Below are 288,358 nucleotides of genomic sequence, written 5' to 3' on the forward strand. Positions count from 1 at the left end.
GATATTGAGGGTTTTTCTTGTAATTAATTTACATGTAGGTTTAAGATGAATAAGTGACTGTTAGAATCAATTTCAATCAATAGTCAATAATTTTCTAACTCTAGCCAAAAACATCCACCTTGGAAGATCTGAGTGGTTTGCAAACAATGGGGAGAAAGTACTAACTGATACCCATTGTTACTGTGTGCCGGGTTTTTTATGTAATTAGCTCATTTAACCCTCACAACAGCCTTAGGACACAGGTAAACCCTTCTTTTACAGATGAGGAAACCGAGGCGTCAAGGCCAGAGGAGCTTGCCCAAGGGCACCCAGCACAGCACACCAATGCCACTGGTCTCGGGCACCAACTCCAGCACCTCCCTGCCTCTGGGCACACACGCACGCACACCCTCCGCTCACTCCAAGTGAGCACCCTCTTTCCTGTCTGGTACTAGGAATGTAGTCTCCCAGCAGACATGCAGGGGACATCGTGGTCTAATAACACGTCAAACACGAGTAGGGAACGAAACTGTGACGGTCCTTCAGGTCCGAGGCCCGCTGCTCTGTTGGTCTGCCTCTGGGTGTCCCCCACAAAGCCCAGGACAGCTCTGGGAGGACCTCGTCAGTTCTCAGGACTGCCTACGGACTTGATTTTGATAATCCTGAAGAATGGATGATGGAACTTAGAAACAAAGTCAGCCCGATTGCTGGCACTTTGTAGCGGCTGGGCGTCCAGCCAGCCAGTCTAGATAATGCCCATGGCGTGGACAGAACAACCAGAGGGAGGGGGGTGAGATGTGAACGAAGGACGGCTTTCATTATTGTTCTCGTTTTTCAGAAAGGTTGTCCAGTGATTAGAGTTACGGCTCTCACACTGAAGTAAGACACTGAGAGAGTTACTTTCTGTGACTGAGTGAGTGAGCAAGCAAAGAAGAAAGTGGAGAGAGATGGAACCTGGGAGAAGAGAAGGAGGAGACAGTGTCCACACAGACCCAACACCCAGCACTGTGAATGTCCCCACAGGTCAACTGGAAGGCAAACCTCAACACTGTAGAAGGTTTGCATTTTGAGAAGAGAATACCAATTGGCATCCAACAGAAGGACGCTGCGTTTTTAGGCTGCTTAATTTGATTTACATCTAATTTTTTCTTTTTTTTAAACAGACTGAGCTAGCTAGGTAATGCTCAAAATCCTTCAAGCTAGGCTTCAGCAGTACATGAACCAAGAACTTCCAGATGTTCCAGCTGGATTAAGAAAAGCAGAGGAACCAGAGATCAAATTGCCAACATCTGACTAGATCATCGGAGAAGGAAATGGCAACCCACTCCAGTATTCTTGCCTAGAGAATCCCGTGGACAGAGGAGCCTGGCGGGCTGCTGTCCATGGGGTCGCACAGAGTCAGACACGACTGAAGTGACTTAGCAGCAGCAGCAGCCGACTGGATCATAGAAAATTTCCCAAAAAAGAGAATTCCCAAAAAAATCTACTTCTGCCTCATTAACTATGCTAAACCCTTTATGTGGATCACAACAAAGTGTGGAAAATTCTTAAAGAGGTGGGAATACCAGACCACCTTACCTGCCTCCTGTGAAACCTGTATGCAGGTGAAGAATCGACCATGGAACAATGGACCGGTTCCAAACTGGGAAAGGAGTCCATCAAGACTATATATTGTCACCCTGCTTGTTTTACTTATATGCAGAGTAGTGCATCATGAGAAATGCCAGGCTAGATGAATCACAAGCTGGAATCAAGACTGCCAGGAGAAATATCAACAACCTCAGACATGCAGATGACACCACTCTAATGGCAAAAAGTGAAGAGGAACTAAAGAGCTTCTTAATGAGGGTGAAAGAGGAGAGTAAAAAGGCTGGCTTAAATCTCAGCATTCAAAAAACTAAGATCATGGAATCTGGTCCCATCACTTCACGGCACACAGATGGGGGAAAGTGGAAATAGTGACAGATTTAATTTTCTTGGGCTCCAAAATCACTTCAGCCAGTGACTGCAGCCACAAAATTAAAAGATGCTTGCTCCTCAGAAGGAAAGCTATGATGAACTTAATGTATTAAAAAGCAGAGACATCACTTTGCTGACAAAGGTTTGCATAGTCAAAGCTATGGTTTTTCCAGTAGTCATGGACGGATGTGAGAGTTGGACCATAAAGAAGGCTGAAGAATTGACGCTTTGAAATTGTGGTGCTGGAGAAGAATCTTGCAAGTCCCTTGGACTGCAAGGAGATCAAACCAATCCATCCTAAAGGAAACCAACCCTGAATATTCATTGGAAGGACTGATGCTGAAGTCAAAGCTCCAGCACTTCAGCCACCTGCTGCAGGATCCCATCAAAACAGGCTGACCTGCAGCAGGAACTGGGTGCCCCCAGCTCTAGTCTTGTTTTTTCAAGTGATCTTTTCATTTCTGGCATCTCAACTATGTCTTTCTTGAGGCTCACGTGTTTGAGATTTTTAAAAATATATTCTCAAGTGTTCTGGCCTTTATTTTTTCAACTGGTGAAGGTTCCTGGGTTCACATCCATGTTTAAAAATAAAATAGGTTTTGGTTTTGCTATTAATGTCTCCCTTCCAATTGAACCAACATCGTGCTACCTTCCACCACTAAGTACGGGAAAATACCATCTCCTGTCCTGTGTCTGCTCGTTGTCCTCAATTTCCTTGACTTTTCACTGATGACTCATGAGCCATGAGACGACAGCTGTGACCGTGCAGGCAGGCCAAGCCGCACGGCTACGGAAGGCAAGGGCGCGACCACTGTGTACCTTCTGCTCGGTCCGCGCGGACCAGGCTGTCTCTGGCATCTCTCGGGGGACATGCTGACCTTCCTCATTTGGCTTCTACTAGAGGCCTCTGTCTCTTCACGGGTCACCGGGGAGCACCGTGAGAATGTCAGTGACCATATGCCCAACTATTAACAGAGAGGAGTACTGAGAGCTGGGCGGGCTGTGTAATTCACCACGGCAACCGACAGGACACACTTGACCTTACTGGACAAGCCCGGAAGCCAGGTCTGGTCCGAGCTCCTTAAAGGATGGGGGAAAGCAGAGTGACAAGTGTCCAGACTCCAGGACCAGACAAAGGGGCCAATCACAGCTCCATTCCCGAGCTGACTGACTCCGGGAAAATACTTTAGCTTCACGAATCTCCACTTCCCTCTTCTTTTTTAAGTAGAGGTGATTTACAATGTTGTTAGTTCCAGGTGTACAGCACAGGGATTCAGAATATATAGTCTTTTTTTTCAGATTCCTTTTCCTTATAGACTATTATGAAATATTTGGTAGACTTCCCTGCACTATGCAGTAGGTCCTTGATGATTACCTATTTTATATATAGTAGCGTGTATATGTTAATCCTAAACTTCTAATTTATCTTTCCCCCACCCTTTCCCACAGACTTATTCATAAATCTATTTTCTATGCCTGTGGGTTTATTTCTGAATGGCCAACAATAGGAGAATCGTAAGTCACAGAGGAGCCATCTAAAGGAACAGCAACCAGAAATTCAGAATTGTTTTAGAAAGAAACATATCGGATGGAAAAATACTGATCATATAATGTAAATGTCTCAAAGTGCAGACTGTAAGACAATATATACGACACCAATTTCGTCTGTATTTCAGAACTTAAAGACACTGGAAAAAGACTAGAAGAAAATATTTCAAACTGTAGGATCAGATCCTTGGAAGGAAAGCTATGACAACCCAGACAGTGTATTAAAAAGCAGAGACATCACTTTGCTGACAAAGGTCTGTCTAGCCAAAGCTATGGTTTTTCCAGTAGTCGTGTATACATGTGAGAGTTGGACCATAAGGAAGGCTGAGTGCTTAAGAACTGAGGCTCTCAAACTGTGGTGCTGGAGAACATTCTTGAGAGGCCCTTGGGCTACAAGGAGATGAAACCAGTCAATCCTAAAGGAAATCAACTCTGAATATTCACTGGGAGGACTGATGCTGAAGCTGAAGCTCCAATACTCTGGCCACCTGATACAAAGAGCCGACTCATAGGAAAAGACCCTAATGCTGGGAAAGACTGAAGGCAGGAGGAGAAGGGGATGACAGAGGACGAGATAGCATCACCAACTCAATGGACCTGAGTTTGAGCAAAACGCCGGGAGATGGTGAAGGACAGGGAAGCCTGGTGTGCTGCAGACCGTGGGGTTGCAAAGAGTCGGACAGGACTGAGCGACAGTAACAAGGAAAGATCTCAGGATGCCAGGATTTCAGGTGACTCCCTTCATACCTGGCTGCATTTTCTAAGTTGTCTTCATCTCTTTTTCTGTACACGTATCTACAGGTACCTAGATTTTTTACTTGAATGAATAAATGTGATCACACGCCCCTACTTTTTCTTCTCTTTGGCTTGGTTCTCCCACTCATGCAATGACCTGGCTTTGCTCGTCTACTATAAATCTTCACGAGACCCCCTCCAAGCTTTCCTGAGAAGACTCTGTGTAGCTTTTCTTTAATGGCCACATTATAGCCAACGAAGTGGAGATTCTGTGATTTATTCAGCTATTCCCCAGTCGGTGGTTGGTCTCTCTGCTTGTATACTTCCATGCTCCCAGGACAGATGCTAAACACAGGCCAGGCTCTGCTCGGGTGGAATGGGGTTAGGACCCCGAGACCTCCACAGCCCCTCAGAAACCCCCTGTTACTTGGCCCACTCTGGGGTGCCCTCAAGGATGCTCCAGCCCCACTTCCGGAATGCTGCCTCTCATCCCTCCCAAGATGCTCTAGGGATGCACGGTACCCCCAGCATCCTAAACTCTGATAAAGCTCTCCTCCTTTCTCCCTTCCACCAGACCGAACTTCACAAGGTCTACTCTTCATCCCCAGCACCTGGTACAGCCTCCTGCACATTTTAGCTGATGAAGCAAACGGATGGATAGATAAATGAACACATGAAGATGCGAGTGAACAGACAGAGGCATGAATGTTAGGATGTTTTGAGGAACTACAAGTAGTTCTTTACAGCCAGAATACAGAATGAACGAGAAGGCAGGGGAGAAGACAGGTCAGAGAGGTTAAAAAAGAAAAAGTCAGGGGACATACGTATACCCATGGCTGATTCATGTTGATGTATGGCAGAGACCAGCACAATATCATAAAGCAATTATCCTTCAATTAAAAATGAATAATTTTTTTAAAATGGTCAGATCCTAAAGGGTCTTGTGTGATAAACAGTAAGACTATTTTATTCTAAAGAGTAGGGCAAACCACTGAAGAATTTAAAGCAGCAGAATAATTAATCACTTTAAAAAAAGAAATGTGTTAAGCAGGAGTGTGCGGAAAGGCCTGGAGGAAGCCAGAGCAAAGGCAGAGAACCATCGGGAGAGGACAGAGGAATCGGAGGTGGAAAGGATGCGCCGGCCACGGAGCTAGACCTCCTGTGCTCCCACTCAGCCGTCCCGCCATCCCCGGAGCTGTGGTCCATGCTGCATCTATGCTGAGGCACCAGTGGGAGAGGGGACACAGAGCCCACCAAGGGTCACACTGGTGACCAGTGAGGTGCCAGCCCAGACCTCGAGTCCCTCTGGCCCCAGGCCAGTGAGCTGTCCTGTCTGGATGTTGGAAACCAAGGCAAGAGCAGGACCAGAAGACGGGATGCCACTGAGGGATGTCAGGGAACAGAAGGGGCTGAGCTGGGCAACTGAATGGACACAGCAAGTTAATCGGGGAGATTTTTAGAGGGATACTCACATTTCTGATTTAGCAGTTTGACGGTGTCCTTCATTCAAAAAATTTGGCATTTGAAATGAAAGATGATGAGTTCCATTTGGGACACGCTGAATTGGATCTGCACTTAGGATTAATTGATATTTATGTATATATTTATATTATGTAAGGACACTGTGCGTTACCAATTCTATGTTTCTATGTTTCCCCAGCTTAAATCTTCTAGCCATCAATACTAATAGTGTTAGTGGATATTTATGGAATGTGTGACAGGCATATAAACCATTTCATTCATAATAATTAGTTTTAGGGTTAGATGATAGCACGTATGTAAACAGATTCAAGGGCCTAGATCTGATAGATAGAGTGCCTGATGAACTATGGACTGAGGTTCGTGACATTGGACAGGAGACAGGGATCAAGACCATCCCCATGGAAAAGAAATGCAAAAAAGCAAAATGGCTGTCTGGGGAGGCCTTACAAATAGCTGTGAAAAGAAGAGAAGCGAAAAGCAAAGGAGAAAAGGAAAGATATAAACATCTGAATGCAGAGTTCCAAAGAATAGCAAGGAGAGATAAGAAAGCCTTCTTCAGTGATCAATGCAAAGAAATAGAGGAAAATAACAGAATGGGAAAGACTAGAGATCTCTTCAAGAAAATCAGAGATACCAAAGGAACATTTCATGCAAAGATGGGCTCGATAAAGGACAGAAATAGTATGGACCTAACAGAAGCAGAAGATATTAAGAAGAGATGGCAAGAATACACAGAAGAACTGTACAAAAAAGATCTTCATGACCCAGATAATCACAATGGTGTGATCACTGACCTAGAGCCAGACATCCTGGAACGTGAAGTAAAGTGGGCCTTAGAAAGCATCACTACGAACAAAGCTAGTGGAGGTGATGGAATTCCAGTTGAGCTATTCCGAATCCTGAAAGATGATGCTGTGAAAGTGCTGCACTCAATATGCCAGCAAATGTGGAAAACTCAGCAGTGGCCACAGGACTGGAAAAGGTCAGTTTTCATTCCAATCCCAAAGAAAGGCAATGCCAAAGAATGCTCAAACTACCGTACAATTGCAATCATCTCACACTCTAGTAAAGTAATGCTCAAAATTCTCCAAGCCAGGCTTCAGCAATACGTGAACCGTGAACTTCCTGATGTTCAAGCTGGTTTTAGAAAAGGCAGTGGAACCAGAGATCAAATTGCCAACATCCGCTGGATCATCGAAAAAGTAAGAGAGTTCCAGAAAAACATCTATTTCTGCTTTATTGACCATGCCAAAGCCTTTGACTGTGTGGATCAAAATAAACTGTGGAAAATTCTGAAAGAGATGAGAATACTAGACCACCTGATCTGCCTCTTGAGAAATCTGTATGCAGGTCAGGAAGCAGCAGTTAGAACTGGACATGGAACAACAGACTGGTTCCAAATAGGAAAAGGAGTTCGTCAAGGCTGTATATTATCATCCTGTTTATTTAACTTATACGCAGAGTACATCATGAGAAACGCTGGACTGGAAGAAACACAAGCTGGAATCAAGACTGCCGGGAGAAATCTCAATAACCTCAGATATGCAGATGACACCACCCTTATGGCAGAAAGTGAAGAGGAACTCAAAAGCCTCTTGATGAAAGTGAAAGTGGAGAGTGAAAAAGTTGGCTTAAAGCTCAACATTCAGAAAACGAAGATCATGGCATCAGGTCCCATCACTTCATGGGAAATAGATGGGGAAACAGTGGAAACAGTGTCAGACTTTATTTTTCTGGGCTCCAAAATCACTACAGATGGTGACTGCAGCCATGAAATTAAAAGACGCTTACTCATTGGAAGGAAAGTTATGACCAACCTAGACAGCATATTCAAAAGCAGAGACATTCCTTTGCCAACAAAGGTCCGTCTAGTCAAGGCTATAGTTTTTCCTGTGGTCATGTATGGATGTGAGAGTTGGACTTGAAGAAGGTTGAGCGCCAAAGAATTGATGCCTTTGAACTGTGGTGTTAGAGAAGACTCTTGAGAGTCCCTTGGACTGCAAGGAGATCCAACCAGTCCATTCTGAAGGAGATCAGCCCTGGGATTTCTTTGGAAGGACTGATGCTAAAGCTGAAACTCCAGCGCTTTGGCCACTTCATGCAAAGAGTTGACTCACTGGAAAAGACTCTGATGCTGGGAGGGATTGGGGGCAAGAGGAGAAGGGGACGACAGAGGATGAGATGGCTGGATGGCATCACTGACTCGATGAACGTGAGTCTCAGTGAACTCCGGGAGTTGGTGATGGAAAGGGAGGCCTGGTGTGCTGTGATTCATGGGGTCGCAAAGAGTCGGACACGACCGAGCGACTGAGTGCCTGGCTTATTGAATGTGTTCAACAAATGGAGAAATGACACATGAGGACATAAAAGGAAAGAGAAGTTGAAAACGTAGCAAAAAATCACATACCTAGTTACAACTATTCTACATCTCACATATATTCTAATATTAATGTCGTTGATCGGAATAAAACTTCAAGATCACAATAACGGCCCAAAAAAGACACTAGATTTACGCACAGTTAAGTTTGGTGGCATTCTACTGGGTGGTAATAGAAGTTAGTGAAAAAGAGAATGAATAATTGAAATCTCACAACAATTCCAAATTTTTTATTTACCTGAAAAATCAACTCTCTTTTCTCTTAATTATTAGCTAAAGATAAAGATGGTTTGTGGCTATCTGGGAAATACAAAAGAACTGGAAAGATCTAAAAATACATTAGTATCTAAATAAATAATGGTTGAGGATATAACTTGTTAGATTCATGGAAATAAAAATAGCAGGTAGAAAGCCTGCCTCACTCTTTGAAACTCATTTTTGTTTTTCACTATTTCATACAGTATAAGACAACCTTTTTAAGTACTGGGTTGACAAAAAGTTCATTTGTATTTTTCCATAAACCTTACAGAAAAACCAGAACAAACCTTTTGGCCAACGCAATATCTTCAATTAATCCTTTCTTTTTTTGGTTTTATCTTTTCTTTCCCAAAACGTAACATGCATTTATGCCCTTATTTTATTACTATCAGTAGATCAATGATTGATGTTTTGACTAATCACAGATTGCTGTGTGTTCAGAAACCCTTTAAGGATTGCTTACATGGGTGTGTGTGTGCACGCGTGTTCAGTCGCTAAGTCACGTCTGACTCTTTGCAACCCCAGGGACTGTAGTCCACCAGGCTTCTCTGTCCATGGGATTTTTTTCAAGCAAAAATACTGGAGTGGATTGCCATGATATTTTAAAATCCTTCCTCATTTACCATTTTTTATTAAATGCTCTGTTATTTCACAAAGGATTGAGAGGGCAAAAAAATAACAATACAACAGTGTGTATAGAATAACTTCAACACAATCAAGATTGAGTTGTATGGCCCTATGGAAGATTTAGCCATGTGAATATTTCATTCTAGAGGAACACTTATTACTTGAAAGATCATTTCACTCATGCAGCTTACCAGACGATGTCAGGTAACATACAACCTTCAGGTCCATGAATTAAAAATGTCTGAGATCTGTTTGTGGCTCCATATCCTTTAGAAAATAATCACTATGTAATTTCTAGAGAAATCACTTTGGATGTTCCACATATCCAGCTTTTAAAAATAGTTTAGATAATTTAGTTATTTGCCTAAATGTTTTAAAAGGCCTTGAATGGAAACAAAATGGCACTGAATTTATTTCATTTACTCTAAATAAAGATATGAACCAAAAGTCATCAGACCCAGATCACAGATTGTGATAAACGTGGGGAACTCAACACAAGCCTACAGAAGAATCAAGTCTGAGAGATTTCAATTGCTGGAAGATTGACTAAGGCTCTGTTTAATTATTAGTGCTATAAAAAGTGAGTAATATTTACCTGGCCATAATAGTACTGTGTAAAAGTAGCTTATCTTTCCTGCCAGGTGCCCCATTTCTCACAGTTATTAAAAAGAATGAAAAGAAATCTTTGCATAGTCATTATTTCTCCAGATCCGCCACCCCATCATCTTATATGATTGGGGGCTTGCGGGCTGTTAAAAAAGCTGATTTTTTCTTTTTTTAAGTGCCAGTGGTAGCCCAGGTCTTAAATGAAATCAGTGACAAGTGGCTTTGTTAGTGAAGGGCACCAGCAAAAACAGCCCAGTGAGCAATGGGGTAGTATGTGGTATGTATGACCGTGGTAAAATATCTGCCTGCCAATGCAGGAGATGCAAGAGATGTGGGCTTGATCCCTGGGTCAGGAAGATCCCCTGGAGAAGGAAATGGCAACCCACTCCAGGATTCTTGCCTGGAGAATCCCATGGACAGAGGAGCCTGGCGGGCTATAGTCCGTGGGGTTGCAAAGAGTTGGACGGGACTGAGTGTCTGAGCACACAAACTCCCCAGTAACTGGTACAATCAGTCCCATTGAGTGATGAGTCATGTAGGGTGCTTGTTCTTAGTAAATCCAAATACAAACAGACCCATGGGGCTTTCTGCTATGTGCTCATGCACAGTGCTGACCAGAAAACTGATTTTACAAGACTATCAGTTCCTAATGGATATGTCATAATGTCTTGGAAGAGCATATTCAGGAAGTTTACAGCGACTGTGATTCATTAACCCAACTTCAACATCATCATGCAATATGGGTTCAGATGACATTACTGAATGCTTTCTGGATTTTGGCAAAGATGTCCAGGAGTCATTAGTTATCTGTCAATCATTTACAAATCCTTTCTGAAATCAGTTAGCAAATAACGTTTTATCAGTATAAACAAGGGTCCTTGTACATGTGAGTCACTGCCGGTCTGCTCTATGGTGGTATCTGATGAGTTCGGTGGGATAGCGAAGGTGATTAAATGCCCACATCTGCCCAAAGGAGAGAGTTAGACTGTGCCTTGATTGGGAAAAATAATTACTAAAAACTGAGGTCGTAATTCCTCTTTTGCTGTTCCCCCAGCCTGGTTGGAACCTAAATTGTTCATTAACCATCTCTCGGGCTGAGTTCCGTGCACCTGTTATTTGTATCACATGTGAATGTTATTCCAGCCTTCTTTCACAAAAACATGTTCATTTCTCACAAAGTTCTGAGTGTCTATTCCTAGTCAATTAGCCTCCTAGATAAGCTTCAGAAGACCAAAGTAACTCATTAATGCGACATTTCCTCAGCATGCCAGTAAGTTCTGCAGGACATGAATAAGACAGGCAAATGGCAAATTGTATTTTTTAAAGGTTCTAGTGGGACTTAAGGGAACCCAGTACTACTATCATCTTTCAATATTTTTTGGTATATTTTGTCAATAAGCCTGTCTAATCAGATGTATATAACAAAGCATGGAATCCAGTCTTTTTTATCGTTCCGTGTTTTATTAGCCACACACACGAAAGAAGAGGGCCAGAGCAAAGAACGCCGCGACGCTACTGAATTACAGACCGTGGGAGGTCTTCCACAGGGTGTCAGGTCGTACCTGTGACTAAGAATGGGCGCCAAGAACAAAACGCAGAAAAGAAACTTGCATATATCTTCCAAAATTCCATTTACGGAAGATGAGTCTCTCACCCAAGACCCTGAGTCACATAGTCCATCACGGTTTTTAATGACATCAAAATGTGTATTGGAGGGCTTCCCTGGTGGTCTAGTGGTTAAGAATCCACCTTGCTATGCAAGGGACATCGGTTCCATCCCTGGTCTGGGAAGATCCCACATACTGCAAGCAGCTAAGCGTACGTCACGACTGCGGAACCCAAGCTCCAGAGCCACAGCTGTATGCCCACGTGTCAAAACCACTACCAAAGCCCGCTCGCCTCGAACCCAGACTGCCGCAAGAGACACCCCTGCAGCAGGAAGCCCACACACCACGATGGGAGAAAGCCCAGGCAGCAACGGAGACCCAGCACAGCCAAAAGTTTAACAGGAAAGTAGTTTTAAAAAATAAAATAAAGACTTCTGGGACTTCCCTGGTCCAGTGCTTAAGAATCCACCTGCCAATGCAGGGGACACAGGCTCAGTCCCTGACGACCCCACATGCCACAGGGCAACTAAACCCACCTGTGGCAACTACTCACGTCTGCACACGTAGAGCCCGTGCCCCCAGCAGGAGAAGCCCTCACACTGCAAAGGGGAGCGGCCCCCACTCAGCACAGCTAGAGAAAGCTGGCGCAAAAGCAAGACCCAGTGCAGCCAAAACACAAGTAAACAAATGAATCTTTTTAACTGGTGAAGATTGAAATTTAAAAAAAAACAGTATATTACTACAGACTGAATGCAGCAGTGCAGGTGAGAAGGCAGCTTTCTATTAAGCTAGACATTAAAAAGGCTTCTGAAAATGCTGCTTTTTAAAGATTCTTTTCCTTTGGAAAATAGCTCTTTTCAATCCTCAATGCGTTATCATAATACACCTTGAAAACAATAAATTAATATACTTATAACTAATAATTTTTACTTTCTCAATTTTAATTCCAAATGCAATAAACACTAATTGATGTAATTTACATGAGCAAAAACCTTTTGGAGTCCTCATAAGTTTTAAGAGAATAGCTGCTTCTCAGGGTCACACGTCACATCCCTTAACATTTACACGGGTACATTTCAGGTACTGCACCACATTATTGTCTGATTGCTTAAAGAAATAACAACAAAGAACTGACATGGATAATTAATAATCACCCAATCCTTTGTAGCTTGAAATATATATTTACTTGTCCAGCTAAAGACTTCACTTCCAGCCTCCCTTGAAGCTAAGTGTGAAAGGAAAAAGTGAAAGTGAAAGTTGCTCAGTTGTGTCTGAATTTTTTGTAACCCCATGGACTGTACACTCCATGGAATTCTCCAGGCCAGAATACTGGAGTGGTAAGCCTTTCCCTTCTTCACGGGATCTTCCCAACCCAGGGATACAACCCAGGTCTCCCACATTGAGGGCGGATTCTTTACCAGCTGAGCCATAAGGGAAGCCCAAGACTACTGGAGTGGGTAGCCTATCCCTTTTCCAGCAGATCTTCCCAACCTAGGAATCGAACCAGGGTCTCCTGCATTGCAGGCGGATTCTTTACCAATGGAGCTATCAGGGAAGCAGCTAAGTGTGCGTATGTGTCAAATTTCTGCCTAGTGAAATATAAGCAAAGTGTTTACACAGTACTTTCAGGAGATGTACTGAAGAAGGAACCCATGTTTTCTCCCTTCATCTGTTCTGCTCCCCAGTAGTGATGGCTCCTAGTAGTGATGGCCGGCCCCTAGCAGCTGTTTTGGAACATGGGGACAAGAGACAGAGGACAGAGAAAGGGAAGGAGTGAGGTCCTGCGTAACTTCATAGGGCACGGTACCATCCCTACCTCTGAATCGCTTTCATAGGAGAAAAATAAATGTCTTATTTAAACCACTGTCTTTCTGGTTTTTCTATTATATGCAGTCAAATTTAATCCAAAAAATATATAATTTTGATGGGGAAAATGCTGTACATAAACACTCTGGGTTTTCCAATGGAATCTTAGGCCAAACACACACACACACACACACACAAAAACTGCTCCATTAGCAAAATCAAAACATACAAGAAAATGACTAACTGTTCCACAACATAGGAAGAGACATGCATTGTTCTAAGAATCCAGATTTTATTACTTTGGAAAACAATTGAGATATTCTACAAGAGCCTAAAACTAACCTTGGTCATTTGAATAATATGTCTTTCATGTGAGGAGTAACCCTTTTTTTCCCCCATGGATTCAAGGAAAGAATGATAATTTTTAAATTATGGCAAATGTATTTGCCAGCATTAACCTCAAAGTATGAAGTGTTACTTTTGGGGGGCAAAGAAATAGTCTGCCCTTTTAATCAACTGACCAATCTACAAACAAGCTAAGGTTAACTCTTCAGCTAATGAACAGGCAGGATAAAAAAAAAAAAAAAAGCTGGTTGACAAAACAAGAAGAGATAAATGAGCACAGGCTCAGCAAGCCTGCCTGAAGGGTTCCGAAGTGTCAATCATATGCCCGGTCATCACTTGGAGAATGAATGTCTGCCCACGTTATCATCTAAAATATATTTACAGAGGTCAGAAGAGCTACGTCCTCTTCTATGCAGAGAGGTGATGACATCCAGGGAGTATGTCACAAGCCTAAGTTTAGTTAGTGGATTTAAGCTGGTTTGCAGTTTTCCCCACTAAGTGTGATCTTCTGACCCCTCAGTTTTACAACCTTCTACTCTCTGCGCTGCACACCAACTCTCCACTTCTGAGTTAATCATTTCTGTGCCATTATCTGCCAAGAGTTCTTATCTCCTTTGCTGTCACTTTATAACAGGGTCCTCTTATCAACCTGCCTGGAGTCACATGATTCGTCCAAGCCTATCAAAAGTTTCCATGCCTCTGATTAGAAACCATCACGAAACTGGATACAAGGTTTACAGCAGATCACTAATGCTGGAAAAGTACAGAGTCCAGGGAAAGACGAGCTTGTAACTTTCTGGATTCTTGGAGGTTTTTTTTTTTTTTTTTCCTCTCTTTTTCTTAACTTTCACTCAGGGTTGTTGTAGTCTGATGTGTCCTGCCCAAGGCTTCAAAACTTGACAAGCTGCACTTCCTTCTTACACTCAATGATATCTGCTTTAAACCCAAGGACTGCCTATAGTTTCATTAAGAATGTCTTCTAATTCGGATACTGGGGATTTACAAGAATCTCTAAAGCACGGACTTACACCTATTGGTAAGTAGGAGTTGCTCTATTTATTATCTATTTATTATCCTGCTATGACACTAATACATGTAATTCAATGCCATTGATGTATTTACTATTATCAGTCACTGCTTTTCCAGTTGTGTTTATTAAAAGCACGTAAGTCCACGTATATATCACACATTTATCTTTCTTGAAGTTAAAGAGGCAAATGAATATTTCAAATATTCTTATAGCCTTTGTTTTTGGATGTCATTCCACCAGCCTAAAATAGCCAGAAAACAAAAAGTACAATATATTCATTTCATCCCTAATATTTTCTGATACTTTTAAATGAGAAATAATAAACTAAAAGTTGAACCAGTTGAAACAAGTTAGCCATATGGAGTCATCCCTGATCCAACCTTAGCAAAGGCTTTCAACTGTCTGTGGAGTTCGAAGCCACACCACCGTGCATCTCATTCATTGTAGGCACTACAGAAAATTTTGCTTTTCGTTCCAAAAGACAAAATCAAAACCCAAAATCATACCATCACTAGTTAAGAAGTTAAGGGTTACAGGTTTTCAAAATAATGAGTCTATCTTCTTTTTATAAACAGAATAAGTACACAAAGCTAATTTTCATTTTTAAAAAGTACAAGCAATGCCAAGTCACAAACGTTAATGTTACAGCAAGAACACTTTGAATTAACCCTAAAGGGTGAAAAAGAAAAGACTCCCAGACATCTGTCATTACTGCTTTGTGGGAAATCTTGCCTTTATTCCTCCGCACTCGTTTTTGAAGGCCCTAAGCCCTTTCTGCAGCACATTTCTTAGGCTTTGGAATGAATTGGAATGTCCCTGTAATTTGCAAAGGCCTGAGTTCCAGCTCTGCTGAGAAGGAAAACCAAGGTCTGGGTTTTTCCTCGTTCTCCCTTCATAACCAGCTGACTCCACTGAACGCAGTGATTGCTTTTTTATGGGTCAACTACACCCTAAAGCATATCAATTGAGGAAATGGCAAAAAAAAAAAAAAAAAAAGTTCTGTACTTACGAAAAGGAAAACGCTGGGAAGGCAGGCAGAGTGCAACAGAATTCAATTGCTCTGCAGATAAAAAGAAAATACGGGTACAGAAATGAGCTGGAAGAGAACACAGGGGCGATTTCACATCTTTGCCCAGGGAGCAGCAGCCGGGCTCCTGGGCAAAGGGTCCCTGAAGGCGGAGGCCGCTGGGGCGGGGGCGCGGGGACGCGCGGCGAGGCCCGGAGATGCGGGGGCGCGCGGCGAGGGCGTGCTCGGAGACGCACCCACCTGTGGATGCGAAGTCAGGGCGCGGAAATCCGGGACCGCGCTCGGGGACCCTCACTTGGCGGCGCCAGCCCGGGGTGAATGAACCGGGTGCGGCTCGGAAGGGACCGCCTTCGCGTTGCCTCGGCTCCCGCCCGGCGCTCAGGCCGCGCGGGGTCGGTGAGGCCGCGAGGCTGGACCCCCTTCACGTCTGGGGTCCGCAGGGTCCGGAGCCCCGGCGGCCGAGGGGTAGGGGTGGGGGCGGCCGTCTAATCCCGGAGGGACCGCTGGAGGCTGAGCCTCAAGAAGGTCCTGAAGAAGAGCCCAGGGGCCCACCCCGGCCCCCGAAACCTGTGCGGGCACTTTAGGGCGCCTCTAGATCACAGGCCGACCAAGAACAGTTTTGCGTTCAAAGAGACCTCTCCCCGGACCTCATTCGAGGGCACCGTCCACTCCGGGCCCAGGAACGCTCCCCACACCCTCCTTACCCCCCAGGTGCCCGGGCATGGCAGCCCCGCCGGTGGCTGTGAGACGCCCTCTTTGGAACCCCCTGGTCACCTCGGGGAGGCTGCTGGCTCTGAGCATCATCTGCTCCACAGCGTAGCCTCCCGGGATGCTGGGTGGGGGGTGTCATTCCCGGGGTGCTGGGGGCACTTTCCGGGATGCTTGGCCAGACGGTCACTCAGGGGGACAGTGCTGCATCAGCTCCTTCAGTGCGTCCCTGAAGGCCACTCGCCTCTAGAATGGGGGGGAGGGGTTCTGACAGCCCAGGGCAGGCCCACCGAGGAGAACCCCCTGGCGCAGCTCAGGGTGTCTGCAGTCCCTGGGGCTTTGATGGCAAATGGCACTTTGCGACCAGGGAGAGAAGCCCCCCAAACCGAGCCCATTGTATGTACAGTGCAGTCAGGGACTGAATTCTGCCTCAGTTTCTCTGTTCTGCTGGGAACGTGCCTGTTTATCTAAAAAGCAGTCTCTGTGGGTCCAAGCTGGCATGACAGTTTTATGTATTGGTGGTGCCATGACAACTGCATGTAGTCTGTGCTCATATAGAAAAGTGAAAATAAGACACCGATCGGTGTGTCTTCTGCCTGCAGGGCTGTCTGAGAGCATGAGAGCAGCAGACCTGGGCTATATCTAGATTGTTCCCTTCAAGGGAACTGGCCTCAGATGCCCTCCAGACTCTCGGTTTCTGGCTTAGGTTTTTTACATTCTCATAAATAGGGTGACATTACAGAGTGCTATGCAGTAATAGTTTGAGAGAGAGAATAAAGTATTTGTCTATATCAGCAAAAGAGCCAAATCCGTGTCGTAGGAAACATGTCATCTAAGGAGTAGGCAGCAACCCTCCAGCTATGTGCTCGACATTATGGTTGATTTGTGTTAAGTTTATGTAATTCTTCTAACTAAGTGCATTTCAAAGAATATTTAACAGTCTATATAATGTTGCATATGAGCCACAGTAAGTTCTGTGTAGCTAGGGTATATAATAGGGGTTCCCTAGTGGCTCAGATGGTAAAGAATCCACCTTCAATGCAGGAAACCAAGGTTTGATCCGTGGGTCAGGAAGATCCCCCTGGAGAAAGGCATGGCAACCCACTCCAACATTCTTGCCTAGAGAATCCCATGAACCAAGGGGTCTGGCGAGCTACAGTCCACGGGGTTGCGAAGAGTCAGACAGGACTGAGTGACTAAGCACGCACACACAGGGTACCTAAGACACGCGAAAGTGCTGCCTGGAGGCTGTGATGCCAGCGCTACTCTCTGGGCCCCTTGGTGCTCTCGGAGACTGATTTTATTCGGGTGATAAGCTTCGGCGAGCTCTGTGCCCTTGAGGGTCTCTGGAGCAGCGTCTCACAGTGGGCAGTAGACAGCCGGCTGTGTCGCCCTAACCTCTAGCCAGCTCCGTTCACAGTGCAGTTGAGAACACAGTCACCCACGCCTGTGCTCTGGTCCTCGAGCTGGGCTCAGGCGGCCAGTTTCGTCTGGGAAGCTGAGCCCCGGAGCCTCCTCTCCTCCCTGGCTCCTGCCCGCCTCCCAAACACTGCTTCTGAGATGCTCTGTACTGGCCTGGATCCGCAACTGTGATGGGACTTAAAGGACTTCTTTAATGAACCAAGAGAGATATACAGAGAAAGCGAGAACAGAGGCTTGGTGATGCTTTTTTCCTTTACTTGACCCTTCCACCCAGACACAATGTCTAGGGTTATCTTGGCTTTAGCCTTGAACTTGAACTGAGCTAGAGAAGGGCTCTGGGACTGTCTCCCTCCATGGTCCAACCTCCCCAAACAGCTCCTGGCATGCTCTATGCAGGGCAAGAAGCAGACATCTCGACCCCCAGTCCAGAACCTCCCTTTGAGGGTTCGTTCTTACTCCTCACCTTGTTGGAACTTCTCCGAGAAATCCACTTGGCTTCAGGGAGCTTCAGGAATTTGGGGGGCACTGTATCCAGGGAGGGCCTAGGGGAGAGCTGAATATGAATGGTGTGAATATGAGAGATGGAGTCTGGAAAACCCAAGTGGACTGAAACTGACCAGGACACTCAATAAAGTCTGCCTCCTCCTCAGTCTTTCAGGAAGCTCTGTTATGTATGTTTACATGATTCATAAGAAAAGATATATTTAACTTTTACAACTCAAATAAGCAGAACATCTGCAGATAATGTGACTGAGTCCTGAAGACAGTGTCAAACACTGTAAGACAGTGCAGTTGGCAAGAACCTTCCACTAGAAGGACCCATTTTTCATGGTCCTTAGAATGACTGGGCTTCCCAGATGGCGCTAGTGGTAAAGAGCCAGCCTGCCAAAACAGGAGACTTAAGAGTTGTGGGTTCCATTCCTGGGGCAGGAAGATCCCCTGGAGGAGGGCATGGCAACCCACTCCAGTATTCTTGCCTGGAAAATCCCATGGACAGAGGAGCCTGGCAGGCTACTGTCCATAGGGTCCCAAAGAGTCGGACATGACTGAGCAACTTAGCATGCAGAATGGCTAGTGACTCCCTTCCTAAGTGTTTTCCTTACAGAGGATGCTTTGGGGGAAATTAGGGGGAAAGGGAAAAAGATTTAAAAAACCGATATTAATAACAATGTGGTGGGCTGCTCTCCTGACACGATCACCTGCATGGAAAATTTATTTTGTTTAAAAAAAGGTTTTCTTTGTGAACCTTATTTTGTTGTTTAGTCACTGAGTTGTGTCTGACTCTATGCGACCCCACAGACTGTAGCCCACCAGGCTCCTCTGTCCATGGGATTCTCCAGGCAAGAATACTGGAGTGGGTTGCCATTTCCTCCTCCAGGGGATCTTCCCAACCCAGGGATCAAACCTGGGTCTCCTGCATTGGCAGGCAGATTCTTTACCACTGAGCCACCAGCGAAGTCCAAGTCTTCTTTTACTGATGGAAAAAAAAAAAAAAAAGAACTTAGAAAGGTCAAGTGATTTAGCCAAGGTCATTCAGTTTGTCAGAAGAGTGGGCTGTAAGTGGAACCCATGGATGGGGCTCTGAAAACCGTGCATTTTCCTCAAGGTTATACCTTTCGCCCCTGTTGAAATAAAGAAGTGATGATCACAAGCAATGTTGATCTATTCAGACTTTCTTCCGAAAGGCATTTTGGACTTAAGAAAGACACTGGTCAATGGCCCTTTGTCTTCCTCCTCCATCCACAGTGCAGATCAGGTTTAGAACCCCCAAGAGTTTGAAAGGGTGGGCTTGGGCGGCATCTGGAGCCCTGAGGGCAGAGCAGCAATGGGGAGTGGGAGGCGGTTGGGGGGTGGGGTTGGGTAGAGGGCTGTATGGGGGTGTGGGGGGAGGGAGGCCCTGCTTGTCTCAGACTCTGGAATTTCCTGAAAGGATCTTTGACGTTGAGCTTGCAGCTCTGTGGCCTCTGGTGACAACGCATGGGGCCATTGAGCGGATGACCAGGAAATAGAAAATTCACAGCATCCACTTGTTATCATCAGAGGTATGAGGAAGGCAGGGAAATCCCTCAAAATGAGGGCGTTTATAGAGGACTTTTTATTCCTATATATAATAAAGAAAGTCGTTCAGTCATGTCCGACTCTTTATGACCCCCACGGACTATACAGTCCATGGAATTCTCCAGGCCAGAATACCAGAGTGGGTAGCCTTTCCCTTCTCCAGGGTATCTTCCCAACCCAGGGATCGAACCCAGGTTTCCCGCATTGCGGGTGGATTCTTTACCAGCTGAGCCACAAGGGAAGCCCAATAGATCAACATTTTACTCCTAACAAACAAGCAAATGTCTCCTGGGGGGGAGGGGACAGGGAAAGAGTTTAAACACCGCCCCCCGCCCTTTTTAAGCGCTTTGACAAAGCCGGGTGTGTCTCCCACGCCAGGCGCTAACGTGCTTTCACAGTAAAGGCAGCTTCTGGCTGAGGGTCTGGGCGTCTGCAGCCTCAGGGTCCCAAGGCTCCATCGCCTCCACTGGTCTCTGTGGGCCTGGAAAGAAAACTGCTCGGAACCCGCCCCCCGCCCATCCCGTCCCCGAGGCGACGCCCCACAGTATCCAGACGAGGAACCCAGGGGAAAGCGAAAGGATTCGCCCCAAGGCTCGGCGCACCCTGGCCACCACCTCTTAATTACGAAAGTTGTTTTCCAGTTGGATGCAGGTTGGAAAAGGACCCTCTGAATCGCACGACCCGCGACCCCTTGGGGGACCCTAACTTGCCCACGCGGCAAGTCCCGGGGGGACGGTCCCCCCGCGAGCCCCGCCTTTCCAAACCCACACTTTGCTGGGTAAGAGGCACCCACAATGCTCGACGGCCGCAGCTCAGCGGGTCCGGCACCCTTAGATTTTAAGAACCCCCTCCCCGGGGGGCTTCCCTAAGACACAGCCTCGCGGCGGTCCATCCCCGAACGGCCCCAGCCGGGGAAGGGGAAGCTGGGCAGCACGTCACCCCTTCTCTCGTGAAGCTTCCAGTCTGGCCAGAGTCAGTGGGACGTCAGTCTAGAGTTATCTAGTGCTGGGATCCGAGTTCCTGCTCCGGGGGGCTCTGGGGAGTGGGATCGCCTGGGGAGCAGCTCTCACCCAGGGCTTGGTGGTCTGCTCTGGGCCAGCAACGCCCTCGTGAATGCCACTCACCGTTCTGGTTTGTCCCCAACAACCTGGACGAGGTGGTTCCCAGAGCTGAGTTGCAGCTCACTCGTGCTTCCATTTCAATTACAGAGAGGAAAGCTAGATTACATTGGCGGATTCCCAGGTGGCGCTAGTGGTAAAGAGCCAATGCAGGAGACGTTAAGAGAGGCAGGTTCGATCCCTGGGTTGGGAAGATCCCCTGGAGGAGGGCATGGCAACCCACTCCAGTACTCTTGCCTGGAGAATCCCATGGACAGAGGAGACTGGCAGAACCCAGTTCTTAGGGTCGCAAAGAGTCAGGCAGGACTGAAGCGACTGAGCGCACAGATTAGGTTGGACCAGCACCTACCCAAGATTAGGTCCCAGCCAGCTCCTTTCGCAAGACTGGATGTCCCCGTTCACCTCGAGGGCCACCGGCTATACCAAGGTAGAACGCGCCTGGATCCCTGGGCTGGGGCAGTTCTCTGCAAAGTAGAAGTTCTGCAAGGACGCCTTCATACCAAGGGCGGTAGGTTCTGATACTCCAGGCCAAAGTCTCCCCAACCTCACCTTTCCCTCGGGACAAAGATGCGAGTCTGTCTGGGGAGGGCTCGAGGGGCCTTGGTTACCCAGGAGTTGTGTCATCTTGCGTTTTCCTCGCTGGTCAAGAGGGGCCGGAGATACACTGAGATGCTCCCATAGTGAGCCTGCTCGCATCGCTGTTGGCGGCCACCCCACCAGGCAGTCTTCCGGGGTGGACGGTCTAAACTGGCTGCCCTTCTACCTCCTGGACTGGAGGTTGTTTTCGAGGATGTCGGAAGTAGCTATTTACGCAGGCGTCAGAAAAAGATAAAAAAAAAAAAAAAAAACACGACTTTTCACCTATTTCAGTTTATTTTCTGAACGCTTTGGCCAATTCCACGCTCTTCGGTAACTTACGTGTCTGCAGGAAAACTTAACTCTTAAAAAAAGTGCTTCCAGCGCGGGGGTGGGACGCCTCCACCCCAGCCACCCCCCCCTCCAGCTCGGGAGCGCGACTCCAAAGTTCTTGCTAAATTTAATTTTCAGAGGAAAGCAAAAGTGACTTCTGATGGGCTTTTCGAGTAGCAGGGGCGGAGAAATGAAACAGAGCCCGCGCTTCAGCGGTGTGTTCTGTCTCCCCCCAGGCTGGCCTGGCCTGGCCTCGGAGACTTTCTGGGGAAAGGGCGGAGGGATGGGGTGGGAATCTAGATTTCTTCTGAAGAGTAGACACATGCTCCGAGAAAAGTATTCCGGTTTCTCCAAAGCACCAAAAAGTCGGAATGGAGGAGGTGCTAGACATGGTTTTCAAGGATGCGGATTTGCAAGTTTTTGACGGGTTGGGATGGGTCGTGGCGGGGGGGGGGGGGGGGGGGGGTGCTTCCCCCACCCAGGCGCGCGAGGACAAGAATCTTCCTTGCTGTTCCTCCGGGGACCCGTGTTGTCGAGTCCAAGAAACCAGTCCTGAAAATCTTGACATTTTACGCCTTTGCAGACTGCACGCGGGAAGTGCGCGCGGCCGGCAGGCACGCCTCAGGTCAGGTCAAGGGCAGGCGGTGCCCGGCGCGCCCGGGAACGCGACGCCGAGCTGCGGGCAGGGGGAGGCGGGAGGGCCGGGCAGTAGCCTCCTCGTGGGCCGGGGGCGCGAGACCCCCTCCGCTGCTGCCCGCGGGCGCAGGGGGCGCACGGCCCCATGACGCTGAGCCTGGATAAAATATGCCGGGACTGCGCTTCTCAAGCTCGTCAAGGCTGCGGGAGCCTCCCCGAGCCATCATCTTTCGTAATTGCAACCGTCAATCAAGGCTTTAAGACAAAGTCAGAACCGGGAAGGGCGAGCCTGGAGACCGGCCCCGTAGGACGGGAGATGGAGGCGTGGGGGACGCGGGGAGCGAAGTTTGCAGGGGAGCGGAGAGCAAGTTGAGTATGTTGGGGGTGGCTGGAGCCGGAGCCGTCTCACTGGGCCTCCGGTCCCCACCAGTTAACTGCCCCGCAGCAGGGGTGGCTTCCCCGGGGCTCTCTACCGGGAGGCCGCAGAGGCCAGACGTCCCGCGCTGAGGGTGGGAGGCGTCCGCCCGCGGGCCCCGGCTTTGTGATTCCAAGGCGGTGGGTGTATACTTAGAGCGCAGACCACCCCCAGGCCTGGACTAGTAGACCACCCCGGCCCTGCCCCTCAGCCCCACCTCCCCGCCCTTCCTGGCGTCCGCGCCTCCCCCGCACTGCCCCCGGCCCCAGCCGCGCGCTGCGGCCTCTGCCACCTGGAACCATACCCAGGTAACCTTCCCGGCACCGCGGACCGGCTGGGCGCCTCCTCCCGGCGCTCTGCTTCCTCCAGGGTGTTCGGGGAGACGCCCAGGCCCATCCCAGGTCACAGGGCGAGCGGCTCCGGCGGAGGCCCCCTGCCCCGCGGAACTGAAGCGGCAAGGACCGGAGGGAGTGCGGGGAGGGGGAGGGGTGCGCCCGGAGCCGGCCTGCTGCCCAGACCCCACGCGGAGCGCCCGGGGGGAAAGATGACCAGCCCTCGGGTCTCTCCCGCGGGAGGTTTCCCGCATCGTCCACTAAAGGCGGGGTTTCCACGTCCCCCGGAGGGGTCGGCATAGCTCTGGCCCTCGGGACAGCCCTCTCCCGCCCCGTTCCTGGAACGAGCCCTCGGGGCCGGGGGTTCTCGGGAAGGGAAGTTTTCTCCAGGTCTGAGGCCACCTTCGCATTCGGTGCCCGTTGGGCTCGCAGCCGACCCGGCAGAGCCGTGGCCTGGACTCGAGCTTCAAAGCAAGGCGAAACCTTTCCGCTGTTACACGCCTGCGCATTCTTTGAAGAGCCGATTTTAAAAAACCCTGACCCGGCCGCCTTTCTCACCCCGTCGCCGCTCCCGTTTGTGAGACAAATGGGTGCGGGTGGCTGTCTGTCACCCTCATGCCACGCCTTTGGGGAGCGAGGAGAGGGGAGAGTGGCCTCCACACTTGTGTGGCCTCAACAGGCCCTCTCTGGGCTGAGGCTGCGCTCTGAACCTGACCCCGACCTCTGCCTGCAGCCAGGTCAGGCACTCCTCATGTGCGGGCAGAAACGGGCCATACTGCAACCCGCGGTCCTGTTAGACGCTCTGCATCCTTCTCTCAACCCTCCCGACCTCTTCCTCCTGCTCCAGCAACCGGCGGGCCTTCCCTCCCTCACTGGGGGGAGCACTAGAGCCCCCCTCCCCCAGATGCCAGCCTGGTGTTGGTAAGGAGGGTCAAAGTGCCCCCAGATGCTCTCTGCAGTGGGAGGGCTTCGTAATAAACTTATTCTGAAAGTTCATGTGAATCCACACGCAAGGTGCTAGCATTGACTTGAGCCCTTTCTGAGCTTCATTCACAACGATGCTTACAGCAACCAGGCAATACTGAAAATGACTGACTGTGATATTGTCACCAAAATCTGAGCATCAGAATGATCACTGATGTCGGCAACTGCAACCCACTCCCCTTTACCACCTAAGGGGCGGCCTTCTCACCAAGTTGAAAGGTTTTCGTGAAACCTGCAGATGCTACTAAAACTGAGGTCTGAATAACTTCGACTCTGAGTACTGTATGTTAAGCAGCAAAGTGACAGGTCAGTTCTGAGAGGCAGCAGTGTGTGAATGGCCAGGCCTGGGATGTGGTGAGCAACCCATTTCATTCAAAAGTGTGGATTATGTATGGCAGTGATTGGAGTACTTTTCAATTCATCAGATACTGGACTGGCCAGTTTGAGTATGTGATCTCTATGCCATTCACACAGAATAAATTCAGAGCCTTTGAGATTCAAATTCACCCCCTTGTGGGTGGACTCTCAGCTGATACTGAATATGAGGCGTTTCACATGCAGTCAGGAGGCTGGGGATAGAGTGTTTTCATCTTGTTGAGATGAGATCTGAAAACTTTGAAGATGGGGCTGGGCTGGTGTGGAAGAGCTTGCATAACAGATGGTTCTTTAAAACTTTTTTTCAAGTGCTGGGCCTCTGGGCCTCAAGTGGCCCGTCCCACCCCAGAGACCTGCGGATGAAGAGGAAGCCGGCGCTGCTCTTTGCATTCTGTATGGAAACACGGCTCACTAACATTTTAGGAAGTCTGTCGCCAGCCTGATCTGGGGGCTCGAGGAGGCGGGTGGTGTTTATAAATGAGCGAAGGAGCTGGAGGAGAATGGGGGGCTGGGGAGGGCCGTTCGGATTCGAGGCAATTGCGCCAACTCTCGGCGACACGGCTGTTCGCTCCTGAGCAGGTGGACCGCGCCGCTGGGCCCCTCTGGGGGCGGGGTGGGGGGCTGTGGACTCGTTGCCGAGGGGAATGGGGCCCGGAGACCCTGGAGCGCAGACCAGCTCTTCTTTTCTCTCCTGGTTTGTTGAAACGCGTTCAACTCCCCCTCACCTAGCGCGCACGGCGGGCGCACCCCCGCGGGCTTCCCCCCTTCGCGCCGACACCTCCAACCAGCTTCTCCTCGGCCGCCGCGCTCAGGCAGAGGTCGCCTCTCAGCCGCTCTAAGACCCGCCGCGCGCACATCCCCCGCCCCGGGCGGTGTGGGAGGGGGCGAGGCGGGGTGAAGAGGTTGGGGCGGCGAGGGGCCGGGAAGCCTGGGCCTCGTCCTCATTGGCTGGCGCCTGGGGTCCGACCCGAGTCCGGAACCCGCGTCCCCATCCCCGGCCCTCACCCCTCATCCCGGCCTCCCCCGACCCGGTCCTCCTCCCCTCCCTCTCCCCCACCCCCAGCCTCGCCGCCCCGGGGCTGCAGAGGACCGCTCCCGGACGGGAGTGGACTAGGCGGCGGAGGGAGGCTGGAACTTCCAGCTCCACGCCTGAGAGTGAGCGAGAGGGAGGCAGACACGGGAGAGGGGCGGAGAGGAGACGGAGGCCAGAGACCGCGCGAGCGGGAGACCCTGCGGATCCCGAGCGGAGGGCAGCAGAGGGCGGGGTGCGGGTCGCCGAGCCGAGCCGTCCGGGAGCCGTGGCGGCAGCAGCAGCAGCAGCTCGGCCGCCGCCTCCGCTGCGCGCCCGGAGCTCGGCCGGACGCGCCCCCGCGCCCCCGGCAGCTGCGCCCTAGCCGAGCCGGGCCCCCCGGCCCGGACGCAGTCTTCGCTCGGTGCCCGCCGCTTCCTCCTCGCGGTTCAGGGGCGGCTGAGGAGCAGCGAACCTGGACGGGGCTCCGGGGTCCTGACGGCAGCCCCGGAGGCGACGGGGACGCGCTCCGGAGCGCCTGCGAGAGAGCAGCCGGCCGGCCGCCCCCTCCTTCTTCCCGGCGGAGTTGAAGCCGTGCCGCCCGCATTCAGGTGCAAGGCTTCCGGACGGACACGGACCCCTTGCCCCCGCCCGCGGCCGCCTTGTCATGCTGCCCAAAGTGGAGACGGAAGCCCTGGGACTGGCTCGGTCGCATGGGGACCAGGGGCAGATGCCGGAAAACATGCAAGGTAAGGAGGCGCTCGCGGCGCGCGGCTCCCGCGGCTCCCCCGCCCCCGGCTCGCCCCGCGGGCTGCAGCCGCCGGCCCCGCGCGGGCGCTGGACTGACCGCCCGGCGCTCGCCGCCGCGGGGCTGCTGGGCTGCGGGGCGGCGCGCGGGCGTCGGGCCCCGTCCCCAGGGAAGGCATAAAAGTTTATGGCTCTTGAACAATGCGGGGCGGGGATTTTCCGAGCAATGCCTAATTGGCCGCTTCTAATTAAGAAGAGAGGCTTCGAGCTCCGGCGACCGAAGCCGGGGCAGCCTCTGTCTAGAGATCTAATTATTCCAACTATCCTTCTAAGAAATGGAACTAATCTCGGGAAGCCCGAGCAGGTTCCCGGTCACTCGAATCGGGGGAACTTGAACCAGTGCTCTTGAGTGCAGAAGAACCCTCTGCCTGGGAAAGTCAGCTGCAGAAAGCGCAGGACCTCGGGGAGAGCTGGCTTAGCGGTGTCAGGACGCCAGGGCACCCTGCAGCCCCGGCGCACCCGGGGAGTCGGCTGGCATTGGAACAACTTCTTAAAACGGCAGGCAGAACTGGAAAGAACCAGTTGTCTCCAGCCGGGCACTGCGGAGTGAGTGCAGGGCGGGGGCGGCGGCTTAGCTTCCAGCCTCTTCGGTCGGATACCTGGGAATGTGGAAGTCCCGTTTGTTTCCCAAGCTTTTGATTGCTAACAACAAGCGCGAGGCCGAATGGCAAATCCCGTAGGCTGTATTTTCGCCACGTTCCAAAAGAAGCGATTCTAGACCCTGGCCGTGTTAAGCCCTTCAGAAGTTTATCGCAGTTGCTCGGGGCCAGGGAGGGAACAATGCTAGGAAAAGTCTCCGGTGCCCTTCCAACCTCGCCCCTGCCAGCGCGCAGGATGTGCGGGCCGGCGGGCCTGTGATTCCGAGCGCTTCCTGCCATCCCCTCGAGTGAACTTGAAAGGGCCGGGGACGCGCCGAGAGCAGAGTTCAGGGCTGGCGCCCGCGGCGGTGCGAGAGAGGCGGCGCGGGACCCGGGGCCTGAGGTCGCCCCGCTGTTTGGAGACGAGGGGACGGCGGGAGGGCGTGCGTCCCCGCCGGTGGGGTCGGTCATGGCTAGAGGATCCTGGGGTCTCGCCCAACCTCCAGGGAGGGCCGTGGAAGTCCCCGGGGGCCGAGCCCCTAGAGTCTAACCTGTAGGCTGGCTGCCCCGGGGAGGACCCGGTTGGCCCAAAGAGGCTTTCCCGCCGGGCACCTGGGATTCTGCGAAGCGGGCCCAGGGGAAGCAGCCCCGGGGCGCCGCATCGGGCCCCTCGGCCGCCACTGCCGAGGAATGTCCCTTGGGCGCCCTCGGAGCCGGCGAGATGCTGGCGTCCAAGGGAAAGTTTCGGCTTCTCCTTCCCGTGCGCGATTCTGAGCGCCTCGGGAAAAGAAGCGCAGGGAGAAGTTGGAGCAGGAAGTCGGGTGGGGGTAAGACGGGAGGAAGATAGCACTGTGGTATTTTCTTTGTAAAATTCGAGAGGGCCGTTCCTGACCCGATCCAGCGCCTGGGGCAGAGAGCCGGCCTTCCCTGGTGCCTGGGGCTCTGGGACGTCGCCGGCTGCTTGCTCAGCCCTGGGGTGGAAAGCTGGTGGAAAGCGCCCGGCGCGGCTTCCTCCAGGCGACGCGCGGCCTGCGGCCCGAGGGGAGCCCCTGGGGACGCGGACTCCACGCCCTGGCCTGGGCCGCGCCGCGGTCCGAACCGTGGCGGGTGGGGGAGAGGTGCAGCAAAGGGACCCCCTACCGGGTCCCGGGACGGTTCGAGGAACTCGTCCACGTGCCTGGGCGGTCTCTGCCGTCCCAGGCGCCGGCGTCCCCCGCTGCTTTCTCAAGACCGGGACTTCTTTGCTCGAATGCGTTGGATTCTCTGAAGACTCACTCGAGCTACAGCACGTGGGCGCCTCTGAAAGATGCCCGGGTCTCGCACCACGGCGTCGGTCTCCCCACGCGGCCTCGGTCTTGGAATTTTCCAAGAGGGTCCCCAGCCTCGGTCTTTAGGATGTCGGATCCCGAGGTGCGCACCGGGTCCCCTACCTCTTCGCACCTCTCTGGGGCTAAGTGAAGAGTTTACTTTGCTGGGGAAAGGGGGAAGGAGAAAGGCGAAAGGCATACACTTGGAAAAGTACACTTTTTCCCCTGTCCGAAAACACGCCTGGAGACAACAGTCACGACCTTTCAGGAGAGTGAGGCTATGAACAAACTTCTGGAAACCTCAGCCTCAGCCAAAGCCCAGGCTCCCCAAACCCGAGCGGGGACCTCCCTTGGCCCCCGCGAGAGGACTGCGCTCTGTGTCTCTATTTCTATTTCTCGGAGCTCAGACGCCTGCCTCGGCTTTTCCCATCTTTTCCTGGAACCCCCCCTCCCCAAACTCTGGTAACTCATCCCGATCTACGCCCCAACCCAGGACTCCATGTCTCGGGAGAGGCTCCCGGTAGGGGGGTCAGTCGAGAAGCGCGGCTAGGGACCCCCCCCACCCTAAAGGCCCTTTCCAGAAGCCCCCAGAATCCGTAAAGAAAACAGAACTGTATTTAAAACACACACACACACACACACACACACAACTCTTTGGCCAGGAGGCCAAAGTGGTGCTGGAGTGTCCTGGCACTTTGGGGACGGGTGGGGGGCCTGTTGTCTCCCTTTCCTTTTCGGTAAACAAATCAGAGGAAACTCCTGCCGGCTCTCAGTTCCCCCATCCCCCGCCCAGCCCCGCCCCGCCCCCTGAAAATGCCACTGATTAACTTAAAACAAACTTGACTGGGGCGTTCGTGCGCCTGTGTGTAGCCCCAAGTTGAGCAAGGGGCGAGAGGCAAGTGCGCCCCGGGGTTCGCAGGAGGTGCCCGGAGGCTTCGGCGGCGGCCGGGCCGCGCGGACCTGCCCTCGGCGTCCCCCGCCTTCCCCGGCCCGTGGCCCGCGCTGCGAGGCTCCCCCGGCGTGGACCGAGTCTCCGGGAGGGGCCGGATCAGGTATTACCTGGGTCTCCCGGCCTCCGCCCCTCCCGCGCAGTTTTTCTCGGTCTTAGAGCTGCGAAGACGCCTTCCCCGGACTGCGTCCGGAGCTGGACGGTTACCCGATCCCTGCAGGGAGCCGCGCGAAGCTGCCGCCTGATTTCTGTTTAACAGGGGAGCTCGAGGTGTTTATATTTTGCAGTGATGATCGGAAACATGTGAAGTTCATTAAAGGACTTCAGTACTTCGCGACGAAACCAAACTCTCGTGTGTATCTTTTGCTTTCCTTCTTTTCCTTCTTTTTTTCTTTCCCTTTACGTCCGTGCTCCCTCCCCTTTTTCTAGTAATTTTTACAGTAGATTTTCAAAAGTGCAGAGATCAAAGCCCAACCAGTACGTAACTGGGTGTTTGGATTAATCTAACAGCTCTGAACGCTGGGAGCCTCGGGCTGTGGCTGGAACAGAGCTGCTGACGAAGTGTCCGGGGCTCCCCGTTCCCGGTGGAGGTTGGGCGTTGCTTTCACTCAGACACCTAAGGCTCGGGGAACTGTGGGCAAACCCGGTTCCAGTGAGAGGATGACGCTGTGTGCTGCTTTCTCTTCCTTAGGAAAAGGTGACGTTTTGGAACTTATCAGCAAGGCGATTTAAAAGGAATTCTAAGTTGTTACTTTATGCAGTTCGTGTTTCTTTTCTGGATCTCTTTTGCAGAGTTAAGAGACTTGTGTTCAACAGTGGTCAGCTTAAGAATGTTTAACAAAAGAATTTAGAATTATTTTTAAATTAAAATAATGTGAAGTGCTTACTCATTGATGCCAAAAGAGGTTTTGCTTTGACTGTAAAAATAACTCTGCGGTACACCTGTAAGACATTTGTATTTTCTGTTTTACCTGGTGATGTCTGCCCTCCAGTCACCAACCGCTTCCTTTTGCAGGATTGAAACCTACCTAGTAAGTTAATCGGGTGTGTGCATCCCTCTTCTTGTTTCAGTGTCCCCGTTTAAAATGGTGAATTACTCCTATGATGAAGATCTTGAGGAGCTCTGTCCGGTGTGCGGAGACAAAGTGTCTGGGTACCATTACGGGCTCCTCACCTGTGAAAGCTGCAAGGTGTGCTTCTGCGTTGCTACCTGAGAAATGTAATGTTCAAACCAAAATAAACCACTGGACCACTTCTTCAGGCTAAATGTAGGCTGTCTTTTTTGGACTCAAAAATGAGAGAGGGAAAGAGTGAGTCTTAGTGAGATGATTCTTAGAAATATGTGTCTGATTTAATCCCCAAAGCAAAGAAATTTATGCTGTTTAGAAAACTTTGCCAGTATCACGACTTTAAAATAGTTTATTGCAGGAAAGTGATGTAGCTGTAGAAAGGCTTCTATTTCTAACAGTCCGGAATATTGATTTTGCTTGACTTATATATATTTAAAGCATCGTTGTTCTTGAGAGCCAACATGACAAAGTATTTCCCAAATACATTTTAACTTCAGAGTATTCTGTGCTACACATCCAAACATTTTTTATCCACAGATATAAAAGTCTAAATTCCCAGCTGCATGATTTCATCCTGATTTATTCTAAAAATAATTTTTAAGACTTTGGGAATTTATATCAGAAAGAATAGAAACCAGATCTTAAGTTTATAATATGAGTAGTTTTAAGTATATGGTGACTTATTTAAATGCAAGAGTTTTTAATATGTGAGATGTACTGTATTATTACTAATAACATCAACTATACAGTAAGGATTTATCTCAGACTTTTTTCATATATTCTCAGTAAATTTAATACTCCTTATTTTTCAACATTTTTAAAAGTAGAAAACTCAGTACAATTACTAAACCACTGCCAAGAAAATCTCTTCTCTTTTTTTATAACAAAGTAAGATGGTTTCACTTTGTGGTCAGTAGGGCAAACAGAGAATATACCATCTAAGCAGTTACTGTGTTATAAAGCTACAGATTTTATTTCTGATTAATTCTTTTGGGTGAAATATAAGGAAGGCATACACTCTGCTAAAACCCAGTTCTCTGCTCTACATGCTTTTTTCCCTCATAAGTTTCACCTTTTTCTTTGCAGTTCCCCAACTTCATGTATTCCAATGGAATTATGAACATTTTCCACATTTTTCCATTTTATTCTTTAAATGCTTTTGCTTTTAACTCTGTAGTGCTGACGTTTATAAAACATCTGAAGTGTTTTGTTATTTCATTTTTTCTATTGGTATTTTACTGTAGTTTGCCACCAAAATTATATCAGACTACGTAAAAATAATTCAGCTCTCTAAAAGTACCTTGTCTGGAACATGAAGGTTAATAAGGAAAAAAAAACAACAAAACTACTGATCAATATAGCATGTATTTTCCCCTGAATGTTGAGATAAAACTGTGTAGACAAAGCTCTCCAAGATTTGATGTGATTCTTGTGAAGAATAACTCTGATGTCAGAAAAATCTCCACCATAGCCTGGTTTTGAAGGGTTGATCTTGTTAAAACGTGAAACAAGCCACAGAACCACATAAGGACTCAAACGGTGCAATAAAAAGATTTACTGGTGATTTCCTTAAAATGAAACAATAGAAGAGACGGGTGTTAGCTTTATAATATGTCTTACTGTTTTCTCTTATAGGGCTTTTTTAAGCGAACAGTCCAAAATAATAAAAGGTACACGTGTATAGAAAACCAGAACTGCCAAATTGACAAAACACAGAGAAAGCGTTGTCCTTACTGTCGATTTCAAAAATGTCTAAGTGTTGGAATGAAGCTAGAAGGTAAGTTTTTTCTAAAGACTGCTGCCTGTTCAAATTCTCCAAGGACATAGGATTTAAAACAACATTGTACTTATAACATGGTAACAGTATTTTCTTAGTCTTTTAACACTATTGACAATAATATCTTTTTACATTTTGTCAGCAGTATAGTCTGAGTCTCATTTAAAGGCTGGTGAAATCTACTAGGAAAAAAGTTTTTAACATTGGCGTTTCGCCTCCCCACCTCATTTTTTAGTTTGAGAAGCAGATGCATTTCATAGGGTAGATGAAAGCAAGACCAATGTGATTCAGCTGAGAACAAGTAAAAATAATTTGCCAAAATATTTTTTAAAGTCCTTTAAAGGTTTCAGATCAGGATGCCCTAGTAAAAAAGTTTGATTTTAATCTTTTTAAATAGGTTAACTTGTCTTGATTGTTACTATTAGTTTCATGATTCCTGAATAAGAGTTAAAACCTTTAATTATAAAGAGATTTTTCTCATGGAGAGTATCATTTTTGATTGTGTAGGAAAGCACAGTTTTTTTAAGATGATGACTGAGCCTGCAAAATTAAAAAAAAATTTTTTTTTGAGAATCAGGAAACATGAAAATTAATGAACTGTCATGTCGGTAGCAGTGGTTTGACGAGAACAAGAGAGTGGCTCCCCCAAAGCCACATTAAGCTTTGTGTTGAAAAAGGAGGATCTGCGTTTATACTGTACAGACTGGAGGAAGTAAAGTTAATATGTGACTGCTATAAATAACCTGTAGTTCATGGATGTTATGGTGTGTTGCTGGTTTTCAGTCTCTGACCCACTGACTTTCCACAGATTGCATATACTGTAAATAAAGTAATAAGAAGGGATACAGACCCCAGAGATGTGCCGGATGCGGGGGCCCATTCCATTTGATCAGTGAGACACAGACTAGTTGTCTTTGGGGCTTTTCTGTTGCATGGCACTCAGACTTGATGGAAATACTCAAAAAATTTCAAATACTCTGCAGAAATTGCTAATAGATTCCTTCCCAATAGAAGAGGCCTCGTGGGTTATCTGGGGACTGTGATGAGATTGAGAAAGGATGTAACTGCTTGTCAGTTTCTTCATTACCAATCACTTTATTATTTTCCAAACAGCAAAACAGTGTGGTAGATGCTTATGATAGTATGAGACTCGGAAGATAAAATGTTAAAAATTAAACGTTGTGACCGTTGATTAAAAAAGAAAAAGGAACAGGTTGCCTTTCTCTAGCTTAAAAAGTGTGCTTTCTTAATAGGAAGTCACTTGTGGTGCGTGTTCATACTTTGTTCACAGTGAGAAGAAACAGTCGAATATTCAATAAATACCATCCAGATGAAAAACTCTTTATTATCTTGTGTGGTATTCTGGGTGCCCAGCATTCACAATAAATTTTTAATGCTGTACTAATCCGAAGATAAAAAGCTCCAGAACTTAACCTCCAGCAATTTCACCATGTCACAGGCTGTCAGAGGTGCTGTGTCTGGTCTAATTGCCAGTGGTCACTGTGAGCCAGCAGAGACCCACTACGGATATTGCTGGACGTGGCCCCGGACACCGCCCGGTACCGGGACGGTGGACCGTTCTGACAGCTTCGCAAATGAATCTGCGTTTCGTTAGGTCCGGTTCTGCTTAATTGAAAACAATGCCCGGTGGCTACCTGGTGTGTGCCCGTCAAGTCTGGGTGAGGATGGTTTCCCGAGAAGAGCGTGTACCTAGCGATTTTGCAGCAAATTAGCCAAAAAGAATTTGAGAGAGGAAGCTGTTCTCAGGAGAAATAGTCACAATTTGATCCAGTAATGGCCCCTTTGATTTGGGGGGGTGGTGCGCCCTCTGAGTAGTTTGTGTTTCCATAACGAGAAGCCCAGCCTTGCTGGCAGGACAGAATCCGATCCTCGTCCTTAGCAATACCCCAGGGGTAGCAAGCACTAGGAGTCTCTTCAGTCCACCAAAGGGTTAATGTGTCCCCACATAGCCGAAATATTTTTTTGATGACAAACACACTTGGAGGAAAGAATTCATAAATAAAGAGGACATGGCTTTTTTTGGGACTCTTTGAGAGCTATTGTGGTGAAAATAACCACATACAGACCACTTCTGGTCCATTTTGAGCCTAACTATCCGGAGATCGGGACAGTGCTCAGAACTTACATCTTATTTATACCCTTACTTCCTTTTTTTTGTTTTTTCATGCCCACACCAACAGCGGTAAGGGCAGACCGAATGCGCGGAGGAAGGAATAAGTTCGGGCCCATGTACAAGAGGGACAGGGCCCTGAAGCAGCAGAAGAAAGCCCTCATCCGGGCCAACGGACTGAAGCTGGAAGCCATGTCTCAGGTGATCCAAGCCATGCCCCCCGAGCTGAGCATCTCCTCTGCGATTCAGAACATCCACTCTGCCTCCAAAGGCCTACCTCTGAACCACGCTGCCTTGCCCCCTACAGACTACGACCGCAGCCCCTTTGTGACCTCCCCCATCAGCATGGCCATGCCCCCTCACGGCAGCCTGCCCGGGTACCAGACCTACAGCCACTTTCCCAGCCGCGCCATCAAGTCCGAGTACCCCGACCCCTACACCAGCTCCCCGGAGTCCATCATGGGCTACTCCTACGTGGATAGTTACCAGACCAGCTCCCCGGCCAGCATCCCCCACCTCATCCTGGAACTGCTCAAGTGTGAGCCCGACGAGCCCCAGGTGCAGGCCAAGATCATGGCCTACCTGCAGCAGGAGCAGGCCAACCGCGGCAAGCACGAGCGGCTCAGCACGTTCGGGCTCATGTGCAAGATGGCAGACCAGACGCTGTTCTCCATCGTGGAGTGGGCCCGCAGCAGCGTCTTCTTCAGGGAGCTCAAGGTACGTGCCGGCCGCCGGGGCGCAGGGCTCCGCTTCCCTCCGCACGGCCCGGCCTTGTGCCGCTGCACAGGGTCTGGGTGCCGCGCACACGTTGTCCTTCCTTCCTTGTAAAGCGGTGTTTCAGACCTTGACTTCAGAACTGCCGCGGCTTCCCTCTATGCGCCTGTATTTTCTGCAGCTCTCCGTTTAGGGGCGTGGCATTTAATGTCACACACGGTAAACTTAGTTGGGATTTTTTTTTGCTGAACAGGAAAAATGCTATTCCCTCTCCCTTATTTTTACCTTATTCCCTCTGCCTTGGTTTATGGCTGAAACATTGAGGCCGATGTGAAACAGTGAAACAGAGCGCAGTAAACTTTTGAAGAATTACCAAGTAAGGGGCTCTATTATAATGGTGCCAATTGAGAAGGAAAAAATGCCAACATTTCGTTGTGTTTAGACGCTAGAGAAGCCAAATGGTACCGCTGGTTAAGACTATCAAGTAGGTATTTCCTGCCTGTTTACCTTGACATTAGGTTGGTAAACCTTTTGTTTTCAGAGCAGATTCCAATAGGATGTTTACTGCCTTTGGCTGCGGAATGAGCCCCGTGTGAGTGCTAGTCTGCTTGGCTGGGCTTTGGTTCTCATAATCTGTGTCTGTCGTTGATTTTAATGGATTGGTACATTGTAAACACAGTCCTTGTTTGTACAAGGATCTCTGTTTAACTACATAATTATTTTATTTCCTGAAACTGAAGACTGAATTAATATGGGAAAGTTGTAATGAAGTTTGGGATCATGGAGCAACTGCAGGACCGCCAGTAGCAGCGTTGGGTGGTCAGTGGTTTCATTCTCTGCGTTAAAGACAGAACTGAACTCTGGGCTTGATTTCTAGTCTCTCTGTTATAAAATCAATTTCTCCCTGTTACCGTGGCGGCTTCAGCCTTTAGGAGGAGATTTTAAAATCTCTGCAAGGAGGAGAGTATAAAGCAGACTTTTCATTTAAAGGTTCTGTCTAAAGCTGTGTGCATGTGGATGGGCTGGAGTGTGGAAACCACATCCAAATGGAAAACGCGGCTTTCCACGGCCACCTTCCCTCGACACCCGTGATCTGAAACAGGAGAGTTATCTGAACGGGCCCGGGCGAGTCGCTGGGCCGCCGTCGGGTCTAGCCCTGCTCCGGGGCGCCTGTCCCGCGTGTGCAGAGGGCCGATGGTGGGGTTCACACCGGGACTGAGCAAGGTGCCCTGTTGGCTGGCAGACCAGACCCTGTGGCGTGGAACCACCCTGGTGTCATCAGGTGCTTATCATCAACAAGCAACGCTTTCTTGATGGTGATCTTGGGTTCGCAACGTTGTCCCTTAAGAGAACAGGTAAGGGATCGGAAAATGAAAACGAAAATGATCGTTGCAGATGCAGCTGATAGGTTAGGAAACTCAGAAGGACGGAAGCCTCGCCTTCGCAGAGGGACCCAGTTGGCGTCAGATCCTTGCTGCTTAGTAACTGTCTTTGTTGGGCAGGTTGTCAGTCTCTGAGCCTGAGTTTTCTAGTCTGTGAAATTACAGGTGTGGTGGTGTGGGGGAGGTGGAGGTATGTAGGGAATAACAGTACATCTATTGAGATATTTCAAGGAATAAACGAGACTATGTGGGCAAAGCATCTAGTCCTGGGAACCCAGCATATATTATATACTTAGTAAATCAGTGCTATTTTAAAATTGTTCTTACTGTTTCATGACAAATGCGTGGAGGCTTTACTTAATACTCTTATGTTCAGGAAAAAAACATGCACTTTGTACTCTTTTTAGTTTGACGTTGAAAAGCAGAATTACCATCTGCATGATAGAGAAGTAAAATTCTACAATAGTAATTAATTACTTCCAGTTGAGGACCTCAAACTTGCCAGGCAGTACGTTGAGTGTGAGATGGATACAAGGTTGAATAAGACAAGATATTTGCTGTCGAAGACAATTTCAAAATATCCACGCAAAAAAAAAACAGAGCTGAAGTTTGTTTCACAAAATCATGAGGAAAGAAATCATGTGTTATTTACATGAAAAAAGAGAAAGTTGTGAAGTGAGTATAGAGAACCCCAGGTGGGACTTTAAGAGTGCTAGGAAAACATGCTCTCCAAATTTCGCCTTTCCTTTCCCTGTAGTTAAATTGCATGAGATTCTTTTCTAGGGCATGAGATTTCATATTTGGTTAAAATATGAACATTTGGGGGAATGGGACATATTAAAGCATTCTGAGTCCTTTCAGTTCAGTTCAGTCTCTTCAGTCGTGTCCGACTCTTTGCGACCCCATGAATCGTAGCATGCTAGGCCTCCCTGTCCATCACCAACTCCCGGAGTTCACCCAAACTCATGTCCGTCTGAGTCCTTCATGCTGTTGTTTAAGGCATTTATCATCTTCTGTGAGAAATGCTTTAAAGAAGAGAAGGGAACAGATGCAAACGCTGGCCTGGCTCCTGTAAAAGGCAGGGGTGACCCCAGGAGAGAAAGACAACTAGACCCTCTTCGCTGTTGGCCTTGGACTTACGTTTTTGAAAGAGGTATTACCCTTGAAGTATTTTTCAGAGGACTAAAAGTAGAATTCCAGAGTAACTTAGGGATTGTTTAAATACAGAATTGAGAGGTGACCATTTGTTTCGGAAGAATTCCTTTTCCTTTGTTTATAAAGTCGCTTTGTGGAAACCAGACCAAGGCGTTTGAAGCCAGCGTGGAGACATTGTGTGCTGCCCTGTATTTCTCCAGGGCAGAGGCTTGCACACTTTTGAACTGAGGCCTACAGTAAGAAACATATTCTCCATTGGAACCTGGTGTACCAACACACACACACGCACACACGCACACACACGCACACACGCACACACACGCACACACGCACACACACGCGCACACGCACGCACACACGCACGCATGCTCAACTGAGCCAGAGTTCCACGAGACAGTGCATGCTTTTGTCCATGCCATACATGCTGATATTTTCTATTCTATTTTGCTTTAGTCAAATTTATTTCATGCTTTTAAAATAAAAAAAAATTCCCGGTTGCCACCCCCTGAGCTGATTTCCAGACCCGCTGAGGAGGCAGGCCCAGCAGTCCAGGAGTGGTTGCTCCTGGGCAAGGTCGTGGGCCAGCCACGGGGCATGGTCCACCTGCCCTGGCCAGGAACACCTCCTGCACAAGGCCTCCCCCGACCCCACCCCTCACCCCGGCCTGGCCTCCAGGGCCCCCTGGAAACCTGCAGCCAGATCTTCCACCTGCCTTCCTGCAAACCTTGTGATTTTACAATAGCGTTTGGGACGATTTATTTAGATGGACGGCCCCTTTTTCACAATTGTCTTTTTCTTGTTAATGTCACTGTAAGTTACCCATCAGGCGGTATACTTATAGAGCAGATTGCTTTTAGCTCCACAGCCCCGACCTGGAAAAGCACACATTCTCTGCAGGAGAAGTAATAAGACAATCGGGCGGTTTTGCAAACGGCCCCTTGCTCAGCCTCACAGGACGAGTTACACTCTGCGTGCAGAAGAGGGGATGCAGGTTTCATTTGTTTACTGTCTAAGGGGCCAAAAGGGCCGGAGGAAGTCTGGTGGGTTGTTTCGTTCACGGAGCAAAACAAGAGAAATGGTGTTCTGGTTCCCATTCAAAATATCGGAGTGGGAAAGAGCAAAGTTTAACTCCCATACGTGCATCTTGAAAAACAGTACATAAACAGCAAAAAAAAAAAAAAGACAATATAGAAACCGGACAATTTCAGAGCTAGGTGATGACCAGAGAAAAGAGAGTAAGTACCTGTAAGTGAGCTGTTTTGTTTCCTACATGAGGGGCAGTTCTGATTTCCGTCCAAAGTTGTGGCATGGGAAAGGTGAACGAACTAGTTGGGGTAGCTGTCCAGCCAGCACCCATGCGTCCAGCGATCCTCGCGGCCCGGACACCACAGGCTTTCCAGAGCAGGACGAGATGGTGGGGGTCCTTGGACTCTAGCCCCTCTGTTTACATGTGGAGAAGCTGAGGCAGGGGGCCTGTGGCCTGAACGATATTGTACAGCTGTCTACTGCAGGGAAGAACTGGGGGGCGGGCCATTCAGGTTACAAGAAGCTGTGCTTCTCCACAGCCCTGCCCCTGTGCCAGGACACACACACATATGCACACACACACGCACACAAGCCCTGTAACCTTTGACTCCAGAAGTCCACGCCTTTCCCAGGAAAGCTATGGGAGACCTCCCGGTTATCAGAAGTCGGTCACTACTGCCCAGTTGCTAAATCACTGATAATCAGCGAGATGGATTTTCTCTGAGCCCAGACCCCTCCCTGGGAGGGAGGGAGTCGCTTTGGAAAGCGACTACAATTCTTGCAGAGCGAGTGAAGTGCGTCTTCCGCTGGCACTCCTGAGCCCTGGAGGAGGGTCCAGACCCCTCTGAGTGCCTCCCCTGTGCCCACCGCTCTAGGGAGGACAGGCAGCCACGTGGGGCTCTGCCCTGCTGAAAAGTGGATAAAGGAAGTCACGTCCTGGGTCCGGCTGGGTGCCGGGTGCATCAGCCTGGGCTCCTTTCTGTGTTTGTGAAAACAGTCAGGAAGGGAGCTTAGAATTGTAACCAGGTGGTAGATGGCCCTGAATTCCCCCAGCCTGACAGCATTTCTGGGGTCAAGGCACGCATTCACTACACCTTCAAATCTTTAAGCTCCACCTGTCTTACGGTGGCCTGTGTTCTTGACTTTAACTTGTGTTTTTGGAAAGCAAGAGTGAATTCCAGACCCTCTCACCCAACATCCCAGAAAGTGCTGTCGTCACAAGTCAAGAAGATGGTGCTCTTTTTCCTTCGCTCATTTTTCTCTCGTCTGTGTCTCGAGTATCTCACAAACACCAGAGCAGTGGGCAAGTAATTCCCACTTTGTTGAACAGCTAATGAATCTGCAGGATCTGTTTGATCGTCTAAGGAGACCAGATGTCTTCCGAGGATTCTGGGAATGGATGGAGAAGAACTTCCCCTCCGTGAATATTCTTGTACATGGAGGAATAAAAAAAGTCTAAATTAATCCTGACTGAAACGCATAACTAGCATTTCTGTGGAAAATAGGGCTCAGAGGCTCAGGGAGTCTGTGCCAAAGGAATTCAGCCACGCAGAAGCCAGTTTTCTCGAAAGCCAGCCGCCCTTTTTTCTCTGCTCTGGTGCGGATGCTTTTTGAGCAGAGTTTTAATTTATTTATTGTCAACACCCTAGATCCCTTTTCCCGAGCCTCAGTGGACTTCTCCCACCCAACACAGTCTGCAGCCTGCAGTTCGCTGGATTTGCCCCAGTTTGAGGCCATGTTCGTTGGTGGGCTCGCTCAGCCCTTCTTTTCTCCGTGTGTGTGTTCACCTGCCGCATCTGCCATCCTGCTCTCTTTAATGTCTCCCAGGTGGCTCAGTGGTGAAGGATCCGCCTGCCAGTGCAGGAGATGCAACACAGAAGAGGCAAGTTCAATCCCTGGGTCGGGAACATTGCCTGGAGAAGGAAAGGGCAACCCACTCCAGTGTTCTAGCCTCGAGATGCCCATGGACAGAGGAGCCTGGTGGGCTGCAGTCCATGGGGTCAGCTGTGCACACACCCCCCACTGCTCCCTCTGGCCTCTGCCTGAGCTTTCAGGATCATGTACCCAGATTATCGCCCGTCACTTTACTTACCTGTGTTTTCATTTCTTTGGATGCAAAGTAGGTCCTCCTGGAAGCAGATGATCAGCATTTAATGTGATTTCCCATAAAGAGGGGAGAAGTATTTCTATTCGAAGGCAAATGAAAACATCTCTGACCATGAAACCTATTTCTCAAAAAGAGATCAGAAGGAAATAAATGGACCTTCCGTAGGTTTACAAGGAAACCGGAAAACTGGCTTTTCTTCCACTGGGGGTGGGCATGGAAGTTTTCTGCTGCCTGTGAGTTTGGAGGGAAGGTTGGAAGCTGCAGGTCTGACTCTGTGGCTCGGGGCTCTTCGGCATCAGACATCTGCTTCTGTGGCTCCTCCGGGCAGGCCTGGCCCAGAGCCTCTGGGCTGGTTGCTGGTGCTGAGATGTGGGTCTTTCTGGCTGTCTGTGCTTGTCCAGGCTTGTGTGCTCCTGCATCCACGTCACTTACTGACTGAGGAATCTTCCTGTAGCCGTTAAAGTCTTCTTGGTCACTGTCTGCAGGGTGAATCGGCTCTCCCCCATCAATACCTGTTTAAGGTAGAGGTGTTGTTCTTTGGCAGAAATGACCCTCCTGACTGTGGAGTGCTAGATTCTCCACTCTCTCAGTTCCATTTAAAGTGTTGTTGTTAAGTCGCTAAGTCAGGTTGAACCCTTTTTCAACCCTGTGGACTATAGCCTGCCAGGCTCCTCTGTCTGTGGGATTCTCCAGGCAAGAATATTGGAGTGGGGTGCCATTTCCTCCTCCAGGGGATCTTCCCAACCCAGGGACTGAACTTGCTTCTCCTGCATTGCAGGTGGGTTCTTTACCACGGAGCCACCGGGGAAGCCCTTGTAAGTATTACATTTGCTTTATTCAGTGAGGATACGCCCACAGGCTGCAGACTCGGCTTGGACTCCGGGTTTCCGGGTGACCAGATGCTGCTAGTTACTGTGCAGTGGGTGGGCGCCAGGGGGTCTGGTGGGAACAATGATCGTGCTTCATGCTGGTTCACATACCCGACGCGCTTCCTGTCCCTGTTAACCTGTGTGTTACCTGTCAGGATGGTGGGGAGCGTGGGAGAAGCCCGCCACACCAGGGCGCCGTGTTTAACTGGCTGGATCGCTGTCAGGCGTCAGGAAAGCACAGTGAGGGTGGGAAGAAAACGGGCATCTCCCTTGCTCTGCTCGAGGTCAGGTGGTGGAGGGAAGAGGCCCCTTTGATCGAGGGCTCGCTCTTCCTGCTGCAGGTCTGGGTCCCCCTCCTCAGGCGCGGGTCGGTCCGCCCCTTCCCTCCTGGGGAGGGAGGGCGGGACAAGGTCGCCTCTTGCCCAGGAGGGGAAGCCCTGGACCCTTGCTGTCACGTAAAGTGGTCCTTTCCAGAGGACACGTCCGTCCATCCTTCCTGGATCCAGAGAGACACAGAGCTAACTGATCGATAAAAGTTTGCTAACTAGGTTTTTATTTTATATTTTTTTGAAGTTTATTTTATTCCCATATAATTGATTTACAGTGCTGTGTTCATTTCTCCTGAACAGCAGAGTGGTTCAGTCATACATGTCTATATTGTTTCTCATATTCTTTTCCATTTTGGTTTGTCACGGGGCACTGAGTACAGGTCCCTGTCCTGTACAGTAAGACCCTGTTTGTCCAGCCTGCGTATAACAGTTTGCTCCTGTGAATCCCAAACCCTCAGCCACCCCCTTGGAACCCACAGGTCCATCCTGTGCGTCTGTGAGTTTGCTTCATCTGTGTCATGTTTTAGATCCCGCACCTCCATGACGTCATATGGTATTTGTCTGCTTTACTTCACTTAGCGTGGTAACCTCTAGGTCCATCCACGTCGCTGCGAATGGCATGATTTCGTTCTTTTTCGCAGCTGACTGGCACTCCACCGTGTGCATGGGCCATCTGTGTGCCCATCCTTCTGTAAATGGGCATCTAGGCTGTGTCCACGTCTTGGCTGTTTAAAATAGGCTGCTGTGAATGTAGGGGTGCATGCATTTCTTGAATTGCAGTTTTGTCTGAATATACACCCAGGAGTGGGATTGCAGGCAGCTCTATTTTTAGTGTTTTAGGGAACCTCTTGGAGAAGGCGATGCACCCCACTCCAGTGTTCTTGCCTGGAGAATCCCAGGGACAGAGGAGCCTGGTGGGCTGCCGTCTATGGGGTCTCGCAGAGTCGGACACGACTGGAGCGACTTAGCAGCAGCACACCGTTCTCCACAGTGGCTGTGCCAGTTGACATTCCCACCACGATGATGTAGGAAGGTCCCCCTTTCTCCACACTCTCTCCAGCACTTCTTATCTGTAGACTCTCTGATGATGGCCATTCTGACCAGTGTCAGGTCTTACCTCATTGTAGTTTTGCTAACTAGGTTTTTAAACCTCCAATTTTTTTTTTAGTCAAATAATTTGTCACCGGCTGCCGAGGCACTTCAGCCAGTTTGGGGAGGGGGATGGGAGGCAGGCAGGAGAGAGATGGAGGAGGAAACAGACGGAAAAATAAAAGCTCAGTAGGTAACCTGAGAGGTTAACAGGAGAGAGCTTAGGGAAGGCGCAAGGTCAACAGAAAATACTTTGGATAGCAGGTGATAATAGTAGCTGCCATTTACTGAGTTTTTACTGTGAGTCAGACGATCGTCAGTCGCTTTACCAGTATTGTATCTCATTTACTACTCATTACTCAGATGATTGTCAGTCGCTTTACCAGTATTGTATCTCATCTAATGCTCATTACTTCCTGGGCAGTGAGCATGTCTGCTCCCAGCGTGCAGCTGAGGTTCCGAGACCTAAAGACTTTCACTGATTTGCCCCAAGTCACGCGGCTGTTAAGTACTAACTATGTCTTTGAAACCAACAATGCATATGGCGGTCTTCTGTAAGCCACGCCCATCTGAGTACCACTTTACAATGGGCCTTAAAGGACCTGTGTTCTTCTTCAGCGGCAGAGAGCCATTGCTTAACATGACCCAAGAACATGTAAATTCTTCCTCTTTTTAATTGGCGGTGACCTTGTAAGGCTGGAATACAGAACCGGAGAAGAGGAGGAGTCTGCCATTGCTTGTAGACTCCGGAGCTTCTAAACCTTAATCTGTAAAAGCGTATGTGACTGCAGGGTCAGCAGGGGGGTGGTGCTCCCCACTTGGGCACGCCGGGCAGGCTCTGCCACCCCGGGTGCCCAGCTCTGATTCCGACCGCGTGGCCAATAGAGAGCAGTGTGTCAGCCTGTCTGCTTAGAAGCTGGTCCACACCTGTTTGCTGAGACTTCCCTGGGTCCCTGGTCGGTCCAAGGCCTGCACACGTCTGCCCAGCAGGACACACAGGCTGCTCACAGATCTTAAGAAAGTCTAGAACGTCTGCTCCTCAGTCTCGGGGAGGGGAGATCTCCGCCGGCACTCCGAGTCTGGTAGTGGGTGGCAACGCCGCAAACATGACTCACGTGTGACACTCCCTAACACACTTTTGAAGGACTTTGCCCTCTGAACCTGTGAGGTAGAGTAGGTCTTTCTGTTTTCCAGGGCAAGTGAAGGATGACTTGCTCTGACTCATTCTTCTGCAGCTCGGGAAGTCGATCATACAAATCTCTGCGAGCTCCACATCCATTTGCAGAATGGCTGCATGGAAATCGCACGTCTGTGCTGTTGCTCACGTTAAAGACATTCATCTCTGACCCAAGAATGCCGCCGCCCTCCAGCACAGCACGGTCCGCAGCGTCCCTCTGCCAGCCCTGGGTCTTTCTTAAATACCTGATGCTTACCACCTGCTTCCTCTGGGGCTGCCTTCACCACGTGCCAGGCGAAGCTCGGGCCTCCTGTGCACGGGGCCCCGGCCAGCGTCTCTGGAGACACGCTGACCTGCTGTATCGTCCTCTTGGTTTTCTCCCCTTTCCTTCGCCTCCATCTCTCCTTTCTATCTGTCCTGACCCCCTTTCTCTTTGCTCACTCACTTGGCTTCTCCTCCTTCCCCGGGGTCTCTCAGCTCCCCACAGGCGCCTGCAGTGTTGTGGGTCCTGGGAGCCCGCCCCATCCGGGGCTGGGTCTGTATTTCCCTGCAGATGGGACGTGGTGGGCCAGGAGGGCCCCTGAGCCCTGGAGGTCTGAGGGCAGATGGAGAAGACATGAGAAACGGTCAGGTCGGCGAACCCAGGAGTGGGCAGCGTTCGCGGGTAGTCGGTGGAACATCTGGGTGGCCTTGTCTCCGGGCGAGGGGACTCCACACAGTGGGGTTTCCTGTTGCAGAAGCAGGTCAGCCTCCAGAGCCAGCGCACAAGAGACTGACCGCGAGTGTGGGGACCCCTGTAACGCCCGCCTACACTGTGTAAGCGACACCTCCGCACGGTCCCGCAAAGGGCTGGCTGCCCGTGTGTCCCTGCCTTTTTACTTCCTCCATGGAAATCATTCTCTTTCTTTCTAAAAAATGTTTACTTGGCCACACGGGGTCCTAGCTGCGGCACGTGGGAACTTCTCTGCGGCATGCGGGGTCTTCGTTGCGGTGCACAGATTCTCTGGTTGCAGGTCCAGGCTGTTGCTCCGAGCCGTGTGAGTTTTTAGGTCCTCAGCCAGGGATCAAACCCACGTGCCCTGCGCTGCAAAGCTATTCTTAACCACCGGACCACCAGGGAAGTCCCCTGGAAATCATTTTCAAACGCCATGTTTCCGACCTCCCAGGACCAAGCCTGGGTTATTCACATCCAGCAGCCTTGGATGTGAGCTTGGAAGAGAAATTGTACAGATCTGAAGGGCACAGGACTGTAGGGCCCTGCTGCTCTCCATTTCTCCGTGAAGACTAAAAGAGCGCCCCATTATCTTGAATATTTAGAAATGTCCCCAGGATTACGCAACATTAAGGATTAACTTTGCAACAAACTGTGATCCGATTTCTGACGCTGTAAGAAGGCCTTCTCTTGACGTAGCAGATGGACTAACTGGGCAACAGGTCTAAAGTCTGTCTTTTATTGCACAAGACGAGGGTTGCGGAGGCAGAGGGTAACCCCTTCTGCCATTCATTTGGGGAGAGTGGAGGTAGCTGGCCTTCCATCCGTGCCTCATAGCATTGCTCTTTAAAGTCTATGCAGCAGGACCACCTCCTGTGAAATGACGATCACATTTCTAAATAGCCTGTTTACAGAATACTTTACCTGGGAAAGCAGGATAATTATTTCACTTAAATTAAAAACACATTTTTATGGAGGATGAAACATGGAGGATATCAGGTCCGTTTTGCAGGGATACACTCAAGATGGGGAGGGGCGTGGGGCTGGGTCAAGGCAGCACTGATAACAATTCCTGTCTTCACTTTTAAGCAGGATTAAATTCCTAACTGGTCATCAGAAAATTCCGAGGAGGATGTTTTCAGTGACTTCTTGAGCAGTGGCCCTGATGTGGTCGATACAGCCACACTCGCGTGCATTTGGTAGGAAATAATTTCACACACACGTAGGTCTCGGGTCCTCCGCGCTTCTCCCGGGCAGATCTTGTGTGTATGTATCACAAGTGCATATCCTGTTTTCAGACGTGCTCTCCGAAATGTTAGCAGATTCCAAGACCTGTTGTTTCATTTTGACCAGAGTATCTTGCCTCCTGTGAACTCACCACAAATCCTTTACCTCACACATCTCAGAACCACCCTTGTGCTTCTTTGATCCCAAAGTCGCGATGAGTAAGAGGCTTTTGCTTATTGCCTAATTTAAAAACTTACTAAATATTACATTTCCCCTTGTAAAATAATGATATAGATTAGTGTTTGTGCAGAAGTGTGGGCAACAGAATTCTTCAAAAGTTCTCCTTTGGGTGATGAAAGCTGTTAGATGATTCTGACTGGCTAATCAAATGTAATTGGAAGCTTGAAGTGCCTCAGATTTCCTTGTACGGTTATCAAAGCGGGAGATGTAACTCTTGGAGCTGATGAAAGACTGCTCTTACGGTATTCTCTCAATTACAGATCCGACAGAGGGAATGAAAGAACAGGGCTGTTGCTAAAAACTCCGGGCTTGAAATGCCCCTTAGCGTTAATTGCTGTATTAGCTAGTTAACACATTATTATACATTTTAATTGATTTTTGCTCCAGTTTCAGAGGAAAAAAAAAAAAATTCTGGATCTGTTTGGCAAGCAAATGAAGGAGGGAAGATGCTTGGGCACAAAAATACTGCCATTTATATAAGGTTCAACTCATGCCAGATATTTAGCGTGGAAACAATAGCCGTCACTTTTGTGGGGTCTAACTTGCTTTAAAAGCATTAATAGTTTGCACTCATGTATTGGGATTTGTGGTTATGAATGTTTTCAGAGGAGTTTTATTCGACCGTAGAGAATTCCTTTTATGGTTTTATCAATGACGTGTCACAATCTTGAAAACATAACTTCATTCCAGTCATGGATTTGGTTGGGTACAGCTGATGATTGGCTTTTGAAAAGAGCCAGAACACATTGTGCCTGCATTTCATTCACCAGGACGTAGCGGTTTTTTTTCTTTAGAAGTGAATCTCTAAAGAAATCCTTCAAGAATCTGATCAATTCAAGAAGGCTTGACTCCCTAGCCATTGGTAAAACACTTCTGGTGTAAATGATGGGCTGTGACTTAGGATCAGGGCAGATCTGAGATTTTATCCATTTAGGTCTTACCTGTTTATGCCCCCATTCACACAGCCTTTACTGAGTTCTGACTGTGCGTCGATGCCTGTGCTGCAGACAGGACAGGTGGGCTCCCCGCCCCCGACACCAGCCGTGTCCTGCGGGGCGTTTTGCTCAATTCAAGTAGGAGCAACACCTGGGCCCCCAGCAGACGCTGCCTCTGGAAGCCTGTGCAGCTATGTGTGACGATGCTCGAACTGATGGTTGAAACGATCCTAAAACTGAAGAGACGATCGAATTCTCGTGGACAGCGTGCCAACCCTGAGAAACGCGGCAGGGGTTTGTAGTAGCAGTTGTGAATTGCATAAATGAGTACATGGGCAATTTATGCATCTTAAAGAGGGGACTCTATTTTGTATAAATAAAACTTAGGTCTAATTCTGTCACTGAAGTTTAAAAATAAACATTTCATGTTAAAAATGACATTGGGCAATTTCATATAACCACAGTTGACAGAGGTGAATATTAGAAGATATTTATTTATTCTTCAGTTCAGTTGTTCAGTCTCTCAGTCGTGTCCGACTCTTTGCGACCCCATGAACCACAGCATGCCAGGCCTCTCTGTCCATCACCAACTCCCAGAGTTTACCTAAACTCATGTCCATTGCATCAGTGATGCCATCCAACCATCTTACCCTCTGTCGTCCCCTTCTCCTCCTGCCCTCAATCTTTCCCAGCATCAGGGTCTTTTCAAATGAATCACCTCTTCGCATCAGGTGGCCAAAGTGTTGGAGTTTCAGCTTCAACATCAGTTCTTCCAATGAACATCCAGAACTGATGGATCTCCTTTAGGGTGGACTGGTTGGGTCTCCTTGCAGTCCAAGGGACTCTCAAGAGTCTTATTTATTCTTAGCTATAAATAATGTGGATGAAGAAAGTAAAGATGAGGAAAATGAAGTACCATTTATATAGTTCAGTTAATTGTATACAGTCCAGAATTTGAAACACCCCATTGATAAGTTTTGGGCTTCCCTTGTGGCTCAGTTGGTGAAGAATCTGCCTGCAATGCAGGGGACCAGGGTTTGATCCCTGGGGCGGGAGGATCCCCTGGAGAAGGAAGTGGCAAGCCGCTCCAGTGTTCTTGCCTGGAGAATCCCATGGACAGAGGAGCCTGGTGGGCCATGGTTCTTGGGGTCGCAAGAGTCAGACATGACTTAGCAACTAAGCCACCACCAACCAGTGGTCCATGGCAGTAGTCCAGCGGTGACTAGTACCAACAGAGGAAGGTTTGCCTAGAATGCAGGGTGAGCTCTTGGGGGCGCCTACCCCGAGTGGAGCTGGGGCAAAGCTGGTCAGGGGAAGGGAGGTCTTGCAGGATGAGGAGGAGATGCCAGCCAGGTGAGCAGGTGGCATTGCGGGGATCACGGGGGATGTCCCCAGCAGAGAGGGGCTGGTGCAGAGAGCATGAGGCTTGGGCCCTGTAATCTGGGGGCACCCGCCTCCTTTTGCAGGAAGTGACTGGGGGGGAGGTGACCGGACAGGTGGCGGGGCCACCACGTGGGCTCCTGTGTGTGGATCTTGTCCTAGGCAAAGGGAAGCCGCCAGGGGAGCTTGAGGAGTGACCCAGGGGGACTGGAAATGTGCATGGTGACCGTTGGACATACACGCCGACTGTTTCTTTTTCTGAAGGGGGGAGTTACTTTTCTCGTATGTTTATTATATCTCAAAACCACTATTTTTCAAGCTTTATTTTTTATTTTAAACTTTTTTTATTTTTTATTTTAATAATATTTTATTATTCGAGCTTTTTTTTTGTTTCATTTTTTGCATTCAATTCTGGCGTCATTTTCCTTTGTTTTCCCAGTGTTTAGCTGAAATGCATCCCAGTGACCTCTTTTTATGTATTGTTAAACGTTGTTGTTGCCGTGAAGAAGGTATAAAGTCTTTCATATATACTAGGTTATTTCTGCTATTCTTTCCAAGGCCTTTTCTTCTAGGTAAAGTCCAGTCACTGGTGACGTGGATATATTCGAGGTTCTGGTTTTTATTTCATGTTTAAACCCACGTGACATTTTAAAATTCCTTCAGTATAACTCGTATTTTGACCAGGAAACTTTTCTTTTCCACCTCACACACATCTATTGCTGTTTGTTTCATAGCCATTGATTGAATGGCACCAAATCAGTTTATATTGAGTGTTGGCGAGAGGGTTCAGCTAGCCCAGTGGACCTAGAGCGATCACATACCAGCTTTTAAAATTATTTGTTCAAATCATTCATTCATTCAGCCCATGTTAATTAAACGTCTCCAGGTCTCTTCCCTGGAGACCCAGCGGTTAAGACTGTGCTCCCAGTGCAGGGGTGTGGATTCAGTTCCTGGTCAGGGAACTAGGATCCCGCATGCCACATGGCGAGGCCAGAAAGTAAAGTTATCCACTGAGTGACAGGCCTTATTCTAAAGCAGGGGACGCAGTGGTGAGCAGGACCAACAAGGAACCGCTTTTATTGGTGCTCACTTTGTGGTGGGAGGGAAGCGCGTGGAAACCGACAAGAAAGACAAGGTGAACAGAATAAATGAGGGAGGAGAGTATGGGAAGAGAGGGAACAGGGGGCGTCAGAAGAAGCCAGCATGAGGAGCGGACACTTGAGCTGAATCCTAAGCGGCAGGAAAGAACCAGGCTTGCTAAGCTCGGAGACAGTCCAGACACAGGGGTAGCAAGTGCAAAGGCCCCAGGATGGAAACTAGCTCAGTATTTTCAAGAATCATGAAGAAAGCCAAAATACAGAGAGTCAAAGCGTTTGGCAAGGTCCAACCCACGTAGGGCTTGGATTTTGTACGGTTTGGGATAGGAACTCTTAGGAAGATTTTAGACAATGCAGTGTCTTCACTGCGTTCTTATTATGGGAAACATCTCTCTGGCCACAGGTAGAAGTGCTTCAGAAGGAAGCAAGAAGGGGGACGTAGGAGGTTCAGCAGGCCAGTGGCTTAGACAGGGTGTGACGATGGGACGGGAGAAGTGACAGCGTGGACGGACTCAGGACACAGGTTGAGGTAGAGTGGATAGATTTGCTGAAAGCGGCTTTCAGAGAAAAAGATGAGACAAGCACAGTTTGGGTTTGTGGCCTGAGCCACTGAGAGCCATTGTGGAGAAGGAAGGGGAACCGGCATCTCTGGGAGCATGCCTGCAGAGCGCCTGAGATGCTCCTGGAACAGGTAGATACAGGTGCCAGGACTGGTTCTTAGATGCTGCCTTGGGGACCCTCCGACGTTCTGTAGCTACAACATCCCCTGCAGACAAGAAGCCAAGTTCTTCCCAGAGACCCGGATTCTTGACACCCTCTGCAGTCGGCCTGAGTTCCACAGCAGTCAAGACGCTCTGTGGTTTGCAGCTTCGACCCTTCATCCTGCACAAGTGTCACCAGCCTGTCAGTGAGATCAAAACAGGAGGACACCCCGGCTCCTAACCTCTTACTGAGATGCAGCTCGTTGAGTTGCAGCTACATGAGAACTTACCAGTATTCTCTCCTTAAGGGATCCAAATGTATTTCAGTAATTAAGATAGGAGTCTGGTTAAGACTGAACCCCTCTGCCAACAGAAACTGACCAGGTTGCAGATTCAGTCAGAGTGGCACGTTCGATGAATGGCTGAGGCCAACGTGACTCCCCCTCCGAGAAGGCAGAGGACACTTTGGACCATCAGACCTTTGAAATTGTCTAGAAGAATTTGATCCCTGAGTTTGAGCCACCTCCTTGACATGGACCCACCTTTGTTTTCCTCCACAGCCTTGTCTTTTTTATGAGGAGAAAATTGCTGGGTATTTTAAATATTCCACCGAAGCTTTATCTCCAATCCTTTCATTATGTTTGTTGCTTTTGTAAGAACTTTCACTTTCTTTTCTATAGTAACAGATAATCCAAGCTACAGTCTCTCCAACGCTTCCCTCCCCACAGTGCAGACTGGATTGGATTATAAAACAGATCCAGGGATTTATCTACAGAATTATAGATGGGCATTAATATTCCACGGGCTTCCCAGGCGGCGCTAGGGGTGAAGAACCCACCTGCCAGGGCAGGAGACGTGAGACGTGTGGGTTTCATCCCTGTGTCGGGAAGCTCCCCTGGAGAAGGGTGTGGCCACCCACTCCAGTATTCTTGCCTGGAGAATCCCGTGGTCAGAGGAGCCTGGTGGGCTACGGTCTGTAGGGTTGCAGAGAGTCGGACATGAGTATGCCTGGCATTCCAGGATCGTACCCTGCCTACAGCAATAAGTGTTCCGTGTATTATAATACTGACACCCCCTGATTCTCCAAAAGGACTGTGTGTACCTTGCACACTTTACTTCTTGACATTGAAAAGCATCTTGATATTTGTCTAGTGTCTCTGCAGTTGGGAAGGTTTTTGAAGCTTAAGCTCATTCATTTCAGGAAAGAGTGCCTCTGATTTCTATTCCAATAAGGAATTTCCTGCATAGGATGTCACTGGGGTAGGAAGAAGGTGGGGATAAAAATCTACACAGTAGTCAAATAGGATTTAAGTGTAGACCACCCACACTGAATCAACTCTGAATATTCATTGGAAGGACTAAAGCTGAAGCTCCAATACTGTGGGCGCCTGATTCAAAGAGCCGACTCACTGGAAAAGACCCTGATGCTGGGAAAGGTTGAGGGCAGCAGGAGAAGAGGGCAACAGAGGATGAGATGGTTGGACGGCATCACCGACTCAATGGACATGAGTTTGAGCAAGCTCCGGGAGATAGTGAAGGACAGGGGAGCCTGGCGTGCTGCCGTCCATGGGGTCGCAAAGAGTGACGACTGAGGGACCGGACAGTAGCGACCCACACTGAGTAACACAGATGAGAAGCCCAGACACCTGCACTGAGTCTTCTTCCCAAGAAGGACGCCTCGCCGGGTATGGGCGGACGAGGGTCGTCCTGCCTGTGGACTCAGGTCGTAGCTGCAGTGTCAGCGTGAGAGCGCTGGGTGTTCTCCCGCTGGTCCACCTCCTCACCCGACTCACCGGCCGGCGCGCTCACGCATCTTCCTGTTTCCACGGCTCCGCTCTCCTTGCCCCGAGACATGTCTCACGCGCGTATCCGACCAATTTAAATAGAAAGTGCCACAAGTTTTACGTCAGTTTTGCTGAAGCATTCGTGAAGAATTCGCACTCTCCAGTGACAGGCGTGCTGTGTGTCCACGTAGGGTCTTGGTGACCTGCTGAGAAGGGGGAAGGGTGTCCTGTGGTGACGTGGTGCAGCAGGGCACACAGGTTTGAAGAGCCTCAGACTGCAGAAACTCAGCTTTTCTATTCTTAAGAGGAATAGCACAATCAACTATTGAGGAGTCATACATTTTCTCTTGGATTTTATTTACCCAGTCTTTAAAAATTTTTTTTTGTTTTTTAAGTTGTTTGTTTCTTGGCCCTGCCACACAGCATGTGGGTTCCGGTTCCCTAACCAGGGACGGAACCCATTCCCCCTGCGTTGGCATCACGGGGCCTTAACCACTGGACTGCCAGGGAAGTCTGTATTTACCCAGTCTCAAACAGTGGTCACGTATGGATGCGAGAGTTGGACTGTGAAGAAGGCTGAGCGCCGAAGAATTGATGCTTTTGAACTGTGGTGTTGGAGAAGACTCTTGAGAGTCCCTTGGACTGCAAGGAGATCCAACCAGTCCATTCTGAAGGAGATCAGCCCTGGGATTTCTTTGGAAGGAATGACACTGAAGCTTAAACTCCAGTACTTTGGCCACCTCATACGAAGAGTTGACCCATTGGAAAAGACTCTGATGCTGGGAGGGATTGGGGGCAGGAGGAGAAGGGGACGACAGAGGATGAGATGGCTGGATGGCATCACTGACTCGATGGACGTGAGTCTGAGTGAACTCCGGGAGTTGGTGATGGACAGGGAGGCCTGGTGTGCTGCGATTCATGAGGTCGCAAAGAGTCGAACACAACTGAGGGACTGAACTGAACTGAAAACATGTGAGTGAAAAGACTAGAATTCTTAGGGATTCATCAGGAGGAGCACTGAGAGATAGACTCTCCCTGGGTCTCAGTTCGATCCTGCGTCCGTGAGTGGTTACCTCTCAGCTGGATTCTCGTTGGCTTTCAAATGGGACCTTGGAGAACATTCTGGTGAAGAGTTTACTCTTGAGAGCTCAATGTTCAAAATAAATTTAAAATGTTTTGAGAAGTTTTTAAAAAGTGAATTTTTCTCACTTCTAATACTGCTTTAAAACACTGAAGTGAATTTCTCAAGTGGTTTTTGTTTGTGAGGTGGTATGGCTATGTAAGTTGTGCATAAGAACTTAAATGTCCTCACCGAAACAAAAATGAAGAAAGAAATGAGGTGATGGATGCTAATTAACTAAATGGAGGAATCCTCCCAAAAGGTAAGGGGAGATTGGGATTGACATATTATACACACTCCTATATATAAAATAGGTAACTAATAAGAACCTACTGTGCAGCACAGGGACCTCTACTCAACACTCTGGTGATCTACATGGGAAAAGAATATAAAGGAGAGCGGAAATATGTGTATATATAACTGAATCACTTTGCTGTATAGCAGAAACCAGTACAACACTGTAAATCAACTATACTCCAATAAAAATTAAAAAAAAAAACCTAGATATAGATGTATCAAATCATCACAATATACACTTTAAGTATCTTAGAGAATTTGGTATGTCAACTAAATACATTGGTAAAACTGAAATAAATAATTTAAGGTACAGGGAACCAAAGGAGTGTGTGTTGGTTGAATGGGTGGGTGACGGTCCTTTTGCATTTGCTGTGAACTTTTGTTTTGAGGAGTGGCGAAGGGAGTGAGGGGAGGGAGTCCAGCAAACTCTGAGCCAAGTCATATTTTGGAATATCTTGTGGACTTTATATCTGAATAAACTATAAGAATGTCCTATTAATAAAACAATCAGGAGACTTCGTGGACTGTTTCTGCATAGTAACACTTGATAGAAAATCTGATCTAGAAATTGAACGTATCCGTGGGTCTGGCTTAGAGCTGATTCAGGTTGCTGACTCTCACTCTGCTGGAACGTGCCTCCCTCGTGACGTATAAACGGAGCAGTGGTGGTAGTCAGTAAGTGGGAGAACCCTGGAAGAATCTGTAAGGCAGAGGAGACACTCGTTGGCATCCTTTTGAGACAAAAGAGTGAGGATGAATTTAGTTTTAAAATTTTTATTGAGCATCGTTGACTTGCAGCGTTGTATTTCAAGTGTACAGCAGAGTGAATCGGTTATAGATGTACATAATCCACTCTTAGCTAGATTCTTTTCCCATATAGGTTACTGCAGAGTTTTGAGTAGAGTTTCCTGTGCTATACAGTAGGTTCTTACTAAAATGAATTTATGTTGTGAAATGAGAACAAACTACCTACTTTTCCAGATTCCTGTCCTTTTATGAGATTTTTTTTTTTTTTTTTTTTTTTTTTGAGCCGTTTTCTTCTTTGGTTTCGAACAATTTACCCAGATGGCTACCTGGTGAGAAATTAAACATCGGTCACATCATTTTTAGAACCATTTAGACTAATGTTCTTTGGTTTCCAAATCAAATGCGCCACACAGAACACTGTCACAGCCGGGAGCTTGGATCCACAAAGTAGAATCTTAGCAGTGAGGTTTTCCACGGTTTTGAGCCCTAATGCACTTTACTTCATGAGGTGGGAAAAAACCCCACTATATCAATTATTAGCTTAGGTTCAAAAGCACTTTGCTGCTCAGATGTAACATTTTATAAAGGTCTCTGAGATAAGGAGTATCTGTTTAGCTTTAACTTTATCAGAGTAAAACATGAGGCAAAAACATGCGGAAGGGATGCTTGAAACAGCAGAGGTGTCCGAAGGTGTCCGCAACCTGTTGCTCCTTTATGTTGAATGTTCAGTCCATGGGGTCGCTAAGAGTCGGACACGACTGAGCGACTTCACTTTCGCTTTTCACTTTCATGCATTGGAGAAGGAAATGGCAACCCACTCCAGTGTTCTTGCCTGGAGAATCCCAGGGACGGGGGAGCCTGGTGGGCTGCCGTCTCTGGGGTCGCACAGAGTCGGACACGACTAAAGTGACTTAGCAGCAGCAGCAGCAGCAGCAGGCAAATCCAGTTGTTAAATTACTCCATATTGAGATTGGTGAGTAAATGTTTACATAATTGCTCCCACTTTTCCTGACTCGCTTAGTCTGATCAGTTTTAGATCAGAGAAATAAAAAAGTATATATTATTAAAAGAGAGCTTTGAGATTGAGTCCTTTAACCAAGAGCTGGTTGTTTCGCTAAATAGACAGTTTTCTTTTTTTTTTCCTTGTAATATCACTTTACTTTTTAAAAATGACTTCTTTTTTTAGGTAATTTTGTCTGTGTATGTATCTTTGGCCGTGCTGGGTCTTGGCTGCTCTGCGGGCTTCTCTTCCCTAGCACCGGCTCTAGGGTGCCTGGGCTCAGTGGTTTGCAGACTCTTCACCACCGAGCCACCAGGGAATGCCCTAGTTCACCTTTATGTTGAATAAACGATTCTTTCTACTCTACGGTCCTTTTGCAGTTTTCAGAAGCTTCACACACACGATTTCACGTAATTTCAGAATAACCCTTTGTTCTCACCTCTATATTACCCCCGCCCCCAAACTGGTAACCACCAGGGTGCTCTCTAGATCTGTGACTCTGCTTCTTTTTGTTTTACTTACTGGACTGTTGTATTTTTTAGGCTCATATATGTCATACCATACAGTGTTTATCTTCCTCTGTCTGACCTGTTTCACTTAGCATAGTGCTCTCCAAGTGTGTCCATGTCGCTGCAGACGGCGTCGTTTTCATTCTCTTTATGACTGAGTAGTACTCCATTGTGTGCGTGCGTGCGTGTGCATGCGTGTTATATGTGTGCTGTGTGTGTGCACGCGTGTTATGTGTGTGCTATATGTGCGTGCACATGTGTGTGTGTGTGTGTGTGTGCGCGCGCGCCACATCTTCTTTATCCATCAACTGTTGATGAACACTGAGGTTGTTTCTCTTAGCTGTTGTAAATAATGCTGCTATGAACACTGAGATATATGTATTATTTCAAATTAGTGGGTTCTTTTTTTTTTTTTTCCAGATGTATACCCAGAGTGGGAGTTCTGGGTCAGCTGGTACTTCTATTTTTAGTTTTTGAGGAATATTCTATTTTCAGTTTAAAAAAAAAAAACACCTTGTCTCCATTCTCATGGATTTAAGACTCTGATGGAAAGCAGAGCTGATATTAACAAAGACCACAGAAGCTGGTACACTTCTGTGACTCAGCATCTCCCCTACCCCCAGACAGAGCCAGGCACAGTATTTAGCAGATTTTTTTTTTCTGAATGTTTTGAGAGTTGACCAGTTTAAAAATACATGTACCCAGACTATCCTGACTTTGACTTTGTGATTAAAACAGTCTATGCTGTGTTATAAAGGACCCCGTGGACATGGGACACCGGTTCAGTTGACAGAATATACCTGTATGTTGTCTTAGATCTGAGGAAGAAATTGATTCATCTTTCCTATGACTGTCTTCCCAAGGAAATACTCATAAAGGGATAGGCTCTAACTCATCAAAAATCAAGATAGTAAATGGGAAAAGCATTTCAGAAAGAATAGATAAATGTACATGTATAACTGAATCACTTTGCTGTATGCTTAAAACTAACATAACACTGTCAATCAACCACGCTCCAATATAAAATGGAAATTTTTTTAAATCAAGGTAAAGAAATATTGGAAGTAAATCTGACAAAATTGATCTTCCTGATTCTGGGTGCTTTTTATACCTGAAAACCCATAGGGAATCCCTAGATGGGACCATTTATAGGGACTGTATTCCAGCAAGCAGTTTGGGGCAAGTGGGGGAGAAGATGAGGCATTTTTTAATATTATATTTTTTATCATACTATATAGTAATCAGATATGTTTTTAAAGGATAGTCTGTTCATTAATAAACTCTTTGTGGCTTAGTCTTAATAGCAACTTTGTTTCAGTATCAAAAGACAAAATTTGAATGATTTGAGGATATGTGAGCTACCACATAAAGTGAGGTTCTTTTAAATCAAAACGTTTAAAGGTCAAATAATAACATTTCATATAAAATTGAAAATAAAACACACCCCTCCCCCCACCACCATTGAAATCTGTTTTTAGTTCATAGGAAATGGGAGTAAAACATTTTATTGAGTCTAAATATAAGCTTTCATATATTAAAAGAAAAGCTATTTACAGGTGATTTGTTACTAAATACAATCTTGGAGGGCACTTTTAATTACCAGAAAGGTAAGGTAACAATAAACACAGGAAATATAAATGGATATAGAGCTCACAGAGCCGCTGCTATAAATAACCCCCTGCTCCGTCACTATTATTAGCATGGATGAACAAAAGAAGATTCCAGAAATAGAAAGGGGAAGAGCTTCTTCAGGAGCCTTGTATTCCACGGAGTAGGAAACATTTCTAGCAAGCTCATGAATTTAGGGGTTAATTGACTTTTAAAAAGGACGTTTCCATGCTGTCTGTTTGCCAAGGAAATTCTTTTTACTGGCATGTTTGTGAAATTGGCAGGCCGACGCTTCCTCCAGTGACACAAGGTGTGATGAAGAATCTTATCCTGACTTTCTTACTTTCTTACTAAAATCGGTGCTGAGGGCTTGCCTTGTTAACTTATTTGGTTATTCCCACATTATTTCTCTGGGGGATCAGGTGATGCGACCGAAGCTGGGCGGGGGTGGTGGGCAGCCCCGGCCAGGGCTCAGGTCTGAGCTTCACCTGAGCCACCAGCCCTGAGCTCCGGGTCAGAGCATCTGTGGATGTGCCCCTGTGCCCGTTTGCTGGTTGATGAACGTGACAAGTGTGTGTCGAGCTCCAGTCCTCCGGGTACAACACGAAGCAGTGGGGTTACGGGGTAAATGAGAAAACCCGGTTCCTGCCCACAGACCACGTGTGGCTGGGGGACAGACCTGCAGCTGATGAGGGATACATCATAGAGACGATCTCTGTGCAGGAATACAGAGCAGGGACCTCCCTGGTGCTCCAGCAGCCAGCTCCGCACTTCCAGCGCAGGGGAGCACAGGTTCGATCCCTGGCTGGGGAACCAAGATCCCATATGCTGTGAAGCCAAGATGATAATAACAAACGAAGTAAAAAAAAAAAAAAAAAAAAAAAGGCAGGGCAGAGCTGTACTCTAAGGGCACTGGGAAAGCTTTGTAAAAATGGAGCCATCTGAATCAACTCCATCTCGGAGGCTGCCTCATCTATAGAAGCAGATGGAGGCGGCTGTACTTGCTTATCTGCCAAGGGTCTGGTGAGAAACCAATAGCATCATAAAAGTGAGTTCAAATGAAAGGACAGTATAAGCATAGGCTACTCTTGCCCCATACGACGCATACAACAAATTTCTAATTTGTTTCACTTTTAATAACAAAAGATTCACATGCTTACATGGTACTTGTCCTTGTGAGCATGCGCAGTTGTGTCTGGCTCTTTGCAGCCCCGTGGACTGTAGCTCACCAGGCTCCTCTGTCCACGGGATTCTCCAGGCAGGAATACTGGAGTGGGCTGCCATTTCCTCCTAGAGGGGGTCTTCCCAACCCAGGGGTCGACCCCACATCTCTTACATCTCCTGCATTTGCAGACCCTTTCTTTACTACTGTGCCATCTGGGAAGTGCTTGCTAATTTTCTTTTTCTTTTTTGACAACTAATGATGAGTGTAGTTATGTGAAAACTGACTATGAAAGTGTAGTTAAGTGACAGAAACACGACTCTCAAGTACTTTCTGGTTCTTGTTTTTGATCAGTATGGTCCAGAATCAAAAGAAGAAATGGTAATTCCTCCAAAATACAGATATGTTTTCCCATAAGTAATAATGATAGTAATTACTTCTGAAGTAGTTATATTTGTGGTGATTTTCAGGATGTGGAGTTATAACAATGTGGTAATTAGTATTAATATTAGATCGCTTTTAAAGAAAAGACAGATTCCTTATGCACAAGCTATGTGTTTTCAGGTGAAAGAGATCATCTTTCTTAGGCAAATTATATATCAGATTTATCTCTGTCCAGTAAATATTTGTTTTCTTATCCTCAGTTGGATAGCTGGCACTGTGATTTACTGATTTATTCCACAAGTATTTTTTGAGTGCCTGTTTTGTGCATTGTCAAACTGGGTGAGCAACATCTTATGGAATATGTTCCAATATGTCTTTTTATTTATTTTTTAAAATATGTATTTGATGTATTTATTTATTTGGCTGCACTAGATCTTACTTACTGCGTGTGAAATCTAGTTCCCTGACCAGGAATCAATGCCCCCTGCGTTGGGAGTGCAGAGTCTTAGCCACTGACCACCAGGGAAGTCCCAAGCAATATGTCTTTTTAGAATGAAACATTTTTAAAATAATTTTTAATGGAGTATAGTTGCTTTACGACATTGTGTTACTTTCTGCTGTTTAGGAAGATGAATCAGTTATACATCATATACATATATCCCCTCTTTTTTAGACAGAACGAAACACTCACACATACATGCAAGTCAGTCATGGATTGCATTTCCCACTTAGCACCTCCATTCATGTAAGTGAATCAGTGTTTGACCACAAAAAAAGAAGGAAGCCTCTTTTTATTGCTTTGGCAGTATTCAAATTAATTTGGAGTATGCAAAGGCTTTGAGCAGACAGATTACCATTTAAAATTACCATCATGAATAACTTTGACTTCCAATATTGCGTTTGTTAAAAGTAGACAAGAAACAGAGAAAAGGGGGAAAACAGGAGGTCTGTGCCCTTGCTCCTTTACTGACAGGCTGGCATAAAGCTTCACCCTGACAGCCCAGGTTCAAGTTCAAAGTCACAGCCCCAAGACTGTGTCCAGGGTCCTGCCCTCCCGGTAGTCCATTCACACTGGCTTCTCTCCCGGAAACTCTCTGCCTTCCTCCTTTTTGCAGCTCGCACTGAGCTGAGAATTCTCTAGTCAGGAGCCTTCATGAGCCCCCTGTTTCCAGGTTTCCAGTAAATGTAAGCATGGTAGTTTGAATTTAGAAAGAAAAAAAAAAAAAAAAAAAACCAAAGTGTATATGAAAGCTCTTCTGCTTGCATTTGATTTCTTTTTGTTAAGAAACAATAGTGTTTATTTATCATGTTTGGCTTAGAATTTCTTTGGTATTCGGTCCTCTCAGTTTTTACAAGAAGCAAAACTCAGTCCCATCTTTAGCAAACAAAATAGTTTTCAGTCGAGGGTGGGTGAGGAAGTTATATGAAGATTGAGTGGGAACGTCAACCCAAGGACATAATAGACAAGAAACCATTTTTTTCCTCCTTTTCTTCAGAAGTAGTCTTCCGCATGGTTTAATGTGCTAACATAACCCCGGTTCCAATATTTCAAAAGATACAGAACTTCCCAGCATGATGATAAAGTTTTCCTGTGTTCCAATAATAAAGCCTCAGCGTACCAGTGGCTTCCAGTTCCTTTGTGGCAACTTGTGAAGACCAGGCAGGCCCGGCGTCCTCAGCCCGCAGTATCAGCGTGGGCGTCGGAAACAGATGTTCACGGGACAATGCCATTTGTTGTCACTGTCGATTCTTCGTGGCAACTTTCCCAAACGAAATTGTTTGTGGATGGAAAAGAATGTAAGCAGTGATTCATGCCCAGGAATTTTTTTTTTTTTTTTTTGGCTGCAGGCTGATCATATTTTTGTTTGTTTTAAATCGCAGACCATTAATGGATTAAAAATTTTAGGGTAACTTATTATTAGAGTATCTTTTCCGTTTTTGGGGTCCAGCATTTCCTTCTAAAAGGAGTGACTATTTTAGGTGCTTTACTGGAAATATTCAGTGCCTTGCTTATATCTGAGGAGTCAGAGAAATGAATGCCTGACTCTCTTCTTATTTTTGTTCATAATTTGGAAGCATAGAGAACTCAAAGTAATCAAACATTAAGTAGAACATTTATTGCTAATAGGTAGCATTATATGATCTTGGTTTGAACTTTTCATGATTATTCCAAAGGAGCAGCCATGCTTACCGTAAGAGACAATGATTTTATCTGTGCAAATTAAATATTAATTTATAAAGAAGCTTAAAATATGCTTACAATGAAATAGGTAGTACAAAGCTACTTAAAAATTAGGCCCACTGTGTTTTATCTCTCTCTCTCTCTCACACAGACACACACACACACACACACACACTCTCACACACACACTCACACACATCTTTTTCAGGAAGGAAACCTAACAAGAATTCAAGGCATCATATCCATCATTCTACTGCTGTTTTTATCAAAACAAATTGTAATCCACAAAGGAAAGTCTTTTCATGTTTATTCATAACAGCAGATGCCTAAGGCCATAATTATAAAATGTTCTATTTTTTTTAAAAGACATAGGTATCTCTTATAATTAGGTTTCTGCATCACAGAAAAATTATTTCAGGGGACATGAAACAAAAATCTGACTTTTAAACAACAGCCAAAGGAAAGAAAGACTGGGATCACACGTAGAGGAGTCCTAGGCTGGAAGCAGGAGTCTGCGGTCTCCTTCCACAAACTGATTTTTTAAACCGTGGCCTGTGGTGGCCTCATCTCAGTCTACATCGTCTCATCTGTAAGACGACGGGTCAGGCTGGGTGACCTCTGGGGCCTCTCCAGTTCTCGCAGTTCCAGGTTCTTGTTTGGTGGTAAAACCAACAGAGGGGCTTCAGGTTCTACTTCCTGTCAATCCTTGTTCACCTTCTTTGGATCACAGGCACCTCTGAGCATCTGATGAGGATTATCATGACTCTTCCCAGGAAATTGCACGAACAGGAGTTTGCATGCAGTCTTGGGGCTTCACAGACCCCTTGGAGCCCAGGGAGGGGCCCCAGGTTAAGAATCCCGAGACTGGGTAGCTTCATGTTTTTGTGAAAATTTGATGAGGCATTTAAAAATAGCTCAAAACTTTAGCAGCAGAACTTTGAAAATTATTATTTAGGTTAACTATTTTTATTGTCTAACGTTTCCACGTAGAAGACTGGACGTTGGTGTCAGCCTGCTTGAAGAATGGAAACTCGCATTACTCGGTCAACTAAAGAGCAGTGTGTATGGTACCTGAAAGAGACCCTGTGTGTGTGCACGGCTGGAGGGGAGGGTGTCACACATCCCAGCCAAGTGTGTGCACGGCTGGAGGGGTGGGTGTCACACGTCCCAGCCAGGGCTCTCTTCAGGGCAGGAAATGCATGAACTGAGGTCTGCTTGCATCTCCCAATCAGCTAATCGAGACTTCTGTTGTCGTTTTTAATTTATGAAGAAATCAAAATTAAATGCTCCTAACAAAGGACTTTCCGAGTGGTTCAGTGGTAAAGAGTCTGCCTGCAATGCAGGATCCACAGGAGACCTGGGTTCAATCCCTGGGTCAGGAAGATCCCCTGGAGGAGGGCATGGCAACCCACTCCAGTATTCTTGACTGGAAAATCCCATGGACAGAGGAGCCTGGCGGGCTGTGGTCCACAGGGTCACAAAGAGTCAGACACGACTGAAGCAACTTACTATGTAAGTAGGTATGTATATACCAAAGAGACTAGGAGCCTAGGGAGGACCATTTCTAGCTCTGTTCATTTTCTGTACTCTACACAGAATATGGAATGGACAGAGTAAGAGTAACGTCATACATAAGTACAAAATAGGAATTAATCCTAAAGCAGATTTAAGAATAGTGAAACTGCTAATTTCCTTCCAGCGTAGGTCTCTCTATTTTTAAGCCACCCGTGGGAGATTCAACATTTTTCTAAATTCTAATGTCATTTGGAGAAAGCTTTGGACTTTTTTTTAATTTTTGGTTGCATCATGTGGCTTGTGGAATATTAGTTCCCTGACCAGGGACTGAACCCAGGCCCTACGCAGTAAAAGCGCAGAGTCCTAACCACTGGACTGGCAGAGAATTCCTGGACTTTGTAAGGTACTTTCATGTAGGTGATCTTATTTGGTCCTTTAATGAGCTATCTTTTTTGGGGGGGGTGGGGGAGGAAGGAATACATACATCACTAAATGTGTGCAGTTCCTTTTAGTGAGTCACGTGAGTCTCAAAAAATCTACTCACCTGCTTCTTTCACCCAGCAAATTTATAAGCTTCGGTAAAACTTTGTTTTTATCGTCACAACCACAGCATTTAAGTTCTCAAGCTGACACATTCCTCATGGCCTTCCTTTTACATTTTTCGAATTCTATTAACTTCTCTGCGTTCAGGTCAAATTAGGCAGATGGATGTTGCCTCCTCTTGGCAGTCCCAGCCGGTCTCAGGCATTCTCCAGAACACAGAAATTCTAGTCCCGATGTTCCAGGAAAGCCCCCGCTCCCCTTGACAGCAGTGATCCCGAGGAGGGCGCCCCGCGCTCCTGTCCGTACTCTCTGGAGCAGATGTTACACGCTGGGGTACGAGTAACCCGCTCGGTCCGTGGCGCAGAGTCCTGGAGCTCCGCATCCCGGCTTTGATCTCCGGCGGCATTTTCCTCTGTTATGTGACAGAGGTCACCGGGCTCATGTGTGACAAACTGCTTGCATAAGTCACAGCGCCAGTGGCAGAGATTTGTAACCGTGCGCCTGGTCCATTGCTCTTGAATTATTTCACAGGCCCGCTGCTTTACATTTACACTCTGTCGGAAGATGAACAGGGGAAGGGAGTAAAACCAAGGGCAGGGTCTCATCCTGAAGGACAAGGAGAAACAGGTGGAAGGTTAATGGCCCTGGAGCGATTCCGCCAGCCGCTCAGCCTTGATATATGGGCCTCGGGCCTCAAACGGGCATTGGCTTTCAAAGATATATTATTTCATTTGAGGAGAGACATCCTGGAGTTCCTGCATTTGTCTGCTGATAGATGACCCCCCTGTCCACAATTGGTTATGGCGGCTGAGTTTTCCTTGGGCCCGCTCCCGTACATAAAAATTTTGCTGAGCTCTCCAACCTCTCACGGGCCCGGGGAGCAAGGGTGGGCCGCGTGCACGCCGGCTGCCAGGCTGCGGCTGGAATGCTGTTGCTATTTCAGTAGTTCCTTTTGAACCAGGAGGCAAGTGGGGGGTGAAAGACACCTCTCTTCATTCACGCAGAACTTGATACGAGTGGCCTTGCCCAAAAAAGTGGAGCATGGAAGGGGTGGTGCTATCAGGCGTGTGTGAGGGTCATGTGAGACGAACCTGGAGTACTTGGGGGCACTGCCCTGGCTGGCCAGTGGTTAGGACACCTCATATCCCGTGCAGGGAGTGCAGGTTCGAGCCCTGGTCGGGGAGCTAAGATGCCACACGCCTTGCAGCCAGACAACCAGAACATGAAAGCAGAAACAATACTGTAACAAATTCAATAAAGACTTTAAAAATGGTCCACATCAAAAAAAAAATCTTAAAAAACACAAAACGGCGAACCCAGGGAGATGCTCCGCCGTTAGGATCTCATTGGAAGCCACCAAGAGCTTCAGACTTGGCGTTTTGCACCCACCCCTAAGCTTTGCATAAAGGGCTTCCTTAGTCTGCTTTATTATTTTGTTTAGAAAATTTGACTTGATTTGGGGAAGGGAAAGAACACAGACCAGTGATGGATTTGCCCAGTGAGAACCGCCGGACAGTGCAACCAAAAAATTTATCTCGTGGCTCAGATGTTTTTTGTGAATTGAACTTGGCCCCAGATTAATGCAACCAGTGCCTCTCGGCCTCTGAGAAGTTGTCCTACAGATTCTAGAGTTGCCAAAGCCACTCCTAGTATTCATAGATTTAATGATCATGAGAATATTAGGCATTCTGGTAGGCCTTAACGTGCAAGTCTTCTGCAATTACTTATTAACTCTAGTTGTGGGATGTGTCCATACAAAATCTTCAACTTTATAACTCCTGGTAACTGTTATACGAGCCTTGTCAGAGAGATAATGGTTGTTTTTATGGCAAGCATTCAGGAAAAATGAGCTCTGTAAACTCACCGTCTAAACAAAAGGTGAGTTTTCTTTCCAGTTCTTTTGTGCTCCAGGGCCCTTGGGTTTGGTGAGTATATACAGTGTCAAAATTCCATTTGTAGACATTTTTATACTGAATACCTTTGTCAGAGGCAAACTCATTATCATCATAGATACGCTGGGATTTATAAGAAGTTAATATTGGGCACCCATCTGATAATATATAAGTGCCAGTAGGAATTTAATTTTTACGTGGGTGACCCAGCTGTGCCCCAAATCCACATGTACTTGACAAGGCACCGTTGTCCCAATCCTTATCCAGACACCCTCAAGCCTGGCCCGCAGTGGAAAGATACAGGGTCTGACCATTGGCTCTGCTAGTAATATGCTCATGTTTCTATTGTGTCATTTCTAAGTTATGTCTGACTCTTGGCATCCCCTTGGACTGTAGCCCACCAGGCTCCTCTGTCCATGGGGTTTCCCAAGCAAGAGTACTGGAGTGGGTTGCCATTTCCTTCTCCAGGCAGGTTCGTTACCACTGAGCCACCTGGAAAATACTGTAGGCTTACAGAGATGCTCTTTTCTTTTCCTCTGGAATATTGTAAAAGTGCAGGTTAGACCAGACTTGAGAGACCCACAGGAAGAAGATGCCCTGACTATTTTAAGGAAAGCTTTAAAATCAGAACCGCTTATTAGAGAGAGAGTTGGATGGTGAGTGGAATCTCCTTGTCCACTTGTTGCTTGGATAGATGAGTTCCCTATGGCTTCCCTGGTGACTCAGTGGTAAAGAATCCGTCTGCCAATGCAGGAGACACGGGTTCAATTCCTGGGTCGGGAAGATCCCCTAGAGGAGGAAATGGCAGACCATTCCAGTATCCTTGCCTGGGAAAGCCCATGGACAGAGGAGTCTGGCAGGTTACAGTGCATGGGGATCACAAAGAGTCGGACACAACTTATCGACTAAACAACAACAAACCAGTCAAGGGAACCATAGATAAAATAATCCCGGCAGAAGGGCAGGTCCCAAACCCCACTGGGATGCTTCCCGTCACAGAACATGAAGTGGTTGGTGGCTGTAGACTTTTTGCTCCTGACCTGACGCCTCCTTTTCACCTTTTGCAGAGTTGGCGACTTTGTTTCAGCCCTCTTCCCCTTCCTCCTGCTATTTCCCGCCAGCAGACCCCCGTCCTGTAGGTTCTGTCCCTGCAGAGATCAGATCAAAGGCTCTCACATAATGGGAGCTCACTCTGAATTAGTGAGGAGCCCCCACCCCTGCATCTGTCGGTCTCCCTCTCAGATGGACTCTTCCAGAAGGCAAGCGAGGAAGCCACATACTTGCAAACAGTCTCTTAATTGCTCATTTGCAGTTGGACAGAACGCTAACTGCAGAAAGACTTCAAAGCCAATGGAATCTGCATTGAAAACAGGATCTCAATACCCGAAGTCGCTTATTGTTGCAAAATTAGAATAACAAATGTTCCCAGCATGGAGCCAACATAAACTTGCCCGAGTATTATTCAACCTGAGACTGATTCAACTTTTTTTTTCTTCACCGCAATAGAAGTGGCACACTCTGCCCTGTTTGTTATTCTATACCGTTCATGTTAATGATATATCTAAGTCTCCATCACACTTTGGATTTTTACGTATAATTACCCGTATTAAAAAAACACTCATTAGCGTTCCGTTCCACTGACTTAATTATGCCCTTAATTAAATCCTGACTAACTGGGGGTCACTGCGGTGTCAGTGGGATTTGTCACTGTTCGTCAGCAGGTGTCTATTTGCTTCTATTTTTGGTTTTCCTCTGGTTTGAATGTATTTAAGAGCTTGCTTTTTCCTAAATACCAGAGTCCTCATTGGAGGAAGGAACAGCATATATTTGACAGGCAGCTGGAAAGCTTGTTTGTAGGAGGACATTTTTGTTATCATTTTTCTAAGAATACCCCTGGTTTAGGGGAAAGATGCAGAGAACAGAGTTGGATACCACAGATGCACTTTTTTAAAGATTAATATGTTTACATTCTGGAGATCATAATCATATGCATGTATGCAATTCTAAAAATTTCCTTAAAAAACAAAAAATGATGTTTTGTGGTGGTTATGAGATCATCACATTAGATGCTTTGCACCAAGGTCCTTTGTACTAGTTAATTATTTCACTGACATTTGTTGTTATAAAAATATAAAGCAAATTACAAAAATGGGAATCAAGCTGAAACAAAAAAGTGTCTTTCGTGTGTCTAATGTTCACATAAAAGTCAATTCATTGCTTGGAAGGACTTTTAATAATTAGACTGCTTATACCATCACGTTTGGTATTAGAATGTTTTAGGCTCATGATTTTAGTGCATTACTTAAGGGAGATATAATTCCCGTGTTTATGTCTGTAATAGGCACCTAATGTTGATCTGAGTAATTGATTAGTCCAGCCAGATTTGTATAATTAGTTGTTTTCAGCTTTTCAACATAAGCCCCCAAAACACTTGCTGTGAATCTACAAAGCTTTTACATTTATTATCAGTTTTTTCATCTAAAAATGTATGCAAGCTATCTGAAAAGAATCTATATATGTTTTTTCTGGAATTAGGATGGCTCTTCTAACATAAGCCCTTAGAGACTAAACTCAGACTGTATGTCTCTTAAGTTTTTCAGTCTAGAAATCCTGACTTTTTCAGTAGCATTTATTTTCATTTAAAGGTAAAAAAGTCACAAGTTTCCTACCAGTTAAGATGTTTTTCAGAACTTAAATTTCTAATGGTAACTTTAAATGAGACAATGGGTTACAGATATCAGACTACCAACAACATAAAACATATATTGTGATCTTATTGTCACTGTATTTTGATATTACATAAACAATTTAGATTTACCTACAATAGGGTAGGGCAGAGTAAGAAGGACTTTTTAAAGAGATATATACTATAATTCAACTCACTCTATTTCTCAAATCAATTAATTTCATCCTAAAGTATTAATTACAGTTGCCTTTTCTAGGGGCTTCTAGAGTAATGAATATTCTCTTTGTTATCCAAATTGTCAATGCCAGTGTCATTTGAGATTCAAGTTTTCTTATCAACTTTAAACGTAATTTAAAATCTAAATATGTGCTCATACAGAGTTTCTAAACCATTTCAATGATGAGATGAGATGAGCTTTTATGAGTTCTGTGGGTTCCTATACAGCCCTGTAGTAGACCCTGGAGAATGAAAGCCTGGATCCTGTGTGTAACCTACAGTAGCCACCAAAGCAACACGAAATACGCTTTCCTGGCACGTCCACAGCTGAACTCATAAGCGTACGGTTGAATTGCCATAGAGTTGGTCAGATAATTTTACAATCCCTTCTTTCATTCAGTAAATACTTCTTAAGGGTCAGTTGTGTCCAGTTACATCTTAGGACTTAGAGAGTCAATATCCCTCCTTTTGAGAAGTATATTTTTTATATATTTTAGTGGTGTTGAATCTTTTTTGAGTAATTACACTGAGTTAATAAAAGCCTTTGTAATTTAGCAAGCCAGCCTAATCAAGGATTAAAGGCCCAAATCATGGAGTGTTTTTGCTCCCCCTCGCTTAAGTTTTCAAGAGACTCTGCAGCTTCCCCATTCAGTTCATAGTATGATTTCAAGTACATTCCTGGCTGTGTTCAAAGATAATTTTAATAGTTAGTGTCCCTTTCGACACTCAGAGTCAAGGTGAAAAGGAACAATAATGATTAAGGAGAATAATAATTTTTTTCACAAATTAATAGTAACTTTATTAGAGGAATCAAAGAAGGGTGAAACTCATGTAGGTAAACAGTGCTTTTAAAGCCTGATTAGAATCCCTAGAAATATTCTTTCCTGTGACAGCTGAACGATGCCCATTTGTGGGCTTTGATTGGTAACTCTCCAGAGCTGCATAAGTTATGTGGTTTCATTAAAAATGCATCGGTCCTTTTGGGATACCTTCTCTAATTCATTGATTCAATGATATAGGCCTAATAAACATTTTTGGCATCACAAAATGCAATATCAAAGTGTACTCTACCTACAAGTACACAGTGTGACAGGAAAGCAAGTGGAGAATCAGCTACGGGACAGTGCTGGGTGGGCAGTGCTGAAATCTGATATCGAAACTGAGCAGGACCCTTAGCTCAGTGGCGAAGAACCTGCCTGCCAGAGCAGGAGACCCAGGTTCAATCCCTGGCTGGGGAAGATCCCCAGGAGGAGGAAATGGCAACCCACTCCAGTATTCTTGCCTGCATAATCCCACGGACAGAGGAGACTGGCGGGCTACAGTCCATGGGGTCGCAAAGAGCTGGACACGACTTGGTGACTGAGCCATCAGCACAGGACCCCTCAGGGCCTTTCAGGGCACAGGGCCTTCTGTGTGCCCTATATCAGGTTTGTGGAAAAAGGGTTTAGTGTCCTTGGTCTTCCCTGACTTCCAAAGAGCAGGCTCAAGCAGTTACTAATTAGGGAAGTCAGGGAACACGGCTGACAAGAAGCAGTCAGGGAACAAAGTAAAACAGAGCATGATTAGGATTGCCCACACGCCACGCCTTACCTCATCACCAACCCGTCAGGAGAAGGTCACACCCCCTTCAGCCCTCACCCTAAATGTTGGCTTTAAAAATTGTTCCCTGAAACCCAATGGGGAGTTCAGGCATTTTGAGCACGAGCTGCCCATTCTCCTGACTTGGTGCCCTGCAATAAACGCTGTGCTTTCCTTCACCACAACCCGGTGTCAGTAGGTTGGCTTTGCTGCATGCCCAGCAAGGGGATCCAAGTTCAGTTCGGTAGTGCTATTTAAGAATTCTATCATCAGGCCGTTTTGTAAGCTGTTTTGTTCCAGGTCAGATGACTTGAAGGTAGTGGGAGGCAGCAGCATCTGGACTGTGCCCCAGGGAGGCTCCAGGGTGAGTCACCACTGATCTGGAAACATCAGTTTCTTCTTTCCTTAATTGATACCGGAAAGTCTGGTGCTGTGTTTGATACGAATTCCCTGCTTGTTGCTGGGCACTGACTGAACTGTTACTTGCCTCTCATCACAGTGGGGGCCTCATCAAGTGGCCTCTGTTTCTTGGTTTTGTTTTGTTTATCTTTTGGACTTGCTGGGTGGTACGTGAGATCTTAGTTCCCTGACCAGGGGTGGAACCCACGTCCCCTGCACTGGAAGGCGGCTTCTTCACCACAGGACCACCCAGTCCTGCATGGGCTTTGGAGTCAGACTTGCCTCAGATCCTAGATCTGCTGCTTTGTGGTCACATGCTCTCAGGAAAGGAACTTAACTTTAGTGTCCTTATCTACAAAACAGGGATTGTGTACTGTTGATGTGGTAATTTTAAATAAAGTGAGATCATATTTGCAAAGTGCACTGTGCAAGAACCTGGATGCACAGAGATGGAATGGTCTCCATCCTCAGATAGGAAGGCTCATGTGTGTAAGATGTGAGAACCAGTGCTATTTGGGAGGTGCGGGGAGAGGACCAGTGCGGTTTGGAGGTGGGGAGAGGAGAGAAGGCTGTCCCCCAGCAAGAACTACATCTCCAGGGCTCTGCAGTAGAGAGATCCCTGGTGTAGACCAGCAACCAGAAGGTGTGTTTATTTGTATGCATTTCATATCTCCTCTTTAGTTGCCCAGACCTTTACAAGACAATTCTCTCGCGTCTGGATGGCTCTCTCTGCATCTCTTGGGTCTGATGGAAGGCCTGCTGTCTCTGGTTCTCACTGAAGGATGGAGGGAGGGGAGAGAAGCTGTGAGGCCATCAGCCTGTCCAGCTCCGCGGTCAGGAGACAAATGCTGGAGGAAGGGAGAAGGCCGGCAGGAGCCAAGGATGATCCACTCCCCTGAGCTGCTCTGTGACTCTGCTCCCCCGTACTCTAGCATGTCACACAGGCTGATTTATGCCAAATAGTTATGTCTGTTATTAATGGAGGGGCAGGAGGGCGGGGAGAGAATGAGTTCCGGAAACTTTTTTAGAAATTAAAAAAAAAAACAAAACAAAACCCTTAGATAATTGCTTTACAATATGGCAAGTGCAATAATAGAGGTCCCCCGAGAAGAAAAAAGTCTCAGCACATCTGAGTCCCTTTTTTTTCTCTGCAACCCTGACCTGGGTTAAAACTGGGGACAGAGAAACGAAGGGCAGGCAGGTTGCGGCTTCTGAAGAAGTTGAAGGGCTTGTGCAGGTGAGTTCTTTCTTAGCCCTGACCTACGTGCCCTGATTTAGCTACAGGTATTCTCCATAAGGCACACACCTGCCCATCAACGCACTCACACACTCAGAAGCTCTCCACTGTGCCTGTAGCTCAGTGCCCCCTTCCTGCTGTGGAGCCAGAGGGTCCCTTCTCCTCTGTCTTTCCGCCGCCCTGTCTCCCACGTCCCTTACTCCTGTTAGACGTCTCATTGCCCGGCAGTTTTTCCAGCTTTCCCTCCACCAGGTTCCCTCACCCAACAGGCAGCTGCGAGACTCCACTTCTCAACAAACAAAGCCCATCTCCCAACCAGCATCTGTTCCCATCAGGGTCCCCCCGCCCTGGGCTCCACCGTGGGCGTCTGCAGGGTCCGCGGGGCCGCACCCCGCCCCGCAGGGAGACGGGTCTCAGAGCCTCCCGGCGCCCTTGGCCGCCTCGTCTCCGGCCTGTGCCTGCTTTCTCTCTTGCACCCTGAGGCGCCCCTGCAGCGACTCCTGATCGTTCCCTCCGAGGCTCCCCTGCCTTGACCCGCCCCAAAACAGTGTTTTCCTCTCCCTCTCACACTGTGCGTCCTTGGGGATGCCGCCCACAAACCTTCTCCCCCAGACTGCTCTGTTTCCGGACACACGGGCTCATCACCCACATCAGCGCCCGGAGGCCTCCTGGGGTCACAGCCCCTCCAGCTCATTTCCTGGGTCGTGTGGTTTCATCACGGCGCTCTCAGCTGCCGAACAAGCGACGGCTCGCCAGCAGGCATCTCATCACCCCCGCCTTTTCACGTCCCTCCCCGACTCCAGACACACGGAAATGCTCACACGCAGCCACCGCTGTGCTGGCCCCGCGTGGGCAGCCCTCCACCGCGTTCATCAGAACCGACTGCGCTAAACTCCAGATCCGGGAAGCTTCCGCGGCGGCTCGGGGTGGAATTAACTTCCCTCCTTCCTCTGCGACTGCAGTTTCCCACTTGTTCTTTTTTAGCTGATCTGTCTGTATATTGAACACCGCCACCGCCAGACTCAAAGCCACTCGTGGGCCCAGTGTAAGCGTAGTCACGGAGATCTCTGAAACTGGGGTGTCAGACGCTGGGGCCCGTGGTGAGGCTCTCCGCTTCTTTCCCCCGGGGGCGCTTACTTGTATGTCTGTCTCTGCTACTTGTCTGCACCCCTGCTTTGTCACTCTGAAGGATTCTCCCACAAAACCGAGCAGAGAGTTTTGAACTCACTGCATAGCAAGGTTCGTTTGTCAGAAATTCACCCATGTTCATATGAAAATGCCATACTGATTTAACGCAGGGCTCTCAAACTTTTAAAAAAGGGTTTTTTTGGCTGTAACATGTAGTATATGGGATCGAAGCTCCCTGACTAGGGATTGAATTCAAAGCCCTTGCGTTGGAAGCACTGGGTCTTGACCATTGAATCCCCCAGGGAAGTCTGGTCCCAGAGGTCTCAGCCGTTAAGACAGGACCCTTTGCACTCTTGAAAATGACCGAGGACTCCAAGACCTTTAGTTCATGTGAGTCTTAACTCTCAATGTTAATGTCTTTGGAGTTAGAACTGAGAAATGGTTAAAGCACAAGAATTCACCAGCCCAGTTTCCACTTAGCAGGAGAGTGATGTCATCTCATCCTGGGGCCTCGGCACAGTCCTGAGAGGCAGAGGGTCAAAGGGCGAGTTTCATCCGAGTGCAAACAGGAAGACCTTCTGACCGCACTTGTAAGCTGGTGGTTTAGGTATCCCTCCTGTGGGTATTTCCTCTCTCAAGGGAATTAAAGCATGATGCCAGCTGAATGCACTTCCCAAACCAGAATTTCCATATCAGCCAGGCAGTGGAGACCCCAGGGAATGAAATCTTCCCAGCTGCGGTGCTTGTGAAGTCGCTGTCGTGGAGTCACAGGGCACGCGTCCCCTGCTGTGGTCAGCCCCGGCCTCCCCAGCACACGCTCACTCACCTGGACCATGACCCCTGGTGAGGGGCGGCCGGGCACCACGGCGCTCCCTTGCTGAGGTCGAGATTCTCTGGGTTTGTGCATCAGCTACAATTTCTGTCCGGTCACCCCCAGGACAGGGAGGAAAGTGAGCGGAGGGACCCCGTCCAGGCGAAAGCTTAGACTTGGTGCTTGGGTTTTCATTTTGGGTTGAACTCTCGGGTGGTAGTAACGACTGAACTGAGGATGAAGGACTGTGCCTGACTTTTGTAGAAAGAAGCACAATGGTGTCCTCTAAACACGGCGAGTATTTACTGAGCCCAAGCCTTGCCCAAAGTTCTAGGCATGTGCTAGCTTGGTGAACTCCCACCCCAAGTTCAAGGTGTCAGCATTTATTAGAGTCTGATTGGAGCTGGGGAGGGGCTAGGGATAAGTCAGGAGCTTGGGATTAATACACACAGTACTTTTGTAAAATGGATCGCCAACAAGGACCTACTGTGTAGCACAGGGACCTCTGCTCAATATTCTGTGATAACCCATGTGAGAAAGGAATCTGATAAAGAATGAATATATGTATGTGTGTGACTGAATCGCTTTGCTGTACATCTGAAGCTAACACAACATTGTAAATCAACTATACTCCAATAAAATTAAAAAAAAAGGATTTGATGGACTCTGGAGTGAAGGAAGGCCCAGGAAGTTAAGTCTTTGCCCAGCCCTCCTCTGTGGGCCCCTGGTGGAGTCTGCCTTTGCGTCAGGCCTGACCGACTGCAAAGCTCTCACCCCTCGCCATCGGGTATATTTCCTTATACTGTGTTTGTGGGCCCAAAATGTCGGTTTGTGAGTGTGTGTGTATTAGACTGTGTGTGAAGACACATTCACACTTGGAGAGGGGGCTGTATGTTTCCTGGAAATCTGCAAAACTTTTTATTCAAGAGGTGGTGATTCCGTCAGCACTGCATCATGGTCAGCCTGTTAGACGTGCTGCAGAGCCTGGTGAATCAGAGCCTGTGTCTTAGGAAGAGCCCTGCTAACTGGAGGTGCCTTGGCTTCTGAGACACAGGTGCTGCATCTCCTGACCTCCAGAATGAGGATGACGTGAGGCCGCTAGGGGGGCTTCCCGCTTAGAGACACATCCAGGAGCTTCAGTGAAAAAACGGAGAAAGGGGTGCTTCTTAGGAGAACGTGCTTTAAAAGCATGCATGTACGCTATCTCGTCCGTAATCTCAGACAACCTGGACGAATTCCTCAAGGCCTAGTCTGTGCAGAGGACGCACTGTAATTTCTCATGGTCATCTTTGAGGTCTGCCTGCAGTGTGCTTGATTAAAAGCCAACAAAGACGGAAGGGCCCCGTTGAAGAATGTGGTTTGTGGTGGAGTCTAATTTGCGCCATCGGGCAAAGGTCACGGAGAGGAGCTCGTTAATGCAGTCAGGCCGGGACGAGATCCATCTCCATACTTCACCGTATTGATCTGGGCTCGTGGGCGCGCCCCTCCTTGAACTGATCAGCTCACGGGTGGTGTGGATGGCCAGCTTTCCGAGCTGAGGATCCTAGCAGGGCAAAAGGTGGATGGGCAAACACCCTCGTTGTAGGTCTTCTGTTCGGTGCCTAGGGACTCGTTTTTTATTTACTCAGAAAAAAAAAGTAAGAGATGGGTTGCTTTTCTACTGTGAGGAGCTGTTTTTCTTCTGCAGTCTCTCTAAATCACGTGAGCCCAAAGGAGGGATTAGATGCATTTGAATATAGGCAGATGGTTTGCTTTCAGACATAACGTGGATGTTAACAAACAGAGCTCGGGGTTTCTTCATTAAATGATACCTGCTCGGCGTGGTCTTTAGGACCCAGGCGTCACCCTATCCGTGTCTCTTTTTGTCACAAGTCACGGCCATCCCTGTATTCCTGTCATCCTTTAATTGCTGGAGCACTGAGGAAGCAGTGGCTCGGTGGATCCAGCTCGTAAAACATTTATGTGACCTTTGTGTGCGTCTTCCTGGAAGTGATGGGCCTTGGGAATTCTAGAAGTGCAGTGGCAAACATTTCCTTTTTCTTCTGAAGTGTAGATTCCAGATTCAAGCTGGACGGGAACACGCTCAGCGCCCTGCTAAGCCTCAGACTTGGTTTCCAAGAGACTCGCCCCGCCCCCAGGCCCCCTCACCACCATCCACGGGGAGACAAGCCCCCTGAGAAGTTCCCTGGCCACCCGTGAACCCCTCCCGGCCCCAGCCCAGCGCCGAGCTCAGCAAGCAGCGGTCGGCTTCTCCTCGACTCCATTTTGCTCATTTTCTAGCCAAATTTTGCTTTGGGAAAGAGAGTTAAGCCTGTATCTGAGTCAAGTAGACGGGTCAGATTTTTGTAACATGAAAATTACACCTCATTCTTGGCTAGGGGTTTCTGAAAGGGACGTCTGTGAAATACCACTTTGAAACGGGTTTTCGTGTTGAAACTTCTTCACAGGGCGAGTCTCCTCTTCAGGCTTCTGTGAGATTCCCCGTCTAAGGCTTTTCCAGGCATGTCCCCACCCCCGCCTTGTGAAGGCAGGCCGTCACCAGAAGGAGCACTCTGCTCTGTGTTTTAATTTTTTATTTTAATTACTTTACAGCATCGTGTTGGTTTCTGCCGTACATCCCCACGAGTCAGCCACAGGCACCCACGCTCTTAAGCCCCCTTCCCCGTCCCAGCCCTCTAGGCTGGCACACGGTGCTGGCTTCACGTTCCCTCTGTGCGTGTGAGCGGAGTCCCTTCAGTCGTGTCCAGTTCTTTGGGACCCTATGGACTGTAGCCCGCCAGGCTCCTTCACCTGCATGGTACAGCAGGTTCCCACCGGCTATCTGTTTTACATGTGGTAACGTGTATGTTTCCATCACTGGAATAAACGCATGCACTGTCAGATCATCCCACCTTCTCCTCCCTCTGTACTGCGTCTCCACTGCTGCCCTGCGGATAGGCTCATCAATACCAGCGTTCTAGATTCCGGGAGCCCGTGCATGCTACGTCACTTCAGTTCTGTCCGACTCTGCAACTCTACGGACTGTAGCCCACCAGGCTCCTCTGCCCATGGGATTCTCCAGGCAAGAATCCTGGAGTGGGTTGCCATGCCCTCCTCCAGGGGATTTCCCCACCCAGGGATGGAACCCGAGTCTCTTGTGTCTCCTGCACTGGCAGGCAGGTTCTTTACCACTGCGTCACCTGGGAAGCCTCTAGACTCCATATATACGTGCAAATGTACGATACTGGTCTTTCTCCTGCTGACTTACTTCACTTTGTTTATTGGTGTTTGAGCTCCTTCTGAGCATTTGAAAACGCAAGGAGACCCCAGGGTCCTCCATCTGATCGGCCCTTCCCCGGCTGCGGTTCAGACAGGGCGGAGTCGGGCCCCAGGGAGCTGGGATGGGGATGGGCCCACCCACCTTGTGACCTGACTAGGTCGGTGAAGCTTCTGGGCCCTCTAGCCAAGGAGTGAGTTAGGATTATTCGGTATCTTCTAGGTTCTGAATCATAGTCAAGGGAAAATTGTTAATTTTTTTTTTGGCAGGGAAAAGTCCTAATCGGTCATAAAGACATAATGGGAAAAGTCTTGCATGTCACAGCTGGAAGGCCTTCGCTTTCTATTAATAACTCGTGAGCAGTGGCCAGCATCACTGAGACAGGCCAAAGGAATGGGAAGCGTGTTGTAAGGCCCACCCTCCTGATACAGGTGCAGAGAGCTCGGGACGCTGCTGCTAAAAATCTAGCTTTTGTGAATTTAATTCCAAATTCCATTACCGTGCAGCTTTGTAGGATGTTTTCCCCTTTTAACTAAAAAATTGTTGGAAACCAGTGTGGATACGACGTTGGGAAACAGTGTTTTGACGATGCTAATGTCCTTCATAGTTAGCTCTGGGCCCTTCAGGAGGTTGAGGAGTCCTTGGTCCTCCTCCCCCGCCGAGCTGCAGGACAGAGTTTCGTGGTGACTCAGCTCGCCTTCGGGTCCTCTGGGGCCGGGGCCAAGCCACGCAGGGGCTACCCGGCCTTTCAGTGGTGGCCCCGAGATACCGGGAAGCCGGTGCATCACTGTGAAGGTGCAGCCTGAGAGCTTTGACAGAGGTGAGCCCTGGTGCTGCCCCAGGGACACAGCCCGAAAAGGTGGTCCCCACAGACAGCTGGCCACGGCCACGCACTCTGTCCTGACCCAGGGGACACATCCTGAGGCCATATGGGGGCTGTTAGGGAAAAGGGGTCAAATAAAGCTCTTATTTGCCTGAGTGTCTTAAGAGGAAAACACAGTTAATGGCTGTCATCATTGTTCAGTCGCTCCATCGTGCCGGACTCCTAACTGCAGCACGCCAGACTCCTCTGTCCACTTGTCTCCTGGAGTTTGCTCCAATTCATGTCGGTTGCGCGATGATGTCAGTCATCCCAGACCGTAATTTGTGGATTTTCAAAAATGTGAAGAGAGGACGTTCTTTTTTCCCCCTCGGTCCCTTCTCCCTCTTGGGTCTACTTTACCCAGAAGAACCACACCCTTACTTCCGCTGAGGGCACAGAACAGACCCCCTTGGGATTAAGGAAATGCCAGGCCTTAGCTCTCCTTCCATTCAAGTTACCTTCATAGTCTTTCCACGGAAATAAGAAAGAACTCCCTTCTAGATTTTATGTCCAGATAGAAACTCCAGGCTTCTGTCATTGGGTGACTGTGTTTTTGTATGTTTCCAAAGGACTTTTTTTTTTTCTCAAATCAGCCTTTTTTTACATCTGAAATAGAGAAATTATATTACCTTTAGTGTATTTCCTTGCAGGAAATAAATTGAGGCAATTTATATTTAAAAAGAATAAAACTTTTAGAGGAAAAAAAGACTCGTTTTTAATTCCTGTATGAAGGCTCAGTGACAGGGCGCTGTGCTCGGATTCGGAACGCCTGGGTTCCCATCCCGTTTCTGGCCCCCGAGTCAGCTTCTGTGAACCACAGTCCACCCGGACAGAGTTTCTTCTCTGTAAAAATGAAGTCTTTGAACTAAGGGGCCTTTTCAGTGCTGGCCAAGTAAGCATTAACTAAGCAAAGCAGAAATGGTTTACCTCAAAATAATCATCCCGCACTTGAGGGCTCGCCCGTTGACTCCTGGGGTTTGGTTTTGTTTTTGACTGTTTGTTTTGTCCTGGGGCATCGCTGATGAACAATGCTGCGTTAGTTTCAGATGAACAGGAAGGGACTCGGCCATATTACTTCACATGTATCATTCTCTCCCAAACTCCCCACCATCCAGCCTGCCACGTGTCGCTGAGCAGAGTTCCCTGTGCCTTATGGTAGGACCTCGTTGGTTATCCATCTTAAATGCAGCAGTGTGTCCATGTCCATCCCAAACTCCCCGAGCCATCCCTTCCCCCATCCTCGCCCCTGGCAACCATAACCTCATTTAGGTCTGTGAGTCTGTGTTTTGCAAGTAAGTTCATTTCTGTAATTTCTTTTTAGATCCCACATCCAGGGGGTATCAGGATATTTCTCCTTCTCTGTCTGACTTGCTTCGCTCGCAAGTAAGTTCATTTCTGTAATTTCTTTTTAGATCCCACATCCAGGGGGTATCAGGATATTTCTCCTTCTCTGTCTGACTTGCGTCGCTCAGCACGCCAATCTCTAGGTCCATCCGTGTCGCTGCAAGTGACATTGTTTCATTCTTTTTAATTTCTGAGTAATATTCAATGGAACTGAACATTCTCCGTATGTACATACCATGTCTTCTTTATCCATTCCTCCGTCGACTGAAGTTTAGGCCTCCTCCACGTCCGGGCTGTTGTAAACAGTGCTGCAGTGAACACTGGAGTGCATGTATCCTTTTGGACCATGTTTTTCTGTGGATATATGTCCAGGACTGGGGTAGCAGGATCCTGTGGTAGCTCTATTTTTAGTTTTTTGAGGAACCTCCATACCATTCTCGGTAGTGGCTGTACCAATTTACATTCCCCCCAACAGCGTAGGAGGAATCTGAAAAAAGACTACAAATGAACTTACCAACAAAACAGAAATAGAGTTACAGATGTAGACTCTTGAGGTTTATCTTTAGTTGTCACTAGCTCTCTGACGTATTTCTGGGCATCTCTGAAGGCACAGGTTACCTGCCACCTTAAGAGGGGAGTTGAATCATGGGAAGGGAGCAGGTCCTCCTGTGTCACTGGGGAACTGGGTGGAGGGATTCTCCCAGCAGCCTTTGTGCCCAGTGAATTCCCATCATGGTCCCCAGGGACCTCTCCTTTGCCTCTGCCTTAATTTCTATTGTATTTTTGGTGAGTGATATTTAGGCCACTTGGGTTCTTTCCTCCTTTCTTTGGCTAAAAGCCTGATTGAAGCAGCCAGCCAAAAAGGACCCAAGGTCATTTTTTAGCTCTAAGAACTTTTTTTTTTCCTTCTGACTTTGAAACACAGTCTACAGAGGGGATTGGAGAAGGAAATGGCAACCCACTCCAGTGTTCTTGCCTGGAGAATCCCAGGGACAGAGGAGCCTGTTGGGCTGCCTTCTGTGGGGTCACACAGAGTCGGACACGACTGACGTGACTTAGCAGCAAGCAGTAGCAGCAGCTACAGAGGGGAAGCTGCACCCGCAGACCTTAAGGGCGTCACAGAGCTTGCATCTTTCTTCTCCACCTGGTGTCCCAAGAACTCCAGCAGGGAGTCCATTTCACTGGGCGCAGGGCAGCCAAAACCTTCCCTCACTTATGCCTTAATCGCTGTTGTCCAGACAGTGAGCCCCTGCTTCCCCAGGATTCTCTGGCTGGTGTCATTATTGTCTTTAAGGCGGTGTCTAGAAAATGAAGATTACAATCTTAATCTTGTTGCCCTATTCTGAAAATGACCATCGAATTCACAGATGCCTTCCGGCCTTTCCAACCAGGCTTAAAGAGCTTTGTCCTCATGGCTGGACCATCCGCCTGGTCGGACATGAGAGGAACGTTGCCCTAATTGTACAAGAGGAGACTTCTAAACGAGACAGGAAACAGGCAGCAGTCATAAATGGAACAATACCTGCTAGCAGAAAGCGCTGGAAAATATTTCACATTAATCCACTTTAAAAGATTTCTCATTCATCAACCTTTTCCGTCACCTGAAGTTTTTCCCTGGTACTTCATTTAACGCCTCTTACATTTTGCCTTCCTTTACTTCGTCAGATTCAGGTTTCCCTACTATTAGTCTGTGGTGTGCCAGCTGCCCAGCTGGGCACACTTGTGTTTCATCTTCATCTCATTTAACAAAAACAGTGGCTTGTGAGAACAGCTGAGGTTGAAGGAATCAAAGTTACATGGTGAGGAACCCAGGAGCAAGGCAGGAACCCAGGCTTCTGAGCTGTAAAGCCCAAATGTGCCCTTCACAATGCCACGTGGTCCTGAGCCAGGCGATAAATGGGCTTCCCCTGTGGCTCCGCTGGTAAGGTATCCGCCTGCAATGTGGGAGACCTGGGTTCAATCCCTGGTTTGGGACAATCCCCTGGAGATGGGGAAGGCTAACCCACTCCAGTATTCTGGCCTGGAGAATTCCATGGACGAAGTCCATGGGGTCAAAAAGAGTCAGACATGACTGAGCGACTTTCACTTTGACTTTCCCTCCTTTTCCGGAGTGTCCCAGTTTATCTTTGGAAGTCAGGCCCTCAGAAAGTCGTGTTCTAGCATCAGATTGTCAGCTCTGACATCGCTGACATCGCTGGCAGCTTTACCGGCAGCTTCACTGACTGAAGCCCGGTGCGGCGGGGATGCTGTCCTTGCCTGGCTTGCATGCCATCAAGAGTCCTCCTGTGAAAACGCACACGAGATTCCTCTCGGGAGTCCAGCAGTAGGGAAGCCGTGTTGGGTTAGACCGTCTAAGGGTGCTGCTCCGGCGACAGGACCCGCTGTGGCCCTTCCCGCCCGCCCAGAACAGCCCTTGTGGAGCTGGTTTGGGGACCGATGTTGTCCTTGGCTTCGACTTCTTCTCCTCCCTTTATTTTCCCTTAGTCTCCACTTTCTCATTTCTGTCCTTGTCCATCTTTTACTCTATTCACGTAGAAACTGCTTCAGAAGTTTTTAAGGTTGTTGCATTTTATTTTATTTTCTATTGGGTAGAAGGAATGGCAACCCGCTCCAGTATTCTTGCCTGAGAAGTCCCACGGACAGAGGAGCCTGGCGTGCTGCAGTCCACGGGGTTGCAAAGAGTCGGACGTGACTGAGCACAACACCACAGTTGATTTATAATTTTGTGTTAGTTTCAGGGGTGCAGAAAAATGCGTTCAGTTCAGTTCAGTTCAGTGGCTCAGTTGTGTCTGACTCTTTTCGACCTCGTGGACTGCAGCACGCCAGGTCTAACTATCCATCACCAATTCCCGGAGTTTGCTCAAACTCTTGTCCATTGAGTTGGTGATGCCATCCAACCATCTCATGCTCTCTCATCCCCTTCTGCTCCTGCCTTCAATCTTTCCCAGCATCAGGTCTTTACCCATTGTTTGCATCAGGTGGCCAAAATATTGGAGCTTCAGCTTCAGCATCAGTCCTTCCAATGAACATTCAGGACTGATTTCCTTTAGGATGGACTGGTTGGATCTCTTTGCAGTCTAAGGGACTCTCAAGAGTCTTCTCCAAACCACAGTTCAAAAGCATCAATTCTTCGGTGCTCAGCTTCCTTTATGGTCCAACTCTCACATCCAGACATGACTACTGGCAAAACCATAGCTTTGACTAGACAGACTTTGTCAGCAAAGCAAGGCCTCTGCTTTTCAATATGCTATCTAGGTTGGTCATGGCTTTTCTTCCAAGGAGCAAGTGTCTTTTAATTTCATGGCTGCAGTCACCATCTGCAATGATTTTGGAGCCCAAAAAAATAAAGTCTGACACCGTTTCCATTGTTTCCTCATCTTTTTGCCATGAAGTGATGGGACCAGATGCCATGATCTTAGTTTTCTGAATGTTGAGCTTTAAACCGGCTTTTTTACTCTCCTCTTTCACTTTCATCAAGAGGCTCTGTAGTTCTTCTTCACTTTCTGCCATATGGTGGTGTCATCTGCATATCTGAGGTTACTGATATTTCTCCCGGTGATCTTGATTCCAGCTTGTGCTTCATCCAGCCCAGCGTTTCTCATGATGTACTCTGCATAGAAGTTAAATAAGCAGGGTGACAATATACAGCCTTGACGTACTCCTTTCCCAACTTGGAACCAGTCTGTTGTTCCGATTCTGGTTCTAACTGTTGCTTCTTGAGCTACGTATAGATTTGTCAAGGGGCAGGTAAGGTGGTCTGATACTCCCATGATTTAGTTACGGGTCATCACAGAGTCCTTGTGCTATTCAGCAGATCCTTGTCGTTGTCTATTTTATATGTAATGGTGTGTAGGATGTCATATTTTACACGCACAGACACCTATGTTTATTTTCTAATAACTGGCCCCACGGAGCCAGCACCGCACATGGTGCCTTGTGCCCTGATCACTCTGCATGGGCTCGTCACGTTTGGTTGGTTGGTTTGTAAGTTCCTTGAGCAGAAGAATTACATCTTATTCCATTCGAGTCTCAGTGGCACCGAGCACCCATCTGTGTTGTTTGACTGACTGCTGACTGAGAAATACCCATAATCTGACAAGATGAATGACTCCTAGGCCCACTGTGCCCCCATACAGACCATCCTTCTTACTGCCAGTCTCACACATCTGGAGCTGGATTGGCCATGAAATGCACCGATATGTTAATTCCTATTTGTCTACTTTGTAACCTGCTGCGAACTTAGAGAAGAATCACCACATCTTGCTGAGTTTTCCTGTCAAAGCCACACTTAGGGAAAGGATGGACCCAGCTCACCTTTCACGAGTGGCAGAAACCCCTTCTCTTCCCATCTCTTTACGTATGAACAGGCTTTTGAAGCAGTGGGATGTGGTTGGTTCCAGAATAAAAATGGCCTTTTTACATTTTAGGGCTCATCTCAATCAGGTCTGATAAATTCTGTGTGCCCGCACCCAGAAACCTGAACAGAAAGCTCTGCCAGGACGACGGGGTGCAGACTCTTCACTGAGCCCACAAATGCCATGAACACACTATTAGCTTATAATTCATTCTTACTTTAGCAGGAAGCTTGTTGAAATGGGGGACGAGGAAAATTTAAGCAAATTTCCTTCCCTTTGACAAATTCTGAGAATACCGTTACCATTCTGTTTGAAAGAAATGGCTAGACTGTATTATGTTGATGAATAGATCTCAAGTGATATTTCACACTCACATACATTCTGCAGTCTTTTTCCTCCAAACCTCACGTATGTCTCTCACTTATTACCTCGTATGTATACAAATAAAAAGGTGGCACTGAATATCTGGCATTAGCACATCTTTCAGTAAAAGAATATTCCCTGGCAGTCCAGTGGTTAAGACTTCGCCGCCCAGTGCAGGGGCTGTGGGTTCAGTCCCGGGTCAGGGTGCCAAGATTGGGCATCCCTTGTGGCCAAAATCAAAGCATAAAACAGAAGAAATATTGTAACAAATTCAATGAAGTCTTTAAAAATGGTCCACATTTTTTAAAACATCTTTTAAAAAGATTACAAAGGAAAAAAAAGTATTGACTTCAGCATTCCTGGGAATTAATGTGTACCAGGAACCTGAATACTTTTGATAAATGCAGCAATTTCAGAAGTATCTGCCTTTGAAATGAATTTTGTTTTTGTTTTTGTTTTGGATGGAAAGCCTGCTGCAGAAGTCACAGGATCCCTCATTTCCAAACTGAGGATTTGCTGAGCCTGTTCTGATGGCTCGTGATGGTCACAGGCACCGGCTCTTGGATCCAGGGTTCTGGGTGGTCCCCTTAAGGGTTCCTGAGGTCTCGGGCCCCTGATGCGTCTCCTGCCTGGATTGAGATGTTCAAGAGGTAGATCGAGGGCTGCTCTGCTGAATCTTCTGTCTCCCTCCTCTGCTGACAGCTTGCATGTTCGTTTCCCAGCTTTCCCCCCCCCACGCCATCGTGTGGAGGTGGCCCACGTCCCCAGAGGTTGAGGCTGCCTGGGCAGCCACTCGACCCCTCAGTTCCTGGATGGCGGGGCCAGTGGGCACACCGATCGGTGGTGCCCATTCCCCAAGCACTGGTCAGGGAGGTCTGCTTCGGGAGAGGTCCTCGGAGGGGAATCTAGAGAATGTGGAAGAGTCTTGTGTCTGAAGGAATAGCCTGACTGCAGTAGATCGCTCTGGTGACTGTGAATGTGATGAACTGAGGGCTTCCCAGATAGCTCAGACAGTAAAGAATCTGTCTGCAATTCGGGAGACCCAGGTCCGATCCCTGGGTTGGGAAAATCTCCTGGAGAAGGAAATGGCAACCCCGTGCCAGGATTCTTGCCTGGAGAATTCCAAGGACAGAGGAGCCTGGCGGGCTGCAGTCTACAGGGTCGCAGAGAGTCGGACAGCACTGACCGACCGACACCTTTCATGTGATGAATTACTTGACAAAGAAGCACGGGGACTCACCTGGGTCCTGACTTCCATGGAGCCTTGGTCGGGACCTGCATGGAAGGGACTTGGTGGGAATGGAAGCACGAGGCAGATACCCCGCAGTCAGACCCCTCTGCCTCCTGCTTCCCTCTCCGGGAAGAGAGTTTCGATGCCAAGGAGAGAAAAAAAATCCTTTGTTGCTTTGCTGGAGAAACGTGGAAAGGGGCAGAAGAGCTGAGGCCCGGGGCTGAGGGTTGCCAGGTAAGTCCTTGTGCTCCGCACCCGCGGCCACACAGTCTAGCAAGCACGCGAGAGTGACTTCAGTTGTCCTCCGAGAGAGGAAGACCTTCTGCTCATAAATCTGCTGGGTTTTGCAGCAATTGGCAGGGGAGTCTGACTGGCTGTTACTGCTCTTGTACGGTGGTGTTGTTCGTGCCTGTTTAATCATTGCTAATGTGAAATCATTTTTTCTTGGACTTTGTAGCAGTTTATTATAGAGGCTGCAGATAACCGTCAGTGTTCTCTACAAAGACGGTAAAGGGGTCGAGTAGTTTTGTGTCTGTCTTGCCCAAAGCAGGTTCTCATTAGGAGTTGCTGAGTTGGTGCTGATTTGTTGGGGGGTGATTTTCCTTTCCCTGCATCTGAATATTCCTTTATACGTATCATCATTTGTCACGAAGGGAAGTCCACCTTCAGCGATTTTTTTTTCTTTTGTCCAGAAACATTGCTGGATGTTATTAATAATGATTCTGAAGAATCTTTTTTTTGATAATAAGTGGTTTATTATTGACTTAATATATATAATAATTGAAAGTCGCTCAGTCATGTCCAACTCTTTGTGACTATACAGTGACTATACTCCATGGACTATACAGTCCATAGAATTCTCCAGGCCAGAATACTAGACTGGGTAGCCTTTCCCTTCTCCAGGGGATCTTCCCGACCCAGGGATTGAATCCAGGTCTCCCGAACTGCAGGCGGATTCTTTACCAGCTGAGCCACCAGGGAAGCCCAATATAAATAATAAGTGGTTTATTATTGGCTTATATAGCAGAAAATAGGTTAAGATATGTTGCAGTCATCATAATGAACTTTTTATTTTGTATTGGAGTAGAGCCGATTAACAGTGTTGTGATAGTTTTAGGTGGACAGCGGAGCAACTCAACCACACACACACGTACCCATTCTCCCCGAACTCCCCTCCCATCCAGGCTGCCGCATGACATTGGGCAGAGTTCCCTGTGCCATGCAGTAGGTCCTTGTTTGTTGGTTATCCATTTTAAATATAGCCGTGTATACGTGTTATCTTTAGAATCGTCACACTGCTTTTTAAATCTTTTATTCCGAGTTCTTTTAATAGAAGCTACTGAGAAAAAAGAATGTGTATTATTAAATGATCCTACAACATTAAGACCTGCTTAAACACACTGTCCTTCTAAGCTTCCCTGAGCCGCTGGGAGTACCCCCAAGAAAGAAGCAGGGTTGGGTTTGGAGGAGAATGGATACATGTGTATGTAGGGCTGAGTCCCTTCACAGCTCACCTGAAACCATCACAGTATTGTTAAGCAGCTCTGCCCCAACACAAACTAAAGAGTTTAAATTAAAAAAGAGAAAGAAGCAGGGTGAGATGGCCCCAGCATCCAGTACACATGGGGTTATAATAACAGATGGACCCTCCGATGCTTCTCCTTGGAGTGTGACTTTTTGAAGGCAGGGTGTGGTCACCTCCGTTTTCCCCCCGAGTCTCTATTTCGAGGCCTGGTACGCACCAGATTTAATGATCAGAAATGGGAAATGGGTTTTCGTCGACTTTCAATTACTGACCCATGTCAGTTGAATATTTTCCTAAAAATGCCTTTCTTGAAGCTGCTCCACAGTGACTCATGATGGCGATTTTCAAATAAAGGCCCCTGGGAGAGGGAACGTGGACTCACAGTTCCGTGGCCAGACGGTGAGAAGATAAAGGGGGCATCAGAGAGGCTCTGATAAGTTCACTGTGGGCTTGAGAAAGATCCACACATTTTTCTTCTTCTAATTGTTTGCCAGCCTGACTGCACTTATGAGAAAGCACAGGTTTCTAATGATTAACCTCCTGGGTTGTGGGGAGGTGTGCGGGCAACCCCGTGAGGCCTGTGCTCGTTCACACGCTCATCTATAATGTCAGCCTGAGTCGTTGCCCGCAGAGCAGCTCGGCTTCTGAGATAAGCCCTCCCTTTTATTACAGCTGATAATGCAGGATCGTGTGAGGTGGCATTGCCAGCTAGTGCGAGGTTCTGATGTGTCCTGGAAATCATAGTCCGTTCGTCCACCCAAAAGTGTTGACGACATGAGTACCCAGAGAACTGACTCGAAAGGAGGAGATAGTTTTCCTCCTTCCCACCCCCACCGCCGTATCACCTGTAAGCTTGTTTTCTAAAGAGAAGTTATCTTTGCAATTGCCAACATCTCTTATCTGGAGATAAGGAAGGAGTCATATTTGCCTTGTCCTTTCATTCAAAGAGCTGCATACAAACTAGGACACGCAAAGCCCAGGGAAGTTGCCTACTCGCCAGTTTCAAGATAACATAAAATATCACATAATCAATTATGGAAATACTGAACTGGGATGTCAGCCTGGAAAGCCTCCTCAGAGAGCCTTAAAACAAGGGATCAGTTGCCTGAGAGGGGTGTTAAAATGACAATTGGTCAAGAAATCTTTACCGAGCGCCAGCAGTGGGTCCAGACCCGCCAGCCCACGTGTGGGGTCATCTGAATGTTCAAGGGCCCTGCCTTCCGCAAGCACCTGAGGAGTGGCTCTGGCTGTTGTCAAGTTCCAGGGACTCAGGCTGCAAGCAGGCACTTACGGGAGTGAGGGTACCTCCATCAGTCCTGTGTTCCTCTGTTTATCTCACGAGCGTTTCTGCCGACGCGGCGCTGGGCCCCCCAAGAGCTGCTGTTTCTGGGCACCCCCAGCTAAAAAGCGGGGAGACAGGTAAACAAGCATGGCACTTGGTGGAATCAGAAGAAGTGATGACATGAACAGCACAAAGTACAAAGCCGGAAATGAAGTGCTGGCATGAGAGACCGACGTGCTCAATTTCACCCACTACTGCAACTCCTGACGAAGCTGTGTGTAGCTGCTCAGTCCTTTCTGACTCTCTGCAGCCCCTTGGACTAGCCCTGCAGGCTCCTCCGTCCACGGGATTTCCCAGGCAAGATTACTGGAGCGGGTTGCCATTTCCTCTTCCAGGTCCAAAGAAGCTGAGGACCCAGGAAACAGATTTCCAAAGCCAGTCTGTCCCCCTCCTGCCTCTGGATGTGAGCAGGGGTGGATGTGAAGACAGGCCCACGCCTTCTAGTACGAGCTGTGCTCAGAGGCCTGCGAGGTGGGTTCTCATCAGCTGCTGTCGCCCAGCCTGTACTCACAGCGCCCAAGGTTTCCTGTGAAGCAGGATCTGAGCTTCTGCTCTCCTGAGCCCACGCACCAGAGTTGGTGAGCGTTCTCCCTGAAGAGGAGTCACTGCCACGGGGAGGGCCTGCTTCTGCCTCATTCACCGTTACACCCTGGACGCGACCCTTACTCTCAACAAGCAGCCGACTCTTCACATGTTTACTCAAGGAGTGGAGGTCTCTTGGTCAGAGCCGACTCACCAGCTCAGATCATTTCTGATGGAGATGTTTCTGGGTCTGTTTTCCTAATCACAGAGTAGCCTCAATCTCTGCAGTTGCCTTTTTCCCTCTAAGTAGGGTCAATACGCTCTTCCAGACGGGAGCCTCGTGTTTGGCACTGTTTCTGCATTAATGTATTGTCTCACAGTGAGAGACATGAGGATATCTCTCACTCCATCCTCATGACAAGAGCTACTCGTGTATTTTTAGGTGAGAAGATAAGGCTTACAGAACTAAGTGGCTTGGCCAAGCTCTTGGAGCTGGAAAGTACACAGTTGTGCCCGGAATCCTTAGTCTAAGTTCAGTGCTGGCTTGACCACATTCACTGTTTCCTAGACTCACGGAAATAGTCCTAAGCTTATATCATTGGATAAGACCCTAATGCTGGGAAACTTCGAAGGCAGGAGGAGAAGAGGGCGACAGAGGAGGACGAGATGATTGGATGGCATCACCAACTCAATGGACATGAGTTTGTGCAAACTCCAGGAGTTAGTGAAGGACAGGGAGGCCTGGCGTGCTGCAGTCCATGCGATTGCAGAGTCGGAAAAGACTTAGAGACTGAACAACAAGCTCGTATAACTGCTAGTGTATGAGTGAAAACTTCCTAAGAATCCCCAGCCATCCAAATCTCATTGAATACTCACTTAAAAATGAGTGTTAAGAGTGAGTTAAATTAATTTGAAAAAAAAAAATGGTTTAGAAAATTCTAGCACCTTTTTAAAAAAAATTGAGTATGGTTGATTTACAAAGTTGTGTTAGTTACAGGTGTATAGCAAACTGATGCGATTATATATACATTGATATATTTTTTCAGATTATTTTCCATTATAGGTTGTTAAAGATATTGAATATTATTCTCTGTGCTGTACGGTAAATCCTTGTTGCTTATTTATTCTACATGTGGTGATTTAGTTGCTAAGTCGTGTCCGACTCTTGCGACTCCATGGACAGAGGAGCCAGGCAAGAATACTGGAGTGGCTTGTCATTTTCTTCTCCAGGGGGTCTTCCCAACCCCAGAATCGAACCTGGGTCTCCTGCATTGCAGGCAGATTCTTTACCAGCTGAGCTACGAGGGAAGCCCATTCTCTATGTAGTCGTGTGTAATATTAATCCCAAACTCCTCATTTATTCCTCCACCCCTCCCTTCTTAGCCGTTACAGGACATCTAAATGTTAGGTGTTATCTGTGTAAAAGCATGATGTATCAACCTTCAGGCCCACCAATTTCTTTGGCTGGTTACAGTTGCAAAATGAAGAGAAGCTGTTACAAATAGTCCTGGAAATGGATCCATATGCCCTCCACGTCTGAGTGTGGATGTGTGACTTGTACCTGCATAGGTGTGTGAAGAATGCGGTCCCCTGGGAGGGGGGTGGCATCGTGTGCCTACACGACTCACTGTGACTCAGCCCTCTGCATTTTACTCCACACTGCTGACGTGGGAGGGAGGTGCTGTTCTCGGCCCACGTTTCAGATGCCGAAACTGAAGTGGAGGTAGTTTGTGGGAGGATTGGCCAAATCTTAAAGCAAGTGCAGCTGAGCGTCAAGAGGGGCTTGGTGGTCGTTCCGGTCAAGGTCTAGTGTGACGTGGACTAGCTGAGACTGAGGACAACGGCCCTGGGCCTCTAAATTCGAAAGTCACTTGAACTGTTGTGCTGATTGCTTTTCATATAAATCCTCGCGGTTTGGCAGCTTGCAGATGTGTGTGTGTGCTCGGTCACTCACTTGAGGCCGACTCTCTGCGACCCCAGGGACCGGGGCCCACCAGGCTCCTCTGTCCATGGAATTCTCCAGGCAAGAATCCTGGAGTGGGTTGCCATTCCTTTCTCCAGGGGATCTTCCCCGCCCAGGGATCCAACCTGCACTGTAGGCAGATTCTTTACCCCGGAGCCACCTGGCGAGTCCTGACTTGCTAATATCCACATACTGTTTCAGCTTGGGCTCAGTGCATTAACCTCTAGATACTATACAAGTGAAAGTGAAAGTGACGTGGCTCAGTCGTGTCCGACTCTTTGCGACCCCGTGGACTGCAGCCCACCAGGCTCCTCCACCCGTGGGATTCTCCAGGCGAGAGTACTGGAGTGGGTGCCGTTTATACAAGCCTGGGCGATGTGAATCGTCCTCCTCCTCCTCCTCTTTCATGTCTTATTCTTATCTTGGCTGTGCTGGGCCTTCACTGTGATGTGCAGGCTTTCTCCCCGAGGCACATGGATCTTAGTATCTGGATCAGGGATGGAACCCAACTTGCCTGCATTGGAAGGCGGAGTCTTAACCACTGGACTGCCAGGGAAGTCCTATCCAGGGTCATTCAAGTGGGGTCCACTGAGGACTGTCTGAGGCGCCTGTCCCTCCCACGAGCAAACGCTAATAGATCTACTGATGACAAGTAGACCCATCTGATGGAGTACCTTTTCCTAGCAGCTCATTGATTGCAGATACTTTGCTTAAGTATTTCTCTGTGGCCTGAAACGTATTTGTCCAAATGCAAAGAAGGACTTTCAGGAGGGAGGGTGTGAATTCATCTGGTGACCGTTGGTGGTTTTCCTGGCTTATATGGTAGGTTCTCTTGTGTGGGAAAAAAAATGCAAAATAAAAAATAGTAGTGAGTTACAGAGTCATTTTTTTCCATTTCTTTTACAGGTAGATGACCAAATGAAGCTGCTTCAGAACTGCTGGAGTGAGCTCTTAATTCTCGACCACATTTACCGACAAGTGGTTCACGGAAAGGAGGGCTCCATCTTCCTGGTTACTGGGCAACAAGTGAGTGTAGACGCCAGAAGGAAAAAAGAAGTGTCTTTTTATTAAGCATGTGCAGGATGGCAGGAATTCAACTAGGTCAGAAGCTCTTTTGCGCTTTGAAAGGGATATATATTGGCTGCATATAATTTAGAGACGCTGACTTGGGGCGCCCTGTTCCCGCTCGGATGGTTACAGTGAAACTTGGCCCAGACCGCCACCCCTGCCGGCCTGCTGGGGTTGCAAGTGGTGCTCTGAAGGGTCAAAACAATTGCTGAGTCGGGATTAATGGTTGGTACCTTGGGTTTCTTCCCCAAGCTTCTGCATGAATCTATCACACTTGTTTGTTAGCTATTAAAAAAAAAAAAAAAACTTGGAAATGATGAAATCTTGGTATTTTGGAATCATGTTGGTGGGAGAGACTGATTCAAATACTGTATGTCAATCATCTGTATCTTTGGCCTAAAGGCAGCCAAGTGAGAAGGAAAGGCAGTGTTCATTTTCAAGAGTCAGTCACTGTTTTTTTCTCCCCCCTTCCACCTTTATTTTTTTCTTTTTTTAATTGGAGTATAACTGCTTTACACTCCTCTGTTAGTTTCTTCTGTACAGGGAACTGAGTCAGCTGTGTGTACATATCCATCCCCTCCCTCGTAGGCACCCCCCCCCCCTCCGTTCCCCTCCCCTCCCGGTCATCTCGGAGCACCGAGCTGAGCTCCCTGCACTCTGCAGCAGCTTCCCACTCGCGATCTGTTTTGCACAGGCCGGGGTGTGTATGTCAGTCCCACTTGCTCAGTTCGTCCCACTCCCCCCCAGCCAGTCATTATCGAAAAGGAAGATGGAAACAGGAAATTGCCGTGAGGTCCTACTCCTTTACGAATGGGTATTTGTTTGGTCCACGGGTATTTATTGAGCATCGTGCAGGGCCCCTCGCTCACTGTCCTGTGGCTTCGGCATATATTAGTGACCAAAACAGAAAAGTAGTCAAACGATAAAGGGGCTTAACGCTTCAGCAGGAGAAGCTGACGGTAATCAATAATCCTAATAAATGTGAGAAGTCAAAGTGCTATTGAATTAAAAAAAAAAGGGGCGGGGGGATGCCGTGTAGAGGGGAATCAGTGTCCTCCCCTGGCGTGTTGCTGTGTGACCCACGGCTTGCAGTGTTAACGAGACGGGTTGGCTGAGCCTTATTCAGAAGGTGAGATTTGAGCGAAGCCTTGAGGGAAGAAAGACACCTGGCCTTCTGGACACCTGGGAGGAGAGAAAGTCTGCCTAGTGAACCTGATTCCAGCTTTACCGCGTTCTGGAATGTCCCTCCTGGTTCTTGGCCTCCGTTTTCTGTTTTCTGTGGGTTGTTAAAATGATGGGAGGGATGCAGAGACCCGATTAGTCCGGGGGGCTGCTGCAGGCCTCAGGACCCAGGCACCGTGATCTTTTACTTCCAACCATAAATGTTTATGTGCTGTGAAAGCCCGGCAGTGCATATTTGAAAGTGAAAGGCTGTTTCCACATCATTTGCTGAATTATAGATAAATCACATGTTCCCAATCAAGTTAAAGGCAAGCACTGTCTCAGAGTTTTTGCAGATCGGATCAGCCATCATCACTGCCTGGCCCCTGCTTCCTGCACAGCTCCTGAGAAAAAGGCTTTCTAGGATCAAGCCTCAGCGGGTTTGACTTCCTGATCTTTTGAATTTCCGTTGAGTGTTTCCAGCCTGTGACCCGGGTCTGTGGAAGGAGTGGACCCATTTTCAGAGCCTCGTCACAGCCTGCCTCCCAACCCCCTCCCTCCCGGGCCCCACGGGGAGCTACATTAGAAGAACAAGACTCAGCCCACAAATTAATTTGATTTCGTCCTTCCGAGTTCCAGAAATCAAATGGGTTTGTGCCGTTCTTTCTCAGAGCACTTCCATTCCTGCTCTTAGAAATGCTCCTCATTTCACGTTTCATTTTGCACTAAGTGCTGACCCTGGTAAAGGCAATTACCATGTAAAAAGTAGAGAAAGTGCCCTCTTCCTCCGATTTTCCAAACCAAGAATGATCAAGGAGTGGATGGCGTTTCTCATGTTCAGTATCAATTATTGCTACTTCGTGTTTTCCATCACAACGGAATTTCTTACTTAACCCTGAAGTTAGCTATTTTAATTCTGTCTTTTCTTCTGGCTTCTCTAAGGGTACGTTAAATAGCCTTTTTAAGCCAAAAGGAAAAAAATGATTGTCAGTAACATTAAGCATCGCCAAATCAATTCTACATATCAGTATTTAGCATCTTATCACTATAAGAATTCATTTCTTATCAGGATTTTTAAACCACATGCACACAAAACGTATGGCTGAAAGTGCATATATAAAATAGCAACAGAGGATTTTGAAGTGGTTCCACTTTTAAGTGTTTGCACATTCTCGCTAATGAACAGCCGCTGTAACATTTTCCTATGGGAAGGGCCTGCTGGCACCTTTTTCATTATCTTCTGTTATTATGTATCGTATTAAAAAGACAGGCATCTTCCAGCATACAAGTCATCAAAAATTGCAGCTATCAGAACGGAAAGCAATTTAGCTAAACCTGTTGCTCCCTTCATGATGAGCGGAATTTATCCAAAGGGGACATCCACTTACAGTATTTCTTCAATATCTCCCTTGAATTTAATGGGCACAAAGATTCCAGGTAAGGCAGTAATAAATTAATTTTACTAAGTACATAAAAGACAAGGCCAGCTGCTCCTGCGGTGAGTGCAAACTCCACATTCGACAATGAAAATATAATTATGTTTGTAATAAAATGTAAAGAAGTTGCAGATCTGGGCGCTGTTTCAGGAATAAATCACTGCTCCTCCTTCAGAGCCGTGTGATTTGATAAATTATCCTTGAAGGAGAGGTTATCAGAGCCCCCACTTCATGAGCATGTTTGAGCTCTCACATTAGCCTGCATATAAATATATAGCGATAAAGTTGTCGGTATGCCAATTGATTTCCCGAAGTCCACCTCGCTAGTTTAGAGTCCCGTGAAACCATTTCAGTTCCTTTCTCTTAGAGTGTGTTTATGTTTCCAAGTATGAAATTCTGACAGTTGAACTTATTTCATACCTATTTGATCTACATACACCTCACAAGTTTTAACTTACCCATCTTTTTAAAAAATGAATTTAGAGTCCTTTCAGTTACAGTGTACTTCATTTGCAACTATGAAGTTTTAGTTTTGTAACTTTCAGTTCAGTTCAGTAGCTCAGTCATGTCTGACTCTTGGCAACCCCATGAACTGCAGCACGCCAGGCCTCCCTGTCCATCACCAACTCCAAGTCCACCCAGACCCATGTCCATTGAGTCGGTGATACCATCCAACCATCTCATCCTCTGTCATCCCCTTCTCCTCATGCCCTCAATCTTTCCCAGCGTCAGGGTCTTTTCAAATGAGTCAGCTCATCGCATCAGGTGGTCAAAGTACTGGAGTTTCAGCTTCAAAATCAGTCTTACCAATGAACAGTCCTACCAATGATCTCCTTTGTAACTTACTGCCTACCTATTAGAACCACACACATTGCAGAATTGAATTAACCCCATCTTAATAATAAAAAAGAATCACATGCTCAGTCTCTCAGTCATGCCTGAGTCTTTACAACCCTGTGGACTGTAGCCCACCAGCCTCCTCTGTCCATGGATTTCCCAGACAAGAATACTAGAGTGGGTCACCATTCCCTTCTCCAGTAGCAATGTACTTGTGGCTTACTTTGGTACACTCTCCAGGTGTAGGGCTGGCTGGTGATTTTTTTTTTTAACGTGTTATGTGCATTCTAAGCTGTAGTGACGATGCTTTCAGCTGGTGATTCCAAGTTTAACTTGGCAATGTTGTCCCAGCTGTTCTCATTTCTTAATGACGATGGGAGTGGGTGGCCCCTTACTGTTATCCAGCTGAATACCTCGCTGAGAGGAGGGCACGAAAGGACGGGGCCTTTCCGAGGCTTCCACAGGCCCCACCCACCCTCCTGCTCTGCCCCGGGTTTCCCCCACCTCTGACCCTGGCTGCCATTCCCTCTTCTACCCCACTTTGTCCCTGTAGGATTTACATTCTTCTTATTAGGAGTAGTTAGACCCTGTGCAGTCCCCAAGGGATTTGGAGCTGAGCTACCCCTGTTTAGTAAGAAGAACGTCCTTGGAGTAGGAAGTTCTCTTGGCGGGACCTGGTCCAGTGAAGGTTGGGGCATCCCTGGGCGTGCCCAGCGGGTGACCCTGCAGTGGTCATGGCATCCTTCTGCTGGGCCTCTCTGCCTCCAGCTCAGGCTTCAGGCTGCCTGTGTGCTGGCCCTTCCTTTTACACGGTCCGAGACAGAAGCACAGGAGCACTTAGCTGCTGATGTGTGAGTTTAGGGGGAGAGGCGGGCACCTGGCCCAGGCGAGGAGGACGGTGTGGTGGGATGCGGGGCCTCCCGAGGACACGCATGAACTGGGGCTTTTTCATGCGCAGTTGACTCTCTGTAAACTGATTGACACCTTTGTGGGGGTCGTCTTTCCACTGACTCATAATTTTTCTCACTCTCGAAAAAAGGTTTCTGTGCACCCAGTATTCTCTAGTTAGAGCTGAAAATTCAACTCATCATATTTACACACACACACACAAAATCCATTCTGCCTTGTTTTTAATTGCAAATTCTCCTCGAGGGACTCGTTCTCCTGCTTAGGAGGCAGCCCTGTGCCTTCTCCTAGAGAAGCAAGTGCAGTCAATTATGGTAATGAAATGTCAATAAATATAAAAATTTAATACAATCTGCTCCGGGTGAGTGGCAGATGAGGACTTGCCTCCCAGACAAATTTGCTGCTGCTGCAAATATTAAATGCACCTAAAAGAATATCTGGCTGCCTGAGCGCCCGCCAGTGAAGAAGAGGATGGGGCGGCAGGTACCAGCCGGGCTCTCCCGTTATGCTGTAATTGCAGCAGCACAGCCGGTTCTGCCATTGACGGCCACCCCAACATCTTAACTTACTATTGTAGGTCAAACTTCAGGTGTCCCTGTGAATAATCTGAGATGGATGATGCATCTGCTGCTCCGTTTTTTTTTTTCTTTTAACGGAGAAGAAAATAAGCCTTTTTTTGTTTTCCAAATCAAGAAATTATTCTTCTCATAAATAAGATCGTTGTGTCTTTAGAGAGTGATGTATTAATAATCGTGTGAGGGTAGCTAGTTGTTGTAGCTTTTTAGAAAGCAGCAAACTAAGGAACTGCAGAAGGAAATGGCAACCCCCTCCAGTATTCAGTATTCTTGCCTGGAGAATTCCATGGACTGAGGAGCCTGGTGGGTCCATGGGGTCGCAGGGTCAGACACAACTGCGTCACCATCACTCACTCAAATCAAAGAATAATCTAAATGTGATACCTTCATCACCTGTAAGCATAGAGTCTTGAATGATGATTACTTTAAAATGAAATCTCTTAATAATTTTATTAAATAACATTTAAAAAATAAATAAACAATAAATACATCTCTGCCTTCACTTGCCTCATTAATTAACTTTGTATACACTTGGAATGTAGGCTGCCCAGGTGGTGCAGTGGTAAAGAATTACTTGCCAATGCAGGAGATACAGGAGGCGTAGGTTCGATTCCTAGGTCAGGAAGATCCCCTGGAGGAGGAAATGGCAACCCACTCCAGTAGTCTTGCCTGGAGAATCCCATGGACAGAGGAGCCTGGCGGGCTGCAGTCCATGGGGTCTTACAGCGTTGAACACCGCTTAGCGACTGAGCATACATTTAGAATGCCTCTCTGGATTCACTTTTTATGGACAGTGTATTTTCCTTTAAACTTATTCATAAGTTAACAGTTTTCATCTTAGGTGGTAATGGCATGTCACAATAGGAAAAAAGTCACATCCAACTCTTTGAGATCCCATGGACTGTGGCCCACCAGGCTCTTCCATCCATGGGATTCTCCAGGCAAGAATACTGGAGTGGGTTGCCATTTCCTCCTCTGGGGGATCTTCCTGACCCAGGAATTGAACCTGTGTCTCCCAAGTCTCCTGCATTGGCAGGCAGATTCTTTACCACTGAACCGCCTGGGAAGCCCCATGTATTGTATATACGTGTGTTTATATATATGTATAATTTATATATATGTATAAAGTCTAAATAAACAGTAAATACAACAGACTTGCCAGTTCTGCAGGTGCAGTTTTCCTACTAACACGCCGCATTCTGTGTTGCAGGTAGACTATTCCGTCATAGCCTCACAGGCGGGGGCCACACTCAACAACCTCATGAGCCATGCACAGGAATTGGTGGCAAAGCTTCGTTCTCTGCAGTTTGATCAACGAGAGTTCGTGTGTCTGAAGTTCTTGGTGCTCTTTAGTTTAGGTAAGGAATCCTTTCCTCATCCAAGTGACTAAATGATCCCGATCTTTGAGTGCGTTGAAGTCCATCCATGTTTTTGTTTTTCCAGAAGAGAAGAACCTTCTTTTCTAATCATGACACCTTCCAGCTTGATCGTGTTTTCCTGTGTGGTCCTGGCTGAGTTGTAGCTCTGTAGTGGGTGGACTGGGGCGTGGAGGAGTCATGACTGATGGCCGTAACAAGGGGGTGACCCTGATAGAAAGCTGCGGCAGAGGGCCCGGAAGGGCACATGGGCCACATTTGGGCCACCTTAGCTGCTCTTGGTCGTCTCTCTGTACCTTTTGCTTCAGCTTGCAAGCTACTGCTGTTTTTGTTCTTATGAAATATGGAGAGTAATTAAAAACTTGATTCTTAAATCTCTATCAGGATTAACTAGAGTATGTTTATAACCAAATACACACTAGGCAAGCATAAAAGATGATGGTTGTCAAGGGGAAAGGATGCTTCTTTAGGAAAGCTTTGGAGAAGAAAGATAACTAAGCAAGACAGATTAGCTAAATCAAGGTTCCCAGTGAGTCAGCTGAGAAAAATCACCACTGCTTGGAATAAAAAAAGGATTAAGGAGATGGATTTTTATTGACTTCAAAGGCACAGATTTTTCTGCCTGTCCCATACTTGATTTCTGTATTTTGTTGGCTTAATAAAGCCAACTTAAATAAACTTTTTGCCAAGTGCATTTATTACTTATTGGCAGACAGCTGAGGGAGGCAACTTCCCTTGAATGAAAAAAATGCAGAAATCAGATTTACCAACATATGTTTTTTCTTTAGTCTTCAGTTATAAGATAGTTGTGAATTCATATCTTAAGAAATAAAACAATAAAACACACTGCAAAGTAAAACAGATGTGTCTACGCTCCAGATTTGGTACTTTCGTTTTAAAATTCTTCTTGACAGCACAGCACAACTGTTGCTAATAAAGGCATAGTTTGAAGTAATAGAACCAGAGTTAATTTTTCACATGTAGTCAACATTGAAAAGAAAAGGAACATTTTCATATTTTGGAAAATGTGATAAATATAGCAAAAAGAAATGTTACTGAAAATTTGAAAAGACAACAGAATTTCATAGATGTAGTGTTCAAAGGTTTACCATGCCAGCCCTGGGACCTGTGTGGTTTCTGTATTAACCACAAGAAACAGGAGAGTTCTATTCAACCAAGTCTATGTCCCAAGAGCATTTTTTTTTTTTTTAACGGAGAGGAACATATAGCATAGGCCTGCTTGCTGTCATCTCACTATTTATTCTGCTTTATGGCAAGATCTTAGTCTTTTCAACTCATGCATTTGATCAGTAATTAAATGAAAAATGTGGTAATATGTGTGTAAGAAATCTTACAACATCTCAGTGATAAAATATTTAAAGAGAGTCATCTCACTTCAATGGTATTTTAAATTAGTTGAAGAACTGCGTGACATTTGAAGATGCGGAGATTAACCATCAGCCATGTTTCATTTTCATCACTTTTATCTTTCGTTCATCATTTTTCAAAATTATATTCTCTGCCAAATCCTATGGATGGGTGGTCAGGGGCGTGGGCCCGGGGTGGCGGGGGAGGGGCAGTTCTGAAGTGCTCGAAACGCTCGAACTTGACAGGTTATCCTCCTGAACCGTTGGCCATGCGTTTACCAGAACTGCACTCTAGTGAGTATGTTAACCGTTTCAGGATCCTGAGCATCAGGGAATACCCAGTTGAATGTCCCTTAAAACTATTCTTGTTTGTGGCTTAAGGAAGAAAGGAAAGCATGGCTTTCTGGTAGATGTAAACCAAGTCTGGCCAAGGGTTCATTTTTAAAGAATCACGAATAGTTTCGGGCCATAAAGTCCAAGTAGTTTCCAATCTCTGAATGGAAAACGTTAGTCCCCCTTAGAAACAATAAATAATCAATCTTTGGAAGGGATGTGGTAATTCACCATTGGGCACCCACGCCAGCCCCCAAAGCCTGTTGTACCCAAGATGGATGTGAAATCACATCAGGGCCTCCCGCAAAAGCTGACCCTGTGCCCCTGAGTCTGAAACCTGCGGTGTTCCTATCCCAGGTTTATTCCTGTATTGCTGTGGTCAATATCCCTTGAGATATTCCTATCTCAAGGCTCCAGCCGTGAGCCTCTGGGATCCTGGAGATGGCTGGGGCTCCATGTGGACTCATATGAGGTCAGGGGCGGTGTGGACTGAAAGATGAGGTGGGCTTTCCAGGTGGATGTGGTGAGAGTAGGTGTGAGCCCTCGCAGGTCCAGCCTCCTAAGACACAGGATGCCACGCTGTGCAAAACACGGGAGGCAGGAGGGCAGATGGACTGGGGACCATCAGGGCACTGGCAGGGGATGTGGCTGGAGAGGCAGGCGAGAGGCACTGCCTGAGCTGAGCACTTCCTGTCCCACCACGGGGATGCAGTGGCCACCAAAACTGGGGACCACAGTCTTCATTCTGCAGAAAGTCTGGATTCTTTTTAAAGGGTTGGACGGGTGTCACTGAAGGAGATTTGCCTTCCCTGTAGCGACGTGGAAAGTGGACTAGAAACTGTCTTCAGTGGATTTAACGAGCCTTGAAGACAGGAGTGAGATGGGTATGGATATGTCACAGGGCACAGACCTCGGGATGTGACTGATGCAGAGGAGACGCTGGGACGCATCTCGGTTTTCTGGGCTCCTCACCCAGAAGAGGAGATTCGACAGGAGCATCCCCTGACTGATTTCAACCAGTGTGTTGGCCGTTCAGTCATGTCCAACTCTTTGTGACCCCATGGGCTGACCCCATGGGGCCCACCAGGCTCCTCTGTCCGTGGGATTCTCCAGGCAGGAATACTGGAGTGAGTTACCATGCCCTCCTCCAGGGGATCTTCCTGACCCAGGGATCAAAGCTGGGTCTCCTGCATTGCAGGAGGATTCTTTGCCGTCTGAACCACCAGGGAAGCAGCTAGGCTTCTCCTAACAGTTGTCCTACACTGAAGCTGAGTCCTGATTTCATGAAAAGCTAATGACGGAACTAAAGTAAAAGCTGCAGCTGACCAAAATTCTTCCAATCTGCTACCTGAATTTTTCCCCTTCAAATTGTGTCCATAAGCAGACATCAGTTGATTACGCTGGTTTAGAAAAAGAAAAAGTGAAAAAATGCCCTGTCTTCCAGGATATTTCTCTGTGTGTGATAGAGTAGGCTCCAGAGTCCCAGTCTTCGCTGGTTATTTTATTTTCTTAAAATCCTATTACTTATTTATTTTTTCTTTTTCTCACCTAACTATGCTCAGTTGTGTCCAAGTTTTTGCAACCCCATGGACTGTAGTCCCCCAGGCTCCTGTGTCCATGGGATTCTCCAGGCAAAAATACTGGGGTAGGTTTCCATTTCCTCCTCCAGGGCATCTTCCTGACCCAGGGATCAAAGCCACATCTCCTGTGTCTCCTGCATTTTCAGGCAGATTCTTTACCACTCAGCCGCCTGGGAACCCTTCTCACCTTACTATGAGATAACATAATTTGCATCCGTGGAGAGAATTCTTAATTGTCCAGTGCAAACTGATGCCCCAAGAGAGGCCAAAATAAAATGTTTGTTTATTGGCTTGTACTCCCACCTTTTAAAGAGGAATCGAGGTTGCTGATGCCGTTTGCTGTCAGCCACCAGGACAGAGGTGACTCTCACAGAGGAGGAGGTAGGCGTGTGGAGTCATGATCCCAATACCGTCTTTACCGCGTGCCTTCCAAGACCAGGAGACCGGTCCCGTCCACTGCATCACCTGAAAACACGTGCAGAGCTGCGAAGGTCCAAGCTGAGCTGAGAAGGTCACCTGGCCTGTAACTGCTGCTTCCTGGATAAGGTCGTTGCATGGTCCAGGCCAGCAGGGGCGTGAATGTGGTCTGAGAGCTCAGGGCAGTATCCCAGCTAAGAGGTCACCCTGGCCGGGATCTTCTCTGCCTCGGGGCTCCGTGCCTGGACTTGGTGGACTCCTGTTCGATCCCAGGTGGCAGGAGAAAATAGACACATATTGCATCCCATCTCGTCTGGTGTGTGCCCTTGACTGTTGTGAGTCATTCTCTTGTCTGGTCAGTATTTCTGACAGCACTTTTTCATACTCAGCTGAGTGGAAGAGATGGTTTCTTCTCTTTGAGACGATTTCCCTGACCTAAAAAGTTGATTGGGGTTAGAAGTTGTCCTTTATTTTTCTCTATATCACAGGTTTCATTGCTTGGTACACAGCAGGGACTTAGGAAATGTCACTGATAAAGTAGATGCATCAATAGAGTTCAGTTCAGTTCAGTCACTCAGTCATGTCCGACTCTTTGCAACCCCATGAATCGCAGCACGCCAGGCCTCCCTGTCCATCACCAACTCCCGGAGTTCACTCAAACTCACGTCCATCGAGTCAGTGATGCCATCCAGCCATCTCATCCTCTGTCATCCCCTTCTCCTCCTGCCCCCAATCCCTTCCAGCATCAGAGTCTTTTCCAATGAGTCAGCTCTTCCCATGAGGTGGCCAAAGTACTGGAGTTTCAGCTTTAGCATCAGTCCTTCCAAAGAAATCCCAGGGCTGATCTCCTTCAGAATGGACTGGTTGGATCTCCTTGCAGTCCAAGGGACTCTCAAGAATCTTCTCCAACACCACAGTTCAAAAGCATCAATTCTTCAGTGCTCAGCCTTCTTCACAGTCCAGCTCTCGCATCCATACGTGACCACAGGAAAAACCATAGCCTTGACTAGACGAACCTTTGTTGGCAAAGTAATGTCTCTGCTTTTGAATATGCTGTCTAGGTTGGTCATAACTTTCCTTCCAAGGAGTAAGCGTCTTTTAATTTCATGGCTGCAGTCACCATCTGCAGTGATTTTGGAGCCCAAAAAAATAAAGTCTGATACTGTTTCCACTGTTTCCCCATCTGTTTCCCATGAAGTGATGGGACCAGATGCCGTGATCTTCGTTTTCTGAATGTTGAGCTTTAAGCCAACTTTCTCACTCTCCTCTTTCACTTCATCAAGAGGCTTTTTAGTTCCTCTTCACTTTCTGCCATAAGGGTGGTGTCATCTGCATATCTGAGGTTATTGATATTTCTCCCGGCAATCTTGATTCCAGCTTGTGCTTCTTCCAGCCCAGCGTTTCTCATGATGTACTCTGAATACTCAGCTTTATTTTTATTTTTTTAGAAACTACTTTTATTGATTTTTGCTTTATATTAGAATATCATTGATTTATAATGCTGTGTTAGTTTCAGGTATACAGAAGCATGATTCAGTTCGACTTATTCAGTTTTAAACTCAAGGCAAAGCCTCTACCGAAATAGTTTGTGATCTGATTAATAGGAGGTATTTCAGTCAGAAAGTTCTGTCTAAGTGCTTAGTTGAGTCAGGCGTGTCCAACTCTTTGTGACTCTATAGACCATAGGCCGCCAGGTTCCTCTGTCCAGGGATTCTCCAGGCAAGAATACTGGAGCGGGTTTCCATGCCCTCCTCCAGGGAACCTTCCTGACCCAGGGATTGAACCCACGTCTCTTATGTCTCCTGCATTGGCAGGTGGGCTCTATCTATCCAAGTGCAGGTTAATTTTCAGAGACTAGTTTTTCCAAAGTACTCTCTAAGAACTACCTCCTCACAATTAAATTCTTTTTTCTTTAACTGAAGTGTAGTTGATTTACAATGTTCCAGGTGTACAACAATGTGATTTAGTTATAAGTGCACAGGTATATTTTTTTTCAGATTCTTGTTCAGCATAGCTTGTTACAGGATATTCACTGCAGCTCCCTGTGCTGTGCAGCAGGTCCTCGTTGATTTCCCTACTTTATGCCTAGTAGTGTGTGTGTGTTAATCTCAGACTCCTAACTTATCCCCTGCACCTTTCCCCTTTGGTAACCATAAGTTTATTTTCTTTGTCTGTGAGTCTGTTTCTGTTTTCTAAGTAAATTCATTTGTGTCCTTCTTTTCAGATTCCACATGTAAGTGACATCATGGGCTTCCCTAGTGGCTCAGACAGTAAAGAATCTGCCTGCAGTGCAGGAGACCCAGGTTCAGTCCCCTGGAGAAGGGAATGGCTACCCACTCCAGTGTTCTTGCCTGAAGAATCCCATGGGCAGAGGAGCCTCGAAGGTTACAGTCCGTGGGATCTCAGAGAGTTGGACGTGACTGAACAACTAACGCTGACTAACTAAGTATAAGTGATACCGTGCGCGGCTCGTCTTTCTCCGTCTGACTCACTTCATGTAGTGCGATAACCTCTAGGTCCGTCCATGTTACACAATTACATTCTTTTCTATTCCCAGTTTGCATTCTCCTAGGGTACGTGGAGAGCTGTTCACTTATAAGCTCTCAGGGGAAGCTAAGTCGGACACGACTGAAGCAACTTAGCAGCAGCAGCAGCAGCAGTAACATTAGAAAGAATATCAGTGGCTAAAACCAGGTGGTTAATGCCTATCTGTTCCAAGCAAGTAAATGTGAGACGGTAGGCCTTCAGCCCTTGTTCACGAACGTGGCTGAGGACGGCTGTCCTTCTCGGGTGGACACAGTCGTGTCTCAATCCATCGTGGCAGCTCTTAGCTTCGCTCCAAGCGTCCAGGTGTTGACTGGGGTGCTGCTCACGAGTAACACCGCACGGGGAAGAGTCATGCTCGTGAGGGCGGGACACCCCAGCGGAGGTGGGTGGTGGGGCCATGTGATGACTCGATATGAAATCCCCGGCCTCACGGCCGCCCTCATCCAGCTGCCCGTCCCGGAGGAGCACCGAGTGAGCAGAGGCGTCTCCTTCATCCCCTGGCTCGGCTCCTCCGTCCCGCGGGCTCAGCACAACCCCTGCACCTCAGGGCCGTCAGGCACAGTGTCTTAAACACCAACGACCGTCCAAGCAATTGCTGAGTGTTCAAGAACAAAACAGCATTAGTGTGGCCTGATCCATGGTCAGAAGGGGTTTTGACGGTGGCTGGGTAGTACCTTCAGGTCCGAAAGTCATTGAAAAATTACAATTTGAAAAGCAAGATATTTCTAAGGCCAGACAGAGTGGTTTTCTCCTATCTGTGTGGCTGCCGTAAGCTCTGCAGCCTGACCTGACACTGGGGGCCGGCCGTTGTTCTCGATGAGGTCAAGGCCGCTGAGCCCCCGGATTAACCAGCTCTCCAGCCCATGAGCAGGGGATGTGTATCTGGTTTGCTCCAAGCTTACTCTTGAACATATAGTAGGTTTTTAAGAAATATGTATTGCGTGGTTCACAGATGAAAGAATGCTTTTGCATCCAACTTCTGGGTTAAAAAGAAAGGGGTGAAACCTGGTGAGAGAAGGGATAAAATGGAATATTGGCGTTGACATACACACAGTACTATGTATAGAATAGACGAGCAACGAGGACCTTCTGTATAGCGCAGGGAGCTCCTCAGTACTCTGCAATGGCCTATGTGGGAAGCAATCGTAAAAAGAGAGGATATATATCTGTGTATAGCTGGGCTTTCCAGGTGGCTCAGTGCAAGGTCCACCTGCAGTGCAGGAGACTCAAGTTCGATCCCTGGGTTGGGAAGATCCTCTGGAGGAGGAAATGGCCACCCACTCCAGTATTCTTGCCTAGAGAATTCCATGGACAGAGGAGCCTGGTGGGCTGCAGACCATGGGGTCACAAGAGTCAGACACGACCTGGAGCAGCCGCATGTATGTAACCAGCTCACCATCATGTGCGCCTGAAAATAACATTGTAAATCAATCACACTCCAATAAAAGTAAAAAATACTTATATAATAAAAAATTTTTTTAAGGAATAGAAACTTGAAAAAATTAGTTTTAAAAAATATACAAAGTTTCAAGGCAGGAGGCTAGAAAATAGATCCTCTGGATACATATTAGAGAATTTGACATCTTTTTATTTTAGAAATAAAGGATCTAAGTCTTCACATTGTGAGTGGAGTTCTTGTTAGGAAAGTAGAGACTAAACAGAATCTTCTCCTTTGGGAATAACATAGTCAACGAAGTTAAGGACCGATGCTCAGTATTCAGGTTCTGTTGAAACGGCGGTGCTAAGAGGCTCAGTGTCAACACGAGCCATAGAAGGAGGGGGCAGGAAGGCGTTTCTCCTCTAACGTTAACAATAAAGTACCCTCAGGATTTCCCTGGTGGTCCAGTGGCTAAGAATCCACCTTCCAACTCTGAGGACCTGGGTTTGATCCCTGGTTGGGGACCTGAGATCCCGCATGCCGCAGGGCAGCTAAGCCCGAGCGGTACAACTGGAGAAGCTTGCGTGTTGCAGCAGAGACTCAGCACAATTTTAAACATTTTTAAATACCTTCAAGTGGGTAAACGTCTTACTGTCCCCCTTTCATTTCGTGTTTAAAAGAAGACCAGGTAGTCTCCCCCAGCATTTTAGGTTCAGAGCCACATCTGGAACTGACAACCCCAGAGCTCGGTCTGGCACGACAGACTCTTCAGGGACCTATGAGCTTATCAGTGAGTGTTTCTTAAACGCTCCCTACATCCTAAGGCACCATCTCTACAGACAGAATGATGAAGAGAATCAGGACTGTCACCTGAAGAATATGGACCAGGAAGGAGACCAGACTCTCTTGGGTAAAAGCAGGGAACTGCTTTACATGAATTTCCCATTTTTATTGACTATACTAAGTAATTGCAAAGCTTTTCACTCCCCTTGGTTTCTGTGTGTGTGTGTGAGAGAGAGAGATCGTATGTCTGTGTGCACTCTGGGCTGAGGATTTCAGCGAGCTTGTGGAAAGCATTGTGTCGTAGCCTTGGTACCTCCCTCTCGAAGAATCCCTCCTCGTAGTTTGTTGCTGTCTCAGCTTTGCCTCTTTTTTTGACCGCGAACCATACCTTAGCAGAGCCGCATGAGTGATCCCAGGCTTTCAGAACTCATGTGTCTGCTTTGTATCCCCCTGGACTCTGTGATGTTCACAGGAGACGATTAGCCAGAGTAGCTTGATGGTCGTTGTCCTCTTGCCCGTTGGTCATCAGCATCAAACACTCTAAACAGAAAAAGAAGGAGGCTAGGAGATTCAGGACGTGACGCTCCTTGGTGGGGAGGCAAATTAGGACATTCTATCTTCTTGCTTTACTAAAGGGTCCACCCTGACTCTTGCAATATGATGTTGATTTTGTTAATAGTAAATAAAATCACACTGTGCTTTCTAGCTTGAGACTGTGGACGGTGAGTTCAGTCTTTTGGGTTAAAGAGACGTATTTTTGGTCACTGGTTTTCCCAAAGAGCTTATTCTTTGATAGGATGGATTTTCTCTTGTTTTTGTGTTTTAAATCTTGTCCGGTAATTCTTCTGCTTGGGGCTTTTAAATGAGGGTTTATTCTTGTTTCCTTCTCCTGCACACACCATTTCTCCTCCTGGCTTGCAGTGTCAGAACCTGGCCAAGATGCATGGTCAGTGCTCCCCAGGGAGCAGGTGGCAAAGAAAAACGCCAGGAGGGAGACGAGCCCCGTGCAGTCAGAGCCTCTGTGCAGAGCTCAGAAAGCTGTCACCAAAGGGGACTCGAGTCACTGTCAGGACCAGATTGTTCATCTATGTAGATTTCATTTGAAATGAGAGCGTTCTAATGGGCCGGGAATCGCAGAGCAACTGTTGCTCTCAGATCCCAATTAACCAGAGGCCACAGGACTTGCAGGGATAGTCAGCACTGCGTGGTTAAGTGGCGCACAGGCAAGGCCCACGTGTCCCCGGCCCGGCGGCCCTAGCGGTTCGGTGCTGGCCTCCCTAACTGAGGCCGCTTCTCCTTCTTCACTGCTGTCGCTGCTGGATGGGAAAGACCACCGTGAAGCCATTGCCAAGGGTGGCGTGTGCCCTCCTGTAATAAGAGAAGACCGCCCCCCTGCACGCCCGCCTCCTCCCCTCTACTCGGTGTTTGCGGCCCTCAGGACAGACCAGGGTGTGCGCTGGTTGCTCAACTGCATTCCATTCACCAGTCCCCGTCCAGAGGTCACTGAGGCATCAGCGTTCAGTCCTGCCTCCTGCAGGGAGGAGACAGTTCTGCAGGATCCGGTGATGACTGGTGAGTTATGGGACGTTGGGTTGTTCTGGCCTGGGCTGTGCCCCCATGCCCTGCTGGCCCCGAGCTGGGCAGCCTTGGCAGGGGCACACATACGGACACAGCAGAGGCCCCATGCTCCGCCCCCCGACTTCTAGACGAGTCTGGGAATAGTGACAGCCACCTTTCAAGGAGGGGAGGCCAGGAGAGGAGCTGCAAAAGAAAGAGCTTGTTTTGCCGGCGTCTCCAGCAGAGGCCCAGCAGCTTGCTGGGTTTGAGGGGTTTTGCCTTTGGCCTGTGCGCCCCTGTTGAGTTGGAAGGGGCGCTGGAAGGCGGGCGAGAGCACAGTTCTAAGCAAAGCCACAGGAACCAACGGAAACACAAAACCCCCTTTGCTTTTTGGCAACATTAAATCTAATTCACGGAAGTGGCCCAGACCCAGCAGATTCGACGACAGTGGTTAACGCTGCGTTTGCAGCGCCTGGAGCAAAATGAACTGTGCTCTCTGTCAGTCAGACCACGACGCGCGGGCGTTGGGTCAACTGCGGAGCAAACCCACGGCCGACCTGGGTCGTGCTGCTGGGCTCAGCTCACAGCCTCGGTCCACCGGGAGAGCTTGCGAAGGCTGGAAGCCTGGCAGACCTCCGCACGTGTGCATCCCCCTGTGCGTCTGAATATTAATTCAGTTCTGAAAACAGGCACAGCTGTCTGCAGGTCACAGAACTACTTATAAAGTACCTGAGAAAAAGATGGAACAGCAAAAACCAGTTTTCCATGAGTGGTCGTTGGTTTTCCTGAAGCTGGTCTCAATATTTGCCTTGTTGTAGCCTTCCAAACCCTCACCTGTGTGCTAGAGCACGCGTGCACACGCACACACACGCCGTCCCTGACCGGTGGGTATATTCCCCTCACATCGTTCCCCAAGTGCACTCTTAAGTTGTTCCTTGTGAAACATAAGGGAAAGAGGGCTCCCGGCTTCTTCCTACAATTACCATTCCGTCTCAGTTTTTCCCTTTTCGTGTATGATATTATAATTTAGAAAAACACTCACCAGACACTTTCTAGATCTCCACAGGATTGCCCGGCTGATGGAGATGCAGCGGAAGGTAATGCTGGCAAATAAGCATTTCCTAAAATTTATGTAATCATTTGAAATTCAGAAAGGATTGATTAGCATTCAGGAGATGCCCCCGCTCAATATTTACACCATAGAGATTTGGCAGGAGCAAATAATGGCACATAAAGTTGATGCTTGTCTTAATTAAATGCGGTATAATAGGTGTTGTGTGGATTTTTTTTTTTTTTTTTCTTTCAGTGAGCAAAGCAGTTTAGCAATGAGCAGATATAATTCATTTTGGAGTTCTAAGTTTGAGCTGAATCGATATGAATTTACAGCCGTGGAAGAAGTGATTATCATTTGTTATCTCCTGGTGCAAGAATATAATTGCCTAAATAGCATTTATTTAGGCATATTTCTGAATAGCTTATGCCTAAAAATATTTATCATTTTTTAGTTGTTCACACTAATATTGTCATTTTGCTAACTGCTGCCGTTTAGGGAGATGATTTTTCAGAGTGCAATTGGCCTGGCAAACGGAGTGAGCAGGGAGGGAAGTGGCGGAGTGCGTGGGGCATTCTGCCCAGGTGTCTCTTGCCTTGGTCCTGCCAGCTGCTCTGTGATGACCCCAGGACCAGCTGTCTTAGTCTAGACTCAGCAGAGGTTAGTTGGTTAATGTGGCCAGTTCAGGTCCGCACACTAGTTAACTCCAGACCCCCTCGGGGGCATTCCAGAATGGAGCCAGTCTGTCACTCACGGCTGAAGCACGCGTAAACCTTTTTCCTATTTGACTGATAAAATCCAGTCTTGAGTTCTGAGTACATTTGGTTTTGTTGTTGTTCAGTCACTAAGCCGTGTTTGACTCTTTGCAACCCCATGGACTGCAGCACGCCAGGCCTCTCTGTCCATCACCAAGTCCTGGCGCTTACTCAAACTCATGTCCATCGAGTCAGTGATGCCATCCAACCATCTCATCCTCTGCTGCTCCCTTCTCCTCCTACCTTCAATCTTTCCCAGCATCAGGGTCTTTTCCGGTGAATCAGCTCTTCACATCAGGTGGCCAAAGTATTGGAGCTTCAGTTTCAGCATCAGTCCTTCCAATGAATATTCAGGACTGATTTCCTTTAGGATGGACTGGTTTGCTTTAGGATATTTGGTTAAGACAGACCAATTCCAGCCAGGAACCAAGAGGAAATATAAAAGATAAAGGCTTTTCATCGTTTTGAAGCATTAAATGACAAAACACACCAAGTGCCTGCTACGTGTAAAACCATTGCACTGGGCCCTGTGTCTTCCCACAGTCTTTCCAAAAGGAAGGAAGCTTCCCATCGGACACAGAACCCAGGGACGCCATTGCAGAAAAGGCCTTCCCTCGACCGCATACCCTGATGCCGTGGCTCCCTCCCTGCCTGCTTCGTTCCTGGGACCCACATCACATGCCACACACGTGGCCGGCTCACCAGCCCTGTCGTGTCAGTGAGAAGGCCTTTGTCAGCCCTCACGTGGTGTGAGTGACCACCCGCAGAGGCAGGAGGAGCGGGAAGCCGGGCGTGGGGTCCGGTAGAACCTCTGGAGGGGAGCCTGTCCCGCACCCTGAGCTGCCTGGATTTTTGGCAGAAACTGTGGGCCTGCCCCCCAAAAAGACACTGAATCCTAGAATTTTATGCATAAAAGACCCTGCACTGAGTCCAAGGCCAAGCCCAGGCGCTTCTCCCCAGATGGAGAAATGGGCCGAGCAGCTCAGGTGGCCCAGGCCCAGGCCCATGGGCTCAGTCTGAACTGACGGGTTAGACTCCGCACACAGGCCCGGATTTCAGTAGTGGCTGCGTTACTGCTTTTGCAAGATTTCAAAGTTAGACGGAGCCATTTCTCGTGTATCTTTCTTAACAAAATCTAAATTTCTTGGGTATCTTTCTAACAAAATCTGTCATCATTCCAGTTCACAAAAGTAGTTTTCCATGAAACTAAGGGGTGCTCATTGCCTTTTATTACACTCCTGGTGGCTCAGACGATAAAGCATCTGCCTGCCATGCGGGAGACCTGAGTTCGATCCCTGGGTCGGGAAGATCGCCTGGAGAAGGAAATGTCAACCCACTCCAGTATTCTTGCCTGGGAAATTCCATGGACAGAGGAGCCTGGCGGGCTACAGTCCATAGGGTTGCAAAGAGTCGGACACGACTGAGCAACTTCAGTTTCCCTTTTCCCTCTAATACCTTCAGTCATCATGCAGAACTGTTTTTATTTAGAAAGTACTCCTTCTATATAACATAACGTTACAAGTGGTTCAGAAACTGTGGCTGACATGCCCAAGGCCACACAGCTTGGAGTCTGAGAGCCTGTGACCCAAGCCAAGTTCTCTAATCCCAGACCTGTGGTCATCCATCTACACCCACAGGGAAGGTAGTCTTGGGTTCTGGGTCTAAAGTAGGAAAGGAGAGAAGGGGGAGGTGTTTGCCTGGAAAATCCCATGGACGGAGGAGCCTGGTAGGCTGCAGTCCATGGGGTCGCTAAGAGTCAGACACAACTGAGCGACTTCACTTTCACTTTTCACCTTCATGCATTGGAGAAGGAAGTGACAGCCCACTCCAGTGTTCTTGCCTGGAGAATCCCAGGGACGGGGGAGCCTGGTGGGCTCCCGTCTATGGGGTCACACAGAGTCGGACACGACTGAAGTGACTTAGCTTAGCTTACTACCTAGGCAGGGAAGGCTGCAGGCTTGAATCCACATTCCTAGGCAACTTAGCTCTCCTGTTTCCCCATCTGTAAAATCGAAATAATAATGGTCTCCTAAAAGCGCTGTTGTGAGGGCTAAATGCAATCATTATTATGAAGAATTTAGCTCAGCACCTGGTCCAGGGCCCCAGTAAGGTACCAATAATTATTAATATTGTTTAAAGCATCTCTTTTACATCAGCAGAAGTCATGTAAGTGAAGGTCCCTTATTGGGAAATGCCTCTTTCCAAAATGTAATCTCTGGTGAATAGATTATATGGAAAAGATCTTCCTCATGGCAGCAGAAACTACTCTATTAATTCAGCACCAGGAGATAGTTTGAAATCTTCCATCTACTAACCCACGGCGCCATGATTACCTTAGGTATTTTGAAATGTGCCAGAAGAAGCAAATTCAAGCCACTTCGCTTCACTCCGTGTACCACAAACCTTCAGATTCCACCGAAGGCACACGAAATAAGCAACCGGTCCTCTTTCTAAGCTGCTGGAGCCCCAGTCGTGATGTTCTGACCACGCAGAGGAGCTGGGTCAACACCTGCTCTCTACAAAAATGTTCGCTCCAGGAGATTCAACATTTCCCTCCAATTGTCTAAGATTATCAATGCTCTGTAGTTAACTTTACCTAAAAAGGTTGTAAGTTCTTCTTTCAGACGTATTAATACTTGGTCTCTCACAGCTTCCAATATACAAACTGAAAGATTTCACTTAGAGAAAGAAAGCAATTTCTTTTGGAACAAAAATCCTGGATAACCTTTTCCCTCCAAGGGAGTCGTTGGAATTCACAAACTGAAACCTTTCAGAGAAGTTAACTTTGTTCTTTTGTGAACACATTTTAAAATAAGAGGAATGCTTTATTAATAACAATTATTAATAGTGTTTCTGAGATGGTGAGCACTGATGTGCTGCAGTCCACGGGGTCGCAAGGAGTCGGACATGACTGGGTGACTGAACAACAGTGGGAATATTAACAGATTCTCCCCCCTTTTATATTTTTGGCTTCAAACCCAAGGGGCTCAGTGAAATAGGAAAAATGCATGTTTTAAAATATTTTCGGTTCGGAGTCCTGGGTTCTAGAAGCAGGTCGGGCTGGGGGTTTGGGACGCCCAGGCTGACGCTGGCAGCCTCCTGCACAATGTGCATCTCCCTGGGGCTTCCTCCGCCTCCAGTGTAAACACGGACTCCGGGGTCTGCCTCGCGGGTGTGTGCCGTCACCCTTCACATCTCAGGTCAAGATCACTGACTCCGAGGAGTCCTCCTTGTCTCCCAGACGGGCTCATGCTTCCTCCCCTGGATTCCTGTTGCTTTCATCTCCACCAACCACCGTGTTCCGTCATTGAACTCTATGTCCCGCATGCAACTCCAGTCTGTTTTTCATTCTGCATTCCTGGTGCTTAGCGCCACGCCTGGCAAGTCGTTCACATTGAAACCAGTACTTGCCTAACGAGTGTTCTCAGTGCTTAAGCGTGTAAACCATAAGGCTCTCTGTCAATGCTTGTCATTTAGGATAATGAGGACTCGTTCTAAGTGGACCAGTCAGGAATCTGGAGGATGTCTGATCTTCTACATCTTTCTTGCAACAAGAATGGATTACCTGCCGGACCTCCTCCTTGGCTAGGGAGTCCCCTCCCCAGCGTCCTGCTCAGGACTGCCACGCGTGGTTTCTTTCACCCAGGGCTGCTTTCTCCTGGCCCGTTTTAGGAAGTGGGTGGCAGATTTTCTCAATGCAAAGTCAAAGCACTGTTGACATTTCAGGACACTTAGCTTTCACACTGACTAGCTTTTAATGCGAAGGCACATCTGGTGTCCAAATCCCTACCTTCCAGGTCTTTATTGTGAACAGGATCGCACGATTTATCAGATATGGTAAGCTTGGGTCCTCAGCAGATTCTCCGTTTCCTACTATGGCTAGTTTCAAACTCAGAGGACCGGGCTTAGTAGAGCAGGAGAACAGGAAGTAGAGATGGAAAGACGAATGTGTATGCGTGTTTTAAAGAATTACCAAAATTAAAGTTTTATCATAAAAGTCTTTAGTACATTCCTGATACTCATAGCCTGGAGTTTTAGTAATTATCAATTTCTTTTAAAATTTAAAAAAAAAAAAGTTAGTGTCTTTATTGCTTGCTGCAAAAAAATTATGGGGCAAATTGCATAGCCACGCGTTCTGGCATTTGTCCAGAACAACCCATATCAAGAAGGACTGGGTCCGTGAATACTGGAACAGTGTCGTTTCTAATTATAACTTCAAGGAACATCCTCTCTCAAAGGGGTAGCTGCAGAAACTGAACTCGGAGCTTGCAAAAGAATGGAGGCTTTTAGGATTAAAAAGCATCTTCATTTACCCTTTCTGCTCCGTATTTTCTAGATTCCCATTTTGATTCTTGTGGCTCTAGAATCCTTCCTAAATCCAGAGCCTGGATCATCATTTTCACTGATCCATAGATGTCATTGGTTAATGTACCAGTCTGTTGACTCATTCTCCAGGTGTTGGACGTTTATTACAAACCACGCCGTGCTGTGCTGCTCAGTCGTGTCAGAGTCTTTGCAACCCCATGGACTGTAGCCCACCAGGCTCCTCTGCCCGTGGAATTCTCCAGGCAAGAATTCTGCAGTGGGTTGCCATTTCCTCCTCCAGGGGATCTTCCTGACCCAGGGAAATCAACTATATCCCAATATAAAATTAAATCATATTTTTAAAAATACTGTGAAATCCAAGGTACAAGATTACTAGAGATTAATAAGGTTGCTGAATATTAACAGTAAACTTCTTGAGTTGCTAATTTAGTTGTGGAAATACGTCACTGGTTTGTGGAGAATTCTTCAAAGTACACGTGAGCTGTCAACAGCCCTCTGTGTGTAAACAAGAAAAAAGGGGGAGCTCTGCTTTCTGTCTCGCTGCTCAGTGGCCCCGTTGCTCGGATTCACCTGGTGGGGCTACCGCAGGAAGTGTGTGCGGGCAGACGCAGGACAGTGTTCTTGGCTTATTTGCTTTAACTTGATACAGCGGTGATGTTAACAGCCTGTGTGAGTGGCCGTCAGTAGGTACCATGGAAACGTCCCGCCCGCCTTCGATGCTGGGTACTGGAGTGCAGCTAAGGCAACTTACGATACGTTCAAGGTCTAGTGCTCTACTAGTAAAAAGATCTCATGGCTTTTAAATATTAAATAAAATCAAGTTAGAACGGTGGATTAACAACTGCTTATTCAGCTTGCTGGGAGAGGTGCAAAGCATGCCCTCCCTGTCCATCCTGTGAATCACGGCTCCTGGGGCACTCAAACCACCCCAGGTATTTTCAGTACTTCCGAAACTCCATTTAGAAACTGTACACTTACCTGCAGTGAGATCGCCAGGGCTAACACAGCCTTCCTTTTAACTTAATGACAGCAAGTCAGTGTACCAGGAGTCGTCTCATGCTGAGTAGGTGTCTGATTGGAAGTTTTATCTTTTTCAGTGGTTATGAACAAATAGAAGTCTGGTTAATTACTAGTTAATAATCATGTTAGTAAAAAAATTTTTTTCAAGAATTGGGGGAGAAAACCGTACAAGAGAGTGAAAAGAAGCAGGGCAGTCCTGATACAGAAGGTGAACAGTCTGATCCAGAGATGCCTGTTCACCTGAAACTCACTATTAATCAACAACACTTCAAGAATTACATTCAAAAAACGAAAATAAGATATACCTAGGCTGTAAATACGAGCAAAAGACAATTTTTGAGAATAAAAACGTCCCTGGTAAACTTAAAATGTATTAAAAGCGCCATTTCTACGTGAGTGGCTTTCTCTTTCCTTTTATACATTTCCTTAGCTGAATAATCTAGGAACATGGAATAAAAGTTGACCTCCAGCCACGAGGAAGCGTGAAGGGGACCCTGTGGGCCTGTTCCGGCCTCATGAGGGTGGAGAGGATCCCTTCATCTTCTTGGTCCAGCTCTTGGTCCAGTCAGAGCACGCTTCCAGCCAGTCTGTTTGTTCATACTTCTTGGTGCTGTAAATTCTCACCCCTGTATTCAGAAGAGTGACTGTGGCTGATGAGGGGATTGTGGTAGCTGGCATGTGTGGTCGAGGGTGCTTCCCAGCCCGCGTGGCCCCCAGGTGCCTGAGCACTGCCCACCTCGGGGCAGGCCCCTCCCTTCTCTGCCCTTGGAATCACATGTCCGGTGGTGCTGAGTCCAAGAGGCTCCTTGTTTCTGATCATGAGCACCAACTCAGTGTCAGCCACGGAGTCCCTAGGATTTCCCCACCACCCACAGCTGTGTTTCCACATCCACTCACACCCCCCATCCCTCCGCACACTGCAGGCACGTTTGAGGGGGTCCGATTCGGGAGGAGGGGCCTTTCTCCCAGGGAGAGTCTGCGGGCTAGGGCTGCTTGTAGCAAGGACGAGCTGCAAATGCAGAAAGCCCCTGTTAGCAGTGTGTGCACCTCCCTGGGCTGGGAGCGCACCCACCAGAAGCTCCTCCCTCCTGGGAGCACATCTTTCTCTGCGTTATATCCCAAGCAGCGCTGGCCAAGCAGGACGTGTACCTGCCTGAAGTTCAGTGGAACTTCCGATTCCACCCGTGGGCTCCTCTTCATTCCCTAGGACCCATCTAAGTGTTGCTTCTTCCCAGATCCCTGCCTGACTCCCCACGACATTTTTTCTACCAACTTCCGTGTAGTAATTGCAGTTATCTGTTTGTCTCGGGGTTTGCCCCGCTTGCTGAAGTCGTAACCCCAGTCTTGGCAGACGGAGGTGTTCAAGAAGCCTGGAATGGCTGGCTGGCTGGATGGAGGGAGGAGGGGATGGATGCATGGATGATGCATGGATGGATGGTCAAAACAGTCATCGATTAGCAGGCATGTCGAGCAGTTTGAAGCAGCACTCTCTCACACACACTTTCTAATTCATTCTATCCCCAGAATGACACAAACAGGGACCAAAATCAAATGAAAAACTAAGAACCTAACCCGTGTCTTGTCATGCTTGGTACGTATTAGTGGGGGAAATATGAAAGTGTGCTATCGCTTCAAGGAGTTATAGCTAAACCAGTTTGTCCATCACTGGGTTTGTTTTTCTAGCATCAGTGTGATGGAGAGTCTAAAATAGTCCTGGACGTTACATTAGTGAGTGTCATTTATATTTCATGCCTCTGTGTTTATAGCAGTAAGACCCTGGCTGATTATCAGCACCACTTAAAAATATGACTCCTTGTTAAATAATTGATACATGTGATGGGGAGAGCTTCAAACAATGCTCAGAGCTCCAATAATTAATGGACTGATTACAAGATGCTTGTAAGACGGCTTAAACACGAAGCGTACGGCATAGGTGTAATTGTTGCCGTGTTAACCCTGTGTATAAAAAAGTGGGCACATGTTCAGTGAGGCTGGGGAAGGGTAGGAGACAAAGGGGAAGACAGGTCATGAGACGGCACATTGGTATAGAGGTCTCTGTGTCTCTTTTTGAGGATTACTCTTCCGTGGCTGTGCTGGGTCTTCCCTGCTGTGCAAGGGCTTTCTCTGGTTGCAGCGCGGTGGCTGCTCTCGAGTTGCGGTGCACGGGCGTCTCGTTGCGGTGGCTTCTCTTGGGGAGCTTGGGCTCCAGGCGTGTGAGCCTCAGCAGTAGTTGTGCACGGGCTTCATTGCTTACGTGGGATCTTCCCAGACCAGGGATCGAACCCGTGTCCCCTGCATTGGCAGGAGGATTCTTGACGATTGGACCACGAGGGATGCTCTTCGTGCTATTAAGAATTTTTTTTAAGGCTCTATAAAGGCAGGATACAGGCATTGTTGATGCCCCAGACATTTTTTGAGAATGATTCTAGTGACATAATAGCATCATGCATGAGTCACAGTTCGCCGTCTACCTTTTTAAGAGGCAGAAACCGCCACAGTGCAGGTCCTTTCAGCCCAGGTACCTTTGCTGAGAGTAACTAAAGCACTCTCACTCCAGCGCCGGGGCCCACGGAGTGAAGGACTGGTGGGGTGCACTGTGATTCCTCTCTGTCGTTTGCCGTCCTCGGAAATGACCCACGCTCTCTGCCTTCTCAGAGTCTATGACATTGCACCCTTCTCCTTCCCAGATAAGTTCCTTTGGCATTTGTTGTAAAGCTGGCGTGGTGCTGCTGAATTCTCTCAGCTTTTGCTTGTCTGTGAAGCTTTTGATTTCTCCGTCGAATGTGAACAAGATCCTCGCTGGGTGTTCTTGGTTGCAGGCTTTTCCCTTTCATCACTTGAATAAATCATGCCATTGCCTTCTGGCTCGTGGAGTTTCTGCTGAAAAATCAGCTGATAACCTTATGGGGATTCCCTTGTATGTTATTCATTGCTTTTCTCTTGATGCTTTAATATTTTCTCTTTGTCTTTAATTTTTATGTGTTTGATTCCTATGTGTCTTGACATGTTCCTCCGTGGGTTCCTCCTTGGGACGCTCTGCACTTCCTGGACTTGGGTGGCTGTTTTCTCTCCCGTGTTAGGGAAGTTTTTTGCTACAATCTCTTCAAATATTTTCTCAGACCCTTTCTCTCTCTCTTCTCCTTCTGAGACCCCTATGATGCAAATGTTGGTGCATTTTATGGTGTCCCAGAGGTTATGACATTTCAGACCAAGAAAGAGGAGGGGGACGGGAAAATGGCCCTCCTGCCAGCCTACCACCCGGCTGAAGTGACCCCACCCACCCGCATCCCACCCTGAGGACTCAGCCCCACGCCCCCGCCTGCCCCCGCCCCGAGTGAGAGGAGTGTGTTGAGAAGATGAAGCACCTCCTGATCCTGCAGCAGCTTCGAGGGCAGCCCGTCTGTCAGGACACATTGGGCGGTCGTAGGACAGTCTTTTTCAGGAAAGCCGTGGGTTTCACATTCGCAGGGACCATCCATCAATTCCTAAGATTATGGCGTGATTTACTGTCGGAGCATCACGCGGCCTCTGATTTTCTGCCTCTCGTGAAACATTGTGCTTTCCTTTTCTATTGATGTATCAACTATAATAGTTACAAGCAGCTACAGGGAAATCAATAGCGAGCTTTCATTACCGTCTACATCAAGCAAAGAGCCCCAGTGGCGGGAGCGCACCTGGCGAGACCCAGCTCGCCAGCCACGAAGGGGCACGTGACCGTTTTCTGCCAGGCTGAACAGAAGACGGTGGGATTCTGCACACCCGCTGTAGGGAATTTTAGAAATGCTGCTGTATTTGAAAGCGAAGGGTAGAGAGCCTGGGAAAGCCACGCAGACGGTCTGGAAAGTGCTAGCATCTTTCAGTGGACATAAAGATGTTGCTTCTGTGGGTTCTGTTCTGCAACTGGCCCTTCAGGTCCTCTGGGCCGTGGAAGGATGCTCCGGGTGACTGTGGCCCAGAATGACTCTCCGAGCCAGGAGTGACCGCTGCTGAGGTGAAAGGTACAAACGCCACACGCCCCCCAGCCCAGCAGTGAGGCCTCTGCACACCGTGTCCCTGCAAAGCGATGTCGCCAGAGTCCAGTCAGCCCCGGAGGCCTCTGCACACCATGTCCCTGCAAAGCGATGTCGCCAGAGTCCAGTCAGCCCCAGAGGCCGTTGCACACCGTGTCCCTGCAAAGTGATGTCGCCAGAGTCCAGTCAGCCCCGGAGGCCGGACAGATGCGTGGATGAGTTGAATAGTCTTTCAGAGCACAGGTTGGAGGACCGAAAAAAAGAAATAGGATTTTAAAGCAATGAGAGGATCTTGGCTACCAGTCATGCTTGGGGGACAGACAAGACCTCGGCATCTCCAGCATTTCGGCAACATAAAGAGGCAATTTACAGAGCAGATCCTAACGCATCTCGAATCTGAACTGTGTGGAATCATAAGTCCTATTGCATTCCCAATCTCAGATACATGGACAGTGAAATGCTTTATCATTTATCAGTACTTCCTGACAGTGGCGATCTATACAGTAAGTCCCCCACACGCGAACTTTCAAAGGTGCACACGTGTGTTCGCATGTTCAGTCACGTCAGTTCACATGTGAGGCGCACATTGTCACGTGTGTGCATCCGTTACGAGTGGCTGTGCTTTTGTGTACTTTATAGAGTGTGGTAGTGCAGTATCTCAAATTCAAGCCCAGCGTGTCCGTAAGCAAGCGTAAAAGCAGCAATATGTAGCCTGTCGTGTTAGTTGGACACGTAGGCTAACTTTGTTAGACCTGGAACAAATCAGACTTACAAACATGCTCTCAGAACACAACTTGTTTGTATGTAGGGGACTTACTGTATAAGGGTTTTTCATAGTTCGTTATTAATACTGTGTGCCAACTCCAAACCCCCACTATAAAAATTACCTTTAGAGATAATATATTTTATCAAGAAGGCAGAAACTCACACGTGGATAATTTTTGAATTTGTGTAAGAGTCTTGAAGAACTACAAAAATATTTTTTGGAAATATTAAACAAACAACAAACCAGCAAAAACCCTGAGCAGGAGACCACCTTCCCAAAGCAGCATTTGAAGATGAATGTCAGCAAGGAGTTTGAGTTCTTGGGGTGGGTTTGTTTGGAGGGAGATGGGGGTGGAGGAAGGACTATTTTGATGATGGATTTTTCGAATATTCTCTTTCATAGTATTTCAAGTTTCTGGTTTTTTTCCTTCCATGTTTATATGCTACTAGATTTTGCATGAGAATGTTTTAAATTTCCTTTTGACATTCTGACAACAGGATGGACAGGCTCTGTCCTTCTGCCCGACGTCCTCGGAGCCAGGCACTCCCCTGCATGACTGGTCAGGTGGCCGTGATGTCCGTTTTTATTTGCGGTGGCCCCAACAATTAAACCTGCACAGGTTAATTCCTACAATGCCAATCTCTAACTGTATCCCTGCTCTCATTATTTCTTTTTCTATTCTCCCCTTTACTTAACAGGCAATATTTTTTTATAACCTGCTTTAGAGGTGCTTGTCCCTTCTATAACTGGAGATCTGAGTCAAATGGAGTATCATTTGTCACACCCGTGCTTTTTAATAATTCTGTCGTCTGGCAGCCAGAAAACACTCTTTGCACATCCTTTATCTTGCGCAGTTAAAAAGCAGTCCTTCCACAACACACCTACCCCGACACCCAACCTGCTGGGGTGGCCCGCACGGCTGCTGGCGGCCGCAGACAGAGGGCACGGACCCTGGCAGGAAGCCCTGGAGCGGGGTGCGGTGCCAGGAGGGGGCTTCCCAGCCCAGCTTTCTCGGCCCCGTGGGCTCAGGTGAGGGGGGAGATCCAGAAGGACAGCACGTTTGCCGTCAGGTTCCCTGCTTCCCCACCAGGGAGGCTGCGGGCCAGACATCGCCACCCGTGGGCGGCGTTGACTGTTCTAAAAGTAGGTACAGTGGAAGAGTACATTTTCAGCAGGAATTGAGGATGCAGTGAAAATGAGGTGATAATGTATGAGACGGTAAACAAGGGGAAGAGAGAAGAAGGAAGGAAAGAGAGGAGAGGAGGGATCAGTTAGAATTGCCCTGGCGTAAACATTAGTCTTTGATCCGGTTGAATTCTTCAATCGGTGCGTTCTTTATCCAGGTTAGTTAAGAAAAATAACTTGAACATTTGTAATATTTTCACAAGCATTCTTTGCACTCTCAGCCCATCACGAGGTCTTCCCATCGCAGGGTCCCTGCTGGCCCTGCCCTTCCAGCTCCTCGGTGTAGAACCCCCGGGGTCTGTTGCAGCAAAATTCAACGCCCTTCAGGAGGGTGGGGGGAGCTTCGTCCCACGCGTCCACTCCCACCGACGACCGAGGCTCCCAGGAACGGAAGGCGAGCGTGAGTCAAGGCCCGGAGGGCAGACTGGAGACTAATCCAGTTCCCAGTTCTGCCACCAACTAGCACCAAGTAAAAGAATACAGATGACAAGCACACCATCAACCCACTGGAGTGTCTGAAGCCTTGAATGAGAGAGCGCGAACACAGATAGACACTTAAGAAATTTGCTGACATTATTGGTTAATAGGCCATTCATCATAAACATACAACCTCCACCCCCTTACAAGCTAAAAATGCTCAGACGGCTGTTAAAATGTATTTATTTGCATACATCCAGTGGACACCCTTTCTGCCAGGACTTCTGTTTTAGTCGGAGAAATAAGAACTGGTCTTGATTAGATGGTGAGGGATTTATTTGCTTTGAAATAGTGAATGTAAACAGTTGCTCTGTTCTCACACAATCTAAGGTTTATGCCTTTTTAAAAGAAACATTTCTATCCACAAATGTCAAGCATCTGGAGATTTTTTTTTTTTTTTGAGATGCGCTTGATGCTTTGTAGAAGTGTTTCTTTAAAATATAGGGAATGGAAGCGTCCTTGTTTCTTCACAGTGCTTCAGTGCTTAGTCACTCAGTCATGTCCAGCTCTTCGCAACCCTGTGGACTGTAGCCCACCAGGATCCTCCGTCCATAAGGATTCTCCAGGCCAGAATGCTGGAGTGGGTTGCCATGCCCTTCTCCAGGGGATCTTCCCAGCCCAGGAATCAAACCCAGGTCTCCTGCACTGAGGCGGATTCTTTACCAGCTGAGCCACCAGGGAAGCCCGTGTTCCTTCACAGCTGGAGAGTAACCACAGCGCGCTCACCCCTGAGAGACCTTCCCTGATTCCACAGTCACTGTTACCTTTGGTCACGGCCAGGTCAACTCCAAGTTTGCTGTTTGTGATCTACTGCGTGGGAATTTAAAAAATGTTCCCAGTTTTCTGTTAATGAAGGACAACACAAAGTCCGCAGACTTCCACAAATCGAGTCTTAAACAGTTACTTCAATCCTGCTGCACAAGATGAGACTTGTTGCTAATACCAGCCACATCTCCGAGAGTGGTCTGGAGCTGCCCTTGAACTTGTCGTGGGTCGGGTCCCTGGGCCACCGCCAGGCACGGGCAAGGCGTATCCAGTGCTTTGTCACATGCTGGACACCCACTTAAGGTTGGAAGCGCCTATGAGACACCACGGTTTCTCACCCCAGGCTCCTTGGGGCCCCGGGAGCAGCCCCCTCACCGTGCGGATGAGCGCAGGGCAGAGGTTGGGCAGTGCGGCGTCATCCCCGCTGACCCTGACTCTTACCAGAGCCGCTCCAGGTGCTGCTGCTCCTAAGTCACTTCAGTCGTGTCCGACTCTGTGACCCCATAGACTGCAGCCCACCAGGCTTCCCCATCCCTGGGATTCTCCAGGCAACACTGGAGTGGGGTGCCATTTCCTTCTCCAATGCATGAAAGTGAAAAGTGAAAGTGAAGTCGCTCGGTCGTGTCCGACTCTTCGCGACCCCATGGACTGCAGCCTACCAGGCTCCTCCATCCATGGGATTTTCCAGGCAAGAGTACTGGAGTGGGGTGCCATTGCCTTCTCCGGCTCCGGGTACAGGAAGAGCCTTCTCTGCGCTGGAGATGTTTCACAGCAGCGAAGTCATCACTGTGGGTGAAATGACTGAAGGTAGCTCACAGCCTTACAGGGGGTGTCCCGCCTCGTGGGATCACCGTTGGAATTCATTGCAAAGAAGAGGAACCTGAGACCTGGTGCCGTTTCCTCGTTCCAAGATCATTTGACCAGTGAGATGTTTACAGATTTAAGATCACCTCTTTAACTTTTTCCCAGCTGCGGAAACACACAGACCCATTATTCCCCTAAATACTCAAGCATTGGCTGTAATTCAGCCTCAGGGGCACCAATGTCTACTGACTCTGACATCCGTGATACCCGGTGGGGAAAGGTGAGGTGACCACCTCTTCCTCATTGCCTTGCTCTGCAGGCTTAGAGTTGAGCACAACACTTCCCAGAACAGATACGGTCAGATGTGAGTGTTGTGATACCAGCCCTATCACTGTCTCAGCAAATCCACAGTCACAGAGAGGGGGGCGGAGAGCTTCCTTTGCCAGTGTTTCAGGCTCTTAAAAGTTCTTCTTTTCCTTCTTTCTTCTTTCTATTTTTTCACTGGATCTTCATTGCAGCGCACAGGCTTTCTCTGGTTGCGGAACACAGGTCCAGAGTTGTGGTGCACGAGTGAAGCTGCCTCGCTGCACATGGGATCCTGGTTCCCTGACCAGGGGTGGAACCCGAGTCCCCTGCATTGGAAGGCACACTCTTCACTGGGCCACCAGGGAAGTCCCTGAAAAGTTCGCATCATTAAACAGAAAACAAACTGGTGATGGATTTTCTGTCTTTCACTAACAAATACATATCCCTAAGCAGTTGGGTGAATTATTAATTTATATCCAAACAATTGATAAGTATTTGTCTTCAGTGATCTTGTTAGGTAGTCAGTATCCCTTCCTCCCTGGTTCTCACCCCAAAGACCTCTCTTTTCTTTTTATATCAAATGATTCTGATATGTATCGGTCAACTGAATGATTTTCCCCCCCTTCATTCAACCTCTGATCTTATTGAGCAGAATTTTAATAAGCTGAGGAAAATGATGTAATGCTAAGTAGCAAGTATATCTAGCTCTTGAAGGGTAGTTTTATTTTAATCCTACAAACTAAAGAGAAACCTTGGCTATCTTGATCAGATGTATATAAATAACAGTTCTCGTATGGACCAAGGGTTGCAAGCATTTTTAGTACAGGTGGAAAACAGAACATGCAAACCACAAGAAACCTCACTAATTCCTAACAATTCAACAGGAAGCTGAGTTCACATGCAATTAAAGAAATGCCGTTTGGGGACCTCACTCCGATGCTTCCTCTAAAATAGCGGTCAATGCGGGAGGGTGGGGTCCTGTGAGGAGAGGACTGGAGGCACCAGGTGCAGCATTTAAAAAATCCCCCGTTTTCCTTCCAGCCCTTGCATTCGCCCTGGTGTCTCAGAAGACGGGTGATGGGGGAGCCCCAAGTGCTGCAGGGGGAGCTAGAGTAGACGGAAAGGCTGTGGTAAAACGTCAAAGAGCAAAACAAGTACTTCATCTTCAGAGACTGTAAAACGTGACGGGCCTACATTTCATAAAATGCCTTACAGAATGCCTTTAACATTTTAAAATTGGGTTTTAAAGTAGATGACACATTAATAGTAGGTTTTTTGGGGTTTTTTGTCTGCGCTGGGTCTTCCTTGCGGTGCTGGGCTTTCTCTAGTTGCAGAGCCGAGGACTCTAGAGCTCATAGGCTTTGTTGCCTCAAAGCGTGTGGGATCTTAGTTCCCCGACTGGGGATCGAACCCACAGCCCCTGCATTGCACGGCAGATTCTTAACCGCCCGACCACCAGGGAAGTCCCAATAGTGCTTTTAATTCCTTGAATTTCTGATTCTGCTGCTGGTTTCAGATAGAATTTATTTCTCATGAATTAAGATATTTACACTGTGAAACAGAAAGTAAGTGTTAGTCACTCAGTCGTACCCGACTCTTTGTGACCCCATGAACTGCAGTCCACCAGGCTCCTCTGTCCATGAGATTTTCCAGGCAAGGATACTGGAGTGGGTTGCCATTTCCATCTCCAGGGGAACTTCTAAACCCAGGGATCGAACCCAGGTCTCCTGCACCACGGCAGATTCTTTACTGACTGAGCTACAAGCGAAGCCCTGTGAAACGGAAAGGCATCTTTTAAACTTCTTATCAAACATAAAGCCCAAATACAGCCTCTGAGCGCTGAAGAATTGATGCTTTTGAACTGTGGTGTTGGAGAAGACTCTTGAGAGTCCCTTGGACTGCAAGGAGATCCAATCAGTCCATTCTGAAGGAGATCAGCCCTGGGATTTCTTTGGAAGGAATGATGCTAAAGCTGAAACTCCAGTACTTTGGCCACCTCATGCGAAGAGTTGACTCATTGGAAAAGACTGATGCTGGGAGGGATTGGGGGCAAGAGGAGAAGGGGACGACAGAGGATGAGATGGCTGGATGGCATCACTGACTCGATGGACGTGAGTCTGAGTGAACTCTGGGAGTTTGTGATAGACAGGGAGGCCTGGCACGCCACGATTCGTGGGGTCGCAAAGAGTTGGACACGACTGAGCGACTGATCTGATCCGATCTGATCAACTTGCTGAGTCTTCATTCGGGAACCAACCATGAATAGCAGTGGAGGTTCTCAGTCCCTATTTCTGGCTGCTCGGGAGGCAGAATTCCTTACCTCGTCACACGGTCTTGTATTGGCTTAACTGTCATGGGTTTCATCCTTTTGAAATAACCGGTGCTTATTCTTCCAAAGGACGTGTGTGTTCCATTCACGTCTTGGTTTCTGTTGAAATGAGTGAGAGGAGAACTGGTCCCGGGGTGTCTGATTCGTTTCTGTCTCGTCCCAGATGCCACTGGGGACACTGAAGCTGGGCCACGGCCGTGATGTCCCCAGGGCCACGGCCGTCAGCTGGGGAGTGGACCACAGCTGGGCAGCGGGGACACTCGTGTTTCTGACCCCGGACTGCTCGTGGATGTGGTGCCCTGGGAGAGTCCGTGAGGTTCCTGCCCAATCAGCCAGGGGCCCTGAGGTCTGCGTGCTGCAATTTATACGGAATAAACTGCTTATCTGGGGGAGGATTCTGAATGCCTTTTTCCAACATTTCCGCCCACCCTTTAGTTTGCAGTCGGCTCCTTCTCCCCGTGGACCCTCGGCCATTCGCACCCCTGGCCCCGTCTGCCTCCTCCCGGGCCTGGAGGATAGAAAGCAGGCTGGAACGGGTCTGGACGGGGAGCAGGCCGCCCCTGGCCCTGCAACCACCCTGTGGCCTGTGGACTAACAGCAGTTTAGAGAAAAAGCATTTCTTTCAAATGCTGAATTATGAAGGAGTATTGATTGTACGGTGGAAATATCTGGAAGATTACATCTTTTGTCTTCTGGACCAAGGCTCTAATGTGCAGAAAAGCTTCAAGTCAATTGCGCATTGTGAATATAACATTGTTTACTAGATGTACATTTATATTCTGAAACGTTACCCTCCCCTTTATTTTTTCTCTTAGAAATAACCTCTTCGAGAGTTCATAGGCAAGTTCTAAAACACTAACCAGAGCTGAGTAGGTCGGGCTTTTTGCCCCTCACTCTCCCTCCAAATAAGATTTTAATTGGCTAAGCTAATATTGGATCCAAGTTCATAAAAGTTTGAAACCAGATCATTAAATGCAAATATGGTCTTCATCCCAAAGACGATAAGAATGCCTTTAAGCTAATATTTTTAACAAGAACGGTTGGACAGCGCTCTCTTGTAAATTTTATCATACCTGAGGCGGTTTTCTTCATTCGATTAGCTGGAAAGCTGAATTTATCCCCAGGCAAACCAGACAGCAAGCCCGGGCTAAATTCAACAACTGGAGCTTAAATTTGGCTTAATATATCCCCACTTGGATCTGCCTGTTTAATTCTCTTTCATATGATAACGTTGGTTTATTCATAGGCTTGACTTGCCACCTGAACAAACTGAAGACCATAACCTTACTCGAAGAGAGTAAGAAAACTTGGCCAAAACCACAGAAATTCCTGAGTCAAAATCAAAACTGCAAACTTGTGAGTCAAAACCTATTCTGGGCCGTGACTACGAGAGTGGGGGGAGGAGCTCTGCTCTGAAGGCGGACAGGTTTTCGTGCATGTGGACGTCTTCCGAGCAGACAGACGGTCTTTATAACAAGGTAAGGACAGAGGCTGCCAAGGCTGGCTGGCCAGGGCCGCTCCAGCTAGAAGTAGTTCCTGTTTACCAAGCACCGTATGCGTTTGCCCTAAGGATTAAGTCCGTCTGACACACGGTTTCATTTGAAATTTAGGAGGAGACCAGAAAATTGTTCTATCCTGTGCCTCTTTCAGTTCTGTTTCCTGGTTCAAACTACTCCGTTAATTCCCAGTCAGAGATTTTTCTCTTTTTTTGCCTTTCATTCTGCATGCATTTAACTTGATAAACATTACAACCTGCTTCAATTCTTGGTCTTAAAACCCCTGTAGTATGGCCTTCCTTCCGCGTTTTTATCCCCTAGCATTCCGGAAAACACGCTGCAAATGTGTGTAGAGAAGGAAAGAATGAATGCCCTCTGTCAGCAGTGGTCCGGACTTGGCTCACAGTGCCCAGACAGGCTTTTCTCAACATCCTCAGATGACGTACCGCTTCATTATACCAGGCAAACCAAATGTTTTCTGAAGTTCACCGAGCTCAGTTTCATCTCTTTTTCCAGAGCCGAACAATAGGAAGGTGTCCTGCTGTTGTATCTGAGGTTGGTGGTGACTTCACGCCGTGAGGAGCTCTGAAGGTGCCTAGGGCTCTAGTCGCCGGGGCTCTGGCTCCGGCGGGGTTAGCAGGCCCTTCTTAGGGAGTTAGTCGGCACATGGTTCCTGCTCGTGGGAGCTTGGTTCCAAGCGGCAAGTCTCCTCAGGTCTGTGCTGGGCGTCTTGCCTTCCCCGAGGAGGCAGACCAGCAGGGGAGGCAGGACATGGGCTGTGGGTTAGGGGGTCCTATCAGACGTGTTTAGAGGGACTTCAGACACAGCAAGGCGAAGAGGGATGTGTGCACTAACGTGAGAATGTGTCCATTCGCTGAGTGTGAAGGGGGCTCTGACTTTGCCCAGGCCCCGTGGTAGGATGGGGGAAGGTGGTCATTGCCAAGGTCAACATCCCATCGCCACGATTGACAGGTAGGTGACCAGATGGTGCCAGATGCCCCCTGCGATGGGCAAACAGCACAGTCCACAGAGATGGGATTGGAGAGGCCCCCTGGAGGCCAGGCTGTCTGGGCCGAGGCCTGGGGACGTTGGCTGGTGATCAGAACAGGGAAATCCGGAGGCAGAGAGCAGGCTTGGGTACCCAGGGAATGGAGGGCGATGTTACCACCTGAGCCTGTGATGCCCACTCGCCATTCGGGCAGGAGGTGCAGAAGCCAGAAGGTCCAGAAGCGGTTGGATCTACTAAGTCACGCCCGGGAGCCGTCGTCCTGGGCCTTGAGCACACGGCGAAGGTGGAACCCCGGCAGAGGAAATAAGTGCTCTACACACGGAAGGTGCGGAGGAGCCCGGGGAAGCCGGCGGGCCTGGCGCTGCCGTCAGGGCACACAGCCAGCACCCGGTTCAGAATCTGTGTCCCTAGAAAGCACAGTGCACAGTGCGGTTGGTGCTTTTTGCTTCTGATCGCTAAACGGTTCTACACGAAAGAGAAACACAGTCTGGCGTGAATTTGATGTGGAAGCACGAACGATGTGTCAAAGGACAAAAGAGGAAGAAGGAAGTACTTTGGTTTAGGGCCACACAGCATCAAGGCAGGAAGTGTATGTACTCTGCAGTCACCCCTTCCGCGTCGGGGAGGGCGTCCCGTGTGCTGCCCCCAGCCTGGGTGTCCCCGCCTTCACAGCGCGCCTCGTGAGGGCGACAGGCAAGCTTAGAGATCAGGTAAACACTTTATGTAGAATTAGACAAGTAACTGTATCCTGAGAAGTCGGTCAAACGGGCATCAACAGGAAGGTGCAGCGTAAGGATGTGAGCGAAGGGGAAGCGCAGAACGGGTAGCAGTCCCCCTTCAGCTGCGGGCATCTGGTCCGTGGAAGGAACACACAATGCCAGTGGCCTGGAGAGCGTCGGGGATGGTCTGGTTCTGCAGAGCGGTGGTTCTCCGGCCGTTGTTTTATTATGTTCAAACACCACACGGACAGTACAGTTTTCAGAGTTTAATTGTGGTGAAATACACAGCACATAAAATTTCTTGTTTTTCATCGAATTACAGTTGTGTTAACGAGGCTGTGTTAAAGTCTGCCGTACAGCAGAGCGGCTCAATTGTACATGTATTCTTACATGCATGTTTTTCATCGTCTTTTCCACTGTGGTTTACACAGGGCTTTGAATACAGCTCCCTGTGCTCGGCAGTAGGACCTCGCTTATCCATCTGCTAACCCCAAACTCCTGATCCATCCTTCGCCCTTGGCAACCACACGTCTGTCTACGGAGCATAAACTTTCTCACCTTCACCATTTTTAAGTGGGCAGTTCAAGGATGTTAAGTGCATGTACACTGGTGTCCAGTCAGTGTCCCGAACTCCTTCCACTTTGCAGAACTCTGAACCCGCCAGACACCCCAACCTGCCGTCCCCTGGGCCCTGGCAGCCCCGCGGAGGCCTGCGTTATCTGTCCCTTTGTGACTGGCCTCTCGCACCCGGCATGGTGTCCTCAAGGTTCCCCCACGTCGTGCCCTTGTCAGAATGTCCCTCCTTCCTAAGCGGTCACTGTTTCACTGAATCTACAGACCCTGCTTTTTATTCCTTTACCCATTAACAGGCACTGTGGCCTCTGTGTATGGATGTACACACAACTCTTGCAAACATTGTAAATATTTTTAAGGAAAAGTAAGGCAGAAGGAAGGGCCAAAGTGATTTGATAGGGAGGCAGAGCTGTTTTAGAAAAAGTTGTCAGCAGAGGCGTCCTGAAGGGGTGACGTGTGAGCAGAAACTGGGGTGTTCTGAGTTTCTGAATTTCCTGGAAAAAGTCCACAGGATCGAGAAGAACCATCCGGACTGTGGGAACAGCACGTGTGAGGTCCTAAGTCAGGAGCAAGCGATGAGACCAGCATGTCCGGAGAGGAGCCTGGCAGAGACGTGGGTTCGGGGTTAGACTGGGACGAGGATGTCGGCACTGTTCTGAGAAGGGACTGTGCACGAGCTCAGGGGAACAGTGGTGTGTTTTGGCTGCGCTGGGTCTCCATTGCTGGCGCGGGCGCTCTCTAGCTGCAGCGAGCAGGGCCCGTTCTTTGCAGTGCGCAGGCTCCTCGTTGCGGTGGCTTCTCTCCGTGCGGAGCTCGGGGCCCTGGGCTCGAGGGCTTGGTAGTCGTGACGCAAAGGCTTAGCTGCTCCCAGGCACGTGGGATCTTCCCGGACCAGGGCCTGAGCCCTGTCCCCTGCACTGGCTAGTGGATTCTTACCCACCGCGCCACCAAGAAGTCCCCAGAATAGTGTTTGCTTTGACTATTTAAATGAAGCCATTTAAATAGTCATTTAAATAGCCATTTAAATAGCCATTAAATAGACCATTTACTCAATTGGTCTATACTCTGTAGATTCCCGACCAGGCTGCCTGACCTGGGTCAGCACCCCGCAGCCCGCTTTGCACCGTCTGTGAGCTTTGTGGTCAAGTCCACACAAAAACTACTCTCCTCCCCCTTGTAAAGGGGTTGCCACGTGGATGTACATCGGTTCAGGCGCCGTTTTCCTAACGGACATTGTGTCCACTTTCTGCTGCCTACTAAACAGAGTTTGAAATAATTTGCGATTCAAGCCCAAAACCATCTCGGGGAATCAAAGCCAAGCCCGGACAGTTGAGTGAAAACGCAGCTGACCAGGTGGGCACAGAGAGATACACGTCACTACTTGTGTTCACGGCGCGAATCCAGCGCCTTCCTTCAAAGCTTGGACTCATAGTCACGCAGCTGTGGACTCTTAGGGCTGGGGCGATGGGAGATGGTCAGGTGCAGCCCTTGCCCTTCAGGGACCGGGAGACTCAGGGCCCCAGAGAGCGACGTGCCCGTGATCTCAGAGTTAGAGACAGGGTCGGGGCCAGAAGCATGACGTTTGGTTAGGGCGCGGTGTTCTTTTCCGTTGGGGAAAAAGCTGCTGCCCGTTAGGGGGGACAAACTCTGAACGCAGAGCTGACACATGCGTGGCCCCCGCAGGGGACGTTCTTTATGCAGCGGCGCTTCCTGAGCCTGCGCTTTCGGCAGCCCCGGGAGGCACTGCTTTTTGTGAAGTGTCATACATGTTTGGGGAAATTGCACTTCAAAATTAAGAAAAGAGAGTGGAAAGTAAGTCTCTAACTGAAACTTAGGGCTTGGCCATGTTTTCCTGAATATTCTTTGTGATTGAGAATGGGATAAATGTGCAAGGAATCCTCTACCTTTCTCTGATTTTGGAAAACATCAGAGAGACTGATTTGTCCATGAAACAGCCCCGATGTCAAGGGCTGGTGCGCAGAAAAGCCCTCCAGGAGGGTACTCATGACTCTGGTCTCTGCTCAGTGTCACTGCGACTGTTTATGACCATGACCTGGGGCATTACGACGACTAAGGTGTCTAATGCATAGATATGGGCTAGTGTTAAAGAGCCCACCTGTCAGTACAGGAGACATGAGAGACGCTGGTTGGATCCCTGGGTCCGGAAGACCCCCTGGAGACGGAAATGGCAACCCACTCCAGGATTCTTGCCTGGAGAATTCCGTGGACAGAGGAGGAGCCTGGCGGGCTGCAGTGCATGGGGTCACGAAGAGTTGGACATGACTGAAGCCACTTACATGCGTCAGTATGGGTGTCAGGGGTGCGTGACTTCATTCACGTTCTCTGAAAACTGTTCGTTCACAGACCTTGAGACCCTTTAGAAGCTGAGCTATGGGACCACCCGGTACGTCCCATTCCGAAACCCCTTAGGTGGCAGGAACCTGGGGCTGTGTGACACATTCCCAGTCTTAAGACGTCTGTGAAAACCTCCTTTGCAGGTTGACTAATGCGGCCGAATGTTAGCCATTCCCGCATTCTCTGGGTCTGTCCTTAACTTAGAAATCGTGGAAAAGCTATTTAATCTTTCCGAGTCTAAATCTCGTAACCCACAATGCCTTCTCACGAGAGAATCCTTGGCGAGTTGGTAGTCTCCCGACTCCCAGCCCCAGCCCCTTCTCGTCTCTCTCCACACACTCCCCCGACTCCTGGGGTTTCATCCTCACTGCCCACTGATGGCTCCCGCCTCTGGACACCAGTCCAGCTTCCCTGCTGAGCCTGGACCGCCCCCTCCCCCGTCTCCAGCCGTTCGCCCTGCATCCCTGGGGACGCCCACGTGCCCCTGGACTCACCACGTCCTGCGCCTCGTCCTCTCCTCCTGCCGGGGGGCATGGGTGGAGGTGCCCACCACTCTCCCCCTGGACGGACACCCAGACCACCAGCCAGGGCCTCTGCCCTCTCCCACTCCGGAATAACCCGGGGCCGGCGCGCCCTGTGGCGTGACTGCCTGGATGACCCTCACGCGCATCCCCACCGCTGTGGCCACCGAGCTTGCCACTGTGGTCCTGCACACACCCGCTGTTAACCACTCAGAGAGCTGACCGCGTCCTTCCTTCCTTCACATCTTGCAATGCTTCTGTGTAGCTTCCAGAACAAAAGACAGACTCTTTGTACAGCACCCCCCACCCCAAACTTTACAGTCCACCCTTCTGTACCCCCTCCCGCCGCCGTGCCCACTCCCCGCCCCCCGCAGCCCTTCACAGAAGCTGAGCTGTTCGGGGACCCATTCCCTGTCTCTGGGGCTCTGAGTACGGCTTGCTCCTCTCACTTCCCCATGATGCTCAGCTCCCTCTGCCTCGTTTCTCGAAAGCTCTCAGACGTCACCTCCCCCGAGCACTCTCTTGCCCCTCGGCTCTGTGTGTGCCCGGGGCACCCACTGTTTGTGTCTAGCACTTGACCCAGAGTCTGTCTTTTATTCCTATATCTCCATCATCTCACGCAGGGCTGAATGAATGAATGAATTCATAGACGGTGTATACATAAAGTGTGAAGTAGTAAAGCACGGTCGTGTGCTTTGTCATTTATAAAGCACCAGCTAGTTGTAAGGAGATCCAACCAGTCCATCCTAAAGGAAGTCAGTCCTGAATATTCATTGGAAGGTCTGATGCTGAAGTTCTAATACTTTGGCCACCTGATGGGAGGAGCTGACTCATTTGAAAAGACCCTGATGCTGGGAAAGATTGAAGGCGGGAGCAGAAGGGGACGACAGACGATGAGATGGTTGGATGGCATCACCGACGTGATGGACATGAGTTTGGGTAAACTCCAGGAGCTGGTGATGGACAGGGAGGCCTGGCGTGCTGCAGTCCATGGGGTCGCAAAGACTCGGACACAACTGAGCGACTGAACTGAACTGAGCAAGTTGTACAGGCTCATTTCTATGTACAAAAATAATACATATCCTGTATGCCCACATTTTTACATGCAGTTCCCGCCAAAGACTTGGATTTTCTTATTCTGTGAAGACGCTGGTTTGTCTGTTCCAGTCACTACGAATAGTTCGTGGCTAATAATCATACACATGTGTACACATACAGAGATTTAGACAAAGGACTTCAGTTCAGTTCAGTCTTCGCGGGACAAGTCGCGAGCCAGTTTAGAGGTAGCCCTCCAAAAGCCTCAAGGGGAAGCAGTATTCTCCAGATGCGAAGTGGTACCTCTTCCCCCCACTTTTGTATCTTTGAAAGGACTGGATGAGATTTCTTTTTTTCCCCCAATGTGCAGAAAGTTAACAAAGATAATTATATTCTCCGGCCGTTTGAGCCCCCCAGCCGCCAGCTCCCTTGCTCTGCAGAGAACCAGTCTCCCAAAAGAGCATGCTGTACGGGAGCCGTGCCATGTGGCAGAGACCAGGGAGGCAGAAACCGGCGTCTTTAGCTTCAGAAGGAGGCTAAAAGCTGTGTGCGACCAAAAAGCCAGCTGTAATGTATTCAAGAAGACCTAAGGGTTTACTTTCCAATAAGGATGGAAGAGACTCTGGGCCCCCACTGTGAGCTGATCATCAGGCTGCTCCATATAACTAGTTGGTAATTAGTCCCTGAGTGAGTAAAGTGGAATAGATGATGGGAGATTGATACTTAGACGAGAAGCTGAAAATGCTTTTTTGCCGGTCATCAAAATTTAAAGGCGGGGGAGAAAGGGTCGGGGGTGCCTCTGCCTGTTTACGTACTGTTTCCGACTCAGAATTTGTAATGATGGGGTTCATTAACTTGCGTTTCTAAATTGTATTAAGATGAAGCTTACATCAGTTTCAAAGAAACGTGTAGTGTGCCAAACGCAGGAGGCTCAGGGATCTGGCGTGACGCCCCAGAAGAGCTGGTGGCGGATTTTGGTCTCCTGTCGATCTCCCCCAGCTGGGTCTCCTCAAACCCACGTGTGGGGCAACGCTCTTTCATCTGGGAACTGAAGACCAAATCCCAAAAAGCAGATTTCCAAGGACCCCAGAACATGGAATAATTTGTCCAAATTTTGCTTTCTCATATAATTAGCTATCAGTTCATTCACGAACTTCCAGCGTTACGGACTCCTGCTAGAGGTGAGTTAAGACCCCCGAGGCATGCGAGCACCCATTCGTTACTTGTAGAGTGGGGCTTGATTGGTAAGGCGGCATCACAGAGAAAATGATTAGCATTTTAAAGGTATTTCACGTTTAGTTTTTTAGGATAGGGCATGAATTAGCCTAAAAATGAATTCCATGGGCACAGTTAAATCTGGTCTCTTCCTATAAGGTGCACACAGGTGACCCGCGTGAAAGAGAAAGTTCCAGGTCTTCGGAGACGTGGTGGCACTGCGTTGAGGCGCTTTTCATCTCTGCTTGCTTGCTTTTTTGAGTTCACAGTTTCTGAAGGCTATGTTCCATCCTAGTTACTGTTAGTGTAACATCTGGCTGTGCTCCTGTGTTGTAGGGTGTGTCTCGGCCCTCCTGTGTCCCTCTCCCCACTGGTAGCACCAGCTGGTTCTCCGCATCTGCAAGTCTTTCTCTTGGTTGGTGTTACATTCACTGGTCTGCTGTGTTTTAGATTCCACGGATAAGTGATACCGCACAGTGTGTCTTTCTCTGTCTGACTTACTTCACTGAGAATAATGCCCTCCAAGTCTATCCATGTTCTTGCAGATGGCAGAATCTCGTTCTTTATAGCTGGGCAGTGTTCCATTCTTCACTTCAGTTCAGTTGCTCAGTCATGTCCAACTCTCTGCGACCCCATGGACAGCAGCACACCAGGCTTCCTTGTCCATCACCAACTCCCAGAACTTGCTCAAACCCATGTCCATCGAGTCAGTGATTCCATCCAACCATCTCATCCTCTATCGTCCCCTTCTCCTCCTGCCTTCAGTCTTTCCAGTATCAGGGTGTTTCCCAGTGAGTCAGCTCTTTGCATCAGGTGGCCATAGTATTGGAGTTTCAGCTTCAGCATCAGTCCTTCCAATGAATATTCGGGACTGATTCCTTTAGGATTGACTGGTTTGATCTCCTAACAGTCCAAGGGACTCTCAAGAGTCTTCTCCAACACCACAGTTCAAAAGCATCAGTTCTTTGGTACTCAGGTTGCTTTATGGTCCAACTCTCACAGCCATACATGACTGCTGGAAAAACCATAGCCTTGACTAGATGGACCATTGTTGGCAAAGTGTTCCATTACATGTATGTTGTTCAGTCACTCAGCCATGTCCGACTCTTTGCAACCCTGTGGACTACAGCATACCAGGCTTCCCTGTCCTTCACCATCTCCCAGCGTTTGCTTGCACTCATGACCTTCTTTGTCGTCTGTTGATGGACCCCGAGGTTGCTTCCACATCTCAATATTGTAAAGAGTGCTGCTATGAACATTGGGGTGCGTGTGTCTTTTCCAATTATTGTTTTCATTTTCTGCAAGTACATACCCAGGAGTGGGATTTCCGGGTCATATGGTAGCTGCATTTTAGTTTTTTGAGAAACCTCCATGCTGTCTTCCACAATGGCTGCACCAGTTTACATTCTCCACGTGGAAACGCCAAGTTCTGCCTGTCGGACGGGAAAGACGAGAGACTCAAGAACAAAGGGCCATATCCCACACCCAGATGAAGGCATGGACACGTTCTCCCTAGAGCAAAACTGACCCCCGTTGTCAGAACACGTGAACTGAGCCTTGTTTATTAAGATCATAAAAAGGCTCACCACTGGATTCTTGAGTAGAACACACTATTACATTTAAACTATTTTACTTCAAGGAGAGATGTATAAGTCCACTTTTGAAAGCCAGTGTCAAGCTAGAAAAAGAAAGGAAATCAACTTAGAAGCTACAAAGCGGCTCAAGGATTTCCCAGGTGGCTCAGTGGTAAAGAATCTGCCTGCCATTGAAGGAGATGCGGGAGAATCAGGTTTGATCCCTGGATGGGAAGATCCTCTGGAGGAGGAAATGTCAACCCACTCCGGTATTCTTGCTGGGATAATCCCACGGACAGAGGAGCTTTACGGGCTGCAGTCCACGGGGTCGCAGAGAGCCAGACAGGACTGAGCACACACACAACAGCATAAAAATATGTAGCAGCTAACGTAATAGGTCGTTTTATAATTAAGCGATTTTTGGACAAATACACCTAAATATAAAGCAAACAATCGGAGACATCTCTGGGGAGGCCTTGACTAATAGATAATAGTGCTGATCCCAAGATGCTGGAAGTTTTCATGGGGAAATGGACGGTTAATAAAAGAGGACAAGATGCTGTGAGAGGGACACAGAGCTGAAACAGATCAGCCGGAGCTGTGATTTGGGAACTTCTTGGTCAGTGGATGAGAGGAACTCAGTCAAAATGCTTTTCTTTCTTTCCTTCCTTCCTTTCTTTCTCTCTCTCTCTTTCTTTCACTATATAGCTTTAATATCAGAATCATTGCCACTGAATTACAAACTGCCTGTATAGACATAGAAACAGAGTGGACATGCAGTAAGTAGTACCTTTGTGACAACCAGCAGCGTAACTTCTGTTATAGTTAATGATAAACACGTTAAACGGGATTTTCCTTCAGAAGGACAATTGCATGTGTTTTTAAACTTTAGGGTTTGAGATAGATGGAAAACGCATTGCTGCTGGTTCTCTGCCCTGATGCTTTAGGAAGGACCAATGTCTGGAACCAGGGTGTGCACCTCTGAAATTCGAACAGTGTGGCAGAGAACCAGGCTGACATGAATGTGCATTTTTCTGTCATCTGTCTTGGTACAGCATAGTCAAGGGATTTCCAGTTGTTTACATCTTATAGTTTTGAACCAGATATAACTAGTAAGTATCTTAATTGAATTCTAAAGACCTGAAGACTTCAAATGTTTGTCTGTAACAAGAGCACGTGATTTAACCAGAACTTATGATCTGTCCTTTGTCTTCTGTTTCTTAGCAGTTCATTGTGTTTTGTTTTGCTTTTATTAAGAGAGTGGCATAATTTATCACAGAAGGTTGAACCTTATTCTCAAAAAATACGTTTATCAAAAAAAGGTTTCAAAAACAACTTTCTGAAAAGACTATTGTTCGTTTATCTTGCGTTTTATACTGTGCAAATTCCTGCATCCTCCCTATGAATCTTGGTGACTTTCGTTAGCTTTTCTTGCTGTGACAATATCTGTCATTGTAGCATAAAATAATACTTCGATTTTTTTTCCTATGATTGTGTTAAAATCACTATAACACTGGAATTTGCTTTTTTTTTTTTCTTTCAACTTCTTAGTAGTATATAAAAGAAAAAACTAAATTATTCCTTAGGTTTTAGGCTTAAATGTTTTCTTTAGGTTGAGCGGGAGGGTAAAGAGAAGCAGCACTAAGAAGCTGGTCAGAATTCAGATGAACTGTTTTGGAATTACTGGTTCTCTGCCATGATGCTTTAGGAAGGACCAATGTCTGGAACCAGGGTGTGCGCCTCTGAAATTCGAACAGTGTGGCAGAGAACCAGGCTGACATGAACGTGCGTTTTTCTGTCATCTGTCTTGGTACGGCATATTCAAGGGATTTCCAGTTGTTTACATCTTATAGTTCTGAACCGGCTATAACTAGTAAGTATCTTACTTGAGCTCTAAGCCGTCTTAGATGCGATAGATGGAAAGCGCATCATTAGGGGTTGTGCCACCTGTGTCGTGTCCGGTGGGCAGCACCTTGGAAGGCGAGGCGCCTCATCGGGTAGCATTTGTCTGTCTGTGCATCTCGTTAATAAGTAATCGAGTATTTTTGACTCCCCCGTTGCACTTTGAAGTAGATGTGATCGTACCAGTGCCCACGCTATTTCGGTACTAATTCCCCGCTGTTTTTAATTTGGGGCAGAGATTTGGGGACGGAATTGGGGAAGCATGCTTCATGCAAAGTTATGGCTCAAAACGTAAACACCGAAATCATCCTGGACACGTTTCGACAGCACACGTGAGGCAGCCTGTTGTCGCAGCGTGTAGAGACACCAAAGGGACCGTGCACATGCGTACAGACTCAGCCTCACGACGTTCGGTGGCAGATACACGGGACGCGAGTCATCTTGGTGACTCAGCGGGGTTTGGTACGTTTAACCTTTTAGCCAGGGTGTTAGTTGGTGTTCTGTGGAATCGTTCTTATTTATTTTTGTCCAATTAGAAGACAAAGCAGGGGGAGAGGTGCCTGCGCCTGTTTGCTTTCTTAGCACAGATGACGTATGTAAACACGCACACACGTGTCTATAGATTTCTCCCAGAGGCGTCTGTCTACACACCGCGAACACGTTGCACAGTTCACATAAACCAACTCCAGGAGAGAAATCCCACCATAACCACTTGCCCCGGCTCAGGGTCTGTGTGTCTGTGTGTGTCAATCTGTCTTTCAACTCTGTTTCCCTCTTCCTCTACATTATGAGGACCCGCAGGGCGAGGATCCGTAGGAGTCAGGCCAGGTGGATTGTCTGAATCCATCTCCTCTGTGTGAATGGCTCGTGTCTAGAAGGGAAAATTAAAAAAAAAAAAGCAAAGTATCAACTGCAGAAACCACATTCAGGTTAAAGGGCACCGGCCATCCTGCTTGAACTCTGCCTAAAGGACGAAGCTTTCATTTGATAAAGATCATTAGTCACCAAGACATATATTTTAGAGAGTTCCCAGCAGCGACAACTCCGCTGGCAGTCACTGGAGTGTACCAGATGGTTCATTAGCATAGGCTAGACAAGTCAGAGGCTTTCAGAATCATTTAGAAAATGTCAAACAGAAACAAGAACCCTGTCACTTTTTATTAGAATTAACTACATCATAGCCTGGACACAGATTTCACCTTGGGTCAGAAAAATTAATACAGAGTTCTGTGCACCGTGTCATATACTGGGTTAAGATCAGTCTTCCTCAGGGGACTCATTTGCTGGCAATATATTACGATCCTTCTACTTTCGGAATCCTCAAACCTTTTCTTTTGTGAGATATGAAAAGAACTGACCTTGCTCAAAACCCACTGGTGTCTAGCTGACCAGAGGCACAGGCAGAATTTCCACAGGACATTGTCCTAAAGCACGTTTGTGACCGTCTGCTCAGGCAGTCTCCATGAGTGGGGCTGACCTACCGTCTGGCGGTGCGTCAGGTGGGCTGAATGTCAGGAGGAAAAATGCAACCCTGAATTGAACAGGCTGCTATAAACAGGGATTAAAACACCATTGAAATATTGTGGTTTTTTTTTTTTAATCCAGATGTCAAAAACTTGGAGAACTTCCAGCTGGTGGAGGGCGTCCAGGAGCAGGTCAACGCCGCCCTGCTGGATTACACGGTGTGCAACTACCCACAGCAGACGGAGAAGTTCGGGCAGCTGCTGCTCCGCCTCCCGGAGATCCGGGCCCTCAGCATGCAGGCCGAGGAGTACCTGTACTACAAGCACCTGAACGGGGACGTCCCCTACAACAACCTGCTGATCGAGATGCTGCATGCAAAGCGAGCGTGATCACAGCCGCCGCGGGCTCGGCCTCCCAACAAAACACAGAGATGGGTGGGGTGGGGGAGGAGAAGAACAGGAAGAAAGGGAAAAAAGAAATACTCTGAATGGCTCCAAGCAACATGAATTAAACACTTGGTTTAAAGATACTGAATTTAATAAGGCATAGTAGTCAAGTGCTGAATGGCCAATAAATGATGTATCAGGGTATTTGTATCGCAAACTGTGAATCAAATGTGTCACATCCCCAGAGCGTTCTGTGCAAAAGACACTGGAACGGAGTCGACTGAACCCACAGACGGACCCCAACACCGTGTCAGGCTGGAAACGGACAGACGCTTTCCTGTATATTGAAACCGATCTCCGCTGTGAAGAAATCTAGGAACTGATCTATGCTATTCGTTAGGCTTACGTGGCAGGGAATTTGAGCTTACAGAATTCCTCCGTGGTAAAGCGGAACTGGAACCATCCTCAAGAATCCATCAGCTGCACCGATAACAGCCCTCTCCTCTTCATTCCAAGGACCTGGCACCTTCTGTCCTGGGATCCCGGAGTCTGTAGCGAGGACCTGTGCTCAGCTGCACCCCCCAGGAGCTCCGCCACCAAACCTTGAAAAGCCTATTCTTGACTGTCTGTATCTTAGACCTGCCAACAGCTAATAAGAACAGTCCATTGATATGTGAGCTTGCCATTTTGACTATGTTCTGGATTGTTTTGTCACGTGTTCATAATGTTTGGGAAAAAAAAAAAAAGCAGGCAGTGTCCCTCTTCTGATCCTATTACAAGCGTTCATTAATATTAAGGGCAGCGACTACAAACTTGTAAAGCTTTAGCTTTAGCATTACTGGATTTCATAAAAAATCCCAGCAGAAAGGCTTATTAGGATACATCAGCCTTTTTAACCATCAAGGTTTGTAGTTCATTAAAAAAATACAATAGGAAACATATTTTGCTGGAATGTCAAATAGTCACCGTTCTGAACAGGAAAAGAACACGGAAGCATGTTAAGCTATGCAAAAGCAAGGCGGGGCTGAGCACACACGATGAGTGGCGTGTTGCAATTGATCATCCCCTGAACGCAGAGAGGAAACGGTGAGCCTGGAAAGATAGCAATGTGCTTCAGATCTTCCCCAGTAGGGAAGGGAAGAGAGCGATGGTGACCTTTCTGAGTCACTCTATAGACCAAAGTCTGCTATAGAACAAATACTGGAGGACAGAGAACTGCGAAACAGTCTCCAGACCACGCTGTCAGTATTATCAACAGGCGATGCCAGAGATACAGAAGTCTTGCCTTACTTCACAATTCTCAAAGGTAGCAGATGTGGATCAACACTTGTTTAAAATAAAGTATTAATACTTTAAAGTCAAATGAAATAGAGTGTTTACATTCCTTAGGGCCTCTGGGGGGCGGGGGGGGACTGTGATGTGACGAAAGAGCTGGAGTAGCAATTTCTTAATGTTATTTTTCTGATCGGTAATTATTTTTAACAGTACTTAGTTATTGTATGTCGTGAGACACTAAAATCAGAAACGGGGATCTCATTTAGATTTTAATTTTTTTTTTTTTTTTGAGATTATTGGCGGCACAATCACTTGTAGAAACTGTAAAAAAATGAAAGTATCTCCTAGTCCCTTAATTTTTTCATAAATGTTTCTGGCTTTTGAATAGTTTATTTATATTGTATATCATAGGTTCAACTGTAGACAATTATGATGCTAATTTATTGTTCCTTGGTTTCGCCTTTGTCTAAAATAGAGCCAAGGCTGAAGAAACCAAATCTGTGGTTCATTGTAGCATGTCAAGTTAGTGGGACATAGTTCAGAGACAGAGAGGCGTCTTAATGAATTTAAATCATTCACTTGATTAAATGTCTGTAAATCTTCATGGTTCTTACCGTAGTTTATTTAATGTCTATTGTAAATTATGTGACTTGTAGCTCCCTCTGTTTTCTAGTAAATTTAACAAGGGTGGAGTCTTATCTGGTTTTCTTTCCAAGCGTTGTAAGTTGTATACCAAAGATATTAGTTATTACTTCTGTGAGTACAGAGAAGATTATTTTATTATTTTTATTAATCACCTCTAACACACGTCCAAGTGAAGGGTACCCATAGCTAAGCCGGGCGTCCATAGGTCGTCACTCAGAGGTCACCTATGTTGTCTCCATGGCTCAAAGGACAACAGGAAAATAGTTGATCAGTCCATACCCAAAGCAGTAAATAGAGCAGCATCTTTACTCTCCCCAAGTTGGAAGAGAAAAGTGTCGGCAGTTTATGAGATGGCTCCATCACTGTATATGGAACACGGGATGAGACGATTTCTAGATCTGGGACATAGTTGTTTGGAGGGTGCTTAACATTGCAAAAAAAAAAATTTTTTTTCAAAAACAAATATATCGATCCCAAAAGTCCAAGTTTTATTTTAAATGTACAGTATTCCCCACTGACTATTTTATCTAAACAAGGGCACATATTATTGTATTGTTAACCTAATAAATTACACCATGAGAACAGTTAGAAAGATGGGGAACATAGAGACTTCAGCCACGCTGATGGTGACATTAAAGACAGAAGCTGACAGAGTGCTGCTTGGCGTCCATGGCACGTGCAGACTTTCTCTAGTGTCTGCCAGTAACTGGGTTTCAGCCAGACACTGACTTAGCCGCTGCCTTATCAGCTGTAGGATTTACTAGGAAAGGCAGACTCAGATATGGAGGTTCAGGGCTTGGCCGGGTTCACTGTCATTGGTCTATGTTTATAAACAGACAATCTGTCACATCTGGGTATTTATCTTACGGATCTTCTGCTGCCCCCTGGATTTGAATCCACGCGATGTCGAGAGTGTGAAGTCAGTTCCTCGTTGACGTTACTTAACTGTATCCGTGAAATCAAATTGTCATGTTGGTTCTTGCCAGGAATTTCTCAACAAAATGGAATTTTTTTTTCAGTATTTCAATAAATATTGATATGCCCAGCCTGATCATTTTTAAAAGTTTTTATGGTGTCCTCATTCTACAGGGTTCTAAAGCATCTAAAGTAACTGAGATCCTTGACTAGGAATGGAGTCAGAAGACTTCCACACGCACAGACATGCCTCAGGTGGCCCACTGTCCTCAGTGGGAAATGAAGCATTGAACTCAACCTGTGCATCACCGCTCCATACATAAAATACAGCATTTTGCATCACTCACTGTTACAGCTGACGGCAATATCCTATAGTATCTGTCTTTGTAGCCCTCCCTGTGCCCTAGTCATTTCCCCAGGTGTTCGGTCAATTCAGTTGATCCTTGGATCAGCTCCAGAGTCTGACTCAATGGACACGAGTTTGTGCAAACTCCAGGAGATGGCGAAGAACAGGGAAGCCTGGCATGCCGCAGACCACGGGGTCGCAAAGAGTCAGACACGATGAGCGACTGAACAACAACAGATCAGCTTCACGAGGTAGCATCCTCTTCCTGACAGTTTCTTGCTCAGAGTGATGTGTTAGTCAGTGGGAATTGTGGATCCAAGACTCAGAAGCCCTTAAACACAATCCTGCATTTGTCTCTGGGCCAGGATGACACTTAGGATTTGCTTCAAAAGGAAAAGGTATGTTAGACAAAGTCAGGCATCTGGTACTAAGTTATTGGTATTTGATATAAATTTTATCAATGATATTATCCAGATGGCACAGTGTTACCACTGCACCTGCCAGTGCAGAGATGTAAGCAACGAGGGTTTGATCCCTGGGTGGGGACAGTCTCCTGGAGAAGAAAATGGCACCCCACTCCAGTATTCTTGCCTGGAAAATCCCATGGGCAGAGGAGCCTGGCAGGCTACAGTCCATGGGATCACAAAGAATTGGATGCCATTGAGCAACTACCCACACAAAGGATGCCAAAGAATCAGAACGCCATACCTAAGGTCTAGTTGATTATGGAGCTAAGATTTTTGATCAACTAAGAAATGGCAACCCACTCCAGTACTCTTGCCTGGAAAATCCCATGGATGGAGGAGCCTGGTGGGCTGCAGTCCATGGGGTCGCTGAGGGTCATACATGACTGAGCGACTTCACCTTCACTTTTCACTTTCATGCGATGGAGAAGGAAACGGCAACCCACTCCAATGTTCTTGCCTGGAGAAACCCAGGGACGGGGGAGCCTGGTGGGCTGCCGTCTATAGGGTCAAACGGAGTCGGACACGACTGAAGCGACTTAGCAGCAGCAAACAGTGGCCCACAAAAGACATCTCCCTTGTCAACCTCTTACTAGGAAGAACTTACAAAATTCATGCCGACATTGCATGAAATATGAAAAAAATGTATATATTCATACATTGTCTACATCCATGCATGCAAATATGTACATAGGTTCATTTGTGACCTATAACTTAACACATAGAAAAGTGCAGAAACTTTTACATATGTATACGCCCAGATAATCATCACACAGGTCAAGGGAGTCATAGAACATATTTTTTTTTAATGTTTTTTTTTTTTCTTTTCTTTTTTTTTTCCTTTTCTCATGAATGGCATTTATTACCTTGGACTTTTCTTTTCTTTTTTTTTTTTTTCTTTAATAGAAAATTATTTAATTAGTATACATGTGTTCCCCATCCTGAACCCTCCTCCCTCCTCCCTCCCCACACCATCCCTCTGGGTCGTCCCCGTGCACCAGCCCCAAGCATCCAGCATCCTGCATTTATGTTTTTATAAGAGGCTATATACATTTTTTTTTTAATTGGTGGAGGGGCTGTTTTTCAAAAAGCCCAGCCCGGCGGCCAGTGAAGGTGATTCTGATAAGCAGAGACCTCACTCCCAGCCCCTAGGATAACTCTCACAAAGTTGCTGAGTCCGTCAGCATGAACCAGCCCGGGGTTGCAGGGTTGGGGGTGGGGGGCGGGGGGCGGGAAATGGTTCTTGCTGATGTGCATTTGATTGTTATATTCGATATTCACAGTAACTTTGAAGGGGTTTGTACCTTTAACGAAGTTTGACGTTCGGTTTGAAGCCACCTCTGATGTATATTTTTATGAGAACCATGTGCAGGGTTTGTTCTCCGCAACGTGGGTCAAAATGCTCCGACATTCAGTGATCTTGACATTTCCCTGGAATAATAAAGACCAATTTTCCTGCACGCCGAACAGGAAGTGTATAGTTTAGTCACTCAAAATAAATATTCCTGCAAGACTTTAACTGCTGCACACAGGCATTTGTTTTATGTTAAGTGAGGAATTAATAATTCAGTGACTCAGATCAGTCGGTGGTGGTGGTTTTGTTTGCAGGAAAGCTTAGAGCCAGTCTGTGAAACGTCACATGTTTAATTGTTGCTGGAAAGGAGGGAAGAAGGGGGTGTCATTAGACTAATCGCTGAGTATCCCTGACGTGAGTTTGGCACTAAATGATCAGGAAGCCAACAGACTGGAGACTGCAGGCCCTCCTGCTCCCCTCCTGAGCTGAGGGCGGTGTGGGGCGGACCCTGGACTCCCCGGGAGGTCTGGTGATCCCCAGACCAGCCTCCTTGGGCCACTGTGTCTAAGATTGTTTTCAGGACCAAGTCAGTGAGAAAGAGCCAAGAGGAGATGGGAGGTGTCCTTGCAAGGACAACTTTTTGAAAAATTCTGTAAATTCATTCAAAACTGCTTCTTTAAGGGAACCCTCCTGCACTGTTGGTGGGAATGTAAATTGGTGCGGCCACTATGGAGAGCAGTATGGCCTTTAAATAAAGCTGCCATATGACCCTGAAATCCCACTCCTGGGCATATATCTGGAGAAAAACACGATCCAAAAGGATATATACACCCTAATTGTTCACTGAAGCACTGTTTACAATGGCCAAGACATGGAAGCAACCTATGTCCATTGACAGAGGAATGGATCGTGAAGGTGTGGTACATACATACGACGGAATATTCAGTTCAGTTCAGTTCAGTTCAGTCGCTCAGTGTGTCCGACTCTTTGAGACCCCATGGACTGCAGCACGCCAGGCCTCCCTGTCCATCACCAGCTCCCAGAGTCCACCCAAACCCATGTCCATTGAGTCGGTGATGCCATCCAACCATCTCATCCTCTGTAGTTCCCTTCTCCTCCCACCTTCAATCTTTCCCAGCATCAGGGTCTTTTCAAATGAGTCAGTTCTCCACATCAGGTGGCCAAAGTATTGGAGTTTCAGCTTCAGCATCAGTCCTTCCAATGAACACCCAGGACTGATCTCCTTTAGGATGGACTGGTTGGAGCTCCTTATGGTCCAAGGGACTCTCAAGAGTCTTCTCCAACACCACAGTTCAAAAGCATCAATTCTTCGGCACTCAGCTTTCTTTATAGTCCAACTCTCACATCCATACGTGACTACTGGAAAAACCATAGCCTTGACTAGATGGACCTTTGTTGACAAAGTAATGTCTCTGCTTTTTAATATGCTGTCTAGGTTGGTCATAACTTTCCTTCCAAGGAGTAAGCGTCTTTTAACTTCATGGCTGCAATCACCATCTGCAGTGATTTTAGAGCCTAGAAAAATAAAGTCAGCCACTGTTTCCACTGTTTCCCCATCTATTTCCCATGAAGCGATGGGACTGAATGCCATGACCTTAGTTTTCTGAATGTTGAGCTTTAAGCCAACTCTTTCACTGTCCTCTTTCACTTTCATCAAGAGGCTTTTTAGTTTTTCACTTTCTGCCATAAGGGCGGTGTCATCTGCATATCTGAGGTTCTTGGTATTTCTCCCAGAAGTCTTGATTCCAGCTCGTGCTTCCTCCAGCCCAGCGTTTCTCGTGATGTGCTCTGCATAGAAGTTATTACTCAGCCATTAAAAGAATGAAATAACGCCATTCGCAGCAAGATGGATGGACCTGGAGCGTGTCGTACTGAGTGGAGTAGTCAGGGAAGAAGAAATACCACATGACGTCCCTCATACATGGAATCTAAAAAGAAATGATGCAAATGAACCTAACTTACAAAGCAGAAAGACACTCACAGACTTTGAGAATGAACTTATGGTTGCCAGGGGGAAGGATGGGGGGAAAGGATAGTTAGGGAGTTTGGGATGGATATATACACATCGCTATATTTTAAATGGATAACCAACAAGGTCCTTATAGCACAGAGAACTCTGCTCAGTGTTATGTGGAAACCTGGATGGGAGGGGATTAGGGAAGAACGGATACATGTGTATGTGTGGCTGAGTCCCTTTGCTGTCCACCTGAAACCATCACAGCATTGTTAGTCAGCTTTACAACAAGGAGAAGAGGGTGTCAGAGGATGAGACGGCTAGATGGCATCGCCGATGCAGTGGACACAAACTTGGGCCAACTTCAGGAGACGGTGAGGGACAGGGAGGTCTGGCGTGCGGTAGTCCATGGGGTCACAGAGAGTCGGACGTGACTGGGTGACTGAACAACAGCATGCAGCAATACAATATAAATTTAAAAAACCTGCTTCTGCAGCATCTGCCATTGAGTGGAGGTGAGTTGTGGTGGTGGAGGTGTTGGCTCTCCAACATACCTTCTCTGGGGGCACAGTGGGTCCCAGAATGATCTGATGAGGCGTGTCCACTGACAAGGCTCAGATGAGAGAGAAATGAACTGCTCTCATTTAAGCCACTGTATGATGGGGTCTCTCTGTTTCAAAAGCTTGATATTTCCTCAAATATACAAAAATGATATTGCCAAATCCTCACGGCAACCCCATCTTCACAACAAGGAAACCGGGATTTACAGGAGTTAAGTAATTTGCCCAAGTCCCAGCCAGGAGGTGGTAGGGCAGGGTGCACATGGTTCTGATTCCAAACCCCACGCTTTGAACCCCTGGAAGCACAAACCAAGGCACCCCAGGACTCGTGTTCATTACTGACCCTTTTCTTTAGGACTCAAAAGACGCAATGGTGACGGACACATTTTTTAAAATAGTGGCACCCAAAACCCAGAAACGTACTTTGTCTCAGCAAGAGCAGGAGTGATCAGTTATCAGATATCACTGATACCTAAAACAGGTGCTGCCTGACTTAGAGGATGAACTTACGGTTGCCGGCGGGAAGGATGGGGGAAGGGATAGTTAGGAAGCCTGAGATGGACATGGATGGACACGCTGCTCTATTTAAAACGGATAACCAACTAAGTCCCACCACACAGCTCAGTGTCACGTGGCAGCCTGGACGGGAGGGGAGCCTGGGGGAGAATGGACGCATGTACGCGTGGCTGAGTCCCTTTGCTGTCCACCTGAAACTGTCACAGCACTGTTAATCAGCTGTACTCCAATACAAAATGAAACGTTTAAAATGAGAACATAAGTAAAACGGGTTGACTGCCAAGCGCCTCAGGGACCCCCGAAACCTACAAATTCTTTGAGCCTTACCCACAGGAGAACCAGGGGTGGAAACCTTTATTTGTACACCTTCTCGACAGGAAGCATCGCCATCAGCACCGTCCACCGTTAGTCCTGACCACGTTACGACTTTAAAAGCTCCCACACTGTAGTCCGACGGGTAGTCCCCCTATTTAGTGTCACCACGAAACCATTCGAGAAGCATCTTATGCATCCGTTGTTCATAACGTCCCGTCTGTGGGACTTCCCTGCCGGTCCAGTTGCTGAGACTCTGCACTCCCAGTGTCTGGGCCAGGTTCGGTCCCCGGTCAAGGAGCTGGACGGCCCATGCCACAACGACAAAAAAAGAAAAGGTTCCACGTGCTGCAGCTGAATATCCTGCATGCCCCCACTAAGACCTGACACACCCAAATAAATAAATATTAAAAAAATATATTCATAGACAGCCTATCCGGGAATCCAGGCAATGTTTATGAAGAATAAACATTTGGTGCATGTTAATTCAGCTCACTTCCTTCGCCATTAGCCCACTTACTAACGTATTCAGTATTTAAAAAAAAAAAATTCTTGTCCCAAGGATTTTCCCCAGAAATAAATCAGGACTGTCAAAATCTCTGCCCCCGCGGGGGAGCAGCTTCTATAAATAAGTGTGGAAACACGTGTCGCCCTGCCCCTGGTGTGGCCGCGACAGGTTTCATTTCCCCTCTGCTCCTCCGTGGCCTTGTGTTATTCCTGTGTCAAATGCTCCTACAACTATTGTGTGGCCTGGATTGCGGCCAAGTTCCCCTGGCAATGCCTGGCCGGTGCTCACCCGGCCTCCCACCTCCCTTAAAGGAGCAGAAAGTGTAGGAGTGCCCATCCCGTGGGAGAAGAGGTCTCCCCCTCCACGACCTACTCCCGGTGTCACTGGTGACAAAAGGATGACGATGGGGAGCCACGACTATGCCCTGAGACAGGCTGAGCAGCGCTCAGTCCAAGCACCTCCCCTGAGTCTCACAACGAGCCTGCGAGGTGACCTGTTTGTCACCATCGCGTCGCAGACGAGGAAACCACAGCTGAGTCACGGTAGTTTCCTGAGGTCACACAGCTGGCGAGGCAAGGCCAGGATGCAAACCCAGCTCCACTTGTCCACGCAGCCCAGCAGCTCACCCAGATCAACACAGACCCGCGAGAGCACACGGGGAGATAGGTGCTCAGCTCCTCACCTGCTTTTCCATCTCACCATCATGCTGCCTAACTCTTGGGGCAAACGTCCCTTTGCCCAAGTTCAGTTGAGATCTAGGTCCATATCAAGAAACAGCAAGACAACACACTCTGGTCACGTGATAATTTCACGTCGGTAAAAACAGCCACCTTACCGTAACTAAACACAGAAGTGAAAATAGTAAGCCTGGGTGATAGTAAGCCCCTGCTTTTTTGCTGCTTTTTTCCCCTTTGCTTTTGCTTTATTTCATTTTAATGTGTTATTGTTGTTCAGTCGCTCAGTCATGTCCGACTCTGCAACCCCATGGACTGCAGCACGCCAGGCCTCCCTGTCCATCACCAACTCCCGGAGCTTGCTCAAACTCATGTCTGTTGAGTAGGTGATGCCGTCCAACCATCTCATCTTCTGCCGTCCCCTTCTCCTCCTGCCTTCAATCTTTCCCATCTTCAGGGTCTTTTCTAATGAGTCCACTCTTAGCATCAGGTGGCCAAAGTATTGAAGTTTCAGCTTCAGCATCAGTCCTTCCAGTGCATATTCAGGACTGATTTCCTTTAGGATGGACTGGTTTGATCTCCTTGCTGTTCAAGGGACTCTCGAGAGTCTTCTTCAGCGCCACAGTTTAAAGCATCAGCTCTTCGGTGCTTTATGTAAAGGGACTGAAACGAGGACCTGGGTTATTTTCAACACTAAAATGCAGGCACTTTCTGCAGCCACATTGGTGCCTAGAATTACTGGCCGAAGAGAATCTGGTGGAAGGTGCAGTATTTAGACGCAGACGCTGCTCACAGAGGCATGAAAGGCTGAGCACTGGTGACGACTGAGGGGTGAGAAGTGGGAGCCGGATGGTGTGAGCAAGACTTAGACAAGGGAGACAAGGGCGACATAGACGAGAGCCCCGCTGGGACAGGAGGGTGGGCCCAGAGTGGGGGGGCGGTTAAAGCAGGGGTGGGAGGCACCCCACCCTGCAAAAGAAAAAGTGTGCAATCTGGGATCTGCCGGGTAACAATGAGAAGGGTCATTGTTCTAACATTAAACTGTCACTGCATTACCTCATTCTGTGGACAACCGTGGCCAAATAAGGAGCTGGGGTGTTGGGAGGTGACATGGAATGGTCTCACCGGTGTGTGGTTTGCAGCTCTGCTGAAGCACCCTCAAAACTTCCTGCGTTTATTTTCCCGGGCAGCAGCAAGTGATCCCCTGGTGCAGAGAGTCAGGAGAAGGGGGTTTCCACCCAGCTCTGATTTACGACCCTTGGAGGTGCCCAGTTCCTGTTTTTCCAGCCCTGCGGGGAACTTTCCCAGATACGATCTGCTGGGCAACAGAGCCCCCAGCAGGTGTGGGCGGGAGGGGGCGGCTGCGGACCGGGGCTGCGAGTGTGTTTATATCGTGAGCACAGTGCCGGAGCGTCCCGGGGCACAGGGAAACCCCACGCCCGCTTATTTTATGATCTGTTGACAAACCACTTATTCTTTTGTGGTTAATCATCTCTGCTTGCTTCGAAGCCTCCAAGCAGAATAAAGGCCTGGGACCTCCTCCTGTCTCTCACCAGAAATTTCTCAGGGGGTCAGGAGTGGAAAGGAGCTACCATCGTCCCCCTGGGTGCCTCCCCGGGGGTCCCAGCTGCCTTCAGCCCCTGGTCAGAAGTGTGGACTTGTCTTAGGTGGGCAGGGGAAGTGCAGTGGCTTTGCAAACATGGGGGCTACACGCCTGCCCCTGATACCTGGGTACACGGCAGAGAAGGCAGAGAAAGTGTCGCTCTCCCAGAGGTGGAGGGGAGGGGGAGAGCAGCAGGCAGGGGGTCCCCGCTCCTCTGCCCTGCCTCACCTTCCCGCTTTGTCATCAGCTCCCTGTAAATCAGGTTACAGGGATGTGTGCACCCCACCCTGCCCTGGACCTCGCCCCCAGCTCTCCTGGGTCTTTCTCTGCATCTCGGGGGCACAGTCTCAGACCTGGGCTTTCCTTGGGCAGAGGAAGGTGAACAGGCGGACCACCCACCAGTGATCAGGGCTCAGGGCAGCAGGGGTCCCGGTCCTGGCCCAGACGTCCTTCCCATCCCCCGCCCCCAACTTCCTTTCTGACCGTGCTGTGCTCTCCGAGAAGCAAGCCTGCAGAGCAGCAGTCACAAGTCTCCAGTAGGGAGACGTGCCCTCACGTGAGCCTAAAGAATTAAACAGGGAGGTCTAGCAACACCCCCGAGTGTTGCTTTCGGGGGCCAGGCTCTCTGCCAGGGACCTCCACGCCTGTTCACACCCTTGGTGTCTGGTAACTCCATAAGTGAAAGTGAAGTCGCTCAGTCGTGTCTGACTCTTTGTGACCCCGTGGACTAGCCCAGCAGGCTCCTCCGTCCCTGGGATTCTCCAGGCAAGAATACTGGAGTGGGTTGCCATTTCCTTCTCCAGGGGATCTTCCCGACCCAGGGATCGAACCCGGGTCTCCCACATTGCAGGCAGACGTTTTACCCTCTGAGCCACCAGGGAAGCTCTTGTAACTCCCTACCTACTCACCAGTTCAGTTCAGTTCAGTCGCTCAGTCGTGTCCGACTCTTTGCAACTCCATGAATTGCAGCCGCCAGGCTTCCCTGTCCATCACCAACTCCCAGAGTTCACTTAAACTCACGTCCATCAAGTCGGTGATGCCATCCAGCCATCTCATCCTCTGTCATCCCCTTTTCCTCCTGCCCCCAATCCCTCCCAGCATCAGAGTCTTTTCCAGTGAGTCAACTCTTCACACGAGGTGGCCAAAGTACTGGAGTTTCAAGCATCACTCCTTCCAAAGAAATCCCAGGGCTGATCTCCTTCAGAATGGACTGGTTGGATCTCCTTGCAGTCCAAGGGACATTTTAACATATGTTTGAAAACAAATAGTTTAAAAAGCAGGATTAATGATCGTTCACCGTGAAAAAGACAGACACATCCTGAAATATAAGAAAACCCTTCTTCTCACCTTTCTTATAACTGCTTTCAAACAGAACCAAACACTGTGCTTTCACAATTCCTAATTTCTATGTCAGTAGAAATTTCTATATCCTAATTTCTATATCCTTTATCTAGGATAAAGGGAAAAAAAACTTAGAAAACAACTCTTTTCTTGATTTTTAAAAATTGTTTACTTTTAATTGGAGGATAATTGCTTTACAATGTTGTGTTGGTTTCGGCCATACCTCAACATGAGTCAGTCATAGGTCCCGTCCCTCTTGAACCTCCCTCCCCTCCCACCCACCGCACCCCTCAAGGTCATCACAGAGCACTGGGTTTGAGCTCCCCGTATACAGCAACTTTCCATTAGCCGTTTATTTTACATGTGGTAATGGGACAGATTACCTTTTCTTGGACTCCAAAATCACTGCAGATGGTGACTGCAGCCATGAAATTAAAAGACGCTTGCTCCTTGGAAGAAAAGCTATGACAAACCTAGACAGCATGTTAAAAAGCAGAGACCACTTTGCCAACAAAGGTCCGTCTACTCAAAGCTATGGTTTTTCCAGTAATCATGTGTGGATGTGAGAGTTGGATTATAAAGAAGGCTGAGCACCGAAGCACTGATGCTTTCGAACTATGGTGCTGGAGAAGCGAGTCCCTTGGACAGCAAGGAGATCAAATCACTCAAACCTAAGGGAAATCAACCCTGAATATTCATTGGAAGGACTGATGCTGAAGCTCCAATACTTTGGCCACCTGATGTGAAGAGCTGACTCAATGGAAGAGACCCTGATGCTGGGAAAGATTGAGGGCAAGAGGAGAAGGGGACGACAGAGGATGAGATGGTTGGATGTCATCACTGACTCAACGGACATGAGTTTGAGCAAAGTCAGAGAGACGGTGAAGGACTGGGAAGCCTGGTGTGCTGCAGCCCTTGGGGTCGCAAAGAGCTGGACACAGCTTGACAGCTGAATGACAAATGTATATAAGGGGCTTCCCAGGCGGTGCTAGTGGGAAAGAACCTGCCTGCTAATGCAGCAGACATAAAAGACACGGGTTTGATCCCTGGGTCGGAAAGATCCCCTGGAGGAAGTCATGGCAACCCACTCCAGTACTCTTGCCTGGAGAATCCCACGGACAGAGGAGCCTGGCGGGCTACAGCCCATAAGGTCGCACAGAGTCAGACACAACTGAAGCGACTAAATGACAACAAAGTACTTTCTTAGGTGGAAGAAGTGTCTTTCATCAGCTGCTGTTCCTAGGTCAGCTCTCAGCCTCTGTGCTGTGTCCGGAAAGAACCCGCCCAGGGTGATGCTGTCCCCTGGCCTCATCCAACCCTCTCTGCCTTTTCATGAGCAATCCGCTCCCTTGAATATGTATTACAAATACCTGACATTTGCCATGACTGTCACAGTCAGCTTCTGAAAACAAGAACATTTTTACTGGTATGAATACACTAGTTTCCAGCTGCATTTAGCTGAAACCAAAGGTACAATTCCATTGATTTGAACAGTTTCTTACGAATGTACTCAGAGAGAAGGTCAGTAAAACAGGACTGGGAGAATTTCGCCGGTACCCATTATACTTAGAAGTCAAGAACTTTCAAGTATCAGGACAGAATGTTCAGCATTTTCATAATTAGCTCACCATAACCTGGAAATGAAGGGGGGAGGGAATAAAACAGTGCACTCAGAAAACAGAAGTAGCGCACTTCGACTCCCGAACTGCAGCCGAGCTGCACACATCAGATTGAAAAAAAATTCTGAGACCGCGTGTTAAACATCTTCTATCAATTATAGTATTTACAATTCAAATGCACTCTTTTCCACATCTGAACTCCCTTTTTTGCTTTCTGATGTAGATTACTTTTAACATGCAATGTAAGCATGACGTGGCCGATTGTTCCTATTTTGCTCATTCTTTTCCTCAAAATCAAGTTTTTATTCTTGATTATGGAATATTATATGGAAATGGAAAATTATATCCATCCCTTTATAACTTAGAGTTATAAGTTCTTTAATTTTAAAAATATAGTCTTAAAAAAGAAGACCTAGATGTATCTAAACCAGAGGGATGGTATGGGGAGGGAGGAGGGAGAAGGGTTCAGGATGGGGAACACATGTATACCTGTGGCGGATTCATTTTGATATTTGGCAAAACTAATACAATTATGTAAAGTTTAAAAATAAAATAAAATTTAAAAAAAAAAGTCTTGCTCCTTTGGAAGGGGAAAAATCAAGGAGACATAGTGGAGACACAAGTCTGGGGTCTATGTACTTAGGGTGCTTGGATTAAAGTCTATGGGAGATGAATTCTGATTTTTAAGTCCCCCTAATGATAAGCTCAGATTTTAGTAATCATTTAGGGGTCCTCTAAGCCATGTATGGAAGAGAAAATTCCAATTTCAAGACTGAAATTAAATGAGGATAATTTTATGACGAATTTGGGATAGCTCTACAAAGATGAGAACATAGTATGATGTTTTAGACTTCTTTTTTTCCTGTAGCTATTTTATCATATTAAACAATCCATGAAAACCGTAAAGACAAGAGTGAGATTATTGATTCCTCTCACTTGATTTGTCCTGCGTTGGTGTTGAGTGAGCACTGGAAGCTCTCTGTCCCTGAACTACAGCCCCTGACGTGCAGGGAACTTCGCTGCTGTACTCAGAGCAGTTTAACACTCACGGCAGACACATCCAGCCTGCAGGACCACCAGACTGTGATCAAATACGCCATTACCCAAAACATGGATGGACAAGCTGGCTCACTGGGTCGAGGTTATAGTCAAAAGAAACTCTTTGGGATGTTCATAGATTAAAATGAGTGCTTTCAAAGTCCAAGAGAGACCTCTCGTTGTCATCAACAGCAGAATAAAAGACCCAGGGTACATCCCGGACAGCACAAGTTCTGGTTCTGACCCAGTCTCCGATCTTGGACAGTTGAGTTTGCTTCCCTGGACCTCAGTTTGTTTACCTGGAAATGAAAATGCATCCTGGCATCATCTCAAGAGTTTCTCTAGCTCTAACATCCTGGGATTTGATGGATAGTAAATCTACACAAGCCATACAACATGACCAGGATTAAATGAACTCTCAAGGGGAAAACAGAGTTAAGAAATAATCCAACCATTAGTATCTTGATGATAGTATAAAGAACAGACTCTAAATTCACAGATGTTAAATAGAGAATGGCTAAACATATATATTAAAAAGACTCTCAACTTCATTTCTAATTTTAAGATGCAAATAAAAACAAGGATACACCCTTTGACCAGTCAGATTAGCTAAAATGAAACATTTAGATTCCCAGTGGTCACTGGGTGTCAAGAAACTGACACTCCAAATGCTCTGGGTAAGAATGGAAATTGGTGCAGACCTCTCAGAGGTCAATTTATTAACGTCTACACAAAGTTAAAATGCGTAGACTCCTTGAATAAGTCCATTTTTAGGAAATTAGCTTATAGATATACTTGCAAAAGTACTCCATGTGTACAGGACAGTTCATGAAAGAACAGTCACTACTTAGCTCTCGAGGTGAATTTCTCACTGGTGTAAACACAGCCATCCAGCCATCCCAGAAACGTGGCTGCGGGAAACGTCACAGCTCAGCTCAGCTCAGCCGCTCAGTCACGTCTGACTCTTGGTGACCCCGTGGACTGCAGCACGCCAGGCTTCCCTGTCCATCACCAACTCCCAGAGTTTACTCAAACTCATGTCCATTGAGTCAGTGATACCATCCAACCATCTCATCCTCTGTCGTCCCCTTCTCCTCCCACCCTCAGTCTTTCCCAGCATCAGGGTCTTTTCAAATGAGTCAGTTCTTCGCATCAGGTGGCCAAAGCATTAGAGTTTCAGCTTCAGCATCAGTCCTTCCAATGAATATTTAGGATTGATTTCCTTTGGAATGGACTGGTTGGATCTCCTTGCAGTCCAAGGGACTCTCAAGAGTCTTCTCCAACACCACAGTTCAAAAGCATCAAGTCTTTGGTGTTCAGCTTTCTTTACAGTCCCAACTCTCACATCCATACATGACTACTGGAAAAACCATAGCTTTGACTAGACAGACCTTTGTCAGCAAAGTAATGTCTCTGCTTTTCAATATGCTATCTAGGTTGGTCATAACTTTCCTTCCAAGGAGTAAGCGTCTTTTAATTTCATGGCTGCAGTGACCATCTGCAGTGATTTTGAAGCCCAAAAAAATAAAGTCTCTCACTGTTTCCATTGTTTACCCATCTATTTGCCATGAAGTAATGGGACTGATGCCATGATCTTAGTTTTCTCAATGTTGAGTTTTAAGCCAACTTTTTCACTCTCCTCTTTCTCTTTCATCAAGAGGCTCATTAGTTCTTTACTTTCTGCCATAAGGGTAGTGTCATCTGAGGTGCATATCTGAGGTTATTGATATTTCTCCCAGCAGTCTTGATCCAGCTTCTGCTTCTTCCAGCCCAGCGTTTCTCATGATGCACTCTGCATATAAGGTAAATAAGCAGGGTGACTTCACGGACCCCTGGAAAACGCCCCCAGTTCTCTCCTTCTGGGTTCAGGCCTCCCTCATGGCCAGGAGCTCAGGACACACCGCTCACTCAGGACTGATCCACCGAGATCAGGGCCGGCACACTTTCCACTCACTCTGCACCTTCATTGCCACCAGCTCTTCCAACCAGCCATAAATCTTGGGGGATTTGGGCCCTGCCAGGGGCCAATCCAGCAGGCAGAGACACCATGTCCCCTGCCACACCTATCACAGACTCAGAGCCCCCGACACGGCCTGCAAGAGAGGGTGATGGTCTCCGAGAAGCCCCTTGCAGCTCAGATCAAAGGGAACAGCGAGAAGGCATCTGTCAGTCCTGAACCCGACAGGCGGGCTGTGACCCTGTGGCGGCCGGGGTCTGTGGTAGCGCCCCGACCGTGTCTGGCTGCCAAGGCTACAGGGCTCCTGGGGACCCCAGAGCCTGCAGGCTTCATGTTTCACTTAGATTTTTTGGTCTCGATAAACTCCAAGGCAGGTGCACAAATGAGGGTACAGGAAAGACCTAGAAGACACGTAGCACTGCCACGTTTCACGCAGCTGTTCCTGTGACTGAACGGCACTTAACCAAGGCCCCTCCGGGTCCTGGTGGCAGCCCCGTGGGTTCTGGTCGTATGTGACTAATAATAGCCGGAAAAAACACAGCAACCCGGGGGGAATGACGACATGCTGGCCCAGAAGGAAGAGCTGTTACAGTGCATCTTTGCTTTTATCTGTTCATTCCAAGTTTATCCCTCCTCCCTTCTCCTTTGGCAACCACAAATTTGCTTTCCACGTCTGTTGAGAGCCCGCTTCTGTTTTGTGAAGACGTTCGTGTGTGTCAGCGTTACGGACGACACGTGAAGCGGCGCGTGGCCTTGTCTTTCCCTGTTTGCCCTGCTTCACTTAGTAGGACCATCCCCAGGCTCACCCATGTCGCCGCACATGGCAGTACCGCGTTCTTTCCTGCAACTGAGGGATGTTCCGTTGCATGCGGGTCCCACGACTTAATCCACAGCAGGCAGTACCGCGTTCTTTCCTGCGACTGAGGGATGCTCCGTTGCATGCGGGTCCCACGACTTCTTAATCCACAGCAGCGCCCCTGCTCCTGTTTCAGGGGATTAAACGCTCCGCGCGTCCTGATTCGCTCCCTGCACTGCCTCGACTCCGCCTCCCAGGCCCTCTGTGGTCAGAGCTGCCTCCGACGCTGCTTCTCCATCACTCACCTGAAAGCATGGGACCAGGCGGCCCTGGATTCAATCGTGTTATTTTCCTCAAGATAATGGATGTGCTTAGTGTGACGGGTAGAGGTGGGGGGAGCACAGAAGAACATGTGTGCTCATGGTATTGAAATGATTCCTAATTGGCTCCATTGAGGGCAAGAGGAGAAGGGGGGCAGGCTGAGGATGAGATGGGCGGATGGCATCACCAACTCACCGGAGTTTGCCCAAACTCCAAGAGATGATGCGGAGAAGGCGATGGCACCCCACTCCAGTGTTCTTGCCTGGAAAATCCCATGGACGGAGGAGCCTGGTGGGCTGCAGTCCATGGGGTCGCGAAGAGTCAGACACGACTGAGCAACTTCCCTTTCACTTTTCACTTTCATGCACTGGAGAAGGAAATGGCAACCCACTCTAGTGTTCTTGCCGGGAGAATCCCAGGGACGGGGGAGCCTGGTGGGCTGCCATCTATGGGGTCACACAGAGTTGGACACGACTGAAGTGACTTAGCAGCAGCAGCAGCCGAGAGACGATGAAGGACAGGGAAGCCTGGTGTGCTGCAGTCCAGGGGGTCATAAAGAGTTGGACACAACTGAATGACTGAACAACAACAACGCTGGCTGCAGGGGAAGAAATTCTGGAAGGCCCTTAGCCATCCACACTTGGGCTTCTCCTAGCACTCAGGAAATTTCCCTTCCAGGCAAATCAGCTCCACGATGGCCCCCTAGTCCTGCAGCTCACATGATCCCATCCCCTGGGAAGCCTCCATCTTTTTAATTACTATCCCTATTAGACTGAAAGTATCTTGAAGGCAGAAGTCATTTCATATTCAGCTAGCCTGATGAGAGATAAGATATAAGCATCTAAAATAATAGGGGACTAATTAATAACCTCTTGAACTGGTTGATGACTCCTCCTCAGCCTCGGAAGACAGAGCTCAGATTCCATCACCTCCATAAAGCTGCCTGGCCCTTCTGTCCTTCGGGGTCCCTTCATCCTTTATTCCTCAGCTGAAAGAAAGGATGCAATGATGCCATCTGCGGCTACATGGCTGAACCCAGAGAGTGAGTCAGAAGGAAGACAGGTGATATCACTTGTATATGGAATCTAAAAGGGTGATAAATGAACTGATTTACGAAGCAGAAACAGACTCACAGACATAGAAAGCAAACTTACAGCTACCAAAGGGGAAAGGCGCAGGGAGGGATAACGCAGGAGCTGGGGAGTAACATACGCGTGCTGTGTACGGAACAGACCACCAAGGGCCTGCTGTACCACACGGGAACTCTAGGCAGTGTTCCGTAGTGACCTATATGGGAAGAGAATCTGGAAAAGAGTGGGTGTTGCAAACACGTGACTCAATCACTTTGCCGTACACTCGAAGCTAACGCCACACTGGAAACTGACTATACACCAGAATAAAACTAAAATTAGATAGAAACTACCCTAGCATGTTCATCTGTACAGTTAACTTTTTAGCAACCAACCATGAAGTGCAATTGTTTTGCTATTTTTTGTGCTGTTGTTTCTATTTTTGACGAGTTAGGGCTTTATCTCTTTAGGCACCATGAAATGTCTTCCCTACCCCACTCTCCCAAGTCCTAAATAGGTCTCTCAACAAACACAAATAATACTTACCAATTTCATTTGCTCATGTGAATTAGACACACTTAGAATTATACACAATTCTATAATTCACAATAATTCACAATTGTGAATTATACACAATTAGAATTGTGTAGTTGGTGATACACAGGGAAGCCTGGCGTGCTGCAGTCCATGGGGTCACAAAGAGTCGGACATGACTGAGCGACTGAACTGAATTATAGACAACTAATAGTCACTGTTAGTTAAGGCCAGGGAAGTTTTTAAAGCATACTAAAATTGTGTAACCCTGAATTGTTTAATATTAAAGTCAAACGCTCTACATTTTCTAACACTAGCGAATAACATGTAAAACATGACCATTTAGGACTAAATTGGAAATTGGAGTATAATTCCTACAAGCGTAATTTTAAGGGACACGGCCTCTGATTTGAGTCACTGTTAAACTCTCAGCAGTTACCACTCAGAAGACACCCAACAAATTGACTTAATTATTTAAGCTATTAATAAAGGGGCAGTCAGAACCTCCCTTGAGTTGAGGGACCCCTAAATGCTTCCTGGCGGTGCAGCGGTTCAGACTCCACGCTTCAAAGGCGGGGCACAGGTTCAATCCCTGGTCCGGAAGCTAAGATCCCACATGCCTCGGGGCAACTGATTCTTGGAGTCGCAACTAGAAGGGACCCCTGCACCGCAATGAAGAGCCCACACGATGGGACGAAAGATCCCACAGGCTGCAGTTAACACCCAGCGCAGCCAAAAAAAGAGTGCCCAGAGGTCTGGGATGGCCTCTCTGAGACGCTGCGTCTGAGGGGAGACCTTAGAAGCAGCCCCCAGCGCTGGTCCAGGCTGTCAGTGCGTGTAAAAGCCTCGGGCAGCAGGAAGAAGCCCCACACGGGTCAGGGCTCCAGGGACCGAGGTAAGGAGTTCGATTTTCCTCTAAGTGCAGCAGGGAGCCTCGAAGGGACCCAAGTCGAATGGCTCTGCGATGGGATTCACATGTTTAAATGATGACGCTGGCTACCGTGCATGGGATGCATCTGTCCCGGGAGCCAGCGTGGACGCTAGACCCCAGGGAGGAGGCCGGTCAGCAGAGCCAAGTGGGGCTTCAGGCCGCCAGCTGAGCCGCCCTCCGGGGGCCACCCGCCCTCAGCCGGGGGGCAGGCACTTGGCAGGACCCTGAGGAGACGCGCCAGAGGCCCAGCACATTGCCTGAGCCTCCCCAGGTCTGTGCCTTCAAATCCCTCCTCCCGACACAATACATCCACAAGTGGAGGCAGGGAAGGTGGAGGGGAAGGTGGGAAGGCACCTCATTCTCCAGTCCCTCTTCAGGGAGGGCAACATCCTTCCTCGAAACGGGGGGCATGAAATCAGAAGGAGCCCCGCCCCCACCAGGCTCAAGAGCCAGGCAGACAGCGTTCCCACCACGGCCCCGTCACTCCGGGCAGTCACTTCACTCACTTCTCAACCCCGGGCTCCTGATCTCGAGCACCAGGTGAGTAACATCTGCTATGTCTCTGCAGGGATGACACGAGGTCACGGCTGGGGCGGGCAGAGCGGAGGCCTTTTTCTCCCCCGCCTCGTGCCCACTTGGCCCCGGGCACAGGTTCCATCACTGTCAGAGCAGCCGCGCACCCACCCCTCACCTGCAGCACAGACCACCGAGACACCCCTGAGAAGTTCAATTCTGTTTTGGTCCAGAAGCATTTGCCATTCTCCTGTCCCAAACACACAGGTCCCTGTGTGTTGATCTAACCAATTGGTAGTGTTTTGAGTCATACATCATGGGGCCAATGGCGCCTTAACCACGAATTACATTAATATATCATCAAAGCTACGGCACTGGTATGATGTATGGCTTCAATACATCATTGGGGTGCCAGGCTGTTAATGATGTATTACTCAAAACCATAGCAACAGCTAGAAAGATCAAGATAAGTTTTGTATTTTTCAAACTTATTCTCAGTAAATGCGATTTTTTTTTTCAGTTTCCACAATAAAATACATGTGCCGAGGATATACGGGACGCAAGTGCTCCTGATGAGTACCCAGGCGCTCCCCGGAGGGTTTACTTTGTGCTCAGTCACTCAGTCGTGTCGGACTCTTTGTGAACCCATGGACTGCAGCCCGCCAGGCTCCTCTGTCTGTGGGATTCTCCAGGCAAGAATACTGGAGTGGGTTGCCATTTCCTCCTCCAGGGGATCTTCCAGACCCAGGAACTGAACCTGCATCTCCTGTGTCTCCTGCACTGCAGGTGGATTATTAACCCGTGGAGCCATCAGGGAAGCCCCATTTACTCTATACCTTGCTCCTAAGTTCACTTTGAAATACTGAAACCAAGTCTCAGAAAAATCGTTATCACTGATGAATGTACGGTCCTCTGCATTTTCCAAGGGTCTCCAGTCCAGGGTCCCAATTGCAAGTCGGTAGAGCAACCGTTTTGCTGATGAAGTTCAAGCATTTTCTCCCCACGCCTTCCGAAGGACCTAGACTATGTCAGGGCAGAAACGCCCTTCAGTCAGCTCACGGGCAAGCTTGCTTCACTCAACCTGACACAGCAAATGCCTGAACACCTCTTCCTTCTCCTCCTCCTCGCCTGCAGAGGATGCAGGCACTGTCCCTGAGAGAGTTCCACCGTGTCAGAGGGATTTAAATCTAAACCGCAAGCCTCCCACCTGGCAGCCCTGGGCCGTCGCTATTTTTAGCACAAGGAGAACTGGGAAAGAAAGGGGAATCGTATAACTGCACCCGCTGCACCAGTAACTCCATAGCTAACGGGGAAATCTTTTAATCCAGATTCTCACTGCAAATCTCAGCTGTCTGACACCAGTTCCATTCACTCAAGAATGGTCTGAAGAGCAAAGAGGCACTCAGCGTGTGCACACACACACTCGCGGAAGCACACAGATGCACACCACATACCCACAAAGCAGGAGAACGAGGCATTAGAGCCAGGGAGCTAAGCCCAAAGCAGGCCTTCTGAAGAAGACGCTGATATTCTACCAACCACGGGCCCTCGGATTTGACTTTTCAGTTTAATTCCTAAGAAACTTCGGGAACTTCCCTGGTCGTCCAGTGGCTGAGATTCCGTGATCCCAAGGCAGGGGGCCCAGGTTTGATCCCTGGTCAGGGAACTAGATCCCACAGCCTCCACTAAGAGTCTGCAAGCCGAAACTAAACATCCCGTGTGCCGAAACTGAGGCCCAGCACAGCCAAATACGTAAGTGTTAAAAAAAGCAGAAACTCTCAGAATCAGTGTCACTTAGAGGAGGGAACTGGGGTGTTGGAGAAGACTCCCGAGAGTCCCTGGGGCTGCACGGAGATCCAACCAGTCCATCCTAAAGGAGATCAGTCCTGAATATTCACTGGAAGGACTGATGTGAAGCTCCAATACTTTGGCCACCTGATGTGAAGAGCCCACTCATTAGAAAAGACCCTAATGCTGGGAAAGATTGAAGGTGGGAGGAGAAGAGGGTGGCAGAGGATGAGATGGTTGGATGGCATCACTGACTCAACAGACATGAGTTTGAGCAAACTCCAGGGGTTGGTGATGGACAGGGAGGCCTGGCATGCTGCAGTCCATGGAGTTGCAAACAGTCGGACACGACTGCGCCCAGTTCTACACAGAGGTGGGAGCACGTCTCTAAAGTCTCTGAGACAGACGTCTGTGCTCTCGGCACTCGGCATGTCCTGAAACTCAGGGCAGCATCCTGATCCCTAAGTGGGGTGCCTCTTGCCATTTTCCCAGGCAGGCGGGAGTCCGTCGCCCCAGATCCCTCTGAGCCCCTCGGGGCAGGAAAGCAGGCCCTCATTCCGATGTCTGACATCGGAAGTGAATCCTCTCCCTCTTCCTCTCTTCATCTGGGCTGAAGCCTGCGGGGAAGCCGGCGGTGTGAGGATGGATTAGGGAGAATTGATGATTCAGCACCTACGCTTCCTGCCCGGAGCTCGGTGATCACTGACTGTCTCGATCAGCAGATAGAAAACGAAAGCCCCAGAGAAGAGACAGGAAGATTCACACCAGAAAAGGCAACAGTGACAAGGATCCTCGGCTCAGAAGTGGGGGCTTTGTGATGGGCTCGGGCTGAAAAGACTCTACCAGATGGGCTTATACTTCGTTCCTGAAGGCAGTCAGAGAAAGGGAGCCTGGTTACCTCTGAACCACAGTTAACCACAGAGCTCTGGGGGGGGCCCCAGAGACTGGAGTCCAGACCCTGGTTTTACAAATGAGGCTCATGAAATGCCGAGGGGATCTGTGATTCCTGGACCATTCTGGAAGCATTTGTTCATTATTACACTCCGTGGGGCTCAGATAGGAGTGGAAGCTTTTCTCTGTCCAGAATGACCATTTTCCTCGTCTTCTGCAATTGGTCTGAGTCCAGCTCCTACTTTAAAATCCAAGCCCAAGTCTCACCTCCTCCAGGAAGCCTTCCTGATTTCCCCCAGCCTGTGTTGCTTCCCCTGGAGGCTGACCGTCTCTGAGCTATGACAGAGTGCTGCTTTGTGTAACTAAACACGCTTTCTAAGAGATACCCAGTAAGCTCAACCTCAGCCACTTCAGAAAAAATGCCCTTTGAGGACCACGGACCTGCTCCAGGAGCAGGGGTGTGGGGGTGTGGAAGGAGGGTGGGGGCAGAGGAGCAGGCACCTCTTAGGGCAGCTGTCCAACTCAGGGTGTTGATAAAGGTGGGAAACAGACGGTGTGATACAATCTCTTGTAAAGACTGAAGATAGTCCTAATGCCATTGTGTATATTTGCCTGCTTCCTGCCTTATGGTCAACCTAGCTATGTGCCTTATTTGCAAAGAGGAAGGAAGTTCTGTAGCAAGTCCCTTAATCAGGGTGCAAAATAAAACTTTTGTGCCCCTTTCACCAGTATGCAATAATCACTTCTTTCTAAGCTTTTAAGCTGAATTGGCACTGTATCATTTTTATGCATAGGTAAATATATGAATGGAAAAAGACCCTGATGCTGGGAAAGATTGAAGGCAGGAGGAGAAGGGGACAACAGAGGATGAGATGGTTGGACGGCATCACCAGCTCCTATGGACATGAGTTTTAGCAAACTCCAGTGAAGGACAGGGAGGCCTGGCGAGCTGTGGTTCAGGGGGTCGCAAAGAGCTGGACACGACTGAGCGACTGAACTGAACTGAACCATAAAGAATAGTTTGAAACACACACAAATAAACATAACAAAGTCTTTGGTCATTTTTGCCTGGATCCTTCAAAGAAAATTAGAAATTGATGGCTATACCAGAATTCTTATTAAGAAACATATTATGATACGGTTTCTTGAGGAATCTTGTGTTTTTTTGTTTTTTTTTTTTGTCAGTGCCAACACAGCTCGTGGGATCTTAGTTCCCCAACCAGGGACTGAACCCACACCCTCAGCAGTGAAAGCCGCAGTCCTAACTGCCAGGAACTTTCTAGCAGTCTTGTCTTCAACTGCTTCAAGTAAACAAGAGTTGCTCACACTCATCCAAATAAAATGCTTCCTAATTCTTCTAACTGTTCCCCACAAACCATCCAGAGACAGCCTGGGGCTCCACTGAGTTTTCAAAATATGCGAAAAGGCATGTTCATTGCAAATCTTTCAGAGCCGTAAAGCATGCCTTTAGGAGATGCACCTTGGGAAGGGATCTGCCAGCTACTCCATTAACATAGTCCATATATTAACAGAAGACCAAATGGCGTGGTTTATCACGTAGATACAGAGAACAGCGTAGTGGCAACCCCAGGGCTTCCACTGGGGTGGCGGACAGGGAGGCCGGTGGAGGGGATCAACGCTGATGGACAGATATGCTCAGCTTGTGGCCGTGAGCGTCTGGTAGTGTCAACAGCACTGGAAGGACAGCACTGCGCACAGGAAACATGTCGAATTCCATGAACCGCACCGAGAACGTCGCCTCCTCCCCCGGAGTCTCCGGCAACACGACTCGGGGCCTCCGATCGGAGCCCGGACCCCCGCCTCACGGACGGTGCGCGGGCCCCTCCCTCCCTCCGTCCCGCGAAACACACGGCGCTGCCGAACCGCCCCGTCGGCCCACGTGACGCCCTCCGAGGCCAGACCCGTCTCCCCAGGGAAGCGCGGCCAGGCGTGATGTGTTTCCCCCGGCGCTCCGGGCGCTCCCTGACCTTCCTTCCTGCCCGCGCCGCATCCTTTGTTACCAAGATAACTTGTTTATAAAAGGGCTGGGGGTCGGTTACGGAAAACAGGGGCACGCGCGCTGCCTGGGCGTGCCGGGAAAGGGCCTGCCAGGGCGGGGCCACACCAGGCGGTGCGCCTTCCTCCATCTCGGCTCCCAGAAACGTCGTGTAGACGCGAGGACTGCCCCAGGGTCAGAGTTTCACTCTGCAAACTGCAGATAGTTCCCTTCTCTCTCCCTTCTGTGATTTGTATCTTTCACAGCAGTGTAGTCGCTTGTTTCTGAAGTTTAAAAAGGCATTTGTACGCATGCCTGGCATGCGTACTCATCCTGTGTACCACGCCTTGACTATGAAGAGTAAGTGAAATGAGAAAAACACAGCACACTCTTCAACTGGGTACATAATCACATGTGAACGGGGTTTCATAACAGAGTTCTCTCTGAAGATTTTGTTTTCTAACATTTCTATTTTGTCCATCCTAAAGTATGGATGTGAGAGTTGGACTGGGAAGAAAGCTGAGCGCCGAAGAATTGATGCTTTTGAACTGTGGTGTTGGAGAAGACTCTTGAGAGTCCCTTGGACTGCAAGGAGATCCAACCAGTCCATTCTAAAGGAGATCAGTTCTGGGTGTTCTTTGGAAGGAATGATGCGAAAGCCGAAACTCCAGTACTTAGGCCACCTCATGCGAAGAGTTGACTCATTGGAAAAGACTCTGATGCTGGGAGGGATTGGGGGCAGGAGGAAAAGGGGACGACAGAGGATGAGATGGCTGGATGGCATCACTGACTCGATGGACGTGAGATGAGTGAACTCCGGGAGTTGGTGATGGACAGGGAGGCCTGGCGTGCTGCGATTCATGGGGTCACAAAGAGTCAGACACAACTAAGCGACTGAACTGGTACTGATACTGAAATTGAATAAAGATCCCATTTTAACCAAAAAATAAAAATGCATTTGTGTGTTTGGGTATAATGCATATAATACAACAGATATTAACTAGACTTTCTGTGGTGATCATTTTGCAACATATACAAATAGTGAATCATCATGTCCACCTGAAACTGATATGTCAATGATACCTCAATTTTTATTTTCTTGATTTTTTAAAAATTCACATTTTACTGGCGTGTAGTTGATTTACAATGTGGTGTGAGCTTCAGGTGTACAGCAAGTGATTCAGTCACATATATACATATATTCACTCATTTTTAGAGTCTTTATCACAGAATATTGATGCCTCATTTTTAAAAGGGCAATCATGCAGGGCTCTGTCATCTACAATTTGCAAGTCTTGCGAGCCCGCCGTCTCACCGCCTGCTGTGTCCACACGGCACTGCCGCCCCATCCTCCCTCGACCCCTGACCCCACGTGGGTGAGTCCCTGCACCTGGAACCCCCTTTCCATCCCTTGCCCAGCCAATCACTGCTTGTACCCCACGTCTCACCTCAGTCTCCCCTTCCCCAGCAAGTCTCCATGACCCCAGGCGTGACACTAGGAAAGGAGTGAAGGGGTGACACTCGGTGCCTGGTGCAGGAGCTGACCTGGGGTGAGGGGAGCCCTCCTCACCGAGAGGCTCCCTCGTCTTACCGGAGCACGTGAAGACCCGAGAGTTCACCCAGGCTGCTGTGCAGAAGCCCCAGCTCCTGAGGAGGCCTGGTGTCTAGCATAGGCGAGGTTCCTGGCAAGAAGAGCAACTGGCAGGAAGTTGAGTTCTTCAAAGACCCAAGAGGACTTGAATCTTACCAGTATGTCTCCTGCTAAGGCTGAAGGTCCACTTTGGCCACCTGATGCGAGAGTCAACGACTCACTGGAAAAGCCCCTGATGCGGGGAAAGATTGAAGGCAGGAGGAGAAGGGGACGACAGAGGATGAGATGGACGGATGGCATCACCGACTCAATGGACATGAGTTTGAGTAAGCTCTGGGAGTCAGTGATGGACAGGGAAGCCTGGCGTGCCGCAGTCCATGGGGTCGCAAAGAGCTGGGCACGACTTAGAGACTGAAGAAGTAGATCTCAAATCAACAAACAGGTTCACATATGTACATCCCTAGGCATTTCCTCGGAGAAGGCAATGGCACCCCACTCCAGTACTCTTGCCTGGAAAATCCCATGGACGGAGGAGCCTGGTAGGCTGCAGTCCATGGGGTCGCTAAGAGTCGGACAGGACTGAGCGACTTCACTTTCACTTTTCACCTTCATGCACTGGAGAAGGAAATGGCAACCCACTCCAGTGTTCTTGCCTGGAGAATCCCAGGGACGGGGGAGCCTGGTAGGCTACCGTCTATGGGGTCACACAGAGTCGGACACGACTCAAGTGACTTAGCATAGCATAGCACAGGCATTTCCTGGATCTTATGAGGCATAAACTCATCATGTGGATAAATATGCTTCCCACTAAGGAGACGTGGAGGACCCCAGGAGCATCTGAGGGTTCCAAGATCTGGAGCAGCTCCCAGAGACCCACTGGCATGATACCCAGCTCTCCGGACAGTCTGTAGTCAAATTATAGAACTCAGTCCTTTTGGAGCTCAAGGGCCAACCTGCCTCTTTCCTGCAAGAGTATCTAATACCCTTGAAAGCTTCAAGGGACAGGAAAATTCAGTCACACTGAGCCCCAGAACTAGGAGTGGCCCAATTAGCCATCTCCAAATAGGATGAATGATATTGCACAGACTGACTCGGGTTTGAATCCAGGCTTCCCCACTTATTAACTGTGTGACCTTGGGCAAGTTCCTTAACCTCTCTGAGCTACCATTTTCCATCTATTATAATGGAATGAGACTCTCTCAGGGTAATTGGCAGGTTATATAAACCCCTAAGCAAAGAGTGAAGGTTCAGTAATCACTGGCTATGATCATTAATAAATACAAGTGGTTGTCATGGAGACACAAGTGTTGCAGAGTAGAGGACTGTGACACAGAATTTTCAGTTACGTACATCCATTTACAAAAGAGCCACCAAAGGATAGTTCCAAAGCCCAGATTGTTACCTGCTGGCTCTTTGTCACACGTCCCTTTTTTAGAGAGCCCTTTGAGATTGGAGGGATATACACTAATATGGCCTGGTATTAACAACATGTCATTGCTTCTCTAAAAGGAATTATACTGCATATCCGCAGGATGGGACTCAGCACTCGGGGCTATAATTAGTCCGTGTCTATTAAATAGCAGTTGCACAACTTCCTAGTAATTTACAGGAATCCTAAATTATAAGGCTGCTTCTTGAAAATGTTTTTGCCTCCATCATCTCACCCTCCCAGTCTCGTTAGGCTTGGGGCTTTTAAACCAGAAAGAGAACTAGCTGCTTTTAGCATAGCAGAGAACGGATTCTAAAAGCATCCCTCTAACTGTATCCTAAATTTCACCAACAAGGGGGAGAAAAGGTTTACGTGGCAACTGAGAAAGTAATACAGCAAAGGGACCCACACGAAATTAAGTCTAACAAGCTTATCTTCCCCCCGTAACTCTACAGGAACACAGCTGGGAGAAATATCGTTCGTGTGTGTGTGATAGTCCATGACGTTAAATTGATTACAAACAGATTGACTGGGTAGAGTGTGCTGTGTTGAGCAAGAAAATTTAGTATATGTGCTGCTGAAGCGAGCACAGAGCAAGAAAATCTAAACCAATGGCAGACACCATCCAGAGGTCTTTAAAGAGACCATCACTTTGTCATAATAAGAAAACAGGAGTGCACGGATTGCCCTCATTCCAATGCTAATGCAAGAAAGCGGACTTTAAAAATCTTAGATTAAGATGGATTGTGGATGGGAAACAGAGTCCTACTTAGGAAGAGAGAGTATCTCACAAAAAAGTGATATAAATTTGCATTCATCTAGAAAATCCAAAGTAAATCAATATGACATAAATTATAGGTGCTGGAAATTGTGGAGCTGGTTTTAAAGGAAGATAATTTATACTGTTCTTTACTCTGGGATTAAACAAACATAACCAGAAGGTACAACCTGGAAATCAAGTTCGTTGCAAAGCACACTGGGGGTCCTATGGGACAGGTGCCCCTCGAGTGAGCCGGAGCGATGTGACTGACATGCAGGTAACCGGGGGGTAACAGGTGCTCTAGGTGGTCAGTGGCCAGGCCTGAGCCTCGTTCCTGAAGGTCAGGGGGAGGGTAGGAGGGCCTCCTCGTCTCTGTCCCCCATCCGCACTGCTGCCCTGATCCAAGTTTCATTTCCATTTTCTCATCCAATTACATCTTGCTCAGTTCCTCACTAAAATTTATAGCAAACTTTGCAAAGCTTTTGACCTGTAGCATCTTATTAAACTTTTATGAAAAATCAATGCCGCTCCATCCTACGGAGGGGCTGTTCCTCACGCCATTGTCAGGGGTGACTGAAGCCTATTTACCCCCGGATCTGACGAGAGAGATTGAAACTGCAGGAAGTCTTCATCTCACAGGCCAGGTGGCCATAAAGAGGAAATTCTCATATTCTTCTAAAATATGGCATTTCCAGAAATGCCACCTTGGGAAAATGAGTCTGGAAAGAAAGCAAAAGCGTAAGTTTTTAATCATTTGTCTTCTTTTTATTGTTGTTTTGATCGCATCGTTCTCCCCCAGAATAGCATCTCTGGGCCCCCTGGCTCCCCTCTGGGTTCCTCGTGTGGGACACACCAGACCCTCTGGACAAGGACCCGACCCCACCACCCCCCTGCTCCACAGCTATTCCAGTGACACGCCCCACCGGTCAGCCGGTCAGAAACCCAAGAACTGGCCCAGAAACCTCTTGACTAGTAAATGGTTCTTGATTCTGTACCCTGGCTCCAATCCACTCCCCAGCCTCCGCTCTGTCCTTACGTCCAACACGGCAGCCCTCCGCTCTGTCTCCTAGACCCTCACCAATGGCTTTCTGACTCTTCTCTCGGCCGCCCATCTTTATTTTAAATATGAGGCAGTAGGTACTTTTTTAAAGTGCAATTGATTTTATTTTTTTAACTTATTTTTATTTATTTTGGGCCACACCACACTGCATGTGGAATCTTATTTCCCCAGCTAGGTATCGAACTCATGCCCCCTGCATAGAGTATTAACCACAGAACCCCCAGGGAAGTCCCTCCACCTCCCATCTTGGCCACATACATCCATGATAAACTCTGACTCCATAGTGATCTACCCTTCCCCACATTCTGACCACACGCTCCCCGCCACTGAGGTCCTTCGGAGTCCCTATCAGCCGTCTTCAGCACGAGGCCCAGCTACTCGGAGCCGGGAGCCGGGCCCCCTCCACGACCCGGGCTTAGCTGCCATTTCCTGAGTGCTCCATGTGTGCAGGGCCATGGGGCTTGGGTTTCCCCCCATAAAATGCTTACAAACATATGGACTCCTGGGCCCCTTACAAAAACACCTCCCTCTTGAATCTGGAACTTGGGCACTTGAGCTGGGTTTCTGTTGAGATTGAACACATAACAAATGACAAGTCATGTCCGACTCTTTGCGACCCCATGGCCTATACAGTCCCTGGAATTCTCCAGGCCAGAATACTGGAGTGGGTAGCCGTCCCCTTCTCCACGGGGTCTTCCCAACCAAGGGATCAAACCCAGGTCTCCCGCATTGCAGGCGGATTCTTGACCAACTGAGCTTTCAGGGAAGCCTTAACAAATGACCAGAGAGGGTGAGACCCACATCCCATCCTTCTTTGACCAATGGTTTCTCTCAACCTTTCTGAGGGAGAAACAGCTGCAGTGAAAAGAATAGCTCAAAGCCCACCATCAACTAAATCCTCCAGAGTTGACTGAAGGCAATGGCTTGAAAGAAACCGGAGACTCAGTTAGAGGCAGCAGGTTTTCAGTGAGGGGCTGGCTTCCATCCTCAGGAGAGAGGAGAGCCGTGCTGGGAACACAGACTATGCAGACAGACCCCGGCACAAGCCTCCTTGCCACTTCCTAAGTGTGCGGCCTTGCCGCCTGCTCACCTGAGGAGCCTCAGCCTCCTCGCCTGTAGATGGTGATGCTCACAGGAGTAAGTCACAGGGTCACTGCGAAGGTTTAATGAGACCCTGACCAGCAGAGAGTAAGAACTCAGGCAAGGCCAGGTATTGTTAACATACCACCTCACAAGATGTGCTACCAGCTACCGAGATTCTCTGTACAGGATAAAGCTCCTTTCTTCTCCGTGACCTAGTTCCTATGTTAATTTTATCCATCAGCTCTGTTACACGCAAGACAACCTGCTCAAATTGAACCAGAGTCAAACAGAAGTTAAGCCGTGTTTCAGGGAATTCCCTGGCCATCCTGTGGCTAAGACGCTGAGCCTCCACGGCAGGAGGCATGGGTTCAACCCCAGGTTGGGGAACTAAGATCCCACATGCCTCGAGGCACGGCCAAAAAATATGTATGTGTGTGTGCGGAGGTGGGGGGTTTCCCAGGGCTGCAGGGGTAAAGAATTCAGCTGCCAATGCAGAAGCCACAGGAGAGGCAGGTTCTATCCCTGGGTCAGGAAGATCCCCTGGAGGAGGAATGGCAACCCACTCCAGGAGTCTTGCCTGGGAAATCCCACAGACAGGAGCCTGGCGGGCTACAGTCCACGGGTTGCAGAGCCGGACACAACTGAGCAACAGCATGCACGTGTATGCGTGTGTGTTTCCGTGATTCAGTTACACATACACACATACACACACACACACACATATGTACAACCGATTCGCTTTGCTGTACACATGAAACGCTGAAAATCAACTATATTCCAAACAAAATAACAGGGACAGGATCTGACCCACCTATGCAGCGCTCAGCCATCGCGCTGCTGTCTTCTCATGTCACTTGATCACCTAAAATCTCCAGGGCCTCGCATTTTGCCTCAAGAGCCGTCACATTCAAGCCCCACGGCCCGAGGGGGCCCTCCTCCCTTCTCGCCCACACGCCCTACGGTTAGTTTCTTGGGATTTTGTCGTTGTCGTCTTTCACATGGACCGCTTTTAAAGTCCTTTACTCAATTTGTCACAACACCGCTTCTGATCTATCTCTCGGCCACAAGGCACGTGGGATCTTAGCCCCCAACCAGGGGTCCAACCTGCACCCCCGAATCGGAAGGTGACGCCCCGACCCCTGGACCCCCAGAAAGTCCCTGCAGTTCGTTCTGGACGTGGCCCTCTTCCCTCACACTTTGCAGAGGCCGTTCCCTCCGCCAGGAGCCTTCACACCATGCCGAGCACAGTCAGGGAGCCCACTCCTGCTCCAGCTCAGCGCGGGCGGGCTTGCCCCCCACTCTCGCAGCAGTTAAAGCCAGCCCCTAAAGCCAGCCCCCACATCTGGGTTTCACACTGTAAGATGGATGTTGGTCACCTCCCTTCTTAAACACTAGGCTCCCCGGATGGTGACTTACTCCACTGTGACCCTAGCGAACGGCATATAGGAGATCTAAGTAAGTACTTGTGGGCTGAATGAATTCATTATACTTGCAGCTGTCCAGAGGACAGGAGCACCTCATGTTGGATGCAAGATTAGGAGGCCTGACCATTCCTAAGAATTGATCCACGAATGCACACCTGTGTACTCGCTCTGTCACTTCAGTCACGTCCAGCTCTTTGAGATCCCTTTGTGATCCTATGGACTGTGGTCCACCAGGCCCCTCTGTCCATGGGATTCTCCAGGCAAGAATCCTGGAGTGGGCTGCTATGCCGTCTTCCAGGGGCTCTTCCCAACCCAAGGATCAAACTCGAGTCTCCTACAGCTCCTGTATTGCAGACAGATCCTTTAACGCTGAGCCACCAGGGAAGCCTGACTTAGCAACACTAGAATACTAAAAGTATTTTACAGCTTCAAACACATTATCGTGTTACCAAAATCTGCTGAAACTGTGAGCATTGAACCAAACAAATCTTATAACAATCTTTACAACAAGCAATTGAAGAAAGATAAAGTGTAATAATAAAAGAAATAGTATACTCTGGCCTCCAGGAAAAAGGCATTAGAAATTGATATTTTTTTCAAGAAAAAAGTCAACAAACATCTTGGCAGTGAAATGGGAAAGTCAAATTTAGTCAAGTTTAGTCAAGATGATATCATCGTGGAAAGATATTGATCCAGTAGGCTCATCTTCTAAAACTATTCAGCTCTATTCAGCTCGTCTTCTAAAACTATTCAGCTCATCAACTATTCTTGAAGGGAATATAATTTTTCTCTGGCTTGAACCTTGATGACCATGGGGAAAGGCTTTAACTGGGATGTTCTTTTGGTGATAGATAAAATGTGTGTGAAAGGGTCACAGAACATGAGCAGGATTCTCCAAGAAGTTAAGGGTTTAGTCATTCTACGGCCAATGGAATATTTTTATGAAGCTGTGTTTATAAATATGGCTGACTGGTGGCTCAGGTGGTAAAACGTCTGCCTGCAATGCTGGAGACCTGGGTTTGATCCCTGGGTGGGGAAGATCCCCAGGAGAAGGGAATGGCAACCCACTCCAGTATTCTTGCCTGGAAAATTCCATGGGCAGAGGAGCCTGCTAGGCTACAGTCATGGGGTCACAAAGAGTCGGACACGACTGAGCGACTTCACTTCACTTATGGAGTACTTGCTGAGATGCTGGATTTTTACTCTTTTAATCAATTAGCCATATAACAGAGAACTATGACGGTTCATGAAAATGTTAAGGAAAATAAAAAGGGAGTGTAGGTAAGCAATATTGCCCAGTAATCTAAAAATAAATCATTACAAGCTGTGGATAATAGGAAACGGTGGTAGAAAAGGGCATTTGGGAAAGGACTGTGGGCATCGAAAGATGAGGGTGAGCAATTTGAGAAAGTAACCAAGTCATACAGCGTTGGAACGAGAAGACCCGTTACAGATCACTAGACCTTGATTACTAACCTCATTCCCAAGACCCGGTAAAATCAAGTACCACATGCAGTGATATTCCAGCTACTAGCGTTTCAATCCTGTAGAATCTTATATCCAGACTTGGATATATTTCAACCCTAGTCGATAAATAACTGCCGTATTTTTAATTCTTTGCAAAGCCACTAAGTGTCTGGTATTTTTAATTACATTGGGATAAACTCCCTTGACTGCTTACTACGTGTTTACTGGTATCGCACCGTGTGTCAACTACGTTATAGGAGAACCTAGCGTCAGACTGATCCAGTCTTCCCAGCTTTAGTCTTGTGCTCTTTTATAAATCAGAGAGCAGTGTGTTGAAAGATTTCTCCATCAATTACTAAAAAAATATATATATATATTTCTATTAGTGTAATAATTAAGGCAGAAGCTACAAATAAATATGGCAAATGTTATAGAATCAGAGTATTAATAAGCAACAATCTTCAATCAGAATGTTTATTTTTTCAGCTTTTCAAGAAAAATCTATTATCATTTATTTTACATGTTTTATACTCTTATCCCCCAAATATCTGAGTGAAATTTGATGCCAGGACAGCTTATGGAAGTAGGTGAACAGAGGAAAATTGGAAACTGGAATGGCATTTAAGTTCTTTGTTTAAAAATAAGTATTTTTGTTAAGCAACTATCAGTTCAGTCACTCAGTCGTGTCCGACTCTTTGTGACCCCATGAATCGCAGCACGCCAGGCCTCCCTGTCCATCACCAACTCCCAGAGTCCACCCAAACCCATGTCCATCGAATCAGTGATGCCATCCAACCATTTCATCCTCTGTCGTCCCCTTTTCCTCCTGCCCTCAATCTTTCCCAGCATCAGGGTCCTTTCAAATGAGTCAGCTCTTTGCATCAGGTGGCCAAAGTATTGGAGTTTCAACTTCAGCATCAGTCCTTCCAATGAACACCTAAGACTGATCTCCTTTAGGATGGACTGGTTGGATCTCCTTGCAGTCCATGGGACTCTCAAGAGTCCTCTCCAACACCACAGTTCAAAAGCATCAATTCTTCAGTGCTCAGCCTTCTTTATAGTCCAACTCTCACATCCATACATGACCACTGGAAAAACCATAGCCTTGACTAGACAGACCTTTGTTGGCAAAGTAATGTCTCTGCTTTTTAATATGTTATCTAGTTTGGTCGTAACTTTTCTTCCAAGGAGTAAGCGTCTTTTAATTTCATGACTGCAATCACCATCTGCTGTAATTTTGGAGCCCCCAAAAATAAAGTCTGACACTGTTTCCACTGTTTCCCCATCTATCTGCCATGAAGTGATGGGACCAGATGCCATGATCTTAGTTTTCTGAATGTTGAGCTTTAAGCCAACTTTTTCACTCTCCTCTTTCACTTTCATCAAGAGGCTCTTTAGTTCTTCTTCACTTTCTGCCATAAGGGTGGTGTCATTTACATATCTGAGGTTCTTGATATTTCTCCCGGCAATCTTGATTCCAGCTTGTGCTTCCTCCAGCCCAGCGTTTCTCATGATGTACTCTGCATAGAAGTTAAATAAGCAGGGTGACAATATACAGCCTTGACGTACTCCTTTTCCTATTTGGAACCAGTCTATTGTTCCATGTCCAGTTCTAACTGTTGCTTCCAGAGCTGCATACAGGTTTCTCAAGAGGCAGGTCAGGTGGTCTGGCATGCCCATCTCTTTCAGAATTTTCCACAATCCACACAGGCAAAGGCTTTGGCATAGTCAATAAAGCAGAAATAGATGTTTTTCTGGAACTCTCTTGCTTTTTCCATGATCCATCATCATCAATCTTGCCTCGAACACCCCACGAACAGTATGAAAAGAAGCAACTATACTCCAATAAAAATTAATTTAAAAGATAATACATTAATTAATTATTAAAAATAAACAATAAGCAATAAAAAGAAAACAGGCACTTTTTAAAAAGTCAATAAATTTTTAAAAAGAATATAACATTCATAAATGATTTTTGAAATTCAAAAATGTTTGAAAGGATGGTCTATTTTAGGAGAAGTGAGAAAACAAAAATAGGGGTTCCTTTCTGTTGAGACAGAATTAAGAAATAAGGCCATCAGAAGACTTGGGGCGGGAGGAAACAGACCTCGCAGGTGTGTAGTCTCTCACTATGTGAGACTGAATGTGGACTGCATCTAATTTGAACTTTTTAAAAGCCGTCTATACCAGCTGATAAACAGAAGAGAGAACAGTGTCGACCTGGCTTTGAAGAAACACAGTTTCATTGATTTGATTACAGGGCCACTGACAAGTCTCTTCACGCTCGAAAAATACCCTTCCTATTGAGTTCATTGAAACCTAAAATTCCAAAATCTTATTTTCCCAGCTTAGAATTTTATCTTATTTTCAAACACAATACTCCTAGGAAAGGTGGACTATTCAACTATTCAGCAAACTGTCATTTATACTTGAGTGTAAGCTAGGTTATCAGAATCTCTCTGAGTGTTGCTAAGAGACCAGCAGAAATGATGGAGAATCTGGATGCAGAGGAGGAAGTCAGAGGCACTAAAGAGGAGGGCCACACAGGCTGAAGTGCAGCTTACTCGATATTTGGCTGAAGCTAAAGAGATCTCTAAATTTTGACCACATTAGTCAAGGCAAACCCTAGAACGTCTTCAAATAACTAGGCAGTCTTTAACCACCGTGCATTGTCAGGTTATAGACCCAAAGGCCTGGAAGGGAATCAACTTGGCCTCCATCTTGGCTGACTCCCTGATCAGGTTTGTTTTGCAAAGGTCACTTAATTAGTACTCTGGGTAACAGTTATAAGTTAACATTATCTTCCCCCAGATAATGATAGCATTTTGCATGTGCTAAGTCAAACAGGAATTAACAAAATTCCGATGGCTTACTTAAATGATAAATAATGAGCCATTTTAAGGAAGCGATCTCCTGGGGTGTGCGGAAAAGCCTGCCGCTCTGCTAGACGGAAAACAGGAAAGGGAGCAGCCCATGCTGGTTCAGGAGGAGAGGCAGCGGGGAGTGGGTCCCCCAGGATGGGCACAAGCCCACACTCAGGCTCTGTTACATTTTTCTTTTTCCCTTTTCTGTGCTATTCTTTTTTTTTTTTTTTAAGCCTATCACTCTTGAGACATCTATGAAAATACCACACATACCAACAGCCAATAAAATGATCTCCCTAATCCAAATTACAGAGGTGTGAATGGCGTCTTCACCGCTCCCAGGCTGCCTTCCTGAAATAGCATGTGACAGAACTATTATCAGTGCAAAGTTTCAAACGCTTACCAGCTCTGTAAGGAGGACCGCCTCATTTCATCACGATCACGAAGTATACCAGTGCAGAGTAACTGTTTTATATATGATTTTATTCACCTTTGGTTGCACTGGGTCTGCCTTCATTGCGGGGCGGGCTTTTCTCTAACTGTGGCAAGTGGAGGCGACTCTCCAGCTGTGGTGTGCGGGCTTCTCACTGCCGTGTCTGCTCTTGCTGAGGAGCAGGGCTCCAGTAGCTGCAGCCTGTGGGCCCACGAGTTGCTTCTCCTGGGTTCTAGGGCACAGACTCAGTAGTTACAGCTCCGCAGCACGTGGGATCCTCCCTGACCAGGAATCAAACCCATGTCTCCTGCATTGGCAGGCGGATTCTTTACCACTGAGCCACAAGGGAAGTCCTAGATTAACTTTTTATGGACAACATCTTTTTCTTGCTCGAGCTTAAAGCTTCGAATTTCAAGTGATAACATAAAGAAAGCCTATAACCCTATAAAAATATAGGAGATCGAAACCTGTTTCTTATCAAATTTATTGAAATGATCTGCTCCAGCAGGACGGTTGTGAAGATGAGCTTGGTCCCCACTCATAGAGGAGAGCCTGTCTTCGCTGTGTTCCTAACAGCCCACATCAATCTTGCTTTGAGGACCTTACATAGCATCAGTAAAATTCAGTCCTGTGACACGCGTCGTACAACCTCGTTCCCTACCTATCTTGATCTTAAAGGTTATTTCTGGAGAAAACACACCAACAAATCATATTTTCTTAAACATGTTACTTTAGTCATTTATGAGCTCACACATCTTAAAAAATACATCAGAAAACTTGAAGCATGGTAACTCAGAAATGACACAACAAATAATGCATGAAATTTAACCCAAATATGACATAAAGCTAAGATTATCTATTTATGTAGAAAATAATGATTTGAATTATTCCATTGAGGCTCTTTTCTGTTCTTGTGCTAGTTTGAATGTCAGGGCAAATTAATGTACAATACGCTTTCGTGTTTATTCACTTTACAGGTATGTTATAATAAGAGAAATTGGCAATGGTGAGCATACCCTGTTAAACACAGGGACAGTTTCTCAGATTCTTCTTTAACAAGAAATGAGTTGGACTTCCTTCCCGGGGATAGTGTTGTGAATGGCAGTATACAACAGGACGCGATGGCGATACACAACGGCGGCCACACACCCCCTGCCACACAACGGCGGCCACACCCCCCCCAGCTACACAACGGCGGCCACACACCTCCCACACCACGAGCGATGCATCGCGCCGCAAAGACTAGCAAAGAAGCAGAACGCAGATCGGCCACTTGAGTATATTAACCCCAGCAGCACAGGGCCTGATAGCACAGCGTCTCAGAGGAAGAAAACAAGCATTCACGGCCTAAACACCCCCATGGGGAGCAAGGAGGCCCAGAGGCCTGACTGCAGGGCAGGTAGGGGCCCAGCCATCCACCAGGCCTACCACCACCACCAGCGGGGAGGGTCCGCTGTATGTTTATTGGGTCTGGGGCCGAGGCTGCGATGGACCATCAATAAAACAGAATCGGGGGCAAGTCACTGAGAGCGCCTGCGGTGGCGCTCTAGCTGACATTATCCTGCCTCCTAGGTTGCTGCCTCATTTCGTCTCCATGTGGTGTGGAAACGTCAGCAGTAAGACTCTGTAAGAGGCAGTCCCGGCCACGGACCTACGCACCTCGGTGGAGACAGAATATAAAGTTCAATCCATGAAACCCTGGAAGCTGATGTAAACAGCTTTTAATAGCAGTGAACATTTGTCGGCTTTGTTTAGACCATCTGGATGTTCCATTGTGTTCGGCTGAACGCCGACTGCCGCTGGGTGACAGTTGATGTATGTTAAGTACAAGCAAAGTGCGTGGCCCGCGCTGGGGCCCGGAGAGGGAGCTCGCAGTGTTTTGTGGAATATCCCCTCAGATCGCCTGCATCCTTCGTGGCTCCGTGCCAGAGTCCTCCGGCTTTTTTTTTTTTTTTAATAATCAAAGGAGAGTTTTGATTTTAGTGTTTGAAAGGTTAGGAAAACCATGCCAAAGTTCCTGCAGGCAGCTTGGAGAGCCGCGGCACACAGGAACGACTTTCAGCGTGGAGGAAAAAGGAAAGGCATCCTGGGAGCAGGCAGGCTCTGCTGGTCTCACGCGCAACGTGCCTGACAAGCCAGCCAGTAAAGCGCCACCGAGAAAACCTCGCCAATGAACACGGAGCCGCTGGAAGTCTGCAGAGAGAGTACCCCTTAAAAGCTCACTCTCCTTCCCCTGCACAAGCCGGCTCGAGGTGCATCTGTGCCCAGGGAGGGGCCCCCGCTCACCCAGCGAGGTTCCTCCCGTTGGCCCTGACGCTGCAGGAGTGGGAAGAGCGGAGGACTCCCCACATCACCCGGCCCCGAACAAAATCGCCACAAGCACAGTGGAGACCCGCGGAGCACCGGGAGGGCTCAGAAGTCTCCCCGGTCAGCCCCCAGCCCGACGCCTCCCTGGAGCCCCTGTGAGGCGCGTCACACGCCCTCCTGTCGCGCCCCCCGCTGGTGCTGCCCCCGCGTGAATCCGGGGATGCCGGCCCTGGAGCCCCGAGTGCTCGAGGTGAAAACACTGCTCCGCTTTTTCTTTTTTCACTATGTCAGTAAAAAAATGGTTTAATAAGTGGAATTCCGCGTCACTGCACAAGACAGAGAAACTGGATGACGGACATGAAGACCTGACCTCAGGTTGCTCACGTGGGAAACACCGATACCGTCCTGTGTTTGGAGCACTGCCACATCTCAATGCACAGGAGACGTGAGGGGCGGAAGTTCTACCCACAAGTGAAATCCATGACTTGTGTAACCCTGGATACAAGAGTCACATAACACCCGGTTCTGACAAGGACCGAAACTGTGGCACTGCCCTTCTGCATACTGGAAGGCTAGATACGGGCCTGGAAAACGCCTGCAGGAACAGGAGAAATAGTGAGGACCAGATACACTCATCTGTGAAATGGGCATACTTATCCTTTCTGAGGATTCCACTGAAAGTCATGCAAAGATGGCGATACAATAGGGGAGATAAATAAATAAATACATATATGTATGTATATATATAAAATTGGGTGGCTTCCCAGGCGGCGATAGTGGTAAAGAACCCGCCTGCCAATGTAGGAGACATAAGAGACTCAGGTTGAATCCCTGGGTCGGGAATATTCCCTGGAGAAGGAAATGGCAGCCCACTCCAATATTCTTGCCTGGAGAATCCTATGGACAGAGGAGCCTGGCGGGCTACAATCCATAGGGTTGCAGCGGTACACGACTGAAGTGACTGAGCATGTATATATATATGATTATGACTGCTTCAAGTTGTACGGCAGAAACAGCACAAAATTGTAAAGCAATTATCCACCAACAAAAAGTTAATAAAATTTTTTAAAAAGATGTCACATATAATACAATGTAATGTATCTCAACAAACTTTGGCTGAAAATTATTATTAGAAAATCTATACTGAAAATTTGATTATGCAGAGTTGTTACATGGGCTCTGGAGGGGCCCAGGTTCAATCCCTGGTTAAGGAACTAGATCCCCCTTGCTGCAACTAAGACCAAGGGCAACCAGATAAAGAAATAAAAATAAATAAACACTTTTAAAACACCTTGATAAATAGCTGTGTATGTTGTCTTCGTGAGGCTGTGCTCTGTGTTCTTTAAAACAACTTACACCAAACATCCTAAGTTACACTTGTGGATTAATTGTGTATCAAGAGCAAATTACACCTTCTGATGGCTCCTAAAAATTGCCTTTATTTCTCAATTCTTTTCCTTATTACAAATTAAAGAGGACTTCCCCAGTAGCTCAGTGGATAGGAATCTGCCTGCCAATGCAGGGGAACACAGTTTTGAGCCCTTGTCCAGGAAGATTCCACATGCCGCGGAGCAAGTAAGCCCATGCACCACAACTACTGAGCCTGGGCTCCAGAGCAGACGGACTGCAGCCACCGAGCCTGAGTGCTATAAATACAGAGCCTGAGTGCTGCAGCTACCGAGCCTGTGTGCTGTAACTACTGAGCCTGAGTGCTATAAATACAGAGCCTGTGTGCTGCAGCCACCAAGCCTGTGTGCTATAACTACCGAGCCTGAGTGCTATAAATACAGAGCCTTTGTGCTGCAGCTACCGAGCCTGTGTGTTATAACTACGGAGCCTGTGTGTGGCAACCACTGAAGCCCATGTGGCCAGAGCCCGTGCTCCCCAACGAGAGAAGCCACCGTGATGAGAAGCCCAGCACCCGAACGAAGGGCAGCCTCGGCTCACCATGACTAGAGAAAGCCTGCACAAAGCAACAAAGACCAGTGCAGCCAAAAGTACATCAACAGATAATATTTAAAAACTAAATTAAACAAAGAAACTCTACTCCATGGTTCAAAAGAAACGAGCACAGAGAAACGTATTACATCTGTTAAATAAAATTTATACATACATCATTGTGTACATTGAAAGTTCCACTCTGAGAATAATTTCCAAAGTGCCTAGAACACTGGCTGGTTCAGGATAGACGCATAACAAAAATTCACTGACTAAAGGAGAGAACTCTTAAAGACCCTAGATACATAATGCTACAACACAGCCATCTCATCTCGATGTCAGCAAACATCAAACACGATTATCACAGCACGTGAGCCTCTAAAGTAACAACATACAACCAACCTGACAACAGTCAGAATCTGGGGAAAGAGTGTGGCTTCTTTTCCTCAGAACCTAACTAATTTCCAAAGGATGATGAACTAGATATTGACTAAACAGTGGTTATATTTTTTAATTCATAGTTTTTATTTCCCATAGAATCTTACATTATAGATGATAGATTTCAAAGTACTTTCACACTCATTATCTCATTAGAAATGTCCTGTGTTAAACTTAACACATTATAAATCAACTGTACTTCAATAAAATAAAAATATTTGAAAGAAAGAATGACCTGCCTTTATTCCCTTTTCTCTGAAAAAAACAAAAACAACACAATTTAAAGTATGCTGTTTAAAGAATAACTACAGTTGAATCATTAGAATCTTGTTTGATTTTGTATTCATTTTTGCCTCTCTCAAATCACACCCAAAATAATAAATGTTATGCAACAGGATGGAGTACAGGGCTTCTGCGGCAAGTCGTATCATGCAAACGTGACTTTGGCATCTCTCATTCCACAAGCTCTTCCGAAATCTGACGCTGATGCTCCCCCTTCAAGGGGTAGGGTCTCTGTCCCCTCTCTGTGAACCTCAGTGGACTTTTATGCCTATGTCCGCCAAGAGTTTGGCACAAGCCATGCTGGGACTTCTGAGGCTAGAGGTGATAAACGCCACAGTGTTGTTCTCATTTAGTCGCTCAGTCATGTCCAACTCTTTGCGACCCATGGACTCTAGCCCGCCAGGCTCCTCTGTCCACAGGCTTCTCCAGGCAAGAATACTGAAGTGGGTAGCTGTTCCCTTCTCCAGAGCATCTTCGCCACTCAGGGATTGAACCCTGGTCTCCTGCACTGCAGGCAGATTCTTTACCATCTGAACCACGTGGAAGCCCAAATGCCGTGTACCTCCACCTTATTCTCTTGGGACGCTCGCTCTTGGAACTCGGCCAGGCAGCCTAGAGGAGGCCCATGAGGGGACGCCACCGCCCTGGCCGAGCTCACAGCCCACAGCCCACGCCAACCTGCCAGCCATCTGAAGGAGCTGCCTTGAAGAGGGACCTTCAGCCCCTGGCTCAGTGGATGAACTCAGCCCAATGTGAAAACGCATGAGCATTTCGAATAAATGATAATACAATAAATGATTTCTCTGTTTCCGATGACTATGTTTGTATGCAGAAACATACAAGTACATGTTCTGACACTAGAATTCAAAGACCCTGCAAAAGCTATTCTACGTCTGTTATTTATAATATTTTGCTTCAGTGGTTGATTGAGTACAGCGACTATTTGTAGGGCTCAGAAATAGGGGCTACTTCCCGGATGGCCCAGGGGCTAAGACTGCACTCCCAGTGCAGGGCGCCTGGGCTCAACTCCTGGCCAGGGAACTAGATCCCACGCGCTGCAGTTAAGCGTTCCCACACGCGCGGCAACGGAGACTCATCACAGCCGAATAAATATACATTTATTCTTAAAAATAGTCGGCTAAATTTTAGTAGTAAACAAACCACACTGAAGCTTTTATCCGAACTCCCTTTCACCTACAAAACACAAGTGACCGTGCAGGGTTCACTTATGCTCTCCAGAAACTGTGAGACAACAACACAGCCTCAAATAATTAGAGCTTATACATGTTATTATTAAGTCAGCTGAACAACCCATCCAGAAGTGTGTTTCAAAAATTATAAAACCTTTTTGTACAATCTAAAGTTTGGTTGTTGATCCAATGAAGGAATATAAATGGAAAAACACTTTGTGAACTATATATAAAACATTTTCCTAAGAGAAGTTGAGATTTTGAAAAAGCTTATCACTTCAAAATCTAAGTTAGCTATAGTTAGATATACATGATCAGAACATTGTAAATAATACATTTATAAATTCATTAATCCTTTTAAAAATTCCAGGCGAATGAAAAGTTGTGCATTTTTAAACAGCTTCTTTGCCAAGAGGGGATTGGATTAGATGACCTCTCAAAGTTCTTTTCAGGGCCCTTGAATCTGAGAGATGCAAGCTGCCTTGCCATCCACAGACACCAGATCACAGAGGATTTTGAATTTAACTTCAATTACTTAAGTTCTGGGTGTTCTGCAAAAATGAAGGAGCTCACCTCAATGCCTGTATCAGTGAAGCGATAATTGAATCGTTTTTCATAACAAACAGCACAAATGTAAAAATCGTTCGTTCCTCAAAAACATGAATATTATTTGCCTCTGATTTTATAAACATGAATACTATTTGCCTCTGATTTTAGTATTTTTAATTTCTAAAATGCAACACTCTTACAATAGCTACAGAAGAAAGTGAGACTATAAATAAAGTCTTCAAAAGAGCATTGCCTAAATAAGCATATTTCATGCAGGTCCCCAAAACAAGAGGTTAAATGTTTCTCAGAATCACAGCGAAGATATTTACAAAGGGGATTTTGACTGTGTTCAGTGGAATCAAATTAATATTCATGACTTCATCTGCATAAGCACTGGAAGGGCCTTATTTGATTCCTCAGTTTTCTGTATAAATATGTGTTTAAATATTTGCTACCTTGGAAACAAAACCAGCAACTCATTAGACACTGGAAAAATTAAAGCAAAACATAAAAAGCAAATTTTGATCAAACATAGTAGAGGGAGCAAGCCAGCGATCCCAGAGCATCTGTACGGCAAAATGGAACGCCACCTAGTTTTTTAAAAAGTGAAGATGCTAATTCTGCTGATGAAGACATTGTCTTCCCCTCTCGTGCCCTATTCATTATGCAAGGCTGCAGAATATGAAGCGTGGCTGTGTGATCCGGCCAATCTAATGATCTCCCCCACCTGCTCATCTGGTACAATTTTAATTAACACTCCAAGGAGGTTTGTCAAGAGTAATCAAAAACATTGTCGCTTATAAAGCTGTGGCAAGAAATCAATAGTTTTCATCAGAAAAGGTAAGGTCTGGCATAACTGAAGCATTTAATTGCTTCATTCCAATAAACAAAAACTGCACATTGTAATGACTTGATTCGGGAGATCAATATGGAGCCGCAGCTCGAGTTGGACAGCAACATGTGGTGGGGCGCCCGCAGCCCTTCGCCTTCCGAAAGCTGCATTTCTCTTTTTTATTTCATCCCCGAGCAGCACTGGGTGGCTGCGCCCACGCGGGCCGTGATTTATATGTGCGGGGTGACCTCCAGGGCCGTAAGACGGGGACGGGTGACTAGTTCTCAATGGTAAGCTACTGGCACTTGACAAAGTGCCTGAAGCAGAATGAATTTACTTCTCTTTTCCTCCGTCATCAACAGGCCCTGCCCTGACCCCCGCTCTGACTCCTATAACAAGATCTCCTGTCGCCGCCGGAAAAATTTACTGTCTCCTCTCCTTCTCATTGAGCCCGAGTGAGGGCTGCCGTCACCTTCAGTGAACTGAGTCCACGGGAGATTTAACTAAATGCCAGCCCTAGTTTAAAAACTAAGGCAGTGCATTTCCTGTAAAGCAGGAGGCGTTCAAAGGCATCTGTTTGCCCAAGGCATGATTTTCTAACAAGCGAAACCTTTCTTTGGGCTACGTTTAAGGCAAAGCCACGCGTGGGCCCCCAACCTCGCTATTTCAACGTGGTGCCCTGAACGTGAAGCTCTCGTTAAAATGACACACTTTAAGAACTCTGTTCATCATCGTTGCCAGAAGAAGACGGATGTCCCCACGGCACTGAAGTCATTTTGAAGGTTACTCGAAAACAGAAATTCTTAACCATGCAAAAATATCGTATGTGATGTGCATAAACAGAACCCCGTCCAATTCCACTGCGATAACTATGCAGAGATGCAAGAGGAAATAAAGACATCAGATTAAACATTCTAAGCAGAAGATGTGCTCTGGCAACTTTCTTCACGGCGATATTTTCAAATACCTTGTCAAAAAGGACTTTTCAGCAGTGACTTCAAAAATATCCAGATAATAAGTCTCAGCCTATTTGAACATTCACGACTGAAATACAAGCATGAAGCATAAACCCACATTTATGAAATGTACCCGATCTTAATAATCAGCTTAAAATACTTAAGCAATCAAAACGAGTATTTGCAAACGCTCGTGTCAACAACACGGCAATTAAAAGACTGACGTGTGATGGTTTATTCCATCTCACTAAAGCCTTAACGCCAAATTTCCACTCCCTCTTTAATTTTCAATTCTTCCACCCTCCCTGCTTCACAGCTCCTGGCTATTGGCTTTTACAATCTGTCCCCAGAGAGTGAGGAGTTATTACCCCTGTCGATGGTAGAGAAAGGGATGTTATTCCCTTGTCACCCTCTGCGGCTCCAGCAGATTCGGAGCGCTGATGGATAGCCTTCATTGGAGAGAGGCTGCTGAGGCGCTGTGAGTCCTCGGGCCTGTCAGATCCATCCACCTGTGCTCCTGGCATTACTTACTGGAGTCGGAGTGACACTCGGTGTCCCCAGAGACGACCAAACACCTCCAGGAGCAAGCCCTGCACGGGCCGCCCCGCTGCCCAGGAGTAAAAGCCATGCAGGCATCCAGGGCGCCCAGCAGAAAGGAGGCTACACCTTGGCATCTTTGGCATCATGGTGAACGCAAGAGTGGACGGGCCAAGTCCCTCACAGTGGCACCAAGTGTATCTCCTAAGGCACTGAGCATGTACAAGAAAGCTGAGGGGAGCTGGGGGACGCGGCCACCCTTGTCAGACTGCTCTCCAACGTTTGATTCTTCTTGTCACTGTGCCTTCCTCGTTCCATCCTGACAGTCAGGAGACTGGAACTCTCTACTTAATTCATAACTTTCAGGACCATATTTCTTTCTCTCAGATTCAAAACAGGAATAACTGCTTCCATCGATTGTCAAAAAGTCATTATTTACAGAATGATTTTTTAAATTTTATTATGAAAAATATAATAGATTACCTGGCCAGAAAATATCAGCCAGGGGTACCCCATCCCGAGAAAGTCAGGCTCTAAACAGAAAGATGTTTCCTGTTGTTGTTTTTTTTTTAATCAAGAGAACAAATCTACACTCTTACATATTTACTTTTCAATAATTTTAAATCCTTGAAGGGGACAGCATCCCATGGATTCTGTGTCTAACAGCCTCAGCAGGAAGGTGCTGCACTGTGCTTAGTCGCTCAGTCATGTCCGACTCTGTGTGACCCCCTGGACTCTAGCCTCCCAGGCTCCTCTGTCCACCGGATTCTCCAGGCAAGAATACTGGAGAGAGTTGTCATGCCCTCCTCTAGGGGATCTTTCCGACCCAGGGATCAAACCCAAGTCTTCCACATTGAGGGCGGATCCTTTACTGTCTGAGCCACCAGGGAAGCCCAAGAATACTGGAGTGGATAGCCTATCCCTTCTCCAGGAGATCTTCCCGACCTAGGAATCAAACCGGGGTCTCCTGCATGGCAGGCAGATTCTTTACCAGCTGAGCTTCCAGGGATGCCCAGCAGGAAGGTAGCTTCGGGACTTGGCAGAAACCATGCCACTGTTCCATGCGCAGGAATTATCTTTCCCCACATGACTCTGGTTTTGTGAGGACCTCCCCCCAGAGTTGCTATTGTGCTTCTCATTGTACACATCAGCCAGCACATCTCTTGCCTAGACGGAATTCAGTTTCCTCTCTAGCATACACACCCTCAATTTTCAAGAGAGCTGCATGTTCCCTCTGGTTCCTTGGATCCAGCTTATAACAGGTAAACTTGGCCCACACCTTCCAGACACATTTGTCGTGGTAGGGGTCCCGTTCCCGGTGGGGGGCCCTCCAGCTGGTCCAGCTTCGAGCCACATCGCCCCTTTGCCGAGGCACACAGCTGAGCCTGCGTCCGCAGTTCAGCTGCTCTATGCTGTGAGAAATTTCTTTCTTTTTAAGAATATTTATTTATTTGAGTGTGTCGGGTCTTAGCTGTGGCGCACGGGCTCAGTTGATCCGAGGAGCATGTATGATCTCAGTTTTCCAACCAGCGAACCCAAGTCCCCTGTGCTGGAAGGCAGATTCTTAACCACCGGACCACCGCGGGGGAAGTCCCAGAAGCTTCTCAACCGAGGTGCGTAGAACTTTTATCCTCTTTATCTCTGGTTTGCCCCACACAGTTATCCTCCCTGCTGTCTTTACCCTGAGATGGGGGGGGTGGTCAATAAGGCTCTGCAATCACCACTCGGGAGAACTGAAGACCTGCCCCGTGAGTCAGGAGGTCCCCATCCACACGAGGTCAAGGTCAGAGACCCCGGCCTATGTCTGGACTCCAAGACCCTTTGGTCACAAGACTTACCAGGACCTGATTCCTCCACCTGTACATTTATTTGTTTATAAATTAGACACAACCAGTGGTCCCAAGGATCCTCAGAACCAAACGTGCTTCGGAATTTTCCGATTTCAGCAAGGTCACAGGGCGCCGGTCATCACACATTCCTAGGACTCCAGGGCACACCCTTTCCCACGCCACACGAGGAAGCGCAGGACTTCTACAGACACGCGTGCTTATGCTGATGACTCGGACAACTGTGCTCAGTAAAAGCTACTGAGTGGATGGCTCCACTCAGTCAGCTCAGGCTGAGTCCACAAACGAATTACAAACTAGCTTGTGCATTTCAGAGCTTTTGGACATCATGATAAGGGATTGCGAACCTCAACTGCCACACAGTTATGGGGTAAAACTTAGGTCAAAAAGATAGGCTAAAGGGAGGTGAGATAAAAGCAGAAAAGGGAGCGCTCGCGTTCCCCTTCAGCAGGCCCACAGTATGCATACTTTATCTTGGAAACCGCTGGACACCAGCAGACACAGTGCTCTCAAGCTCCAGGAGGGGTGTGCACAGCTGAAAACTGCTCCAGGCAGAGGGACGTGGGGCCACTTAACAGTTTCGTGGTTCTCCCTCCCCCAAGAGGAAATGCAAAACTTCACCTTGGCTACACTTAAAAGCCAAGGCCCAGGGACTTCCCTGGTGGTCTGGCGGTTAAGAACCCACCTTCCAATGCAGGGGACGAGGGTCCGATCCCTGGTCTAGGAATTAAGATCCCACATGCCACAGGGCATCTAAGCCCCCACACCACAACTAGAGAAGCCTGCTCACCGCAATGAAGACCCAGTACAGTCAAAACAAGCCAGTGTCCACGCCAACCCGCCCAGTCTCTCCCTCCTAAGGACACACAGTGCCTGCCTATGTAGACTTACCGATAACCCGGACGGAGGAGGAGAGGTCACAACTTGAGGTAAGCAAAAGTCCCTTTGCTAAACCAACTGTTTATTAATGACGGGGACACACGCACAAGTCTTTGCCTGTGTGTGTACTAGAACTCTTCCAAGCATTAACAACCGATTTTGTTTCTCTAGAACTGACTCAGTCTTACCAGTTCTCACGGTAATATTGGGTTGGCCAAAAAGATCATTTGGGTTTCTCGTTAAGGGAAAAACCTGAACCACATTTTTGGCCAACCCAATATTTTAGTAGGGGTCAGTAATCTTGTTTCCCACTCTGAGCGCTGCTCTCCCCGTCCCCAGGGACCAGGTGAACCGAGGTGCATAGATAAGGGTAGGCTTTTGCCTGCAGCCCTCAGTGAAGGGTTTTAAACTGTAGCATAAAGCACTTTCCACAAAGAGCTACCATGCATCGCAAGGGCTCTTGCCGCAACCCTGATGGTCAAGCCCTCGCTTGCTCTTACCCACGTTTTCTTTTCATGAGAAGAACAATAAGGAGACCAAGTGAGGGGTTGGTGACGTCAGGGAACACCTAGCGTACTCCTAAAGATGGTCCCTGTCTTTCCTCTACATTTTCCCTCGGACGCACGCTTAGTTTGCTTCCACTTAGCCCCCGGAGCCAGCGCTTTTCCCACCACGGGTCAGTGCCCCAGCGACAGCACTGGGAGCTCAAGCAGAGAGTGGACCCTACCCCCACCTCCACCGCCCCCCACTCCTCCCATCATCTCCTACGAGGGGCCTGGGTCTGATGGGACAAAAAAGCATCTCTGTCGATTAATGCAGAAAAGTTTTAGGAGCTCACGCCAGCTGTGCTCTTATGCACAAGTACCTCAGTTTGACCCTCACAAGTACCAATTAAAGGAATGATATTACAAAGCGGTTTTAGCTCTGGAGTCAGTATTCCATGCCCGGAGGACTCCCATTTGCATATAATTTGTGCTTACTTCATATCAGCATTTATCAAAATGTCCTGAGCCTCTTTTTCAATAAAGACAGGCTTCTTATACCCAGAGTTGTGAGATTCCCCAAAGAGGGCTGATCCATCTCAGATCCAAGTTTGAGAACTGCCCTAAATAAAAACTCTCCTAAATATCAAGGAATACAGAGATTTAAATTCATCAAAATTTCCCCTGAAAAGACATTCTTTGTCGCCTGCATTGTGAAATGTGTTTTGTAGTTTATTATATATTTGTCTCCCATTCACGTCATAGGTTCAGCCAAAAAAAAAAAAAAATCCCCATTGTGTAAAGACCGTGTCTAATTCAAACTGGACGGTCCAGTAGAATCCTAGCTCAGGACCTCTTCAAAACATCAGACCGATTCCAGCCATGTTGCCAGGAGGTAATTCTGTGCCCCAGTTGACAGAAAGACATACAAGTAAACAAGTCACCTTATCCACAGCGCTACTTTTGACTTCTAGAGCAGCCCTGTCCATCAGAAACACGCCAGCCACATACTAAAGTTCACGCTTTCTTGTAGCCACTTTAAAAAAGGGAAACAGAAACAGATGAAATTTTACAAATATATTGTTTCACTTAAAATGCTATTATCCCAACATGTGATGTACAGAACAAAATTATTAATGAGGTGTTTTATGATCTTTATTTCATAGTAAATCTTTGAAATCCAACAAGGTTTCTCAGTTTGAACTACAAATTTTCATCAGATATAATGGATATGTTTAGGTTTTACAAAATTTAGAGTAAAAAATGTAGACTCACATACTTACTCTGTTCCAAGTCACACTGAAACTTTTCCGATAACTGACTTGAGTCACCACTTTTTCCTATTTTACTTTTACTTTTAATTTGTCACAACTTAAATTTGAATTTTCCAAGTTGTAGGACCCCCTTTGCAAGCACATGGTGGCCTCGTGTGGCCGAGCGGGACTGAGCTGGACACAGCGCCTCCTGAGCAGGCGACAGGCTGGGGGCGGGAGCAGGCGACAGGCTGGGGTCGGGAGCAGCCTCAGGCTGCACACCCAGGGCCCCACAGCTGGGCAAGCGGCCGGTCCACGCGGGCTGTGTCCTCAGCTCTGCAGGGGGATCCCCTGCTGCCACGTCGCCTGCTGGGGGTGGGAGGGCGGCTCCCGTCCTGCCATCCTACCCCCTCGCAAGAGCCCGTCTCACTCAAGCTCTGATCGGGAAATGGACCCACAATGAGGGTCACAGGGAGGGGAGTGACTACAGGACCCAGATGGCCCCCAGTCGGGGAGGGCGTGAAAGACCAGGGGAGCATCAAAGCCAGCACAGGTGGACACAGGTGGGGACAGGTGGACACAGGTGGGGACAGGTGGGATTCAGGGTGCTTAGAGAGCCAGACACCGGGTAGACCTTGCTGCTGCTGCTGTTTGATCACTAAGCCGTGTCCAACTCTCTTGTGACCCCATGGACTGCAGCACACCAGGCTCCCTCCCCTCTCCTCCACCATCTCCTGGAGTTTTCTCAAACTCATGTTTGAGTCAATGATGCTATACAACCATCTCATCCTCTGTCATCCCCTTCTCCTCCTGCCCTCAATCTTTCCCAGCATGGGGGTCTTTTCCAATGAGTCGGCTCTTCACGTCAGGTAGCCAGAGTATTGGAGCTTCAGCATCAGTCCTTGCAAAGAATATTCAGGGTTTATTCCCATTAGCATTGACTGGTTTGATCTTCTGTCTCTTTACTGGAAGGATAAAAGTCAAGGTCTCCAGCAGATTCTAGCAATTACTCTCAGCAATTCTAATGGCCAAGAAGTTTGATGCCTTTTTAACTGCATCCAACTTTCTTGCTAGAGGTTCCCACAATTACATCACAAATTAAACAGTCTGAGAATATGTGTATTAAGATCAACAAGTTCACAAAATTGTTTAAAATGTATGTAGGATACATATATATATAATTATGACCGATTCATGTTGATGTATAGCAGAGACCACCACAAAACTGTAAAGCAATTATCCTCCAAAAAAATAAATAAAAGAAAAAAATGTATGCATAAAAGGATAAAATAAATACTGTGTGGTTCTACTTGTATGAGGTCCCCAGAGAAGACACATTAATAGACAGGAAATGGAAAGGCGGTTGCCAGGAGCTGGGGGAGGGTGAGAGTTTGAGGGGGTGGAGCTTTGGCTTGGGAGGAGGAGCTGGGGGAGGGGTGAATCAACTGATAAACAACTAATCTCAAAAATACACAAGCAACTCCTGCAGCTCAATTCCAGAAAAATAAACGACCCAATCAAAAAATGGCCCAAAGAACTAAACAGACATTTCTCCAAAGAAGACATACAGATGGCTAACAAACACATGAAAAGATGCTCAACATCACTATCAGAGAAAGGCAAATCAAAACCACAATGAGGTACCATTTCACGCCAGTCAGAATGGCTGCAATCCAAAAGTCTACAAGCAATAAATGCTGGAGAGGGTGTGGAGAACAGGGAATCCTCTTACACTGTTGGTGGGAATGCAAACTAGTACAGCCACTATGGAGAACAGGGTGGAGATTCCTTAAAAAACTGGAAATAGAACTGCCTTATGATCCAGCAATCCCACTGCTGGGCACACATACCAAGGAAATCAGAAGCGAAAGAGACACGTGTAGCCCAATGTTCATCGCAGCACTGTTTATAATAGCCAGGACATAGAAGCAACCTAGATGCCCATCATCAGACAAATGGATAAGAAAGCTGTGGTACATACACACAATGGAGTATTACTCAGCCATTAAAAAGAATACATTTGAATCAGTTCTAATGAGGTGGATGAAACTGGAGCCTATTATACAGAGTAAAGTAAGCCAGGAAGAAAAACACCAATACAGTATACTATCGCATATATATGGAATTTAGAAAGATGGTAATGATGACCCTGTATACGAGACAGCAAAAGAGACACAGATGTATAGAACAGTCTTTTGGACTCTGTGTGGGGGGTGGGGAGGGATGATTTGGGAGAATGGCATTGAAACATGTATAATATCATATAAGAAACGAATCGCCAGTCCAGGTTCGATGCAGGATACAGGATGCTTGGGGCTGGTGCACTGGGATGACCCAGAGGGATGGTATAGGGAGGGAGGTGGGAGGGGGGTTCAGGATGGGGAACACGTGTACACCCGTGGCAGATTCATGTTGATGTATGGCAAATTAATACAATATTGTAAAGTAATTAGCCTCCAATTAAAATAAATAAATTTAAATTAAAAAAAAATAAAGAAAGGCGGTTACCAGGAGCTGGGGGAGGGTGAGAGTTTGAGGGGGCGGGGCTTTGGTTTGGGAGGGGGAGCTGGGGGAGCAGTGAAAGTTTGAAGGGTGGGGCTTCAGTTTGGGAGGAGGAACTGGGGAAGGGGGCGAGCTTGAGGGGGCAGGGCTTCGGTTTGGGAAGAGGAGCTGGGGGAGGGGTGAGAGTTTGAAGGGCGGGGCTTCGGTTTGGGAGGAGGAGCTGGGGGAGGGGGAAGAGTTTGAGGGGCGGGACTTCCGTTTGGGAGGTGGAGCTGGGGGAGGGGGAAGAGTTTGAGGGGCGGGGCTTCGGTTTGGGAGGAGGAGCTGGGGGAGGGGGAAGAGTTTGAGGGGCGGGGCTTCCGTTTGGGAAGAGGAGAAAGTCTGGAGATGGACGTGGTGACGGCTGCACAGGACTGAATGGACTGAAAGGACTGACGGCTGAAAGGACTTACAGCCACTGAACTCACAACACCTAAAAATGGTTAACATGCTAAGTCTTCATTCACCACAATAAAAAACAGTGGGTGTTCTCGAACCTGCCTCACTACACAAATGTACTGTTCCATAGAACTGGACTTGCTTGTTCAACTCTTTGTGGTCCGCTAGACCATAGCCCGTTAGGCTCCTCTGCTCGTGGGATTCTCCAGGCAAGGATACCGGAGTGGGTTGTCATGCCCTCCTGAAGGGTATCTTCCCTACTCAGGGACTGAACCCGTGTCTCCTGCATTGCAGGCGAGTCTTTACCGCTGAGCCACCAGGAAAGCCTGGGAAGCTGGATGATGGCCCAGAGAAAACACCCAGGCCCTAATCCGTGGAATGTGAGAATGTTTATTGGCAAGATGGACTTTGCAGGTGTGATTCAGATAAGGATGCTGAGATGAAGATCCTGGATTAACACAAGACTGCTGGATTGTCTGGGTGCACCTCACCTGTGATCACTGTACCCTTATAGGAGACAGGGAGAAGATCTGACAGAGAAGAAAGTCACGGGAGGAAGAAGAAGGAAGTGGAGCCGGAGGACAGCCGCTCCCTGCCGGCTCCGAAGGTGACAAAGGTATCCGGAGCTCCGGAATGCCAGAGTTCCCTGGAAGAGGCAGGGACCTGGACTCCTCCAAGGGGCCTCGGAAGGACCGCAGCGCTGCTGGCAACTTGACTGTGGTTCCCTGAACTGACTTCAGACCCTGACCTCCAGAAGAGTGAGAGAAGACGTGTGTGCTATTTGTATGCTCCTAGTTTGTAGTCGTGGTTTGTTACAGCAGGAAGCTAATACATATATGATGCTCATATATTTATATAACAAATATCTTTTTTGCAATACAATGTTACTAACTATAGGCTTCCCAGGTGGCTCAGTGGTGCAGAATCCACCTGCCAACACAGGAAATGTAGATTCCATCCCTGGATCAGGAAGATCCCCTGGAGAAGGAAATGGCAACCCACTCCAGTATTCTTGCCTGCAGAATCCCATGGACCGAGGAGCCTGACAGGCTACAGTCCAGGGAGTTGCAAAGAGTCAGAGCACACACTCATGTTATTAACTGTGGTCTCCATCATTACATCCCCAGGAATTATTTATATTATAATTGAAAATTTGTACCTCATATTTTAATAGTGAAACTATATTTTTGATACAAAACATCTTATATATTAGTTACAGTCCCATTTTTCATCTTAGAAAGCTTTGTATTAAAGGTGTTATATTAAATGGTATTGGTATCTTCAAATTATAATCAAATAATTCCCTTTGAAAACCTGAAATGTAAAATACTCAGCATAAGCAGAATACCCTTTGACATAAATCAGGCAGTATATCGGGGGAATCTGTCTCCTAAGTCTAAAGAAATAAAACCAAAAATAAACAAATGGGATCCAATTTAACATAAAAGCTTTTGCACAGCAAAATAAATCATCAACAAGATGAAAACACATCCTAATGCAGGAGAGAATATTTGCAAATTGTATGACTGACAGTTCACAGCAGTATTATTTACAGTAGCCAAGACATGGAAGCAACCAAAATGTCCATCAACAGAGGAACAGATTAAGAAGATGTGGTACACGTACATGACGGAATACTACTCAGCCATAAAAAAGAAGGAAACTCTGCCATTTGCGCCAGTGTGGGTGGACCTAGAGAGCATTCTGCTTAGTGAAATAAATCACCCAGAGAAAGACAAATACTCTATGTTATCACTTATTTGTGGAATTTAAAAAAAAAGAAACGAATGCGTATAACAAAACAGATACAGAAAACCAGCCAGTGGTTACCAGTGCGGAGAGGGAAAGAGGAGGGCCAAGACAGGGGTTGGGGATTAAGAGATACAAAGTATGTGTGAAGAATAAATAAGCAACAAGGATACACTGTACAGTCCAGGAAAATATAGTTATTATTTTCTAATAACTTTAAATGGAATCGATAAAAATATTGAATATATTATACATTGGAACAAATATAATATTGTAAATCAACTACACATCAATAAAATAAAAAATAAAATGCTCAGGAAAAACCCACCAGAAGCAAACTATTCCTAACCCATTAATCACCTAAAATAGTCCAGTATATCTCCAAAGGCATTTAAAGTCAAAAATCAGATATCCTTGAAATGGAAGAGGCGAACAGAATATAGGTAAACTCCCTTCAATTTGCATTCATTCCAGGTTTAATACACACGTAGGTAAGAACAGATTCCAAGACTGGGGAGCATTCACTGAGCAGACCGCTAGATCCCAGGAAAGGGCCTAATACCCTCCTAAACCTTGGAAAGGTAGCACGAAATTCACCCCGCGGTCACGCCGGAAGCCCGCAACCCTGAAGGCACCGTCCGGGCTCATTCCGTATTCTCCGTGTGAGCCGCCATCCCCTCCCGGAGATCTAAGACGACAACATTTCCGAAACGGGGAGTTTTCAGTCCCCGCACTCTGGACTGTAGGCCCTGACACTGTCGGGTTCCTACCATTTCCGGATGAGAAGCGCCGGGGCAGACCCAGAGCGCGGCCGTGCAGCAGGGGCTGAGCCATCGCCTGGGCGTCCGGCTCACTGGGGCAGGGGGGAGTGTCGCTGAACCAGAAAATCACTCTCACCTCTGAGCTCTGGGGCTCCACGGGGAAGCCCACCGGGGAGTGGGTGGGGGGCACCAAGGAGTTACACATAAAATGTTGTTTTCGGCAGAGAAGCTGAAAAGCAATACCAACGTTCTCCCCAATCATTAAGCTCTGCAGACTTCACCTCCCAACACAGCTCAACCGTGCGCCCTTCCGCCCACCACCGCCCGGGTCACCCCAGCCCCTCACTGGGATTCCAGGCTGGGCTGACTGCAGGAGCCCCCAGCCCCTACTGACGCCTCATTCCCCCCGGCCCTTCTGACTCACCAGCTGAACTCCCCCAACTGAAGGTAAGCTGGTGGGATCACCCATCCCCCTCCTACTTGATGCCCTGTGATGGCTCTTCCTCCTCCTCAGTGTTAATCATGCTGACCAGAGTTCCTGGCCTTCCCCAATCAACAGAAACTGAGGAGAGGCCTGGAGCTCAGGCCCACGCCATCCACACCATTTAAGGGCCCAACTCAAGGGACATCGACTGCCAGTCCTCTGACCAAAGCAAGCCACGTGGCCAAGTCCAAATGAATGGGAGAGAGAAGAATCTCTGCCGCTGGCCCCAGCGGAGGGCAAGGAACGCTTGCCAACAGCAGTACACACCCTCAGGCCCGCCTGCCGAGAGCCGAGTCTCGGTCACACGGCACCGCTGTCCCCCAGCTCGAGGGCCCGCGCGGACTCTGAAGCCACTGCGATCGGAGAAAACAGGGGCCCAAACACGAGCCCCGGTTCTAAGTCACCAATCAGAGCCGCCGCTGAAAGGGGACTTGCGCCTCTCTGGCAGCTAGCTCCTCATGCGCTCCGGGGCGGGTAGCAGCTGGGGTTTCCTTAGCTGTGGGTAACGAGCACTGAGGCAGCGCTTCACCTCCACAGGGACTAAGAAATGAATATGCAAGGAGAAGCAGGATGCAAAGTAGAAGAAATAAGTATCGTTGAAGCAAGAGAATTGTATTTCTCAAGTCATCATGCACTGAAATTTTCTCTGTGATAGCTTCAGAGTCACTCCGGTCAAATAAAAAAAACATTCATTTGTTTTTTTAAGTTTTATGAGACCACACAGCAACTACCCAATCAACCCTGCTGTCTGTGGCCACAATGATTATTTGAAAATGTAGATCTGATCATGTCCCCTCCCTAGTAAAAACTCTGCAAAGCCTTCCAATTGCCTCTGGGTTAAAATCCAGTCTCCTGTCAATGGTGTCCTAGAACCCTTTCGCCCCTCCAGCTTCACCTCCCAGCCACCCTCCTCCTGGGCTCCAGCCACCAGGGACGTTTTTGTTTTTAATAAAAAGTCATCAGGACCTCCCTGGTTGACCAGTGGTTAGGCCTCCCGGCTCCCACCGCAGTGGGCTTGGGCTCCATCCCTGGTCGGAGAACTAAGATCCTGAACACCGAATGGTGCGGCCATTTTTTTTTTTTTTTTTTTTAAATTAAATAAGAATAAGACATCAAGGTCTCATTGCTAGCCCTCTGCACTTGCTGTTTACTCCTCCTGAGAAACTCTTCTCCTTCCCTTCTTTGGCTAATTCCTGACCAGTGCTTGGGTTTAAACAGAGAGGAGGCTTCCGGGACCCACTGCCTCTGTGTGCCCCTGGAGCCTCCTGTCACCCGCCATCACGATAGGCATCCCACGCCTGTTGCTCTTGTGTCTTCCTCCAGTCCCCTTACACCCACAAAGGCAAGGACCATGTCTCTGACCCACTCCCCACTAATTACATGTCCTCAGAAGGCTGCTTTCCCCTGTTTACACTGGAATCCTCTGCTGTCTTCATCTCAATAGCTGCTGAATCTAATACTAGAGTTTTCAGCAAAAGAAATTCTGCTGAAACTTTTTGAAAACTATACCAACTCGGTGTGTGGTTGGTAACGAGCACTTTGTCTCCAACTTCCGTGCACCCTTCAAAGTTCGGTTCAGATTTCACCTCCTGGGCCAGGAAGTCCTCTGTGACACCCCTGCAAGTGAGGCCTGAGACTCCGCCCCTGGGCTTGCGGGCTAAGAATGCACACCTGATCTCAGCACCCACCACACCATGCTCTCGAGTTTCTCAGAAAAGATATGCTGATTTTGGGGAAACTGGACACACATGTGACCGTTACCAGAATCCTTTTGGCCTGATTGACTGCTGGTTCTTTTCTGAAAGCAGTGTTCAGTTCAGTTCAGCTCAGTCGCTCAGCCATGTCCAACTCTTTGCCACCCCATGGACTGCAACATGCCAGGCCTCCCTGTCCATCACCAACTCCCAGAGCTTGCTCAAACTCATGTCCATTGAGTCAGTGATGCCATCCAACCATCTCATCCTCTGTCGTCCCCTTCTCTTCCAGCCTTCAATCTTTCTCAGCATCAGGGTCTTTTCCAATGAGTCAATTCTTCGCATCAGGTGGCCACAGTATTGGAGTTTCAGCTTTAGTATCAGTCCTTCCAGTTAATATTCGGACTAATTTCCTTTAGGATGGACTGGTTTGATCTCCTTGCAGTCCAAGGGACTCTCAAGAGTCTTCTCCAACACCACAGTTCAAAAGCATCAATTCTTCGATGCTCAGCTTTCTTTATGGTCCAACTCTCACATCCATACATGACTACTGGAAAAAACACAGCTTTGACTAGATGGACCTTTGTTGACAAAGTAATGTCTCTGCTTTTTAATATGCTCTCTAGGTTGGTCATAGCTTTTCTTCCAAGGAGCAAGTGTCTTTTAATTTCATGGCTGCAGTCACCATCTGCAGTGATTTTAGAGCCCAAGAAAATAAAGTCTGTTACTGTTTCCATTGTTTCCCCATCCATTTGCCATAAAGCAATGGGAAAGCAGTGAGGTTGTCTCAAATCAAAACACGCATGAAATAATATTCCCATAGCTACACACTCTTTATATCAGTAAAATTATAATAATCTTTCATAAATGTATTTTGGCATATACCCTCCCACCAGAGAATGGCTATTAAGTATTTACCACCACATCACAGGATTTACCAGATGGCTCAGTGCTAATGCAGGAGACAGAGGTTAGATTCCTGGGTCAGAGAGATCCCCTGGAAAAGGAAATAGTGACCCCCTCCAGTATTCTTACCTGGGAAATGCTATGGACAGCGGAGCCTGGTTGGCTACAGTCCCTAGGGTCGTAAAGAGTCAGACAGGACTGAGCAACTGAGTGCACAAATGCACACAGAGCACACACTCCCTCCAATACACCAGGACTTCCTATATCCACACCTCCAGTACACCAGGACTTCCTATATCCACACCTCCAGTACACCAGGACTTCCTATATCCACACCTCCAGTACACCAGGACTTCCTATATCCACACCTCCAGTACACCAGGACTTCCTATATCCACCCCTCCAGTACACCAGGACTTCCTATGTACCACCCCTCCAGTACACCAGGACTTCCTATGTACCACCCCTCCAGTACACCAGGACTTCCTATGTACCACCCCTCCAGTACACCAGGACTTCCTGTATTCACACCTCCAGTACACCAGGACCTCCTATGTACCACCCCTCCAGTACACCAGGACTTCCTGTATTCACACCTCCAGTACACCAGGAATTCCTATGTACCACCCCTCCAGTACACCAGGACTTCCTGTATTCACACCTCCAGTACACCAGGACTTCCTATGTACCACCCCTCCAGTACACCAGGACGTCCTGTATTCACACCTCCAGTACACCAGGACTTCCTATATCCACACCTCCAGTACACCAGGACTTCCTATATCCACACCTCCAGTACACCAGGACTTCCTGTATTCACACCTCCAGTACACCAGGACTTCCTATATCCACACCTCCAGTACACCAGGACTTCCTATGTACCACCCCTCCAGTACACCAGGACTTCCTATGTACTACCCCTCCAGTACACCAGGACTTCCTATGTACCACCCCTCCAGTACACCAGGACTTCCTGTATTCACACCTCCAGTACACCAGGACTTCCTATGTACCACCCCTCCAGTACACCAGGACGTCCTGATTTCACACCTCCAGTACACCAGGACTTCCTATATCCACACCTCCAGTACACCAGGACTTCCTATGTACCACCCCTCCAGTACACCAGGACGTCCTGTATTCACACCTCCAGTACACCAGGACTTCCTATATCCACACCTCCAGTACACCAGGACTTCCTATATCCACACCTCCAGTACACCAGGACTTCCTATATCCACACCTCCAGTGCACCAGCAGTTCCTGGATACCACGCCTCCAGTACAGCAGGACTTCCTATATCCACACCTCCGGTACACCAGGACTTCCTATATCCACACCTCCAGTACACCAGGACTTCCTATATCCACACCTCCAGTACACCAGGACTTCCTGTATTCACACCTCCAGTACACCAGGACTTCCTATATCTACCCCTCCAGTACAGCGGCACTTCCTATGTACCACACCTCCACTACACCTGGACTTCCTATGTACCACCCCTCCAGTACACCAGGACTTCCTGTATTCACACCTCCAGTACACCAGGACTTCCTATGTACCACCCCTCCAGTACACCAGGACTTCCTGTATTCACACCTCCAGTACACCAGGAATTCCTATGTACCACCCCTCCAGTACACCAGGACTTCCTATATCCACACCTCCAGTACACCAGGACTTCCTATGTACCACCCCTCCAGTACACCAGGACGTCCTGTATTCACACCTCCAGTACACCAGGACTTCCTATATCCACACCTCCAGTACACCAGGACTTCCTATATCCACACCTCCAGTACACCAGGACTTCCTGTATCCACACCTCCAGTACACCAGGACTTCCTGTATCCACACCTCCAGTACACCAGGACGTCCTGTATTCACACCTCCAGTACACCAGGACTTCCTGTATTCACACCTCCAGTACACCAGGACTTCCTATATCCACACCTCCAGTACACCAGGACTTCCTGTATCCACACCTCCAGTACACCAGGACTTCCTGTATCCACCCCTCCAGTACACCAGGACGTCCTGTATTCACACCTCCAGTACACCAGGACTTCCTATATCCACACCTCCAGTACACCAGGACTTCCTATATCCACACCTCCAGTACACCAGGACTTCCTGTATCCACACCTCCAGTACACCAGGACTTCCTGTATCCACACCTCCAGTACACCAGGACGTCCTGTATCCACACCTCCAGTACACCAGGACCTCCTGTATCCACACCTCCAGTACACCAGGACCTCCTGTATCCACACCTCCAGTACACCAGGACCTCCTGTATCCACACCTCCAGTACACCAGGACTTCCTGTATCCACACCTCCAGTACACCAGGACTTCCTGTATCCACACCTCCAGTACACCAGGACTTCCTGTATCCACACCTCCAGTACACCAGGACTTCCTGTATCCACACCTCCAGTACACCAGGACTTCCTGTATCCACACCTCCAGTACACCAGGACTTCCTGTATCCACACCTCCAGTACACCAGGACTTCCTGTATTCACACCTCCAGTACACCAGGACTTCCTGTATTCACACCTCCAGTGCAGCGGCACTTCCTATGTACTGTACCTCGAGTATTCCAACACTCCCTGCATAGCACACCTCCAGTATAGTGACACTTGCTACATACCACACCTCCAGGATACCAGCTGCAAAGAACAGTGTAGCATCCCAGGAAATGCCCCTCCTTGTGTCACCGGCTGTCTGGTACCCACCGCGCAGATGAGCAAAGTGGCAGCCCTCGGTCCTGTCCAGTCCTGGCTCCTGCGATGCCCCAGTGGCGCATGAAACACCAGACGTTAAGTTCAGAACCTGGAGACACCAGCTCCATCTCCCACCATTGATTTCATTTGCTACACGATTTTCTTCTGAGTAAAGACCTGGGTGTTGGAGAAGGCTCTATTCCCTTAAACAAACTATTCAACATCATTACAGATAACAAAGATAGAAATAATCACACCAGCCTCCTGGGAGACCGCAGACAGGAGGTGAGAACTAAAACAGCGATGGAGCACGAAAGCTTCAGGCACTCCTCCAGAAACACCACTTCTCTCTGCACAGCTTCTTGAAAGGCATTGATGGTGGTGAGTTTGAGATTATAGTTCCTAACAAAAGAACCTAGAAAGCAATGATTCCAGGGATCCAGTTAAAAGCAAAATAGTTATCTGATAAGCATAACCTGATGATGTATGTGTATATTCAACAGGTAAAAATACTCTGGAAAGTAATTCTGAATAATAAAGCATGCCCTTCTTTCTTTTCTCAGTCATCACAAACACCTACCTATTAATTTCTCTAATCAGCTAAAATAACCACTCATGCACCACCTTCTATGTGCTATGACAGGCCACTCAATGCCACTTCGAAAATTAAATGCACAAGCAGCGATAAGTCGTGTGAACTCCTGTACACAGTAAAGTAGTTAACAGATGGCATTTTGCAGGATTCAACACTTGAAGTTCAAACCAATCATTTTATAAACGAGGGCAATGTTTCGCCGTGCTGTTTGTAAAGGCGCTGATTTTTAGAAGAAACTTAGTTTCCAGAGATGGACAGTCTGCAAAGACGTAGCGGATCTGCAGTGAGCAGTTAGCACGTCCGTGTCCTGTGCCAGAAGGTTCCCCACACCCCGGCCCACCAGACACTGACCTCTGTGAGAGACAGAGAGGTGCAAAAGGGGATGTGGCTCAGGTGTCACCCAGGAATTCAAGAAAAACGACCAGCTTCCCTGGAGGCTCAGTGGTAAAGAATCTGCCTGCCAATGCAGGAGACATGGGTTCAATCCCTGGTCCAGAAAGACCCCACAGGCCACAGAGCACCTAAGCCCACGTGTGAGCACTCAGTTGTGCCCAACTCTCTGCAACCCCGTGGACTGTAGCCCGCCAGGCTCCTCCATCCACGGGATTCTCCAGGCAAGAATACTGCAGTGGGTTGCCATTTCCTCCTCCAGGGAATCTTCCTGACCCAGGGATCAAGCCCGGGTGTCCTGCACCTCCTGCATTGGCAGGTGGATTCTTTACCACTGCACCACCTGGGAATTCAACTAAACCCATGACTACTGGACCTGTGCTCTAGAGCCCGCGCTCTGCAACGAGCAGCCTGAGCACCGCAGCTAGAGAGCGGCCTTACTCGCCGCAACTAGAGAAAAGCCCGCACGGCAACGAAGATCCAGAACAGCCTAAAAAATAAATAAAATTATATATATAGATATACATATAAATATGAAAAACATGAAGACCATGGCAAGGCATTCCGTCATACACCAAGGGCACTCACCCCCAAACTGAGCCCCGCAAGCCCATTCACTTTCTTAAACTATAAGAAACCAGACCTCAACAAAACGGTACCCGTGTCTGGGAGGTGAAAACTCCCATCACCGTCACTGAGAAAAAAGCCGTTACACCCCGGACCTGTACTCCTGTGCTCGGGCAGCCCTGTTTCAACTTCCCTCTAAAGAAAGATATCTGCTAAATGCTTCCTTTTGTTTTCTTAATTTACATCTGATATTACAGAAAGGGTAACTGAAAGAATGATTTGTCTTTGAAGAAATAAAATTCTCAGGTAAGCCAGCAACGTCTGTGAACTGCATGATCAATTCCGTGATCAGGCAGAGTCCTGCGCGTCCACATTGATCTTAAAATGCAAATCTGGACACAACTAATCTTCACACAAATATAATAGGTAGAGCATTGATTTTTCCCTCGCGATCATATGAAAAATTAACTACAGTGATGGTAGTGAAGCAATATCATGTTATTTGAAGGTAGACTGTGATGAGTTAAAGAAAGAAACATATTGTAATCTCTGAAGCAACCACACACACACACACACAAGGGTCTAGCTAAAAGTCAACAGAGGAGATAAAATGAAATACTAAAAAATATTCAGTTTACCCTGAATAAGGAAAGCAGGAAAGGAGGAGGAGAGGAACAAAGAATTGTTGGGGCAGGTACAAAGCAGAGATGGTAGACTTGAATCCAGTCGTACTGAAAGCCCCATAGCAGAGGATCTGCGGCAAAGGTATAAGTTACAAAGACACTGGCCACCATCGTCTTATTTAAAATAGACCAATGGTGGGACTTCCCTGGCGATGCATTGGTTAAGACTCCATGCTTCCAATGCAGGGGGAGCGGGTTTGATCCCTACTTGGAGAACTAAGATCCCAAACGCCATGTGCCACACCCAAAAAATAAACTAGAATTTTTTAAGAATATTAAACCTATGTCAATATATTTTAATGTGTGTTTGTCTCAATTTCACATGTGCCAAGTGGTCACTGGCCACACGTGGAAGGAAAAGCTCACTGGATAATTCTCAACTCCAGTTACATCAGCGAAGTTCCTCAGTAGAGACGCGGGTGCATGCGCACCGAGGCTGGCGTCGCAAAGGCAGAAGTTGCGCCCGTATATACACCCCTCCTAACTGCGCTTGTGAGCCTGAGACACCTACTTGGTGCCCTAAAAAGGCAAGATTGAATAAAGAAAATGTACGGCGTTAGCCACAGGGCTTCCCAGGCGGCGCTAGTGGTAAAGAACCCGCCTGCCAAAGCAGGAGAGAGCATTCGATCCCTGGGTCGGGAAGATCCCCTGGAGAAGGAGAAGGAAATGGCAACCCACTCTGGTAGGCTTGCCTGGAAAATTCCACGGACAGAGGAGTCTGGTGGGCTACAGACCATGGGGCCAAAAAGAGTTGAACACAATTGAAGCGACTAATGTCAAGCTTACTGACTTTCCTGTGTACGTGAGTGTGTGACTAATGTCTTGTGGGCGTGCTGCTGCTGCTGCTGCTAAGTCGCTTCAGTCGTGTCCGACTCTGTGCGACCCCATGGACTGCAGCCTACCAGGCTTCTCCACCTGCTGTCTATGGGGTCGCACAGAGTCGGACACGACTGATGCAGCCTACCAGGCTTCTCCACCTGCTGTCTATGGGGTCGCACAGAGTCGGACACGACTGAAGCGACTTAGCAGCAGCAGCAGCAGCACGCCCACAAGACATTAGTCACACACACACGTACACAGGAAAGTCAGTAAGATTGACATTAGAAAGAACGTTGACATGATGTCCACACAGATATTTAAGAATCAATTTCCAGATCTCCTGAACACAATAATACAGCAACATTTTATAGCAAAGCAGACTGAATCCCCGTGATAAATAACCCCCAGTCCCACACAGGCAGGAGTCTTGACGAATTTCTGCTTTAATAACTAGAGGGTTTAATTACAAAGCTGATGAGTTATGACCCTCGCTCCCGGACTCCCCCTTCTCTGCTCCCGACCCCCGGTTCCACCGCTACATGCACAAGTAACTCCCCTGGGACAGCAGAGGTCAGAGACTGTGCCTGGACGTCCTGGAAAGTCACATGATTACCGAGGGCATGCTTCTTTTCCATTTGCTACGAACATGGTCAGAACCAACTCCCCACCCCAGCAACTCTGAACAAAAGCGATTGCTGGGCTGTTCGCCTGTTACTAGAGTTTGGGGCTAAAACAAATGATTGTTATTACCAGGTTATAAACCCTTAAAAAAAATCCCTAATGGAAATGCTAACAGCTCATTAGCTGTAATGAGGGCCATCCTACAGGACGTGTGCCAGCAGACAGACGGCAACTGCACTAACACAGCCCTTCAGCGACGAGGAGGGCGGGCGGCCAGGATGGTCAGCACTGGCCCTGATGTCAGGACCCACCCCTCCTGGTCCCCAGGTCAGCCCTGCACACCAGCTTATTCATACCACCTCCTTGTAGCCAACGAGAGGTCAACACACCTGTGGGGCAGCTGATAAAGAGAGGGCTGCAGGGACTTCCCTGGCAACCCAGAGGCTAAGACTCCACGCTTCCACTGCAGGGGACACAGGTTTGATCCCTGGTCCGGGAACTAAGATCCTACAAGCCATGAGGTGTGGTCAAAAAAAAAAAAAAAGCCAGGACCTCAGCTCTGGGCACCAGCAGGCTTGAGACGTTAGTCTCAGACATCAGACAGCAGGCCGGGCCTGTGATTCTGAAGAAGCCACTCACTGTCAAACCGTTTCTGGAGACTGTTTACCTTCATGAAAGGACATCCCCTGGGGCAGGGCCAGAGCTCAAAGGAGACGTGTAGTCAGCTGCTAGAAGGATGCGCGCCTAGGACACAAGGGGTAAGAACCGTTAGACAAGTCCCAGGAAAGAGTCTCAGGGCCACAAGAATGATAACGTGTTCTTTCAGAGCATCGATTAATTTTAATTCCAAAAGCTCAAAGCCACTGTTTAAGGGAAATAATTGCTAATATTCCCCAAGGAGAGATCCCCCAGAAGGCTGGCAAGGGCAGGTGTCCCGCGGCTCTGACTGTGCCGGAACGGAAAGGTCAGAAAGCAGAGTAAGGCTGGTCTGCGTGCCCCAGGCCAGGTGTGGGGACCCGCAGGCCGGGCATGGTGGCCACACGCAGTAGGTCTCTCCCAGGCCTTTCCCGAATCATTGTTATTCCGTCTGGGAGGACTTTGCTCATGACAGTCACCCTCGGATTACAGCCACGGCCACCCTCAGGCTCTGACCTCAGTCACCCTTGGGTTATGACCACAGTCACCCTCACCTTACGTTCAGGAGAAAAGCAGACCCCCAGCCCGGGGCCTGTCCCCACATGGGAGCTCTGTCACACTCTTCTCACCGACGTCTCCAGGGAAAGCCCCTCATGTCACTTTTTAACCTTGGGTGCAGACCGTGGAGTCCTGAGATGCCACAGCCCGTGGTGCACCATCAACCCGGCTCCACACACGTGCCCGCCCTTTAACTTCTTTAAAATCACTCCCACCCACCTCCCTCCCACCCACAGCAGCTGCTGAGGGGTTGAGCGTGGATTTCGTTTTTCTGGATACTCAGACATTGCTGTTTGGGCTCACACCTTTTTCTTTTTGCTCAGACGCCTCTGACCCAGGGTCTCTTGTGCTCATTTACAAGGCGGTCCGTGTCTGCTTCTCGTCGCCTGCACATTGTAAGTGAGGGCGGAGGTAGCATCTCTGTGTTCTCAGTTTCCGACTCACATTTCTCTCGTGGGTTTTCTTCCCAGTCTTCAGTCATCTTTTTTTCTTATCTCCCTGCACCCCCAGCAGGTGATCACTGCTCACAGCACGGGCAAGGCCTGTGTACACAACTCCTCCAGATCACCCACTCCCTTAAATTTATGGATATGTAAAGATGTGCGGCGGCGGTGGTGTTCGTAAAGATGTGTGTGCGCACGCCGTAAGATCTGGTTCATGAAAGTGGGTTCACAAGCCATATCTCTGCCACTTGCTCTTCTCACGTAGGATTAGTTCATGGCCACCCTTCTAGGTTAGTAGATACATCCCTCATGCATCCTTTTTAATCATTGCATAATATTTCTTGGTACAGATGCCCAACTGTTCAGTCCACCCTTCCCTTACAGACGGGCAGGGGGCTTGTGTTCAATGTTTCACCACCACAACCAAAGCTGCAGTAATATCTGTGTATGTGAACTCACACATATGGGTCCTAGGAATCTATCCTAGGACCCTGCATGCGTATTTCACTGATTCGGCGGTATTAGGTTATATACCACCTCTGCTCCTTACTTTCTCCACCATGCCCCAGGCCTTTGAGAGCCAGCGATGCGGTAATTACAGGCCTGATCTGTTGATGCTACAGGGTGCCCATCACCCCAGCTGGCTTAACACTGTAGCAACACAAGGCATGCGGTTCTTTCAAAAGAACTGCTGCTGAAAAGCTCACGTGCTTAACAACAGAGCACCAAAAGGAAAAACAATAATTCTGCCTTTTTTCAAATTCTCAGCAAGTTCAATTTTGGAAAACTTCTATGACCCGGGGCACAGAGAGAAGAGGGAGACAGCCAAGGAGGGCTCATACTTGTTGAGAATCTACCGTGTGCCAGCTCTTTAGAAAAGTCTTATTCGGTGCACAACACAAGCCTTAGGGTGTTATCTTATCCACTGATCCGATGAGGAAGCTGAGGGGTGGAGGTCCACTGAAAGTCCTCTTAGAGCTGGGGCGGGGGCGGCAAGGGTTCCAGGCCGCGCCCACCTGTTCCAGAGCCTCTAGGCTTCTCGAGCCTCGTCCTGAGCTTCCACCCAGACAAACGCCTCACTTTTCTGAAAAGGATTCATGAGTGTCAGGGGGTGGGGGAGCGAGTGGGCCACGGGAGGCAAGTACCATATCAGCAGGGAGGACCTCCCTGGGCTCCAGTGATTACGAATCCACCAGTCAGTGCAGGAGACACGGGAAGACCTCACCTGCCTCGGGGCAACTCGACCCGCGCATCACAATCACACAGCCTGTGCTCCAGAGCCCTGGAGCCGCAACGACCGAAGGCCCCTCGCCCGGAGGCGGTGCCCCACAGTGGGAGAAGCCACCTGCCGAGAAGCCCACCCACCACCAGGAAGGGCAGCCCCCTCACCACAACCTGAGAGCTGCCCACACAGCAGTGAAGACCCAGCACCGCCCAAAACAAGCGAACAAATCATCTTTCTTAAAAAGTTGCACAAAGTCGCCAATGGACAGCCTCATCCGAGGATTCTGAGAACACTGGACCATGGATAATCTTCCCGGCAAAAATTACTGGGTTTAAATGAAAGTTCCAAGAAGCTCCGACCAGCCGGGATCCCACAGCCGTCCCAGGGCTCGCATCAGGCACTGGGCTTCCTCTTCCCCAACACGTGGGTGGAGTCTGGCCACACGCTGTAGTCAGGGTGTGTAAGGACCCCAGAAACTGTCACAGTGCTGTCAGCAGAAAAGTCCGAAAGGAGCAGATGACATGGTTCAGCACTGACGAGACTGAGGAAGGTTAAGAGTTTGCAGTTTTCCATCAAAGGCTCCAAAGTCAGAGCGGAGGTCACGTGATTGCTGAGCTTTGTTGTTTTTTTTAATCCGGCTGTGCCAGGTCTTCGTTGCATCACGTGGGACCATCACTGCAGCCCGTAGGACCTAGTTCCTCCACCAGGGATCGAACCCAGGCCCCTGCATCAGGATGGGGAGTCTCAACCACTGCACCACCAGGGAAGCCCCTCACTGAGACCAAAGTGAGCCGAGACCCAGCACTTCACAGGCTCAGACCGTCATCCCAGGGACCCAGTGCCCAAAAGTCCAGGACGAGGCGGCCGGGGGTGGGGGGTGCGGAGCCGAGGGTTCCGTCCACACCACCAAACAGGCAACCGACTGGCTCTGGGTCATGAGGAGGATGAGGCAGCTGAAGAGAAACCCCAGGAGCCCTGAGGGAGACAGGAGCACAGGAAATGCATGCCGTCTGTCGAGTGGTGGAGAGCCTCCGACCTGAAGGGCTCTCGGGCCCCCAGGGAAGAGGCAAGTGCGACAAGGCGCACAGGGCAGGCAGACAGAAGCCAAACGCAAAGCTGGAAGCGGCGTGGAGGCGCTTCCCTGGGGGTCCAGTGGTTAAGACCTCACCTTCCAGGGCAGGAGGTGCTGGTTCTGTCCCTGGTCAACGGGCTCAGATCCCACATGCCTCTCGCCCAAAAATCCGAAACATAAAACAGGAGCACTGTTGCAACAAATTCAATAAAGACTTTAAAAATGGCCTGCATCCAGCGTGTGTATGTATATTCACAGCGTGTGTATGTATATACACACACAGACTGGATCCTCCCTGCGGACTCGGGAGGGCCTCACCGAAGAGATGGCCTCTGGCCAAGACCTTGAAGGGGACCAGGGCCTAACGGACACGCTAACGTCCGACGTTCCTCACCTGGTCGCTGGGGGCCAGCGCTGCTCGGGCAGCTTTGTGGGTAGTAAGCCATCCCATCCACTCGTCACAGCCAGGATTATAGACCTTGTGTGTATTAAAGGTGTCACAGGGCTAAGAAAACGAGGCTCAGAGGGTTAATCAACGTGTCCTCCAAGTCACAGATAGGCAGCAGGACAGACATGGAATCCAGGTCTTTTTTACTCCAAAAATCCCAGGTTCCCTGTACCCACCTACCTTCAGCACTCTTTCAGCATCCCCGTCGGCAAAAACATGGGGTAAGGGGAGAGACCTCGGAGAAGGAAACGGCAGCCCAGTCCAGCATTCTTGCCTGGGAAACCCCGTGGACAGAGGAGCCTGGCGGGCTGCAGAGCCTGTTGCAACCCTGATTGAACCCACCAGGGGAGAGGACCCGGAAAAAACGGCTTCAGGAAGCCTTGGAATCCAGAAGGTGGCTGGACTTTGGATGGCGGCCACTAGGGGGCGATAGAGAAGAGAAGAGGCTGTGACCTCGGGGAGGGACAGCAGGCTCGGGGTGGGTCCACTGTCTTTAAGGGTCATCCTAAGGTTGTTTGACTTTTCCGATTGCGGTGAAATTCAGCTAACCTAAAATGAACTATTTCCAAGTAAACAGAGCAGGGGCACCCAGGACAGTGACAGGCTAGCAACCACCCTGCGTCTAGTTCTGCAACATTTCCCTCATCCCCACATAAAGTCACACCTGCCGGACATCCCCCACCTCCTCCCGTCCAGCCCCCGCACCCCAGCCTCCGGGGGCCCTCGGTGCCTGGCTCCTCTGACTTGACACAGCGCTTTCGAGGCTCACGCTGTAGCAGGAGTCAGGGCTCCACCCCTTCCCGTGGCCAAAGGATATTCCACCGTGTGCACGCACCACAGTTTCTCTAGCCAGTCACTTGCTGATGGACATTTGGGTGCTTCTACCTTATGGCTCCTGGGAACAGAGCAGCTGTGAACACCGGAGGAGATCATAGCAGCTTTTAACTGATCTGCGCTGGAGAAAGACAAGTAAGGTTACGAGAGTGAAGGGGACCAAGCTGCCTACTAAGTGCCAGCGCCCCCCATCATCGAGACAGCCAGAGACGCCCCAAAGTTTCCAAAGCGCCCTCGGTGGGAGCCGCTGTGTCACCCACTCACTCCCTCTCGCACAGAAGGGACAGAGCACACACTCTGCCCAGAAAGAAATCTAATTACACTCACGCCTCACACCGCCCACCAAAATCCACAAATGAAACGTCAGATGTGAAAATGAAGGCAAATTAAAACAAAACACAAACTTTAAAGGAAAATGTATGTGAAGATTGATCTAATCACAGGTGAGGAATCCTTTCTAAACCTAAAACCTGTGATTTTCCTTAGAAATCACAAAGGATGTTAATTGACTACAAAAACTGTTACATTTTTGGATGGAAGAAAGAAAAGGACAAAGAAGGGAGGGAAGGAGGGAAAAGGAAGAAGCAGGAAAAAATTTTGCCATAAGCATTAAAGTATCTTATTTTAAAAGAGATTTTACGAATTGATTAAAAGGAAAAAAGGCAAAACAAAGTGAATAACACCACTGAACCATATACTCCAAACGGTTAAGATGGCTTAAAAGAAACTAAACGGAAAGAGAAAACTAAGACGTTAATGTCAAGAAAAGATTCAGAAATTAATAATAGAAGCCAGAAATTCTAGATGAGACAAAATATAGTTCCATGAATACATTTTTAATGTTTGAACCTCATTAGTAATTAAAGAAATCCAGAATAAGTTTTCATTTGTAACCGATAAGATTAGCACAAGTATAAATTTGAATCGGTGGTGCTTAAGCCATGGCTTGTGTCCAATAAGACGGGAATTCTCAGTGTTGGTGTAAGAGTGTACAAGCTCTCCAGCACACACTCTGGTAGCAACTGCAGCGAGACGTTTGCTGCTGTGATGAGCCAGTCCTGGAGCCTCCCTCAGTCAGAAGCCCTTCCTTCCCAGGGGAGAAGAGCCCAGCCTGCACCGGGAGTCAGCTCTCACATCGGAGGCCCGGCCCCACCCAGGGCTGAGAGGAGCGGGCTGTGCCCTCACCTCCGCTTGGCTTACTGGCTCCAGCCCCACAGCAGAGACGGTGCCCCCAGCCCCGGCGACACCATCCTTGGAGCAACAGTCCTGGAGAACAGAGCCCAGATCTTCACCCAGTCGCCATCCCGCCAGAGGGACTCTGGTTGGCCCAGTGCAGTCACCTTCTGTGATCTGGAGGGTGGGGTCGTGCTGACTAGCCAGCTAACTCAGAAGATGTGAAGGCTGGAACACTTAGCTTAACTAGACTACACAAGTGTTAGGCTCCCCAGGTGTCACTAGTGGTAAAGAATCCACCTGCCGACGCAGGAGATGCAAGAAACATGGGTTCGATCCCTGGGTGGGGAAGATCCCCTGGAGGCGGGCATGGCAACCCACTCCAGGGCTCTTGCCTGGAGAATCCCATGGATAGAGGAGCCTGGTGGGCTACTGTCCAGGGGTCCCAGAGAGTCAGACACAACTGAAGCGACTTAGCACACACGCACACAAGAATCATGGGGCTGGGGGTGGGGGGGCTCAGAACAGAGCCAATCAGAAACCACTCCGAGTTGCACAAAAAGGCAAATGCACAGGCCGCTGGACTGTGCAGTCAAATGTGGTTAGAGTAGCACGCTTTACACTAACGTGACTCTCACCGCATACAAAGACGGTAGTTTAAAAAAGAGGACGAAATTCACCTTGCAGGATTTTACTGAATATGTTTAAAATCTTAAAAAGCTCAACATGACTCTTTCTTGGGGGTGATGTTATGGATGGCTTTTATTTTCTTTTCTGTATTTTCATGTATTTTCCACATTTTCTTCAATGAGCATTTATCTTTTTAAAAATCAGGGAACATATATCTTCCAAAGGGGAACTGAAAACTGTATATCTATGACACACAAACCCTGGGGCCAGGGGCTCTACTTTTAATGAAGTAGACTTTTCCATTCCTTATTCAGATTTTCTACAAGTATGTGCACGTGGCATTGAAATAGTGTTAAAAACAAAACAAAACAAAACAGGACTCCAGTACTCTTGCCTGGAAAATCCCATGGATGGAGGAGCCTGGTAGGCTACAGTCTATGGGGTCGAAAAGAGTCGGACACCACTGAGCCACTTCACTTTCACTTTCACTTTCCTGACTGCAGGGGTTTTACTCTGCTCCTGCGGCGTCTGGCTCCAGCCTTACGATCCAGGATCCAGGGAACTGCTCTCACAGTTTCTTTTATACCTGGAACTCTTACCACCAACGGCACTCCGGGACTGCTTGCTGCGGGTTCAGTAACCAGGGACCCGCAATAAGACTGGTGTCATGCAAAATGAGGGTCCCAGCCCAAAATGACTTACACAGTCAAAGGATGAACGGTTTCCCTATTTACGCAGGTAGAGGGAGGAGCTGAGCTGCTTGTGAATTTAGCAGAAGTTTTCCCCTCTCAGATGAAACGGGAGGAGAGCGGTGACGGAGCCCTGGGCTGAGGGCGGTGGATTTGGGCACCAAGACGGCACGCGGACCGTCCGGCCCTCCCGGGCCCCGCCCGTCCCTTCAGAGCCAGCACACGTGGGGCGGGATGAGACAGAGGCGAGTTCTGGAATATTCCCAATTCAAAGTCCATGGACCAGGCAGGGGACTGTGGAGCCAGAGCCTGACGATCCTCCCCCGCCCGGGGGGATGTCCCGAGACCCCAGGCTCCCCCAGGCAGGCGGCCCACGCCTCGCTCCGCCCTCCCTCACCTCGGCGCGGAGGCCCATTTCCACTAACTGCCGCAGTCACAACGCCGCCACGCAGGCCCCCACGGCCTCGGCGGGCGCAGGGCGGAGGGCCAAGCGCCCGAGACCTGCTGGGTCACCTGCGGGAGCCAGGTCGCTCCAGAGGCAGGGCTCAGGGCCCCGCTGGGGCCGAGTGTGAGCCCGCCACCCACCCGACATGCGCGCCGTGTGCCCGGGGAGGGCACCTTTGCCCGTCACTCAGAAGCACCCCCTGTGTGGCAGAGCCCTTCCTTGTCCCTTTCCAGGCTTCAGATAGGGACCTTAGTCTGCTTTGTATCAAGACCTTTAATCCAGCCCCAGCTCCAGCATAGGCTTTGTTTATCCACAAAAGGTACATAATGGCTATTCTTTACCAACGGAACCAGAATCTAGCCTGGGGTTAAGGGGGGTCCCCAGGTGGTGCTCTGGTAAAGAACCCACCTGCCAATGCAGGAGACATGAGGCGCGAGTTCGATCCCTGGGTGGGGAAGATGCCCTGGAGGAGGGCATGGCAACCCACTCCAGGACTCTTGCCTGGAGAATCCCACGGACAGAGGAGCCCAGTGGGCTACAGTCCATGGGGTCACCAAGAGTGAGCTGCACAAGACTGAACGACTTTCACACACAGAATCCTGGCAGCCCAGCTTCACCTGACCAGGGACCTTTCCTTCCCACAAGTGCACCACACCGAGCCATAATTCTCTGTCTAGTGGAAACATCAACCCCTTTTACATATTTATTACAAATAATTTATTCATTATTATAAAATGCTTTTAATCGTTTATTACTTAGTAATAAACATAAATTACCAACAGTGAGATACGTATTCTCAAGAAATAGTCAACATACAGATGCAGAGAAAAACAAAAGATACAGACTCAGCATTCCAGTACTTATAGATTTTTAAATTATCCAATGACAATCTAAGATATTCATAATTATTTTTAATGTTCACAGGCAGGAAGCTTGAGGAGGTGCCCAAGCCAATAACTCTCATTCATGTAGATCCTGAAAGCAGGTGCCAGAGCAGAAACCATAGGAGGGCTCACTCCCCCGGCATCCTGCCCGTCATGGCGTTCGGACACTGCAGACGCAGCCACATTGTTTTAAAGCGACAGATAAAAAAGGGGGACAGGCAGTGTTGTAATCGCCCCTGTGCATCTAGGAACTAGCCAGCCTTCGTTTTGTTTCATTAGATCAACATGATCATCTGATTCATAAAACGACTCCTTACATTCTAAATAAATTAATCTTGGTTATTCCCCTTAATAACATATACTGGTGTACATATAAACCGAGACAGGATTTGCTAAATGATTATTGATAGCTGTGGGCAAAAGAGCTGTACCAGAGGAGGCACAGTCCGTGGTTTTACCGCTAACGGGAGCTCGTGCTGTTTTACTTGTTAATATTCCCGGTTTCTCCACTCCAGCGGCCAGAGAGCCTCAACTGCAGGCCTGGGTTAGCTAAGTCAGGCACCACTCACTGCATTTCCAGGCAAGTGAGACAAATGCATCCTTTCCATTGAACCATCTTCTCCAAACTCTATTCACACGGATGGCTTCACCGCGTGAGCAGGGCAAGTGTGGCAATCACCCAGCAGGATTCCAGAGTCCCACTCCCCAAAGCAAATGACAACACAGGGGCTCGTCTCATGACCCTGCAAAACAGAAGTCCCAGATCCCAAGAACCTACTTGCACGGAGGCCCAGAGTAGTTGTCAAGTGACCTCCAAGGTCTGCTGTAAAGTCCATTCCACAGGGAAACACGTGCGTGCATGCTAAGTCACTTCAGTCATGCCCAACTCTTTGTGACCCCACCAGGCTCCTCTGTCCATGGGATTCTCCAGGCAAGAATATTGGAGGGGGTTGCCATGCCCTTCTCCAGGGGTCTTCCCAACCCAGGGATCGAACAGGCATCTCCTGCATCTCCTGAAGCCAGGCGAGCTCTTTACCACTGTTCCACCTGGAAAACCCAGGAAAACACTTAGAAATTGGTAAAAACGTGGCATGCATTTAAAATGTAAATAAATATGATCACCTTCAAATCAATACTAGGAATTCAATAACTAACCACTAAGTCAGAATCGTTTCGTCAGAAGTACAGAGGCATGCGTCTAAACCACTGTGGGGCTTACACGGAGGACGGAGAAGAGAAGCAGATCGGTGGGCCAGGTCCCCCACAGGCCAGGCCAGGACCCTGGGAACGTCTTGCTCAGATTACTACCACCATTACTTACAAGCGGGTAGTGAAAGTGAGAGTCGCTCAGTCGTGTCCCACACTTTGCGACCCCACGGACCATACAGTTTATGGAATCCTCCGGGCCAGAATACTGGAGTGGGTAGCCGTTCCCGTCTCCAGGGGATCTTCCCAACCCAGGGACTGAACCCAGGTCTCCCACATTGCAGGCAGATTCTTTACCATCCAAGCCACCAGGGAAGCCCACAAGCAGGTAAAGGACCCTCAGTGCCAGGTAAACTGGAAGACAAGACCAGCGATGACTCCTATTCCCTGATGAATATTATATTGAACCTGGTCACTTTGCCAGGAGGCAGTGGAAGCCTGGACATTCCAGAGCATCTGAGCCATAAAAACACCAACACGACAAACACGCGACATCACCACATGGTCTGCTGCTGCTGCTGCGTCGCTTCAGTCGAGTCCGACTCCGTGCGACCCCACAGATGGCAGCCCACCAGGCTCCCCCATCCCTGGGATTCTCCAGGCAAGAACACTGGAGTGGGCTGCCATTTCCTTCTCCAATGCATGAAAGTGAAAAGTAAAAGTGAAGTCGCTCAGTCCTGTCCAACTCTTCTCGACCCCATGGACTGCAGCCCACCACGCTCCTCCGTCCATGGGATTTTCCAGGCAAGAGTACTGGAGTGGGGTGCCATTGCCTTCTCACCACATGGTCAGTTACGTGCAAGTTAAAGTTATTGTGTCCTCAAGAGGCAGGGAGCAAAACTGATAGAAAGCAAGGCTAAAGGGAGCAGGAGCTATTAGTGTCCTGCCCTAAAGGGAGAGCTGTGCAGACCAAGAGGTCGTGTCTATACACCAGATTAGCTGCATATCAACAGTTAATAAAACCAGTTAGTAAAATTAACAAAAGTTGCTTAATATCAACAATTAAGCTACAGTTAATATCGGTGATTAAAACGGAGATATCCTACTTCAGACCAGTGTTGAGTGAAAAAACAGTACTTTCTGATACTAACAAGTTTACTGTTTAATTAAATGAGTTAAGCCAGGTGAAAGTGATTTGTGAGCAGCACAATTGCTTCATAGATAAAAATCCACCCTGATTGCTCATTGGAAGGACTGATGCTGAAGCTGAAGCTCCCATACTTTGGCCATCTGATGTGAAGAGCCGACTCACTGGAAAAGTCCCTGATGCTGGGAAAGAGAAGGGGACAGCAGAGGATCAGATGGTTGGATGGCATCACCGACTCAATGGACATGAGTTTGAGTAAGCTCCAGGAGTTGGTGATGGACAGGGAGGCCTGGCGTGCTGCCGTCCATGGGGTTGCAAAGAGTCGGACATGATTTAGCAACTGAACAACAGCATTCTACTTCACAGTCTTCAAAACTGGTAATTCAACTCCTGGTAGAGATTAACTAATGATTTTTCTGACTTGGACTGTGCCAAATTTGTTTTTAAAAAAGCTTAAGAATAAAATTGTGCCCACGGAACTTTTTCTTCATTGAAACAGCCACCCCCCACCCCCACCTCCACCCTGCCATTCAGCTGGCCACTCTTGGCCCCTTGACTTCTGGGAAACCAAGACCCCATAGGCTCTGTTTCCTACCCAACGTATTTCACCTAACAGACAGCCAGCGATTATTAGATGCACCGTTATCTTTTGGGCCTCAAAGGGAAAAAAGTAAAAGGCAAAAAAAAAAAGGGCAAATCTAAGCTTATTACAGTTTCAAAGATGAAGATAGAGACCATGTCCGTTTCCAAAATCAGCGTGATCGATATTGCCTACCTAAAATGCTAGTCCTTTTGACCCAGCGTCACCACCCGGCCCAGGCCCAGGCCCAGACGCGGCAGGCACCGTCCCTCCCCGAGCTCCTCCTCTGCTGCCCCCAGTCCCTGCCCCACCCCACTGCCAAAGCCACAGTCTCTCCAGCGCAAGTCTGACCTTCCAGTACAAATCCCATCTCTCTCGGCTTAAAAGACCTCACTCCGCAGGAGGGTCTCCAAGACCCCGAATGCTCCGACTTCCATTGTTCCCCAGCCTCACCCCTCAGAGCAGCTTCTCAGTCCACTTCTCACCCTCATCACATCCCATCCCACCCTTCTCAGTTCTTCAAACACCGTGCCGTCCCCACTTCCAGCTTCCACACACCCCGCTTCCCCCAGGAGCTCCCTCTCCTGCTTCTCTGCCTTGTCCACTGTGTCTGCATTCAAACCCCTCCCCAGCACTGGCCCCCAGGACAGGCCGTGTGACCTGTCCCCAGGCCCTCTGCTCGATGCCTGCCCTTTGTACATCTGCAATGACTGACCGTTATCAGTTTAACAATGTGTCTTTCAACTCACAGTCCTGTGATGCCTGGGGTTTGTTTCCATCAGAGCGGACCCCCCAGGGTCTAGCACAAGATCTGGTATGTGCAGGGTGCTCTGTGTTTATTGACTGACCAAAACTCGTGGATGATGGCCAGGGCAGTTCTCGAAACACTGTTTGGCAGAAACCAGTTTTTGTTGCCAACTGTTAATGGGTGTTCTAAAGAAGAGGCTCTCGAAGTGTGGTGCTGGACACACAGTAAGCGTTTAATAAATCTCAGTCGTGCTGCTGCTGCTGATGACGATGACAACCACAAATGCAACAGTAGTGTAACAAAATATAAGAAGAGTCCCTTTTTAAATACCACATGACTGAGGTCTCTGCCATTCTCATCCTGAGAGTTGTCTAAGCCAGACCTACGGTAATGATATTAAGCATTGATCCTAAAACCCCAAGACAGGAAAACAATCCTAGCACCAGTTTAAAAGGCCAACGGTCAAGGACGGATACTGACAACAAACGCACACGTACGCAGTCAGTGAAGTGTCTTTTCCCCTCAATTACACGGATAAAAATGCATTAACTGCAAATGTGATAGAAGGACAACGTTCACTGACTTTTAAGTTCTAAACCATTAAAAAAAAAAAAAAACCTAAAATATAAGGAACTTTCTTCCTTTGCCAACTCTGGTGATATCTGGTCATTTGTAACAGGACAGGTATTGTCCTATGTAACCATTTCACATCAGAGAATCCCCATCTGACCGTAGTGTTCCTAGCTGATTACTTGGGATTTGCAATGAATCTTCCCACAGGCAGTAAACTCTAAGACAGGGTCTTAGTAATTTTCATACCAGCTGTACTGTGGTATGCGTGTCGGGCTGCATAAGCTTCATGTGCTATTACATGATGTGAAACACTGGATTCAACAGGCTTTATGAGTCTGCTCTGGAACCTGGACATATTTGTTGGAAGAAGGTTTCTGTGAGAAAAGAGGTTTCAGGGCCCCAGAAGCGATGAAAACGGAAAGGTGCCCTCCGGCCTTCCCCTCCAGCCCAGGGTGGCGACCGCAGCCCGTGGCAGGAAGGCAGGCCAGGGCCCAGCGAGGCAGCCCACCCTCACTGCAGCCGGTCATTCACCGCCGGGCCAGGACCCCCACCCCTCTCTCTTCCGCCTCTCACAGTCTCAGAAAAACTAAACCAAACTGCTCATCAGGCCGCCGAGACACCCCTCTTCTGGGTTCCCTCGGCCCCCGGCCTGTCCGAGGCTCCCGCTGGTCCCCGGACCCCCTTCCACGTCCCGCCGCCTTTTCCGGGGGTCCCTGATGCCCAGGGGTCCCTGCTGCCCAGGCGGCGCTCCCGTCCACGCCTCAGGGATCCACGCGGCCAGGCCCCGGCCTGCTCCCCCGGACGGACGCCCCTGAGAGCCCACGGTGCCCTGCCTGCAGCACCAGCTCTCCCACCTGGAGCGCGGGCTCCACCCAGTCCACCACGCACATCACACAGCACACGGGGCACACACACACACCTCACACACCTCACACACATCGCAGACACCACACAGCATACACCCACACACCACACACACACACAAGACACACACCACACAGCATACACTCACACACCACACACACACACAAGACACACAAGACACACACCACACAACATACACTCACACACCACACACATCACACACAAGACACACACCACACAACATACACTCACACACCACACACATCACACACAAGACACACACCACACAGCATACACTCACACACCACACACATCATACAGGAGACACATCACAACATAAACTCACACACTATACATATCACACACGAGACACATCACACATCATACACGAGACACACACCACTCACATCATACACACCACACAATCTATATCACACACATACCACATACCACACACATCACACACACGAGACACGCACCACAACATTCACACACATTATATACTACACAACATACACACCACACATACATCATACATACCACACATGCAATCTATACCACATACACACGCCACACATACCACACACTAGACACATCACACAACATACATACCAGAAAACATACACTCACACACCACATGCATGATACACACCACACATACAATCTCTACCACACACACACACCACACACATCATACACGAGACACATACCACACACCACATATACCACACACATCATACATACCACACAGCATATACTCATACATCACACACATACACACCGCATATACACAGTATACCACACACCACACAATATACACTCACGTTACACACATCATACGCACCACATATACACACTATATCACACACATCATACACACACCACACACAGCACACACACACGACACACACCACACATCATACACACACCACACATACCATACCACACGCACCTCACCCATCACACATCTCACACACACAACATGTACTCCACACCGCACACACCACACATCCCTCATACATCACAGACCACACACCCACACACACAAACCAGACAAACATACACACCACACATACCACACACACATTACACACATCATACACACACAACACACACACAGCAGCCGGCTGAAGCAGACACTGGCGGAGAGTGAGTGTGGGGGGTCAGGGAGGCAGGAACAAGCCGGACAGAGTCGTGGACCCACGAGGACGCGCGCGGCGGGGCCAACTGGATGGTCGGCAGCTCCCAGCGAACCGCCTGCATTAACCTCGGGCAGGAGGCGCTGTGCTCCCGAGGGCCCGGGACTCGCTCCGCTCCCCCGGGGAATCCTGGACGGCGACCAGTGACCTTGACCCCGCCGCGCGCTCCCGACCCTCCTCGGCCTCCCACCCTCGTGCGGGTGCAACCTCAGGGCCGCGCTCGCCCCGGGAGAGCCGGCCCCGCCCCGCCCCTTAACGCGCCCCGCCCCCGAGCGCGCCCCGGCCCCGCCCCCGGGAGGCCCGCCCCGCCCCCGAGCGCGCGGCACCGACCCGGCCCGGGGGCTCTCAGTTCGCGCGCGCGCGCGCTCCCAGCCTCCCCGGCACCCCGACGGCCCCGGCCCGCAGCCCAGCGCCCGGCCGCCGCCTCCTCGCAGCGACACCTCTTCCCGAGGTGGGGGCGGGAGAGGGCGGGCAGAGAGTCGGGACCGCCGTCTTCGGGGGTCGGTCTTCCTCGCCGCGTCCAGGACTGCCTTCTCACCCATCTGGCAGCCTTGATCAGGACGCCTGCAAACCGCGGGGGAGCGCTCTCGAGGGGGCAGAGAAGCCCCGTCCTCGCCACTGACCGCTCCTTCCCCTCCCCGGCGCACACACACTGTCCCCAGGAGTGATTCCCGCCAGCTGGGCGGCTCGAGCGGTCGCGGTCCTGGTGCCCGGGGCGCGGGGACTTCCTGGGCCTGGTTCCTCGACGTCACCCCCGAAACCCGCGCGCCGCCGCCCGCGGCCCCAAACCACCCCCCAGTGCCGCGCGCGCCCTCGGCCCGGCTCCGCGGTCCGCAGCCCCGTGCGGAGCCCGCCGGGAGCGCAGGGCCAGGCCACGCGCGGGGCTTTCCCTGGGGACTGGACGCGGGGCGAGCTGTCGCTAAAGGAAAACCCGAAAAGAGCTCAGGCTTCTCCGAGCTTCTCTCGCCAGGAAGAATCGCGCTCACGCTGCTGAGCCACAAGGAACACAGCTACGCTGCTGAGCCACAAGGAACACAGCTGCAAGGGCAGCGCTGTTTTTTGAGGGCGACTCTCATCCACACCGTCCGAGAATGATCATCCTGCTCTGGGCATCTGTTCGGAAGGTTGTGCTCGCTCCGGAGGAAGGGCAAGTCAAGAGCCCCTCCTCGGGTGCCAGAGACACCACCTGGCTCCCGGGTTCAGAGCAGAAAAGGGCGTGAGCGGGTCCCCGAAGGGTTACCGGCACCTTCCGCAGCCGCTGACGCCCCTCGCCCGTGGGGAGTCGAGTTGGAACGTGGATGTCCTTCGTACTATGACCAGCATCAGTACGAAGTGACATTTCGGAGACACTTGGTGTCCGTGGTTTGATGTTTAATCGATGGACTTCTATTAACAAGCCCCCACATCCGAGGCCTTCTGAAGACCCCCATTCCTTTCCAGCTAGCCGCAGAGCAGGCAGAGCAGGGACCAAAGGGCACGTGGCCTTCCTTCCAACAGTCCGGACTCGCCCAGGCTGCGGGGCGGGCACGTGTAGACCGGCCCTGGTCCCCACACTGCGCGCCTGCTCCACAGAGACTAACCCACTGGCCAGCTTCCGTGTGCGCTCCCACGCGCGTGTGAAACCAGCTGGAACGGCCTTTCCAGCAGACCTTTCCCGCAAAAGGGCCGTTTCCCTCTAAGTAAGCACCTCACGGGGATTCCCATTACATAAAACTACTTGACGATGACCTAATTTGTTCATTCAAGAGGATAAATTCCTCCGAGACATACATTATTGTTGTTATGGTTTCCGTTGTTAAATTATACATAAAAGGCCACCAAGCCTGTTTTAGAAATGCAGTGTTTTCAGAACATGAATCTTAATGAGATTCTTATTTTAAATGATGCCTGAGAGTGTGCTATATCTTAGATCATTCCTTATACTTTCACCAATTTGTAACCCTAAATGCATTTCCTAAAAATTGTTGTAAAATACATTTTCTTAGAATATGTTCATTCACTACCTTAGATGGGCCTGTTTGTTGTTCAGTTAAGTCGTGTCTGACTCTCTGGCCCCATGGACTGCAGCATGCCATGTTCCTCTTGCTCTTGCAAAAGGAAATTCGAATATGGAGAGTTACCTCAGATTCGTATTCATTGAGTGGGTGATGCTATCTAACTGTCTCATCTTCTGCCACCCCCTTATCCTTTTGCCTTTAATCTTTCTCAGGATCAGGGTCTCTTCCAGTGAGCAGGCTCTTTGTATTAGGTAGCCAAAGAGCTAAGAGCCAAGAGCTTCAGCATCAGTCCTTCCAGTGAATATTCAGGGTTGTTGCCTTTTTGGTCTTAGGTTATTTTGGGGTGAACAAAGGACAGAATGTACAATAAAAGAGGTTTTCCAAAACGATGCTCTCTTTCACTCCCGTCACCTGCAAAACAAGCCCCTCTAGGGTTTGTCTTTCCTAGGTCCACTCTTCCTCTGTAAACTTTTCCCACTTCTCCTCTGACAGAGTCTTTCTAAGCATGGACGAATCCATAAATGTGCGTTTCCCAAAGTGTGGTTCTTCCAACACCATCTTGCAAGATCACCTGTAGAAAGGAAGTTGGCCAGAGCACCTGGGAAAACCCTATTCCTTCTCCCCTTGCGATGTTTCCAGATCACACCAGGCGCTCAGTCAAGACACCTGCAGAGCTTGCCATGGTTCAGCATTTCTCAGATCTGAGCGTGGAAACCGTGTCCAAACAAGGCTCAATAACATGCTGTGGGACTTTCACTTCTAGGATTACATGTCAGGAATTAGTGATTTAAACCAGCTAATGTATGATGGGTCATTCAAATTGGGCTAAGCCAAGCTGCAGCATAAGAACTCTTTTCAGAGAATGAAGAGGAAGCTGACCCTAGTTACCCTTAGTGAATTTCATAAGTCCACTGCATTTTAAAAATGCTTTAAATATTAGGTGAACAATCAACAGATGAATAGATAAAGATGTGATATATAGAGATGGATGCACACGTGCGCACATATATATTTAATGGACTATTACTCAGCCGTAAAAAGAATGAAGTCTTGCCATTTGCAACAACATAGATGGATTGGAGGGTGTTATGCTCAGAAAAATAAATCAGACAGAGAAAGGCAAATACCATATGATTTCACAGTATATGTGAAACGAATAAACACGGCAAAATAGAAACAGAGCTTTAGACACGGAACAAACAGGTTTTGGTCAGTGTAGAGGCAGGAAACGGAGGAGAGAGGGAGGAGAGGGGACCGCAAAATAAACGAGGCCCGGGGTGACGTATGCAAGGTGGGAACGGAGTCAATAACTGTGTGATGTCTTTGTACAGTGACAAGTGGTGACTAGATTGCTCGTGGCGATCAGTTTCAAATGTATAGAAATATTGAATCACAATGTTGTGTAACAAGAATTCACGTGGTGCTGTAGGTCAATTATACTTCAGAGACAAACACACCAACAACTCATAGCAAAAGAGATCAGGCGTGTGGTTTCCAGAAGCTAGGGGTGGGGGAAGGGGGACTGGATGACAGTGGCCAAAAGGTACAGACTTCCACAACAAGGATCGACTGCACAGCATGGGGACTATACTAATACTTGGTGAAAACTATAAGGGAAACGAGTCTGAGAAAACAGATACGTATGTGTATACACAAAACTAACACAGCGTTATAATCAAATATATACTTTTGATTTGTACATTATAAATCAAATATACTTTGATAAAAATAAATAAATTTTTAAAAAATAATAAGTAAAAAGATCTCTAGAATTCAGAGGACACAGAACATTCAAAAATATATCAATTATTGTAAAAGCAATCTGATTCTATGTAGATCATTTGAAAGCAAAAGGAACATGAGAAAAAAAAGGAATAGAAAATCTCCCATATTCCTGCCCCCCAAAAAAGGTACGAACCTCCAGTTACAGGATAAATAAGTACTAGGAATGTAATGTACAATATAATAAATGTATTTAGCACTGCTGTATGTTGTAAACAAAAGCTATTGAGAATAAATCCTAAGAGTTCTCAACACAAGAAAAACATTTTCTATTTCTTTAATTTTGTGTCTATATGACGTGATGGATGTTCACTAAACTGTGATAATCTTTTCATGATGTTTCTAAGTCAAATCATTATGCTCAACACCTTAAACTTATATAGTGCTATATGTCAATTACCTCCCAATAAAACTGGGAAAATATATATATAAATGTATTATATATTCTGTGTATATATGTATATACACAATATGCTGCTGCTGCTAAGTCGCTTCAGTCGTGTCCGACTCTGTGCGATCCCACAGACCGCAACCCATCAGGCTCCACCGTCCCTGGGATTCTCCAGGCAAGAACACTGGAGTGGGTTGCCATTTCCTTCTCCAATGCATGAAAGGGAAAAGTGAAAGTGAAGTCACTCAGTCATGTCTGACTCTTAGCGACCCCATGGACTGCAGCCTACCAGGCTCCTCCGTCCATGGGATTTTCCAGGCAAGAGTACTGGAGTGGGGTACAACGCAAAAGACTAGAGTGGACATCTGAAGTTCCCCTTCATAATGATATATATATTTATTTTGGCTGAGTCACTTGGTTTGTGGGATTTTAGTTCCCCAATCAGGGATTGAACTCAGATCCTTGGCAGTCAGAGCACGGAATCGTAAGCACTGGATCGCCACGAAGTCCCAGTGATGATTTTTAGAGAGAAGAAATAAGGGGCTCATCAGTTAGCCCAAAAGGATAAATGAGGGCAGAATACAGCTAGAAGGCAGACTGGGGACCTTGCAATTCACAGAGCTGCTGCAAAAAGATACAGAACTTCAAGGGAGAGTTTGGCTATATCAGCATTTTAACTGTCCATATATTTTCGTGTCTATGCAAGTCATGCTTCATACTCTGCTAACTGTGGCAAGCCCTTCTTTGCTGGGGCAGGAATAGGAGGACTGCCTCTCCTCTCAAGGTAGGGCTGGTGCTCTACCACAGAAATTCCCAAGCACACAGTCCCCAGGACATCCAGGAGCATGTGGGAGCAAAGCCTGGCCTGCCTGTGGCTCCTCCCATGAGCAAGATGGGGGTCTTAGTCCCCAGCCTGACGTTATGTGTTCACCCTGCTGGGATGGCTGAGAACCTTCGACCTGAACAGCAAGTATCACCCATGGTGTGTGTCTAGAAGCTTGGAGTGATCAAACATGCTTCATGAGTAGGATTTTCCAACCAGTTACAAAGAAAGAGAGAGGGAAAAAAAAAGTTCCCTTAGGGAGGAAAATAGTCAAGACACTGCAAGATGCTTCCAAGGTTGAGTCAGATGCCTCCTAAGTCAGCACTGACCTGTCAGCAGAGCTGCCCAGAAACAGAACATAAGATGTTTGAAAATGTGGGGGCTTCAGTCAAGCTCCCATTTCTTTTTGGAAGACCACAGCCTCAGAAACTTCTTAGCCGGAAGCTTGTAAAGAATCAAAACCAACTTAGTTTTCTTTACAGTCAACCTCTGTACCACTCAGAGTCCGAGGAATGAGCAGGGAAGAGGCCCTCATACAGCCCTGGGCGCAGGTCTGGGCACTGTGCCCCCTCCTGACTGTGCTCACGCACTGGGAACTCCGCTCTGTGCCTCGGTTTCCTAGCGTGGAAAAATGGAACGAAGAATCCTATTTCCCTAGGCTGTGAGGATAGAATGAGACGGAGTCAATGGCAAGATCTAAAGCATGACGTTCTGTGTGATTGGGAATCAGGTTAGAGTCAACATTTGGGGGACAGGAACGCCACTTTGTAAAGAGTCTCCCACTGGAAGTCGAAGCTGAGCCTGGCTGTAGAGTCCTATGTATCTCTGGTGCTGACTGACAGCATAAAACAGACTTAGCAGCCTGCTCCTGAGAGTAATGGAACATCCCTTGAGGCATTACTGGATAAAAACTTGCTGGTTACTGCCCAAGGATGTGAATTCCATAAATGTACATAAACAGACACTGTGTCAAAACTCTGAAACTACACAGAATAAGAAGTTTCCCGAAATAATCTCTTTTTGCCCATGGGAGCTACAACCCCAAGTAAGGCAGACACCATCTTTGCTGAGGCAGCCCCCAGCACGGCTGGGGTTTTGGAAACCCCTGCTCTAGACACAGGCTGCTGCTCTGCTCAGGAAAGGGCCCCCAGTCCAAACCTGCTCTACTGCATGAACCCCACCTTGGTCCCCAGAAGACCATCCTGCCTGCCAACCGGCTCTGTGCTCCCAGAGGCCTGCATGGTTGACCAGGCTTTTCAACATCTTCTTTCCCTTACAGCAGAGGGCAAAAAAGCACACAACTATCATCCTTGAGATCAAGAAAGTCCAACTAGCAGCCTAATGGCCGCTCAAACTGTGGCCCATCTGAACCGACTTGGATTCAATAAAACGTTTTATAAAAGGAACTCCAGGTGTTTCAAGCACCTGACCTGATAGGAAGCAAGGAGCAGCCACATGAAAGGAGTTGTATTGAAATTTCTCCATCAGAGATTCTTTAGAAAGTGAGAGAGAAGCATTTTTTTAATCAAACTTTTTATTTTGTCTTGGAGTATAGCTGGTTCACAATGTTGTGACAGTTTCAGGTGAACGGCAAAGGGACTGTAACACTTAAGAAATCGCGTTTCGATACTCCTTCCCATCCAAGGCTCCCGCTAGGACCCTTTCTCTGCACGCCTCCCCACACGCACATTAAGACACAGCAGATAACGTGAATATAACGAAGAAATTATGCATTGAATTTGTCTCATGTTCCTCTCAACACTTAGTGGAAAAAAACAGATGCTCCATAAATACTAATCAATTGGTTAATTAACTCATCAGCTGGTTAATCAATTGGTTAATAACTGATCTAAAGTTATTTATTATCCGAGAGAACCTGGACTTACGCTGTAAACACTTTGTTCCTGTTTTACCCCCAGGAGATTATTTTCTATTTCAAAGGAGTCTCACAGTTTAAACTGGACTGTGAAAAATGAACCAAAACAGGCGGGCAGATACTTCTCAGAATCTATTCCACCCACAACATTTGCATTACGTCTGATGGTATTTGTCAAATGCCCTCAAGCCCTTCCTATTTATCATCCTCTCCCAGAATAGCTGGAAACCCTGCATATTTGCTTTCTGTCCCCTAATAATTATGAATTTTATGGAAACTTCTTAAAGGAATGGAAATGATAGGCAAAAATAGGTTTCATCTCAGCCCACCAAATGATTGCTTTTAAAGATATAAACAAGCTTAATTTCATCACTAAGAACTATAGGTTATCACATCACATATACCATTAAACAAGTGAGTTTGCCTTGAGAAAGTTCACTGTGCTCAGCTATATGAAACCCAGCATCTGCTTCTTTAAATACTTATATTTGAATTGGCTAGATATGCTTAAAGTAGAAAATGTTATCCAGTGGGCATCTGGTTAAGAATTTGCGAGCAAAGATCCCTGCTTCTCATACTTTCACAGAAAATGAAAGTGATACTTAACTATCAAAATTAAAATCCTCTGAATCTACCTACATGAGGCAACTTCCCCTTTTTCTGTTATTTTTAACCCCCACGAAGTGGAAGAACTGAAAGAGATCTTTCGGTGCTGATGCAAAGAAACTGGTCTTTTTCTGTTCAGAAGTCATTTCTTCAGGCAGTTTATAGCGTCTTTGAACAGTGATACTTTGTGGTAAAACCAAGTGTTAATCATAGCTTGGGAAATTATCATCGGTTTTATAAGTGCTTTTGATTCTGCCAGTGATTGAGCTCTATGCATTTCTGGCGTGGTGCTCAACGCCCCCAGAAACATTTACCAAACGTTGTCTCTGGATGTTTGTGACCTTTAAAACCCCAGGCTGCCCCTTCAGCCTTGCTCTCCTCCTCCAGGGATGTTCCAGGGCGGTTTGATGGGCCCTGTATCCACAGTCTGTGCAAGAGGAAGCGAGGTTACAGACAGGATCTCCTTTCACGGGGCTTCTCTCCGGTCGGGAAAATGGGGCCGCTGCAGGCTGGTGGTTACCCTGCCACCTCTCGGCCTTACCAGAAACGACACCTCCATGCAGAACCACGTCACATGCTCTCTATTTGTGCTTTTACACGAGGGGAAGGGACCTCAGAGATCCCCTGGAGAGGAAGTTTTGAAAGCCCTGGACCTTCTTCCTGGGAAAAAACGCGTGCACACAAAAATCCTGACCCTGAAGGCCCCCCATGCACCCACGCCCGAGCACACCACACATCCAGCAGCACAGCCTCAGGTTTTGTGCGATGACCAAAGAAATCTGCAGCGTGGAAGAAAGTGGGCGATCCGGGAGGAGCATTAGAATGAGAGATTCAGAAGGATAATTCTGATTTTTAGTTCAAAATTGGCTGTGTATTGAAAGAATTTTTAAAAATAAATGAATAACCTCCATCAACCTTACCCTGCAGCTGAGAATGCTTGGATTTCAAAGTTAATCAGTGGGAAAGGTGACATTTGCAACAGAAGCATGATGCTTTGACACCCCCGTGTTGATCTGGCAAATCGTCCCGGAGCTGACTTTTGGGCAGGTGACAGTCTGGAGCCTGTGGTCTGATCACTGGCTTGGTTCACAGCGATGTCATCCGGTCCTGTGAATGCTGTTGCAGCCCAGCCTCCTCTGCTGCCTCTCTGCTGCTCTGAACGTGTGTGAGCATGCTCAGTCGCTCAGTCGTGTCCCACTCTGCAACCCCATGGACTTTGGCTCACCAGGCTCCTCTGTCCATGGGGTTTCCCAGGCAAGAATACCAGAGTGGGTCCCCATGCCCTCCTCCAGGGGATCTTCCCGACCCAGGGATGGAACCCACATCTCCCGTGTTGTCAGGCGGGTTCTTTACCTCTGAGCCACCTGGGAAGCCCCTGTTCTGAACATACCCCCGTGCTTTCCTGATCTGGAGTCCTCCCCACCGCCCTGCCTCCCATTTCCCACTTAGGGAGGGGGATGCACAGTCGTTAGAGCAGCTGAGAAGCTGCTGGGGCTCATCCACCTGGTCTTCCTTCCTAATGGGTGATTGGCAGACACCTAAAGAGCTATCGATCCACTCGGCCGGTCCAACGCCCTGGTCTTTTTACCTGTCAGCGTGCCCAAGGTACTGACCCAGAAACACTTGGAACCCTACACACGTCCCCTCCTCGAGACGAACACTCTCTCCACGAGGTCCCCCTGTGCCTGCTGTAGACTCGGGGAAGAATTTACCTTTAACATCGCTCGACATACAGCCTGATGGCTCCGTCTGCCTGGAGGACAAGAAGCCCTCTCAGTCTGCTTTTTGTTCTCACTGAGTTTGAGTTTTATCTTTGCTTTGTTACTCTCACAGCTCTCAGGTAGCATGTCATTCCCGCAGCTTGTAGTATTTTATCCTGAAAAATAATCATCGTTACTTTATGGGTGGGAGAGAGCTTCCCCAACGTGCGGTGTGTTGCTACGGCTAAGAGTGATTTGCCAGACTCTTAGCTGCTGAAGCCATGAGCCTTAATAACGTCGCCTCTAGCCCAAGCTGGGCTGCTTCAGGGGTTTTATTAATGTAATAAAATGTAGCTTTTACAGCTATCTACAGCATGTAACTACAAATGCATATTATTGATATTATCAGTGTGATGCTTGAGTCTCCTTTTCCATTAATGGAAACGCTGCATTTTATACGTGAGTTATACAAAGAATTAATGATGGTGTATACAAGTCTGTCTACAAGTAGATACTTTAGAAGCAATTATACTCATATGAGAGCAATCCTCTCTTGAATAACAGCTTTTGTTCCAAAAGTTGATTTTAAATTCATTTGTTCATAAACATAACATGATCCTCACAAGGAAAAAAGTGAACACAGTCAATTAAAGCTGAGGTGTTTTATTTGTTTGTTTTCTGGCTGGGCCTGACGGCTTGCAGGATCTTAGTTCCCCAACGAGGGACTGAGCCTGGGGCTCTGCAGTGAGAGCATGGAGTCCTAACCACTGGACTGCCAGGGAACTCCCCTAAAGCTGTTTCACAAGAGAAGGGTAGATGTGGGACATGGCATCGGTTCTGGTAAAGTTGTCCCTGTTGATCGTTTTAAAAAATGATGTCCACTTTTATGTTGCCTCTGTTTCCTAGAACTAGGCATTCTCGAGGTGGTGAAGAGGTTAACTGTGTCTGGATGGCACCCCAGAAGTGAGTCCTGGCACCACAAGGGTGCACAGGTCACAGCGGAACTAATGTGGCCCTGGGCACCCCCGGCCCCTCTGCCCACTCTTGCTCGTGAGACTCACCCTTGTCATTCGTGCCCTGGAGGACCCTCTGGACAGGATCTCAGAGCAGCTTCCCCCGCTCACCTGATCTCTGCAGCCCATTTTTCTAGGAGGACTGCCTTGCTTCACCAGACCCAGGCTTCCAGGGCCCTGGCCCTTTCTTTGTAATTGAAGTGTAGTTGATTTACAGTATCATGTTAGTTTCAGGTATACAGCGCAGCGCTTCAGTTATATGTTTGAAAGTGTTAGTCACTCGGTCGTGCCCAACTCTTTGCCACCCTATGGACTATAGCCCACCAGGCTCTTCTGTCCATGGGATTCTCCAGGCAAGAATACTGGAGTCGGTTGCCATGCCCTTCTCCAGGGGATCTTCCTGACCCAGGGATTGAACCAGGGTCTCCTGCACTACAGGCAGATTCTTTACAGTCTGAGCCACCACGGAAGCCCAGTTATCTGTATACACGTGTCTACTGTTTTTCAAATTCTTTTCCCATTTATGCTATTACAGAGCATTAAGCAGAGTTCCCTGTGCTCTACAGGAGGTCCTTGTCGGTTATCTGTCTCTGCACATAATATTTAAAACAATGCTAACTCCAGCTTGATTACCACCAAAAAGATCATCTCTAAAACTCAGTGACATCAAGGGTCTAGTCTGGACTTCTTAAACCAGAAACCAGAGTTAACTGGAATAGGAATAAGCATTTTTGGTTTGCAGAAGGTGAAAAAAATAAATAAATAACTTCTAGAACATGTTTCTTCACAAGATGGGGATAGGCTTCATGGGGCTCATGAAACCTAAGGGGAAGAAGAGGTTGACATCCTGATTTCAGAGCCCACAAGAGAGAGGGGAGGCCGTGTGTTCCCAGGGCAGTGACCAGGGGCCAGCCCCAAGCTGGGCTCTCGGAGGGCACGTACCTCACCGGCTCACCCAAGAGACAGGCGCCGCGGTCTCAGCCCCGCTCCACAGATGAGAGACTCGGGGCCCAGAAGACTCCCGTCTTACGCTGAAGGCGCCACAGCTACCAGCGGAAGAAGCAGTACGGACCCCAGGTGGACGTGCACACACGCACTGTTTGTAAAGCAGGACGGGGCTTTGTGAAAGCTGTCCCACCCACCCGTGGGGAGCTCCAACCCCAGAAAGACGTCCACACCCCTCTCCTGCCGTGCACTGCAGCCCCTGTTCATACCCGCGCTTTCCTTCTCTCCTGTCTTCTAGAAGGCTGAAGCCGACCTCCCCTCTGGGTTTGGGTATCCCGGCCTCATTCTCTTCTTGGTGACCTCCACCCTCCAAGGACATGGTGTGGCCCTCCGAGAATCTGCGTGTGCTCGCCGACCCTTCCCGGGATGCTCAGGGCTCCTCTCGGATTTTGACATTTGACAGAAAATCATGAATAAAACACACATGTAAACTTGGTCTCCGTCATCAGTGACTATACAGTTATTACTCAAAACCTTGAGCACTCAGGACTCAGCGTGATGACGAACGACACCAGCGTAATGACCACAGTGATTCACGTCCTGTTTAAAGGTATTATTTAGCAAAGCCAAGGTTAATGCCATGTCTCGGAATGAATTAAAGGGGTCCGCAAGACTTGGCACCCACCTCAACCCAGCTGCGCTGTGTCTCATACGCATCTCAAATTTTAAAATAGTTTTTTTCTTTGTAACAGCCTCAATCGCAAAGAGTAAGACACGACTGAGCGACTGAACTGAACAGCCTCAAAATACTTCAGAAGAGAGTGTCAGAGCCCTCTTGAAAACTTTTTTCCGAACTGCTAGCCAATATCATCTTTTTAAAATATATTTTAAGTAATTTATGTGTCTGCAGTGGCACTGGGTCTTTCTCTAGTTGCAGCAAGGGGGGCTACTCTCTCATTGCAGGGTGCAGGGTTCCCAAGCAGCAGCTTCTCTTGTTGCCGGACTCTAGGGCGCGGGATCAGTCGCTGTGTGCATAGCTTTAGCTGCCCCGCGACACGTGGGATCCTCCCAAACCAGGGACCAAACCGTGTCCCATACTTTGGCAGGCAGATTCCTATCCGCTACACCACCAGGGAAGTGCTAGCCAAAATAATCTTTTACTTTTTAAACTTACTTTCAAAACCCCTGACTATAGAGTATACTGAAGATTAGGAGAACATGATTGCTTTTTTCATAACTAACAGCAGAGTCCCAGGAGGGTCTGGCTAGCATTATTAGCCCGATGCTGCCATGTGTGGGTAATTCACATCCATTAGGGGGAAAAGCCAACTTGGATTTTTTTTGCAAAGAACCCCTACTTAGATGGCTCGCAGACACAAGCCTTGCCCTGAAGGAGGGCCTCTGAGCAGAAGAGAAGGCACGCGTGTGCAGACTCTCATCCCGAGGAGGCGGGGGCGCGGCTTACGCTGCCCCCTCCCAGTAACCGCCCGCGCCTGGAAGGAAGGGCGAGCGGGCACCGCGGGTTTCACCTGTGGGGACGCCAGCTGTTTGCAGACCCCTGGGGGGGGAGTCAGTGTCTTCAGCCCACACCCGCTGCTGACCATCCGTGCCACGGACCAGCAGCGATTTCGCCTCAATTAATATATAACCACGGGAGTGAAAGGAGCCATTTCACAATCTGCAGGTGTCCCGAGTTTCAGATTCCTCCAGGTCAAAAGCAATCACCCGCCCGGCTTTCTCCCCACCCAGACATATTTATTCTTCCTCTTCAGATTCAAACCGTTCCCGAAGGCAAACAAAAAATACAGCGAACCCGGCCCGCTTGTCTCCAGGATTTACATGCATTACATACCCTAAAAATATGTAGCTTATTAATGACTGATTTTCCAACCTCTTCAATAGCCTTTTTATTAGCGTGACACTCCTTCACTTACAAGTGTCAGACCATCTCTCCCCGTGCGAGCTTCCTTTCTGGTATTTAATGTAAAGACAGAACAGTATTTATATCCCTCACAATAAAAGAACGGATTGTTTTCAGGTTATACAGCCGCGGTGTGATAAAGAAAGAAGGAACCTTACAAAATGATAAATATTTTCATTAAAAAACTTTAAAACTAAAAGTTCAAAGATATGTTCTCCTCTCTTATTTCTTGTCAAAACATGACTTAAGACCCAAAACTAATCTACTTTCAATTTTATTCCATATTTCAGCGCTGTCATAGTACTCAGCAGAGAGTATTGGAATACGATCATTTTTTATTTTGTTGATGTTACCGACAGCTTTATTTCACAAAGCAATCTTATACCCCGTCTACCAGTGGCAGGGCACAGAGGTCAAATAGTCTATCCTCACAGGTAGAGAGCTTATTAAATGGCACGTCTGTTAAACCCGATGGACAACATAAAGAAACATTCCTGCAAAATACTTTAAGCATAGTTCAATGAAGATATGGCTCCAAAGGGTAGTAAATAATTTAAACGGAGACCAATAAGGAATTTGTTATATTTTTTACTAGCATCTTCAAAATTATATTTCAAACAAAGTGGTTAGAATAGAGAGAACCACAAAAGCTTCAGTTAACAGGCCAGGTTCAATGGCAAATGTTCCGGAACGTGGCTACTTCAAGGCAAATCCCAACATTAATGAATCAACAGCTCCGTTGCCAAGTTCGTTTTAAGAAATCCAGGCATAAATATTACATAATCATGAGCTGAGACAACTGCTTTTAAAAAATCATCTTCCTGACTGTCATTCTGATTCTTGTTTTGGAAAATAGCTAATTTTTAAATTTGGTGTAAGATAACATTTACTCATGACAAAACTTCGCTTCTAAGAGAAAAAACTGCCGAAGAGTAGCACCAAAATAATGTGGAAAACATTTGCTTAATTGTTACATATTAAAGTATCACATAATATTCTACACACACATAATACCCGGTAGGGAAAATCTAAGTGTGATTACCAAGAATTAGAAAAAATTTTTGATAGTGCAGGGTTTTTTTTTCCCTGGTATCTCTGGTAACTCTTCGAAGATCAAAAAATTGAATCTTATCATCCTTTAAACCACAGTGTCTCCCCATGTATTTTATTAGCCACATTTACAAAAAAAGAAAAAAGGGAACCCATGAAAGAGAACTCAATTTCTTATCCTTGTATGCAAGCTGTGGGTTTTCTACCGAAATGACAAACTGAATCAGTACCTTTTAATAAGTTTATCATAAGTAAGAGTACTTATAACATAAATAAGAGGCAGGGTCTCTTCACCTTGATGTTGGCTACCTGGTCTCTGACCCTGGCAGTTCGGTCTGTGGCCTCTTACCAAGCATATAGACACCTTGATCAAGGATCATTAACAGATTGGCCTGGTGGGATAATTAATTAGATTGAGAAGCACGAAGCCTGAGTTGTTAGAGTGGACAATTACCTTCTCTCCCAGCATTGCTCCAAAGGCAGTGTCCTTACCTTCGGCACCCAGTAAATCATCTACCTAAATGTATTTGCACCCAATCATTTTTTAAAGTCACAATCTTTGTAGTGTCAACTTGTCAAGGGTCAAAGGGAAGAGCAGGCAAGATTCCCAAATCAATCTGCTTGTAGAAACTGTCTCATTTCATTTCAAATTACCTGCTGTGGTTGAAGCCAGCGATGGACAAACCGCCTTCCTCCATAAACCATGACAGCCCGGGTCGAACGTGGCCCATCACTCATCAGGGTTTAGTCAGGCCGCTTCTGTCATTAACTACTTTTAAACGGCTGTGTGGGGTTAAGTGATCTTGCGGGGCAGTCGCAGATATAAATACTGTTTGGACAGTTTAATGTCAAGAGACAATTCCTCTGAGATGAAAACTGTGTAACCCAACAGAACAGTTGTCGATACAAGGATTAAGGTGCCTGTGCTGCTCCTTGGAGCCCTGCCTTGACGTGGGTTTTGTGTAAGTCGCCCCAGAGGAGACTGAACGTGGGCCAGCTGCCTGACACAGCTCCTAGACAGTGTTCTGAGAAAACCCAAGACGCATTTGGAGGACCACCCCGGGGTAGGCGCTCTTAGAGTGTTTATGTGTGTCCTTGAGAGGCTGAGCGGAAAATGAGGGCGCCCGGCCGGTGTGGGCAGACTCCTGCCAGGACCTCCAGAGCCTCAAGGTCAATTGGAATCGCAAAGGTCTACAGTCGACCGTAAAACCAGGGCGGGCGGTACAGCGCCTTGTGCACGGAAGAGTCACGAGATGGAAGAAACCAGGCTGAAATGATGACCCCCTCGCCCTCACAGAGCTCTTTCCTGGAGCCAAACACTGTAATATCTAACGGTGACAATGATTAATATTCACCCAGCACTTAGCATATATGGGGCATGCACTGAGTGCTTTGCATGCGTGACCTCATTTAAGTCTCGAAACCCGACAAGAAATCTATTTTTAGTTCCACTTTACAGGTGAGAAGGCTATGGACCAGAACTGGTAATAATTTGACCCGGTCGCACAGCTGGATGATGGACAAGCAAATAAACATTGTGTCTGGCTCCAGAACTAGTTACAATCCAGTACATGCTTCAAGTACTGCACTGACCCCTTCTGCTCTACCGATGCCCCCGGCAAGACAGCCCGCTTGCTGGATTTATAAAGTATTTATAATACACGTTGGCTGACTGCCCTGTAGCGTGCTTTAGCATTGTGCAAAACCAGTCTGAATCATTGAAAGAACAGAGCTGTTAGGTTACTTGGTTCCTTAAATCCAACCAGTATGTAAACAGCACGAAGACTTTCCAGGAGGTGCGTGCGCATGAAAAGCCATTTCAAAATCCTCGGTGTCTGTATGTTTTCTTCCCAAAATTGGTCTAACTGCGTAAACATCATGCCCATTCTGTTTTTTCACCCTGTTCTCCACTGCGGTTCTCAAACCTTACTTCAAAAGACATCCCTTCCACCCCGAGTCTTCCCTGGCCCCCAAGATGAGAATCTCTATGTCACCGAACACTATCGACCAGGTCCCTGAAGCTCCTCCCTGATTCGCCCGTGAAGAGACGCACTTCACCCAAGAGGTGTCTGTGCTTAAAACCCACCTATCGAATGTTGTAACGTATTTATGTCATTTGATCACTTTCTAACACTACCTCAATACGGAAGGAAAATGTTAACGTTTAGAACCTTATAGTGTAGGAGTTAAAAACAAACTCAGTTTATGTGCAGAATTTTGTAGCAGAGAATTACGTGACAACTAGTAAGGCTTTGGAAAGCAAGGCTGTTTCATCAGGATAAAGAGCTGTGGGGATTAAGAATGGAAATATAGTTTCAGGGAGAAAAAGAAACACATTACAGACAATGGTGATGTGCTTTTTGAGTGGATGCTGCTGAGCATAAACTCACCATGGTATTCATATTTCTCGGGGTGCATTCAAATCAGATGCTCAAATCTCAGCACTGTCGGGATTCTGCCCTGATAAGTCTTTCCTGCACGTTGCATTGTAGCATGCTGAGCAGCTTGCCTGGTCTACACACACACACACACACACACAGACACACACGTACATGCTCTTTCACACTTGTTCAGTTCAGTTCAGTTCACTAGCTCAGTCGTGTCTGACTCTTTGCAACCCCATGAACTGCAGCACACAGAGAAGGCAATGGCAACCCACTCTAGTACTCTTGCCTGGAAAAATCCCATGGACGGAGGAGCCTGGTAGGCTGCAGTCCATGGGATCACTAAGAGTCGGGCATGAGTGAGCGACTTTACTTTCACTTTTCACTTTCATGCATTGGAGAAGGAAATGGCAACCCACTCCAGTGTTCTTGCCTGGAGAATCCCAGGGACAGAGGAGCCTGGTGGGCTGCCGTCTATGGGGTCGCACAGAGTCGGACACGACTGAAGTGACAGCAGCAGCAGGCCTTCCTGTCCATCACCAACTCCCGGAGTTTACCCAAACTCTTGTCCATCGAGTCGGTGATGCCATCCAGCCATCTCAACTTCTGTCGTCCCCTTTTCCTCCTGCCCCCAATCCTTCCCAGCATCAGAGTCTTCCAATGAGTGAACTTTCACATGAGGTGGCCAGAGTACCGGAGTTTCAGCTTTAGCATCATTCCTTCCAAAGAACGCCCAGAGCTGGCCTCCTTCAGAATGGACTGGTTGGATCTCCTCGCGTCCAAGGAGGACTTGTGTGATGTCACCTGTGTGACACCACAAATACCTCCGGAAGTTGCCCAGATGCCTCTTGGGGGAAAACTGTCTCTGGTTGAGGCTCTTTTTTCAGAGGACCATTTCTCGTTCTGTGTTTTGGTCCCTTGGTCCCAAGGCATGCCAGGTCCTAGCTCCCCGCCCAGGGATCGCACCCATACCCCCTGCATTGGAAGGCGAAGTCATCATCACTGAACCGCCAGGAAAGTCCAGAGAATCCTTAGACAAGGAATATAACATTTCTTATAGATTTTTTCAATGTTTAATATTTAAATTTATAATGAAATATGTTAGATGTCCACTAGAAATTATGCAAGAGAGAACACGATTTTTTTTAAGAGGCACGTATGGGCAAACACATTCGAAGAACCCTGAGTTCAATAGAAACATCGGTGGCCAATGAGGGGTGAGCAGAAAGAATGCCGGCCGAGCCTGGGACCCCGGGGGACCTCATGCGGGGCTTGTCCCTCTCAACCTGAACTGCTAGCTGACCCAGACCCAGAGAATTTAAAGGGTAGTTGGACCATCTAAAGGCAGGAGTGGTGTAATATTGGAACACGGCAACTTTGAATACTCAGCAGCTTAAAGAAGCATAACTAATAATGAATATGCACAATTCCTCAACAATTTTAAAGTGGTATTTTTTTGAAGGATAAATTGAGCAGGTCAAGTTCAGGAGAATATGAAGGATTCCCCAGACATGTTAGGACCAAAAGGTCATAGATGACGTGGGATTTCTTTTGACCCTGTTGTAGCCCGTGTGTCAGATTTAGCCACGCTTACTGTGAACTTACTGATGCTGGGAAAGACTGAGGGCAGGAGAAGGGGACGACAGATGGTTAGATGGCATCGCTGACTCGATGAACATGAATTTGAGCAAGCTCCGGGAGATGCTGAAGGACAGGGAGGCCTGGCGTGCTGCAGTCCATGGGGTTGCAAAGAGTGGGACACGACTGAGCAACTGAACACAAGCAAGAACTTGCACAATTGTGTCCCTGTGATTGTCTAGGTTCAAACTTGGGAGTCCAGATGGGCAGAGCCCAGAGGTCTGTAAGTCTGAGACACACACTAGAAGCCAGGCTGGAGAAGGAACCAAACCACCTATCAGATGTGGCAGGAAAACCACAGCTCCTTAAAAAAAAAAAATTCAACGGAGACCATTCTATTTTTTTATATAATTTTATTTATTTATCCGTCCTGTTATTTTATGTTAGTTAGGTGGTCACTGAGCTGCATCTATTGTACAATCCTGGATATTTACAGCAATGATCCCCAAATATCAACTAAATATCAGAGTGTAAGTACAACCCTCTTCTTGGATATCTTTAAAGATGTTTCTTTAAAAAAAAAAATGACTCAGCTAAGTCAAAAAAAAAAAAAAAAGCTGATAATAGCACAGCTAGGAAATGCAGATAGGCAAAACGGAGGAGATAAAATGACCCTGTTCTCCTCACTCAGAGATAACAAAGGCAGAATCTCGGGCGTATTCTTTTGAAACTCTATGTTGAAACTGACAACTCTGGCTCTGTTCCCACTCCTGTTTTTCGCTAAAAAAAACTCTCCAGATGGCCCCTTTGATTTCCATGGTCCTCTGCGGCTATAATGCCCTTTAGACGGGTCGTCTCTACTGACCTTGTGGAGCGCATAAGTGAGGAAGCGGAGGCCCAGGAGGCTCAGCCCACACCCAGGATTGTCCTCTGAGCCCCCAGCCTCCAACACCAAGAGCAGCAGACCTGGAAGCGGCCACGCGTCCACCTCCAGGTGAGCTGCCAACGTGAAAAGCTTCATGCACTCGATCCTAGTTAAGAAGGATCAGAGCAGAAACAGATTCACAGACATAGGAACAGACTTGTGGTTGCCAAGGGAGAGGGAAAGGGAGTGTGGGGCAGGCAGATGCAAAGCACGTATTACTCACAGAGCGGATGGGCAACGAGGTCCTCCTGTATAGCACAGGGAACTGTATTCAGCGTCCTGGGATGAACCACGATGAAAAGAATACAGAGAAGCACGCTAGATGTCTATACCTGAGTCACTTTGGTGTACAGCAGAAATTAACTTCATATTGAAATCGAGTATATTTCAATTGAAGAAAAAAGCAAAACATGAATCAGCCAGTCAAGGGTGCATTTGGTACTTGAATCTTTAAAATCAAAGAAAGTCAGGACACCCCATCCTTGCATGTTCAGAACAATCTTTCTGGAAAGTGCTGCCTGAGCTCTCTCAGGCTGAAACTTTATTGCTGCATCCGTGAACACAAGGCCATCTCGGCCATCAGGCCAGGCACAAACAAAGGCTTAGAGACAAGAAACCAAGCACTGACGAGAGGGCTGTGGTACCATATACAGCGCCCAAAAGTGGAAAAAAGAAGCGGCAAGGGGGCTTCCCAGGTGGCACTGGTGGTGAAGAATCCGCCTGCAGTACAGGAGCTGCAGGAGACATGAGTTCAATCCCTGGGTCGGGAAGATCCCCTGGAGGAGGGAATGGGCACCAGCTCCGGTATTCTGGCCCGGAGAATCTCATGGACAGAGGAGCCTGGTGGGCTACGGTCCATGGGGTCACAAAGAGTTGGACACGCCTGAAGCTACTCAGCACACTGCAGAGTGAGGCAGATGCAGATGTTCAAGCCCCCGGCCTGTGTGGCCAGCAGCATCCTGGGCTCCAGGGACATGACGATGCAGCAGCCCAGGCCGCCGGCTGCCCCGGGACCAGCCAGGCACCTGCGAGGGCAAACCCTGCCACCCCTCCCTCGCCAACAAGGCAGACTCGTCCTCTCTGACCCTCCCTCCCTCAAGGACGGAAGGAACGGAATGTGAGCCCGTTGTATGGAATCGGGTGAGATGGCTGCACTACCTCATGCACGGAGGAGAAGCACATCTGTCCTTCGTAGAAACTCACCTGGACCGAAAGCAAGTTAGGTCCGAGCGACTGTGCGGTCACGCCACGCGCTTCAGGACGTTTAACCCCGTAACTCGGGTTCGTCCTGCAGGGAGGACTTGGAGGCCTGTAAGTGGCCCAGGCATGTCAGTCACTGAGGGTCAGGTCAGATTCAAATCCAGGCCACCTCTCTCCAGAGCTGGGGCTTATGGACCCGAAAAGGACATCTGTTGTTGTGGTTGTCAGTACATTAAATGAACAGCAAATCTCTAGGGATAACAAGCTGCAAAGAGCTAGAGGTACCCACGGATCTTCAAACGAGAATGTCATCCCTACAATCGGTGAGAGCGATTTGGGACGTCCCTGGTTGTCCAGTGGTTAGAACTCTGCCTTTTCACTGCCGACGGCATGGACCCAGCCCCTGGTGGGGGATCCAAGATCCCAGGAGCCACAGGGTGCAGCACCCCGGCCCCCCAAAAAAGGAATGAAACCAATTCTATGAAACTTCTACAGAAGCAGAATATTTTACATGGGGTTAGTACACTATGTTTTATATAATGGATCAACACAGTAGTAATAATGCTGCTTTTATTATTACTCTGAATTCAGTGTCTGGAGGCCTGGGTTAGCACCAGTTAGCACTGGCAACCCACTCCAGCGTTCTTGCCTGGAGAATCCCAGGGACGGGGGAGCCTGGTGGGCTGCCGTCTATCGGGTCACACAGTCGGACACGACTGAAGCGACTTAGCAGCAGCAGCAGCAGCACCCTCAGCGTTAGCAGGATGCACACGACCTAGAGGTAAGGCTGGAAGCCTGTACTCCGGCTCCTCACCCAAGGACCCGGCAGAAGCAGCTTTCAGATGGGAGGCTGGAAAGTCAACGCTGGAGACCCAGAGGAGCCCCACCCACCCTTGCCACCCGGATTCCTCGCCCAGAGCAGCTGAGCCGTCCCAGTTCCCACCTGGCGGCTGTCTCCGGAGAGGATGCCCCCTTCGCCGCCCCCTCCCCAGATGTGACCTCTGCCGTCTAGCCCCCAGTCTCAGAGGCCTCCCCTGCTGCTGGCTGCTTCTCAGTCCTCCTCTCCTGCCCACAGCACGCTCTCCAGGCCCCACCACTGCCTCCTACATCTTCAACACGCCGTCCTTGTCTCTGAAAACAGGCGGGAGCCGGAACTCTCCACTCTAGGCTCTGCCTTCACCTCCCCGCCTTCCCCAAGGCCCTCGCCCTCTGCGGACGGGGCATCGCTGCACTGTGAGGACACACGAAAACACGCTCCAGCCTTGCAGATGATAGATCTTCCTCGCCTGGCAGGACAGCCCTGCTACTTGCTAAGGCATTAAAATGCTTGCCTGTCAGCTGGCCCATAGTCACAACCCTGACACTCCCTCCCAGAGCCGCTGCCTCTGCATCCTAACCCAGGATCCTGAGACCAGCCGGCGTTTCCGCCACTGCCGCGTGGAGTCTGAGCCCTGGGAGGGCTCCCAGAACCTGCTGCCCCTTCCCCAGCCCACAGCCTATGCCAACTGGTTGGTGCCGTCTTGACTGTTGAGTGCTTTGGATCTTCGCCCCGGGTGACGGCGGACGCCTTTTAGAGAAGCACCTTTGAACTACATCCCCAAATCCGGGGATCTGGAGAGGCTGGAACCCAGGGAGCTGGGTGGGAGCTGGCCTGCAGGGACGGGCTGGCCCCTCCGGTGAGCTCGCACTGTCCAAGGCAGGCAAACGCCCAGCTCTTCACTATGTCCCCTGGAAGCTGGGACCAGGAAGTCCCCATCCATCAGTATTATCTGAATCATGTCTTTTCTCTCCTACCTGCCCTGGGGAACCAGGACATTTAAGCAGTAGCAAACAAAAAATGGAAGATGAGCACTAACTCAGATCCGCCCTGGGATTACTCTGCATCCAGCCAAATCAGAGATTAGAGAGCTGCCATCTGACCCAGAAAGTGGAAAACCAAAGTGGGCAGTGACCGTATAATCCATTTATAACCATCCTCTTAAGAGACTCTGGATTGTGTAAAAGCCTGAATGTTGTAGGAAAGAGCCAACTCTGGCGGGAAGTAAATAAATCTAAGTGCTGTGTGTTTGCTTGTTTATTTAGCAAACTATGCTGAGTGCATTTGGGCTCCATAGAAACTTCTTAGATGTTTAACGCTCTGTCTAGAAATATAACCGTTCTTTAACACATCCCATAATTTATTTTGGAATAGCAATTGTGTGGTAAATTTTTAAGAGGGGCATTTAAAAGGCAAGAGAGGAACTTCGCTGGCGGTCCAGTGGCTGGACTCTGTACTCGCAATGCAGGGGGCCTGGGTTCGATCTCTGGCCAGGGAACTAGATTCCACATGCCGCAACTAAGATCTGGTGCAGCCAAATACATAAAATGAATATTTCTTTTAAAAGGCAAGAGAAAAGACAGTTTAGTGCTTTCTCAATAAGTTGTTCTTGTTGAGGCGCTCAGTCGTGTCTGACTCTTTGCGACCCCATGGACTGTAGCCTGCCACGCCCTGCTGTCCACAGGATTTTCCAGACAAGAACACTGGAGTCCATTTCCTTCTCCAGGGGATCTTCCTGACCCAGGGATCGAACCCACATCCCCCGCATTGCAGGCTACCATGTAACCCAGCTATTCCACGTTTAGCTATACACCAGAAAGAATTAAAAACAGGTTTTCAAATAAAAACTTGCACGCAGATGTTCACAGCAGCATTATTTACAACAGACAAACGGTGGAAACAACCCCGATGTCCACTGACAGATGAATGGATGAATGAAACGTGGTCCATCCACACAATGGAACTCAGCCATAACAAGGCATGGAATCCTGACACACGCCACAGCAGAGATGAGCACCAGAAACACATTCTATGCGGGAAAAGCCCCAACAAAAGGCCACATACTGTGGGATTCTGCTGTGCGAAGTGTCCAGAGGAGGTGAGTCCATACAAAGAAGGCAGGGGCCCCGGCAGGGAGAGAAGCGGACGGACTTCTCCATGGGGGCGAGTCTTCTGCTTGGGGCAGGAATTGGACTATGGCGATGTGCTTGACACTGGGAACGTGCCAAATGCCACTGAACGGGACACTTTGGCGTGGTTGACCTGGTGAATTTCGTCATATACACTGTATCACAGTTTTTTAAAAAGGCGAGGGTTAAGAGAAGACCACGGGGGTGTGGGGTCCTGGATACCTGGTCTGGTGCCCACAGCCCTCCCCTCCAAGCAGCCCCCTCCCCCGCCGTCCCCCAAAGCAGCAGCTTCTTGCTCCCACAAAGAGCAGCGCTTCCTCCCGGCTGGCCTTGTTTGTTTCTTTTAAGAGCTCTGATTGGGTTTTGAATCTTCAATATTTAACTTCTTCAATCACACTGCAAAGACTTTTGTGAAGTATTTATTTTCCTGATGCTTTATGTAAAGAGACTAAGGACAGACTATTTCTTCCTTTTACAAACAAGGCGTGGCTTGAGCAAACCAGAAGCAGCCAGCTCTGTTTGTGAGTGCAAGCCTGGTCAGGAGGGCCAAGCCAGAGAAGCTTCGGGTTGGAAAACCGTTTGTTGGCCCCAGATTATAACCTTAAGGCTGGCAGGCTGACCAGCTCTCAGGACGAGGGCTCGAGGAGTAAGAAGGATGGTCTCTGTACCTGGAACCTGTCACCAAAACCAACACAGAGTTCTCCTCCTTTTAATGTCAGGGCGTCTGCACACATGCGTGCAGACAACACAAACATCATCACACTGTTCACTACCAGGAATAGAAGCAGCTCATTTTTTGTCTGTGGAAAACATGGAAAATTCTCCCACATACACTCAAGTCCACACATAAAAAGGGGGGAAAAAAAGATACAATTTTAGATTTCCTATAGATTTCTGAGTCAAAAACAACATCTAAGGTTGCTATCTTAAAACCAAATTAGAGAAATTTTTATGACAGGAAACCTTCCTAACAATGACACCTTATTTCCTGAAAACGACAAGTAAATTCCACATGTTCCCACGCGGAGTGAGCCAGGCCCCCAGGCCCCCGGTCCCATGTCAGAATCGCACAAGTGCGTGTTCACGTCCATCATTTGAGATGGGACACGGTTTGTATTCCGGGGTCCTGATGTTTGAACACTTTGTTAAAGGAGAGCACAGACGAAAATGCAGAAAACATTAACACTTGACAACGGTTTACATGATGCAGTTATTTGTTTATTTGTGGCTGGGCTGGGTCTTCCTTGAGGCTCACAGGCTCAGTAGCTGGGGCTCCGGGGCTCAGCTGCCCCTCTGAATGTGGGATCCTAGTTCCCTGACCAGGGGTTGAACCCGTGTCCCCTACATGGGAGGGCGGAGTCTTAACCACTGGACCACCAGAGAAGCCCCCAGTTTGCTTCGCTGTAACTAAAAACCCTCAGGAAACTCCAAGCTGATTTTGTGCTATTAATATCATGTCTAATGATTGATTTCTACAAAACTTTCCTAACAAGGTGTTTACAGATCCAGGAAACCTGGAGTTACCCTCGTCCCCTTCCAGCCTAGAGGCAGCAGTGAATTAACACAAGACACAGGCCTCCCTGTAGTCACTCAACTGCTTGGGACCTCCTTTTTGCTTTTCCCTTTTGAAGACTATAATTTTACTGAAGCTTAAAGAACAAAGTATTTTTTTAAAATGTGTAAAGGTGCTTCCGTGGTAGCTCAGACGGTAAAGCGTCTGCCTACAATGCGGGAGACCCAGGTTCGATCCCTGGGTCAGGAAGATCCCCTGGAGAAGGAAATGGCAACCCACTCCAGTATTGTTGCCTGGAAAATCCCATGGACTGAGGAGCCTGATAGGCTGCAGTCCATGGGGTCGCAGAGAGTCGGACACGACTGAGCGACTTCACTCACTTCACTCAAATGTGTAACGGAATCACTTGGCTGTGCAGCAGCAATTAACATCGTAAATCAACTATACTTCAATGAAAAAATGAATTTTAAAAATCATTTTAATAATTCCCCTCCACACACACTGGAGAACAAGGGAATTTCCATTCTGCTGGAATTCCCTAGAGCTTGTGCATATTACTCTTTGCTTGTTTTTGAGTTGAAGTATAGTTGATTTGCAATGTCTCAGGTTTCAGTCAGTTCAATCTCTCAGTCGTGTTCGACGCTTTGTGACCCTATGGCCTGCAGCACGCCAGGCCTCCCTGTTCATCACCAACTCTCAGAGTTAACTCAGACTCATGTCCATTGAGTCGGTGACGCCATCCAACCATCTCATCCTCTGTCGTCCCCTTCACCTCCTGCCTTCAATCTTTCCCAGCATCAGGGTCTTTTTAAATGAGTCAGTTCTTTGCATCAGGTGGCCAAAGTATTGCAGTTTCAGATTCAAAATTAGTCCTTCCAATGAATATTCAGGACTGATTTCCTTTAGGATTGACTGTTTTAATCTTGCTGTCAAAGGGACTCTCAAGAGTCTTCTCCAACACCGCAGTTCAAAAGCATCAATTTTTCAGCGCTCAGCTTTCTTTATAGTCCAACTGTCACATCCATACATGACTACTGGAAAAACCATGGCTTTAACTAGATGGACCTCTGTTGGCAAAGTAATGTCTCTGCTTTTTAACATGCTGTCTAGGTTGGTCATAGCTTTTCTTCCAAGGAGCAAGTGTCTTTTAATTTCATGGCTGCAGTCACTATCTGCAGTGATTTTGGAGCCCAAAAAATAAAGTCTCTCATTGTTTCCACTGTTTCCCCATCTATTTGCCATGAAGTGATGGGACCAGATTCCTTGATCTTCATTTTCTGAATGGTGAGTTTTAAGCCAACTTTTTCACTCTCCTCTTTCACTTTCATCAAGAGGCTCTTTAGTTCCTCTTCACTTTCTGCCATAAGGGTGGTGTCATCTGCATATCTGAGGTTATTGATATTTCTCCGGGCAATCTTGATTCCAGCTTGTGCTTCACCCAGACCAGCATTTCTCATGATGTACTCTGCATATAAGTTAAATAAGCAGAGTGACAATATACTTCAGGTATAGTGCAAAGCAATTCAGTTATACATATATAACATGTATATGGGCTTCCCTGGCGGCTCAGTGGTAAAGAATCCGCCTGCCAATGCAGGAGACAGAGGTTCAGTCCCTGGGTCAGGAAGATCCTGTGGAAGAGGAAATGGCAACCCACTCCAATTCTCTTGCCTGGAAAATCCCATGAACAGAGGAGCCTGGTGGGCTACAGTCACTGGGGTCGCAAAGAGTCAGAGACAGCTGAGTGACTAAACAACAACAACAATATATGTATTTTTTTCAACAACATATATATTTTTTCTGATTTTTTTCATATAAGTTATTACAAGATATTGACTATAACATGTGAGTGCTCAGTCACTCAGTTGTGTCCAGCTCTTTCGACCCTGTGGACTGTAATCCGCCAGGCTCCTCTGTGATGGGATTTCCATGGACAAGAATTCTTTCCGGGCAAGAATACTAGAGTGGATTGCCATTCCTCAGTTCCTTGAGCTAAACAGTGGGTCCTTGTTTATCTATTTTTCATTTAGTGGTGTGGATCTGTTAATCTCAAGTTCCCAAGGTAGGCCTCCTGTGTGTCTGAAATGGAGCGAGCGTGGGCCCAGGCAGCCTTGCCCAGGGGCACCTATCCTGTGCCAGCAGTGGGCAGGGCCATGCTGAGTCAGGTCACCAGTGTACACAGCCTCCCGTTCCGGGCCCGAGGGCCTGGGAGGCTCCGTCAAGAATCCTGCCTGGCCGCCACATTCCCATCCTTATCTGACCGCTCCACCTTTTCTGGGAACCTGAGTGACATTCCACGGATGCCTCGGGCACTGCCGGGTGGCTGGTCCTGCTGAAGGCCCGGCTGCTGGTATTCTGAACAACCGGGGTCCCGGGGAGAAGCACCCTGGGCTGGGGAGATGCTTTAATCTTGCCAAGGTATGGCAGCCCCAGACAACGAAAGCGCGCCTCTCCATCCCTCCATCCTTCCTTCAGCGTCTGGCCTGTTAGGCCTTTCAAGTCCCTTTGGTGGAAGGTGGTCAGCCCGCGAGACCGATTTTCTCCTCGGCCTGTACCTGGAGGTGATCCTGATGCTGGGAAAGACTGAGGGCAGAAGGTGAAGGGGGCGGCAGAGGATGAGATGGTTGGATGGCATCACCGACTCAACGGACATGAGTCTGAGTAAACTCCGGGAGTTGGTGATGGACAGGGAGGCCTGGCGTGCTGCAGTCCATGGGGTCGCAAAGAGTCGGACACGACTGAGGACTGAACAACAGCAACAATGTAGCCGAGGATGTGAGCAGAGGTGCCTTCACAGAGAAAGGAGCCACGGCTGCTGCCGGCACGTCCTTCCGTCACAGAGTGCGCCGCGCGCTGGGCCTGTCCCCACAGAAGCCTGGCTCGGGACCAGACTGCCCGTCTTCAAGTTCCAGGCTCCGTGCTCCACAGCCCTGTTCCCTCTGGCCAATTCCTTCACCTTCCTGAGCCTCAGTCTTTTCATCTGCAAAATAGGAGAACAAAAATACCTCCCATTTGATGGGCTTCCCTGGTGGCTTAGATGGTAAAGCGTCTGCCTGCAATGCAGGAGACCTGGGTTCAGTCCCAGGGTTGGAAAGATCTACTGGAGAAGGAAATGGCAACCCATTCCAGTACGCTTGCCTGGAAAATCTCATGGACAGAGGAGCCTGGTAGTCTACAGTCCATGGGGCTGCAGAGAGTCGGACAAGACTGAGCAACTTCACTGTCTTTTCTTCCCATTTAAAGAAAAGACTTGAACAATGAGATTAAAGCGGCCGTGCCTGCAGAGCACTGAGGGTGTTTGTCCTGGGAGCAGCTGATGGCTCTCCTTGTTCAGAGCTCCTCCGCAGCTAGTGCAGTTTTAACAGCTGGGACGGGGCAGGAAGTGGAAACCGTGGCGGAAGAGGAAAGGGGGCCTCTGGGGTGTCTCAGACGCGTTTACAGCCCCAGGTGGAGGAGGCAGAGGCAAAGCGGAGATCAGAGCTTCTGAGCCCCGCAGGTGCCAGGGGAGCCCAAGCTGGAAAGGAGTGGAAGCCCCTCCTGGAGGGAGCTGACGCGGCCCATGGCGAGGAGTCAATCCCGAGAGGGCACGCGGCTTCTTCCACTGATTTCTTTAGCTTCATTCATTCATTCCACTCTGGCCATGCTGAGTCCCCACTGCAGCACACGGCCTTTCTCCAGGCTTATCTGACCCGCAGCGTGAGGGCTCTCAGTTCCACACCCAGGGAGGGAACCCGAGTGCCCTGCGTTGGAAGGCGAGTCCTTACCTGCTGGACCACCTGGGAAGTCCTGTCCCTGGTTTCTCCCTGTTGACAGCCGCCACATACCCTTTGCTGGAGAGGAATTAACACAGATTCAGCCCCTTGCCCCCAGTGCTCCAGACACCCCTCTACTGACCTAGGGAGACTCTCAGGGCTGAGCCCCTTGACCTACTTGCGGGGAGAAGTAGATGCTCACTAAATATTTCCTGACCACATAAATGTTTGGGCAAAGTGGAGTCAAACACGCACGGGAAAAACTGAGGATCAGGAAGCAGAGAGACCAGTCTACTCGAGCAATGCCTGCTCCTTCTTGGGGTCAGGGAGGACAAATGTTTGCTGTAAGAGCCAAGAGTGAATAGTCAGGACTGGGCCGTCCAGATGGGCTCTCTTACAATGAGCCAAGGCTGAAGCCTCACAGGAAAGCGGCCGAGACAATGTGTACACGTGTGTGTGCCTGTCCTTTGTGTGCACACTCGTGTGTGCCTTCCTTTGTGCGTACACACGTGTGTGCCTGTTCTTTGCATGTACACACGTGTGTGGCTGTCCTCCACATGTACGCGTGTGTGCTGTTCTTCACACGTGTGTGTGTGCCCGTCCTTCACGTGTACATGTGTGTGGCTGTCCTTCATGTGCGCCTCCTTTCATATGTACACTTGTGTGTGCCTGTTCTTCACGCGTACGTGTGTGTGCACCTGTCCTTCACATGTACATGTCTGTGTGCCTGTCCTTCAGTAAAATTGTGTCTGGATACAGACATGGGAAGTCTGTATCATTTGCATATGTCATGAACTCTTCTTCTTTTAATTTTTTCCAACCAATTTTAAAAATGTAAACACCACCCTGAGTTTGAAAGGTCCGTAAGAACAGGGGGTGTGGTGGCTCAGCCCCTGCTTTAGAAGGCTCCTGCTCCTGAGTCGGTGGGGGGCTCGGGGGGCCATGGCGGCCACACTGTCTCCCCCTGCCAAGGACATGCGTCAAGGATTCAGGGCCCACCTGAATAATCTCATCTCAAGATCCTTAATTCTATCAGCAAAGACTCCCTTTTCCAAATAAAAGATGACAGTCACAGGCGAAGATAATTCCTGAACCGTCTTTGCTGGATGCACAGTCACTGGCTGCCGACAAACAAACGTAGCTCGACTGGAAAACCACCGTGGGAGCAGCCGACTCGGGCGAAGGTCAGCCTGCGGGCTAACGCTAAGGGGTGAAAGTTTCCTGGAAGAAAGGACGTTCACACAGACTCTGCGAATCACCCAACAGACTGCTTCTTAGTTAAAAAGGAGGCGGACGACTCGGCAGGGAAGAAGTCTGCTGAGCGCCTCTGAGCCAGGCAGTCATGTGTTGTTACTGTTGTTCGGTCGCTAAAGTCCTGTCCAGCTCTTTGTAACCCCATGGACTCCAGCACACCAGGCTCCTCTGTCCTCCACTATCTCCTAGAGATAGTGCTCAGATTCATGTCCATTGAGTCAGTGATGTTGTCCAACCATCTCATCCTCTGCCACCCTCTTCTCCTTTTGCCTTCAGTCTTTCCCAACATAATGGTCTTTTCCTATGAGTCAGCTCTTCGCATCAGGTGGCCAAAATATTGGAGCTTCAGCTTCAGCATCAGTCCTTCCAATGAGTATCAGGACTGATTTCCTTTAGGAGTGACTAGTTGGATCTCCTTGCAGTTCCAGAGACTCTCAAGAGTCTTCTTCAGCACCACAGTTCAAAAGCATCAGCCTTTAGCACTTAGCCTTCTTTATGGTCCAACTCTCACATCTGCACATGACTACTGAAAAAAAACATAGCTTTGACTGTATAGCCCTTTGTTGGCAAAGTGATGTCTCTGCTTTTTAATATGCTGTCTAGGTTAGTCACAGCTTTTCTTCCAAGAAGCAAGCATCTTTTAATTTCATGGCTGCAGTCAGCATCTGCAGTGATTTCAGAGCCCAAGAAATAAAACCTGTCACTGCTTCCACTCTTCCTCCTTCTATTTGCCATGAAGTGATGGGACTGGATGCCACGGTCTTGGTTTTTTTAATGTTGAGCTTCCAGTCACCTTGTTCACTGTCCTCTTTCACCCTCACCAGGAGGCTCTCTAGTCCTCTTACCCTGGCATTCACCTGATGGGGTGCTCTGAGAGGACCCACCTCACCTGAGTAAGACACCAGCTGTCCCTCCGACTCTGCCCAGGAGGACATGCCACAGCCAGATCAAGGCACATTCTGCAGAGTAACTTACCTGGACTTTTCAAAACTGTCAATAATGCCCAAAATGTTAACAGCTGGTCAGTCCAGGTAAAAAGAATACAGGCGTTCATTGTATTATTCATTCAATTTTTCTCTAGGTTTGAAATTTTTCAAAACAACAAGCGAGCTACAACTTAAATGAATACAATGTTGTATGTTAATTATAGCTCAACAAAACTGGGTGGAGAATAATGAAGGATATCATTATAAAAGTGATCCCAGGGCCATGTTTAAAAATCAGAAATGAACTAAAAAGAGAATCTTTGAAAACCATTTGAATGATGGAAGCCTTGCTTGCCAAAGCTTCACATAATAAAAACTAACGAGAGGGACTTCCCTGGCGGTCCGGTGGTAGGACTCTGTGACCCCAGTGTAAGGGGCGTGGGTTCAATCCCCGGCCAGGGAACTGATCCTGCACGCTGCTACTAAGAGCCAGCACAACCAAATAATATTTAAAAAGAGGAAGAAAACACTGAGGTCCAAATGAGAGAAGGAAGGAAGGAGGGAAGGGATTTTTAAAAACCTGAGGCTCAGCTGCAGAGCCTGCACAATTTCCTGAGCAGGGGTTTCTGGGAAGGTCGCCCATCCCTCCGTCCCAGCTCTGACTGAGCCCCGGAGGCGGGGGCGGCGGGGAGCGGGGGGCGAGTCTGGGCCCAATCCATCTGTGTGTCACAGCGGCTGCTGCGTCAGATGGAGTCGGGTGGCTGGACCCTGGCATGCAAGAGCAATAAACACTGCCCACCTGACTCCGTATTTCCGCCTCTGTTTTGTAACCCAAGTCCAGCTTGCTTATCTGTAAAATCATCGTGTTAGGCAGCTTGAACTGTGACCTGACCACTGAAATGCAAACAACTTCAGAAAAATGAAGTTATTCTAGTCGGTAGATGTTTTCCTTGGAAATGACAACGAAGCACAGAGATACGGAGTGGCTTCATGCCTGAGATATTCTTGAAATGCAAACCAAACCTCTGTAGCTTTTTATCCACCCCAGGCACTAGCCCCAAAATATTAGACTCCAGTTATCATCTTTAATTAATTCAATTCTACACCGAATTTGGAATTCTTCAGTAACTCTCCTTTCCAAAACTGCATCTGAGGTAGTGATGCATTTTATTAGGAGCTCTGCAATAGCTGAACTCTACATAACACGAATATCAAAGATCCAAAAATAAAATGACCTGGAAAGAGAAGGTCAGTTTTTCCTACAAAAGTTTCAACTTTATCTGTGAAATAAATATAATGCACGTACACGTGTTTGTTTGGCCAAAAATTTGCCCAAAAATCCAGATTTTTGTTAAGTGCCTAACAGTTGTCAGACACTGCGGAACTCCATTTCCATGAGGTAGTTTGTAAAAGTGACCGAAATGTCTTTCCTGCACCCGTTTTCTCAGTCATAGTGAGGTTCTTCCCGTCAAAAGTCAGGTTCCCCATGCCTTGCAAATCCGTCCCGGGGCTTGTGTCGCAAATGTGATGCAAGTCGTGACTTTAACGCCGCCTCCCCCCATGTATGTGGGGGTGCTCTCTCGCTGCACCTGGGGGCCCAGCACCCCCGAGTGAACAGGCCGAGTCAGCCAGGTGGAGCAGAGACTCCAGCCACCCTCCAAGCACTGCAGCAGGGCCTCCTGGGCGTGTGGCCACCAATTAGCCCACCGCTGACTCTAGGCACACCACCCACCCAAGAGAAATCCCAGGAGCTGCCACACCCGAACCCTCTGACCGCAGAATCACAAGCTAGAGACTTGGTTGTTTGAAGCCACTAAATCTGGCAAGAGCTGGAGGGACTGTGGTCCTAGCAAGAAGCCATCTGATTAAAACGGGACAACATTTCACAATTCAGAACACTATATCAAGCTTCCCTGTGGTTCAGACGGTAAAGAATCCACTTGCTGTGCGGGAGATGCAGGTTCAATACCTGGGTTGGGAAGATGCCCGGAGGAGGGAATGGCAGCCCACTCCAGTATTCTTGCCTGGAGAATCCCATGGACAGAGGAGCCTGGCAGGTTACAGTCCTTGGGGTCGCACAGAGTCAGACAGGACTGAGCGACTGACATGTTGAAACAAACTGTAATTCACACACTTGACATGGTTCTTTCTTATAACATCAGAGATGCAGGCTCACGTCCACTTGCTCCAGACGGTGGCGTGATGGGCAGAACTACGGTCCTGCTAAGCCCACCGACCGAAGCTCGGGGACAACACTGTGGTTTACTCAGCTAGCGTTTCCGCAGCATCTGTTGAGTCCACAGGAACCTGGAGGTGATCAAAGGAATCAGGCTCTACCCTCAAATCCTTGCTCAAGGGAAAGCACGTAGGAATCAGATGGAAATAGACTCTGAGCATCGCTGGGCGTAGAGGGTGGGGGGAAGAGATGGGACTAAGACCTCCAGGCCCTGACACCCGGGAGTCAGCCTGGAAAGTGGGGAGGGGGGTTACAGGGCAGAGAAGCAAAGGAGAGACCTAGCCGGCACCCTGTTCTTTACAACTTCAAGTCCTTCCTGGGACTGGAACCCAGGACGCAAGTAGAGAAAGCAGCAGGGTGAGCGGAGCCGAGGGGTGGAGGGGAGGCGAAGGTCATAACGGTGCACAAACGTATCACCCTAAGACACTGCCCTGGGACTTCCCTGGTGGTTCAGCAGCTGAGAGCCTGCCTGCCAATGCAGGGGACACAGGCTCGATCCCTGGTCCAGGAAGATTCCACGTGCCGAGGAGCAATTAAGCCCGTGCTCCTCCACAAGAGAAGTCACCACACCCAGCCCACACGCCACAGTGAAGAGCAGCCCCACGACTAGACAAGCCTCTGCACAGCAATGAGGACCCACCGCAGCTGCAAACAGATCTTTTTTAAAAAATGCTGCATTCCGTTCTCAAGGTAAACGGGAGCCACTGGCAGTCGCTGAGGCAGGGAGAAGACAGGACAGGTTCCGGGGCGAGAACGCTGAGGGGATGCTCAGCGGGAGGCAGGGGACCGACCGCGTGGAGCTGCGGCTGCACTGCAGACCCCCGGGGAGGCCTTCACTGAGGGGCCCTCCGGAGGCTGGAGGATGGGGACCAACCCCAAACCCGGGCACGCTGTGGGCAGGGGAGTCAGGAGGGGAAAGACGCCGTCAGGGTGACCCGTGGGCTCAGCGATGTCAGGGGGCAGGCTGGGGGTCGCCACTGACAGGTGAGGGTGGGATTCAGGCTGAGCTGGGTATCCATGGAAACCCCAGGTGGAAAGGGATGCGCAGCTGCCCCTGAGCCGGGCGGAGGGAAGCCACAGACCAGGGGACACACACCCAGGGACGTGCCCTCGGAAGAGCAGCTTCCGCCCTGAGCACCCACATCTGTGCAGGGGAGAGATGAACCCTTATGCAACGGGGGTGTGGTGAACATTACGTGTGATATTGTTCAACACGGTGCTGGGTGCATGACAGGCGCTTGACATGGGCTGCCTTATCATCAAGCGAGATCAGGAAGAGAATAGGTCAGTGTGCAAGGCCAGGAGAGGTGGGGAGCAGGAGCTCCAGAGTTTGAGAAACAGGCTAAGGAGCAGACACAGGACACGGAGGGGGAAACGGCAAGAAAGTCAAATCCGCAGAAGAAAATCCGACAGCGGGCAGCCAGCCCTCTGCTCAATCCCTGGTCGGGGAACTAAGATTCCAGATGCAGTGCATCTCGGCCAGAAGACAAAAAAGATAAAACTATCAGCTATTAATAGAGATCAGATTATATTATATAAGAATTGTTTATTTGTGTCACCATCTTTAATTTCTGACAATAAATATGCATTATTCACCTATATACATCCCCAAAACCCCACATTAAAAAAATAATAAAATAAAAGGAGTTACAGAATATTTCAGCGGGTGATGGTGGGGAGGAGCGCGTTCCTCGGTTCCAGTATTGCTCACAATATGACCCCTCACGATCCTTCTATGGGGCTTCCCAGGTGGCCAGCGGTTAGGAAGCCGCCCGCAATGCAGGAGACCCAGGTTCTGTCCCGAGTGGGGAAGACCCCTGGAGAAGGGAATGGCAGTCCACTCCAGTATTGTTTCCTGGAGAATCCCACGGACAGAGGAGGCTGGCGGGATGTAGTCCTCAGGGGTCACAGAGTCTGACGCAGCGAGTGACTAACACTTCCACTTTGACTTTTCTGAGGTTGTTTCCAGCGAGTCCATAATCTTTCTCCATCCAGACTGGACTCCATTCTCCCCTCTCAGACTCTTCGCTCTGCCTGGAGCACCGCCTCCCAGAGACTAACACCCACCCTGCCCAGGGTACTGGCTGGGGTGGGGTGTTAGTCCTCTCTGGTAGATAGGCCTGTCCATCAAGATACCGCCAACCGCACCACCCCCACCCGGCCCCCATCTCTGACCTTTCTCATCAGTGACTCTGAAGGCAAGACTACTTCATTCAGTGCCCGAAACACTCAGCCTGAGGTCATTCTTACAGACCAGCTGCAGGAGTCTCTGAACTCTGAAATCATTGTAGAACAGTGTGTGTGCACATCTGTGTGCTTTCTGGGAAAGAGGACCCATGATTTCACCAGATCCTCAAACCTCCCGTGACCTGGGAGGGGTCAGAACACCACTGAACTCTCATTCAGTCCACCTGCCCCACCCACTCCAGGGTTACCGCGAGGACTGACCCAGCCCGGCGACTCCGGGTGACTGTGCTCCACACGGCACTGGACTCGCATCCCCCTGGCCCACACGGCACCCGGCCCGCGTCCCCCTGGCCCTCACGGCACCGGGCCCGGGTCCCCCTGGCCCACACGGCTCCGGGCCCGCGTCCCCCTGGCCCTCACGGCACCGGGCCCGCGTCCCCCTGGCCCTCACGGCGCCGGGCCCACGTCCCCCTGGCCCTCACGGCACCGGGCCCGGGTCCCCCTGGCCCACACGGCTCCGGGCCCGCGTCCCCCTGGCCCACACGGCTCCGGGCCCGCGTCCCCCTGGCCCTCACGGCACGGGCCCGCGTGACCCTGGCCCTCAGGACACTGGGCTGTGAACCCTTGATAAATGCCGGCCCAGACCCAGTGGAAAGAGGACAGTGTTGAGAAGTAAGCCTTAGCTCCTCCAGTTTAAAGATCCTTTCACAACCCACGTAACAGCAAAAGTTAAAGTGAAAGCATTGCATTTTCTCCTAAACGGGAGCCAGGCGGGGGCCCGGCCGCAGGCAGCCACATCTGTCCCCGACACTTCTGTCTTGAGTAACCATCCTCACAGCTCGCTGCACCCCGCTTCCTCTCTGTGCAAGGCGGGACGCTGTGCTTGCCCGGTGGCGTCTGAAGCAGGAGGCTGGGACGACCCAGAGGCCGCCGGCTGTGCTCCGTCGCGCAGCGTCCTCCCCAGTCCTCCCACCAGAGCGCCCGTGCACGCAGACGCAGATGCTTGGGTTCGAGTCCTGGGGGGCTGCCTCCTGCGGGTCTAAAACATTCCAAACGGGTTCAGATTTGACAATGCTGGTAAGAGAAGCCAGGGCGGGAATGCACTCTGACCACACGTCTTAACCCACATTCCCATTGGATAAGGATTAGGAACTTCATTCCCTTTACAAATTTTGTTATGAAAATAAAGGTCTGGGCTTTTCCCCTTTTTAAAGTACCCGACTCGGGACTTCCCTGGTGGCCCAGTGGTTAAGGCTCCTCGCTTCCGCTGCAGAGGACTCAGGCTCCATTCCTGGTTGGGGAACTAAGAACCAAGATCCCACATGCCTCGTGGCACAGCCAAACGTAAATACGTACATGATTCTACAGTAAATACAACTCGACCGTAAGAAGGGAGGAGCTAGTGACTGTAAGAGCCCAGCTGAATCTCAAACGTGCTACCCTGGAAGAAGCCAGACCAGGAGAGGACGTGGCCTGTGGGTCTCCCCAAGGGCCAGGGATGGGCAGGAGCTGGGGATGGAGGCAGGAGGGGCTACGGACCCTCTGCGGGGCGGGGGGGGGGGCGAGAAATGGAGAGACTCCTTACCGTGACTATGATGCTTTCACAGTGTGTGTGTGTGTGTGTGTGTGCGCGCGCGCGCGTGCTCAGTCGCCCAGTCGTGTCTGACTCTGTGACCCCATGGACTGTAGCCTGCCAGGCCCCTTGCCCATGGGATTCTCCAGGCAAGAATGCTGGAGTGGGTTGCCATGCCCTCCTCCAGGGGCCCTTCCCAATCCAGGGATTGAACCCCGGTGTCCCGAGTTGCAGGCGGATTCTTTACCATCTGAGCCAGCAGGGTGGCTACAAATGTCAAAACGTGGCACGTGTGTGCACTGACTGGATGTGAATCACACATCGATGACGCCGCTTTGAAAAATTCTATTATGTCACTGAATTTCTTCAAGAAAAGTGAGCATTGTCCACCGCGTCCACCTCTAAAGGCGAGCTCACTGGCCCCCCGGCTATCTGTGAATCAGTCTGGAGCCCCCGGGACTCAGCCCAGCCAGCCCTTGGCCTCGGCGCTCCCCCTCCCCCAGGGCCCCGCACAGACTCACCCCATGCCCCTGCCTCTCTCCTCCTCCTCAGTCCTGCAGACACAGCTCAGGGGTCTCCAGAGGGGCCCCTCCCCAGGGTTCCGGGGCCCCAGGGTATCTTTCTCACCTCCTCTCTCCACTTTGTACTGACTCTATCTGTTCAGGCTTCTGGTTCGGCTCCCATCACCGCCTCACCCCAGACTACACCTAAAGGGGTTCTTAACCTGTTTGGTGCCTTGGTTTCCTTTGGCGGCTGTGTGAAACCTCCCCAGAATCAGGCAAAATACACAGACATATGCAGAAAGCTAATTATGGAATTAGAAATTATGAATTAGAAAGCTAATTAGAGTTGTGGTCCTGGAGAAGACTCTTTAGCATCTCTTGGGGATCCAGCCAGTCCATCCTAAAGGAAATCCATCCTGAATATTAATCGGAAGGACTGATGCTGAAGCTGAAGCTCCAATACTTTGGCTACCTGACACAAAGACCTGACTTATTTGAAAAGACCCTGATGCTGGGAAAGATTGAAGGCAGGAGGAGAAGGGGACAACAGAGGATGAGATGGTTGGATGGCATCACCGACTCAATGGCTGTGAGTTTGAGCAAACGGTAGGAGTTGGTGATGGACAGGTAGACCTGGTGTGCTGCAGTCCATGGGGCTGCAAAGAGTCAGGCATGACTTAGCAACTAAACAACAATTATGAAATAGTTAAATATTAAAATATACATTTGATGTACACAGTAACATGGGTGTCTAGGTCAGGTGAAGTGAAGTCGCTCAGTTGTGTCCGACTCTTTGCAACCCCATGGACTGTAGCCTACCAGGCTCCTCTGTCCATGGGATTTTCCAGGCAATAGCCCTGGAGTGGATTGCCATTTCCTTCTCCAGGGGATCTTCCCAACCCAGGCATCAAACCCGGGTCTACCGCACTGTAGACAGAGGCTTTCCCGTCTGAGCCACCAGGGAAGTCCTAGGTCTGGTAACTACCATTATTTTTATGTTACAAGTGCACTGCATGTCACGAGAGCTGCCGAGAGCTGTGATGCGCCCAACAGTCACAGGGACCGCTCTGCCCCCGGGCTTCCATAGCTGCTCATCTCTGAAGGAAACGCTGCCTTGCAGTTGGAGGTTACTGAAAATGGACCTTCTTTTCCATCCACGTTCACAAAGCCCCTGAATTCCACCCAAGGACAAGGATCCGTGGCCGCCTGGGTAAGAACTGCTATTCAGGCCATGTACGATTTATCTTTGTGTTCTCAAAGCTCCTAGCACGCAAGGGGAACGTAATATCCAGATACCACACACTGTAAAAACAACGACAGCACTAAGTATGAATTCAAAGACAAAGGTTAATAATTTCTCCTGCTATAAACTGTTACCATTACTACTAGGGTGCTCACAGCCAAGTGTAGCCTGGGAAACTTCACGGACGGCCAAGGGGCTTCAGATGCATCTACCTGGGACCACACTATTCCCTGGCCTCCTTAGAGGAGGCTCCGGTTCTCTCAGCATTGACGTAGAAGCATGGAAAGAGTACTGAGAAGGTTCAGGGGATGTGGGGGTTGGGCGGGGGAGTCAGCTCCCTTGCCGTGACCTTGCCACGCGCAGTGTGACCTCAAGTGGCCATGAAGGTCCAGACACAGCCACAAGAACTTGCCTTTGCTCAGGCTTCTTTTCCACCTGTTGCCATGGAGACTAAAGCAAGATGCTTCGTCCCAACCGCACCTCTCTCTTCCTATTTCTAAACACCTCTTCTCCTCTCTCTTGCTGGTGCAGCGATTGTTGAGAGCGTTTTCTACGAGCATAAGCATGCTGAAATGGGGTCACGTGAGCCGGAGGGACAGCGGAGCACTGAGGGGGCCGCCCGGTCCCCGGCGAGTGTTCACAGGATCTCTGGTCACTGGGCTGTGGTTCCTGCCCCCAGAGGGTCAGGGCAACGTAGGGGTGTGGCCAGGCTCGGAGGAGGCAGCTCCACCCTCCGACCCACCGTTTCCTCTAGCCCTGGAGGTGGATCAGCGTCTAACATCCAGCGTCTTTCAAATTACTGAGGTGAGTAAACCTGAGCACCCCTTTCCTCTCCTACCCAAGATACTGGGAGTCAGTCTTACCCTCAACCAAGTTCAAGACTGCTGCCAGGTGAGGCGCGCACCCACCCCCTCCCCCGACGCTGTCATAGCCTAGACGCCTCAACGTCATCGGTGGGCCGCTGGGAGACAGGCGGACTCCCTAGGGCCACGGCGTCCTGGCTGCTGGGGGTCCTGGGGTCACAGGAGGCTCCCCTCACCCTGGCTCCTCTGAGGACACCGGGCGCCCTGCAGGGATGGGCGTCTGCCCCCCACGCTCAGTCTCGCTCACCAGCCTCTCACCTTCATCCGCAAACATGCTCACGGCGATTGCATCCGCAGAGTAGCAGCTACCTTTACACCACTCCTGCCAAAGTTACCACATTTCCACCCCACTATCTGTTCCAGCTTCCGAGGCCGGTGTCTTCACTTCCTCCTCCCTGTCACCCCCTCCTATGACCTCCCAGAACTCTGCTTCCAGCCACCAACTCTGCACCGCGCTGCAACAAGGTCATTAAAATGCATGGAACCAAGTCGAGGAGCTCATCATTGCCCCATCATGGTCCCCAAAGACGGCTCTGCGTCCTCCGAGGGCAAAGTCGCGGGGACGCCAGCCAGTCCCTGCACCTGGAAGCTGTCCCCACACCCTCCCTTCCTCGCTCTGAGGCTGCTGCTAGTGTGGCTTTTGAGATCTTAGTCCCCCGACCAGGGACAGAACCCGGGCTCCACAGGGAATGCGATGAGTCCGAGCCGCAGATTCCCAAGGCTGCTGTTTCCAATTCTCCTTCCTCAGCCTCTGGTCTCCCTCAACCTAAGCACTGCCTTTAGGAGATCGAATTCACTGGGCTTCAAACTCTTCTCCTCATGAATATCCTAAAACGAAAACTGCATGCCCCTGGGCAATGTTCAATTTGACATCCACATTTTTTAACCCGAGTTTAAATGGCTGCAAAGCAACTCATTGACAGTGTTGTGAGTGCACAAATCTTTCATAAAGCCAGAAATGGCACATCATTCTTTTTTTCTTTCTTTTTCCATTCCACTTACCCCACAGATTTAATTGCTTTATTGACATATAAGTCACATCATCACGCAGTTCATCCATTTGAAGTGTACAAATTTCGTGGTTTTTAGCATAGTCACAGATTTGTGCGACCATCAACACAATCAATTTTCTTTATTTTGCTTATTTTTTGGCCAGGCCACACAGCTAGCAGGATCTTAGCTCCCCAAGCAGGGACACACCCAGGGGGCTGCGTCCTAACCACTGGACCACGAGGGAATTTCCCCCCCACACACACCCCCCGACCCTTTTTTCCCTCTTTTCCTATTTTTCCGCCCACAATGAGTTTTAAAACACTTTCATCTCCTTAAAAGAAACCCATGGCCATTGGCAATCACGCCCATCCCCCACTCCCGTAGCACAGCCCAGAGCCACCCCAGTGGGTCTGTAGGTTCACTTCCTCGGGACCTTTCAAACACGGGCCGTCGCACAGCGTGCGGTCTCTCGTGAGGGCCTCTTTCAGGCAGCACCACGTTTCCGTGATCCAGGCTCTCTTCTTCCTACTGTCCAAAGCCGCTCCACTGGACGCATGGACCACACTTCACTCGGTTGCTCCTCAGTGGTGGACAGCTCGCTTGTTCCTACATGTGGGCTGTCTTGAACACTGCTGCTGTAGACATCCACGTAGAAGCTTTTATGTTGCTCACCGATTTTAAGCCACATTTACCTTTAAGCTTCAAAGTATTTTACTGACAACCTTTCCGTGTAACTCATCCACAAGCTATGTACATAATTCAAAATTAAAATTTTCAAAGTTGCTGTGACCATAATTTAAGCACACAAAAAAACTTCTGGATTGAGAAGCAGTAAATCCCAATTATTAACAGTACAGAGTTAGTCGAAGCATCAGAAGCATATCATAAACTTTGACGATGATTCAACATAAAAGATAAAATCTTAATGGAAATACATCCCTTAAGAAGAGGAACTGGGTTTATATCCCAGTGGTTAGTGCATGGGTCTTTGGACGCCTCATTATTACAACGAAACATTTTGGCATAACTTGGCATCACTGCTTTCCTTTTTTTTTTGGTCATGCTACATACAAGGCACGTGGGATCTGAGTCCAGGGATCAAACCTGTGCCCCCTGCAGTGGAAAGTCTGAGTGCTAATCGCCCAGACCAACAGGGAAGTCTCTGCTTTTCTTTTTATAGACGCAGTCCCTGAGGAACTCTTCTCACGTAAGTGAAGAAATACAAGCTTTCTACTCAGAGTAACATTACTCAAATCTTGGAAATCTGTGCAAATCACAGCCCCAGGATCACTTTGGCATCTCTCATCAAAAACCACATTTCGGTCCCCCAACAAGGTGGAAGCAAATATCTCGAAACGCCTGACGGTGTGGGGGAGCATCCCGGGAACCTCGAGCACCACCCCAGCCCCCTGAATCTCCCTCTGTCTGGAGCCCAGGGGTGGGGACACACGCCCCGGAACGCAGGAGGGCGGGAGATGCGCCTTTCTCCTGCCACGTGGGAGGGGGACGCGCTTGTTCTCAGAAAGGGGTGTCATCACCCAGACCGCAGGCTCCTTCTTCTCCCCAGCCTGGTTCCCTGCTCTATGCCTTTCTCCGGCTGCCACGTGGCTGGTCAGCCCTCAAGCCCCCCCAAGAGCCCCACGTCCAGCCGAGCTCCCCCAGATCGCCCTCCTGCCCCGCACTGCCACCAGACCAGTATGTGCAGCAGCACATCCTTCCCTCTGCTGCAGAGTGCCTCCTCTGGGAGACAGAGGGAAGCCCGCAGTCTCCAAGGGAAGGACCCTCTGACCGCGGCCAAGAAGGACCTGACACAGGAGAAGGCAGGCTGGTGGTTAAGGGGATGGACCTGAGACAGGAAGATAACCCGCAGTGGCCACAGTGGCCTCCCTGAGCCAGCTTCCTCGCCTGCAGATAAGGACACTCCCTTTCCTACAGGGCAGCCACCAGGATGAAGGGATTAAAGGTGTGTCACGAGCTGGGGCCTCCTGGTGGTCCAAGGTTAAGGCTCCGGGCTCCCAGGGCAGGGGCCCAGCTCGGGGAACTAAGATTCCACAGGCCGCAGGAAGACCCGGCACGGCCAAAGAAACAAGCCAAAGGGCTGTGTCACTCTCAGCACAGGGCCCGGCACACGGCACACGGGGGCGAGGCCTCGGACCGCACCTGACTGACCGCACTGAACTGATGCTGAAAATTTGCAAATGTGTCACCAGACACACCCCTCTTCCCACCTGGGCACCCAGCAAATGGGACTCAGCGTGGACAAAGATGACGTCTTGGTCGTCCCCTCAGCTCTGTTTCATTTGCCTTTCCTCCCCGATCCCACATGTTGGCAAACTCCTTCTGCCAAGGATTCATGCCGAACACATCCGTGCATAGTCCTTGACAGATCCTGCTGGACCCACCTTCGAAATGTACCCGGGATCTGATCCCTCCCCCCACCTCCGTGAGCAGCGGTCGATGCTCTCCTCCCCTCTCCTGTCTGGATCAAGGCCGTGGCCCCTCACTGGCCTCCCTGCCTCAAACCTGCCTCCAGGAGTCTGATCTCAACCCAGCCATCGGAGCAATCTTCTTAAGACCTCAGTCACAGCACCTCCTCAGCTCAACACCCAGCAATGACTCCGTAGCTCTCTCCTAGTAAAGCCCAAGGCCCGTCTCATCTCAGCGCCCCTCACTCTCCTCCAGCCACACTGAGTTCCTTGTTCATCTTAAGTCTTGCCTGCAGGCAACTTCCCATTTCACCTCCGCTGTTTCCTCTGCCTGAAACCGCTCCCTCTGAAACCCCCCACCGGGTTAACTCACTTACCGACCTCAGATCTTTGCTCAAAGCCCATCTTTGCGATGGCACCCGACTCCAGTACTCTTGCCTGGAAAATCCCATGTACAGAGGAGCCTGGTAGGCTGCAGTCCATGGGGTCGCTAAGAGACGGACACGACTGAGCGACTTCACTTTCACTTTACACTTTCATGCACTGGAGAAGGAAATGGCAACCCACTCCAGTGTTCTTGCCTAGAGAATCCCAGGGACGGGGGAGCCTGGTGGGCTGCCATCTATGGGGATGCACAAAGTCGGACACGACTGAAGTGACTTAGCAGCTTAGCAGCATCTTCACGAGGAAACTCAGACACAGCACCCCCCCCCGCCCCCGCTCTGAGGGACTCTGGGGTGCTGTGCTGCGGACCAGTCACGCTTGGGCCTCTGAGGACATGAGAGGAGAAGCTCCCACTTATTGCGTGTCTCCTCCGGCCCACACTGGGACCTGTGAAGAAACTGTCCAACTTCACCACGATCAAAGCAACTGTCCCTGCTCGCCAGGCTCGTGACAGCTGAGACAGAGCCATGCTTGTCTGCACCTGGTCTTCAGGCCCAGCCGACCTCTGGAGCCCACGCCCTCGTCTGGCAAACACGTGCCCTGTTCCCCGCCCCAGTTCTGCAGAGTTGAGTGAAAGGCAGGTAGCTGAGGGGTTTAATTTGTTCTTTTAATGCCAAGTCACCGTATCATGGCCATCAATCTAGGCTGGGAAAACACACAATCGATACTGAATACAGTTCACGTTTTCACCTGCGTGGGTCACACAACAGCCCCGAGTACAGAGCGCAGCAAGCTAGACTCTTTCTCAGAGCCCGTCTGGCCGCCCAGCTTTTCTGCCCTCTCCCTCTGAACCACTCACTGAGGGAAGCACGCGCTCTAAGCTGCTGACGACGTTCCTGCCCGTGAGTCGTCAGATTCACGACCTTCCCTGCTCTCTGCAGGGACACCAGGTGGCTCACTCAGCCACGGTGAGGAGGGCGGTGGGCACGATGTAGCCCCTGAGTTTCCATACACTCGGCCTGAAGGTATTTAAAATACAAGTCGCAGGACTTCCCTGGTGATCCAGTGGTCAAGACTGCCTGCCATTGCAGGGGACACAGGTTCCATCCCTGGCCTGGGAACTTGGATCGCATGTGCCTCGGACAACTAACCCATGGGCCACAACCACTAAGCCTGCGCTTTCGAGGCCACGTGCTGGAACGACTGAAGCCTGCGCTCCTAGAGCCTGAGCTCGGGAACAAGAGACGCCACCGCCACGGGAAGCCCGAGCTCCATGCCGGGAGCAGCCTCCGCTCCCCACAGCTGGAGAAAACCTACGCACAGCAGCAAAGACCCAGCATGGCCATCAGTTGGTCATAAAAAAAAAAAAAAATGCAGCTTGTTTGTCTGTAGATGGCTGAGGCTGGCCTGGAGAAGGCAGTGGAGGCTCCTGACACCGTGGTGGGTGTGGGCAGCACTCACGCAGGGCAGCGGCCAGTGCTCCGTCCCAGATGAGCCCAGGGGCGCCATGCCCAAGGCTCGGCCACAGAGGGCCGCGAAGCGGCTCCCCACTCGGGACGCGAACCTGCTGGAGGCCAAGCACCGTAACTGGCCCCGTAGTAAATTCCCACCTTGTGAAATGACCCAGGATGTTTGTTAATACTGGTAAACAGACATTTCTGACTTCCTGGAGTGTTTGCATTCTCTCTAGTCCCAGATACTGACTTTAGAGGAACCACTTTTATAGGATAAAAATAAAGCAGCAGTTCTCAGTACAAATTACTCTGACTTTCATCTTCATCTGTAGCCTGCATTCCCATCAAGAGTTCTGTAAACTTTCTGATTCGAAGGAAACTCTAGCTTCCTGCCACTTCCTCTATTAACAGTCACAGCCATACCTCCTCAGGGTCTATTCAACTCCGAAATCAAAATAGGAAAACAGACTTCCAGAAAGTTCAACCGAAGGTGGACATCACCTCTCAAGATCTGGTTCATTACTGTATGTGGTTTATTTGCCAGTTATTAGGTCTTTCCAGAAAACTAACTCAAGAAACATAATTATGCAAAACCTCAGAATAATGGTCAAGATTAAGTTTCTCTTTTTTGTAAACCATGCAAGACCAGGGCTTTTCCATTTATGTTCATTTTCACTTTCTAAGAATGGGAAGAAACATTTACACAATTTCACCAACGTATGACCATCAGAAAAAGGACTTATCAGGTAAGAAATCTCCAGGGACTTCCTTGGTCCAGTGGCTGAGACTCCAAACTACCAGGGCAAGGGGCCTGGGTTGGATCCCTGGTCAGGGAACTAGACCCCGCATCCTGCCACGAAAGATGCTCCGTGCCGCAACTAAGACCAAAGACCCCGAGTGCAGCAAAGACCCAGGGCAGCCAAACAAACAAACGAAAAGAAACCTCCAGAAATAAGCTCTAAAATTAATACTAAGTCACTCTGCATCAGCACGTGAGCGTCTTCCAGTCTTATTCGTACTTAAAATAACGGCAGACCAGCTCACGGTTTGATTTTTCTGCTGCACTTTCCCCGGGCTCAGAATGGGTTGACCCAGCAAAGACCAGGTGACTCAGCATACTGAAACTGCAGACCTCAGGTTTACAGGGTGGATATCTTCCTCTCCGCTAGAAGATACTGCTGAGACGATATCAGGATGGGGTTTTTTTTTTTAATTCAAGGTTTAAAAGGTCAACGAATCTAAACATATGCCTCTGTAGCAAAAATAATAACAAAAAGACAAATATAGAACAGAGAAAAGAGAAATAAGATTCTCATAAAAACAATTCTAATCTGATTGCTAAAAAGACTGCTGGACTTCAGTGCATTAGCATTTAAATTACCCCAGTAGGATGCGGGGGGAAATACCCCACTGGTGCTAAAAAGACAGGGAAGCTGGGGAGGTTTGCACCTTTCCTTCTCCCATTGTTTAAGCAGAGCCAGTTTTTTTCCACTGGCAGATAAACAGACCACAGTGAAGATAAAAACAGGCCTAGAGAAAGCAAATCCCTGACAAAACGGCAAATAAACTAGTTTTTTCTTTTATTTACAGAGGCTATAAAGCTGAGAATTTTGAGCAGTAGGCTTTTCTGCTGGTGTATGTGCTGGCGGTTCCCAAACCCAGCAGATTACCAAAACCACAAGGGAGGTTCTTAAATGCAGATTGTGGGTCCCCTTCCTGCCCCTATTCTGATTCAGTAGGCGTGGGACAGGGCCTCGGAATCTAAAACGCTCCCCCAGTGATCCCGACACCCACTGGGCCCAGGATCAGACAGAGCTTGTAAAACACACAAGTGCAGCAGAACACGCTGTGCGTATCACGCACCCCCAGCCCCCCTGTGACCTGTGTGAGAAAACGCAAAGAGAACTTAAAATTTAGCTGGAGGCGTCTTCTTAGGTGAAAGCTGCGATAGACATTAGTGACATACTTAACTGTCCTAACTTCTAAAATTCCCAGTGAAATTCTAACTTTATGCAGTTATTTTAGGACGTGACCTTGCCTCCCAGTTCCTGTTTAGAATGATTAGCTACACATATCTTTGTATGCGACAGACTTCCCAGCCAGGGCCTGGGCTGGCTAATTTCCTTCCATTCCCTCCTATAATCTCAGCCACCCCTGGAGGCAGTTAAAAGCAGCCCCATTTCACAGATGAGGAAGTGGAGGCTCAGAGAAGCCGACTGTTCTGGTGATGGAGCCAAGATTCCCACCGATGGCTTTTACTGGTCTGCTGTGGGGAGCTTGGCTGCTTGGAGGAATCTACCCCTGAGGTCTTGAGCTCTCCAACCTGGTGTCATTTTCACGTGCTCTGGAAACACTGGCTGTGCTGAGGCATCAGGTCAGCCTCTGGGTGGATCCAGAGAAGGCCAATGGCTCCCTGCCCGGGAAGGGCCCTCACGGGGAAGAGAGGCCAAAAGGGAATGGTCTCAGGGGGTCCTCGGGGTCTTGGTCCAATCCTCTGTCTCCGGGAGCGCCCTTGGGGCTGTGGGAGCTGCCCTTCTTCAGAAACAGAGGGTGCCTAGGTGGGAGGGGCCTCGGGGGCCTCTCTGAAAGGCTTCGCAGAGGATGTGGCTTGTGAGCTGAAGGATGATAAGGTGTCACTCGGCGAGGAGGAGGAAGGGTGTTCTGGGCCCTGAGCAGCACGTGCCAAGCCCACCTCGTGCCCTAGTCTAGCCACCGGCAGGAGAGGGGACACGGCAGGAGAGAGGGACTTGATGCCACGTGAGGCGTGGTTGGCACTGAAAGAGCCAACAGAGGTTCCTAGGAGCAGAGTCACATTTCAGAAAGATGCTGACGCTCGTTGCAGGGTGGGCGGGGGCTGCACGGCAGGCGCAGGGTCTGGGGCAGGTGGGAGGCTGCTGCACTCACCAGGGCCAGACCAGCCCACAGCAGGCCGTGACTCTGAGGCTGGAACAGGGGCCTCGCACGCCAGACCCCCACGTGAACCGGGTGCCCCTGCTGGCTGACAGACTGAGTGCAGAGAGGGAGGCACGGAGCCCAGGTCTTCTCCCAGGCCTCTCCACGGAGGTGAGGCCTACGTGGTCGGCCGGGGGGACACAGAGCAAAGGGCCAGCCTGAACGAGAAGGCAGGGGGGCCTTGGTTTTGAACAGGGTGAGCTTGGGCTTGGGGCGTGATGGGGTTTTGTTCCATTTGTGGTTGGTTGGGAATACAGACGGAGCGAGGGGCAGGGGCAGGAGACCGGGTTTGTGAGTCACTCAGGGTCATCGCTGAAGCTTCGGGAGTGGCGTTCATGGACCAGGGATCCCGAGGGCACGCTGATGGGGACCAAAGCAGCAGGCAGAGAGCCACTCGGCAGGCCGTCCCTGATGGCCCAATGGTTAGGACTCTGCCTTCCAATGCAGGGGCCGCAGGTTTGATTCTTGGTCGGGAAGTTAAGATCCCACATGCTTTGAGGCCAAAAACCCAAAACAAAATAGACACGACGTTGTAACCAATTCAATACAGACTTTTTAAAAAATAATCATCAAAACAAAAAAATCTTTAAAAAAAAAAAAGAGAGAGAGAGAAAGCCACTCAACAAACACGTAGCAGGGGCCAGCTACACAAGACGGCCTGCCCTGGAGCCCAGGAAGCAAGACAGAGACCAGTCCCAGGAGCAGGGTCCAGGAGTGGGGGACGCTTCTGCACCAGGTGGGGTGTGGACAGGCCAGCTGAGACCTGAGATACAGAAACATCACCTGAGCGCTCCCCAAATTCAGGCTCCTTCCAAGCCTGCTAAGGACAGAACGTATCATCCCATTCAATCCTTAGAATCACCCAAGGAACGTCGATACCATAGTATCCCTGCCTCAAGAATAAGGAAACCGAGCCCCGTCTCCAGACGTGGTGAGGAGCCTGCCCACACTGCAGTAAGCTGGTTCGGAAAGAACACCCTGACCTTGGCAGGGGCGCCCCAGACCGAGTCCCTGCTCAGCACCAGCTCCTGCAGAAAGTGCCACTCGCCGTCTGACAAACGCTCGGAGGAGAGGAGAGTTAAAGAAGGAAGGGTGATCAAGACTGCAGCTCAGTGCTTACGTGAGGCTGTGTCTAGAAATAGCAGTGGTGGGTTGATGTTTGTTCTATTATTATTTAAAGCAGGCGGCCTCACAGAGCTGTGGTCAGTAGCCCCAAATTTAAACGCTCCTGCTCGCCCACTTGACTGCTGCAACCTGGGGACAAAGGAGGACCTCTATGAAGCTCAGGATTTTCATCTGTGAAAGAACTCTAACACACAACTCAAAGATGGTCCCGAAGGTGCAGTGACGGGACTCACAGCAGAACACTTTCCACTTTCCCTGCGCGGTGGTACCTTCACAGCTGGCATTGCCAGAGGAAGTTCCCCACTGCAGATAACACAGCATCCCTTCAGGAGAACAAGCCGAAGCCCAGAGTGGGTGCAGCATTAGCAAGATGGTTTACACTATTGCGTATTAATAACTGACTGCTATTCTGAGAAAAGAAGCTGGGTGGGGTGAAAAGCGTCCCGTTGAGATCTACAACTGTGGTTAACAATCACTAAGGAAAATGAGATTTCTTTCATTTGAAAGTTAGCTTGGACACACCGAAGGAATGTTGGTTTCACTGAGACCCGGCTCATTCCAAAGTGACGCCGCGAGAAGGGACAGGACCCCTCTTCCTGCGCCTTTTTCCCCTCTCTTCTCCTCATTCCAGAAGCAGAAGACAGTCCCTTAGGAGGAAAAAAGCAGAACGGCAACAGGAAAGAAAATTAGCTCTTGGGACGAATGGTCACCAAGATCCCAAAGCACTTTGCAACGTGCCGTGAGGGGCACCACCCTGGGCTGTGGACATGTGGACATTGGGAAAGAGCCTCTGAGCAGGTGGCTCGGGGACGGCTGTGCAGAGAGGGCGCGATCTCAGCTCTAAAGGGCACTGCTTCCCCTCGAGTCTGCCAGCCTCCTGGCCCACCTGCCACGGAGCCCTGAGAGAAGCCTGGGGCTTGGGGGCACCCGGGCAGGCTTGGCAGCACCCAGGCCTGTGAGTGAGCCTCACGCCACATCTCAGGAGGAAGTCTCCCTGGGCACCTGGATGGACATGCCCAAGGCCCCGGACACGCCCCGTGCAGCACGCACACAGAGTCACTGCGACTTTCTCCCATCGTGCTCGCTTCACGGCACTGGCAGCTCTGAAAGGCCATCTTGTTCCTGTTTTCCCTCGTTTCCCTTCTGCCCCTCCTCCTCCACCCTCCACACCAGCAGAGCCTAGATGTTGTCTTTCGTGTTCGTCCTCATGCCCCCCCCACACCTGGCAGGAAGCAAGGGACTCAATAAATATTTATTGAATCAATAAAGAAAGTCAGAAGAGCAGGATCAAGTTGCAGAGGCAGAAAGGAAAAGCTGGGATTGGGAAGTTGGAGACTCGCCTGGCGCAGCTGTCCAGGGGCCTGCAGGGGAGCAGATGGAAGTGAAGCTGGAAAACCCAAGTGGGACCCACGTTCCCCCGCGGTCAGCAACGAGGAAGGAACCTGCTAGGGAGGGGACACGACAACACGGTCCTCCTGTTTGCAGGGCTTCCCGGGCGACTCGGCGGGAAAGACTCCGCCTGTGATGCAGAAGACACGGGTTCCATCCTGGGTCAGGAAGATGCCCTGGAGAAGCAAACGGCAACCCAGTCCAGTTTGCTCGCCTGGGAAAGCCCATGGACAGAGAGGCCTCGAAGGCTACAGCCCACGGGGTCGCAAAGAGTCGGACACGGGTGAGCAGCTAAAAAGAGAGTAGAGCTTGAACTCCGTATTGGCTGGCACCAAGACATACTCTGTGAATGTCATTACTTTGAATTAAGAATTAATGTCCAATATTCCTAGATTAATGGCACCCCACTCCAGTACTCTTGCCTGGAAAATCCCATGGACGGAGGAGCCTGGTAGGCTGCAGTCCATGGGGTCGCTAAGAGTCGGGCAGGACTGAGCGACTTCCCTTTCGTTCTTCACTTTCATGCATTGGAGAAGGAGATGGCAACCCACTCCAGTGTTCTTGCCTGGAGAATCCCAGGGTCGAGGGAGCCTGATGGGCTGCTGTCTCTGGGGTCACACAGAGTCGGACACGACTGAAGTGACTTAGCATAGCATAGCATAGCATAGAGCTTGAAAGCTATCATCACACAGAAGAAAAAACTTTATTTTAATCAATAAAAAGAAGTTGACCAGTGTTGGAGAATATTTGGGGAAACAGTTGAAAATCAATTTGGTAGTATCTCTTAAAAGTGAAACTGGGCATGTTCACCATGTAGCCATTCTGCTTTAGACATCTGCCATAGAAAACAATTCCTACCCTGGGATTCTCCAGCTTAGGGAAAAGTAATCCAAGCATTCTCTCTATTAGTGAAAATTTTTTATTAATCTGTACATCCACTAGTGGACGAATTAATAAAATGTGGTATTATTCACACCATGATGTGATGGGATGAACGGCAATATTAATAAAAAATACGTGTGTGTGTGTATGTATATATCATATATGCCTGGTGGCTCAGCTGGTAAAGAATCCGCCTGCAATGCAGGAGACCTGGGTTCAGTCCCTGGGTTGGGAAGATCCCCTGGAGAAGGGAATGGCTACTCACTCCAGTATCCTGGTCTGGAGAATCCCATGGACAGAGGAGCCTGACAGGCTAGAGTCCACGGGGTTGAAAAGAGTCAGACACGACTGAAGCGACTTAGCAGCAGCAGCAGGAGTGGATTTCAAAACCACAGTTCAGTGAGCGTAAGCAAATTGTAGAACAATGGGCATGTGTGGATCCATATATGCATGTACATATGTGCACTCATAAAACAATACATGCATACATAAAACAGCACTGCACACTAATTATGAGCGATGTAAATGTACGTAAAGTGTTTTAAAGGCACATATCAAACTGAACATGGGCTCTGCAAGACAGAAGGTAGAAGGAAGGAATGGAATTCATAGTCAAAGGGAACTCGACCTTGTCTCCAATAGCTCATCCATGTAAAGAACTGAAACAGGTGTGGGGACAACGATAGTGTTCCTGTTGGCAGTTCAGTGGTGTCTGACTCTGTGACCCCAAGGACGGTAGGCTCTTTGGTCCATGGGATGGATTCTCCAGGCAAGAGTACTGGACCGGGTTGCCATTTCCCTCTCCAGGGGATCTTCCCGACACAGGCACTGAAGCAGGTGGGTTCTTTACCACTGAGCCGCCAGGGGAGCCAACAGAAATAGTTATAATATTTATATAGTTGTTATATTGATAATAGCTGTTAGTTACGGATGACGGGAACACAGTACTTTCTACCGGGAGTCAGAAGAGAGCCGCTAGACACAGACGGAAAAACTAAGAGGCTCTCAGGACAGGCTGGACTAGAGAGAAAGAAGGCCGAGAGAACAGGGGTCACAAATTACACTCTTCACGAGCACCAAGCCGAGCTCCGTGCTGCACGGCAGCTCTGCACTAGCTGTGTGTGGCACACGTGGTCGTGTAGACGTGGCGATGCTACTTTCTCGAATGATCCCACCTCATCCCCCCCGTGTCCACACGCTCGTCCTCTACATCTCTGCCTCGATTCCTGGTGCTCTGTGCTGACCTAGAGGGGTGGCGTCGGTTGCGGGGGCGGGGGGAGGCTCGAGAGAGAAGGGATATCTGTAGACTTAGAGCTTATTCCTGTTGTACAGCAGAAACTAACACTGTAAAGCGGTTATCCTCCAATTTAAAAACACACTAATTTTAAAAATAAAATTTTAATTATACTTTTTTTTTAATTGACAAGAGGCTGGCTGTACCATTAAAAGAACTAAAAAACATTCAGCTCCATGTTAGAAAGGCTTGCCATATAAATGAGACATCCAGGTGACGTCCAAGAAGAAGTCAGAATTCAAAACTCCAACCTGCGCTGAACAGCGGTCCCAGGAAAGTGAGGGCTAAAGTGGGTGCCTCAGTTTCCTTAACACACAGACACACACACACACAGACACACACACACGTCCGTAAGGTCCCTAGAGCAACCTAAGGGCAGTGCCCAGTAGACTACCAGTGTTAGCGTCCCTTTCGTAAAGTCAGGTTCCTAAATTTTAATGTGCTTTTCTAAATCGGCCTGAGGGTCTGATCTCTGATAACCAATTAACCACTCCAGGAAGGCAACTTGGTAACAGTTTCCTTTCAGTAAGCAACACAATTAGTAGAACTGTGACCCAAGTTCCCACTGTCCAAATAAAAAATTTCAAGCATAAAAACTATTTTGGAACCAAACTCCCAATTATGCAAGGAATGCGTTTATCTTGATTCAAGTGTGCCCTTCCAGTGCCTCGTATTTACGTGTTTGCACAGTGACTGTCTACCCTTCAGCAGTGTGTTTTGCAACCCCTGAAAAGTCAACAGTCTCAGCCCTTCTGTAAAGAGGGAAACGCACAGGACGGCGCTGACTGGTCAGGGTGACTCACGGGCGGGTCAGCACGGGAGCCCACAAGCCCGGGCCTGGCGTGCCCAGTTCCTCGAGCCACTGGCTTCTGGTAAGCCCAAACAATCCACTCCTTCACAGGACCGGGCTTCCTGGAGGCCTTGGGGACGGGAGTGTGCGTTTCCAAAGCTTTCTCCTAGAAAAGGAGGCAGCAGTCAGAAATAGGAGCTGGCCTGCTGGTGGGGCCCCTACTCATTTAAGAACATCTCAGCGGAAGGGACTCCACTCTTTGGCCCCTGCTCTTTACCAAGGTGTGACTGAACTCTACAAGGGCTTCCCTGAGGGCTCAGTGCTAAGAATCTGCCTGCCAGTGCAGGAGACACGGGTCTCATCCCTGGGTCGGGAAGATCCCCTGGAGAAGGAAATGGCACCCTGCTCCAGTATTCGTGCCCGGAGAAATCTCATGGACAGAGGAGCCTAGAGGGCTACGGTCCGTGGGGTCACAAAAGAGTCGGACACCACTTAGCAACTAAACAACAAAAACTCCACAACACAACAGTCTCCATAACTCACACACCCTCGCCAGTGAGTTTCTTTTTTTGAGTCCTCTGTTCAGACTGGGTTACTTTGGAATTCCCAGGTACCGGTTAAACTCGTGTGGTGTGGGGTGTGTGTGTGCACGCGCGCGTGTGTGTTGCTGCTACGCTGGACTTGTCCAGCTCCTGACAGCCACAGGGCGGGTCTGCTAGGACTGACTTTATAAAGCCAACACTTAGGGGCTGTGTATATAAAGACTTCAGGGATTATTTAACAGAATAAAGTTGCTATGTAGCCATCCTGTGTAAATGGCATTTCTTTCCATTAACAAACTGAAGAGTTCATAAAGCACCTGAAATTAAATGACAGCTTAAAAAAATAAACTAAGTGATACTCAAATTGAGGTTTACTGACAAGATCAGATATTTTCAGTTTTAAAAAACCAACCCAGCAGTGGTTTCTGATTGTGCTTTTCTCAGGGGACTTTAAAACATTTTCTTCCATATTTCTCATTCCAATTTTATAAATCAAAAAAAAAAAGCTAAATAACTTACCCAAAGTTACCCACAGCTAGATGACAGCAGAAATCAACTAAGAGCCCAATTAATTTAGCCATTAAGAATCTGATAAAGTGTATTCTTTTTGCTAGGCTGCATTGCCTCCTTATTTTATTTCCCTTAAAATAATTGTTGCATATCAGTGAGTAGCAACATTAAAATAGAAAAGGGAGCCACCATTAACTATCAGCAAAAACAATAAAAAAAATCAGCTATAAAAATAACACTTTGTCATAATTTTACCTACAAGTTCAAGCCCTCATCGTCGTCATTAGTTAAAACGCCATAAACCTTCCTTTCCTTTCGCTAAGATATTCTCAAACTGGCGTACAAAGCACCGAAACGCACGTCAGCCACAACACACACAAATCCATCACTCAGTCTCGGTCCATTAGTCTTGCCAAGGTCAGTATCCAGTATTCCTGAAATTTTCACTTGTAGAATGAATAGATGTTTTGTAAGGATTATCTATTCAGGCAGGGAAAAAAGGGGGGGAGGGGAGGGAACGAAAACAAGAAACAATTAGCCATTCAACTGGCGCTGGCAGATCCCAAGTATGAACTCCCTTGTTTGTTTTTGTTTTGTTTTTGTTTTTCTTACCTACCTTGGGGCTCCAGTGCGTGAAAAGAAATACATCTTGTGAGATTTTTCTAGAGCCCTTCCCCAGACCTCTGTGGGGACAGTGCTGTCAGCTTTGGCTCCGTTCTGCAGCCTCGCCACCGGGACTGGAACCGGAGCGGTCTATTTGCATTTCAACACCCTGCTTTTGTTTCCCATCCCTCCAGAGGCGCGCCCCGTTTAAAAGCAGGTGAGGCGGTTAGATCATCCTAATGACCCTAGAAAACTCCAAGGGGAAAACTTGTGCAAACAGTGTGGTTATTTTAGCGAAAAACCACCTCTTACTTCAGTTGCGCCTACAAAGCCCACGCCAGACCATCTTGTTAAAGATTTACCTTGGATTGTTCTCAATTCTCTCTCTGCCCCAGAGCAGGAAGAGTGATGGAGGGCTGGGGGTGGGGGGGCCCTCCTGGAATCGCTCCTCAATAAATATCAATGAAACGCTCAGATGTTCACAGGGATTCACAGGTCACCATATCGCATCTGCTTGTGAGAGGGACAGCCTCTATCATTTCTGCTGCAGGAGCTCCCCTATAGAGCTCTAACAAGAGTAACAGAGAAACCCCTGTTAGGTGAGGGAGTTGTAGAGAAAATCAGGGAAAGGGGCCCAGCATCTAGGACCCGAAGGACACTAAGTCCAGATGCTGGTGGGCGAGAGTTCCCCCACACCCTCTCATGTGGCCACACGGTCACGAGATCCGAAGGCAGCTTTCCAAAAGTTCACTGATCCAGGAGGTGGTGGCGGCAGATAAATATTTCCCAAATTGCACACTTTAACAGGCAAATGTCTCAGAGTCCACGTGGAAGGTCAGTGTTTGGGGAAAGACTGTAATTATAATGAGGTCACAGAGTCCCAGATTAGAGTCAGAAGGGCCAGCAAAGTCCGTTCCTCGAGGCCTGTAGGGACAGGCCAGTTGATGATGGGCCTGGGAGCAGGGGGCGGGTCTCTGGGCTCTGGTCGCAGGCTCTCTGGAGTCTGGGTACCAAACCTGCCGAGGCAGGATCCGAAGACTTAGCAGAGTCCTCGGATCCCAGGACTCAGCAAGTCAGCCTAGGATGGAGACGTGTCTGCCTGCGTTTCAGAGGCCTGACCCGCTGCCAGCACCCGTGAGCGGACCAGCCATTGGCTCCTGGACAAGCACCCGCTTCTCCCACCTGCCTGCTCTCCTGCTCCGCCTGCTCTCAGGAACCTGCCCCACCACCACCCCCCAGCCCCCAGCCTGCTCCCTCCTCTTCATCAACCCTCTGCTTCTTGCCCTTCTCTCCTTCCTCAGTTTCGACTCCGGGATCTGTTATCACCTCGCTGTGGCCAATCCCTTTGTATTTCCTATGAAGTGGAGCCAGAAGCCATCAGCCCTGGAGGGACACGAGCACCTCTTCCCCCCCAACCTGCAGGTGAGCAGTTCAAATCCTGCCAGAGAACCTCAAAAGGGAGACTGGGCGGGGTGGCGGCGGGGGGTGGGGGGGGCTTCACCCGGTGGCTCAGTGGGTAGAGTCTGCCTGCCCGTGCAGAGGACACGGGTTTGAGCCCTGGTCCAGGAAGATGCCACACGCCGCAGAGCAGCTCAGCCCATGTGCCCCAGCTACCGCAGCCCGCGCTCCCCAGAGCCCCACTCAACGACGAGGGCAGCCTCCACGGCGAGAAGCCACAACCAGAGAGGAGCCCCACCGGCCACAGCTAAAGAAAGCCGCGCCCAGCACAGCCAAGACACAGACCCAGCACAGCCAAGACAAAACAGTTCTTATTTAAGGGAGACGTGTTCCTGAGCACCAGGGTCAACAGGCCCCACCGCTGCTGGAGCCCGTGCTCCGAATGTCCCTTCAGCTCGCTCTGCACCACCCGTCTCCAGGCTCACCCCTCCCGAGGGGATGGCTCTCAGGCCTCCCTCCAGCCACGGTCCTGCCTTCCCCCCGGGCCCAGGAGGCCTGCAACCCTCCCCTGCCTGCCGCCTCCGCCGCCAGCTTGGCAGTCTCTCCTCACCACCACCCAAGGCACGTCTAGCGCCTTCATCTCCAATCACGCAGCAACTGCACCAAAGAGACTACCGGTCCTGCCTCTAGAGAACCTTTGAACCAACCGCGTCTCCCCTCCACGCCAGGACGTTTCATCCAAGACACAGTCATCGCTCGTCCGACCGGTTAACGGCCCCCTGCTCCCCCAATTGCTGGGTTACAGTCTGTTCTCCACACGGCGGCCTGGTGACCACAGCCTGGAGCGAAATCCTCCTCTGCCTGAAACCTTCGGGCGGGCCCCAGAGGCCAACAGGTCAGCGCTGTCCGACGGAAATGTCTGTGGTCGTGGAAGTGATCCAGGCGTGTTTTTGGCCTCGCCATGTGGGGTCTTCGTCCCCCGACAGGTGGCGGAACCAGAGCCCCTGGCAATGCAAGCATGCGGTCTTAACCCCTGGGCCGCCGGGGAGACCCCGTGGACGTGATCCCACTGTTAACACAGGAGACACCATCAGTGTTACATGTGGGAGGTGAGCGCTGAAAACACGGGTATGACAATTACACTTTTTTTTTTTTTTTGGCTGCACAGCTTAAGGGATTTTAGTTCCCCAACCAGCGATTGAACCTGGGCCCTTGAGAGTGAAAGTCCTAACCGCTGGGCCAGCAGGTAATTCCTGAGTTATAAACTTTTAATGAAAACACTTCTGTTCCCTCACATGAAAACAGCCGCCTATGGCTAGAGGCCACCACCCTGGAAAGCGCAGCTCTGTGCACCTCACCCCACCCCCGCGCCCGGGTGCCCCCTCCCGAGTCTGCCCACCACAAACACTGCCCTGGAGGCAGGCACAGCCGTGCCTCTGCTCAGAGTCCCTATGGCTTCCCTTCTGACTCAAAACAAAAGCCAAAGAATGTCCTTATTGTCACCTGCAGCTCGCTCTCCAAGGCCTGGCCGCCCTGCCCAGCGCCCCAGCCAGTCCCCGCCACCCCCCTTGTCCACTCCGGTCACCGGCAACTGCGGCCTCTGCCGGGGCCACTACCGAGGGCCTTGTCGTTGCCGAGCCGCTCAGTCACGCCCGACTTTGTGATCCCACGGGCGGCAGCACGCCAGGTTCCGTCCTTCACCACCTTCCGGAGCTCACTCAAACTCATGCCCATCGCGTCAGTGATGCCACCCGACCATCTTGTCCTGCCAAGGGCCTTTAACTCACGCTGCTGCCACAAGCTCAGAGCCCCTGCACTTCCTGCAGGACACGCCCAGTGTCTTCCCAGGAGGGCAGGAGGATCCACCCTTATTTGCCCGGAAAGTCCTGTCCCAAACCCGCTGTCTCCAGCCTTTCCTCTAGAGCACTTATCTCCATCTGATAAACCCTGTTTGTTTACTTGTTTATGGTCTATCGCCTCCAGCAGGGCAGGGCCTTGTCAGTTTTGCTCACACCACTATTCCTAATGCCTGAAACAGTGCCTGGCACTCGGGGCGGGGGGTGGGGGGGAGGTGGGGGAGGGCGGGGGGGCAGTGGGAGAGAAAGAGCTGAATTGGAGGAAAGAATGTGGATGGCATGATGGTGCTAAAAACTATTGCGAAGCATCTCAACCCGTCTGCAGATATCCCCCGGGGAGCGCTGGGGCCTGCAGTCAGTCACTCAGTCGTGTCCGACTCTTTGCGGCCCCCTGGACTGTAGCCCACCAGGCTCCTCTGTCCGTGGGATTCTCCAGGCCAGAATACCGGAGGGCATCTCCTTTCCCTTCTCCAGGGCATCTTCCCGACCCCAGGATCGAACCCAGGTCTCCTTCGTGGCAGGCAGACTCTTTTCCTCTCTAAACTCTGCCTCCTCACTTGCAGAGGGCGGGTGCATGCTCTCCCTGCTCTGGTCCTGAGTACACAGCCACACACTGTCCAGCGTGGACGCAGCGGTGAGCAAAGCTGCCCAGGGTCTCTCTGCCTCGCAAGGGGGGTTTCCGTCACCAGCAGAAAATCCTTCATGTAGGGCCACACGGTGACAATGCAGCCTCCTGATTAAATCTCTTCTGACTCTATGCCTGCTTAGGAGGAAATGAGAATCGTTACTTTGATGACAGACCAAATGAAAAATAATTCAGTCCTGCTCACAGGAAGTGAGCCTTATGCCCGACTTTCACCCTTTATCCTCTCCCCTAACTGGCCTGTCTCTCTCATCAAATTGCTTCTAGGTTCTCCAAATGCTATGCTCCAACACTTCGGCCACGTGATGCCAAGAGCTGACTCATTGGAAGAGACCCTGATGCTGGGAAAGATTGAAGGCGGGAGGAGAAGGGGACGACGGACGATGAGATGGCTGGACGGCATCACTGAATCCACGGACATGAGTTTCAGCAAGCTCTGGGAGTTGGTGATGGACAGGGAGGCCTGGTGTGCTGGAGTCCATGGGGTCGCAAGGAGTCGGACACAACTGAGTGACTGACAACATGCTAAATAAAATACAGTTGGCCTTCATGTCTGAAGGTGTTGCTGCTGAGAGTGCTAGTTTTATGCTAAAATGTTTGCCGTCAGCAAACAGTCATGGCCAGTGAATCCCAGGCTAGCCCCTAAGCCTTGGCCAGCTTCCTCTTCACCCACTGGACAGGGGTGAAGGCTCGTTTTCCTTTTCCCCTCGGTTTTGCATTTAGCATATTTATGAGGAGCGAGGATGGCCTTTGTAATTCGAGCCACAGGTAGCTAAAAGGCCTTAATTCTATAGGCCGGAAATAGTTTTTGCCCTGAGTCCTAACTCTACGGGCTGTGAAGCCTTTTGGTGGAAGGGGAAGACTTTCTGTCTCACATCCTGTTCTCCGCTGCTGCCTGACTGCGGCACCAGTGAAGGGGAAACTTGTATCTTTGGCTACAAAAATGCAGATGTGACTGGTGTCACCCGGCGGACAGAAAACCTGAAAACTCCCAGGGACTCTGGGACTCCTATTTCCAACATCCCTGCTCGTCAGAGGGGGAACCCAGGTCAAGCAGTCTGCTGCAAAGCTCAGGTGCTGTGATGCATGCAAGCATCCTGACGTCCCTGCCATCCCGATGCTTTCACGGAAACATGATTATCCTCTGAGTGGTGCAGGGGGCAGGGAGGGAGACAGAGAAAGAGAAAGAATTTCCACGGAAGGCCTGCATATGACTCTTCTGATGCTATTCGCAGTTATGATTTGCAAATTACTTTTCAAAATTACTTCTCTCAAAATACCCAGACACCTGGCCACAGGCTGCCAAGCAAATGCTAAAATAGGCCCTTGACCAGCTCACCCCAGGACTTCACCACTCAGCTGCCTTTGACCACAGATGATCTCTGCCAAAAGAAATACGAACAGCTCTGGGAAATGATTACTAAAGTTGGGATGGGTCCAAGCTTTTGAAAAGTGATGGTCAGTTGTTTGGAATATCCCATGGCCAGGACGTTTTTCTCAACAAGTCAGCTCTGTGTAATGAAAGCAATTAGGAGAAATTCAGATGGGCCCACAACTCTATCTCTGCCTAATATGGGAATAATAATTAACTGCCCTGAATCGGAGTGCTGGCTCACAGCTGATGATTCACCTTTCAAGTTGTGCAAAGAAAAGGTCAGACCTTTTGTAAAGCAATTTAATGGTGTGTATCAAGAGTCATAAAAATGTCTGTTCCCTTTGACACAGGAAGCTTACTGCTGGAAACCGGCCTGCAGAGATGAGCCAAAAGAAAAAGATGTTCCCTACAAAATCTGAAACAATCTAAATGTCCAATAACAGGAAATCTAATTATGGTGCCCTTTTCTTATGAAACATTACAGAGCCATTAACGGGAATTAAGAAGAGTGTCATGATATGGGGATGATGCCGGGGTCAACATGACGGTCGGACACGGTAAGATCATTCGGGCACCCGGCTCGAGGCAGGAAGTGCAGGCCCTTGGATGGGGAATCCGTATGCAGGCCCCTCCCACTTCCAAAGAGGCCTGGTCTGTGAAAGTCTCTGGGCCCGCCCCCTACAGCCACTGCACGCTCTGGGAGGCCAGTAAGCCCTGCCTAGTCTCGACTTTGGATCCTGGACCCAAAGGGAGGAAAGTCCACAGCGGTGAGACCTGTTTTGACGTTTGTTTCTCAAAAGCAGACTTTTCACCCCCTGGGAAGAGCAGCTTCCTCTGGGACCCATCAACCGCTCTCCTCGGGGAGGTGCAGAGAAGGGGATGCAGAGAGCGGATTCATCGTCTGTATGGACAGGGCAGGAAGGAGGCAATGCAGGGAGGGGCCCTGACACTACAGTGGCGTCCACACAGAGGCCGGTCACCAGGTTTCCACATGAAGTGTGACCGTGCACATCTGCTACAAAAAGCACTAAGGGTGGGGGATCTACTAAATTCTGTAGGTTTGTCTTAGTGTCTTGAGCTCTTTGAACTCAGGTATCTTAGAAGAACACCTATGGCTCAGCCAAGGCTTAGGAAGCCCAGACACAGTCATCCTGCTGTGTCAGTATGAGTCCCTATTGACAATCATTGATGGATGTGACTTACACGGTTTCAAATGAGTGTTTTTCCACTAGTTCTTCCAAGGGAAAACTTGAAATTCTCCGGGATCTCTTCTTATCTGTGGAGCTCTTCCTGAGCCGTCCTGCCTCTGTTGCTCGAAAACTGCTGTGACCTTGGGTCAAGGAGACACTGGTGCTGGCACTGCTCAGAAAATGTGCTTCTCTCACTAAAACAGCCACTTACGCAAGAATGTGGAAATGATTTATCTCGCGGTGTTTACAGCTGATCTTCCTGCTATGTCAGGACCGCGCAGTCCGTCAGGGACAAGTGGTTACACGCTCCCAAACAAAGAAGGACGCTCGAATGGCCCAAGTGTTGAGTATCCAACACACCCGAACCACCTTAATAAAAGTTACATTACCCACACCCCAAAGAACACAACCACCAACAATAAAAATACAAAAACAAAATTTGTTTTTGTCTACACGGCATTCGGGACCTCGGTGGCGCTAGTGGTAAAGAACCCGCCTGCCAACTCAGGAGATGTAAGAGACACGGGTTCGATCCCTGGATTGGGAAGATCCCCTGCAGAAGGGAATGGCAACCCTTCAGTGTTCTTACCTGGAGAATCCCACAGACAGAGGAGCCTGGCAGGCTACGGTCCCTGGGGTCGCAGAGTTAGACACGACTGAAGCGACTGAGCACGCACACATGCGTGATCTTAGTTCCCAGACCAGGGACGAAACCCGAGCACCTGCAGTGGGAGCTCCAAGTCCTACGCGCTGGGCCACCAGGGAATCCCGAAAAACGTTTAAGTGCTAAGAGCAACAGAACATAAAATACATCCATTTACGTCACATACAGACTGTCTTCCACATATGATGTTAAGCAGTGGCATTGCAGGATATGAGGATAAAATCAGAAAGGAAAAGAAAAGGAATCAAGTGTCATAATCAGAGGCTGCTTATTTTCCAGGAGCAATGGCACCCCACTCCAGTACTGTTGCCTGGAAAATCCCGTGGACGGAGGAGCCTGGTAGGCTGCAGCCCATGGGGTCGAGAACAGTCAGACACGACTGAGCGATTTCACTTTCACTTTTCACTTTCAAGCATTGGAGAAGGAAATGGCAACCCACTCCAGTGTTCTTGCCTGGAGAATCCCAGGGACGGGGGAGCCTGGCGGGCTGCCGTCTGTGGGATCACACAGAGTCGGACACGGCTGAAGCGACTTAGCAGCAGCAGCAGGTTTACTATAAATGTGTGCAATAACGAATGGATAAATGCACAGATAATAGAAACACGGTTTGCAATGTGAGGCTGTGGAAGCACGCGGACCTGCCTTCACAAGTCGGACGACAGACCCCACCCCAGAGAGGACTCTGCGTACACACCGTATTCAAAACCTGGGTGTTAAAATTCAGGTGCAGATGCTGCCTTTAAAAGGCAGAGACAATATTAGGGGCTAAGGAGGCCATCTCTGTAGACTGGGTCACGTTCGAGTTTCACAAGGCTCTCAGTCACAGCGACCACCAGGCCTTGAGCGCACGCCCAGCCCCCGGCCAGTCCCACCTAAACCTCCTGTGCCCCTAATTCACCGTCTCCCCTCTGAGCAGTGGGCTCCGAGGCTGCTCGAGGACGCCACCGTCACTTCTCCTGGGGTCCCGTGTAAAGCGCCCCGAACCCCTGCCCGGCTCAGGTCCTGGGCCCCTCCTCCCAGCACTCATCACAGTCCGGTTATCTCGTTTGCTGTTCTCCATCTGTTACTCCCACCGGAACGTCGCTCCCCGGAGAGCAGACCCTTGCCGTCCTACTTTATCAGCGTCTTCCAGCACCTGACACAGTGCCTGGGACCTGGCAGATATTCAAACTCTTAAGAATGAATGAATGACTAAAAGAATATGGACCCAAGGGTGAGGCAAACAGCTTATCAGGAGCTCCAGGAAGAGCTGTGCAAACATGCTCTCAGACCGCTTACTCTCCCCTGCTATCTGTTTTTAAGTGAGATTTAGAAAGAGGCTAAATAATTTACTTTATTCTCCATGGAGGAACCATCCAAGTCTTCCCACTGAAGGCAGATTCTAAGAAAGACCCAAACAGTTCAAAGTGCTCTCAAATTTAAGTTATGGCCTACATTCCTACAAGTGTATATATTTTTTAAAATTAATGTATTAAAACCTGCAAGATTCCAGCTATAGCATCGCCTCCAAGTCTATTCAACTTACCAAGTAAGTATAAAGGTCCTGTCCTGCTTCTCATTATCATGGCTATAGTGAGCATAACCCAACCCACTAACTCGACAGTGAATCTGTAGAAACCCAAGATTTCTTCTTTTTGCCCTGAGTGACTTTAGGGTACTCTAATTTTTCATTATGTCTGGATTCTCAGGAAAGGATGTTACCTAACGGGACCTTTTCTTAGAAATGGGAGCTTCGACGTCAGCCTAACTTCACTCTGTTCTGGTGCCACTGAGCGCAGTGCACTCCCCTGCCTTCCCTGAGCTGTGGACTGAAAGAAGGAAAAAAGCATTTCATTTAGGGGGAGATATGGGAATCGCACCAGACTAAGTGCATCACTCCAGCTAAAAAAGATTTTTTTTTTTTGGCCACACAGCTTGTGGGTTTAGCTCCCTGACCAGGGACTGAACCTGGGCCACCACAGTGAAAACCCCAAGTCCTAACCACTGGACTGTATAGATGTATGGATGTGAGAGCTGGACCATAAAGAAAGCTGAGCACAGAAGTGATGCTTTTGAACTGTGGTGTTGGAGAAGACTCTTGAGAGTCCCTTGGACTGAAAGGAGATCCAACCAGTCCATTCTGAAGGAGAGCAGTCCTGAATGTTCATTGGAAGGACTGATGCTGAAGCTGAAGCTCCAACACTTTGGCCACATGATGCGAAGAGCTGACTCACTGGAAAAGACCCTCATGCTGGGAAAGATTGAAGGCAGGAGGAGAAGGGGACGACAGAGGATGAGATGGTTGGATGGCATCACCCACTCCATGGACATGAGTTTGAGTAAGCTCTGGGAGTTGGTGACGGATGGGGAAGCCTGGTGTGCTGCAATCCATGGGGTTGCAAAGAATCAGACACGACTGAGCGATTGAACTGAACTGAACCAGTGGACTGAGGGAATTCCCAAACATAATTTTAAATTGCATGCACAGTACACATTCTACTGGAGGTTTTGTGCTTTACGCTTTACCTCTTCCATGTTGCCAGATACTTCACGTTTATACTTTTCAGTGGTGGATATTTCATGACAAATCCCATAATTTTTTCTTTTTAATGCTCCTTCTGTGGGACACGAGGTATGACTTATGTGTAGGGAGATCATCAAAAGGAACACCACACACATCTGTCAGATTCTAAAGCAAATTCTTGGACTGAGGGATCCAATCAGAGAACACAAACATTTTCACATCTAGATCACATTTCAACCCAGACTTCGGCTTTGTTCTCAGAAGCATGAGTAATCTGGGTGTTCCTCGAAATGCAGAATGAGTATAAAAACACTATGGTTTTTGTTTATGTCAAGAAAAGCAGTGGAGAAACAGGAAAGGGGTCAGCCATATGCAGTGGCTGGTCCACCCAGCCGGGCATTTCTGGGGAGTCGAGGCGCTCTGGGACGGCTTACGAGCTACGCCCTCCTTAGCGCCATTCTGCAGTAATTATTCACAAAACTATCCCGTATACCTTCTCTTCGGAAACCGGCTGAGAGGTGCTGGCTGTACCCCATGATGGCCGGGACATTACCACCCTCATCCCTGTGGCCCCAGGCTCTGCCGTACACATGCCGACCCGCTCCGCTTCCTGAATGCTAACAACAATGAAGGAGGTCTGAACTCACCACACACGTGTAAGTCAGACACAATCCTTGCTTTTGCACTCAGCGAATCTTTACTTACCTACTGATCTGGTCTTTGACAGATCTCTTAGTCAGAACACATTTCAAAGAATGTCAAAAGGTGAGCCCTCCGGGAAGGTCAAGTTCAGATCCTTCCCCTCCCTGAGGTCCAGCCACATTCAACTTGATGGAGCCTGCCCCGCCCAGCCCGATACCCTGACACACGGCCACTCTCCTTGCTGAATGTTTGGTATGTTTCTATTCCCTAAAGGACCAATCTCTACACAGGAATATTAAAGATAAATTTAACTGGAAGAAATAAAGTAAGAAACAGCCGTGGTGCGCATCACAAATAGCTCCCTTTGAAGGAGGTGGAGGAAGGGAGTCACGGCGTGAGACGACCGGACTACCATCCCGGAGGAAACACCGGGCCCGTGAGCGCCTCTCCACAAGAGACGTGGAGCCAAACACAGCTCATCGCGGGAGCCACACAGCGACCCGGGGTGATCAGGCAGCCAGCGCTCGGGGAGAGCGGGAAAGAAAGCCCAACAGAGGAGCTGACACGACAAACAGAAAGCTTTGTCCAGTTGCTTTACAGTCTGTGGCTTCTAGTTCCTACAAGTAGGTCGGTAGTGGAATTCCGCATAAACCATCTTTAAAAGAGTGCACTGAGATTCCTAGGAAGGTTTCTAACGCAAGAGCTCTTGGGGATTTCAGCAAACTTTACACTTTTCTCCAGTCCGTGGATGACTCCACCCAGTTACACATCACCAAGTTCGGGGCAACCTGTCTCCAGCCACGCAGCGTGTTCCGCGTACGCGATACCCCCACGTGGCTCTGGGTAACGAGTGCATGCTGACAGCGTGTGAAAAATAAAACCAAGGTGACGCTGCAGCTCCAGCGAGGACAGAAACTAGAGCAGGACTCCAGATAGGTTGCACAAGAGTGTTAAAGAACATAACACATCACCTCTACTACAGACAGAGGCTGTACACGAGTTTCCATCACATTCTTTAATACTCATGTGGTTAGAGAGAAATCCCATTCAATATCACGTGACAACCCTCAATGGGAAAAGAATTTGAAAAAGAATAGATGCGTGTGCATGGAGGGTTGGATCACACTGCTCTACACCTAAAGTAACACAACACTGTGAATCAAATGTGCTCCATACAAATAAAACATTTAAAAAGGACAAACTTAAAAAAAAAGAGAGAAAACCATGTTGGTTCACTCTCTTTAATAATTTTTTTTTCCTTCAAAAAGGTACAGGATTCATTGCCATACACAGAACCATCCCACAACTATTCTAGAATTTAGAAAAAGTCTGAAGATAGCCTAAGCACCCTGTAATATGTTGTCTCTGTGCGTCTCAGAGGAACGAGCACACACGTCTGACAAAGACCAGAAGTTGCTGGGTTAGCATATTAACAAAGATCTACCAACAATCACAAAGGTGAATTTATATTCCACACTAGCTCCAGATGGAATAAATACTATTCCAACTAAATCGTGAGGGTTAAGTTTAAAGAAACTTTATATTAGCTTATTTTTAAGCAGATAGTAATATTCCAACTAGAGCGACCATGTAGCAGTTTCTCTGTAACTTAAGGTCGAAGCTGCTTCTGTTTCTGACAACATGGACACTTCAGGAGGCTCTGGCCACTTCCTTTCTGTTGTCTTTTGCAGAGCTTAAATCTCTACATGTGCATGTATCGATGCAGACACATTAGAATGCACAAGTACACACAGACTTGGGCAGAAAACCACCCACAATCCCATCACCCAGACATAACACAGCCAGCCCTTCTAGACTTTTCTTTACGTGCTCGTTCTTAGAAAAAGGAATGATCCTACACTTTATTTTACAGCTCCTTGCTTCTTTTTTTTAAGAAACTGAATCAATATCGAGCATTCTCCCATTTCTATGAAATCACTTTTTTAAGCACTGGGTGGCTTATGGGATCTCAGTTCCTTGACCAGGGACTGAATCCAGGTCACAGCAGTGAAAGCGCAGAATCCCAGCCAGAAGGCCACCAGGAACTCCTCCCAAAAGCATTTCTAACGAGCGCACTCTAGAAACAGAGAGGGCTGGTCGGCTCATCTGCACATCTAGAACGCTTCCACCTCCCACTTACAGGCCGTGCTGGGACGAGCATCACTGTCACATCCACAGTGCTCCCACGGAACTCACCCCAGGATGGTAACTGGTAGCTCAAATGCTCTATGAATATTGTAAGACTTTTGACATAATTGACCTCCAGCAAAATTATACTAATTCAAACAACTGGCTGTATGGGACAGGTTAGTCCATTTCAAAGGGTTGGGACATTAACGGTGTGTTTAACTTGCATGATGTCTTAAATCAAAACGCAGGAAAAACCCATTAACAAAAAATGCCAATAAACCTTCAAAATAATCATGAAAATGCAGAGGAAAAGGACTGAATTTCCCCTTAATCAAAATGGCAACACTTCTCAGAAAGAACTATCTGGAGTTGGTGAGACCGGGCATAACCTGGGCACTTTCTGACAGTGAAGCTGAGCGAGCACGCGCACACGTTTCTGGAGGCGAGCTTAGCGGTGTCAGAACCTTGAGAATCTTCCAACTCTAACCTACACTTACGGACTCAGTGCAGTAACAGAGAGAGGCACAAACAACTACACACAAAGGCATCACAGCTTTATATATTTCATCATCACAACAGTGAAAAATTACCAACAACCAGTAACAGGGAAGCAACAAACCAGATTTTTAAAAATACACAGAAAAATCATAAAAAGGACAAAAACTAGGGAAAACTG

At 48.6% G+C, this 288,358-nt stretch overlaps 2 protein-coding genes and 2 long non-coding RNA genes across 13 annotated transcripts; 2 read left to right on the forward strand and 2 right to left on the reverse strand.

The window, feature by feature from the left end:
- The first annotated feature begins 14,046 nt into the window (after positions 1-14,046).
- Positions 14,047-142,007, forward strand: NR5A2 (nuclear receptor subfamily 5 group A member 2). Of its 6 annotated transcripts, XM_070768736.1 has the most exons (8): positions 14,047-14,365; positions 25,964-26,101; positions 30,065-30,183; positions 31,699-31,840; positions 34,042-34,688; positions 90,579-90,698; positions 96,866-97,013; positions 138,792-142,007. In XM_070768736.1, the coding sequence occupies exons 1-8, from the start codon at positions 14,302-14,304 to the stop codon at positions 139,037-139,039; spliced, it is 1,626 nt and encodes a 541-aa protein (XP_070624837.1). In that variant the 5' UTR covers positions 14,047-14,301; the 3' UTR covers positions 139,040-142,007. The 6 variants fall into 6 exon arrangements, with proteins under 6 accessions (XP_070624837.1, XP_019832341.1, XP_019832340.1 ...); XM_019976782.2 differs by lacking the exon at positions 25,964-26,101 and having other exon boundaries at positions 14,048-14,365; XM_019976781.2 differs by lacking the exon at positions 14,047-14,365 and having other exon boundaries at positions 25,884-26,101.
- An 86,784-nt stretch (positions 142,008-228,791) lies between these two features.
- LOC139176460 (uncharacterized) lies at positions 228,792-234,807 on the reverse strand. The gene is made up of 2 exons (XR_011560971.1): positions 231,881-234,807; positions 228,792-230,101 (listed from the first exon to the last, which is right to left on the reverse strand). It is a non-coding gene; the product is annotated as an uncharacterized lncRNA (long non-coding RNA).
- A 10,276-nt stretch (positions 234,808-245,083) lies between these two features.
- On the reverse strand, positions 245,084-253,619 carry LOC139176462 (uncharacterized). Its single transcript, XR_011560975.1, has 2 exons — positions 249,165-253,619; positions 245,084-248,380 (listed from the first exon to the last, which is right to left on the reverse strand). It is a non-coding gene; the product is annotated as an uncharacterized lncRNA (long non-coding RNA).
- A 22,514-nt stretch (positions 253,620-276,133) lies between these two features.
- On the forward strand, positions 276,134-282,181 carry LOC139176461 (uncharacterized). Of its 5 annotated transcripts, XM_070768737.1 has the most exons (5): positions 276,173-276,703; positions 277,408-277,574; positions 277,666-277,788; positions 279,099-279,169; positions 279,446-282,181. In XM_070768737.1, exons 1-5 carry the CDS (start codon positions 276,365-276,367, stop codon positions 279,694-279,696), a joined length of 951 nt encoding a protein of 316 aa, XP_070624838.1. In that variant the 5' UTR covers positions 276,173-276,364; the 3' UTR covers positions 279,697-282,181. The 5 variants fall into 5 exon arrangements, 2 of the variants coding, with proteins under 2 accessions (XP_070624839.1, XP_070624838.1); XR_011560972.1 differs by having other exon boundaries at positions 276,134-276,703; positions 276,821-277,788; XM_070768738.1 differs by lacking the exon at positions 279,099-279,169 and having other exon boundaries at positions 276,134-276,703.
- Positions 282,182-288,358: the final 6,177 nt, after the last annotated feature.

This window comes from Bos indicus, chromosome 16, assembly GCF_029378745.1.
Source record: "Bos indicus isolate NIAB-ARS_2022 breed Sahiwal x Tharparkar chromosome 16, NIAB-ARS_B.indTharparkar_mat_pri_1.0, whole genome shotgun sequence".
In the NCBI taxonomy this organism is placed as follows: domain Eukaryota; kingdom Metazoa; phylum Chordata; class Mammalia; order Artiodactyla; family Bovidae; genus Bos; species Bos indicus.

Coding starts and splice junctions, on each gene's coding strand:
- NR5A2 (XM_070768736.1), top strand. CDS start 14,302: ATGTCTTCTAATTCGGATACTGGGGATTTACAAGAATCTCTAAAGCAC. Junction 14,366..25,963: donor GCACGGACTTACACCTATTG/GTAAGTAGGAGT, acceptor GCCCGCATTCAG/GTGCAAGGCTTCCGGACGGA. Junction 26,102..30,064: donor GATGCCGGAAAACATGCAAG/GTAAGGAGGCGC, acceptor TTCTTGTTTCAG/TGTCCCCGTTTAAAATGGTG.
- LOC139176461 (XM_070768737.1), top strand. CDS start 276,365: ATGGAGACGTGTCTGCCTGCGTTTCAGAGGCCTGACCCGCTGCCAGCA. Junction 277,575..277,665: donor CGGGCCCCAGAGGCCAACAG/GTCAGCGCTGTC, acceptor GTCCCCCGACAG/GTGGCGGAACCAGAGCCCCT. Junction 277,789..279,098: donor ATCAGTGTTACATGTGGGAG/GTGAGCGCTGAA, acceptor CCTCACTTGCAG/AGGGCGGGTGCATGCTCTCC.